General features: G+C 51.5%; 6 protein-coding genes and 1 long non-coding RNA gene across 18 annotated transcripts; 5 read left to right on the top strand and 2 right to left on the bottom strand.

Moving 5' to 3' along the window:
• The first annotated feature begins 2,286 nt into the window (after window positions 1–2,286).
• Window positions 2,287–4,762, top strand: LOC123590682. The gene is made up of 3 exons (XR_006708922.1): window positions 2,287–2,450; window positions 3,449–3,704; window positions 4,290–4,762. It is a non-coding gene; the product is annotated as an uncharacterized LOC123590682 (long non-coding RNA).
• A 68,547-nt stretch (window positions 4,763–73,309) lies between these two features.
• TCF20 (transcription factor 20) lies at window positions 73,310–184,593 on the top strand. 6 transcript variants are annotated; one of them, XR_006709193.1, is made up of 6 exons: window positions 73,310–73,360; window positions 129,621–135,314; window positions 168,885–168,978; window positions 170,245–170,284; window positions 176,757–176,806; window positions 183,320–184,593. XR_006709193.1 is itself a non-coding variant. In XM_045465249.1 (6 exons), the coding sequence occupies exons 1-5, from the start codon at window positions 73,355–73,357 to the stop codon at window positions 178,065–178,067; spliced, it is 5,928 nt and encodes a 1,975-aa protein (XP_045321205.1). In that variant the 5' UTR covers window positions 73,310–73,354; the 3' UTR covers window positions 178,068–178,111; window positions 183,320–184,593. The 6 variants fall into 6 exon arrangements, 5 of the variants coding, with proteins under 5 accessions (XP_045321205.1, XP_045321209.1, XP_045321204.1 ...); XM_045465249.1 differs by lacking the exon at window positions 170,245–170,284 and adding an exon at window positions 177,984–178,111; XM_045465253.1 differs by lacking the exon at window positions 170,245–170,284.
• Window positions 184,594–189,605: 5,012 nt separating this feature from the next.
• On the top strand, window positions 189,606–194,229 carry LOC123590566 (cytochrome P450 2D15). 4 transcript variants are annotated; one of them, XM_045463822.1, is made up of 10 exons: window positions 189,606–189,886; window positions 190,825–190,996; window positions 191,585–191,737; window positions 191,831–191,991; window positions 192,437–192,613; window positions 192,776–192,917; window positions 193,106–193,206; window positions 193,294–193,350; window positions 193,738–193,879; window positions 193,979–194,229. In XM_045463822.1, the coding sequence occupies exons 1-10, from the start codon at window positions 189,698–189,700 to the stop codon at window positions 194,155–194,157; spliced, it is 1,473 nt and encodes a 490-aa protein (XP_045319778.1). In that variant the 5' UTR covers window positions 189,606–189,697; the 3' UTR covers window positions 194,158–194,229. The 4 variants fall into 4 exon arrangements, with proteins under 4 accessions (XP_045319778.1, XP_045319776.1, XP_045319777.1 ...); XM_045463820.1 differs by having other exon boundaries at window positions 193,106–193,350; XM_045463821.1 differs by lacking the exon at window positions 193,294–193,350 and having other exon boundaries at window positions 189,607–189,886; window positions 193,106–193,293.
• Window positions 194,230–223,200: 28,971 nt separating this feature from the next.
• Window positions 223,201–231,921, top strand: NDUFA6 (NADH:ubiquinone oxidoreductase subunit A6). Its single transcript, XM_045462768.1, has 3 exons — window positions 223,201–223,376; window positions 230,397–230,512; window positions 231,721–231,921. Exons 1-3 carry the CDS (start codon window positions 223,238–223,240, stop codon window positions 231,850–231,852), a joined length of 387 nt encoding a protein of 128 aa, XP_045318724.1. The 5' UTR covers window positions 223,201–223,237; the 3' UTR covers window positions 231,853–231,921.
• Window positions 231,922–233,458: 1,537 nt separating this feature from the next.
• On the bottom strand, window positions 233,459–236,811 carry SMDT1 (single-pass membrane protein with aspartate rich tail 1). Its single transcript, XM_045462767.1, has 3 exons — window positions 236,535–236,811; window positions 234,924–235,064; window positions 233,459–233,713 (listed from the first exon to the last, which is right to left on the bottom strand). The coding sequence occupies exons 1-2, from the start codon at window positions 236,718–236,720 to the stop codon at window positions 234,927–234,929; spliced, it is 324 nt and encodes a 107-aa protein (XP_045318723.1). The 5' UTR covers window positions 236,721–236,811; the 3' UTR covers window positions 233,459–233,713; window positions 234,924–234,926.
• A 472-nt stretch (window positions 236,812–237,283) lies between these two features.
• Window positions 237,284–242,299, bottom strand: PHETA2 (PH domain containing endocytic trafficking adaptor 2). 3 transcript variants are annotated; one of them, XM_045462765.1, is made up of 3 exons: window positions 241,939–242,299; window positions 240,555–240,638; window positions 237,284–239,515 (listed from the first exon to the last, which is right to left on the bottom strand). In XM_045462765.1, the coding sequence occupies exon 3, from the start codon at window positions 239,508–239,510 to the stop codon at window positions 238,728–238,730; it is 783 nt and encodes a 260-aa protein (XP_045318721.1). In that variant the 5' UTR covers window positions 239,511–239,515; window positions 240,555–240,638; window positions 241,939–242,299; the 3' UTR covers window positions 237,284–238,727. The 3 variants fall into 3 exon arrangements, with proteins under 3 accessions (XP_045318721.1, XP_045318720.1, XP_045318722.1); XM_045462764.1 differs by lacking the exon at window positions 241,939–242,299 and adding an exon at window positions 241,753–241,914; XM_045462766.1 differs by lacking the exon at window positions 241,939–242,299 and adding an exon at window positions 241,375–241,724.
• A 2,189-nt stretch (window positions 242,300–244,488) lies between these two features.
• Window positions 244,489–252,255, top strand: NAGA (alpha-N-acetylgalactosaminidase). 2 transcript variants are annotated; one of them, XM_045463658.1, is made up of 10 exons: window positions 244,489–244,609; window positions 245,044–245,128; window positions 245,875–246,010; window positions 246,416–246,587; window positions 247,085–247,262; window positions 247,609–247,703; window positions 248,469–248,630; window positions 249,939–250,136; window positions 251,225–251,368; window positions 251,620–252,255. In XM_045463658.1, the coding sequence occupies exons 2-10, from the start codon at window positions 245,113–245,115 to the stop codon at window positions 251,752–251,754; spliced, it is 1,236 nt and encodes a 411-aa protein (XP_045319614.1). In that variant the 5' UTR covers window positions 244,489–244,609; window positions 245,044–245,112; the 3' UTR covers window positions 251,755–252,255. The 2 variants fall into 2 exon arrangements, with proteins under 2 accessions (XP_045319614.1, XP_045319615.1); XM_045463659.1 differs by lacking the exon at window positions 244,489–244,609 and adding an exon at window positions 244,689–244,848.
• Window positions 252,256–256,420: the final 4,165 nt, after the last annotated feature.

The following is a 256,420-nucleotide window of genomic DNA, read 5'->3' as shown; positions in this document are numbered from 1 at the left end:
GATTTCTTCTGTAATGGCCAGGCTCTGAGGGCAGGGTGAGAAAGGGGCCCTGTCACCAGCCCCGCTTCTGTGGAGCATCCCCACAGACCCCTGCTGCTTCCCCATATGGGGACCTGAGGGGTCCATGCAGACAGTGAACTTCCCTGGACATCTGCCTCCCAGTCTCATCTGTCAGATGGGCCGGGCCATGATGGAGTAACAACACGGTGTGGGAATGGTCCCCACAGTGACTTTGGGGACAGGGTGGACCTCTTGCGACCACAGACTTCCTGGCCCCCGTGAGAGACAGGGCTCACATTTTGTCTTTGTGATAATTTCACTGCTCAGTCATAGACCCACCCAGGCTACACTGAGAGCCTCTCTACCCTCCAGGGCTTCTTGGTTCCTGGCTAGGAAATGGCTCAATGCCAGGACCCAGAGGGCTGGGGGAATCTCACCCAGAGAGGGTGCTCCCGGCAGCCGGTATTTACTTGCTGAGCATCTACTCTGGGCTGGGGAGTTTCCTTACGTCTGCTTGAATAATTCTTGAGGGGGGTGACTACAAGATAATTATTGAGGCGGGGGGGGACTACCATCTCATGTGGTAGATGAGAAGGCCCCACATTTCAGGGAGACGAAAAAACTGGGCTGAGCAATATGAGAGTCAGAGTTCTATCCCAGGGTATGAACATCCTCTGTCTATACCCTGCCATCCCCTGGGCGGGGCGGTGGAAGGAGCATTGACTTCAGAGCCCTGGGGTGTGATGGGGAGACTCTGAGCTGTATACCAGGGCAAAATCCTGACTCTGCCCTCAGGTCTTTGCACATTCTGTTCCCTCTGTTCAACTTGCTTTTCCAAACAGACTCCCCTCTACCCTGAGTCTCTTCAGTCTTAAGTCTCTCCCTCTCTATGAGGCAGAGCAGGGCAGCAGGAAAGGCACACTGCTGGGAATGCACAAGCCTGTTTTCAAATCCTGCCCTGTCACCAGTGGAGCTGGAGGGAAGTAGAAGGGAGGTGGCATGCAGACAGGGGACCGTGTTGACGAAGGCAAGAGGGTGTGAGTGTGGCTGCATCAGGTAGGAGGGTGGAGCCAGGATCTGGGGGGGCAGAGAGGGTGGGGCTGCCCTTTCCTGACTCCAGGCTTTTGCTCGGGCTTCCCTCTCCGCCTGGCAGTTCCCCCTTCTCCTGTTCAACCCTTTGTACCTTTATTATGTTTTAATTTTTCTTAATGTTTATTTTTGAGAGGGAGGGAGAGACAGAGCACAAGCAGGGGAGGGGCAGAGAAGGAGACACAGAATCGAAAACAGGCTCCAGGCTCTGAGCTCTGGGCACAGAGCTCGACGCGGGTTTTTAAAAAAAATTTTTTTTTAACGTTTATTTATTTTTGAGACAGAGAGAGACAGAGCATGAACGGGGGGAGGGTCAGAGAGAGAGGGAGACACAGAATCCGAAACAGGCTCCAGGCTCTGAGCTGTCAGCACAGAGCCTGACGCGGGGCTTGAACTCACGGACCACGAGATCATGACCTGAGCCGAAGTCGGACGCTTAACCGACTGAGCCACCCAGGCGCCCCTCGACGCGGGTTTTGAACCCACAAACCATGAGATCCTGACCTGAGCCGAAGCCAGATGCTCCACTGACTGAGCCCCCCGGGCGCCCCTCCCCTTCCTACCTTTAAATCCCTGCTCATTGGTCAGTCTCTTCTTGAGCTACTCCTGTCAGCACCCTCCTTCCCCAGTGCTCCCACAGCGTCAGGTGCTGTCTCGATTTGAACAGTGACCGGGCTCATGCTGTCCTGCCTGAGTGTGGGGGTAAGAACCTTGACTCAAATCTTGGCTCTGCCCTTCATCTGTTGGGTGGCCCCGGACAAATTACTTCACCTCTCTGTTTTCTCATCTGCAGGGTGACAGTAACAGCCCCCAACTCACAGGATTCTCTAGGGGATTAAATGAGGTTGTGCTTCTAAAGCAGGAAACCACACTGCCTCCAAAAGTCAGCCAGCTGGGACCCACATGTTCGCCCACATCATTATTATTGTAAGTCAGTCCCCTGAGGGCAGGGCCTTGTGTCCTGTGCCCTGCTCACAGCGAGGCAGAAAAGGGGCTCTAGGATAGCTTCTGGAACAAATAGGAAGCCTGTTCTCCATCTCAGATGTGAGCTCTAATAAAACTACCCGTAACCTAAATAGTCATCACGTTCTGAATACCTATATCGTCTCGTCTAATCTTGACCACCCTGCGATGTGGGACTTATTAGACCCATTTTGCAGATAATGTAGTTGAGGTTTAGAGAACCAGTGAGGGGTAGTTGAGTCGGGTTTTGCCTCTGGGTCTGGCTGACTCTGCTGTGCTGTGTGTTGGTTAAGATGCTGCTGTCCCGTGATGCCCCTGGCTGAATGGTCCGGAGACCCGCTTCTCTCTCTCCTGGGCGCCCTTCTCCATCTCCAGGCCACCCTCTTGGAGTCAGTGGGGTGAGGCAACAAGGAATTGGGGCCTCGAGGCAATTGGCCTGTTCATGCGCCCTGTGCCCTGTAGTATATGCACACACAGGTGCACACACACATGCAAATGCACACATATACACACGTGCACACGTATACATGCCGCCTCCACAGCCACCAAGTCCCCCTAGTCTCCAGAGTCACATGTCTGCAACTGCAAACCTGTGAGAGGTCCCTGTGAGACGCTGCAGGTCAAGCTGTCACTACTCATCTACTGGTTGGCCTCTGTCCCCAGCCGTCGGCACTGGGGCTCGAGCTGGCTCCGTGCTCCTGAGGTCTGACGGGGCTTGGAGACTCCCCGCCCCCAGCTCAGTGTCCCCTGTGCGGTAGGAGAGGTAAGGGAGGAGCCAGCACCCTCCACCCAGTCTCATTAGGCCCGATCACCCCTGGAACCTTGCTGGGGGCCTTGGGCAGCTCATGTGACCTCCTTGAACCAGTGTCCTTAGTGACCCTACAGCTGCACTCTGCCCACTGGGTCTACCTAGCCAGGCTGGGTTGGGGGCTCAAGTGGGAAAAGGAATGGGGGAGCAGGAGAATGTGAAGGGGTGGAGGCAGGGGAGCCATTCATAGGAGCACTGGCTGCTGAGGCCCCCCTGGGTCCGCTGGGGAAGGTGCCACAAAAATGGTTCTGAACCACGTGGAGGACGGGTCTGCCCTAGACTGCCTTCCCTTGAACTCAAATCTGGGAGCCACCCAGGGCTACGGCCACCCCATCAGCCCTTGAGAGAGTGTGGGCAGCCCTCTTAGGGGTGGAGGGACACAGTCCCCAAGGGGCTTGGGGACTCTTTAAGTGGCCCCTGCTGGGCTAAATCAGCCAGTGGCCAAGAGGAAAGGCAGCGACGGAGCAGCGAGAACCTGCATGGGCGCTGGGCCTAGGGCAGCAGTGAGAGCAAGCCTGGACCCCAGAGAGTCCCCTCCATTCATTCAGGCTGTAAATGTTTATTGAGCACCTCATTTGTGCCTTGCAGACTTTGTGCTCAGTGCTGGGGACACAGCAATGGACAAGATCCTCATGGAGATCGCGTTCCAATGGAGGAACACAGACAAAAAACATAATCGGGAAGTAAAATATATCGTGGTCCAGAGTGATAAGCTCTGAGAAGAAAAATAGAACAGGAAAAGGAAGCGAGGGGTGGATTTTTCTGTTCGTTTATAAATAAGGTGTCCGAGGAAGGTCTAATTGAGAAAACGACACAGGAGCCAAGATGGCAAGGAGGTGAGGAGGTGAGTCAGAGGGCTCTCTGGGGGAAGAGCATTCCAGGCAGAGGGAAGAGCCAGAGCAAAGGTCTGGAGTGGGAGCGTGCCTGGCACAGTTAAGGAATAGCGAGGAGGCTGAGGCCAGTGTGTTTGGGGGGGGGTGGTGAGGGAGGGGGAGGCGGTGGCAGAGGAGCTCAGTGAGGAAATGGGGGCCAGATGGTGAGGCCTCCCAGACTCACCATTTACAAGGATCCCTCTGGCTGCTGAGTTGAGAGTAGGCTGGGGGAGGGGCAAGGGCAGACCAGGGAGCCAGATAGGAGGCCGTTGAAAATAATCTAACAGGATCTGCTGATGGATTGGTTGGGGGTTGGGGGAGAGAGAGAGGAGGAGGAGGAAGGGAAGAGAGGGGATGGGAAGGGAGGGGAGGAGAGGAGGGGGGAGGAGAGGAGGGGGAGGAGAGAAGGCATGAGCAGAGATGTCAAGGATGGCTCCGGTGAGTTCTGGGCAATTTGCTGGAGCGGCCAGCCAGGCCTAGAGGCTCAGTGGAGGCCCTCAGGGAGACTGGAGACTAGGGAGTGGGCTGGGGTCAGGCAGTTCTTTCTGTGTCCACAGGTGCTACGTGGATGGCAGCCCAGCCCTGGGAAGAGCCGTCCTCTCTGTACTCTGGTCTAGGGGCTGGGCTTAAAGTGGTCCGTGGGCCTATATGAATCCTCTGCTCCCATCCATCCATCCGTTCACCCCCACAGCTACCTGGCCTCCTCCCCATCCCTCCCTGTCTCCTTTCTGTCTTTCTACCGTCCCTCCTCACACCCATCCAGCCCCTCCTTAGCACCCCAAACTATCCAGGCACTGCCCCAGGCACTGCGGCCGCATCCAACAACTCGGCAGATGGGGCCCCTGCTCTCTCGGACTTGCCACGCAGCGTGTCCGGCCCTGAAGCAACTTCACAGGACAGAATAAGACCAATAGAGACTCTGAATTCTTACCCATTTAAGATCACGCAACAAGTTTGTGACTACACGCGATTTCCAAGTTAACCATTTCCTAAGTCATTTCAAATAAAGTCACAAGCGCTGAAAACCCGGCTCAGGTCACGCCTCCTGATTTGTGTTCCAGAAAAGACTGGCAGAGCTGAGAGCCCCATGTTGCCAAGACTCAGGGAGGAAGGGTGCTCCCTGAGGCAGGGAGGGGGTAGAAGCAGGGCGCCCCCTACAGGCAAGGGTCGGGGAGAGTGTGTGGAGCAGGACCTTTGAGTGCGCGTGGGATGTGGGGAGCCTGAAAAGCCAGGTGGGGCCCACTGGAGCATCTGGCCTTTGTTCTGAAGGCAGCAGGGGAACCACTGACAGTTTCTGAGCTGGGGAATGACCCACCTTGCCGTGCCCCCAAGAGAAAAGGCAAGTTGCTTGAGATGGGGAGACCAGTGAGGAGGCTGTGGTCCCGGCCAGGGCAGCGTATAGAGACCTAACCCTGAGCGTCAAGGGGGTTGAATCGGGGAAGTCTCACAGGAGTGACTGGTTGGGTCTGGACGCGGGGGTGATGCTACCCACGGGGTTACCCTGAGGAAAGCCCACCCAGCACAGGGCCTCCTCAGCCTACCTGTTCCCCTCTGCAGCCCCACCCCTCCCTGTATGTCCAGCCTCAGACTGAAGATTCTTGCTTCACTCGGGTGGCTAAGGTCTATCACGTGCCTGCTCTGTGCTGGCACTGTGCTCGCATCGAAGGTTGGAAACTGCGCCGGAGAGAAGAGACTCAGTCACGGGGGCTGGGATCAGGTAAGGCCTCTGTGAGGACCAGGCATCCTAGCTGAGATCCAAGCGATGAGCAGGAGGGGAGGACAGAGTGTTTCAGTAAAGAAGGACTCTCCGGAGCAAAAGGCCCGAGGCAGGCACGGGCTGGACTGAACCGGAGGAAGCAGAGTCCTGCGCCCATCAGGGACATCAGGGTGTCCACTGCCTGGCACCCCGCCATTGTCCCGGGAAGGCAGCTTGGAAGGGGCAAGGGCTGAGCCCGGATAGGCACCGAGGCCAACTTCTGGGGACCTGTGGGGTAGACTGCCCTGTGGGGACCTTGCCATGAAAAGAAAAAAAAAAGCAGCTTTATTGAGGTATAATTCATGTACCATAAAATCCATCCTTTTAAAGTGTACCATCCAGTGGTTTTCAGCATATTTATAGGGTTGTGCAACCATCACCACTAATTCCAGAACATTTTTATCACCCCCCAGAGCAACTCTGTACCCGTTACCGGCCTCTTTTGATCCTTCATCTACTTTCCATCTCTCTGGATTTGCCAGTTCTGGACGTTTCATATTACGGGATCAGAAAACATGAGACCTTCGGCGTCTGACTTCTTCCACTTGGCCTCGTGCATTTTTAAGATTCACTCGATCGTGTTAGAGCACAGATCAGTACTTCACTCCTTTCTCATGGCCACATAATATTCCACTGCTTGGGTAGACCCCATTTCCACATTCTGTTGCTCTATTCCTCAGTTGGGGAGCATCATGGGTTGTTTCCACCCTGGGGCGATTATGCAAAGGGTGCTATAAAGATTCATGCCCAAATTTTTGTGTGGATGCGTCTTTTTATTTCTCTTGGGCACGTGCCTACGGGTGGACTTGCTGGGTGGTAGGGTAACCGCGCTTAGCCTTTGACAGATGGCCAGATGTTTTCCGCAGTGGCTTTCACCATCTTGACATTCCCACCAGAATCGGGGTTCCGATTCTCCACATCCTCACCAACACTTGTTACTGCCTGACTTTTCATTATAGCCGGGCCGGTGGGTGAGAAATGGTATCGCATTGTGGTTTTGACTGACGACTGAGTTGAGCGCTTTTTCCCGTGCTTATTGGCCGTTTGTTTATCTTCTTTGGAGGAAGGTCTGTTCATAATCCCGGCCCATTTAAAACCTGGGGTACTTGTGGAAAGCCAGGCCAAGGGGCCAGGCCCTGGGGCTTCCCCAGAGTCCACACTCCTAGACCCAGAGTCTGTGTCCCAGGCCTCACAGAGGGGACTCCTTTATTCCCGGGAGGGTGGGCACCTCCCCCATGCGTCACCCTCCACCTCTGGCTCCCTTGCGTCCACCGCCTTGACCCGCTTCAGACACCACATGACGAACACTTCACAGGGACCGTGGAGCCTCCACCCATCAGGGCCCGGGCCCAGCAGCTGGTTTTCATATCAAGGAAAAGGGAAAATGCCGATCCTCTCAGAGGTGACCACAGACAAGTCAGCACCTGTTCCGCACCCGCTGTGACACTGCCACAACCACAGCTGCAACACTGCCACAACCACAGCTGCGACCGGCCGGCCGCCTCCACAGCCCAGAGGTCGAGCCCACAGCTTACCCGGACGCCTGCCCGATGGACAGGCGGCAGAGGGGGGGACACAGCCCCCGGCGCGCTGTGCTGTGGGCGGGATGCCTGCCAGGCCAGCCGCAGCCCCCTCGGGCCAGGCCCTCCCTCACCCTGCTTATTTAAACTTTCCTGAACTTTCCACAGTTTGTAAGTTGAGCTCCTATAACTTTGAGAATCAAGGGAAATGGTAAAAAAAAAAAAAAAAGAAAAAAAAAAAAAACAACCAACCGTGGCTGCTGGCTGATTTGGCTTAGACATTTGGGGGTTTCTTTCTCTGTGGCTGCCCAGGGCTGGGTACTAGGCTGAAAACACAGGGGCAGTGCTTCCTGGGCCTGTCATGTGGGGGTCTCAGTACCTCCTACAACCGTCTGGGCTGGGGCGTTTGCCCAACCAGTGACCCCCAGCCTCATGCCATTGCTTGTGACCATATGTGGGGATGTGGGGCGGGGGTGAGGGTGGGGTCTCGGCCTCTGCGAATTCACTGTCCTTGGGGGGCACAAAAGGTACAGAGAGGGGAAGGGGCCTGGCAATTTAGGGAACCGAGACCAGGCAGAGCTGTGGGCCTGAGGTATAGCCTCTGGGAGCTGGAGAGGGACCTACAACTGGGGGGATTCTGAACTATCCTTTAAGGAGGGTTAGGATTTCTAAAAGGCAGTAATGGCATTCAGACAGAGGACAGCATGCACAGAGGCCTGGCACACACGGGAGATGGTTCAGGGCTGTTTTCTAGGGGGTAAAGAAAAGCAGGCGAGAGGGCAGCTGGGGCTGCGTGTCCCTGGGCCCCTGTGCCTGGCCACCAGCCTACCTCCCTGATGGCTTTCCTAAGTACTAAGGAACCCTCTGGTCCTCTCCCTCACCTTTGCCCGGTCTCCGGGTCCTGTAAACCTCTCCCCTCAAGCCTCACTGGCTGGCTCTCCCAGACAGCATTTCTCTCCTTCGCGGGATTGGGCCTCGGGACCTGCTCCCCACTCCCACAGCGGCCCAGCTGGGCCCGCCACCCGCCACCTGCTACCCGCCCACATGGATCCCCCTCTGCCCCTGCCGCCTTCAGCTTTGGCAGGCTCTGGGCCCTGAGGCCCCTCTGCTCACTGATTACACAGCAGCCGGTGGGCTCCGGAGCCAGAGTGAGAGATTTATTGTGGTTTTTTAGGGGGCGTTTAGGAGCCGATGTGATAATGTCTGTGAACGCACTTTGTAAACTGTAACGGGGGAGTTCCACGCACACGTGAGGGGCTGTGGTAGGGGAGGGGGTGGGAGCCCAGCCCCCAGATCACATCCTGGGGCTCAGCTGGGAAGCCCCTCCAGTCCCGGGGGTGGAGAAGGCCTCCTGGGCTGCAGGGCAGGAGTCCCAGTCTGCATCTACTGGAGCAGGACCTTCCTGGGTCTGTCTGTATCACCAGGCAGCACTGGAATGAGCTGTGAGCCAGAAAATTGCCCAGGTCCCTCCCTCACCCCAAGAGGCCCGGTTACACTGCAGTGACAGTGACACGCTTCCAGGCTGCAGTGTGGGAGAACTCAGGCCTCCCAACCCCTGCTGTGGGGGGGGGGGGGGGGGACTGAGCTAACAAGGGGACAGCAGCTGCACTGGGCTGTCTTCTGGGAAGGGGAGCTGCCCACAGGCAGAGGGGGTCCGCCATCCTACCCTTCCAGCTAAATGTTACCGGTGGAGAATTTCTCTCCGGGGCCAAATGTTTGTTGAGCACCTACTGTGCGCTCGGCACTGCTCTAGATGCCGGGGGTACAGCAGGGATCAAGACAAATAAAGATCCCGGTTCTCCCAGGACTTAGGTCCTCGTGGGGGAGGGAGAGTGAAGACAGACAATACACAGCCGAATCAAGATGATTTTAAATGCTGGTTGTCACCACAGAGACAGGAAAATAGGACTGGGAACTGCTGACGCTGGGGAGGAGGCAGGGAAGTCCTCGCTGAGGAGTCTCTCTCCAGGTGGGCCCCTCTCCATGGCCTCTTGGACAATCTTGAACCCTGAGGGGCTCAGCTGGTCCTCCCAAGACCTGCCAATCGCTAGACCAAGGCTCAGTAGGCTCGGCAACCTTCCAGGCCTGCGGTCAAGGGGCTGACAGGGGTCAGGTGTTCCCCATCTGGCCAAGGTTGGGGGGCTGCCAGAGTCCCCGGCCGGGCTGTCTGCATTTCATCCTGGAGCTGGTGGGAGGCAGTCGGCAGGCACAGCTCGAGGACACAGACACAGCTCGAAGAGGTGGCCTGCTTCACGTGTGGCACCGTCCGCCCCCATTTTCCAGCTGAGGAAACTGAGGCCCAGAGGGCCCCAGCTGGCAGAAGGGGAATGTGAACTTAGATCTACTTGTTTTCTAAAACCGACTACGCTGGGAATCATGCCCGTGGGCTCCTAAGGACAGCAAGAGAGTCTCCTGGAGTTTGGGGCTGGTTGCCTTCACCAATCTCGAGAGTAATGAGAAGTGAGCCAAGGCTATTGGAGTGTTGCTGGTGCCAGGCTACTCCTACCAGAGCTGAGCTATCTAATCCGATCCCCAGCACAACTCGATGATGTGGGAACGGTCAGCGATATTCTCACTTTACACACAGGGAAACTGAGGCCCGGCGAGGTCGTGTAGCTTGCCCAAAGCCATACAGCTGGTATGCCCTCAGGGCCCACGCTCTTAACTGTTCCTTTCTGTCTCCCTCATAAAGGTCACACACCTTGAACCTTGTGATTGCCAGGCTATGCTGAGTGGTTCTACAGGCATCGTCCCACATCAGCCTCATTACGGTCTCTTAGGTCAGGTGGTCTTCCTATGATCTGCCCTACACTTTTTACAGAGAAGGAAACTGAGGCTTTGAGCAGGTGAGTCACAGCAGGAAGACTGGGAACTCAGGACCGGAACTCGGGCCACCTCACCCCAGAACCCAGGCACTTAACCTCCCGGCTCTCTCCTCTTTGCTTCCTCGTCTGCTGTCTTGTTTGTGCCCCCTGAAAACCACCGAGGCTCAGCTCTTCTCCCATATCGCAGATGGGCACATCGAGGCTTAGAAAGGTGTTCTGTGATTTGTCCATGGTTGCTGGCTATTGAACTAGGCCTGCCTTCCGGCCCCTTCTCTGAGGGGGCACCTGGCTGGGTCATTGTGGCCAGGAGATGGTCAGGAGGGGGATGACAGGTTCCTGGACATTTGCCCAGGTGTGCAAGGCTCTGGGAGGGAGGACTGCTCAAAGCCAGCTCAGGGATCCAGGTCCCTGCATCTCCTCCAGCACCTACCGGTCCTACCTCTTAGACTTAGCTCTGGAACTCGCCCTGAGGAGGTCTCACTTCCCAGCAGGGCAGGGGCACTCTGGAGGGCCATGAAGGCTTCTGGCTTAGTGTCCTATGAACCCGTGACCTTAACAAGGTCATCTTCTCTGAACTTGTTTCTTCTTTGTAAAATGGATCCTGGTGTCTGTTTGGGTTTGTGACACAGGTTTTTAATGAAACCTGGGGTGTGTCTGGTGGCTGGAAAGGGGTGGCTCTTGCCTGCCCTCCCCCTTCCACCTCCCCCCCCCCCCCCCCCCCCCCCCCCCCGCCATCCCCTTCTCTGCTCAGGAAGCAGTAGGATGAAGGGATACTGGAGAAACCTGCCCTGGGGAGTCATCACAGCTGCCTTGGCCAACAAGGGCCGTCTGGGCTCCTCTGTCCCTCCCATGGGCACTGGCCAGCTGCTGCCCTCCACCCCCTGTGGCCCTGAGGCCCGTTGGGACCTGACAGGTGCCAGGGAGGCACAGTTGGACCCTCCTGGAGCTTCCTGGACATTCCCCAGGTGGACTGTACCTTCTGGGAGGGATCTGATGCCAGTCCGAGGGCAGTGACAGCAGAGGCCCCGAAGCCTTGGCAGTGGGATTAAGGTGGAGAAAAATGAAGCGTGGAAATCATTAGCTTCCTTGGTTGGCAAGAGCCACCCTGAACGAACATTTGAGGCTTTTAAAATGAACATCAGCTGCAGGGACCGGTGCCCTGTGCCCGCCATGGCCCGGGCCGCCTAGTAGAATCCCTATCCCGGCCTTTCTTTGGTTGCCACTCAGCCAACACTTACTGAGCGCCTACTGTGGGCCAGGCCCCGAGCCAGGATAGGAGGGAGAATTCAGCCAGAGAGCAGCAGCCCTGTGGCGAGAGCGCAGCCGCAGAGGCCTGTGGTGCCAGCCAGCAAGGACTCAGACGGGGCGGGGCAGGCGCCACTACCTCCTGGGGGCTGTGGGGGCAGGGAGGGACTGGGTGGCCCCCTGCGGGGGATCAGTGCCAGGAGATTTCCCAAAAGAGGGGCCTTAAGCGGCGGGGGTGGGCCTCCCATGGAGAGGGACCTGCAAAGGCACGGGGGCCTGAAAGGCTCCAAACAAGAGGAAGCACATGCCTCTGGGGCCAGGCAGGTGGGCCTGGTGGGGACTGGTGCAGACTGCAGGCTGGTGTTCTGTCAAGACTGCTGCCAGTCCGAGGGGGCAGGCTTCTGCCTGAGCTTCCTCTTTTCCAAACTAAGCTGGAAATGTGGATTTTTATGTGAGAATTCCCGATTTTTAAATGTTCGGGATTAATGTTCATTAAAACCAAAAAATACTACGGGGTCAAACCAAGCTGGCTTTGGCTGGATCGGGCCTGTGGGCCAAGTTTCTGATCTCCAGTGACAGAGGTGATGGGGAGGAGGCGTGGAGGTGGAGCAGGCTGGTTAGAATGGGGGGGCCGGGAAGGGGGAGGAGGCTGGGCCGGGTGGGCCGGTTGGATGGGGGGGGGGTTGTGAAGGGGGAGGTGGGGTAGGGTGCGCCAGTTAGTTGGATGGAGGGGTTTTTTTTTTTTTTGAAGGGGTGGGGTGGGCCCGTTGGGTGGGGGGGTTGGCCTAACCCCTACCGGCGGCGCCACTGCGTGGAAGGGGGGGGGGGTTGGGCGCGGGTGGGCGGGAGCTGGAGGCAGGGCCCCCCCCCCACCCCAGCCCCGCGCGCGGCGGCCGCCCGCCGCCTCCATCCGGGCCTCTCCCCACCTCCCGCCCGCCCGCCCCCGCCCGCGCCCCTCCCCCGCCGGCGCGCACGGCTCCCGCCGCCCCTCCTCCGCCCGCCCGCCCGCCCTCCGCCCGCTCTCCCCGGCTCCCTCCCGGTCTCTCTTAAGTGCCATCGAGGGGCGCCGGGAATTGCAGCCAGTAAATCGCGTCCCACCACTCAGCAGCGGGGCCACCGCAGCGGCGCCGCCCGCGCCCGCCGGGAGCCCGCGCCGCCCGGGCGCCTCTCCAGGGCCCACGAGGCCCGCCCCCCACCCGGCGCGGCGCTGCGCAGGGCCTGCCCCCGGGCCGGCCGGGGCGCGCGGGGCCCGCGCTGGAGGCGAGGACGCGGCGGCCGCGGGGCGCACGGCCCGGAGCGCGCGGCCCGCGCCCCCGCGCGCCCTGCCCGCGCCCGCGCCCCGCGCTCCGGAGCCCGGCCCCGCTGCCCGGGCTCTCCTGCGGGACCGATGCCGGCCCTCCGGCCGCCAGGGTAAGGGGGCAGCGCGGGCGCGGCAGGGTGAGGCGGGAGGGCGGGTGGGCGCCCGCCCCGGGGACCCGGTGCCTGCCCAGCGCCAGCGTCTGGCACGTGGGGGCGTCTCAAGTTCCCTCTGGAGGCCGGACAGGTGGCGAGAACGCGGGGGTGTGATGCTCTAAGGCTGGCACTTACTGCGTGCCTACTGTGCGCCAGGTATGACCGGCTCTTCCGGAGCGGGGGGTTTTGTCCCCATTGTACAGATGAGAAAACAGAGGCTAAGAAAGGGCAAAGAGCTCGCTCAGGGCCCCCAGCTAGGAAGTGGCCAAGCCAGGATTTGAGCCCTGGGCTGCTTGACGCCAAAGCCAGAGCTCTCCCCACGAGGGCACACACAGCCACAGAGCGAGGGTATGAATATTTCATTGTAGGAAAGAAGAAGAAAAAAAAATCAGCCATTGTCCCACCACCATAATGCAGCCACTGTAAGCATCGAGGTTCTTTATTTCGGCCTTGTTCTTTTTCCCCCTTTCTTTAAGAGTGTGTGCTTTGGGGTCATTTGGACCCATTTGGTTCCATCCTGGCTATAGCACCAAGAAACCGAGAGAGGCTTTGAGCAAGTCCCTTAGCTCTTTGGGCCCGGGTTTCCAGCCTAGGAAAATGGGGACACTCCCAGGGTTACTGAGGGGATTCGATGAGACCTGGTGGGGAGCCCTGAAGGAACAGTGGGAGACTGGGAGGGGCGGGGGTGTGGGTTCAGCAGAGATTTGCGGAGCACCTGGTAAGTGCAGACCAGCGCTGGGCACTGGGGGCGGTGGGGGCAGCCTGGCCCACATGCTTCCAAGCAGGAGGGCTCTGTCCAGCACAGTGGAGCCGCCTCACCTCACACCCTGCCTTTGCCAGCCTCCTGCTTCCTCCCCGGAGTGTCTGGGAGGGGAGCAGCACCCCCGACTTCACCTCCTCCGGGAGGTGAATTGGCTTTAGGAGGGGGAGTCCAGCACTGCTCAGAATTTTGCACCCAGGGTCAACACTTGGAGGCTGGCTTCTCCTAAGCCCGGGCCTCGGTTTGGGGTCCTGCTGGGACCTTCTGGGTTCCCACTCCTTCTCTTATCCCAGACCAATGACATCACCTCCACCAGCACCCAAATTGGAGACCCCAGGCCGGTGGCCTCCCAGACACCTCTACCTGCCCATTTATCCAAAGCAACCACAGAGTTCTGATGGTCCTGCCCCTTCAATGTCTGTCCCTCCTTTTACCCTCTGGTCTGGACATTCCCACCTCTCCTCCCCGGTCTCAACCATCAGTCTGGGACACGATGGCCTTTCTAAAGGCAGCTCTGGGCTTCTGAACTCTTCAGCTGTCCATAGACCTAAACTAGGCCACACTCCCGAGCTGTCCCTTGAGGTTGGCCTTCGATGTGGTCTGCCCTGCCCACTTACCACTGTCAGCAGGATGCCCCCTAATCACAGAGCCCCTGAACACCGCGTCTCCTCTGAGACGATCTCTGCCCCAAACATCCCTTCCCTTGGGTCTTCTCGCCTGTTGAACTGCTCATCCTCAGGGCCCGGCTGGGTTTTCCTCCCTGGAGTCCTCCCAGACCCTCACCTCTCTCAGGCGGGTGGACTCACTGCTCCTTCCCACGGGCACCCCTGCTCTTGCCAGGCCCCACCATTATGGCTCTCGCATGGTGCAGCATGGTGAAACGTGCTTCTGTGTCAGTCAGCCTCCCCCGCCAGACTGGGAGCTCTGGGACAGTAGGGGCCTGGGCTGATGCATGCCCAGGGCCAGACCCAGAGCGGCTAGCTCAGTGATCTTTGAGAGAAGAACATTGGCCAGTCTGGCAGAGGTAGATGAACCGAAGCTCCTTAGAGGGGCTCTCAAAACCCCACGGGAGTCAGTGAGGAGTGGAAAGTCATAAGCCTCCTGTCTCCTTGGGGTCTGCTACGGTGAGCAGGGTGCCCTAGATTGGGGAGCTGGGGACCAAATTTGCTCCCAGATACCTGCAGGCCTTGACCCTCAGCCCATCGCCTTCAGGGGCCAAGGTCCCTCCTGGATTTGCTGGTGCAGTGATGGTGGGCGTTCAGGTGGAAGGGCCCTCCCTGCCCCGTCCCCTGGGTTCGCCAGCCCCCTCTGCCCCATGGAGCCCACCCCCGACGTCCTCCCGGGGAACAGGGAGAGTTATGTCAGGCCCTCTGGCCAAGCGCCAGGGCTCCCCATGGAACTATAAATTGACCTGTCGGGAGAGGGAAGAGATTAATGTCGGCCATCTTCATTAGCGCGTCCCCCAGGGTGACGGCGGCTGCCCTGAGCTGGCTGATTGGAGAGGGTGTGAGTGAGTGAGGGGATTGAGGGGGGTTGCACTCCCCCCAGAAAGGCAAGGGGTAGGGGCCAGGGCCTGCCAGAGAGCCGTGGCCTCTTCCTACTGTTAGAAGGGCCGTCCCTCTGGCCTCTGCTCCTGGCAGCAGGCGTGCGCTTTGATGGAGGACCTGTGTGCTAATTGGGAGCAGAGATGCGCGCCCCGCAGCTCCACAGGGCTCCCAGGCTGACACCGCCAGCATCTGCTGGGCCTTCATTAGAGGCCTTTCCCCTGACCAGAAAGGAGCCTGCTGTGGGCTGGTGGGGAGGCTTTTCTCCTTCCCCTCCCCCTCCCCTCCCTCTCCCCCTCCCCCTCCTCTTTACTGCGTTGATGATGGGGAAGGAGGCAGCTTTGGTGTGCGGAAGGGACGCTGAGGATCGGGAGATGGGAGAGGTTTAAGACCTCATGCTTTCTGGTGACCATGTGACCTTGGGTTGGGCCCTGTGTTGCGCTGCACTTGAGCGTCCTGGTCCATGGACGGGCACGGTCATGCCCCCCGGGGTGAGTGGGGATCGGATAAGGGAGTGCGTACGGATTCATCTTTGGAAATGAGCTCAAGCCCAGCCACTCGGGTTCAAATCCTGGTGCTGCCCCCTCTCACGAGGCCCTGGGCCCTCTGAGCCCCCGTTTCCTTGTCTGGGGATGGTTGGGGGCCAGGGCTGGTCTTGTGGGATGGGAGTCCCTTTTAGTAGGCAGAGGCAGAGCCTCCTTGCTGAGCGCAGGCTGCTGTGGGAAATGACTACAGCAGCAGGTCAGGTGGTATTGGCTTGTTCCATCATTCATGTGGTCACTCATTCATTCATCCAGGACACGCCTCCTATTCTGGGGTCTTGTACCCACAGAGAGGTTCGGAGGTGGCCTTTTCCCCTGGTGGCCTCCCTGGGGAAGTAAGTCCAGGAGCAGATGGGGACGGGGCCACATGAGCTGCTGGGATCGCTAGGAAATAGTCTTTTTCTAAGGCCGGGGATATCTGGAAGGCTCTACAGGGACACCCATGAGGTCAGCCTTTCCTTATAGCCTTTCGTTGCAGATCTTGTCTGCACCAGACTCTGACGTGAGGGGCACCCAGCTAGTCACCAAATTGCTGGCCCCTTGTGTCCCTCGGACCAGGCTGTTGACCGGGGTGTGGCTAGGGGACGCTTTGCTGAGTATTTGAGGACTGATAGTCCCTTCTCCATGCCCACTCCTCAGACTGCCAGCCTTTCCTGTGCATCCAGGGCTGGGGAGGGGCGGGGGCGGGTCCAACTTGGTACCTGGTATCCCTGGCCTCCAGCCCACCCCTCACATTGGGTTCCAGGAGCACCTGGTTAGCCAGATGCCTGCTCAAGGCTGGGGGTAGGCAGCAGCTGGGCCGGGACCACCCCATGGGACGGTTGAGTTATTTGGGCTGTACCACCCACTGGCTGAGGGTCACTGTGTGAGGCACGTGACTTTGCTTCTCCGAGCCTCAGTTTCCTTGGTTGTGCTCACTGCATGGCACACACCTGATGCAGCATAGAGCACAGTGAGCACTGTTTTGTGGTCATTTCTGCCTCAGGCAGCCGCCCTGACTCCTGCTTGCTGCGCAGAGAACCTTGGGCTTCTCTGTGGCCCCAGATCTCTCCATCAACGTACCGGGGAGTACTGTGCACCCACTGTGCCCCTGGAGTGTTTGAACAAAAAGTGCATGGTTCTGGAGTCAGAAAACCCAGCTCTGAGTTACTGCTCTGTAGCCAACCAGCAGTGTGGCCTTGGGCACAACACTTAACCTCTCTGTGCCTCTGTTGTCTCATCTGGAGCTGAAAGGAGATGTCTGTAAACTGAGAACCACAGAGCAGTTTGCATTGATGTGTCGTCGCGCGGATGATGGAGCATCGGGCCAGGACTGTGTGCCCTGGGTGGGGGGTGGAGCTCCTGCCCCCTTGGCCTTGCCTTGTGACTTTGGGCGCATCTGCTAAAGGGGGCAGCTGCCTACCTCACAGAGCTCTTGGGAGAATGAAAAGACATGCGGAGCCGGGGAGAGGGGCAGCTCGTGGGAGGGATTACAGGGCTGGATGCTCTCTTGGAACAACTCTGGCCCCGGAGAGGTGGATAACCTCCTGGGGCCCCAGTTACCCAACCGGAAAATGGAACCGGACACCCCGCTACCCCTGGTCCCTAGATCCCCGCGATTCCGCGTCCGATCAGAATCCTAGCCGTTCCGTTTCGCACGCATCCGAAGGACTGCAGCCCGATCGAATGGGAGACGTGTCGAAATCTACCGTCATCCGGACTTTAATGTATTAAGATCGCCCTTTGGAAGTCACGTGCCGAGAGGCGGATGATGAAGAGGTGCCTATTGTTGCCGCCTCGCGCCGTGCCCAGCCGGTCCCGCCTGGCAGACTCCGTCGCAGGAGCTGGCAACATGGCTGTCTGCCTCCGCCTTTCCCGAGCAGGCAGGCAGGAATCACTAACGCGTTAGCAGTTTCATTAAGCCTCTCGCCAGCCTCCCCGCCTCCCGCCCCGGCCTCCTCGGTAATTATTTTCCCAGCCCTTCCACTCGCGGCCCCTTAGCGAGCTCTTCGTTATTGGCCGAGTGGCCCCCGCAGGCCGGGCTGCTGGGACCGGGCTCTGCCGAGGGCCCCCCTGGGCACCCCCCCTCCCGCCTGCCTGCGTTGCCATTTAAGCTTTGTGTCCCCCTGAGGCCTCCGTGAAAATGCAGATCTGCTGCCTGCCAGGGGTGACGGTTAACCCGTTATTACACACCCAGCACATGGAAGTCTCCTCGGCACAGCCCACCTCCACCGAATCGGGCGAAAAGTTTCTTCTGGGGCTGTCGCCGGGTGGACCCGGCTGTGAGGGAGATGGGGTTTCTTGTGCCGTGGAGCCGTGAGCAGCCAGGGCCCCGGGGGTGGGGGTGGGGGTGGGGGTGGACGGCACCCGCAGCGTGGGGCATGCGTGGAGACCGGGGGGGGGGGTGCGGGTGTGTAGGGCATGGGGTCGGGGCCCGAGAGCGTTACCTTCCTGGCACGCCGAGGTCCCGGGACCCACGGCGTGAGACCCAGGTGGGCCCAAACGCCCCGTGCTCCTGGCCGTGACGATTGCCTGAGAAATGGGCACGGGGCCTATCTGGGCCCGTCAGAGGCTGCCCTGGAACTTTGAGAGGCCTGGCTGTGGCTGCTGAACCCAGAGCGTGTGGCTGTGGGGCTCCCAGCTGCTCTTCCGCCAGCCACGTCTAGGGTAGGGAGTCTCATAAAGTCGTCACACGGAGGGAGGCAGAGCGTTGGTGGAAACATCTTCTACTTCTTTTGGGCCCCTGGTTCCAGCTATGCCTGAAACCACCCCTGGGATTATCTGTTACGTAAACAGACAACGTTCCCTTCTTTGCTCACGCCATCTGGAGTTGGGTTTCTTTTTCTTGCAACCAGTAGGGTCCTGATCGATGGGAAGAAGCAGCCAGGATTCTACACCAGCGGTGACATTTCCAGTTGGGTCTTAAAGGATGCGTAGGAGTTGTGCGGCAGAGGAGAGGAGGAAGAGCGCCCAGGCAGAGGGAACAGCAGAGGTCGAAGGCTTGGCGGGGTACGAAAGGGCAGGATGGGGGAACCCCAAGTACCGGCAGCGGCACCAGGGCTCACACGCATATGTGATAAGAGAGGGGGTGGGAGCCGATGCCAGGCTGTCAATGGCAGGGTGAGGAGGGCTAGAGGCTGAAAGGGCCGAGAACCGTGGGAGAGGCAGGCAGGAGGAGAAGGTATGGGTTTCAGCAGGTCCGAAAAAGTGAGGGCATGAGTAGGGTTTGCTGGGAGAGAGGGGGCAGGGAGGGCATCCCGACAGAGCGTGGGCCTGGGAATCGGAGGAGAGAGGAGAACTCCAGAGTCAAGCCTGGAGACGTAGTTCAAGGCCTTGGACGTGAAGCAGCAGCATCCAGAGGGTCCCAGGAGCCCCTGGTGTGGTCGGATCCGTCTGCACCACGGGGATCGGCAGTTCGTTCACTCATTCACTGAACAGATTTATGGAGCACCTACTATGTGCCAGGCCCTGAGGATATGGCAGTCACCGCTGAGATTTAGGCATTTCACCCTACAGCTCCCATGCTGTTGGGGAGACGGAGAATGAGCAAGGAAGAAGGTACAGACTGTGAACCTGTCATCTGATGGTGACTGGCCATGAGGCCACCACTGGCCAGGGTGCTCTGGGGAGGCGTCTCCCAAGAGGAGACATTTCAGCTGAAGGACGAGGAAGGCTGGTCATGAGGCAATCGGGAGGAAGGGCATCCCAACTAGAGGCCAGCGCGAAGGCCCTGTGTCAGGTCTGAGTTTGGCTCGTTGAGGGGCAGAAGGGAGGTCGGTGTGGCTGGAGCCTGGTAGACACGAGGTGTGGTGGGGGCCAGGGGCCAGATCGTTCTTGGAAGGGCTTGGATTTTCTCCCTGTGATAGAGAATGTTTAGAGGGTCTCAGTAGTAAGTCTGGAGGTACAGACAGGGGTGTGAGGGAGATCAGTAGGGCTGGAGCTGGGAGAGTGGCATGGAGAGTCGGGGTGGGGGGGTGGAGAGGAGGCCTGGATAGGGCCCCAGTTCCTGGAACGAGCATTTGGCAAGGGAGTGGAGTTGTCATTTAGGGAGATGAGATACCTGGAACAGGCTTAAGCCGGGTGACATCTGGGTGGAGGGGCCCAGGGGCAGCTAAGACTGGGGATTAAAGCTGAGGTTGTCCAAGGGGAGGGGAGGTAGGAGCCAAGGCCTAGGGAGAGGGAGGACATCTGGAGTGGTTTTCCCCACCTGACCACCCCAGCTGTGCCAGGTGGGGCTGGCGTGGGGCGTGAGAGCTGTTTGCTCCCTTGGATGCAGCCAGTTCTCGCCACGGCCGTCCCCCCTGCTGGTCCTGGCTGCCACACGTGAGTGACATAGCCTGCTGCCTGCAGCCATGCTGGCCTCTGCAGCGAGAAGGCTCACCCAAGCTGCTTGTCTCTTGGTGCCAGCTCGTTTGCTTGGCTGGAGCAGGCCACGCTAACGGGGCCAAGGTCACAGGCTGCGGTCCACATGGGTGGTGGGCTGGATCCCTGACCTATGGGCGGGTGCCCAGGACCATGCTCCCTAGTGCCTGTGGGTAACAGACGTGATGGTTGGCCCACAGACCTGGGTTGCTCATTATGGGTGGGCCTCGAGGTGAAGGTGTGCTGGGGCCAAACTAATCTGGGCAGGTCTGGAAGGTGATCTGAATGCTGGGGGACCCCTGCCCCGGAGCCGGAGCCCTCTAAGGGCTCCCTGTCACCGCCTCCGGGACGTGCTGGCCTCCCAGTCTCACCCTCTGCAACCCCCATGCCCAGTAACTGCACTTGGAGGTCCCCAGAGCCCAGGGCTTTCTTGCCACCAGGCTTTGCCACTGCTGTGCCTTCTGCCCGAAACACTTCCTCATTCCCCTCCCCCTGCCCAGCTCAGAGGGTAACAGATGCCCCCACCGTGTCCCCACAACCTCTAGGCTTTTCCCTCTGCCACTCGACATTCGTGCAGCAAATTTTTTCAGTTAATAACGATATTGAGGCCCTACTAATGCACCGGATCCAGTGCTGGGTGGGGGGGGGGGGGTGTGAGGTTAGGAGGGATGCATTTGTGAATAAAACGGACCAGGTCCCAGCCTTCATGGTATCACAGGAAAGACAGTCAACTAGTAAACATGCAAATACATGTCTAGTACCAGACCGTAGACAGAGCTGGGTAGGATAGCTGTGGGGCGCTAGGCAAGTGGGCACGGGGGCGAATGCTGACGGAGACAGAGTGGTCAGGGAGGCTTTCATCTGAGACCTGAGGGAAGAGAAAGTGCCAGTTAGGGGAGGTGGAGCAGGGAGAGCATCCCAGATGGGGCTGTCTGCTTTCTTGTCTTACTCCTCGTGCGTCACGGCGACCAGCACAGAGCTAGGGTCTTCGCTGTGGCTAAGCTGGTTTGGGTAGGGTCCCCAGGGGCAGGGATGGTCTACGGTGGCCTCACCGACCCCAGATCCTGGGAGTGTAGGCAGAGACCACAGCCATGCTGGGTTACGGGGCCGGAGGGTATGCAGCTCTGGGCGGTACACTTAGGCAGGGCCTGGACCTGACACTTTGGGATGGGCACCGAGTCCTGTGAGCTCACGCGTGTGAAGGGCTAACACCCGTTCGACAGGCGGACGAGATTGAGGAGCCTGCGTGTTTAAGGTTAGATCCCGTCCCCCTTCGAGGCTGTGAGACAGGTCACTGAATTTGAGCATCTGTGATCTGTAAAGTGGGCATGACGGTGCCTCCGTCCTGAGGCTGCTCGGAGGCTTAAATGAGATAGTGGTACTCAGGGCAGCACCTGGCACGGGACGGGCGCTGGGTGTGTTGCCCTCCCCGCCGTGGTGGTTCTTGGCATCGGCCAAGTGAGTTAACAGACGGGGCTGTTGTTGATTTGGAGTCTATACCCCGGCAGGCTTGTCCACTGTTCCACCTTCAGCTCCCAGAACGGTGCCTGCAACACACGTGGGTGCTCCGTCGATGTTTGTTGACTGACCATCTGACTGAGTGAACAGGCTGCGCGCGTGGGTGGCCCCCAGGTGGTGAGGAGGACAGGGCACAGGGCACTCTGGCTTTACCCTCCGGGAACTTGGGGCGTGCCCGGTGGGTTGACTGTGGAGATCCCAGCCACTTAGGGTAGTCCTCGGACACTAACCCTTTCCGAGCCTCAGTTTTCCCCTCTGTGAAATGGAGCTGCATGTGCTCCTGACCCCTTGACCTGTCCCCAGGTCATTGGCAGACTCACGAGAAGATGATATTAAGGGGCCCCTGAGGACAGCTGAGCCTGCAGAAATATCGGCAGTGACGCTGGCTGTCCAGGGTCTCCGGGAGGCCACTGCGATGTGCAGGCTCCAGCCAGGGAACCAGGCCTCTCCCTCCTTCCAGCGGCCTGTGGTATGACAAGCACCTGTCTGTGCGGCCCCTCCGGTGACATGTACATCAAATCGGCTTTGTCAGCTTGCTCATCCGGGGTCTCGTGGAACCCATCTCACAGGAGTCTGCCCTGAGCTCCAGCCCAGGCCCCTGCCTGGGCGCCTTGGCCTGGGTTCCCACTGCCCCCGTGCCTATGGCCTGCATCCCAGGGTCTGGCACGTGGCGTGCAGGAAGGGCCCAGTTTAGAAGCAGGCACCTGGAGGCCTGAATCAGCACCCGCCATGTGTAGAGCAGGGAGAAAGAACCATGGGTCCCACCCTCTGGATTCCTCTTTTATGGCTCGGAGCAGATAGGCTCACGGTGGGTTGGGTGTGAGGGCTCGTACCCCTTTTCCTTTGCCGTCCCCGAGGCGGTGAAGACCACTGGCTCCTTGCAGATGGGGAGACTGAGACCCACAGAGGGCCGAGTGTGAGGGAAGCCAGACGCATTTCTGTTCCGGTGTGCTCAGCGTTCACGGTGTAGGGGCCACTGGCCAGGCCCGTGCACAGTCTGGGTACGCATCATCCTCTCAAACCCTCTGCGCAGTGAGGCAGGTCCTGTCACTGCCCCCATTTTGCAGATGCAGAAATGGAACACATTTCGTTCATGATGGAGACAGGATTTTGTGCTTGTTGATTTTTTTTTTTTTTTTTTTCTTTTTGAGGTGTAACTCAATACAGAAAAGTGCACAAATCCTAAGTGTCACATCCACATAGAACTCTCTAGTTCCCATCCAGGTCCAGACCTCGAACAGCCCCGGTGCCCCAGGAGGCTCCCTCATGCCCCGTCCGGTCCTCACCCACCTGCCACCGCCTGGCATCTGACAGTGGAAGCTGGCTTTGTCATCGGGGCACTCCACGTGAACGGAGCCCCCCCGTGTCTCCTTTCGCATCTGCGGCTTTCACTCAGCACGATGTCTGTGCGAGTTGTCCATATTATTGCTCTAGAAGAAGTTGGCAGAAGTGGGATTTGAACCCTCCTGCTAACTCTCCGCCTGGCACCAGAAATCGCTCCTGCTGACACCCCACCGGCGGCTCCCGTTGCCCTCCTCCCCCTGGTCTTGCCTGTGTCAGCTCCTGTCGCTGCCCTCCGGCCACATAGGTGAATGGACCTTTTATCCGCAAAAGCCCTAAGCTCCTTCCTGTCTCAGGACCTTTGCACATGCAGTTCCTTCCTCCCGTCTGCCCTCAGCTTCCCTTCGCTGCTCGGCTGGAGTGCCGCCTCCCCCAGCTTGTCTGTCTGGACCTCCCCAGACATGCTGGGCCCTCCTGGTGGATGTCATCAGGCTGGTTCATGTTTTTTCTTCACTGCCCGTGTCATTTGGAATTAATTGTCTGTTAAGCATCTGCCTCCCCCCACTAGACCGTAAACTCCGGGAGGCAGGCGTGGTGTCTGTTGCGTTTACGGCTGCAGCCCCAGCGCCATTCATTGATTCATTCATCCATCCTTCTCGTCATCTGCTCATTTCAGCAAACACCGGGGCCCTGCCACGTTGCTGCCTCTCAGCTGGTGTTTGTTGAGTGAGTGGATGGGTGGATGGGTGCACGGGTGACTGTGTCCCTGCCTCTAAAGCTCCTACGCTTTCCCGTACATTCCACTGTCTCTGATACTACCTCTCTGAGCCTCATTTTCCCCAGTTGTTGAAGGAAGGAGCCAGACCTGGCCCTTCGAGCCAGGTTCTGATGCTGAGGGTGTGGGGCTGGCTTTGGCCAGCAGGTGCCTGGGGGGTGCGGTCAGCTGAGCAAGGAGGTGACCCCGCACAAGGCAGATTCTACCCCAGACGACAATGCCTGTTGGAGCATCAGCTCCAGTGTGTGGCAGCACGCTTTCCCCCTGATGTCCCTGTTGGGGTGCAAGGCTCGAGGCCTAGATCCACGGAGGGGCTCGCCCAGGCCACGCAGCCGATGCAGCGTCTGAGCCCCAGGCTTGGCCTGCTGGGCCTTGGGAGGAAGGAAAAAGTAGGGGTGCCTGGGTGTGGGAGGCAGTGGGAGTGAGAGTGGTGGGGGCCCCCGTGGACCTGGGGTCCAGTCTGCCTTCCCCCACCTTATAGCCGTGCGGCCTTGGCCAAATCGCTTCCCCCGTGAGCTCAGTTTCCCCAGCTGTGAAAAAATGGGAGTGATAGTCGCGATGGTCTCGCCCTTACGGGGCCTCTGAGGTTCACGGGACCGGGGGGAGCGTGCGGTGGGTCTCTGCGAGGCCAGCCTTCTCCAGGGCCCAGCCCGACCAGGCCTCGGCCCGGAGCTGTGCCGCGCAAGGTGGCTCAGCAGCTTCGCAGCTTGTCAGCCAGGCGGGCGGGTGTCCCGGGGCCGGGTTTGATTAGTTCAGGTTGACAGTCGCGCTCCGCGGCGCTGCCGGGAGGGGAGCCCGTGATTACCCTAATGAAGCTTGAACGCAGTTTGTCATCCAAACAGCTGGTTCGGAGCTGCGCTGCTCCCAGCTGCCCGACTCAGCCATGCAGCCGTTCAGCCAGCGCTGCCCTAGCCCTGAGCGGCCCTGCCATCAGCATGACCAGGACAGGAGGTGGTGGCCCTGGGTGGGCCCTGGGTGGCCCCTGGGAGCGGGGTGGGCCACCCGGGGTGGGGAGGGGACTCGGCAGAGCCTCGAATGTGGAACAGGGTAGCTTCTCAGGACACTCACAGGGCAGGCCCCTGACCGTAGACCTCAGTTTCCCCATCTGGAAGGTGGGTGTTGGGGGCCTTGCAGCTTTAAGTCTCAGATTTCAGGCTGAGGTGTTACCTCCTCTGGGAATCCTTCCCAGACCCCGGAGGCTAGGTCAGAGGCCTCCATAGGCACCCACAGCCCTCCAGGCCCCATCAACCCCAGATGGCCCTGTGTTGTCACTGAAGGTCTGGATGGTTGTCACTGTGTCTCATTCGTGCATTCAGCAAATATTTATGAGAACATACGGCAGCGGGCAAACCAGTCACCATCCCGCCTTCGTGGAGTGTACATTCTGGTGGGGGAGACTCGTGGGGCCTTGACTTTAATCGGGGGAGCCACAGAGGGCTTCCTGGAGGAGGTGGCAGCTGAGCCCAGAACAACCAGGAAAAGTGTTCTGGGCAGGAAGAACAGCATGTGCAAATGCCCTGAGGGAGCATGCTGTTGGGTAGGCATGCGAGACATCTGGTGACATACTGAAGGTGCCAGTGCTTCCCGGGGAAGGAACTAATTTCATGCCCTGCACTGTGCATGTGCAATCTTTCTACGGCCCTGGGAGGAAGGATCGTTGCTCCATGCTGCAGATGGGGAAGCAGTTTCATGGCATGGGAGGGTGGTGTCCTACAGTCCTCTGTGGCCTCAGATCTACCCGGTGGCTCCCAAGAGGCCCCGGACCAGCAGCTGTCTGCTTAGCTTGGGTTCGAGTCCACACGGACACTCAGATGAGGAGGGGTGTGGGCTGGGCCCTGGGCCCTGGGCCCTGTCCAGGACTTAAGCCCTTCCCCAGTGGAGGAGGGCGGGGAAAGGGGCCAGCAGGCAGTGAGGACCTGTAGCTCCTGAGCCCACACTCCCTCTACGGCCCACTGAGCCATTTTTTTAAATGTTTGTTTATTTTTGAGACACACACACACACACACACACACACACACACACAATGAGTAGGGGAGGGGCAGAGAGAGACGGAGACACAGAATCCAAAGCAGGCTCCAGGCCCTGAGCTGTCAGCACAGAGCCCAGCATGGGGCTCGAACTCCATGACCTGAGCCCAAGTCAGATGCTTAACCGACTGAGCCACCCAGGCTCCCCTCCACTGAACCATTCCGAACCAGCTTGAGGCTACCCTTTCCCTAGGGCTTGGCTTGGATGGGGGATGGGGGGGAAGGAGGGTGAGTGTGGGAGGGCACTGGCCTCCCCACAGGCCATCCCTTGGCTGCTTCCCAGTTTTCCGTGCCACTTCTGAGGCCAGACCCCATCTCCACCCTTCTGCGTGCCCACAACGGCCTCCTAGGTGGCTTTCCAGCATGTATCTACTGTGGCCATCCTGTTCCCATTTACCCCTTCGGTCTCGTCACTGCCTCCCCCTATACGGTCCAAGGCTTCCTGCCGTTCCAGCACAGAGCCCAGCATTCGTGGCTTCCCAGCCTCGTCCCCTCTCCTCTCCTCGCTCTGCCCCTCAGTGTGCTCCCTCTTTCTCCTGGAGAGGGGAGTGTGGGTTCCTGGGTCCTGCACAGCCATCTGTCCTGCGGCCACTTTCGAAGCGAGTGTGTCCAGGCTGGGTGCCAGACTCGACAGCCGCTCCCCGCCGTTGCCGGGCGGACGTGAGCAGCCCTTGGCAGGCTGAGAGCTGGGATGAAGGACAGGTTTATGGCCTCCCGGCAGGAAGGGAGGCATTCCCACTGCTCTGCTCCCTCCTTATCACTGCTGCATGGTGTGACTGCTATGCTTGCGACTTGCTTGCTGCTGCCTGCCGGGTGGCTCCGGGAAGAGGAGAACCGGCTCATCAGATTCACCTGCCTTGCTTCTGGGCGACCCTACCGGCTCTCCGCCCTGGATCAGAGAGGGATGCGGGGAGGTGGAATGAGCCAGGGGAGGAGGCTGGGGGGACGTGGGTGTGGACAGAGCAGGCCCGAGGTCAGGGGTATGGGTGTCCCAGGCCTCATGAGCGGTGGGCTGGGAGGCACGGGCTGGCCTCTGGCGTCGGTGAGGGCCGGCCCAAGAGCAGCAGTGTGCCCCTGGGTCCCCTGCCCCATCCGTGCTCGTGTCCCTTCCCCCACCCAGAATGCCCTCCCTGGCCGAGGCCTGTGCCATGGGCTTCCTCTGGAGGACAGGCCACAGCAAATGAATTCCGCGAGAGTAAATGATACTCCCGAGGGTGTGTCAGGCCCTTGCCGTGTGCTGGGCTCAGGTTAAACATTCCACACATGCCATCCACTTGACTCCACTCACAACCCTGTGAGGTAGAGCGGTCCCTCTCCCCATTTTACAGGTGAGGAGGCGCGGAGAGGATAAGTGACTTGGCCAGGGTCCCGTGGCCGGGGAGTGAGTGAGCTGGGGTTTGACCCTGCACAGTCTGAAGCTAAGGACTGGACTTATAACCAAGGGAATAGGGATGGGAAAAGGGGCTGGGCCAGACTCAACGTGGGATGTGGCGTGGGGGCCGTGCTGGAGAAGGGGTCTGAGCCCTGTGGGTTGAGCGCTGCTGGGTTCTTGGGGCTGAACTGCCTCCATACACACCCTTGGTGAGGACTGGACCTCGGGACCATCAGACCCCTGGATCCTGAAGGCACCCATCTTGTCCTGCCTCGGGGAGGTTCTCCAGGACACCCCTCAGGGCGGCCAGGACCCCAGGCCACCTGCCTTCCCAGGCCACCCTGGTTATTTACTGAGGAATATGTTCTGGAGAGCTGGACTCTGCAGGAGGTATGTCCGGTTTTGCTGAAGGGAACATTGGGACAGGGCAGCCAGAGTGGTACAGAGGTGCTGTCCTGACCCAACCACAGTGACGGTAGATTGGATGCTCACAGTTGTAAACATAACAGTGGAACTGAAACAAGGGCTACAGAGATGGAGGGAGACCAGAGAGGCTTCCTGGGGGAGGGGGCCTAGCACTGTGATCGGAGGGATAGATAGGAACTAAGTGGACAGATGCAGGGAACAGTGACAGTCTGGGGGAGAGCCTGTGCAAAGGCCCTGTGGTAGGGAGTGCCATACATTCAAGGAAGTGGAAGGCAGCACATAGGTGGGAGCCAGATCTGGGGGCAGAGGCCTGGTGCCTGATGAGGCAGGACCTTCAGGGAGTGGGACTTGGCAAATCAGATGTCACGCGTGCACGTTGGGATTCTGGGAATCGGTGGAGCCCTCATAGCCCCAGGTGTGGAAATCTCAGGTTCACGGCCTGGCCCCATTCCTCCTCTTTGTGTTCTCTTGGGTAAGGAAAGTGCTGTCTCTGAGCCCGTTTCCCTACCTGTAAAATGGCTCACCACCCGCCCCCCATCAAAGCCTGAATGTAAGGACTGTGGTGATGTGTACGAAATGCCTGCGTGTGGTGCCTCCCCTCAAGCCTTGAAGGTCCCAGTCAGAAAGTTAGAGAGCCTTCCTCTCTCCTCGTTTCCTGGGGTTCCCACTGACCCTCGCTAGGTTGGTGAGGAGGCCTATCCCCCAACCTTTGGCAGTTATCGCATCAGCAGGTTGGGGGAGGGTAGGTCCACGGCCAAGCTTCGAGGGGCCTTCCATCAGGCCAGGTCTTCTGAGGGCCATGGCTCCACCACTCCTTCCTTCTGTTCCTTCAGCACGGAGCCTGTCCCTACGTAGAGACACTGTCAGGAAGGGCTGCATCCAGCAGCGTTCTCTGATATTCTGCTCGGGGCTTCCCCGCGGCCCCACTGCTGCAGTGCCAGCTTCGGGGTCAAACAAGAGGAGAAACCTGGCTCGGCTCTGTGACCGCTCTGTGCCTCAGTCCCACCCCCCAGGTCGGGAGAGGACCCCCGGCTTCATGTGGCCGTCGCGGGGGTTAGAGTCCCTTGGGGACGGGCCCAGCCTACAGTAGTCATTGAATGCATATAGATTCCCTTCCCCTTCCTGATCCAGTGCCACAGGGATTCATTTTAGGCCGTGGAGAAAGACTTGCACTCTCCTCACCAGAAAGGACACTTGGCAAGTGCTCATTGAAACACTGAGTGGCCAGGTGGGCATTAGCAGAGCCAGGCAGACTGCCCAGGGCTCCGGCTCTGGGGTTGCCTGGCTGCGGGATGTTGGCGGGGGTGGGGCGGGGGGTCGTATGCCCTCTCTGGGTTCCTCTTCTGAAGGTGAGCAAGGCTGACGCAGCCCACCCCCAAGCGAGTGGAGGTGGCCACTCCGCCAGTTTAAAAGCCCCGTCCAGACCGCAGTGGTGGTTTTACAGATGAGGAAACTGAAGCCCACAGTGGGAAAGTGCCGGCCCGGGGCAGGCGGGCCGGGGATGCTGCCCAGCTCCACGGGGCTCTGAGCGCATTGCCGCATCACGGTGCTGGTCGCTCTTGGGGACGTCCCCCATCCTGGCTCAGGGCTGGCACCAGCCATCTGGGCACCAGCACACGCCCCCACTAGAGCGAGTGAAGGTGCCCTGTTTTCATGTCTGCTGGGCATTTACTCCGTGGCCTCGTGCCGCAACTAAGAGAGAAGGCGCCACGTTGTCACAGGCTGGCTTCGCCCGGGCGTCTGTGCAGGACGTTCACTGGGGAGCACTCCCGGCACAACATCTGTAGGGGCCAGGGGGTGAGACTGGGCTGCGATGGAGTCACAGCAGAGGCCCCGGGACCCCACCGGTGCTCCGGGGCCGGGGCGGCCCCGCCAGGCTGCCCCAGATCGAGGCCGTTGTGCCGCGTGTTGCCTGATGACCGGGGCAGCCATGTGTCCTCAGCAGCCACACCTCCAGCAGCCGGGGAAACCCTTGCCTTGGCCCAGAAGGGTGTCCGGGTGGGGCACCGCTGCAGGCATCCTGTGGCATCGACAGCCAAGCGCCACGCGGCCTCATCTCTGCGAGGATGACAGTAACAGAAGCCCCTGGCCTTCCTGTGCCTCTGAGCCCCTCCCCGCCCCCCAGCAACCCTCTGAGGTAGGGCCACTTTCAGCCTGAGAAACTGAGGCTCACAGAGGTGCACGGGCCCCACAGGCCTCAGAGCGAGCAGGGTGGCAGAATTGGAGCCTCGGACGTGGTGCCCCACGCCCCACGGCCTCCACCTCCCAGCGCACCGCGCGCTTTCAGACTCTGGGCCTTTGCTCCTGAGGTCCCCTCTGCCAGGAGTGGCCTCTTTCTCCGTCCAAGGCCGTCTCGGTTCCTCTAGACCTCTTCTCCAAGCCCTGGCTTGTGCACATTCTGTCCTGTCCTCAGGGCCTTTTCCTCTGGTGCAGGCCCTCCCTGGGGTTGTGTGTGCCTGGATTTGACCCTGGTCTGGACCGTGAGCTCCTTGAAGGCAAGGCAAGGCTGTGGCCCCTCCTTACCATCCTGCCCACCTTGGCCTGGTGTGATGCCCGGGCCCATAGCGCCGCACAGACATCAGCAGAATTGGGTTAAATTTTTAGGGCCCCCCTTCCACCCACTGGTGTCACTCGCAGCCGAGCGAGTCGCCGTTTGGGCTGGGGGCAGCCCCTGCTTCTTGGTGGTGCTCACGGAGGAGGAAATCAGGGTTTGCCGGGCAGGGAACGGTGTTGCTGGGACGGTCAGGTGGGCCTGGCCCTGGGAGTTCTGCCTGGCGAGGTGAGAGGGGGGAGGCTGACCAAGGGCCAGCAGGCAGAGGGGACATCTCAGGGGACTTCTCTTGGGGGTTTTCCCGTCCCAGAGCTGGCCAGGGAGCTGGTGCTGTCCTGGGCGTCTGGGGGAGGAACATCCCCTTGCCTGACCCTGGTCCTGGAACAACACGGGGTGCCCAGCAGAGATGGCTGCTGTCCCCAGCACCTTTCAGTGGCTCCGCTGAGCACCTGTGTGCCCTGTGGGGAAGAGCCCAAGAGAAGCAAAGGTCAGGGAGGCTGGCCAAGGGGCCTGATTGCTGCGAGAAGTCAGAGCTGCTGGCGTGTGGCCTGGTTTACGTATGCTTGACGTCTGTTCATTCGTTTGTTCATTCGTTCATTCATTCATTCATTCATTCATTCATTCAGCAGTGGTGTTCTGAGCCCCAGCCCTGTGCAGAGCATGAGCCAAAGGGGGACCAGACCAGGGACAAAGAACCAGGTGCTGGATTCCTCTGGTCTTCCCTCATCCGTGGGTGCACTGGTGACCTTGAGCCAGCCATCTCGCCTCTGTAAGCCTCAGTGCCCTCACCTGTAAAATGGGGGCAATGATACTCTCCAGGTGGCCGGGAGATCACAATGGCTGTGAAAGGACATTAGTGAACCGCATGATTCAGAACCAATAGGGCGGATGATTTCTCAAATTGGAGATTATTTTCTGATATCACCGCTTCTGTTTGTCTTTTAGTTTCCATGCCTCCCAGATCTTCATCGGGCCTAGTGAGATTAATTCACGTTTACTTGTTTCCGTGGCTGCTTTGCGCCTCCTTCATCCCGTGTCCTCGGTCCCTGCCCCGTCCCATAGAAGTGATAACAAGAATAATAACACGCTGGAGTGGCACCTTCTCGGGGGCACAGTGGCTCGTTAATGCTCACAGCAGCCTCCTGGAGTAGATCTAGCTGTCATCTCCATTCTGTGGATGGGGAAACTGAGGCTCAGAGCTGGCTTCAAACCCCTTGTCGTGGGGTCTGTGCTCGGAAGCACAGTGCCCGCTGCTTCTCGGCTTTTCCTGTGTCTGCCTCGGTGAGGAAATGTGGCCGTCCTCTGCCAGCTGGCCGGCGTCACGGGGCCTAGTCTGGTCTTGTTCAGTGCTCAGCCCGCCTACCTCTCTCCTGTCCCTCCATCATGTCAGGCTCATTTCTGCCCCAGAGCCTTTGTACTTGTGGGATCCCTGCTTGGAATGCTCTCACCCCACAACCGTGCAGGGCTCACTTCAAGTGTCACCTCCCCAGAGAGGGCATCCCCACCTCTCTCACCATTATTCTGTCCCCTCACCGAGACACACAGCTCCTCCCTGGGCTGCCGGTCACTTGAGGCAGGTGACAGCTGAGGGCCTTCCGGCTCCAGCGTCTCCACAGCCCAGCCGCTCCTGTCTCATGGCCTCCGCACAGGTTGCCCTGTTCTCTCCAGCCACCCGGCCTTCCCCTGGCGTCCTGGGGCTGCAGCATCTTTGGCCGGGTTGTGCAGTGGGCACCTCAGCCTCTGAACTGGAGGCCAGAGAAAACTGAGCCAGGTGAGTGGTGTGAACCTGGGCTCCCAGAACACATGTTCGTTCGCTCGCTCCAACGTGCTAGGAATTTTCCCACTGGCCGTAGTCCGCGCTGAAGGGAGGCTTCTCCAGTGAAGGAATGAACATCGGCCCCTACCTCTCCCCAGCCTTCCCTGGCCCACGTCAGGCCCTGCCTGTTGCACACAAGTCCCTCCTTGCAACCTCTCCAGGGGGGACCCTGGGCCTTCCCTGCTGACGTTCAATGTCGTGATCAGGAAAGGGCTACTTGCGGCTCCGATGTCTTCGAGCCCACCCTTTGCTCTCTGTCTCCGTGTGGAATGGGGGCCAGGTGCCCCCAGCAGATTTGTAGCTAGCTTCTGAAGGACCTTACAGTGTGTGTTGAAGTACGAGTTAGGACTCCATTCCCCCAAGGTCATCTTGTATCAATCTCCTGAGGGTTCACGGCTGCCCCTGTTGCCCCCGCCCCTAGTGCTTAGCATAGGGCTTGACACACAGGAAGCCGTGGGTAAGTCTACTAGCTGGAAGAAAGGAGGGAAAGAATTCTTTTTATTGCACTTGCTGAGGATCCAGTGTGCGTCTCCCGCTGCCTCAGATCCTTTTTGAATTAGAAGGGAAAACAGTAACGATGGCAATAATCGTTGCTCATGTTTATCGAACACTTACTATGTGCTAGGCGCTGTTCTAAATATTTCCCGTGTGTGAAGTCATCCAGTTGTCCCGGTGCCGTGAGGCCGGTGTAAGTGCCCCCGTTTTCTGTGAGGAAACAGGCACAGTGAGCTGGCAGCTTGGCCAAGGTCACAGGGCTCGTAAGCGGTGGGGTTGGGAGAAACCCAGCAGTGTCCCCAGAGCCTGTTTTCTTGAATCGGTAATTATAGACAAGAATCAGTTTTGCTGAAGAGGGGACCGGAGGGTCTGGGAAGCTGTCGCCTGGGACGCGCCTCTGTGGATGGAGTAGACGGGAGTGCAGGCTGCGTGTGGACCCCGGAGCCCTCAGAGTGGGCTGGCCGTAGAAGCCAGATTTGGGGCGTGGGTGTGGCCAGAGCTGGGGGGGGAGGGGGAGGCCGAGTGCCCAGCTCACAGGGCCACAGGCCCCTGCCAGAGCCTCTCTCTCATATCCCCAAACAGGCTGTGTCCAGGGAGCCCTGTGGCCTGAGTTGCGTGTCCCCGGTGCCCCGGGGACCATCTGTCTGAAGCCTCTGTCCGTCATCGACAGGTCAGGCCGCCGCAGCCCCTGGGTCTGTCTCTGCACAAGAAGGCCTTAAATCCATTCCCAGCCCTTGCTCCTGAATTGCTCGTGCGCTTTTTACAGTTGCTTGGGGAACTGTAAGTCTGCGTTGCCTGACTCCTGTGTATTTAAATTCTCAGCCATAATGTTCTATTAACTCATTTTTTGCAGTTTCCTGGGAGGCTGTGTGTACGTTACTGGGGCAGTTGGGGGAGTGGGAACGGCCGTGCACGTGGACAAACCCCGCTGGGAATGTGCCCGGCCCTGGGGGCTGACCAGGGGCCCCCACCTCCAGTGGGCCCCCTGTGAGAGGCGTTTCCTGCCAGCTCTAGGTCTTCACAGTGCCCGAGTCCCCCCAAATTTGTGGTTGCCACCGTGTGGCTGGGGAACTCAGACTCCCAACTAGGGATGGCTCTGGAGCCCGGGGGAGGCCTGTGGATCACATGTCCATCCTTCGTCTGTGTCCTGGCGCACCCGTCCCTGCCTCCATCCCCGGACACGCACCGAGCGCTGGCCATCTCGTCTTCCCCGGATGTTGTGCCCGACGGACATCAGCCTGCCAGACAGATGTTGCCGGGGGCCAGTATAGCCTTGGGAGGAAAGTGGGTAAGGGGACGGGAGTGGGTGGCGGTGGTCAGGTTGGGGGACCAAGGTGGGAGGGCACGTTGGGGCAGAGACCTGCAGGAGGTGGAGAGCCAGCCATGCAGCTGTAAGGTGGTCCCAGGAACAGTAGCTGACTGCGACCGGCCCAGGCACTGCTCTGCATCTGCCATACAGCAAGGCCATGGGGGTCATCGTGCCCATTTCACAGATGATGCCCAGGCTCAGCAGGTGCTAAGTGGCAAAGCTGGCATCAAACCCAGGCTGTCTGGCTTCATCAGCCAAGTCCTCAGTGTTCTCTTCCGAGCTCTCTGGAGAAAAAGGCATTTCTAATGGGTGGAACAGGACGTGCAAAGGCCCAGAGGCCCGAATGTATCTGCTGAGATTGAGGAACTGCTGGAAAGCCAGTGTGGCTGGAGCAGAGTGAGCAAGGGTGAGAATGGAAGATGGGGTGGGGGTGGGGGTGGAAAAGTTGAAGGGCCCAGTTTGGAGGACTGTGACGAGGAATTCGGGGGGGGGGGGGTTGGTGCTCACTGTGCTCCGTTGTCCTGTTGCTGAACTGAGGCAGCAGTGGTGGGACAGGGTGGTAAACAGGGGCAGGCAGAACTGTGTGGTAGGGCAGGACCTGGGGGCCCCTGGGGGGCAGGATGAGCGAGAAGGGAGCTCCTGGGAGAGCCCAGGGGCCGGGCGGGGAGCCTCATTGCTCTGGGGCCCTGCCTAGAGGATCAGAACACTAGGACTTGTCTGCTGGCTTCCTTGCTGCCCCCATGGGGTGTTTGTCTAGGCCTCTGCACATGCAAAGGGGCGGCTCAGATGTCAGCCCTGATACTTTATTTAGGTGTTCACTCCTTGCCTCTGTTTCTTCATCCGGGAAATAGGGGTCCTGATGCTCATGAGAATTACATATGATGGTTGTAATGTTCTGGCACCGGTGGAAAGTTAAAACTCTGCTCATTGGCTGCTTGTTCTCATTTGCGTCTCTGGGCTCTGGAGGGAATGGAGGTCAGGAAGGGAAATGACTTGCCCAGAGCCCCTCCGGGTCCTAGCATGGCCAGGCCCAGAAGGCTGTGGCACGTGGTGGAGAGAGACCTGGGGTGAGGCCCCTGCCCGGCTCGGCACACACAGTGAGGCCCCCACAGCCTTCCACCGCTGCCTAGGCGGGAGTGGGGCTGGGGAAGCTCAAGCTTGGAGCACCGGTGGGTGTGCCTGGCCCTCTGGTCTCCTTGCATGTGGGCACAGGGCAGGGCCGGAGGAGCACTGTGCCGGTCTTCACTCCTACTTGCTTGCTGCCCGGAGTGCCCTCCTGCTCTAGCCAAGTCCTCACCCGGTAAGCCTCCGCTCAGGCCGGCACCTCCTCCAGGAAGCCACCTCTGATTTTGCCCCCAAACATCACACACCAGTTTGGTGCCCCTGAGGCCCTGTGCTCCTGTCACTCGGCGTGGACTTGGCCTGGTGTCGTGATCTGTCCTCCCCAGCCCAGCCTGGGGGCTCCCCACATGTGGAGCCGTGTCCCAGCCCTCTTGCAGCCCCCAGCACCGCTTACAGGGCACGCTGAAGCTGCTGTCAAGGAACGCCTGCGGGACAGAGCCAGCAGGACTCCAGGCAGCGGGTCAGGGGTATCCTGCCCACTCGGGTCTGGAGGTGGCCAGTGCCCCCTTCTTTGGGACGACTTCTGAATGGCAGACCCTGGTGCCGGCAAGACAGTAGCCTCGTGGTCTCCTAGAGCGAGGCTGTCACCTGCACCTCGGACTCTTGGCCTGGAGTCGTTCCCCACTTGAGGTCCCTGATGAAGGCTTGGCCAGGCGGGGCTGGGGGCCCGGGAGCAGAGGGTGCCTTAGCAGGCCTGAGCCCGATCCCTGGAATCGTCCCTAAATGCCAGCCTCTGTTCTTCTTCTTCATGAGGAAAACTCTTCTCTCCTCCCCGTCGTCTCCCCTTCTTCCCAAATGGATTTACCATTCTGCTGCGCCATGCTCCCCCCCCCCCCCGCCCCGCCATCTCCTCCTCCCCTCCTCTTTACAGGCCACCGAGGGAAGTGGAGGGTGTTGTTGTGTATTTTAGTCGATTGTTCCCCATACGCCCCAGTCTCTTTGGGGTGGGGCTGGGGGGATGGGGGAGTAAGTAAATTATATATTGAACTCCTAACTGGAGCTGAGGCCTTGTGGTTTCCATGGCAACCAGGCTGGAAATAGCTCGGCGTGACATCAGCACGGTACAGGTATAGCCGGATCCAGCCGTTCCCCAAACAAGCTGGCAAGGGGAGCAAGGGATGTGTGGCCAATTAGCATATGCAAATCATGCCTGGTGAGCCCACTGGGGCCTGGGATGCCCCAGCAGGGCCCTTGGCCATGGCCGGGGCCTCTGGCAGGTAAGTGGGCCAGCGGTGGTGGCAGGGTCAGAGTCCACGCCTCCCCTGGCACATGTCCCTCTACTGGGGCTGGTAGGGGCCTCCAGTGTGGGCCCAGGCTGCCTGGGCTTGCCTGCCCCGTGGGGCTCTGGGAGCGTGGCCAATGGCGCTGCCAGGGGACGGGCAGGCGCACGTGAGCAGAGCAGGGATGGTTCCCCGCCCGGGCTCGAGTGGGATCTGGCTCCTCTTGGCTCATAGATGCCTTTGAAGCCAGCTACCCAATTGGGCCTTGCTGGCTGACTGCCATTTTTCTTTCCAGGTCCGTGAGGGGGAGAGGTCATCCTGTCCCCTCCTTCGCCCCCCGGCCATGGGAAGGGCCCGCAGCCGACCCTCTACTAGTCTCCACTGCTGTGTGCAGTGTCCCCTTTCCTGCCCAGACCCAATAGGGAGGAAAGAACAGAGCCCTTCGTTTGTAGCTTGATATTGCCCACTGATCACGTGGCCCCTGAGCCTCAGTTTCCACCTCAGTGAAATGGAGGTATTTTTTTTTTCCCCCCCTGTCACCTACCTTGCAGGACAGCGAGGTGGCCCTGGGGAAGGGCCTGGGTGAACCTGACAGGCCAGAGACCCATTTGGAGGAGGAGGAGATTCGCAGCTCTTGTCACCCAGCACTGCCCCACCACACACACACACACACACACACACACACACACGCACGCACGCACACACTCGTGAGACTAGAGAACTCGCAGTAAATTTCTGGGCGAGGTGAAATATTGCCACCTTCATTGTGGTGATTTCCACACGAGGGCTCTTGGCTGAACTGCCGGCAGTCGAGCTGGGCGTGCTCTGTGGCTAAATGAGATAATTTATTCATTTCAGCAAATGTTGAGGGTGTGCCGCGCGAGGGCGGGTGGGGAAGGTGGGGGATGAGTCAGACGGGGCCAGGCACCAGGAGAGCTCTGTCAGCCGCCTCAGGAGGCACACAGGTAGTTTGGCCAGCGCTGCCCGGGGCCTGGGCTGTCTGGAAAGATTGTCGAGGGCGAAGGACCTTTGAGCGGGGCCTCAAGGCCAGGTCAGAGTCCACTTGTCTGGGAAGGATGTTCCAGGGAGAGAAGCAGGTGGGCACCGAGGCTCAGAGGACACCCAGCATTTGGAGGAAGGGCGATACTTAGCTGTGACTGGAGTAGTGATGGGGAGGACACCAGAAAGTTCCCCAGAGGGGCCGGGATGTGGTCCAGGAGGCAGTGGAAGCCATCAGCGGCACTTGAGCAAGGGACTGATGCGATCAGATCCTGGTTTTCAGAAAACAAAAAAAAGGTAGGCCGGAGAGGGCACGAGGCGTCCCAGAGGAGGCAGAAGTAGGCATGGATGGGGTTAAGGACAGCTGTGCCAGTCCCGGTCCCTTTGGGGAGCCCCTGTAGCCAAGAGTGGCGCTTCCCGTGGACACGGGATCAGGAAAGACATTCTGTCTTTGGGCCTCGGTTTGCTTCTCTGTCAAGTGGAGCGATTCTCGTGGTAGGTCGTGGGGTCTGTATTAGCCAGTAGACATGAGCATTTGTTCTCCTGGGCCCCAGGAGCAGTGGGGAGCCGCAGGAGGGAAGAAGAGCTACGGCCCCGTGTATTCTGGAAGGAGGGGACAGCAGCAGTGGGCAGCGGTGCTGATTTCTTGCCGAGGCTGGGGGCTTCGCCGGTTGTGTTCTTGCCTCGGCACGGGCGTGGCTTCGTGTATCTTGCGGCAGGGAATTTTGCCTGGGCCGCCCCGGAGGCTCCCGGTGGCCGGTGAGGGCCCCTGTTCTCATTGTCTTTCCGTCCCTCTCCGCAGACTTGGTTGGCTCTCAGTTCACAGTTGTGGTGGCCCCTGCTTGGTGCCAGGGTTGGGCCCCGGACACCTGCGATGGCCAGGTGTGGCCCTGCCCTGGAGGAGCTCCCCAGTGGAGCACTGCTGGGGTGAGGTCAGCACTGAGGAGGCCCTCACCCAGCCCTTGCTGGAGGAAAGGACATTTGGGCTGAGTCTCGAGGCAAGAGTTGACCAGACGGAACGAGATGGCATTCCGGGCAGAGGGCACAGCAGCAGCAAAGGCACCGAGGCCAGAGCAGGCATGGTTTGCCCGGGCCAGGACACCGCCCGGGAGCCTGCCTCCACCGCCAGCCCATAGAGGACCCTTCTAGGATGGAGGGAGTCACACTCAGCTTTGACTCCCCCTGGCCAGCTCAGCACCTTGTCTGGAGGTGGAGTCCGTGAACGTTTGTTGAGTGAATGAACGAGTGGATGTTTTCTTCCTGCCCCTGGCCAACCCATTCCACCTGCCTGGTGCCACCCCCTTCCCCGTCCCCCCGCCCCTCAGAGTCCTTCCCTGAGCTTATGCTTTTGCCTTGGCGCCCCTTCCACGGGGACTCAGTAGAGCCCACCAGGATGGGGGTCCGTCCTTCTGGACCCCGAGCTTGGTGCCAGCACCTCGAGACGCCAGCGGGCTTCTTCCACTTTCCAGTGTTAGGCGGTCGGTGATCAGTGACGAACTGACCCTTTCCAGAACTTTCCTCCTGGACAGGACTGGGTCCCGTGGGAGTCTCTGTGGGTGGGCTACAGCTGCCCGTCTGTCCCCAGGTCTCCTCAGGCACTCCCCAGTTCTGGATGTTTCTAAAAAACTATGGAAACAGCTTTGCAGCATCAGATTCAATTTCCTGTCATTTTAAAAAAGAAGGGCCAGCTAATTGAAAAGCAAATATTCTGCCGGGGTATGACCTGAAGACTGTGCGAGGAGGGCTAGGAGGTGCGGTCTGGCCCAGGTTGGGCCGTTCTCCCTCCCGCCCCCCACGCGCTCCCTCCCTCACTGGGTAGGTGTGTGGATGGGCGGGCACTGGGCAGCCAGGGTCCTGGGCCCTCCGCCCTCCTTGTCCATTTGCTGAATCCCTTCTCCAGACGCTGGTCTGGTGTCCCCTGACGCTTTCTAGAATCGTTATTTATTACCTCATTTATTCAACATTCACCGGGTGCTTGCGCTGTGCCCGGCTCGGCGCTGGGCTTGGAGGTACAGATTGATTTAAGGGGGTACAGGCAGGAGCCCCCACTCTTCCCCAGAGGGCAGGGCCCCCTGCTGCCCCACAGCCTCTCAGCGCGGCCTCCCGGGTGCCGGCCCTGTAGGCTTCTCTTGTCTCTTGGGCATCGCGGGCTCCCGGCTTTGGGAAGCAGCTGGGCCAGGTGCGGGCCGCCCGCCCGCCCCAGGAGACGTCGCTGCCTGGGATTTGAGCTCCTCCGAGGGCTGGCGTCAGGCCGTGGGGAAATCATTTTCTGACAGTGGCCATCAATTTTGCTGAGAGCCCATCGGCGCTCCAGCAGCCTGTCCCTCGGCGGCGGCAGCTGGTCCATGTCAAGCCCCTCCGTGTCCTGATGACAGAAACGATTCGCGTTAGGTATCTGCCCCAGAGCATTCGTCCAGAAGAGATGGGTCCCGGCCCGTTCCGGATACGCACTGCGTCGCCTCCAAGTTTATCTTTAGGTCCGTGGGTCAGCGGAGGTGTCTACTCGTATTGGGGTGACCACACGGAGCCCTCGGATGGGGCAGCACCAGCAGGAGCCTAGGACCCCTCACGGAATATCCGTGCTGTCCCCGTGGCCATTTGTCACAGGCAGTGTCCTAGGTACACAGGTTACAGCATTGAACACAGCAGACAGAGCCCCTGCCATTGCCCTGAGAGGAAAAAGACAGGAAGGAGACTGCCTTGTATAAGACTTGGGGAAAAGCATCCTAGGCAGAGGGAACAGCCCCGTGCAAGACTCCTGAGGTGAGAGTAAGCTTGCTGTGTTCACGCACAGCGTTCTATTTAAACTGGAGGTGGGGTGCCTGGGTGGCTCAGTTGGTTAAACGGCCACCTTCGGCTCAGGTCGGCTCTCGGGTTCTTGCGGCTTGTGGGTTCGAGCCCCGCGTGCTCAGCTCTGTGCCGACAGCTCGGAGCCTGGAGCCTGCTTCGGATTCTGTGTCTCCCTCTCTCTCTGGCCCTCCCCTGCTCACACTCTTGTCTCTTTCTGTCTCTCAAAAATAAATAAACCTTAAAAAAATTTTTTTTTTTAACTGCAGTCAATCTTGGTTAACTGGGAGTTATCCAGGATTAGAGCCAGGGTCCTACCAGCGCTGGAGGCATCTAGAGGAAGCAAGGTGAATTCTGGCAGATGACCGAGGAAACCCCTGGAGGAGGTAGTGGGTGTAAGGCGTGAAGGGGAAACAGGGGGTTGCCTGGGAGAGTCAGATACGGGGAGGAGCCTTCCGGGAGGCAGACGCAGTGTGAATGAGGTGTGCAGGGGCGAGACGGGGGTGTGCCGGGCCGGGGAGTCCCGCCCACATCCCAGAAGACGCCTACTAAGTGCCAGGAGCTGAAGAGACTCTGGATGTAACGACTCACAGGTGGGCATTTTCACCTGCACTTCCAGGTGGGGAAGCTGAGGCCCAGACGAGTTGAGAGGCTTGTTCAGGGGTCGCGTGCGGTGTGAGCCAGGCAGGGGAGGCTGCGCTGGGAAGGTTGCCGGCACCTGGTTGTCCTGATCACCACCCGTCGGAGGGTGATGAACCGCCCCCGGCCCCCCACCGGCAGCGCAGGAATCCAGCTGTCCTCCTTCCCTTGAGCTCTGTGGATGTGGGCCGGAGGCCTGGGTGTCCGGCATGCAGGGTGTGGGGCCTGGGGAGGTGGGAGGCCGGGGGCTGGGCACCCCACCCCCTCACCTGAGGCTCAGACCCCGGGGAGGGGAGGGCGACTCTCCGTGAGTTTCCACGGACCTGCCACCTCCCGGTTCTTCGTGGCAGAGGTGACCATTCACTTCTCTCAGATGAGGTGCCCGCGGTTCAGAGCAGGGGCCGAAGGTGACCGGGGCCTCACAGCAATTGGGTGACCAGGCCCAGGGCAGCTGTTGGTCTTTCTGTCCCCACAGGACACACATCCACAGGGGAATGAACAGTAAAGGATGCTGGTGGCTGTGAACGTGGGCCCTCGCTTTAGGCTTTGGTCGTGGCGATTCTTTTATCAGGGCAGGGAGTGTAAATTCCAGGATTGAAGCTGTTTCGCTGCTCCCTTCACGGAGTCTTCTAGGCCTGGGGTCCCACCTGGCATGGCTTTGTCAGTCCTCATTAAAGATGTCGAGTCCACGCAGGGAACCCATCCCATCCACTGTGCCCATGGAGATCCCCTTCCCAGGAGAGACTGGGCTGGGCCACAGCTGTGCGTGCTGTCCTGGTGCCACGTAGGTGGCCTGCTGACCGCTGGGAAACAGCCAGTGGTCGAGTCCTTGGTGCTGTAATCCTCAGTCCTTGCTCATGCATTCATTCTTGAGGGGCACCTCCCAGGCATCGGAGACTGCCGTTTTCTCTGGTCCCTGGTATGATGCCGGCCGTGTAATGCATACCCTGCAAATACTGCACGTCTCTGCGGGGTGATTTCAGAACTCTAGGAAGGACTTTCCTCTATCCTCAGTGTTTTTTCCCTTCCTTGCCTCTTGGCAGAAATTTTACCATTAGGGATTCATGGCTTTTGCATAACTATTGTCCTGTCCAGCTTCCTCTTCTAAGATGCAAACCCCTAGAATCTCATACCGTCTCCAAGAAGTCTCAGTTTCTGGACTGGAGGCTGAGACTGACTGAACCAAGCCCAGGGCTTTGGTATAGGTGCTTGCAGGAGAAACATGGAAAAGTGGCAGGTCCTGTGTGCCCGCAGAGTGCCTGGGATTACAGTATTCTTAGACCGACTGACACACAGCCCTGGGCTGAAGGTATTTTTATTTGTTTGACAAGGAAGGGGACTGAGGCCTCAGCAGGTTCCCCAGCTGGGAGGAGATGGGGCCAGGACTGGCATCTGTGTGGCTCCCATCCAGGCCCTTTGACCGCACCTCACTTCTGTCCAACACGTGGTTGTGTGACACTGGTGTGGCCCCCACAGGACACCAAGGGCAGCTCCTCGGGGTCACAGCTGCTAAAAAGGAGGGCTCGGTCCTCACCGCCTTCTGCACTTGACGAAAGGCAGTCAACGCCAGAATCTGGTTGGGGCCTTGCCATCGCCCTCTCGGGCAGAAAGGCCCTCCTGTCTTCTGATGAGGAAACTGAGGCACAAAGAGGCCTCACTCATGGCCTTCCAGCGAGAATGCGTTGGGGCCAGAGCAGCCGCTGGTAAGGCTCACCGTCCAGTGTGTCCCTTCCCCCCCGTCCCCCGGCGTGTGGAGTGAGGGGCTTGGGTCTGGTCTTGGCACCAGGAGATGAAGCATTCAGGCAGCCCCTCTTCTGCATCTCTGATCGCGTGTCCAGCCGCAGGCCCTGCTGGGACCCCCACCTGGGGCCTCCTGTGGACAGGAAATCGGGCCTGGGGCAAACAGCGCGCGAGCAGCAGTGTGGTGGCCTGCCCCCCTACCCCACCCCTTCCTGCCCTTATGTGTCTGTCTTCCCGAGAAGAGCGATCCCTGGGCGCTGCTGCGGCCGGCCCTTGCCCAGCTGTGCAGCTCCGAACTGTCCACCCTCCGCCCCCCGGACGGTATTTTCTCGGGTATTGATGAGCCAGACCCAAGATGCAGCCAGCAGCTGAGCTAAACTCAAGATGGATCGGGCGCCCACCTCATCCATCCGCCTGTGGCCGCTCTGCTGGGGAGGAGGGCGGGCAGGGGGGCACCCGGCACGTGGGCGGGGCTGTGCAGGGGTCCCGGCCTCTCCGGGCCGCCAGTGTGGTCTTTTGCAACCACAAATCTACCTATTGGGGCTGACTCATTGCTCTCTGTCCAAGAATTTGCAGGGTAACTAACCAGGACCCGGCAACCTTCTCAGGCTCCTACCTGGCTCCCCATCGCCTAGAGGATGAAACCAAACTGCTCCCCACGGTCCACACGCCCTGCCCCTCTCCACCACGTTGCCACACCAGTCCCCCCCCCCCCCCCCCATCACCATCCTGTTCTGGCCACAGGCTGCCACCTGCCACCTCCTCCCACGGGCCACACACTGCATCCCACTCGGGGCTCTGCCCATGCTGTTCACTCTGCCTGGAATGTTCTCTTCATGCTCCGTCCCCTCCTCTCTCTGCTCACGCCTTGTTGTTAAGATCTGTCTGAAACACCGCTTCCCCAGAGCTCCCACACGCACCGGGCTGGCTTCCTGTTATCGTGGAACGTCTCATGGCACCACTTACCTCTCCTGCTGAACCCTCCAGACAGCTGGACTCGATGAATTATTTATGAGATTTTCTGTCACTCTCCGTCTCCCTCACTGGAACATCGGCTCTGTGACCCCAGGAACCACCTTCATGTTGTTTCCCACTGTATCCCCAGGACTGGGACATAGTAGGCCCTCAGGAAATGTTGGGTGAGTCAGTATCACGTGACTGTCGTTGCCCTAACGAAAAGGTTTTCGCTTCCTGCTCCCGCCCCGGTGGCCCTGCCCAGGGTATCTCCCCGCCTTCTGCCAGTCTCCGCCTCATCTCTGCTCACCCACATCTGACCATGGATGAAGTCCAAATGCCTCAGGGTGGCTTCTGAGGCCTGCAGGGTCCCGCTGAGAGAATTCCCTCTGCCTGGAGTTTCCTCCTTGTCTGTTCTCTTTACTTGGTCAACTCCTACGCACCCTTCAAAACCTCAATAAGTACCACCTTCTCTAATGAAGCCTTCTGGCTGTGCCACACCGATGGGTTCTGCCCTCTGCTGGTCACCCAGCAGCTGCCGGGCACCAGGCCCCGGGCAGGACACTGGGGAGACAGGGGAGGGAGGGGTGGGGAGTAGGAGTAAGGTGGAGTCAGCCCTACGGACGGCAACCTCAAAGCATCCAGATGGTGATGATGGAGACAAGAGCCAAGCACTGTCCCCAGCAGTCTTCTTACATTTTTCTTAAAACCTTAAAGGGGCACCTGGGTGGCTCAGTCCGTTAAGTGGCCGACTCCGGCTCAGGTCATGATCTCGCAGTTCCTGAGTTGGAGCCCCACGTCGGGCTCCGTGCTGACGGCTCCGAGCCTGCAGCCTGCTGCAGATTCTGTGTCTCCCTCTGTCTCCGCCCCTCCCCTGCTGGCGTGCTCACTCTCTCTCTCTCTCTCTCTCAAGAATAAATAAACATACAAAAACCAAAAAACCTCACACTGTGAGGTGCTGGCGTGGCCCAGCTTCACGGATGAGGACAGCAGGGTTCAAGTGGCATGGCTTGCCGCTAGTTCATGAAAAGCTGGACTTGAACTCCAGCTGCATTCCGGGTTGTTTGCTTCTCTGCAGCCAGTGAGGGGCTGTTAGAATATGGTGGGGTCCCCCGCGCTGCCGTGTCTGTGGGGCAGGAGTTGAAGTTCACAGAGGAGAAAGATGACACTGGAAGGAAGCATACACAGTCTTTCAGGCCAAGAGGGGGCCAGGAGGGCACTGCTTACTCTGAGGACTGTGTGGGCACGGGTCTAGAGGAGTGGGGGGCTGGGGGTAGTGTGGGGGCATGCAGGGGTGGAGGGGTGGGGAGCTCTTAAGTGTGGGGAGGCCCAGGACCCGGGTGCCTGCCGGGGGCCTGGGTGATGGATGGAGGCTCTTGGCATGTGGTCTGTTCCTGTGGTCCTGGCACGCGGCCACTGCGGGCTCTGGTTTCTGGCGGCTTCCAGGCTCCGTGGTCCCTGCTTGTCCCTGTTTGTAGTTTCTGCTTGTCCAGCCTCCGCTCTGTTTCTTCCCAGCTGACAAGGTGGGCGGGGGTCCCCGGGGAGTGTTTGCGGCATATACATCCTTCGGGAAGAACGTGAGAAGGAGTCCAGTGACTGTCACACGGGGTGGGCGGGGTCCCTCTGTTCCTGTCTTCTCGTTTCCAGGAGAGATGTGCCACCTGCCCCTCCCGGTGCCGTCTGGGGTCACTTCTCTGAGGCCCATGGTCCCTGCTTGTCACGTGGCCTCCCAGGCCGGTGGTGTGGGCCGGCCAGCCCCTCCAATGTGTCCCACCAGCCCTCCACACCAGGCTGGAGGCACTGATGTCCACCCTGCGTGCTCAGTGGACAGCCCCGGCCCATTCTGTCCTCACCGCTGCCCAGCAAGGCAGGTGTCCCTCCCCATTTCACAGGGAGGGAAACTGAACCTCAGAGAGATTAAATAACCGCTTGTGATTACCCAGCCCGTGATATGGAACCAGGATTTGGACCCGGGTCTGGCCGACTCCACAGTCCTGTCCTGCCCTGCCCGGCAGGGATCCCCCTCTCCCGGCCCCTGCCTCATCTCTGCTTACCAAAATCCAACCTTCAGGGCTCCACCTGGAGAGACCAGACTCAGTTCTGGCCCATGGCAGAGGCTAGTGCTCCCTCCTTTCCCTCCTTCCCAGATACCTTGTGCCCACCCCCTACCTTAGCCACCCTTCTTGGCACTGGTGACCCTACATAAGGTCCATGCTCTGGAGCTGGATTTCATGGCTTCACCCTTAACCAGCTTTGGGACCTCTAAGTAGCTATCTTAATCTCAGTTTCTGTAAAACGGGAGGTGGGGGTGACATCGGTGCCTGCCCCCTGGACCGTTGGTAGGATTGAGTCCCTGAGTGCAAAGTGCTGGGAATGGTACCTGGCACATAGTAGGCCCTCTTTCCATATCCCATGTTTTGATGGGCCCCCTCCTCCAGGAAACACCCCCAGACCCTCCAGGCTGGCGAGCGTCTCCTTCCTCCTCCGAGCTCCCGCTCACCTGCTTTGTGTCCCAGTGGTGAGGTCTGAGGGTCAGGTGGGTCCCTTGCCTGACTGTAAGCACCTTGGGGGCTGGGGCTGCTCCCCCCCCCCCATTGCCCCTTCACCCCACCCCAGCTACCAGACCAGGGCTCTGCACATAATAGACACTTAATACATGTTTATGGAATTGAATTAACGATAAAACGAGATAATGGCCTGGAAGGAGCCTGAGTTGTTAGGAGGGAATGCACAGCGTAAAAACCAGGCATATTTTTTTAAGCAGATTAATCTGGTCTTAACTCATTCTAATAGCCTGCGCCCCTATTGGCCAAGGCCATTATAATAATATACGGCCAGGGCCGTGGAGCGGGAGATAGCAGTGCCTCAAAGTTTGCCTTCCGGAGGATACCACAGCAGGCTGCCTCCCGACTCTCCACGCCAGAGCCGAGGGAGGGTAAGGGCTTACCTGGGGTCACTCAGTGGGAGAACTGAGAAAGAAGAGACTGAGGCTCAGAGAGGGCATGGGGCTTACCCTAAGACGCACAGCTGAAGGAGAAGGAGCTGGCCTTCCTCCCAGGTGATTGCGTTCCATTCGTCTTTGATCTTGGTGCCAGGACCAGAGCTCCCAGATTCTCATCCCAGAGAGCTTTTCGCTCAGCTCCTCACTCCTGTGAATCAACATCCTCACAGCTGGGAAGTCAAGTTTAACGCCTCAGAATACATAAACCCGAGAGGAAGCTGGTATCAGCCATTCACACCTTAGTCTGAATTCACTTCCTGGTGAGGGCTCAGATCTGAAGGAGCGAGAGATCTATGGGCTATTGGAAGAGAGAAATGGTCCAGCTCCTGTCAGATTAGGTGGGGCAGTGGGACCCAGAGCAGTGGCTCCAAAGTCACCTTTCCCGGCTGTCTACTGCCCTATCCCTGAGTACAGATGGCAGTCTGGGAGTCGGGGAACTTGGCTTGATTTCAGAAGGAGAGGCTTGGGGTGGTGACCAGTGCCTTTCTTCATAGTCCAGCAGGGAGTGACCGTGCCGCTGGTTGTGTGCATGTCCTAGCTACTGCAGTGGATGTCCTGTGTGACTGTCTTCCCTCTGCCCATCTCAGGAGCAACCCTGTGCTGTCACCAGAGCCCCATTGTTGTCACCAAACGGCTTGGCACCCAGCTCTTGCTCTCCCTCATCAACAGCTTTGGACAAGTGTTGCTCTCTGAGCCTCCATTTCCTGGTCTGTGAAATGGGCTAGTGGTCCTATCCCAGTGGCTTTGAAGAGTCACTAGGCGAATGAATCTCGGGGGCACCCAGCACAGCCAAGGAATGAGTGAAGCCCCGTATGTGCCATTTCCCCAGTTCCCCCACCAGCCTGCGGAGAGCCCAGCACCTGGGGTGGGGGTGGGGGTGCCTCGTGCCCTTTAATCCACGGGGCTGCGCAGGTTACGGCAGGGCCGGGGCCACCGACTGCCTGATGATGAAAAGCGCTGGAGGGGAGAGGAAGTTTCTTTTTGGCTGGAGGCTTCCCCAGTTCTGCCGAGTCCCCTAGCTGTCCCCACCCCCGCCCCCCGCCCCAGTGGCTTCCCACCTGTCTCTTTCTAGCGGGCAGAAGGTCCTCAGCTGCTGGCCCAGCCTGGCAGGGTGGCTGCAGCCTTAATCAGCCAGCGCACCGCTTTCCTTGGAAGGAGAGATTGCAGGTGGCAACTCGTAATTTCCCAGGCTTCTCCCTTTCGTTAATTTCTCTCCGCAAAATGGAGGCTTTTCTGCTGAGCCGGGGAATCGGCAGCCGCGCTCTCAGCTCGAGGTGGCGGCGGGGCGGGGGGGGGCGGCCGTGGGGGCTGCTCTGCTCACACTGTTTGCCGTGCCCCCTCGCAGAGGCCAGAGGTTCGTTCTATGCTCGAATTGGCTTGCGGGGGGCACACCAGGTCTGGAAAATTGCTTGGCTCGTCCGGTGCTTGCTGTTCCGTCCCTGGTGGCGAGGGGCGGTGGGGGCGGGGGTCAACCTTCAGTGGACAGTGAAGGGGGCAGAAGTCTCCGAGCTCCCCGGGGGCACCCCTGTCTCTGCGTCTGATTCCTGATGGAATGGGCACGGGGCTGCCAGTGCCTTGAGCATCCCTCCCGAGGGGTTTTTCCTGCCTTCCAGAGTCGAGTGCCTCGGAAGTCCCCACTCAGGAGTGGGCATGACGTAGATGAGGGGCAGACACCGCCCCGGCTTCGGGGAGCTCGTAGCCGTGGGGAGGCAGATAGCACAGCAGTGATGACGCCTGGTCAAGGGCCACTGTTGGACAGGCCAAAGGGTGTGGAGGCCAGAAGATGGAAGCCTGGGGGGGGGGGGGGTCCAGGGTCTGGAAGGACAGATGCAGGGGTGGGGAGGACGGGAGAGGCATTCCCTGATCCTGGAACGGCATGTGCCAAGGAACTGAGACCTCATCCATCCCTCTATTCGTCCGGCAGTTACGGTTAAGCGGTGGTGCGGAGATAACACGGGATCGCAGGGCAAGCCAGGTGTCCACCCAGAGCGGGGAGTTTGGTGTCCCCTGGGGACTGGGGGAGACTTGGTTGTTAGGTGTGCAGTTTAGAGAGGCCAGTGGGGCAACCAGTGTGGAGAGTGTTTGGGAAGGGGCATAGGAGGGCCAGGAAGAATGCCGGAAGTTGAGTGGCCGGGGTGGCCCCAGGCTGCTGGCCCCAGGTAGCTGACGGTGCCATTTCTTGGGAAGGAGGGAAGGAGACACAGGGAGAGGAGTGGTTCTTTGGTGGGGAGGAGGGATATAGTCCTTATTAAAAGGGAGGAGTCAGTCACCAGCTAGTATGAATTAGGGAATTGGGCCACCTCATTAACTAATTTTCACCTACAGCCTTAGGGTCCAGGAGGCAGCCCCGAAGGAGCAGGGCTGATGTTTGCCCCAGTTGTTTCACTCTTTGTGCGAGCAGCGGGCACTGGGCCGCCCAAACCCGTGGCTGCTCACCGCCTCTGAACTCCCGTGCCCCCTCCCCAGCTGCAAACCCAGATCCTCCTGCCCCCCTCGAGGGATGGCTGTGACTCCAGTGATCGCCAGAGTGCCTACCTGGCATGCAGCAGGCCTGAAGCTGAGGTGTGCTGATTACAGTCGATACAGATTAAGCCACTCCTATCACTCACCTCCCAGGACTTGCTGTGAAGCCAGGGAGAGTCTCAGAGGGCTGTGTATGGACATCAAGTGCAACAGGCTCTGTGAGCCGAGGGGGTGGGGAGTTGGGAGGGCTCTCCTGGGTGGGGCGGGGGTGGACAGGCCAGGTAAGCACCCAGGGACCGGAGTGAGGTGTGTGACTCCCCTCTCCGAGCCCAGGGCTGCCCCCCTCCTGCCAGGCTCCTGACCCAGCCGCCGTAGCTCCCATCTGGAAGCCTGGACCCGCCTGCACCCCCCCAGCCTCCTCCCTTTCCCATCGTCACCACTGTGTTGGGCCCTACCTGCCTCTCCCCCGGTCTGCATTCTGGTTACAGACTCTCTGGGCAGGAATCTAGTGCAGCTTTGATCTTTTCGGAGGGAGGACTGGGCAGCTGAGGCCGGGCGGGAGCTGGCTGTATATTTTCTTCTGTAATGGGGTATTAAGTAGACAGCCCAGATGGGGATCTTGGGCGGGAGGGGGTGGGGTGCAGCCTGCTTTGTATCAGCCTGAAATATGGCCCCATCTCTGCCAAACCTCAAAGGACACTACCTTGGGGTTGGCTGGGAACCAGCTTTGATGTTCTTGTAGCAGGGGGACCGGGCAGATCTTCCCTGGCACAGATCTTCCCTGGAATGTGGCCTGCCAGGCCCCTGGGGGAGAGTAGCCCCCTCCTCCCTTCCCTCTCCCTCCATCCCCCTTTTCCTCTTCCTCCTCCCTCACCCTTGTTCCCCTCTTCCCTCCTCTCCCCCTCTCTTTCCCTTCCCCCTCATATTTCCCTCCCTCCATTCCCCTCCCCTTCCTCCTCCCTTTACCTCCCATCCGCAGCCCACCCCACCCCCCCAGCATCCCTAACGGATCCCCTCAATGAATGTGTGGAAAGGGCACAGACCACAGAAACCAGGACGCTGATTGCGGGGAGAAGCTGATTAAAGGTGTGGACTGGGGCCAGATACCCCGGGATCGAATCCCAGTTCTTGGGCTTATCAGGCAAGTTACTTAAATTCGGTACGTAGCCAAGCCCTCGTCTGGAAAATGGGGATAGGGTAATAGCTGCCTAAGGGGTTGTTGGGAAGGTTAAATGAGTAAATACTGCAAAGTGCTTGGATTTGTGCCCTGCACCGAGCAGGCGGTGTTTGCCAGGATTAGCTGTTTCTGCGTGACCAAGAGTGAGTGGCTGGACCTCTCTGGGCCTCAGTTCCCTCCTGTGTGCGGGGCTTGAGACCCAGGTTAAGCCAGTAGTGGGGGAAGACCACCCACGTGAGCAGAGCACCCGGTGAACCGGTCATTCCAGGACTGCAGGGGGAGGGGGGTGCCGGGCACACCACAGTTTGAGCATGGAGGCGCCGCGTCCTGGATGAGCCCGCGGCAAGGCCAGTTCCCTTCCTGTCCCTTTCCTTGTCCACCTGCCCCCACCCCGGACATGAGACACCCAGGAATTGTACCAGTCAAAGCCCCGGGAGCGGAGGGCCTGGCTGGCTTTTGCCTCTCACCGGCTAGTGACCTCGGCAAGGCATCTTTCTCTGGCCTTGGTTTCTTCATCTGTAAAAGGGGGGTCACTACTGGCCGGTGGGCGTGGTGGCAGCTCTTTGAGGATAGAGGTGGGTCACCTGAGACCACTCACCCCACCTCAAATCCTGCCCCAGATGGAGGTGCAAGTGACGACGCGGGGCCACATGGGTGGTGTCCCCTCGATCCCCCACCCCCACCGTCAGCTGTCCTGTGGGAGCCCCAGCCTCAGTTTCCCCACTTGGAGAATGGGGCTCATGACACCTTACAGCGTTATTGTTGGCACCAAGGCACCTGCTCAGTGAGGGGTACCCCCCAGCTCCCCCAAGGATGGCTCCTTTCCCCCCATACCCTCAGCCACCCCTCTGAGGCCTGCTCCAAGGTCAGGATCAGTGCCATGCTAGGTCCGCTGCAGGGTCCTCTCTAGGTGCCCTGGCAGGTCCTCTGTAGGGGCCCTTCCTCCAGAGGCTCAGGCTGAGGGACTTGCTTGAGGTCTTCGGCTGCATTGGGGACCCTGGGCCTGGAAAGTTCTTCCTTGACTAGAACTGAAGTCAGCTCGCAGGAACAGCTGCCCGTCTGCTCAGTACCGCTGATAAAAAGAGAGGGGTCCCTTCCCCCATGACTTCAGAGAGCCCAGGCCTGTGCCAGTGCCCCCCCCCCCCCGCCCAGCCCCCACAGCATCAATTCCCTTGTTCCCCCACCCCCACCCCACCCCGTGGCCCTTGTGCAGAGGCTACATCACCTTTCACCCTGGCCTGCGAAGCACTTTTACACCTTGAGAGAAACCCCACCGCTGCTCGTTGTTGGGCCTGTGCACATACTGATCCCACAGGTGGCCTTCTGCTTGGAGGCCCAGGACAGCCCCCCCTGTAGTGGGTTCCTCACTCAGGGTTCCCATTGGCTCCCCCGCCACCACCTGGGGGCCGCACCGCATCCCTCTGTCTCTCTCTCCGCCTGGGGCAAGGCACAGAGTAAGCCCTCAGTAGATACCCGAGGAAGTTGAACCAAAGCAGGAAAGAATGAGTGATTTCCAGAGCAGCCCGTCCAGCCCCACACCGCGACCCCAAAGGGGAGATCAAAGCCCACCTCTCTCCTGCTCAGCCACGTCCAGGGGCTCCCCGGTGCCCTTAAGATAAGGGGTCCAAGCTTTTGAGCCTGCGAGTCTCCCCGCATTCACACCTCACCCAGCCTCACCCCTGGCCCCCAGCAGCCCTTTACACTGATCCCTGGCAAGCACAGATGCTGTGCGTCTTGCCCAGAGTCCTCTGTGCCTGGCCCTGGAACCTTCCTTTGGGGGAACGTTCTGTCACCACCTCGCTGGGGCAGCTGCTGCCTCCTTGGAGCTCCTGTGTCTCTGCCCCCACCACGGTCCAGCACCTGTTCCCTGTCCTGGCCTTGCTTGTGGGTGGGGCCAAGGCTGCTCCAGGGCCTGGTGGGAGTGGACAATACTGTGGTTGAGCAAATACCTGACTGTGACAGGGCATCATGGTGGCGTGCTGGGGGCCTGCGGGCGCGGAGGACTTGGCAGGATGGGTCAGGACAGAAGTGGCAGCATTCTGAGACATCCCCCCGCCCGCCCCCTCGCCAGGAACCCTTTCTTTCATCAGTCAACGGCCTGCCCGCCCCTTGGGCTCCTGACCCTTGGGCTGGCCTGTCTGCCTGACCCTGAGGTTCCAGCCTGCGAGTCCTGAGATCCCCAATTTCTAGCCCCTGCCCCTGAGTGCCCACCAGGTGACCTTGAGCAAGCCCCGTTGTCTCCCTGGGCGTCAGTTTCCCCAGTTTCCCTTGTGGGACAAGGGGGTGGAGTCCATCAGAAGTGACAGACCAAGGTCCTAGACGCAAATCAGGACGTTCTCTGTTTGGCCCATGTGGTGTTTTTTCCTTTCCTTTCTTTTTTTCTCTTTCTTTCTTTCTTTCTTTCTTTTTTTTTTTTTTTTTCCATTTGAGCCGGTATTGAAAAGGGGAAGCTTTCACAAAAAATCCAGATTTCCAGCTTCTCTTGATAACAGGGCTGGCCTTGCCCAAGCCTCCCACCAGTGGGCTCCAAGTAGCTGGGTGGTCCTCACTCTTGGCCACCTGCCCAGTCGCTGACCAGAGGCCCCTTCTGCCCTGACACTCTCCTTGGAGGGAAAGGTTTCAAAACCTGCCTGGAGATAAAGCTCTCTGAGTGCACCCCCCAACCCCCAATATTCCAGGCAATCTGCCTCGTTTTAAAATTCCTTCAGCAGCCCCAGGCCCAGCGGCTTCTCCCAACGAAGGAATGAGAGCGACGAGGCCGCACGCACGTGACTCTGCTCTGCGGCTGGGAAGGCTTTGATGTTGCGGGAGATTTCAGACCGCCCTTCTGCCCCTCCCCCCTCCAGTCCCTCCCGTCCCCTCCCCCCCTCCTCGTTCTCTCCCCCTCCCCTCCCTTCTTTCCCCTCCATTCCCTCTCCCTTCCTCTCCCCCTCTACTTTTCCCTCTCACCCCTTTCCCTCTTCTCCCCTCCCCCCTCCTCCCTTCCACTTCCTCCTCCCCCCTTTCTCCCCTCCCCTCTTCTCCTCTCCTCCCGCCTCCCCCTTCCCCTCCACTTCCTCTCCTGTGCTATTCTCTCTTCCCCCTCCTCCTCCTCCTCCTCCTCCTCCTCCAGGGTACCTGCTGATTGCCCTCCGCTCTGGGTTTTACACACCTGGCCGGGTCAGCCCAGGGCGGTTGAAGTTTGGGGGAGAGGGCTGCTGTGCGGGGAACGGGGTGGGGGGTAGCGAGTTGCTGGCTGGAGAGAGAGAGGAAGAGTCACTCACCACCGGGCTGCATCCACTGTGGAGGAGGGACAGGCCTCTACCCCCTGCCCCGGTCCTCTGATGATCCTGGATGATGCCCCACGGTCGGCCTCTTTTATTCATGAGGTCTTGAGGCCAAGGCTGCCTGGTTCAGGGCTGTAGCCCTTTTGTCCTGGGGGGAAACTGAGGTCTGGGGCATTGGAGGTCCCCTGGCAGGAGGGAGTGGGGGCGGGAGGATCAGGAATGTAGGAATGGGTAGTGCCAGTGGGTGGCTGGTGTGTAAGAGGCAAGTGGAGAAAGGCCTTGGCCCTGACCCCCAGTGGGACCCTCCCTCCCTCACCTGCTGCTGCTGCCTGCCCTCTCCTGCCCTGTAAATGTTCCCTGGGATCTCTAGTTGGTGGCCCTGGGAGCCCTTGCTGTGTGTCCACCAGCCTCTCCTGTCCGTCTCGAGCTTTCTAAAAGCTGAATCTGCAGGGCTTGTGTCGGATTTATCTCTCTGGCCAGCCCCCACTTTCCTCCGCACCCACAGAGGGCAGGCCGTGGGTATGGGAAGCGATTCCCTGCCGCGTGTAATTCACGGCCCAGGGTGCTGGTCCACAATCAGGTCGAGAACACACTAATCGGGGCCATGGGGATGGAGTGCAAGGTGTGGGGCTGGCAGGTTCCGAACTCCCTGAGGGGGGCGATCTGTGCTTTGTGGGGAGAGTCCCCCCACCCCCACCTGGCCCCTAGGCCCCTGTCCCTGCTCCACTTTCTGTGCTTAAAAAAAAATCTGGCAGGCTTGTTCATGAAAGGCGAGCGGAGACAGCAGCAATTAGGGCAAAGCTGTAATTGTGCCAGCAGGCTGGTAGTCCTACTGGGTGCCCAGCCCTTCCTAGGGGCACGGAGGGTCTGCCCTGTCCTGCTCCATGACTGGCAGAGGAGGAGTCCAGGTTCAGAGAGGTGCCGAGACTCACACGGTCAGACAGCTGGGCTGGAGCCCAGACTGCTCTGCCGCCCCCACCCCACTCTGCTCAGGGCACCATCTGCTGGCTGGGTGTCTGGGCAAGAGGGCACGGGGCAGACTTCAGCGATGCCAGGAGGGCTTTGGCAGTTTCTTGCCAGCCTTCCCATTGTGGAATACGAGGAGCACCCACTCCTGGCATCTGGCCGGTTTCCCTCCTCGAAGCCCCAGTCAGTGATGCTCAGGCTGCTTCCCATCTCTCTGGCTGCCTTCTCAGCAGCTGCCCTCATGTGCCGTGCTCACGGGGTGCCCCGCCCGTCAGGGTGACTGCCAGTGTGCCGGCTCTCTCGTCTGCCCTCTCTCTAGAAGACCTCCCAAACCTGTCTGCCCTCCACCCTCCCTTGCACTCCTCTGCTGCTCTGGGAGCTCAGAGTGGCTCTGAACCCGAGGGCTTGGCCCGCCCCCGGAGAAAGAAATCTGGTAATAGGAGTGCTGGGGGCCTCAGGACCCCCTTGTCTGCATCCTAATGACCTGTGCCACCTCGGGTAAGTCGCCGTCCCTGTCTGGGCATACGGAAAATGGGGTCAGCGGCAATACGGACGGCAGTGCCTTCTCTCCCATTGGGCTTGTTTTGAGTTGAAAGGAAAGAGGTAAAAATAAACAGTACTTGGTGCAGATGTGAGTAGCTGGGCTGAGTGGTTGTCTTTGCACCCTGGCACATGCTCACCAATGCTCCCTCTGTGCAGGGGCCAGCGACCCCAGTCTTTTCTATGAGACCTTGAATCAAAAATAGCGGGCCCTTTCCAGCGAGCCCCCGCCAATAGGGGGCTGCAGAACCCAAGCCCTGTATCATGGGCTTTCAGTTAGCCTTAGGAACCGCCCCTCCCCAGCACCCACCCAGCTGTGCCCCTCCCCAGTGCCCCTCGCCCAGCTATGCCCATGGAGGGTGCCCAGAAAGCTGTGGGGGCAGGGGGGGCCGGCACAGGCTGGCAGAGGCTCCGATGAGATGGGCCTTTTCGTCCTCATCACTCCCGGAAGCCCAGTGAATCCGACCAACCACTAGCCGTATTTAGGGAACATGTCCTTTGCTCAGGCCTGTTTTTTTTTTTTTTTTGTCTTTAGCCCCTGGTCAGCTCTGCAGTGTGACCCTCTGACAAGTGCCCATTTGACAGACGGGTGACCTCTTGGCCCAAGCCATCCAGCGTGGGCACCTAGGCCTGCCTGAGCCAGTGGAGCCGAGAGGTTGGAATCTAGGTTCTGGAGCCTGAGTTCAAAATCTGAGTCCTCCCCGCCCCCATCTCCCCCCACCCCGCCCCGCTTGCTGTGTGGTTCGGAGTGAGTTACTGCACCTCTCTGAGCTCAGCTGCCAGTCTGTGGAGGAGGGATAAAAACAGCATCTCCCTTTGGGAGGAGTCAGTGCAGCAGCACTTAAAACACCTGGCACAGAAGAAGTACTTGCTAAATGTCAGCCGTAGTTGTTGCTGTTTTTATTATTATTTGACTTGAAAATTCCCCTGCTCCATGTGCTGTTTCCACTATAGTGAAAAGCTGAGCTGAATAAATGGGGACGAAGCCTCCTGGGCACCCCCTCCCCCCCCCCCCCCGTGAGATTATGTCCCTGAGCCCTGTTTGGGGCTGGCGCCCGTAGGGTCCCCTTAGAGGTGTGGCAGTGAGAAGCTTGGCCCTGTCCTGGTGGCCTGGCCAGGGCCCCGTTCAGGGGCGGGGGTCTCTGCCCCGCCTGGCCTGCCTCCCGGCTGACAGCTCGGGCACTGTGAGCTGGCTGACAGCCACGCTGCCTCCTCTCCCGGCTGGCTGGCATCCCGGGCCCGATGCCAGGGGGCCGGCTGGTGGGCAGCAGCTCGAACACCGCAGGGCTGTGATCCCAGCCAGGAGGCTCCAGGCGGGGCTGGCTGTTGGGGCCTCCAGCCGCCCCACGCGGCCCTCGGGAGCCAGGCACAGCTGTGCTGGCTCTCGGTGCCACCCCCACCCCCTCCCCAGGTTGGCGCCTCTGCAGAGCTGGGAAGAGCAGATTCGCAGAAGCAGCAGCGAAAAGAGCAGAGCACAGCCGGGGCAGCAGGTCCACAGGAGGCTGAGCCTCCCGCAGCTTCCATTTCCTCATCTAGAAAATGGAGCCAGGTACACCTCCCTGGCCAGTTGCGCAGGGTCAGACATTCAGCCGGCGCTCACTGAGTCTCCGTGTGTCCGGGGCTTGTGCTGGGGGAGGATGCTGGAGACACACCGGGCGCTGTGCTAAGTCCCCCACAAATAGGGGGTTTACCCCCATTTTCTAGGTGAAGAAACGGGTCCACAGAAGCCCATACAGCTGGGAAGTGACTGAGGCAGGATTTGAACCCCAGCAGGCTGCTGCCTTCAGAGTCCACACCTCAGTGACGCCTAGGGTCCGAGCGTTGAGGGCAACCTGTACCGTTTGGGGAGCACGTCAGTCTGTCTGGGGCACGGGAAGGCTGCCCCGAGGAGGGGATGGTTGTGTGGGTTGGGACCAAAGGCTGCACAGCGTTTCTGCTGGTGGGCACTGGGCCTTTGACAGAGAAGGCCCTGGTAAGGAGGCAGTTCAAGGAAAGCTTCTCTAGGGAGGTGTGCTGTCTGCGCTGTGACCTCAATGACATGGACCAGCCCAGATGTGCTGGAGTAAGAGCATCCCAGGGAGAGGGAACAGCCAGGGCCAGGGCGAAGGTCCTGAGGCAGGAAGAGGCAAGACAAGCTGGATGGGGCAGAAGGCAGGCCCCTGGATGGGACTGCGGAATGGGTGGGGCTGACGAGGGCAGGGCCAGCTCACAGAGGGTGGGGAGGAGTTTGGGGGTCGTTCGGGAGGGAGGCACTTCAGGTGTTACTGCCTTTTCCCTCAGTCGGAGAGGAAATGTCTGCGTGGGAGTTAGGAGGCTTGGCTCGGTCACTAGACCTCCCCTGCAGTGGCTTCCCCTCCCTCGTCATTTCCCTTGGTGGTAGTGGGGATTCCTCACGGGGGTCTCTGAGCCCCCTTGCCCCGTGACTGTCCGTGTTCCAGTTCCAGGCAGGACCTAGCCAGGCTGCTGCTGCCTTTAGGCGATTGGTTCTCCCCGGGCAACTCTATCCAGCCAGCTGCTGGCTGTGCTGTCTGCCTCCCCAGCCCAGCGCATCTCACTGCACACCGTGAGACCCCCTTCCGGAGGGCCATCCCTGTGCTCTCAGACCCTCCATTCAACCACATCCCTGGTTCATATTTCCTGCTGCAGACAGCCAGGCACTCTGCCTGACGCCAAGTGTAACTGGACAATCTGGGCTTGGCTGTGTAACCACAGCATGTCACTGCCCCCCCCCCCCACCCCCGCCCGCCAGCCTCATTGTCCTCATCTGTACAGTGGGGATATCAGTTTCTGCCTTGGGATTGGTCATAAGGCTCAAATGAGGGAATCTCTGTCAGGTTCCTGCTGGGAACCTAGCCTGGCCTCCATCAGTGGCCGCTGTTGCAAATATGAATCCTAAATCCTTGTGACCGCCAGGCCCAGCACCCTGGACAGCAGCGGCCTGGCCGTGCCCTCTTCCCGAGTCGGAAGGGACGCCCGCCCACTGCCCTACCTCTGCCTTGCCGACCTCCATCAGCCTCCCCTGGCCTCCCTCCTGCTCCTGGAGTCTTTAGTCTTCAGCTCAGTCTGGTAATTAAAAACCTTCAAGGGGGACTTTATTGAGTTAGCATTAGTTATTTTGTCAGGCTGGGAGAGCGAGAGAATTATCTGTCCTCCGGGAGAGGGGGGCTGGGGCGGGGGCCGTGGGCTGAGATTGGCAGGTGCCTGCACAGCATTTGTGCTCCATTGACGCACTGCACTGCAGGAGGCTGGCGGGACGCTGGCAGGGGGTGGTTCCCCACCAGGAGGCTCATCCTGAGGGGATGTTCCCACTTCCCAGCCCCTTCCTGGGGCTGATGGGCTGATGGGCTCCTGGCTTTCAAAACAAGCCCCTGCCAGAGCCCAAGATGGCTGCAGGCTCCGGGAGGCTGGGGATGAGGGGCTCTCTTCTTCCCGAGCTGGGGTGTGGGGCCAGGCTAAGCCCTGAGGTTGGGCTGGTTCACGGTGCCCAGGCCTCCTCCCTGCCCACCCCTTTGAAAGCCCAAACATACCTACTTACAGAGTCAGGCAAGACACCTGGGACATGGGGCTCTATGACCTTGGGCAAGACCCCTCATCTGCCTGCTTTCAGATCCTCACCTGTGAAATTAGAATATAGTCCTTCCCTCTCCAGGCGGTCATGAGCAATAAAGGAGGTAAATGTGAATTCTCTTGTCCGGGAGAAGACCTGGTTTTATATCCCTGGGTCTTTTTTAAAAGCCCAGCCCTGTGGAAGGAGCCGTTTACCCCTTCTGTTTGTCCCTCACCTGGAGACCACTATCACTCAGAGTCTGCGGTAACCTTGCAAGATAGGCGTGGCCAGTCCCTGTTTCAGATGAGCAAACTGACGCTTGGAGAGGGAGTGGTTTGCTCAGAGTCCCAGCAAGAAGTGGGGAGGTTGGGCCCAGATCAGGGTCTTTCCCCTGCTGGAGGAGCTGGGAGCCAACACTGAAACTATTGAATCTCTCGGAGGGAGGTGCCCAGGAAGGACACTTGTCAGCCTCCTTCAGGGACGTGGGCCTGACCAGGAGGCTTCCTGTGGGGGAACAGGCCTTTGGTTCATCCCTGCTTCGTGCCCTGCCCCCTGCCTTGCTCCAGAAGGGAGTCTAGGAAGAGCCCAAGGGCCTGACTGGCTGGTCCATCAGCCCTGCCTACAAGGCTTAGCAGCTGAGACCCAGACCCCGCCACTCCTGGGCAGGTGGTGCTGAATGGGAGGGAGTGTGGGATCTGGAGCCTCAGGACACAGCAAGCACCTCTGCGCTACCACAATCAGACCAGTTGTCATTTAGGAGGACTTTCCTGGGACCGGGCCTGCACTGGCGCTGGCCACAGGCATAGGACTGGCCTGGAATGGGGCTGGTTGGCGGGAGAGGGTGGTGGAGAGTTGTGCCTCCCTGAGACACGGGCCCTGTGTCTCATGTGCATGGCCCTTTACAGCTGACGCAGGCCTTCTTAGCCTCTAGGTTCTTCTCTTCCAGGAAGCCTTCTGGGACTTGCCCAGGCTGGCTTGATGCCCACTCTGTTGGGGTCTCAAGACCCACCGTGGTCAGTTGACCTGCTGGGATGTTATCTCCTGAGGGCAGATTTTGGGCCCTGGCTTGTCCCCTGGTCTCTCGGTATCTGCTGGCTCCCAACCGAGTCCCAGTTCTTGGGATTTCTCATCCGTAAATTGAGGCTAAGGCATGGACCCCATGGTGCTTGAGGACTGTGAGAGGAAGAGGAGGGCCATTTTTCCTGGCCCCTGTGCACATGTTCTCATCAGGCACAAGCGGCAGAATGTGGAGGGCGGGACACTGGACACCCAGGCCCAGACCCGGGAGCCAGAAAATGCCGCCTGCTGCTACCTATGGGACTTACTTGTAATCCCACCCTGTGAGATTGTAGGCAGAGACCACAGCATGGAGGAGGCCCATGGGCATTGGTTCCTGCCTTGTTTTACCTCCAAGTCTCAGTTTCCTTATCTGAGAAATGGGTGAGGAACCCTTTGGTTTTCCAGTGGTGTGAGACTCGAGTGTGAGGGGTAATGTACGAGAGGGGCCTGCCACCCTCCCGGGTCACACACCTCAGGTCCATGGGGCATAGGGGAATGACCAGTGTCCCTGAGGCTAGACAGGTGTCGGCTGCTGTAGGGGATGCCAGAGGCTTGAACTCCATCCCCTCCTTCTGTGGTTTAAATGTAAATCTTCATTCTCTTAACCTCTCTGTGCCGGAAAGTAATTGGGTTGAGCCCCAAACCCTCATGCAGCCCCCTTCTCACTTGTTAGTCTGGACCCACTTTTTTTGGTGTTCTTACAGTTTCTGCCTCCTAGAGCACTGGACCTGGAATCGGGAGACCTGGGTTCAAGAGGCCCCCTCTTCAGTGTCCCATGGCCCGAGGGCCCTCCCCACCCCCAGGTGAGCCACGCACAGGAGACAGCCCAGCCTACCTGGACCCACACCCAGCCCTGTCCTGCCCAGAACAGCACCCCTGTCAGCCACACCCTTCCTGTTCTCATCTGATCCCCCCCCCCCCCCCCCGGAAGCCGCCTTCACTGCACCACTTGCAAAAACTGCCCTTGGCCTCATCTGGCCACCCTAGGCCAGAGTCCAGTGTAAAGATCACCACTCCTCTCCATGTCTCCTCAATGCCTGCCTTCTCCAGCAAGCCCTCCCTATCCCCCAAGGCCACGGGAGATAGGGCCCCTTCCCCTGGGGCTCAGTCTGGACTGTGGTCATTGGTTTATCTTTCCTCCCACCAGACTATGAGCTGCTTGAGCAACCTTATGCATTTCTGGAACCCTGGGCCTGGCACACAGTAGGTGCTCAATAAATGCTTTTGGTTGTTAGACAGGATGTGGGTGGGAGCAAGAAGGGCCTTAAAGGTCATTTCAGAGAAGAGCTGGAGTCCCAGAGAGGGGAGGGACAGGGCACGGAGTCGGGCTGTGCGGTGGAGAGGGGAGGGTACCGGCTCCGAATTCTGACAGCCTGGGGACTGATCTGCTGGGCCATTTCCTTTGCTTCTCCGTGCCTCAGTTTCCTTATTTGTAAACGGCAGGTTCAAGCTGCCTCCTGTGGCTGTACTGAGTTTGAACCAAGGCAAGAGGGTGCACTTTGCAAAAGCCCTTGAAGATGTGCCTCTTCCCAGTGCCGCTCTAGAGGCCTCAGGGTCAGAGTGAGCAGCAGGTTCGCTCCCGGGGCCTGTGCTCAGGGAGGCCGGCATCTAACTTGAGCGGCTGGCTTCCCCGAGGCCAGGCCAGGGGCTCATTCCCAGGCCCAGCAGCCCGTGCTGCAGCCAGAACCTGTGGGCTTGCAATAGAGGTGTGCTCTCTCTCCTCAGGGATCCTTCAGAAACTAAAAGCCATCCTGCCCTGGGCCCCCCTTATTAATGGTCGCGCTTGTAGGAAGAGGGTCCCCTCCTTGTGCTAATAGGGTTAAGAGTTGCCAGCAGTGGCGGCCTGCCCCCTCAATGCCCCAGCCAGGCCCACAGCAGAGCCCAACCTTCCTTTACCTGAGTCTCCTCCAACACCCACGTTTTTATATTTTGAGCAGTTGAAAGATTTTCATTCCTTTCTGTGTGTGTTTTCTTTTCTTTCTTTCTTTCCTTTTTTTCATCTTTGGCTGGGATTAGCTGGTCCCTAGCTGCCCGTTTGCTCAAAGCTCTGTTGTGTGGAGAAGACAGCACAGGGCCCATGCTGTATGGCTCCTTGGGGGCCCTCAGCCTCCCGCAGGTCCTGGGGCAGGGGGCTCAGGGGCAGGACTGGCAGGGTGAGCGGTGGACCCTCGCCGCAGGCACGAGCCATCTCCAGCCCTGCGGTGGCTCATGTTAAAAGGTCAGCCGAGCCTTGGGGCCGCCGCTGCCCACCAGGCGGGCCCCGGCCCCCGGGGAGGGTTTTGGCCTGCGCTGTGCCTCCTGCTGGCCCCCTGTCCCCCAGTCTGGCCCCCCGATCCCCGAGCAGCAGCGGGCGGTGCAGGGGGCGCATGCGTGCGGCGGGAGTGAGCCGGCTGTGGAGAATTAATATTCCTGGAACATCGCCCCGGCCGCCTGCACACGCCGAGGAGAATATTACGGCGATTAGCGGTGGGAGTTCGGCCTGCACGCAATATCTGGATGGAGAATTCGGTGTGATTAATCTGGCGCTAAGTAGCAGCCTCCGGGGTCCACGGGGCTCTGGCATGTTTGGAATGGGAAAAAAGCTCGGGAGTGCAGTGATTTCTTCAGGGGGCTCTTTGGGGGTCTGCCAGGGCGGCAGCTGTGCCCAGGGCAGGCTGCAGGCCCCTGATGGCCCCCCCCCCCGGGCAGCCAGATCACCCCTCATTTGTGGCCATCGGCAGCCTGCCAGTGGATGAGAGCGTGTTGGGTTCAGAATCTCAGCTCACCCGACACCCACCCCAGCCTTTTCTCTCCTCTCACCCTCCTCTGTTCTGACCCATGTTCGAATTGAGGCCTCGCCTCTCTGTGCCTCAGTTTACTCATCTGTAAAACAGGAGGCGTGATCCCTGTCCTGCCGTCGCAGGGCAGGATAAGTAGTGGTATTCCCATTTTACGGAAGAGGAAACTGAAGCTGTGAGCATTTGCACAGCCAAGAAGTGGCACCACGCTATGCAGATTTGGGATATTATTCTTAATAATTCTAATAACCTGACTGCAGCAGCCACCCAGTCCTTGCTTTGTCTCCACCCTTTGGGCAACAGTGGATGATGTTCGGAACCTCCCGGAGTGCGATGGAGGTGCAGTGGCAGGGAGAAAGCGCTGATCCTAGAGATTTGAATTGATAGCTCCATCTGTAGAATGGGTATAAAAATGCCTCCTCTCCCTGAAGTAGATGCCTGTTTTAAGATCTGTGGTCCTAGGGCTTGATTAACGTGTAGGGTACTCGTGGAGGGGAGAGGAAGGTGGTGGTGGTACGGGCTGAGAGGCGTCTGCCTGGCCGTCCTTCCTGTCCTCAGCCCCAGGCTTGCAGCCTCGCCAGATGGGAGCACTGAATGCCAGGGCCAGAAGGGGGCTTCCTGCTCTTATTCCCCTGTCTCTTCACTTTAAGGAGGAGGAAATGGATTGGAGAAGGAACGAGCCTGCCCGGGCGGGGCTGCACTAAAGTAGCAGCGTCGAGAGGGGATCGCGGTCTTCGAAACCAGCTGGGTCCCTGTTGTCCTTGGGCAAGTCTTCCTTTCTCTGGGTGTCAGTTTCCTCGTCTGAGGAATGGCACAGCCATGCCAGCCTTTTGCGGTAGAACAGTGCAGTGGGCCCGGAACAGAGCAGGGAAAGGTCTGGGTCTTCTGGGAGCCCGGAAGGCTATCTGAAAGATTGCCCAGCACCTGTGATTGGGCTCCCTCCTCTCTGCCCGGGGAGGCTGGGCATATCGAAAGCTCTTGTGGGGGCAGAACTCAACCATTGCACTTTTTGGCTCGATTGTTTCAAGCTCCATGGACTGAACATTTCCAGATCTGATTTGCAGGAATTATTTCTGCCAGTGAGGCCCCAGACCTCCAAGCAACTCACCATTCTGTCCAGAAATTGATAGTGGACCAACCGTTCTTTTCTCCCCCTTTTCTGAGCAGACGGCATAATGGCCTTTGAAAGGGGGCTGGTTCGTGGTTTCCCAATAGCTGAGTGGTCTGTGGTCTTGAGCAGCTAAATTTGAAGCTGGGCTTTTCAGGGGGAAGGTTTTTAGTAAGCTCTGAAGCAGCTCAGCACAGTGCGGGGCTACAGGGGTCACGGACAGGTGGGCGGAGCCCCGTGGGGTTGGCTCTTCATTCATTGCTAACTCCTCAGTGCCTGGAACAGCAGGAGTTCAAATAAAGCACTGCTTGAATGAATGCATGCATGCTTGAATGAATGCATGCATGCTTGATTGGGTAGCTGGGTGCATGCATGCATGATGGGATGCATATGTGCTGTGATGAGCAGCAGCCAGGGTATGTTGATTAAAAGCCCAGGCTCTGGGGCCTCACGAGCCTAGCATTGAATCCTGGGTATGTTCTTTATGAGCGGTGTGACTTTGGACAACTCCACTCAGTTCTCTGGGCCTCAGTTTGCTCATCTGTAAAATGGGGGTAATGGTAGTGCCTCACCAGAGGTTAGTTGCGGGGCTCAAATTAGTTCATCCTCCTAACAAGCCAAGACAGGGGTGCCCTCGGTAAGCACAACGTTAAGTATCATTAACTGTTGTTATCACTGGTATCATTAAAAGAATTCTGACCCAGGGGTCATGGTGCTGAGCATAGGCCTTAGCTCTGCCACTGATCTTCCGTGTGACCTTGGACAAGTCCCTTCATCTCTCTGGACCTCAGTTTCCATGTGTATAGAATGGTTGGGCCAGATGATGCCAGCGTATCCCTCCCAGCTTGGTTGTTCTGGTCCCCGTGCTCTTGGCCTTGATCCCTGACAACAGGCCCGGCTCGGCGCTCACGGAGCCCTCCGGCTCAGCCGTCATGCTACCAAAAAACCTGTGCTTCCAAATGGAGGCAGAGGAGCCCCCTCCGCCCAAGGATGCGTGCAGGCTGCTGCCTCAGAAATGTGCCTTGCTTCTGGGGGGTTGTGTGCCCCAACTCTTCTGCCCTTGCCTTTGCTCCCTCTTCCCTTCCCTGGGGATGCTTCTTGACCCGGCTCACACACCTCCTCCTCCCGGGAGCCTTTCCTGTTGTCCCCTCCCAGCTGCCCTTCCTTGTAAGCTGCTCTGTGGCTTGTGATCACACTTCACCCGTGTCGGGATGTTCGTGAGCAGTTACTGAGTAACTGCTTGGGTGTCCATGCTTTGAGGAGACTGAAGGGAACCCACGTTTATTGCTTCTCTCCTAAGTGCCCGACCCTGTGCTACACACTTTCATATCCGTTGTTTGCAGGTACCCACTGGAACACTCAGCAAAGTAAGGAGAGCTACCCTGCTTCAGGAGTGGGAAGCTGAGGCTCAGTGAGATTGTGCGGGAGCCCAGCCTCTGCTCCTCTAAAGCCCACTTCCTTCCCACTGTCCCACCGCATCTCTAGCTTCTCTCTGTCCCCTGTGGTACCTTGCAGGCCCCGATCAGGTAAATAATGATGGCAGCTAACGCAAGCCTGGCTCCTGCTTTAAGAGTCTGTGCTGTTTTACATCCCCTCTTGTGTGTAATCTTACAACGACCTTATAAGGTAGATTCTATTCTTATCCCCATTTTACAGGTGGGGCATATAAGGCTCAGAGAAGTTAAGTAACTTGCCCAAGATCACACAGGAAGGAAGTGGTGGGGCCAAGATTTAAAACCAGACGGCCTGATGTAGGTGCCTGCTGAACCGAATCAGAATTCTCCAATCCACCGTTTCGACCAACCTTGCCTAGGTTCCTCAGTGCGGGCACTGTGCCAGGGCTCAGAAGACAAGACCGACCCATGTCCTTGGCTGATCTAAGAGCAGGGACAATTCTCCTGGGGTCCGGTGAGGGTCTGGACTGTGCCGAGACCCCGTAACAGCACTGTAGGGATTGCCCCCCACGTCACGGAGGAGGAAACAGACTTACGGGGGTCAAGTCACTTGTCCAAGGCCACACAGTGGGCAGCCAGAGAGCTGGGGTGTGAGGCCAGCCGTTCTGTCAGAACCCCCATCCCTTTCCACCACTTCTTGCCGGGCCCGGACACCGTGAGTGGGAGCGGCGGTGGGGGAAGGACGCGGAGAGCAGCATCGAACTTGGACTCGAGGGTCAGGAAGTGCTTCGCAGAGGAAGTGATGTGTCAGCTGAGATGCCCGTGTTACCAGGGAAGGGGTGGGGCTGGGCCGAGAAGGTATTCCAGGCAGAGGGAACAGCACGGGCAAAGGCCTGGAGGCACGAGAGAGCCTGGAAGGAAGGTGTTTGTTCTGGGCGTCCTGGTCGGTGTCGGGAGTTGCACACCCGTCTTTTGTGAGTAGAGTCCTCTTACTACAAGGGCTTGCTGAGTGCCTGGTGTGGATTCTGCACCATGTTGGGTGTTGGTTGGGGAATGGGCTTGGTGCAGAAGCGTGGCAGGAGGCCTGAGATGGGAGCATCAGCTCTGGGCTTTGGTGAAAGCCTGAGAGAAATGGAAGTACTTTGCAGACAGTGGAGGAGCCCTGTGTCCTGGCCTGTAACCCTGTAACCCTGACATCCTGCACGTGGAAAAGACGAAGTGAGAAACCAGAGCCTGGTGCTTAGTGGGCTCTCACCAAGTGCCAGGTCTAGAAGCTCAGACGGTGTGTCAGTGATCAGCAGCCCACGTACCCCGTGGTGCCGGGAAGAGGGTGCCGTCCACGCTGGGGCCTGGAGGGGCCCTGGGCTGGCCTAGGGTCTCAGGCCGAAGGGAGCACAGCAGAGCGGGCTATGCTCCCTCCCATCTGAGGGCAGAGGCTGGAGCAACCGTGGTTTTCTCAAAGGCGGTGGGCATAGGACCAGGGAGATCCTGCCAGGCTGGGGATAGGCTAAGCAGTTGTAGCATAGGAGGCTCAGGTCAAGGGCATTGCGGGGCCAGGGCTCTGGCCATGTCTGGAGTCCAGGTACTGGACACCTGGGTCCCTGTTTTGTCGTATCACATCTTGGGCCTCGGTTTCTCCATCCTGATGTGGATGGGGTTTGGGTACCTACTTCTCAGGCGGCGCCAGGGAATAAAAGAGGAGTATGAAGGCCGGTGCTGGCTCAGCCGGGGGCAGAACCCTGCTGCTGCCACACACCCCCCGCCCCCCTGCAATGGGACTTGGGTGATTGGGACTGCTCCAGCCTGCCTGCCTCCCCCTTCTGAAGCCCACCTTTGTGGGGTGTGGCCTGGGTTGAATCATCAGACCCAAAGCCTCATTCCTGCAGCTGGTGAAGGCGTCAAAAATCCCTGAAGCTGCCTGGCTGGCCCTTCAGGCTCTGGACCCCTTTACTGGCCCCGACCAGCCCTTTCCCACCTTCTAGTGCCTTTGCCCGCTCAAATCCCAGCTCATTTTCCTGCTGTGCAGCCTCAGGGAGACCCTTCCCTCTCTGAGCCTCCCCTGGTCTTCGTGATCACTGCCTGAGGGGTTGTTGAGTCCCCGGCCTGTGAGCGGTCACGCTGGCCTTTACCCCGTGGCTCCAAGAAGAGCAGAGAGCTGCAATTCTTGCCTTTGGTGGGCGGTTGCCCCTTTTAAGCCATTCACTCTGGGGCCAATTATAAATAGACACATAATCGCCCCTATCTATAGAGATAAAACATATTCTTCAGAGATGAGCCGCCCCCCTCCCCTCCCCTCCCCTCCCCTCCCCTCCCCCCCCCCCCCCCACGCTGGCACACGCTCTCCGCAGTTGAGGGTGAAGGAAGGATCGGTGCTCCCCTCCCTCCTCCATCCATCCCCTCCTCCCTGCTGCTCTTCCATCTCCACCCTGCAGAGGTGAGATCCGGCAGGGGCCGTGATGTCAGAGGCTCAGCTGATGTCACCGCCCCAGCCCTGTGACTTCACTTGCCGGCTCGGGCAGGAGGAGCCGCGAGGAGGCTGAAAGACGAGAAACTGCCCCCCTTTTCCTTTTCCTTCTCCTTTTTCCCTCTCCCCTCCTCCCCAGCCTCGGCTTGGGGCTTGGGAGTTGCTTTCCTCCCCGCCGGTCTGTCGGAGGGTCTGGGGCAAGTGCCAGGAAGGATGCTGCTGCAAAGGTAGCGGGCGTGCGCGGTGCTCTCCCTCCGGTCGTGAAAGTTTGCTCTGGTGCGCGAGGCGTGCCCGCTGGGCGCTCCGCCGCGCCGCGCGGCCCGGCCCAAGGCTCCCGGGGGGCGGGCGGGGGCGGGCAGGGCCGGGCCGGGCCAGGGCAGGGCGGGCAGGGGCCTCCCGGGCCGCCTTCCCTGCCTTGTCCCCATCAAAGGCCGCAGCTGCTCGAGTGGCGGCTGCAGCTTTGAAACTGCCATAAAGAGCGATGGAGGGAGGGGAGCGCGGGGGATGTTCGGAGCAGTGCCCAGGAGGGTGGCCGGGAGAGGAGGGGCGGGAGGGGGCTGCCCTGGGAGAGCGCGGGCGGCCGGGCAGCAGCAGGGGCGTGAAGGGCAGGGCCCTGGGTCAGAGTCCCAGGGGCCGAGTCACCATCACTGCCCCTTGTCCCCTCGAGTCCAGCCAGCCTCCGCAGCCAGGACCCCAGCAGGGAGGGTGCAGAGGCGGCGGGGCGCAGGGGCTGGCTTCTCCCCCCCCCCCCCCCCATTATTTCCAGGCATATTCTTCCACCTCCAGCAGGCCATTTGTCAGCGGTGATTCGGGACAAAGGAGGGGGCAGTGGGTGGTCTGCTGCAAGTTGGGCGATGGGCACCGAGCGCAGCGCGCGGGCCAGAGAGAAACGCCAACAATTAAGAGGCAGATCGAGGGCTTTGCTCATTCAGGCTGTCGAGGGAGCCGTCATTTTGTGTTAGCGTGTGTGTGTCTGAGGTGGGAGGAGGAAGAGAGGGGAGAATGACAGGAGAAGGATTATGACATTGTGTTGTCTCTGTTTGTGGTAAATGCAAATTCGGCACCAGCAGCTTCCCGGGAAAAGCAGCAGCAAGTAACCCAGGCCAAGGCCTTGGCCCAGACCCGCCGAGGGAGCCCATGTGGGGCGGTTGGGGGTGGTTTTTTTTTTTTTTTTTTCCCTTCCCTTTTTTCTGTCTGGCGTGTGCTTCTTCCATTTATTTTTACAGTGAAATGCTGGAGACAGACAGGCCAGCATGGCAGGGAGGGGCTGGTCCTCCCTCCTCCCTGGCATGGCAGCCCCCTCCTCACTCTGCGGGATGCCCAGGCTGCTCCTCCGACCCCCAGCCATTGCCCCATCTTGGCCCTCTCCCTGCGAGGTCTCTGTCCCCGGCGAGGGTCGCAGTCCCATCATTCTCTTCGCCTGGGCAGCCCGAGGTCTCAGAAGGCTAATTCTGCCCACAGCTGCTTCCTGAGGCTGCCTGGAGACCGGGGGCCTGGCACCGAGGCTGAGACGGGGCTTCAGAGATACAAGGCCGGGCTGGCAAAGGGTTCTGTGGCCAGGCTGGTATTGGCAAAGTGTCCCAGGACCGTGACTCCTCTGACGGGCCCATGAGGGCAGGGAGCTTGAACTTGACCTGGCCCGGAAGCTTTAAAGCCCTGGGCCGCAACAGGGCTCAGGCAGGCACAGTAGCATGCATACAGGTGGTCAGTCTTTGGAGCAGATCTGCAGAGAGCACACAGGGTGGGATCTACAGGGTCAGGCCACCGCTCAGGTCCCAGCAGGAACAGAGGGTTCGGAGCTGAGAAGTGGAGGCAGGATCCCTTCTCAGATGGAGGGTCAGGGAAAGGCTGTGTGGCCAGCTGGGTCCAGCCTGTCACACACTAGGCCTCGGGCTGTGCCCCTCGTACTAGTCCTCCTTCCCTGGGAGCTGGTTCCTCCTCTTCTGCCTGGTTAAGTCCTTCCGGACTCCCTTTACCTCCCCCTGCCCTCTACTTGGATGGGCTGGGGGCCTGTGCCGTGCCCACCCCCCCCAGGCCCCCGCTCCCAGCGCTGATCACACTGTGGTCACTGTGAGGCCCTTGGGTACGGGGACTTTCAGGGCATGCTCCCAGTGTTCCCAGCACCTGCCCAGAGCTGAGCACAGACAGAGTTTTGCCTGGAGGCCAGGGGAGCAGATCCAGACCCACAAATACCCCAGGAAAGTAGGCCACCAGGAACAGGCACCCTGCCTCACACCCTGGGAGTGGTGATGGGCTCACTTCCTTCGGGCAAACCCGCCCAAAGAGAATTTTTCCCCGTGGAGCCTGACACGTGAGGGCAAATCGCAGCCATGCCGGTGAGCTCTGTCTGCCCTGAGCTGCAGAGCCTCATGTGGCTAAATAATGTCCCTTCTAAAACTGGTGGTGGGCTCGTTTGTCTACCCTGGCATTTTCTTCAGGTCCTGGGCGCACGAGCCAACCTCCACAGGGGAGCCAGGAAGCGCTGCAGAGACCATGGAGCAGCTGCCCGCCTGGCCTTCGTACGGAGCTTCCTTTGCCAGATGGAAAAGGCAGGAAGAGTGGATAGGCTCTCCCCAAGGCCAAGATGCCGGGGCCGTTCCAGGTCTGGGCTTGAGACCCTCCCCTGGCCAGGGGGTGTGGAGAGCACCAGGTGGGGAGCCACAGCGAGGGCCACCCGGCCGGTCAGCTCCCTTCACCCATCCCAGGTTCACGGAGACTGCCCTCGAAGCCGGCACCTTTCTGGCATGTAGAGATGGGAGAAGCATAGCAGGCCCTCTCTGGGGTCGGGAGGGGGGGGGGGGCGGCGGCTGTGGATGCCTGCAGTCTCAGGAATCCCGGGAGCTCTGGAGTCAGACAGTTCTGAGTGTTCCACACCCAGCACGGAGCCCAGCGCGGGGCTTGAACTCACGACTCTGAGATCAAGACTTGAGTTGAGATCGAGTTAGGTGTTTAAGTGCCTGAGCCATGCAGGCGTCCCTGGAGTCAGACGGTTCTGAGTGGCAGTCTTCCCTGGCCGCTTCCTGTCTGTGTGACCTTGGGCAAGTCACTTAGTCCCTCAGAGCTGCAGTTTTAAAAGGCGGTGCCCTGGGGGCCGTAACCTTTACCTGCACACTTGTCTGGGGACTAAGAGACTGCAGGCGCAGCACCTGCCCACAGCAGGTGTTCAACTAGTGGCAGCTGTAGTTATGAGGGAGCTGGCTGTCCCAGCAACCCAGAGGCGCAGTGAGAAATGTTCTCCGTGGGGTACCCCGGTGAATTCTCACAGGACAGTTGAAAGGGGCTTCAAGGAGGAGGTGGTATTTGAAGGCCTTGAAGAATGAGTGGGACTTTGCCAAGCTGAGGCAGGGGAGGGGGTGTCACCAGAGGAAGAGCCAGCACAGAGCTTCCAGGGGTAAAAGGGGGGTCGCCTGGTGTGGCCGAAGCTCAGGGAAGGTTAGGGGGAGACAAGGCCCATTCCCTTTGGCAGTGGGAGCCAGTTCTAGAGGAAGGGAGGAAGCTGAGTTGATGACAGAGTGGGCAGGTTTGACGCAGACATCTGGATCACCGCAAACTTGACTTCCTGGAGGCGTTCGTGGCTTAGGACGTCGGACAGTTCTCTAGGATCCTGGAAAGCAGGCTTTGTTTTAGCTGCTCTCAAGTCAGGCTTCTCAGGCTGGTCTTGTGGTGTTGGGATTCACAGACAGTCCCATATTTGAATTTAAGGACTGGCCTGGGTCTTCTTCTGATTTGAAGTTTCAGGGCTCCGGGGGTCCAGGACTGGCCCAGGCCCCGCTGTGAGTTAGGGCCGACTCACTTGCCGGGGAAGTAGAATGGACACCTGGTCCCTGACTTGGGTGAGAGTTCCTGGAGCAGGCTGTCCAGCCTGGGACCCTGAGGTGACTGGAAGCCCCTGCAAGAGGCCAGGGTGGCTACTCCCTTCAATCTGCCCCAAGGGAGATGGCGGTACAACCAGAGGCAGGCTGTCTGAGATCACTGTGGCTCTGCCGTTTACCAGCTGTGTGGCCTCAGCCAAGTCGACTGCCCTCTCTGAGCCTCAGTTTCTTAGAGTGATCCCAGTTCTTTCTAAAAAATTTTTCTTCTTAACGTTTATGTGTTTTTGAGAGACAGAGAGACAGAGCATGAGTGGGGGAGGAACAGAGAGAGAAGGAGACACAGAATCCGAAGCAGGCTCCAGGCTCTGAACCGTCATCACAGAGCCAGATGTGGGGCTCAAACTCACAAACGGTGAGATCACGACCTGACCCAAAGTCGGACGCTTAACCGACCAAGCCACCCAGGCGCCCCAGGGTGATCACAGTTCTTAAATCACAGGGCTAGGGTGAGGATTGTGTAAGATAAATCTCACAAAGCAGTCAGCCCAGAGCCTGGCTCCCAGGGGCACTCAGTAACCATTAGCTAAAAGAAAAGCCAACCCAGGAGAGTGAAGGCTCTAGCCCCTCGTATCTATGGGCCACTCAGTCCCTCCGAACCTCAGTTTCCCTAGCTGTAAAATGACTGGTAATCGTGCCTGGTACTAATAGTTAACATTTATGTGCACTTACTGGGAATTAGGTGGGATGTTTTAATTGCATAACTATGTGGTGGCTTATTGAATAAGTGTCCCCAACTCTGCCCAACATGCGAGGGGAGTGTGGGGAGGGGGGTGGGGCACCCAAGAAGCCAAAAGCCTACGGGGAGGAGCATGAGAGTTGGTGTTTTCTGGGTGAGGCTAAACTGGCATGCTTGGCAGTGTGGGCAAGACCAGAGGGGACCGGATGGCTGGGGCGTGAAGACCAGCAAAGGGCCCACTCGCCGCGGCCAATGAGCCACCTGGGGCTGGGCCCCCTCACACATGGCAGAGTCTCCAACACACTGTGGGGCCTCGAGCAAGCCATGGCCCCATCTCAGGCCTCAGTTTCCCCATCTGTATGATGCGGGCTTGGGCTTACTCACCTCTCAGGTCCCCACCTGCTATCAGGGGCTTTGATTCTCTTGTCTCGGGCTTTTTTTGGATGGCCTCCATGCAGATTGGGACTTCGGCAGCATCGGCTGCCCGTTGAATTTTCCAGAAAGGGTGCCATCTTCCCTTCTATTCTGCAGTCAGCCACGGTGCCTAGCCTTTCCCGTTGCTCCTCCTGCCCCCACCCATACAGCTCACCCGGCCTGGGGTAGGGGGCTGAGAACATCCGGCGGGGCAGGCCCCGACACCATGCGACATGTGCTGTGTTGGGGGGATGCCCCCGGAGTGTGAGCATACGGGGCTGGGAAACCACATCTGGCCCACACCTGGCTGTGCGCGGCTGAGCTGCCAGGGAACACCCAAGGGGTTCATCGACACTGTCTCCTCGGTGGGAGCTCTGGAGTCGGACCGTCGGCTCACCCCTTGTTCCACTGTGCTCTTTGCTGGGTGCTGGGTGCTGGAGGGCACCTTACTACCCGAGCCTGCTCGCTCCCTGGACCAGCAGTTTCTCCTCAGGGGGCACCTGAGGCCAGAGTGGTGGAAACAGCCCTCAGGTGCAAGGTCATTGATTGAGGACCGTGTGGACAGCCCTCCGTGGCAGGCGATGTCATGACCCCGTTCTGCAGGTGGAAAAGCTGAGGCTCCAAGAGCTTAGGGAGCTTGCCCAAGTTTGCATTGTCTTCCGCTTCCCCTTTCTTTTTACATCACGCCTACTACCAAAAAGGAGCCGAGGCGGATTATAAGGCAGGGAGCCCGGACGAGGCAGGACAGGTAAAGGGAGCCCAGAGACCACTAGGGGAGAGAGATTGGAGAGACAAAGAAGCCTGTGACAAGGCGGTTACCTGTCAGCTTGTCATTTCTTGCCCACACAGGATCTATGGGGATGGGACTAATGGTCATCCCAGGTGCGGGGGAGGGGCGCCCCACATGGTCCCAGCCCTTGAGGAATGCACATCCTCCTGTCCTGCCCACCTCCACTCAGGGCATGGGGTTAAGGGCTCTGCGTGGGTTCAGATCCTGGCTGTGTCACTCCCTGGCTGTGTGATCGCAGGCTAATTATTTATTGCTTTGAGCCTCGAGTTTCCTTACCTGTAAATGGGGATAATTGTCATACTCTGTGAGGGTGACCTGAGTTAATGCAGTAACTAATGCAGCTCGGTGCCCACAGGAGAGCTGTAGGAATGTTCTCTATTGTTATCCCCTCAAACCGGTGCAGATGCCCCTCAGACGCTCAGTTTGCTGAGCACCTGCTCTGTGCCAGCATCAAGCCCGGGGAGCCAAGGATTCATCACACAGGCCCCTCCTGTGCTCTGGGCTAAGCTGCCAGCCTCAGGGCCTGGGGCTGAGTGTGTGGATCTGACGTGTAGTCGGAGCGGCCTGCGAGAATTGGTGTGTTGGCTCCCACTGCTGGCGTGACAGACATCCTGATGAAATATGTCATTTTGAAACATGTGTAAAAGAAATTTCTGGAGAGCTTCCTTACCCCCACGGGGCCATAAGTAGCCTGATTGTTGTCAGGTTCTAGACTCGGCTTTGGCACAATTTGCCAGGGTCCCTTCCTTTCCTGGGCCTCAGTTTCCTCATCTGTAAAAGGGGGCAATAACCATATACCCTCCCGGAGAGGGTTGACCCCCTGTGAGACTGCTCCTGTGAAATGTAGTTTGTAACCTCAAAAGCACCTTACGGCCGTCGAGATCTTTCGGTTCTGCTTCTGGTCATTTCGTGAGACGGTCATGGGCAGATGCCTGAGCCATGCCATGCATGCTGGATGCCGACCGACATCAGTGGGATGCTGGCCCTGCTCTCAAGGGCTCCCTGAGTAGTGGCCTCACTAAACCCCTTGAATTTTGTGATTTCCAGAGAACGTGGAAGGCCCCTCAGGCAGCCTGGCCCCTTCCAGGGGAAATGCTGGTAAGTGTTTTGTTCTGTCTGTTGTTAGTTTGTTCCGCAAATGTTTTTGGAGCAGTTGCATGTGCTGGGGATGAGTGCGGGATAACCAGAGGTCTGCCCTACCCTCGAGAGCTCAGTCCGGGAGGAAGGATTTGAAGACTCCATACCCACCTGACCGGATGCCCTGAGGTTCAGGGGTGGCCGGACGCAGAAGTATGCATTTTTTCAGAAGATGCACATCCACGGGGCCTCTGGCAGGATCATTTATAAATGAAATATTGACTGTTTCCTCTGTTCGGAATCTTTCAGTGGCTCCCCCTTTTGCCTTGGGATAAAGTCCCCGTGCCTCTTGTGGCCGGCACAGTCTTCTTCCAGCTGCAGCTCTAGCTTTCTCGTTTCACTTAAATTGCATTGGCCTTTTTCCCCTTCCTGAACATCCACTTGCTCCCTCCTGCCTCAGGACCTTTGCCTGTGCTGTGCCTGCTGCCTGGACCGCACTTCCAACCTCAGCCTATGGCTCCTTCTTATCTTTCAGGTCTCACCTCAAATACCCTGGATCCCCAATGCCCAGGGTCCCATTATACACTCTCTGTGCACCTGCCGTGCATTCTTACTAACGGGTACCTCACCTTTACCAAAGGATTGTTTATGTGTTGACTCGTTGTCTCTAGTGGCCCCATGGTGGGACTCAGCCCCATGACAACAGGGGCCCTTGGACTCAGTGAATGTTTCTGGGGGGAATTTCTGATGAGTATTAAGGTAAGGCTTCGTGGAGGTGGTGGCCCCTGAGTGAGTCTTGAAAGAGGTCGTACTTTCGGTCTCTAGGCAAGAAGGAAGGGCTTCCTGCTTTGGGGAGCAGAGAGGCACGTGGCAGGAACACAACTCACTTGGTTTAGCAAAGAGGCAGAACGGGACATGTGAGAGGGAGGGTTGGAGAAGTGAGCTGGGGCCAAACAAGGGCTCTGCGTTTGAGGTGAATGAGAATCGACTAGGATTCTGAAGCCACTTGGGACCCTTTGAAAACTTTTTGAGCCAGGGGCAGGAGGGTCGAAGCTGGCTTTGGGTCACTGTAATGAGTTTGCTGCAGGGATGGGGACGGGGGGGGGGGGCGCGGGGGGCCGGGAACAGAGGCTACAGTCAAAAGGACCGGTTGGGAGTTGGGAGAAACCATCGACTGCTGTTTTCCGTTTCTCTGGAACCACACACGTGCCTTGTCCCTCGTCCTCCAGAGCCAGCAGGGAGCGCAGGGCAGAGACAGGGAACCTCACACGACATCACTGCTTCCAGAAGACAATCCTCCTGGTTGCAGGCCAGTCATTCCCGAGGCACTGGAGGGAGAGATGGAGACGGGGCAGGGTAGGGGTGCATCCGTGTCCACGTTTTCTCAGCTTCCCCAACCCAGAAGGCAGCACCTAGCTATGTCTCCCTACACCTGTGTCCTGGTGCCTTCCCAGTGGCCAAGGGATTGTGACACGGAGGGGACTGGCCTGTGCCAGAAGATGAATAGAAGCATTTCTGTCAAAGCCCAGCAAACAAGACAGCACCTCCTTGCTCCCATGGGGGCACAGCCCACGTGGTCAGAAGAGCCAGGACTCTCAAGTCCCACATCTTCCGCTTGGAGGCTGTGTGCCTTTGAGCATCTTGCTAGCAACTCTGGGCTTCAGTTTCTTCAGCTGTGAGGTGGGGGCTGTTCGGGCATGGTGAAGGTTAAACGTGAGGACACACATAGAGCCCCAAGCACAGCGAACACTGGGGGCTCAGGAAGTCGTGGCCGTATCATGGCCGCGTTTTTCTCCGCAGTTTGAATTCTTTGCAGCAAGCTTGGGCTTCAGGCTTAAAATGAAGAGCATGTCAACAAAACAGGATGGAACAAAGTCCTTTCCCAGCATGCCTCAGCATGTGGCACTGCCTTCCTGTGGAGCCCAGCAGTGATGAGGCTAAAAGTCTTGAGCTTTTCAAGCAGAAATAATCCCAACGGAAAGGAACCTCCCTTTTGTTACCATGTGATAAAGCGATTGCAGGGGCTCTGCGGCCCAACCTGCCTGCGTTGATTCCAGCCCTGCCCCTTCCTAGCTGCTGTGTGCCTCAGTTTCCTCATCTGCCAAACAAGGTGACAGTATCCACACCGTAGGGCTGTTGTAAGGGTTAAGCAAGTTAATGCAGGTGCAGTGCTTAGAACACTTGTGTCACTAAGTTGCTAGATCATTTCATCTTGCTTTAACTCTCTGTGGTGCTGGAAGTGACTCAGGGGAGGCAGAAGGCTGAGTTCAGATTCCAGCTCTGTCGCTTGCTAGCTGTGTGACCGCAGGCAAATCTCTTAGCATCTCTGCGTGTCCATTTCCTGCTCTGTACAATGAAGATAACAGTCCCTGCCTCATAAGGCTGTTTGGAGGAGTGAATGGGGTTGCCCAGGTAAAGGGACCCGACTCCCCGGAGGCAGGCAGACCACTCAGCCCCTCCTCCCACCCATTCCGATTTCCAGAGGGGGAGATGGAGACGCTGAGCCATTGGATGATTTACTGAAGGACGTACGTTGTTGAGACCAGGCTGGGCCCCTAGGTCAGTGACCTGTGCTAGGCCGTCATGCCAGGGGCTGCCCAGGGAGAGCGGAGCCACTAGGGAAAGAAGTGCCAAGTGGGAGGGGTGATCTCCCCTGTGGCCAGGCTGCAGGGGGCCTCCAGTGGCACAGCTGTGTCTCCTCCGGTGTTTTCTCTCTGCTCACCTGTGGGAGGAGGGAGTTGCTGCACAGCAGCTGCTACTTGGGCGGGCCGCGATCTTCTGGGTGTGGGGTCTGAGAGCCCATCGCCTGCAGACTGTCCCATCTCCGGGGCTTTGGCGTGTCACTATGGGGAAAGACTGGTGCTGACCCGGTAGACCCTCTCACATCTCTTTCCCTATCCGCCTGTAGACTTTGGGACTCTACGACTGAGTCTGCACCCGTCCAGTGTTTTTCAAATGCTGGGAAGCTTGGTGGTTAAGAGTGCAGCCTCTAAAGACCTGGGTTCCTATCCCAGCTCGGCCTCTTCCAAGCTATGTGACTTGGGACCAGTGAATCTCTCTGGCCCTCTCTGTAATGGTGGTGACAACAATTCCAACCTGAACTCACAGTGCCTGTTCCCAGTAAGCTTGGGTCCCTCTGGGCTGTGATTATCGTTACCATTTTTATGGGTATGGTGCCCTGCCCTGCATAGGCTGTCCCTGCCCTGCAGATACGCACAGCCCTGTGGGAGAGATGGATACGGTCACAAACGGCGCCACGCGACCAGTGGGAGCTGAGGAGGGGGCCACAGCTCTGATCCTGGAGGGCTGGGGTGGAGGGGAGGATTGAGGAGTGCACCTCCTAAGCAGAGGTCAGTCACCGTGAGACCCTGTGAAACAAATTCATGCCAAGGAATCCACCCTCGCCCACCTCTGCATCCTCCTTGCTCCTTCCCTTGTGTCTGCGCTGGGCAAGGCCCTCCTGGGAACAGCAGGTGGCCGCGCACACACTGATGTGTGTTCGTATGCCCTGGCCCCGTTTGGGGCTTTTCCTATCCCCTTAGCCTTAGAGCCTGCCCTGCCCTTGTCCCAGAAGGACTTGCTCTGAGCCCCTCCCTCCCTCCATCAGGACTTAACAGCCTAGCACACAGCCAACTGCTCTGTGTGCAGTGAAGGCATGTCCACAAAGGATCTGTCCACTCCTGCTGTTCTGTGCCTGGCTTGGGACCGCCCCCCCCCCCCCACCAGGACGCTGTGGGGGGTTTCTCACTCTGTTAACCCGAAGCTTTTGCAAACTGCTGTCTCCTGGAGGTCCGTGAGCCAGCATTCCAGGCTTCCCACTTGGTGTGCTAGAGTTAGCAGGAGGGACCTCCAGAGAGGAAGGAGAGCTGGGGACCGGTGAAGGATAAAGGTGAGGGCGGTACACGTGTGCCTCAGAGCCAGAGGGAGGGAAAGGCCATCCGCCTGCCGCTGAAGGCACTGACGCCCGGCTCACTTCGCACAAGTCACTGATCTGCCGAGCAGGCCAGTCTCCTCAATCAATCCGTGCTGACAGATGGTAGCAGAATCAGTGACCTAGAGGCAGAAGGCTCCATTTGTAATCCCGGAGTGGCCCAGGCGCCTGGAGGAGGGCAGAAGAGTTTGTAATAAAGGGAGTGACACAGGGTTTCCAAAAGCCATCTCTGCGCTGGAGGAGGAGGGAAAGGATTAATTTTGCTTCTGGAATTGAAACCACTGATTCAGTTCAATAAGTATTTTTTGAGTAGACTAGGAGAGAAGAGAAAAAAACAAAACAAAACGATCTACTGTCCTTTCCTTACAGTGGTAGGAAAAACACGATTCTCTAGATGAGACAGGAGAGAACAATAGACGTACTCTAACGTGATCAAAGAGGAGATCCCCAGTTATTGGGCTCCGGCCACTGTGGGGTCTTGGGCAGTCACTTGCCCTTTCTGAGCCTCAGTCTGCTCATGTGTCATATTGTGGCCATATCATAGAACTGTAGTTAATATGTGCCTGGTATTGTACTGAATTGTCTCTCTCTCTCTTTTTAAGTTTATTTATTTTGAGACAGACAGAGACAGGGCGAGTGGGAGAAGGGCAGAGAGAATGGGAGGCAGAATCCCAAGCAGGCTCCATGCTGTCAGCACAGAGCCCGGTGCAGGCCTCAAACCCAAGAAACCGTGAGATCATGACCTGAGCCAAAACCAAGAGTTGGATGGTTAACCGACTGAGCCACCCAGGTGCCCTGTAGTGACTTCTTTACGCAGATCTCTTTAGGTTCCCATGATACCTTATAAGTGAGGTCATACTATCCCCATTTTACAGCTGAGGAAACCAGAGCTCAGAGAGGTGAAGTGGCTTGTCTAAGGCCACGCAGCCCAAGAGCAATAACCCTTATGTGTCTGTGGGCCATAATGCCCGCACGTTCTTTTTCCAAATGGTTCTAAAAGGAAAAGTGACAGGCCACGAGGGTGAAGAGGTCCTGGCTGGCCTGGCCCTAGGACTGGGGAAGTTTCCAGGTGGAGGTTGGCTGGGCAGTGTTCTGGCAGGGTCCAAGGGGGTGGGGAGGGGGCTAGAGAGTCCGTCCCAGGATGGGACTCGAGGCAGGAGCAAACAAGATCCTGGACTCAGGTCCTCTATCTGCATTCCCTCCCTTCTGAATGAGGCTCTCTGCACAGTTCATCACCATACATTCATGTTTTAGTCCCCTGGGGGCACCTGAGTGAGCTGAGGAAGAGGGGAAGGGAAGGAAGGAGTGATGGGGCAGGAGACTAAGGAAAAGGGCTTCCCTTCATGAGTTCTCTCAAGAAACTGAGGGTGCCCCAACACCCAGTGTTTAGAAAGCTCCCCTGCGTCCTTCCACGTTGTCCAGAAAACATGGGTCTGTGCTGGGAGTCCCCCCATCCTTTCCCTCTGCAGCCCTGACCCAAGCAGAAGCCAGCACTCGTCTTCTAAGTAAGTCTTAGTGCCAAAGAATTTGAAAATGAAACTCGCAGAACAATGGAACAGCCAGAGGGCAGGGCCTAGCAGCCTCTTCAGCTCTGTCCCAGAAGAGCCGGACACCCCGCTTGGCATGCAGGAGGTGTTGGGGAATCAAGTCTCCAAGAATAGCCCTGACCCACATCGGAGCCAGCCCCCACTTTGTGAAATTGGACAGAAGCCAGGAGAAATCACTGCCTTCCCCGACCACATCCTCCTAGGGGTGCCAGAACCAACTGAGGCCCTGCCTCTGATCCCTTCACTGGGGGGCAGGTGTTGCTGCAGCCGGGGACCCTCCTTGGGTGGCCCAAGGCAAGGCAAAACGTTTTACATTTCTGGCTAGGTGAGGCTAGAGGCGAAAGGGTAGGTCCAGGCCCAGGGGAGCTTTGCACCTCAGATATACTGAAATCTGGGTCCCAGGCCACACCTGGTTCCTATCAGCCTCCACCTGCTGCCCAAAGCGCTCTTCCAATTCCAATTTACTTTCAAGTTGGGTTGCTTCAGGAAAGGAAGCCACATACTCCCCTAACATCTAGGGCAGATGGGGGCTTAATTTAGAATCAGCAATTTCAGCCAACATAAGGGACATCTAGTTCAAACTCTCCTCCTTCTGATTATACCAATGGGAAACTGAGGCCCAGAGTGAGAAGAGAATTTGGCCAGGTCCCTGGGTGAGTCAGAAGTAAGATCACAAACACTCTAAACACATCTCACCCCCACTGGCCGCCTCTCTTTTGATAGCGGTGGGTCACAGGGAACAAACATCTCAGTGGTGGTTCTACAACTGAGATTTTCTTTAAAAAAAAAAGCCAAGCCGTTGCTTTGCTCCATAAAACATACATGAGGTTTGTAAAGGAAGACTGGGAACGGCCTGAGGCCTTGGCACCGCAAATCCTCCACCTTATCTCCAAATTAATTCTGGACCCTGGGTCCAGGCAGCCAGGCGTTGCAGCGTTTTAATGCCGCCACAGGCGAAGGGGAACTGGCACTCGGTGAGTATGTATTTTACATGCGAGGTTGGTGGGCCTCCCAGCGCCTCGCTTTTTTTGCGGAAGAAACTGAGGAAGTTATCTGTTATCTAGAGAGCCTAAGTCATTCATCCAAGGGCACGCGGCGCTAAGGGGCGGAGGAGGCAAGTGAACCAGGCCTGCCGGGCCGAGGGCGCTTGGCGGTCAGGAGCTGCCCCCGTGCCCGGCCCCACTAAGCAGGTTGCCCGGAGGAGACCAGGCCCTTGCCCGCGGGCTCCCTCGGATGCCAAAGGCGCGATTCAGGCGTTGGAGGCTCTAGGGAACTCCAGAAATCCCAGGGAGAGATTCCGGGCCACCAACTCCCCAGAAAGTTGGCTCGCGGCCACTCCCCGGACGGCCCGGAGCCGCCGGCCAAGATGGCACTGTGCGAGCGGCGAGCTACACGCGCGGCGCCGGGCTGCTGCCCCGGGGGACCCCGCGTGACCCCAGCCGCCAGGCTGGGGTCTCCGTGGCCCCGGCCCCACGCGCGCAGGCCTCGGCGCCGCCGCACGCGGGTGGGCACGCGCGCACCCGCCGGCCCCGCCCCCTGCCGCCCCGCCCCCGCCGCGCGCACCGCCCCGCCGCGCGCCCTCCCGCCCGCCCGCGCGCCGCGGCCCGGAGCCTCCCCATTGGCCGCGCGCCGTCACCTGACGCTCTGTTATTTCCTGTGTGTTGGGAGAATGGAGAGAAAAAACCCGGAGCCGAGCCGCTTTCGGCCCCTGCGAGGCGGCCGCGGCCTCCGCCGGGGGAGCCCGCCCTGAGGCGTGCCTGACCGGGGAGCGAGCGCGCGGGCCGGAGCGAGGCTCGAGGGGCCACGGCCCCGGCCCGCCCCGCCGCCGGCCCGGGCGCCCGAGCTGGAGGCGGCGGAGGCTCCCCCACCCCCACCTCGCGCAGCGCCGCCCGCCGCCGCCGCCGCTCCCTCCCCTCCCGCCCCCGGCCGAGGCCGAGGGACCGGGCGGGGGGCTCCCGCAGGTAACCGCCGCCCGGGCCTGAGGGGGAGGGGCAGGGGGCAGGGCTGAGGGGCTGGGGCCAGGCCGGGGTGTCCGGCCTCGCGGGCTGGGGGCAGAGGTCCTGGCCCGGCCGACCTGGGAGTGCTGAGCCCCCTCGACTCCGAGGCCAGGGCACCGGGTGCTGGGGGGAATGTCCCTGCCTGGCCCGACCGAGGAGCGCAGAGAGGAGCGGCCTGGCCTGGCCTGGCCTTGGGGTGCGGAGGGGCAGGGGCCCGGCCTGGCATCTGGGCGCTGAGGGGTCTCGGTCTGGCCTGAGAGTCCGGCAGGGCTTGGGCACCAGTCCTAGCCTGAGGGTGTCGCGGGAAGGTACCTGCTCGTCGCGGCCTCGGGTGCAAAGGCGGCGGGTGTGAGCGGGCGGCGCCCACCCCGAGACCCCTGGCAGCCCCCGGCGTCCCGCGGCGCTCGCCTCTCGGTGGCGGCTGGGGGCGAGGCCGGCGGGCGAGGGCTGGGCTTGGGACGGGAGCGGCACCGGGAGTCGGAGCGCGCCCTGCCGCGGGAGGGACGGGGGCCCGTTTATTGCCATGTGAACACCTGAAGCCATGTGGACGCAGCAGCTTCTCGCCTGTTGGGGGCGGAGGACAGGTACCGGCTGGCGGGGCGCAAGGTCCCGGCGCGGGGGGGTTGGCGGGGAGCGGAGCGCGGGACACACTTCCTGCGTGGGGTTTTGTCCGCCTCCCCCGCCGCGGTGAGCGGGGCCGGTGTTTGATCCGGTAGTCCCGGGTGCGAGCGAGCGCCCGTTTGGGGGCCTGAGGCTGCAGCTCCTCGTCTCTTTTGGAGCGGGGGAGTGGTGGTGGAAGGAGAGTGGTCCATCCGGCCCAGCTCGCTCTGGCAGCGGCAGGAGGTGGAATGTCCCCCCTGCGCCGGGATGGGAGTGGAATTCAGTGTGTTGGGGGTGGGGAGGGGTGCCGAGGAGCGGTCGTTTTCCTGGGCCTGTGGGTGGGGATTATTGTCTGTTTTTGTGGTTGTGGATGCTAGCGCTGTCTGCCTGTCTGTAAGCGTCCCTTGAGTTTGCCCTTAGGGGACAGATCAGCGTTAGGACTCTCCCCCCCCCCCCCCCCTTTTCCTCTTTGCTTTTTCTCCCTCTCCAAGATTAGATGACTCTGGTAACTGCTGTAAAATGGATGGAATTTTCGAGCTATTATCTAACAGGCAGATCTTTGAATGATAATTGGACCCTTATGTTAACAGCCTCAGTGAAGACTTTCATAAAACATCTTACTTAGGGTGGCAGCGGAACGTCTTACATGGTGGAATAAGAAGCTGCTCAGAAGTCCGACCTGGGAGACCAGGAATCTCCTTCCAGCTTTGCTCCCAAATAAACTGTAACCCTGGCCGAGTTACCTATCCTCTCAAGCCTTCAATTTCCTTATCTGTTAAATGAGGACTCCCTTCCAGGTCAAACACTACAGTGGTTTTGGGTAGGGTTTTATTTATTGTTGTTGTTTTTGGGTGGTTGTTGTTGTTGTTGTTTTTCCTCATGGTTTGTTTTTGGTTTCCTATCTTGTGCTTTTGTTTAAGTCACAGGCAGCCTTCTTGAGAAATGCAGGATGTTTCTTACTTGGCCTTTAAGATCCTGTCCCACTTTTTAGTTTCCAGCCTCTTCCTTCTGTAACAGAGCATAAAACTTGGTTACAATGATAATTTTTCTTCAAATCTCAGATTCTGTTCTGTGCTTCTCAAAGTGTGTCGTATTATAGTCTGTGCTGAAGATGCCTTATGTTTTTTTTTGTCTTTGTGCAAAGAGAAGTTATCAGGAGAAAGATTGCAGAGAAAGTTTGACTACTTGGAAGTGTAGAGAATGCAGGTGTGTTTGGGGCTGTGTAAGTTGGTTGGCTCGAAGGAATTCCAGGATCTGTTTCTGCAGGGGATTGTGGAGGGACCTTACTTGAAATTCTTTGATGGGATGTTTGGCATTTGGCTAATTTCTGAAATTTCCAACCTCAGTACCCTCCGAGTAGGGATAAAGAGGAATTCCCTAATACGTCCTGTGAGATGGCGTGCTCGTGGGATTAACTGTCACCTCGGGGTGCACTAATTATTTGCATCCCCAATTTATTCCTTAATGGTAGCCGGATGCTTCCTCTCAGATGCTGCAGAACCCCAATTAGTTTCACTGATTTTATGGTGTGTGAGAGCCTTAGGCCATGCTTTTGACTCCTTAGCCCTTCTAGACCATCCTCAGCCTTGGCCTTGTTGGTCTTAAATTTCTGGTACTGTGATGCTGGAAGGACATGTGCCTAATGTGGTGTGATATGTCCTCGGTCACTTTTTTATTCAGTCTGTACAGATTCACGAATGGTCTTCTCAGCATTCGGAGGTGTGCTCCTAATGTTGACTCTGGAGATGGACTGGTAGAATTTTTCTCGTGTGTTAACACCAGGCCTGTCACACGATAGGCAGACACTTTTATATGGCTACACAGATCATTTGGAGTTTCTCAAAATAAATAATTTATTTTGTGTTGGTATTTGAAATATGACCTTGTGTTTGGTGTGGGATTTTACAAATCCTGGCTACTTAAGTTATAAGTAGTTTTCGTACTCACATGTGTTTACTTCTGCATTATAACTTACACTTAACAAGGAAAACATTATTATAAAATTCTTACTCTGTAGAGTTAATTTGTGTGTGTGTGTGAGAGAGAGAGAGAGAGAGGTTGCCAAGGGAGCAGGATGTTAGGAGACATGGGTTTTGGGTTCCATAACCTTTTAATGGTATACTTTTTTTTTTTTCTTTTTTAATTTCATGAAACGGAATGGAATGGAATTGAAATCATGTCTATCTAGACCAAGAAATTAAACTTGGACTTCTGGTGAGTGTAGCTTGCTCTTCATATGGATAGGAAAGGACGCTAACATTTGAGTGGGCTTTTTTGTTGTTTTTTTAAATCCAGTGTGCTAGGTTCTGTCCAAGGTATTTCAACTTGTCTTGTAAAAATCTACCCAGCAGACCTGAGAAGTAAATGAGCTCTCTTTTTTCCCCGAGAGGTCATGGCTAGTGAGGGTCAGAGAGTGGATGTGACTGTCCTCCCCTTGGCTCCAAAGCCTTTACTAGATCTGTTACAGCTCCTTGCCTGCTCAAGGCACAGATCAGCTGGTGGTGGATTGGCCTTGGAATCCATACTTCATGCTTTGCCCATTCTTTTGTTTGTTTGTTTGCTTGTTTAACGTTTTATTTATTTTTTGAGAGAGAGCACGAGAGAGCACAAGCGGGGGAGGGGCAGAGAGGGAGGGGGACAGAGGATCCAAAGCAGGCTCAAGTGCTGACAGGCTGACAGCAGCGAGCCCAACGTGGGGCTCAAACCCACGAACCACAAGATCACGACCTGAGCTGAAGTCAGATGCTCAGTTGACTGAGACACCCAGGTACCCCTATTTATTTTTTATTTATTTATTTTTTTAAGTTATAACAAAATGGAAATCTGAGCTTGGGCAGAGTAGTGGAAAGCATGATTTTTGCAACCATGCCACTAAACCAGACTCTGGTTTAGTGACCCCCTGGGAGTTTTGTAAACTTTCACTTTCCCTATACCTAGTCAATTTTATTAGTGTACCTGAGATATAATGTAAAAAATTTCTTTTTCTGGGCACCTGGGTGACTCGGTTGAGCTTCTGACTTCGGCTCAGGTCATGATCTCGTGGTTCGTGAGTTCTAGTCCTGTGTCTGGTTGGCTGCTGTCAGCTCAGAGCCCGCTTCAGATCCTCTGTCCCCCTCTTTTGCTGTACCTCCCCCTCTCACACTCTCTTTCTCAAACATTAAAAAAAAAAAAAGTCTCTCTTTCATTCCCAATTCTGCCATTCTATGTTGAGCTGGAAACTTCTTGTATCAGCTCAAAGAATGATATCACAGGTAAGGGGCTGTCCCTTTTTCTGTGCTACCGCACAGGAATCATACTATGCGGTGACTGCTCTGTTTGACCAGATGGGAATTCAAAGATACAGTTACAAAAGACAGTCCCCCATATGCCTTAAGCACTCTTCCTCATGGGTGCTTGTATTCAAGGCACCTTAGTGCTCATTAGATCTGTCTGGGGTTTCTGACTCTGGTGTGTTCATTTTCTTTTTGTGGAGGTAAAAGTAACAAAATAAAGCAAAACAGTAAAAACCCTATTTATGTTGGAGTATAACCGTACACCAAAGTTACACATTTGAAATATAAGGAAGTCAAGGCTTTCATAGAGCATAATTTGGTTACATTGTACTTAGACTGGATGGCTTTTTTATTATTAGTTAGGCTGCTTAAAGTCCTCTTAATACCTGGGATGCCTGCAGTATGGGTGAAAGGGTTCTCATGGTGACAAACACAATCAGTACTTTCTGCGTTAGAGCCGTGTTTGCTTTGTAGGTAATGTGTGAAACCCAGCAGGAAGATCAACTAAAAAGTGACTTATTGGTTTATCTGTGGCTTGTTATCTGATGCTTCATTGGGGGGAAGTTGAGAAAGAGAAAACATTAGCGATAGGGAAAAATATCCTTATTGTCATGTGCACATGAGAGCTGTCCTGTAGGAAAGAGTGAAAGTTCATTGGAACACTTGAATGCCAGCCTGATGGGAAGGTGGTTTCCATGTTTGAACATCACATTCCTGAATGAGGACTGAAGCCCTCTGTGTATGTTCCAGTTTTCATTAACAGGTATTTATAGACACTTTTCTAAGCATGGGAGATGCAGTGGCGGGCAAAATAGAAAAGGAAACTGCTCTGAAGTTGGGCTGTAAACATTGACTAAATAAGAATGTCTGGAGGTGATAGCTACGAAGAGAACAAAAAGACATGATAGTGACTCAGGGTATGCTAGTGAGAATAGAAGATGTCCCTCTTCTGAAGCCTTTTTTGCCAGCAGGGCATTCGGACTTGATCTGTGGGATGGATGAAAATGGCATTAAACAAAGTAAATAATTTGCTTTAGCCCTGAGCATCTTGAGACGTTAATCCAAAGAATAGAAGTGGGTTGGTGGAAATCTTTCCTCTGTTTATATCTTCATGCTTTGTGAATGGGGACTTGGCTCAAAAGAACTTAGGATGGATCATTAGTGGTATCCTGTAAGGGGTAGGAAAGAAAGAAATGATCACCCTTTGTAAAGGGTAGTTGTTCTGATTAAAAAAATAAAAAAGTAGAGATGTGTTATATTGATGAGTGCTAGGCATTATTAGAGACATCCTTTAGTTGTGTTTATGTTTCTTTGTTGGGAAATTGGATTGGGGGTGTTGTAATCATCATATTTTGTTAAAGCTTCCAATGAAGCCAGCAAATATTAGTGACATCTGTATACTGGGTACTTTGCTAGGTATTGCATCAAATCCGAAGTGACTGAGTGGAACTTGGGTTGGGGGCTGTTGAGGGTGACAAGGATAGCTCACAGTTGAGGGGGTGGGTGGGGGGGAGCGCTGGCAGGGAAGGAAAGAGTGCAGTTCAGACTGGCTGTTAACTTAATCGTAGCCTGAAGGGTTCGTCCTGCCAGCCTTTCCCAGCTAGCCTGCCGCATCCTAGTACCTTCACTCAACCTTTCTGTGTTCTCTAATTGTAGAATTCTATAGAGACCTGAAAGAATCCTAAGACATTAGCTAGTCTAGCTCTTTGGCTTTATAGCTCTGGAGAGATGCTGATGCTTTACACGGACAGAGTCAAGGCTGCCACCCTGTTCTTTGCCAGCTAAGCTAGTGCCCATGCCCTCACCAGAGGATTGATAGTTAACAGTTGCTCCTGAGTGGATAAAGAAAGGAAGCCTCTGGGTATTATTGTACCCACTTAGGAAAAAACCTGTGTAGTTCCGAATTTAAGAAGTCAGGGCAAAGATAGTACATTTATCTCAAAAGCAGAGTATGGAAAGTAAAGAATATCATACCCTCGTTAGTTTTCACACAAATATATAGTATTGGTTTCTTAGGCTCCACCGAGACATAATCTCATCCTGATCATGTCTTGGTCTGGAAAGGATGCCACCACGTTCTGCATTAGTTGTGAAGTTAGAGTAAGGCCCTTTAGAAGTAGTGAGGGGCGCCTGGGTGGCTCAGTAGGTTGAGCGTCCGACTTGGGCTCAGGTCATGATCTCGCGGTTCGTGACCTGCGTGACCTGGGTTCGAGCCCTGCGTCGGGCTCTGTGCTGACAGCTCGGAGCCTGGAGCCTGCTTCGGATTCTGTGTCTCCCTCTCTCTCTGCCCCTCCCCTGCTCATGCTCTGTCTCTCTCCTTCAAAAATAAATTAAAAAAAAAAAAAAAAAACCATAGAAAAAAATAGTAGTGGGAAATTTCTGAAATATGGCTAAATTAAGTTCTAAAATTAAAGAGTTAAAAAGCCCTAGGAGTCCTGTTTTTTTTTTTTTTTTTTTTTTTTTTTTTCCCACCTTGAGACCCTGGTGTCATGGGAGATTTTGCTTCTACATTCAGAAGCACCCTCTGGGAGCCTGGAGATTATTCTGTGTGCCTGACGAGCAGGGATTCTTCCCTGGCATCTCCCTGACTTAGCACTCTGGTGGGCCAGTGACCTGGGGGCCGCTTTTGTATACCTTTGGCAGGAATGTGAGAGGGCACTCCTGCTGTAAAGAGTCCACACGATGGGCACTTTATGGAGGCAGCAGAGCACGTGACAGGATGTGTGTCTTCCCTCTGGCTCCGTCACTTACTAGCGGTGACTTTGGGCATTTTGCCCTAGCCACAGTTTCTTCATCTGTAAAATGGAAATATACTTTCTCGGAGCTATTGGGAAAAGGAATGAAAATAGACAAAGTGTACGGTGGGGTGTACGATCCATAGATGCTACTCAGCGGATGGTAGCGGTCCATTACACCAACGTCGTGCTGTGTCAAGGCGCTGGACTAGAGCAGGGCTGGTTCCTACTGAGTGTGTCCGGTTTAGAGTACATTTCCCTGTCACAGACACCCGCCTGGCAGAGAAGGCACGGAAGCAGGGGTGTCAGACGTGCTCTGATGAAGGGAGTACAACGGGCTCTACCAAGATGTGTAACCCTAACTTGAAAGGTCAGAAGCAGCTTCTTGGAAGAGGACCACTTACTTCCTCATCCACCCGCTTTTCTCTCATCTGTTCTTCCCACTCTGCGGCTCCCTCCTTCTGCTTGACCATCGGTGTTCTCTGCAGCCTCGTATTTTGGTGTGCCTTCTCCCTGGGTGCTCTTGGATATCCCCAGGTGCTCCTGGTATTCCGTGAGCCAATTGATAAGTTCAGCCAGGTCTCTCCTGGACCCTCCAGCTCTGGCTTGACACCACTGCTTGTCTATGTTACTGGTAACTTGAGCTTCCCAAGTCCTAAACTGAACACGTATTCCTTGAAAGCTCTTTGTCCTTCATCTGTCCCCTTCTCAGTAAGTGGCTTTACCGGCCCCCCATCTTCCCGGGTTAGCGACCTCCCTTTCTCTCACCACCCTCTACGTGTCCCCCCCCATCGCCAAGTCGGTGCCGTTTCTGTACCGTGACTGGAGTCTGTCTGCTCTCCTGCCACTGGCCTCTGAGCCGCCATCATCTCCTACCTGGCACACTCTGATTGCCTCTCAGCGTGGCCTCTCCATTTCCAGTCCTGTTCGTGTCTCCTCTACTTTGCCTGGAATGGCCAAGAGTTGCCTGTCTTTCCTCCACTTAAAAGCTTCACGGTTTCTCCTAGCGCTCGGAAGACAGTCCCAGCTCCTTCCCCTTTCTCACAAGGCCCTCGGTACCCTGGGCCCTGCCCACCTCCCTGACCTCCCCTCCTTGCTGTCCCCCAGCCACAGTCACTTTCAAGTCTCCCGAAGGCACCCAGCTCTTTACCACCTGAGGGACTTCTTTATATGCCACTTGGCTCTGCCTCGAACACTCTGGCCAGGCCAGCCTTTTTCTCACCCTTCAGGATATTTGTTGAATGAATAAATAGCATGAGACAGGCAGCAAAGGGGATGATGGAATAAGGAGGAAAAGTGTCCTTAGAGTCCATCTATAAAGGTCTAGCAAAGAGATACAGAAATGTGTTTGAAGAGCTGACAGACCGAGAGTTTGGTTGTGGCCTAGAACTCCACCTATTCAAGCAGAACACTAGGAGTCAGGCGGCCACAAGGCACATCTAATGCTGATGAGAATATAAAGTGATGCCACCACTTTAGAAAACTCTTTGGAAGTTTCTTCAGAAGCTAAATGTATGTCTACCCTGTGACCAAGCAGTTCCATTTCTAGGTCTTTATCCAAGAGAAATGCAAATACATGTTCACAGATAAGCCTTATACAAGAATGTTAATGTGAAGCAGCTTTATTCATGGTAGCCAGAAACTGTAGTAGTCCAGCTGTCCATCAGTGGGAGAATGGATAAACAAACTGTTACTTTCATGCAGTGGACGCTCAGCAGTAAAAAGGAACAAACTACCGAGACATGTAGTAAGGATGAGTCTCACAGGTATTAATGCTGAGTGAAAAACCAGGCACAAAAAAATACATAATGGATGATTCCATTTATAAGACCTTCTTGAACAGGCAAAAGTGGTCTGTGATACTAGAAATCAGATCAGTGGTTGCTTCTTGAGTGGAAGGGGATTGACTGGGAGGGAATAGGAGAGAACTTTGTAGAGTGATGGAAATATTCTGAGTCTTGATAGGCAGTCATCAAATCTGATTGAATCCATATACTGTATGTAATTTTACTGTGTGTAAATTATACCTACAAACAACCTAGGAATTGTCTTAGATTCCTTCCCCCGTCCCCCACTCTCAACATTTAATGTCCCAGCAAGTTCTGTTCACTGTATGTCCAAAAAATATCCTGAATTTGTTTCCTCCTATCTCAAGCACTATCTCCTCTTGTCTGGACTGTATTTTAGCCTCCTGACTGCTGTTCTAACCCCCTATTTTTGGCCTCCTCCCAAACCATTTTTTCCACTTATCAGCTAAAGTGACCTTTAAAAATTCAAATTGGGTTATGTCAGTTGTCTTCCTACAATCCTCCAGTAGCTTTCCATTGCTTTCATGGTGGCCAGCTAGGGCCTGTCTGACCCCTATCTCCCTGTGAGCCCATCTGCTGTGGCCACCTCCTTACTCTCTAAATTCCAGCCTCGTTGTTCCCCCCCACCGCCCCCCCCCACCCCATTCTGAACACCTGAAGTTCATTTCTGCCTTAGGACCTTTACACTTGGCTCCTCCGTCTGTTGGGAGCTCGCCACCTCACAGATCTGTGTGATACTTGTATGTCTTTCAGGTTCAGTGTAAAGGTTTCCTTTTCTGGGAGATTTTCTCTGACTGTCTCTGTCTAAAGTTGTGTCCCATCACATCACCCAGCTTGATTTTATTCATAGCTTTGATCAAGTCTGAAATTATTTTGGCCTTTTATTTATTTGTTTGCCTGTCTCCTCCCACTGGGATTAAGCTTGATTTGTTCACTGCTGTATTCTTTGTGTCTGTAGTGGTATTTGGCCCACGTGGGCCAGAAGTATTGACTAAGAGAAGGTTTTGGGGTGGTGGTAATGAGAGAAGATTGTTTAGGAGGTCGGCCTGTGAGGCAGAAAAAGGGGCCAAGGAGAGTGAAGACTTTGGCCTTGGAAACTAGGTGATGGTGGCACCATTCGTTGAAATGAAAAATGATGGAGAAAAGAAGATTGGGCCAGGGTATAAAGTGATGAATTTCGTTTTGGTCTTAAGTTTGAGGAGAGCATCAAGTGTTTGAGGCATGGATCTGACATTTAGGAGAAGGAACTGGTCTATAGACTAAGACTCAGAGGTTAGCACTTGTGGTCCAGCCCAGGAATAGATGAGATTGCTCTCAAGTGTCAAGGGTGTGGGTATGTAGAGGCAGAGAAGTGGTTGCTTTTTCCCTGCCTGGGTGGTAAGCATCTCCCACCAGTAATGAGGACTTTATAGGGCTCAGCCCTTATGTAGGAGGTTTTGTAGTTTTAGGAGCACACCCCACCCTCTCATCACTGCTAATAGTGACAAGTGCTCAGAGAACAAAACACCTAGGAATGTGAACATTTAAGGGAGTAGAGCACTGTTTCAAGAGCAGAGAGGATGCCACCGGACTGGTTTGGAGGAAAACCCAAAGAGCATGGCACGAAAACAGAAAGTGTTTCAGATCAGAGGTGGTAGCCAAGGTCACCAAGTGTCAGTTGGGAGGGGAGAGGATAAGTGAAGCCAGCTTGTTGTGTGTTCATGAGAAAGTGAGGTGAAGGGGCAGAGTAAGTTTGGGGTCAAATCTTCCTAAAATTTGGCTATTACAGGAAAGTGAAAAATAGCTGCAGAGGGAATCTGAGGTCCAGAGAAGACATTCTTTAACACGTATGAGAACCTTGAGCGAGCGTAAATGGAGGTGGGAAGGAGCATCACTGGACAGTGTTGAAGATGCAGGAGGGCTTGCTGGACTGGGGACCTTCCTGGAGAACTCGGAGCCCACTGTGATCCTGGGGCATTGTTTCGATGGTAAGAATAGTACCTCCCGGAGGAGAGCAGAGGTGTGTGGGCAGGAAACTGATGGGCATGAAGGCTGGAAGGTAAGGAGCACTTTTCTGTGTGTTCTCTGAAGATCCTGCTGAGGGACAGGAGTGAGGTGGGGAGTTGGAAGCTTAAAGAGCGCAGGAAAGATTTAAGGAAACTGCTGTGGCAGGCAGATAGAGGTAACAGAGGAAACGGGAATCACAGGGGGAAGTAGAAAGTAGTTAAGATGAGCTTTCTACCTCCTGGGATTTGAGAGAAACTGATCAGACCTTTCCAATTCTCTGTCTAGTTTTACATTCCAATGACTTGGACTCAGCTTTTCCTGCCTTGTGTCTGGTGATCCCACTCCTTCCCCTTATGCCTCTGCCGTTCCCATTCACTAGACCAGTAACTTGTAAATTATTCCAGACCTCTCATATTTTATTTAACCAGTACTCACGCAGCATTCATGGTTAGGTAGGTGGCAGTGTTCTAAGTGCTCTGTTGAAGCAGCAGGGTTAGGTGGGGGCACTCAGAATCCCTTGGAGCTGGGCTGCCCCAGGTTTGCAGAGGTGGCTGGGGCCCAGGTGGCCTGGCTGGGGCAGAAGAGTGAGACTCACCTCTCCCCAGTTCAGTCTCAGAGAGTCTCAGCTCTCTTAACTTTGGGGTGTCAGTGCAAGATTTTTGCTGGAAAAACTGCAAAATGTTCTTGAACACCACTGTACCAGGTGGTAAGATCCTTGCAGTCAAGGCTGTGTTTTGTTTTATTTTATAACCCCAGCATCTGGCATTTTGCCTTGTCAGTGCATTGAGAGTGAATGTGCTAGCTTTGCCTTTGAGGCTGTGCTCTGGAACACCCTGTCTTTATCCTCCTCTGTCTTTATCCATATGTTACAGTTAATGTATGTCTACTTACAGTTGATGCAGAATGTGTCTATTTCACCACAAAATTGTGTATTCTTAGGTGGCCACCATGCCTTGATAATCTTAATTTCTTCATATCTCTTTTGCAGAGTAGGTATTAAGGTAGTGTTAAATTTGGATTCCTTGTAGAAAACTTGAAAAGTATTCCTAAGAGTAACTCAAATGGTTTAAGAATGGGGAAGGAGGGCCTGGGTGGCTCAGTTTGTTGAGTGACCACCTCTTGATTTCGTCTCACGTCATGATCCTAGGGTTGTGGGATCAAGCCCCATACCAGGCTCTGTGCTGAGTGAGGAGTCTGCTTAAGATTCTTTCTCTCCATCTGCCTCTCTTCCCCCTGCACACTTGCGCACACTCTCTCTCCAATTAAAAAATGAAAAAATAATGGGGAAAAATCAGAGAATATATCATCCAAATAGCGGAGTTAATTTAGCCTGATCAAGTATTTTTTTTTTTTTAATTTTTTTTTTAAGTTTATTTATTCTTGAGAGATAGAGACAGAGCATGAGCAAGGGAGGGGGAGACACAGAATCGGAAGCAGGCTCCAGGCTCTGAGCTGTCAGCACAGAGCCTGATGCGGGGCTCGAACCTACGAACAGCGAGATCATGACCCAAGCCGAAGCGGGACGCTTAACCGACTGAGCCACCCAGGCGCCCCCTGATCAAGTATTCTAAACAGTGAGTTAATGAAGGTTTTAGGGTGTGTTAAAGAGTGATGGTCAACTGTTTCTCAACTCTGAGAAGGAAAACAAACAATAGCAAATGAGGTCAGATGGAGTATGAGTGGCTTAGGTGAACAGACCGGATAACTCCCGGCCTTGTAAGGAACCCTGGGAGTTCCTCCTGGAGAGTTTTAGAACGAGTGGAATAGACTTACTTGTGTCCAATAATCCCTACTTGATGGCAGAGGTGTAGCGAACATGCTCTCAAGAGTTCTGCCAAATGGTTCCTGTAAACTCAACGTACTCAGGGTAGATGAACCTAAACAGATGTACAGGTACCTGCACATTAGTGAACAGACATAAGCACAAATGTACACATTGCATCGACTTCAGTGCCTCTTGTTTTGTTTTTTTCCTGGTGGGTATATAAGATTAAACATAATAGGAGTAGAATTTTCATCTTTTAGTAGAAGTCTTTGTGGGAACAGATTTAAGTTCTTACATATTGAATAGGAGAAATTTGAGTTGGAAAGAAGGACATTGCAGCCTGCAGCATTTATTAAATGTTTCTTTCTAAAAAAAACATTAACTTTTTTTTTTTTTTTTTTACATTGGCTAGCAGAGTGCTGAAAGTTGACTATCCCTAAAAATAAGGGACACAGAGACACAGGTCAAATGAAGCCTATAGGAATGACCCATCAGAGAAAATACAAGAAAAAGAAAATTCCTACTTCACTTCAGCCAAGATTGCTAAATATGTACCATGCTAGGAACCAGAAATGCAAAACAAATAAGACCTCTTCCTTTCCCCTGGAATGCCATGTCTATAGAAGAGTCAGACATGGAAGCTTCCCACTTATAAAAGCTACGTGGGATCTATAAAGCTAAAATAGTGGTGTAGCCAAAGTTCTAGGAGAGAACTAGTGGGAGGCTTTACTTCTGCTTAAATATGGGAAGAATATCAGAGAAGGATATAGAGGAAGGGACAGACATATGAGCAGGACCCAGAAGGATGGAGAGGAGCATTCCAAGGGGAGGTCCTTCAAGAACCAAGGCTTGCAAGTATGTGGCGTATTACATGGAAAAGCACAGGATCTTAGGGAGCCTGGAGATTACAGAGAAGGGATGTCAGAAGGGGCTGTGGGCTGAGAGTGAGGCCCTTGGTGATGGGACTTGAATCTGGCCCAGGGCACTGGATTCTCATAAATGGAACAAGGTTTCGTGAAGAGAGGTGTGCTATTGAGAGACAAGTGGGAAGGAGATGGGAGGGCTAATGAATTGATCATCTGTGCGTCTTCCTGTTCAGGTTTTCCCAAGGCTCTAGTATGCATGAGAAAGATCTGTCAAATTTAGCAACTGGTTGAAATAAATGGATTTACAGGAAATTTTGGCATCAGTCCACTTTGATTCTAGAACAGATCGACAAGGATATTCTATTTACCAAAAACTGGAATAAATAATACTAAATAAAAACTAACATAAATACTTTATATTACTAATAAATTCTAAGTGCCAGATGTTCTAAACACTTGAAAAATAGTAACTTGCTTAATTCTTACAAAAATTCTTTGAGGTAGTATTATTATCTCCGTTGTTTAGATGAGGAAACTGTAATAGAGAGGTTGAGCTATTTCCTCCAAGGTTTCATCTAAAAAGTAGCAGAGCCACGGGGCTCCTGGGTGGCTCAGTCAGTTGAGCATTTGACTTCAATTCAGGTCATGATCTCAGGGTTCGTGGGTTGAAGCCTCATGTCGGGCTCTGTGCTGACATCTCAGAGCCTGGAGCCTGCTTTGGATTCTGTGTCTCCCTGTCTCACAGTCCCCTACACCCTCTGTCCCTTTCTCCCTCTCTCTCTCTCTCTCTCAAAAATAAACATAAAAAATTTTTTGTAAATAAATAAAAAGTAGGAAAGCCAGGATTTGGAACCGAGCATCCTGTCTCTGGACTCTGTGCCCTTAACCCGTACACAGTGCAATTCTGTGTTTAAATGAACTGGAAGAAAACTCTTGCAGAATAAGTTTATGACCCCTTTGAAGAGGAGTTTGGGTTTGGATTGTAGAAAAAGAGCAGCATGGAACCCAAGAATTGCCATCTGGGGACCTGCTTGTTAGAACATCATTTGTGTGAAGGCAGGGACTTTCTACTCTGAATCATATCCCCAGTGCCCAGAACAGTGCTTGGTATGTAGTTAGTGCTCAGCAAATAGTCTTTGTGTAGATTAATAAATAAATTTTGCTGCCAGCCCTCAAGGGAATATACCGTGGAGACTTCAGTTTTTTTTCTCCCTTTGACTCACCGTTCGCGATCCCTTTCTGAATTAATGAGTTCCGTGAATTTATTGCTTGCTTGTTCTTATTGAACTTACCTTGCTCAGCTTTCAAAGGATGCCAGCTCAGTCTGCTGTTTTGGGGATTTAAAAAAAATCAGCAACTTATTTTCAAAATCAAAATATTAGGTTTTAAGATTTTAGCGATCTATTTATGTAAATGTGATTTGTTGATGCATTTGGCTTTTCATATGCCTGTGTTGAAGATGTAAACCTTGGAAATATTATTAAAGAGAATTAGGGGGCACCTGGGTGGCTCAGTTGGTTGAGCATCCGACTTCGGCTCAGGTCATGATCTCATGGTTTGTGAGTTCAAGCCCCAGGTAGGGCTCTGTGCTGACAGCTCGGAGCCTGGAGCCTGCTTCAGATTCTATATCTCCTTCTCTCTCTGCCCCTTCCCCATTCACATGGTCTGTCTCTCTCTGTCTCTCAAAAATGAATAAACATTAAAAAAATTAAAAAAAAAAGAGAATTAGAAGTGCTGAATCACTCACTGTATTGCATACCTGAAACTAGTATGACACTGTGCATTAACTAACTGGATTTAAAATAAAAACTTAAGGGGTGCCTGGGTGGCTCAGTCGGTTGAGTGTCTGACTTCGGCGTCAGGCTCTTTGCTGACAGCTCAGAGCCTGGAGCCTGCTTCAGATTCTGTGTCTCCCTGTCTCTCTGCCCCTCCCCCGCTCATGCTCTGTCTCTCTCTGTCAAAAATAAATAAACATTTAAATAAAATAAAAACTTAAAAAAATAAACAAAAAATAAAACACTAATATCTAAAAAACAAAAGAGAATTGGAAATGACTTCTAACTATAGTAGTTGAAATTATATATTTATGGAATCCTTCTTAACAGACCAGGCATCATCTCTGTTTCCCTTTGTTTTGTTTTTTTGCCAGTGTTCTTAATATTTGATACTGGTCTACCTGTATCTGCCACAGAAGTTCCCTCAGTGAATGAGTGGTTAGGAAAACTCTTCCAGGAGTCCAGTGGTGATACAACTCTGGAGATGTCTCTGCTAATGTAAAGCTTCAGCATCAACCATGTAGAAGTCATATATCTGATTTCATTAGCAAATTACTAGGTGATAATAAGTTCCTAAGGAGGAGGAGACTAATGTTTTCTATTTTAGTTCATTCTAAATTAAATCATTTGAGAATGGGAAAATGGGAAATATTGTCTCTTTTCATCTATAAATATTCAGACTTAGTTCTGTAAGCCAGTGTATTGTTTCTCTTGCTGACCTGATTCAGCTTATTAACATTTTATTTAAATACATACCTCATAATATTTTATTTTAAGAATAAGATTTGACTCTACTACATTACAAATTTGAAAAAAATCCCGCTCTTCCTAGAGATGAAATGGTCATATGAAAATCGTTACTTTTGTTGAAATAGTTATACATGGAAATAATTATATACGTTAGAGAAAAAAATGTCAAGAATGTTAGCATCGTATTTTAGTTTAACTTTTAGAACTGTCTTTTATTGGGGCGCACGGGTGGCTCAGTTGGTTGAGCATCAGCCCTTGATTATAGCTCAGGTCATGATCTCACGGTTTGTGGGATTGAGCCCGGGGTGGGGCTTTGTGCTGTCAGCGAAGCCTGTTTGGCTCTTCTCTCTTTGCCCCTCCCCCGCTCATTGTCTCTTTCTGTCAATATAAATAAACTTCAAAAAAACCCCACAACTTTCTTTTATTGAAATGTATCTTTTTATTATGAAATTAGTGTGTGCTTATGGTATGAAAACAATACAGAGGTGTATAACCTTACTCTCCAGAGATCACCGTTCTTACAGTTTAGCGCGTATTTTTCCACATTTGTTTTTATTTTTTAAATTAAATTTTTTCTAATGTTTATTAATTTTTGACACAGAGAGCGTGGGGGGATGGGGTGGTACAGGGGTGGGGGAGAGAGAATCCCAAGCAGGCTCTGCACTGTTAGTACAGAGCCAGACACAGGACTCACTCTCTTGAACAGTGAGATCATGATCTGAGCCAAAGTCAGGAGTCGGATGCTTAACCAGCTGAGCTACCCAGGCGCCCCTCTGCACTTGTTTTTAAAAATTGCCTTTATTTTTTAGAATGCTTTTAGGTTCACGGCAAAATTGAGAGCAAGGTACAGGGATTTCCTGTACACCTCCTTCCTACCCCTCCCACAGCCTCCCCCATTATCAACATCATCGACCAGAGTGGTGCATTTGTTAAAACTGTGAACCCAAATGACACATCATTGTCCCCCAAAGCCCATAGTTTACATTACAGTTCACTCTTGGTGTTATGCTGTTCTGTGGTTTTGGACAATTGAGTAATGACATGTGTCCTCCGTTACAGTATCATCCAGAGTAGTCTCACTGTTCTAAGAATCGTCTATGCTCCGCCTCCTCATCCCTCCCTCTCCCCAACCCCTGGCAGCCACTAGTGTTTTTACGGTCTCTGGGTTTTGCCTTTTCTAGATGTCATATGGTTGGAATCATAGCATGTAGTCTTGTCAGATTGGCTTTTTTCACTTAGTTATATGCATTTAAGTTTCCTCCATGTTTTTTCGTGGCTTGATAGCTCATTTCTTTTCATCACTGAATAATACAACTGTCTTCTTATGTGTAGATGAAGGTAGTTCTTAAGACTGTTTAATGAAATATTCCCAGGTTTCTGTTATAGTTGGTTCATATCCCAAAGACTTCTTGTATTCAACCATTTATGCCAAATTATTACCTAGTTTTTAGATAACAGCAGCAAAATAGTTTCTATGTCTATTAAGCCACTGATCTAATGGCTAACATTTATATATCCTTTACCAAGTGCACAGTATTTATATTCATTATTTTATTCTCACAAAAGAGCTTTATAAGGTTAGTACTTTATCTGTGAAATGGGGGTAAAGAAATATATTTAGGAGAGATTAGGTCATTTTCAAGAGGTCATTCAGTCATTAAGTGATAGAATCCAGGCTTGAACCCAGCTCTTTGTGGCTCCAAAACCTGTTTCTCCCATTTAATGTAAAATGTGTACCTTGTGAAAATGCATACTGCCTGGCTGCTTCCCTTCCTCACCCACCTGAGCTCAGGCAGCCCCCATGCTCTCTGCCTCGCTCTCATCACAGCGTTTGTCTGACATGTTTGTCTTTTATCTCTTTCTTCCACTAAAATGTAAAGTCCATGGGATAGAAAGCGTCTCCTTCACCTTTGCAGGTCTGCTGCCTAGAGCTGTACTTGGTACACGGTAGGAGCTCACATACTCGTCTTAAGGAGTCTGTGCCATAGATCAGCCCATAAGATTTGCTTTTAATCACTTTTGTAGGACAGACTATTATTTTCCTTTTTAGTTAGTGATTTAGGCGAAGGGGTTCAGAGAGGGGTCCCTTGAGAAGATGCTGAGGAACCAGCTGAGGAGGAGACAGGCTGCCGTGGAAATAGAGATTGGAGGTAGTTTGAACGAAGGAGGTGCTGCTTGTCGGAGCCTCCTGAGGGTAACTCTTCCCCACTTCTTGGTCCAGTCTCTAACCATTGCCAGGGTCAGCTCTTCCCCTGTCCTTCTCAGTTGTGTCCTGAATTAAAGGTGGGTGCCTTCCTTGTTGTTCAGGGTTCACGGTAGGTAGGATGCTGTCCTGCCTTTCCAGCCCCATCTCCTGGTTTCCCTGTGTGTATCCTCTCCTGCGGCTTCTGTGTCCCCAATTCCATGCATGTGCCCATGCCTTCTTTGCCCCTTCTGCCTCTGTTGAGTTCTCTGTCTTTCAAGGCCTTTCTTTAATGCTCCTTCTTCCAGGAAACCTAACCGCCTCTTAACTGGGTGTTTCTCTCATGGAATTTTATAATTTTCTTGTGTACATTTAATCTTTGCTTTTTATTATATTCTTCAACGTGTTCTCGCCCTCCTTCCCCAGTCCTCTTTGAAGGCACGGATTATAGTGTCAACACTCCTTATGTTCTCTGTGGTGCATTGAATATGTGAGCCGACTGAGAATAGTTTTTGAAGTAGAGAAGAACAAAGGTAGACAAAAGACAGAATTAATGGCATTTAGTTTTGGCACAGGGAAGACTTGTTCTTCATCAAGGATTGTTTTGGTGGTCAGGAACCTTTTTGAAGAGAAGCTGAGCGTGGGGTGGGGTGGGTAAAGAATGAAGTGTATAGTGAGTGGGTCTGATCTGGAGGAGAAGCCAGGAAGCCAGGTGGAGAAATGAGTAGATAGGAGCAGCACTTGTTTTTCAGAGTTCTGAGGTGAGTCCCAGGACTTGTCCTCAGGGTGTTCCGCAGTACAGTGAGGGAAACAGACATGTTAGATCAAAATTAGTACATTATGAAAATGTAGCCATAGAGAAGGGAAGGCGCTAGAAAACAATGGTTGATTCTAGAAAAGTGTTTGGGGTAACAGCCAGTGACCTTAGCAAGATCGAGGTCCTGAGAAGGTGGGCAGAAGGATTGGCATCATGCTGTAGGAAGCAGTCTTAGGGTTAAGACAGTGGTTCTGTCCCTCTTAAATGAGCATTGCAGAAGGTGTCACAAAGATATTTCAGGATGACGGTCATAAAAGGTTAGCTTTTAGTGTGTGAGCTTAGATTTATGGAGGGGGGAAGTAGGTCGTGGTTGAAAGAAACAATAGTGAATTTAGTGTTTGAAACTTACATAGCAGCTTGTTCAGTGTTTCACAGGTTTGCCGGCTCGGGATTGAAAGTATTCAGCTATTCAGTACAGGAGCCAGCAGCAGTGCAGATGAGGAGTGGGGGGAGATCAAGTCACACCTTGCTCACTCTTGGGTGTCCTGGGTTCTTTTAGACTGAGATGCCTCCTTTGGGTTTTAAGATTTTATTTTTAAGTAATCTCTGTACTCAACATGGGACTCAAACTGACAACCCCAAAATGAAGAGTCCCGTGTACCCCTCGACTGAGCCACCCAGGCGCCTCGTTTTCTTTTTTTAATTGATGTGAAGTTCACACAAAAGTAGCCATTTTAATACAATACATTATTAACCATAGTAACCATGCCGTATTAAGTCTCTAGAATTTATTCATCATACCACTGTTAAGTTTGTACCCTTTGACCAAAATTAACCATTTTAAAGTGAACAGGAGAGTTCAGTGGCATTTAGTGCATTCATGACGTGCATCTGCAGCCTGTGTTTAGTTCCAAAAGATTTTCGTCACACCCCAAAGAGACTCCATACCCCGTAAATGGTTAATCTCCTCCCCACGTCCCCCAGCCCGTGGCAGCTACCAATCTGCTTTCTGTCTGTCGATTGACCTATTGTGATGATTTCGTGTAAATGGAATCAAACAATATGTGGCCCCTTTTGCCTGGCTTCTGTCACTGAGCATGTTTTCGAGGTTCATCCACATTGTAGCATTTGTCAGTACTTTGTTTGAATACCTGTTTTCAGTTGTTAATAATAAGTTAATAATAAAGTATCAGTATCGGTTCAGTTAGAACAAGTATAGGACACTAACGGAGGTGTTTCCCCTGCTACTAACATTTCAAGTTAGTGGGATACATTTGCTACAGTTGATGAACCAATATTGATACCACATTGTTGACTAAAATGCACAGTTCATATTTGAGCTCACTCTTTGTTGTACGTTCTGTAGACTTTGACAAAGACATAGTGTCATGTATCATCCAGAATAATTTCACTGTCTTAAAAGTTCCCTCTGCCCCACCTGTTCATCCCTTCTCCCCTCCCCTTGCATCCCTGGCAACCACTAGTATTTTTACTGTCTCTATAGTTTCGTCTTTTTCAGAATATTTAGTTAGAATCATATAGTTATGTAGCCTTTTCAGACTCTGATCTTTTCACACAGCAGTGTGCATTTACGTTTATTCTGTGTCTTCTTGTGGCTTGATAGCTTGTATTTTTTATCACTGAATAATATTTCATTGTATGGATGTACCCCAGTTTATATCCATTTTACCTGTTGAAGGACATTTCTATTGTTTACAGTTTTTGGCAATTGTAAACAAAGCTGTCAACGTTAATGTGCAAGTGTTTATGTTTACAGAAGTTTCAACTCATTTGGGTAAATGTCTAGGAGCACGGCTGCTGGATTGTTTAGTAAGAATATTTTAGCTTTGTAAGAAATTGCCAAATGATCTTCCACAATGGATGTATATTAACTTCTTTTTTTTAAACTATAGTACAAATTTCCATTTTAACCATTGTTAAGTGTATATTTCACTAGCATCGATTACTCAGTGTTGTGAAACCACCACCACTATCTCCAAAACCTTTTTATCACCCCCAAACAGAAACTAGGAAACTATTAAGCAATAACTACCTCTTCCCGCTTCACCCCGCCCCCAGGCTGTAGTACCCCTAATCTATTTTCTCTATCTGATTTTGCCTGTTCTAGGTATCTCTTGTAAGTAAAATCATACAATATTTGTCCTTTTGCATCTGACATATTTCACTAATGTTTTCAGGGTTCATTCATGTTGTAGCAAATACCAGAACTTCCTTTCCTTTTTGTGATTGAATAATACTTCACTGTGTATATCACCTTTGATTCATCCATTCATCTGATGGACACTTGTGTTGTTTTTACCTCTTGGCTGCTTTGAATAGTGCTGCAGTCAACATGGGCATCCGGGTATCTGTCTACGTCTCTGTTTCCAGTTCTTTGGGGTATACACCTGGAGTGGAATTGCTGGGTCCCATAGTAACTCTGTATAAATTTTTGTGGAAGTGCTAAGTTGGCTTCCAAAGCCTCTGCACCATTTTACATTCACCACAGCAATGTGTGAGGGTTCTGATTTCTCCACATCCTGGCAACGCTTGTAATTTCCTGTTTCTTGATTATAGCCATCCAAATGCGTGTGAGGTGGGATCTCACTGTGGTTTCGATTTGCATTTCCCTAATAATGTTGAGCATCTTTTCATGTGCTTATTAGCCATTTCAGTATCATTTTTTGAGAAATATCCATTGAAGTCCTTTGTTTATTTTTTAATTGCACCGTCTCTTTAGTGTTGAGTTGTAAGAGTTCTTTATATATACTAGATACTAGACCCTTATCAGATATCAGATAGTGCTTTTCATTGTCTGGGAATTTGGAGTTCTTTTCTGCTAGTATCAATTGAACAAGTTAGTTTAGACACATTAGCTTAGATATGAATAAGCCTATGTGCAGGTTTGAACAATAGTGGAATCCCAGAAATAGAAGCAATTTTGAACAATTTTGAAATTTGATGCCTATATTTTTATTTAGTCATTGTATTTTTTTCCCTGGTATCTTTGAAGCCTGTACAGCTCACAAGACCCATGAGATCTGGAAAAACCCAACATACGTAAAATATCGTAAACCACTTTATTCCTAAGACCGAGACATTTAGAGTTATGTGTTGAATCATGTCATGTTAATTGACAGTCATACTCTAAATACAGAATCACAGGAGCCCTCCCAGTAATTGACAGCTTGTCCAGAAACTTCATTAGAACTTTGCTTCAGAAAGGGTTTATTTCATTTCATCAACACAGTGGTATATGTACCACCTGCTTCTTTGCAGGTTGGCTTGGGCACAGGGTTTTATACTTCCGTCTTTCAGCCAGTTCCACTCCTACCTGATTCCCTATATGGGAATGTACTGTGTTACAGAAGTTGTGGCCCTGTATTTTACCTTCTTGGCGGAGAGGGTTCATCTAGCAGTTTGAGCTTAATAGAAAGCAGAGATCCTTGGGCTTTTTACACAATTGATTTCCATGTAACTTAAGGATTCCATGAAATACATACTTGTTTCCTGATTATCTGCTAAGTGACCATAGGTATTCCCTACTCCCCAGTGAGTGACTGGTCTTTGCTCAGCTGGCTCCTGGTGGAACTCTTCCTTTGCCTAACCTTTCAAGAGTCAGCTCCTCCATGTTGCCTTGGAAAAAGCGCTTGTTAGAGTGGTTTATGGCACCGTGAATAGAGCGAAGTAAGAGCTGTCTGTTCAGACTTACCATTTTTTAAAATCATTTATTAGGTAGGGTTGGGGGGGTGCGGAATATGAGGAAAAGATTCTTTGAGTTTCTCATGCCAAGGATTTTCAGTTCAGATAGTGAGGTGTGATTAATTAGCACTGTAAAAGAAATGGAAATAGCTTCTAGGCCTGGACTTTGGATCCTCCTTATTGTTATTACTCCAGTGCCTTTTAGTTTTATTGTTTTTTAATTTAATCCATTTTCCTTTTAAATACTTTTCTAGCATTTTCTTCTTGCCTTTTCCCTTTTTTTCCCCTTCTTTTTGGTAGCACATGAAGTGAAGTGTTTTAGATTGTTATGATTTAACATCTCTCTTCTAAGTGCTTGACTTTTGTGCCGTGCTTTTGTATTCCCTGTGTGTAGCCCCTAGTAGGACCATAGTAGGTACTTGTTTGATTAGCTGTGGCACTATGCTTAGAGAACAGGTCGTGTCATTTTTAGAAGACTTTCTAGGTTTCTTGAGTCTGTGTCTTTGTGTCTCTTCCCTGTTCTGGAGAATGCCCAGCTGTTCTCGTCCATATGACTTTGTACCCATTCTTTTCTCGTTCTGAGACTCCAGGGACACCGATGTGTTAGACTTTCTTTTTTGTCCTTTTTGTCACTTATCCTTTCTCCTGCATTTTTTGTCCTTTTCAGTTTTTCATTCTGGGTAGTTAATTGTGACCTGTTGTCCATTTTAACCAATTCCCTCTTTGACTAATTGCGTTTAATTGAAATTAAGAACTCAGTGGATGAGTTTGTTGTATTTTTCAGTTTTGGTTCTTTTCAAATCGGCTAAGTTGCTTTTTATGGATTCCTGTTCCCTGCTAAATTTTTCAAGCTTGGCTTTTATTTTCTAAAACAGAGTAAATATAGTTGTTTCATAATCTTCTCACTTCCATTATCTGAAGTCCCTTTGGGTCTGTGACTGTTTTTGATGGTTCTTACTCATGGTGTTTTGTCTATTCGTATGTTTGTGTGCTGGACGTGGTATTTGAAACATTATTTATAGAAATGATTAGAGGCCTTAGATGTCTTTTTCCAAGGAGGATTTTTATTTGTTTTTTCCAGGTGCCTGAGGGTACTAGCAAACCAGGATCACTTTAATCCAAGTTGAGAGTTTGAGATTTTCTGGACTAACCAGGTGATTTGAAGCTGAGTCCATGGGAAGGCTGACTTCCACTTCACTCCTACTCATAGGATGCTGCCCTTTAGGGCCCCAATCCACTGATTTGGTGGCGGGCAGCTGTGGATCTCCCTACAAGGGTCCTGGAAGGGCCAGACATGGCATTGGGCCTCTTGGCCACCTCTGGTAGATCAGCAAGTGCCCCAGGTCTCACTTCTTTGGATATCTGTTCTTTCCAGGGTAGGAACATGGTAATTCCTCACTATCCTGTTAATTTGTTACCTATCTTAAAAAGAGGTATGTATATATCATCCGGTTTTTGTGTCAGGTTATTTAGTCCATCATTATTGGATGCAGAAAATGAGACCTTATTTTCATGGGCTCATGTTATCCTAACATTCACCTGGAAACAAGTGACCATAAGGTGAGAGATGCTACCCTGTGGCCTTTTTTACAACTCTGTGGTGCTGAGTGAGGAGGAGATCGCAGAATGGTTGGGTAAACCAAGCAGTATTTGTTGGAGGGTTCTTCAAGAAGCCGCATCTAGAGCAAGCAAACTACCTGACTTTTAAATCCCAGTTTACCACGTTAGCAGTATGACCTTAATCCAATCACTTCTGTGTCTCTGTTTTCTCGTCTAAAAATGGAAATATTAATTGTACTTACCTGTGGTTGTGCTGCTTAAATTAGTTAATGGCTCAAACTTAGGATATTGCCTGACTCCTAGTAATCACTAGATAAATTTTACCTAGTATTAAACCATCTGGAAAATTTGATAGTATCTGATTTTTCAGAAAATGTTCATGCCCTTTTGGCTTTTATTGTCAAAATTTGGGATTGCAAGCAGCAATGCCTTCTCATCAGCCACCTGTTCTCTGCGGGCTTATTTTGGAGTGACTGAAGTTAGTGTTTGCTGATTTCATGCCAGTGGTTAGGGGAGGAAGAGTTACACTCTCTCCTGCCCTTCAGAGACCAACTACCCCCCAGTGCATCTCCAACAGTCAGGCCACTGTCCCTCTGTGGGGAGGGGTGGGGATTGGTCCTATGGCTGTGGCTCTCGCGTATGTAGTGAGAATGTGCTCTGTTGGCATTTTGATTGTGAATTAGGAGGGCTGGTGAGGATTTAACCCTGCTGTGATTTTTATGAATGGACTGTAGATCCCAGAGTGTGGGAGCTTTTCTTAATTAGAGAATGACATAGGAATTAGCTGTCCACAGAGTGGTTTTCTATCAGTCGTAGCAGTGACTTGTTTTTTTTAGGGTTTTGTCGTATTTCATTTGTTTGATTGACTGATAGTGCCTCTTCCAGCTTTTTTCCTTGTTGCTTATCTTTTGCCTGATTTTTCACTGGTTCAGACATTTACCTGGGAAAGTCAGAGAGGATGGCAATACTAATAACGATCATTTTAATTTATGTGGTACTTAGCAGCTTACACATTTATCGTGGAACATTTCTGCGAGGCAGCAGGTTAAGTAACTTGCCCAAGTCACAGAATAAGTGACAAAACCAGTAAGTATTTAAATATAGGTTTCCTGGTTCTAAATATAGTATTTTTCCAGTGCATCACCCAGGAGAATTATTGAAAACAAGTTTAATAGGGGAAGCAATTGTACCTTGCTAAAATAAAGTTGTATTTTTGCCCATTTTGCCTGCTGAAACAAAATTCTATTTTCAGATGATTTTTTGAAACATGTTTTTCTTGGTGTCTTTCTTCAAGACATGTATGTAGTTTGACTGTAGGTAAGAAAGTGCTCGATGCTCTCATGGTCCCGTAAGTGGAGAGATGAGGTGGCTGCATGGCTGTGTGCTGATTGAGCCCAGTCTCTTGCTCTTCTCTCCAGTACCTTGCACACATGGAAGGAGGCCCCACTGGAGGAGGGTTTTATTGCTACTGCTTCCCGGATTTCTTGGGAAAGAGCAAACAGTTGCCAGTAGTTTCTTTTGTCTCTAGTGCCTGTTATGGATGTATTTGGCATCCTCCTTGTTACAGTTACGGCTCCTCCCTCATCTCCCCTCTTTATGAAATGAAATGAAAACCTGAAATACCGTCTACTGCTAAAGCCACTCACAAAGATCTTAGGCTACTGAAGTGATCTTTTTATTTCTTTAAAGTCATCCAGCCCCAGGGGTGCCTGGGTGGCTCAGTCGGTAAAGCGTCGGACTTCGGCTCAGGTCATGATCTCACGGTTTGTGAGTTCGAGCCTCGTGTCGGGCTCTGTGCTGACAGTTCAGAGTCCGGAGCCTGCTTTGGATTATGTGTCCCTCTCTCGCTCTGTCCCTCCCCTGCTCCTGCTCACTCCGTGCGCTCTCTCTCTCTCTCTCTCTCTCTCTCTCTCTCAAGAATAAATAAAACATTAAAAAAAAATTTTTTTTTTTTTAAGTTGTCCAGCCCCAGGTTAATTTGCTAATTTCTTGAAGCACTTCTTGGAGATTTAGAGGTGACTCTTTTAGTTCAGAGTTGAAGTTTCAAAGTTTGTAACATGTTTGAAACAATCTGTTGAGCTATTTATAGGTGTAGAATTTTGTGGGGGGGTTTTTTGTTTGTTTTTCTGTTTTTAAGTGGGAAGTTCAGTAATCCTTAGAAGGACACTTAGTTTATAGATGCATTTAACAAGAACTAACACTATTCCTTGGGATTCTGGAGTTGTGGTAAATTTGAGGCAACAGTGCAAATTGTGAAGTGTGTCAGCTCAGCTCCTCTTGTGCTCTTCCACAGGAATTCATCATCCAGACAATATTCCTCCCATGCCTGCATCCCTAGCCATACGGAGAGGACCCCATAAACTGTAAAAAGGTCCATTGGCTTTTATCTGGAGTGGACTCTACCCATAGAACTCAATCCGGCCTCTTGCTTCATTTGACAGGTTGACCTATGGGGTTGGTACCTCCAATAAAATCAAGTCTTAATGCTTTGGTTGAGTGCATTTCTCATTGCTTTGCTCAAGAAGGCCAGGGACGCATTGAAATCTGTTTGTCCCATCCTGTGTTTCCTTTCTTCGGTTGTTGGGGCAGTGCTTTTGTCTATGTGTTATTTGTTTGGATTCAACTTCTATTCCTAAACTCAGGATGTGGTCAGTTGGTGTTAAAAGGTCATTTCGCATTTTAAACATGTCTGATTCACTAGCTCATGTGTCTCCATGTATATGTGAGTTATCTTTTCATATTTTTGCATATCTTTGTGTTGAACTTAAAAAAGTGCTTTCTTTCAAAGTCAGAGCCTTTGGAAAGAGGCACCAAATTTTGAAAACCCTTCACAACGTTTTGAAAAACCTTTTAATTTATGTTATTTAATAGTAAGTTAAGTTGTTTTTATTTATCAGAAATGGTAGCTATTATGTTCAGTCACCCGAAAAGCTGTAGATCAACCCGCCTCTCCTTAGGCTTCAGTGAGAGGTGAGGCTCAAAGCTGGGAGGGAGGGAGGGATTATAGAAACCTGTTCTCAGGATTAACTTCCCTCACAGATGAAAACTTTTGGTCTCTATCTGTTATCTTTGCTTCTGTCAGAAGGAGAATTTATATTGTCAACTTAATGCACCCAGCATTTGCATGCTTGCTATGTGTGTGCCAGTAGGACAGCCAAAGTCCCAAGCTGTGGTGGGGGAAACAGAGGGTAAATGGCTCTCAGATAATGCTGACCCCACGTGGTATGTGCCTAGGGAGGAGTGAGGGGGAAAGCTGAACTTGGACTAGACTTTAAAGGGGAGCGGTATGTCAGCAAAACTAATATTACTCAGGCAGAAGAACCAGCTAGAACAAAGGAAAGGCTGTAGAAGGTACACACGGGGGGCACTGGGGAATACACAGAATATGTGTAAGAATAGGAGAGGTAAAGGGCACATTCGTTATTAGACCTGGGCTTAAATCCCAGCATTTCTTCACTAAGTAGCTGTGTAACCTTGTGAGAGTTCAGCTCTCTGAGCCCCCATTTCCCCATCTGCAGAATGGCTGGTAACTACATTCAAAGGCTCGTTAAGATTAAACGAGACTAATATATTGCCTGGCACATAATGTAAGCACTCAATAAAAATAGCTGCAAATATTAAATTCCTTTGCTTTTTAAATGGTATTTCTTACTCTACTTACCTTTTAAAGTTTGTTTGTTTGTTTGTTTGTTTGTTTGTTTGTTTGTTTTGAGAGGGGGAAATAGAATCCCAAGCAGGCTCCGCACTGTCAGCACAGAGCCTGATGGTGGGCTCGTTCCCACAAACCGTGAGATCATGACCTGAGCCGAAATCAAGAGTTGGACACTTAACTGACCGAGCCACCCAGATGCCCCAAATGGCATTTCTTATTTTTAAGTTCACATGTTCATTAAAACAGCTCCTAGAAGATGACTATCCCCCCACAACCCCACCCTAAGGACAGCTATCGTCAACAGTTTGGTGAATGTCTCCTTTTTACTTTCATTTCTGTTCATCTTTGTTTTTTTGTACACACATACCTTGGAGTTATTGTGTGTTTGGTTCCGGACCATCTCAAATAAAGTGTCATGATAAACTGAGTCAGACGAATTTTTTGGTTTCTCAGTGCATATAAAGGTTCCATTCACACTGTACTGTATAGTCTCTTAAGTGTACAATAACATTATGTCTGAAAGGGACACTGTACACACCTTAATTTAAAAAAATACTGCTAGGGGCGCCTGGGTGGCGCAGTCGGTTAAGCGTCCGACTTCAGCCAGGTCACGATCTCGCGGTCCGGGAGTTCGAGCCCCGCGTCAGGCTCTGGACTGATGGCTCAGAGCCTGGAGCCTGTTTCCAATTCTGTGTCTCCCTCTCTCTCTGCCCCTCCCCTGTTCATGCTCTGTCTCTCTCTGTCCCAAAAATAAATAAACGTTGAAAAAAAAAATTAAAAAAAAAAAATACTGCTAAAAAATACCATCATCTGAGCTCTCGGTCAGTTGTAATCTTTTTGCTGGTGGAGAGTCTTGCCTACGTATTGATGGCTGCTGACTGACCAGGGTGCTGGTTGCTGAGGGCTGGGGTGGCTGTGGTGATTTCTTTGAATGAGGCAGTAATGAAGTTTGCCACATTGATGGACACTTCTTCCACAAATGATTTCTCTGTAGCACGTGATGCTGTTTGACAGCATTTTACTCACAGTGGAACTTTTTCAGAATTGGGAGTCCATCCTCTCAGACTCTGCCCCTGCTTTATCAACTGTGTGTCCTGTTCCAAATCCTTTGTTGTCATTTCAGCAGTCTTCATAGCATCTTTGCCAGTAGATTCCATCTCAAGAAACCATTTTCTTTGCTCATCTTGGAGAAGCAGCTCCTCATCCATTAGAGTTTTATTATGAGACTGCAGCCATTCAGTCCTGTCTCCAGGCCCCACTTCTAATTCTGCTTCTCTTGCTGTTTCCACCCCATCTGCAGTTCCTTCTCCATGGAAGTCTTCGACCACTCTGAGTCATCCATGATCGTGGGTTGGAATCAGCTTCTTCCAAACTCCTGTTCGTGTTCATATTTTGACCTCTTCCCATGAAACATGAGTGTTCTTAATGGCATCTAGAATAGTGAATTATTTCCAGAAGGTTTTCCATTTACTTTGCCCAGATCCATCAAAGGAATCACTATCTATGGCAGCTAGCCTTATGCTACAGATTTGTTAAATAATGAGATTTGAAAGTCACAGTTACTCCTTGATCCCATGGGCTGCAGAATGGATGCTGTGTTAGTAGGCATGAAAACAACATTAATCTCATTGTATACCTCCATCAGAGTTCTTGGATGACCAGAAGTATTGTCAATGAACAGTAATATTTTGAACGGAATCCTTTCTTATCTTTTTTCTTTTTCTCTTCTTTTTCTCTTCTTTTTCTCTTCTTTTTCTTTTCTTTTATTTTCTTTTCTTTTCTTAAAGTAGCCTCCATGCCCAACGTGGGGCTTGAACCCAGAACCCTGAGATCAGGAGTCACACTCTCTACTGACAGAGCCAGCCAGGTGCCCCAGAATTCTTTTTTTCTGAGTAGTTCTCAACAGTGAGCTTAAAATATTCAGCAGACCACGTGAACAGATGTGCCATCATCCAGGCTTTGTTGTTTCATTTATAGAGTACAGGCAGAGCAGATTTAGCATAATTCTTGAGGGTTCTAGGATTTTCAGAATGGTAAATGAGCATTGGCTTCAACTGAAAGTCACCAGCTGCATTATCCCCTAACAAGAGAGTTGGCCTGTCCTTTGAAACTTTGAAGCCAGGCACTGACTTCTCCTCTCTAGCTATGAAAGTCCTAGATAGCATCTTCTTCCAACATAAGGCTGTTTCGTCTATATTGAAAACCTATTGTTTAGTGTAGCCACCTTCATTATCTTAGCTGAGTCTTTTGGATAACTTGCTGCAGCTTCTACGTCAGCACTTGCTGCCTCACCTTGCACTTTGATGTTTTGAAGCCAGCTTCTTTCCTTAAACCCCACGAACCCATCTCTGCTAGCTTCAGACTCTTCTTCTGTGGCTTCTCTCAGCCTGCATAGAAATTGAGAGAGTTAGAGTTTTGCTCTAGGTTAGGCTTTGTCTTAAGGGAATGGTGTGGCTGGTTTGATCTTCTGCCCAGACCACTAAAACTTTCCCCGTATCAGGAGTAAGGCTGTTTCACTTATCATTCCTGTGTTCACTGTAGTAGCACTTTTCATTTCCTTCAAGAACGTTTCCTTTGCATTCATAACTTGGCTGTTTGGCGAAGCAAGCTTTCAGCCTGTCTTGCCTTTTGACATGCCTTCTTCATTGAGCTTAATCATTTCTAGCTTTTGATTTAACGTGAGAGGCGAGTGACTCTTCCTCTCACTTGACCACTTACAGTCCATTGTGGGGTGATTAATTGGCCTAATTGCAGTATTGTTGTGTTCCGGGGAATAGGGAGACCTGAGGAGAGGAAGAGAGAAAGAGAAGGAATGGTTGGTGGAGTAGTCAGAACACATATATGCCATCATATGTGGGTGTGGTTTGTGGTACACTGAAACATTTACAATAGTGACATCAAAGATCACTATAACAAATATAATCAAGATGGAAATTTTTTTTTTTTTAACGTTTATTTATTTTTGAGACAGAGAGAGACAGAGCATGGACGGGGGAGGGTCACAGAGAGAGGGAGACACAGAATCTGAAACAGGCTCCAGGCTTTGAGTTGTCAGCACAGAGCCTGATGGCGGGGTTTGAACCCAGGGACTGCGAGATCGTGACCTGAGCTGAAGTCAGACGCTCAACCGACCAAGCCACCCAGGCGCCCTGGAAATTTTTGAAATATTGAGAGAATTGCTGAAATGTGACAGACATGAAGTGTCAATGTTGAAAAAGTGGCACTGGTAAACTAGCTTGACACAGTTGCCACCAACTTTCAGTTTGGTAAAAAAAATAAAATTCAGTATCTGTGAAGTGTAATGAAATGAGGTATACCTATATTTGTTTTGATTGCCATTGTTTCAGCTTTAGGGTGTTTGGTGTTTGGGAGGTAGGGAAAGGGAAGGGTGTGGTGTGCCTGAAGACATGACTGGGCTATACATGTATTTACTCATAATTAGAAGCCAGTGAAGGTTTTAGAGGTCAAAGTGACTTGATCAGACCTGCTTCAGGAACAGGGCTGAAATGTAAGTTGGATTGAAGTCTTGTAGTGGGGAAGCAAGTGTTTGCTTAGCTGTTAGAGTGCCTTGTAGATGTCAGACATGTTTGTTACAAGCCTTCAACATGCATGTCCTAGTTGGAGAAATGAGGGAGGGAAGTAAGGACAAGGCACGGACCAGGCACTAGGGAGTGTTAGGTGGACAAGAAATGCTGTAGCTCTTCAGGAAAGGCCAGATCATCACTGATCTGAGCATTTCTCTCTCTTTCTCTCTCTTTTTTTTTTTTTTTTTTTTTTTTTACATCTTATTTATTTTTGAGAGAGAGACAGAACACAAGCGAGGGAGGGGCAGAGAGAGAGGGAGACACAGAATTCGAAGCAGGCTCCAGGCTCCGAGCCATCAGCACAGAGCCCGATGCGGGGCTTGAACTCACAAACCACGAGATCATGACCTGAGCTGAAGTTGGATGCCCGACCAACCGAGCCACCCAGGCGGCCCTTGAAGGCCTCCTTGAAGAGGTCAGCTGCAAGCCAGGCCTTGAAAAATTGATTCAGATTTGGGAAACATTTTTGGGAGGGGCAAAGCACAAGTCAGGAGAGTATAGGTATTGGTTGAGTGCACGGTCTGGACGGTGGTGGATGTGGGTTGGCCAGTCGTGAGCAGTATGGTGCGAGGGGAAAATTGCAGTGCCCTCACCAAGCCCACCGTCTGCCTCTCAGCCCTGATCTCGCTGCATCGCACTTGTCTTCCTTCTCGGCCACAGTGTCCTAGTCATGCCTATATTCCCAGGCCATAGTATACACAAAGAAAACTTGAACAGCTGCATATTTGCTCTTTATGGAAATGATAGACTGGATATCCTGCTGTCCCCTCAAACTCAGAGTCTAAAATAAAATCTTAATCTTCTCTCTGTCCGTTCCCCCTTTCATTCTGTTTTCAACTAACAGACCTTAAACAGGTCACCCTCCCCTGTGCTCCCACAGCACTGTCGTTTCCCTCTCCATCCCATAATTACTTCTGTGCACCTGTTTGGGATCATCCCGCATGATCTCACCAGCACATCCCTGTCCAGCATGTCACACTCACCTGGCTCTGGGGACCCATGTTCCCTTTCTTTTGCCTTCTCTAGTTGTTTTTTTCCCTTTAGATTCTCGTTCTCTAGCCGCTCTTCCTCTTTCCCGTCCTCTAAATGCTGGAGTGATTCAGAGATGGATCCTGTCTGGAATCCCTAGACCCGTACGTGGCTTTAAACCTTTCTTTGACCAAACCAGATGCCAGCCTGGTACACACACTGCACTCGCTTGTGCACAGACACAACTGAAACAGGAGTTGCACAAAACAGTTCTTCATCATACTTTGGGCCCTGGACTCTGTTATTTTCCATTCTGTTCTATTTCTTTTCTTTTTTCTTTCCTTCCTTTCTTTCTTTTTTCTTTTTTTCTTTTTTTTAAGTGCTGTTCATGACCCACTAAATTGATTTCACAACCTTCAGTTTGAAAAACTGCTCCGGATGATCTCATCTAGTCCTTTGGCTTTAAGTACTGTCTTTCTGCTGATGACCATTTATAGCTCCGTCCTCATCTTTCCCTGACACCAGACATGCCCGATGTCTACCTGACATCTCCACTCGGATGTCCACTAGGAATCACAAAGCTAACCCGTCCAGCAAAGCACTCCTGATCCCCTTCCGCCCATTACGCTCCCCACCGCTTCCCCCTCCGTACACGGTGCTGGGTTCTCAGCGGCTCGGTGGAGGACAGTGCTGGAGTACAGGCTCCAGAGCCCTCTGCTTGGGCTCAGACCCAGGCTTCTGTCTGATAGGCTTGGAGGCCATGGGCAGTTACTGAGCCTCTCACCGCCTCATTGTCTTCGTTTTAATAAAGTGGGCTTGTTGGCTGTACCTTCCTCGTGGGACTCCGGTGAAGATTGACTGAATTTTTACCTGCAAAGGCCGTAGAGCAGTGGCTGGCATGTGGCTGGTGCTCGGCTAGTGTTGGCGGCTGCTGTTTGTCATCATTGTTGTGTCCCTTGCATCCACTTCTGATCCGTTAGCAATTTCCTTTGGCTCCAACATCAAAATATGTCCTTTATTTGACCACACATCACCACCTTCATCAACAGCACATTCGTCTGTGCAGCCAGCATCCCTTCCCCAGATGACTAAAATAGCTTCTTAACTAACTCCCTGCTTCTGCCCTCGCCCCTCCCAGAGTCTGTTTTCCACAGAACAGAATGGCCATTTGAGAATTGAAACCAGAGTATGTCGCTTTCTAGCTCAGACCCCTCCAAAGCCTTCTAATAAAATCCAAAATTCTTTCATAGCTTACAGGGCCCTTTGTCAGGACATCTCAAACTGTAGTGTGCGTGAGCCTCACTGGGGAGCTTGTTCATGCGGATTCTAATTGCTCAGGCCCTCACTGCCCGCAACGCTGCGTCTCCTGCCCGCACGCCCCCTTCTCGGACTGTGCCGCCCTCTGCTCTCTGCGTTTGGCTTTTGCCACATCAGCCACTTGGTTATCCCTGTCCCCAGCTAATTCCTGCCTCTGGCCTTGTGCTCACCTTTCCATGGGCCTCTGCATGGTCTTTTTCCCCCAGCTCGTTCAAGTCTGTGCCCACACTTCCCCTCCTGGAGGAGGCTGGTCCTGGCCATCCTGTTAACATTCTGTCCTTTCCCTTCTGTCCTTCCCTGTCCCCTCAGCCTCCCTTATTTCTTTCCCAGTATCTCTTGCTCCCTATTTGTTTATTGTTTTGTCCCTATTTGAATGCGTGCATTTATTTGTTTATTGTTTTGACCCTATTTGCATGCTGTTTTCATGGAGGGTCAGAACTTTATGAGTCTTTGTTGAAATCTGTATCCCCAGAACTTAGAATTGGTGCCTGGAATGTGGTATTTGCTCAAATGCGTATTGAATGGTGAATATTTGTATGTGTAAATGTTTCCCCCTGTGAGAAAGGGGCTCTTTGAGGGGGCACCTGGATGGCTCAGTCGGTTAGGTGTCCGACTTCGGCTCGGGTCATGACCTCATGGTTTGTGAGTCCGAGCTCCACATCGGGCTCCACACTTGTGGTGCGGAGTCTGCTTGGGATTCTCTCTCTGTCTCTGCCTTTCTCTCTTTCCCTCTCTCTTTGCCTCTTCCCTGTGTGCTCACAGTCCCCCTCTCAAAAATAAATAAACTTTAAAAATAAATAAATAGATAAATAAATGGGTCTCTTTGAGAGGAGGGACCTTCCTTATGGTTTTCTTTGTTTTGAATTTTAGGTGTTTACCTCACTCTGAGTCCTCACTCTGGTCCCCTCCTACCCTTCTTCACCCTCAGAGCTTCAGTAACACATGACTGTGGTCTTTTTTTTTTCTTTTCTTTTTTTAATTAACTTTCTTAGTTAATATTTTGGTATGTGACCTTTCTAGCTATTTTCCGCATTTATTGTTTTGAAATTTATCAGTAACAAAAGAAAAGGTGGAGTGGAGCTTGCTTCTGGTATTGGAGGAACACTTACTTGGCAGAATAATCGTGCAACGTATTGTCCATTTTATTCGGGGCAAACTCCAAGGCCACTTCTTTTTGACAGTTGAGGAAACTGAGGCTTAAAGAAGTGAGTAATTTGCTCAAGATCTCACCAGCAGTGAACTACAAAACCCAACTCAGAGTCTGACGTGGCTGGGTTCAGAGTCCTTGCGTGCCATTTCCACTCTCTGTGCTGCCAGGAGAAGGGAGTGCCTGGAGAATGGACTTTCAAGCTGGTCTTCACAGAAGAGTCGGGTTAATCAGGTAGTAAAAGTGGGTAGGGTGCTGGCATTCTAGTCATGGTAACAGCTTGGGCAAGGACCTGGAGGTCTAGAGCACATGTGGGGAAATGGAGAGAAGGCCATTGTCACTGGGAATAAGAAGTGTGAAGGGAGGTCATGAGAGGTGAAGATGGAAATTCTGTTGGTGTCAGAAACACGGAAGGATCTTGAATTCCATGCTGTGAACTGTCACACATTTTCAAGCTGGTCAGATGGGGAACCACAATTTTGTTTATTTGCAAGATACGTCAAACATACAGAAAAGCACCCAGACTAATGGTGCCTGTGTACCCATCGCCCAGATTTAACATCCTTCTGAGTACTTCTCTACCTCCACTAGACCCAAACCTCCAAATGACATGCCTGTTTCGTGTATATTGTTTCTGAAGTTTATCCATATTGACACACACAGACCTAGGAGCTAACTTGGAAAAATTCCATTGTTAATTCATCTAATATAGTAAAAAAAGAGCTTGGTCCTACCAAATCTCAAGTTACCCCCTCAGGCTTGTTTGACACGTCTCCCTTAGGCTGAAAGCGTGTCTCACCTTTACGGTACAGCAAAGTGTTACAGGTGTGCACCTCGGACTTTGCCTGCCCCTTGGAAAACCAGCCATTTTTCCAAGAAGCCCTGATTCCATTTAGTGAAGGAATGACATTTGGAAATCCAAAACTGAATGTCAGTTTGGTTCCGTAAGATGTATTAGCGTTTTCTTCCAAAAACAACTGTGTGTGTGTGTGTGTGTGTGTGTGTGTGTGTGTGTGTGTGAGAGAGAGAGAGAGAGAGAGAGAGAGATGTTTGGCTTTTTCATTCACCTGGAGGTTGTTTTTATGAATATTACGAGATGAGAGGTCTCACAATTATTTTTCTTCCAGAAAGGTAGCATGTTATCCTAACACCCTTTAATTTAATTATAATTTAGAAAAAGTTATGGTGCACGGCAGGGCAGATGTCTCCTGATTTTTCATAGTTTCCCACATTTTCTTGCCTGGCTTTGCACATTTTCTTTATATGAACTTCAGAATTTATCAAAACCTGTTGGGGGGGGGGTGGTTGCAGTGCAGAGTCAGTGGCACATCCCCTTGCTGAGGAGGTGATGGTGAGGGGGTGAAGGATGAGGCTGCAAAGCTTGGAAGATTGGTTATGTTGAGCAAAAAATGTAAGTTGATTCAGCAGGTATGTAAATGAATCTTGAGGACAGTGGGAGCCAGGTTTCTTACAGTCTGAGGAGAGAGTTACAAACATGGGAAGATGGAAGGTTGGGAAGAACCCTGAGGGTGTTGGATTAGAGTTGGAGGTATCAAGATGAACTTCTTTAACATACAAACTACACATACAGAAGTAGTTCTAGGTGTGGGTGTTCGTGTACGTGCATAATATTTTCCAGCTAGAAACAGTGACATCCCGGTAGCAGTGAACAGTGCTAACACTCAGATCTTTGTTTCTAAGTACTTTTCTCCTCTAAAAGGGATCAGGTGTCCTTGGAGAAATGGCTAGTTCCAGGGCTTGAAGAAGGGAAAACACAAGATGAGCCTGAAACATCTTGTGCCGGGGAATAAGGGAATGCTCAAAAAATGGAATATGTCAAAAAGGAAGTAAGGGCCTGTTTGAGGAGGTTTCCACTGGTCAGATCTGGGACAGTTTGAGCATCAATGAATGAATAAATGGGTGAGGAGGGAAAGGTCTGCCTACTAATGATGAATAGAGAATCACCGTTTGGCAGCCATCATAGAAGTGGTTGATTCATGGGAGTCATCAAAGGGGGATGTTTGACAAAGAACAAGATACTGGCCTAATCTCAGGATTTCTCCCACAATGTGCTTACGGGTCACAAAGAATAAGGTAGTAGCTTTACAGTGGGGAAACCTGGCATAGATGGACTTGACCAGGTGACTGAGGTCAGCTCACCCTGCGTCTCACCTGCCCTGACACACTGGAAAGAGCACAGCACCATGTCTGTGCTGCTGAGAACATGAGAGCTGGGTCTAGACATACAGGTTGAGGTCCATCCCACGGAATGCAAGGGCTTCACTCTGTCAGGGACATGGAAGTCAGGAAAACCCTGAGGAACCCATTCCAGGTCAACAAGACACAGTGAGAAATGACAGCTTGTGTTCCTGGATGGGATCCTGGGCCAGAAAGGAGAAAAATACTGTTTGGGCAGCTTATCAAATTTGAATGGAGTCCGTAGATTGGATTGGTGGTGTAGTATGAATGTTGATTTTCTGATATGGAGGGTTGTGTGCTGGTTACATGGAAGAGTGTCCTTGTTTTTGGAAATATGCATACTATTTAGGGTCGATAGGGCTTCGTATCTTCAACCTGCTTCCAGAGAGGTCAGGAAAAAGCTGGTGTGTGTGTGTGTGTGTGTGTGTGTGTGTGTGTGTGTGTGTGTGTGCAGGCTATATATAGGTAATGAATATGCGTAGATAATAGAGCAAATGATATAAACCATTGTCAGTTGGGGAATCTTGTTGAAGGGAGTATGTGAGCACTGTACTATTCTTGTACATTTCTGTGCATTTGAAATTATTTCAAACTTGTTTTCTAATACACTATTGAGATTTTGACTGGAACTCTTAGTTTTATAAACTAGTCTGGAGACTTGATCTCTTAACCATACTGGGTCTTTTTGTTTAGATACATTGTGTGTTCTTCTGGTTTGTCTATTTTATTGTGTTTTGAGCTCTCCTTTTGGGTCCTTCAGTAAAGTTTGTAATTTCATCACATAGCTTTTACCCACTTCTTTGGATTAGCCCACTGGTATCTTTTTAATTATGTTGCTATTATAAAATGAAACACTTTTTGCCTGTTAAGTATCAATACTAATTGCTTTATGTGATCCTTTTGTATGGGAAGGTTTAGAAATTATGTACTCATATGGGTGTTTTATGGAAACCAATTTGACAATAAATTTCATATATTATAAAAAAAAAAGTAGGTGACTAGGATAATAAAGCATTTTAATAAATCAAAAAAAAAAAAAAGAAATTATGTACTCATATAACCTTTAAATGGGAAAAGAATTTCAGTAACAACTTTAAAAGGCCTCAGGCTCAACAGTTAGGAAAAACCTGCAGGGTACCCTAGCTGGCCCCTCACCCTGTTCCTGCTTCTTTTCTAAGAACTGTTGGCTATCCTGCCCACAGTTGTGGCCATCTAAATTGATCTTGCGATGCCCCTGTGAATATGACAAGTAGCCATCAAACGGGGATGGGATCCAACCTCTTTGGGCCAAGCCAGGAACCAATTTATGGCATTTCTGTGCAGTTCTAGAAGCATGCAGTTGATAGGATGCTACAACCTCATGGCTGTTTGAGATTATGTCTAAAAATAGGCCTGCCCACTGTGGAGTGGAAATCGGCTGTTTTTAGGCCTGATTCTGAAAAGAAAAATAGCTCAGAGCTGGTTATTTTTGCATGTACACTCGCCTGAGCTCCACAGTGTCCAAGGTGCATGTGTGGTATTGGTGCCAGGTTTCCCAGAGCAGAGATTGTGCCTGGCAAATGCCTCTCTCTCTCCAACCTGCTCTGGACTTGTGGGGTCTTCTGTTCCTTCCTTTCTTCCCCATGAGCAGGGAAGTGCTTTGCTGTCAGTAGGAGCAGATAGAGCAAAGATATTTTTGAGATAGTGTGAGGGGTATATTTTTTAAATGAGGTTAATTAAATTTTAAAGTGATTATTTTCTACACAAGCATTAATGTAAATAGAAATTAAAAGGAAGAAAATGCAAACCACAGTTCTGCCACCCTCAACAGTCACAAGGTTTTAATTTTGCCATACTATTCTCTGGCTGTGGGCCAAATGAACATCTAATATCTAGACCACTGTAACCATAGCACAGGTAACGAATTTACGGGCATACCATGTTTTATTGCACTTCATTTTATTGTACTTTGCAGATACTGTGTACTTTTGGAGGGGGGTTGTTAGGGTTTTTTTACAAATTGAAGGTTTGTGGCTATGCTGCATCAAGCAGGCTAATCGGCACCATTTTCCAACAGTTTGCTTCACAGTGTGTTTCTGTGTTACATTTTGGCAGTTCTGTAATATTTCATACGTTTTCATTCTTCTTCTTCTTCTTCTTCTTCTTATTATTATTATTATTATTATTATGTTTGTTATGGTGATCGGTGATCAAGATTATGACTGGCTGAGGGGCGCCTGGGTGGCTCATCAGTTAAACATCTATCTGCCTTTGGCTCAGGTCACGATCTTGTGGTTTGTGAGTTTGAGACCCGCGTCAGGCTGTCTGCTCTCAGTGCAGATCCTGCCTCGGATCCTCTGTCCCCCTTTCTCTGCTCCTCTCCCACTTGGATACTCTCTCTGTCTCTCTCAAAATAAATAAATAAACTTAAAAAAAAAAAAAAAACACCATTATGACTCACTGAAAGTTCAGAAAATGGTTAGCATTTTTTAACGAAGTATTTTTTTTTTTTATGTTTATATTTGAGAGAAAAAAGGAGAGAGTGCAAGCAGGGTAGGGGCAGAGAGAGAGGGGGAGACACAGAATCTGAAACAGGCTCCAGGCTCTGAGCTGTGAGCACAGAGCCCGACATGGGGCTCAAACCTACAAACCATGAGATCATGACCTGAGCCAAAGTTGGATGCTTAACCGACTGAGCCATCCAAGCACCCCAACAATAGAGTATTTTCAAATTAAGGTATGTGCACTGTTTTTTTAGACATAATGCTATTGCATATTTAATAGACTATAGTATAAACGTAACTTTTTTTTGAGTTTATTTATTTTGAGAGAGAGAGGGAATGTGTATGCAGGGGGAAGGGCGGGGGGGGGGGGAGAGAGAGAATCCCAAGCAGACTCTGCGCTTTCAGTGCAGAGCCCCACGCGGGGCTTGATCTCACCAACCGTGAGATCTTGATCTGAGCCAAAATCAAGAGTTGGTTGCTTAACCAACTGAGCCACCCAGGCGCCCCCTAAACATGACTTTTATAGGGGCGCCTGGGTGGCGCAGACGGTTGAGCGTCCGACTTCAGCCAGGTCACGATCTCGCGGTCCGTGAGTTCGAGCCCCGCATCAGGCTCTGGGCAGATGGCTCAGAGCCTGGAGCCTGTTTCCGATTCTGTGTCTCCCTCTCTCTCTGCCCCTCCCCCGTTCATGCTCTGTCTCTCTCTGTCCCAAAAATAAATAAACGTTGAAGAAAAAAAATTTTAAACATGACTTTTATAAAATGCACTGGGTAGAACATTCTTTTGACTTGCTTTATTGGAACCGAACCCTCACTGTCTCTGAGGTACATGCCTGTATTATTCTGCTCTTCGCCGGACTGTGCACATAACGAGCATTACCCGTGCTGCTGGCATCTTTGCAATTACTGTAGTTAGTGTGTCCTGTTTTGTTAAGTGGATTTACCATAATTTGCGTAATAATTTTGAAATGGTAAAGAATTAGGTTCTTATTGGTAGGCCATCTCAGCCAGCCTCAGTGACTGCAGGGTGGGAGCCTGGAACAAAGTTTTCCTCTTCACTCTCCCCCTGCCCTGCCTCTTTTCTTCATATAGATATCGCTAGAGCGAATATGTACTTTGATTTCTGTTTGATTGTTTGTTTTGAGATTTCCCTAAGATAAAAATCTAGTAAATAGAATTACTAGGTCAAAAGTATAAGTATTTTTAATACCAAATTGCTTTTTTTATTTTTTTTTTTCAACGTTTATTTATTTTTGGGACAGAGAGAGACAGAGCATGAACGGGGGAGGGGCAGAGAGAGAGGGAGACACAGAATCGGAAACAGGCTCCAGGCTCTGAGCCATCAGCCCAGAGCCCAACGCGGGGCTCGAACTCACGGACCGTGAGATCATGAGCTGGCTGAAGTCGGACGCTTAACCGACTGCGCCACCCAGGCGCCCCCCAAATTGCTTTTTTTAAAGAGTTGTGGAAACTTATGCTGCTTTTGTTAATTGTTTGTACCAGGTTCACCCCAACCTCACCAGACAGGGTATCATCTCTTAATTTTTTTTTTTTTTTGAAAAATTAATAGCTATAAATTTGTGCCCCTGGATTTTATCATCATTAATTTCATCGTGGTTGAAAGTAGATATTTTTTATAGTTTACATGACTAATTAGAATACAGATTTTTGACCCTCAGAGAGTAAACTTTTTAGGCATTCTGGGTGGGTTTCTTTTCCTCTAGATGACAGACATCTGAGTTGGTTTCTTAAGCTGCTTTCTGGGCTTCTCAGCCAGGGAGCCAGTCAGCAAGCACTGTCAGTACGTTGGCTTATTCTAAAGGCCTAATTGTACTGAGACCTATCAGTCACTGGAAAAATCTAGACTGTACCTCTGCAAATAGGACATAGAATTTGAATTATCAAGTCATTGGGCAGGTCTTTGGGCCTGATTGATCTATTTAGGAAGATCCCTCATTTGCACATGTGTAAAGCAAATAGCATGGATATATCCAGATACAAGCAGAGAACTCAGTTCTAGCAAATTTCAAGATTTCTTAAAAAAAAATTTTTTTTAATGTTTATTTTTTTAGATAGTGTGTGAACGGGGAAGGGGTAGAGAGAGAGAGAGAGAGAAACACACACACACACACACACACACACACACACAGAATCTAAAGCAGGCTTCCGGCTCTGAGCTGTCAGCACAGACCCCCGTGTGGGGCTCCAACTCACAAACCGTGAGATCATGACCTGAGCTGAAGTCGGATGCTCAACTGACTGAGCCACCCAGGGTGCCCTTCAAGATTTCTTTTTAAAATGCTTCCCAGGGGCTCCTGGGTGGCTCAGCTGGTTAAGCATCTGACTCTTGATTTCAGCTCAGGTCACAATCTCACAGTTAGTGAGTTCGAGCCCCACATCAGGCTCTGTGCTGACAGTGAGGAGCCTGTTTGGGATTCTCTCTCCTCTCTCTCTGCCCCTTCCCTGCTGTGCACATGCGCTTTCTCTCTCTCTCTCTCTCTCTCTCTCTCTCTCTCTCTCTCTCTGTCAAGATAAAAATAAACAAATTTTAAAATGCTTCCTGGTTTGTGAGTGTCTTGCTCCTGGTTCAAGGCAGGCTTCTGCCAGAAGTACAGTGGGGTTTGGGGAGTGGCCATTCCGTATCTCACCTCTGTTTACTATGAATGTTTTGCTTGTTGAACTTTTCTGAGCCTCAGTTTACAAAAAGGAGCACTAATACTTCTTAGAGCATGGTGAGGATGAAAATACATTAACATTTACGTAAAACGCCTGGTGCAGTGCAGGACTTGTATTAGACGTGCAGTAAATAGGAGATTGCTACAGGTATTATAAATCTGACATAAAAGTTGGTCAGGACTTTTAAAAACCTGGACTTGGGTGCTCCTTACAGAATTTGTGATGTAATGACAGAAAGATCATGGACTTTGGAACTGAGTTATAGAATATCAGCTCCAACTTATCCTAGAAGGGTGACTTTTGGCAAATTACATAATTTGTTTTTGTTTCCTCATCAGTAAATTGAAATGTATGTAAAGCATACAGTGTATGACACATAGAATAAATGGTAGTTATTACATCAATAGCACGTGCCTTGGATAGTGGTTAAGGGCAAGCGTACTCCACTATGTTTGTTGTTACAAAGCAGAGAAAAGCCAGCAAATTCTCTGTTTTAAGGAAGAATTGTAGAGAGGATCACGTTTCAGGAGTTCTTTAGGTTCTGAGAGCCATGTGACTGACAAAGGAGGAAGGAATTTTTGGACCTAGGGATGCTTCAGAAAAGGAAGAGCACGTGGTGGCCTAGACGGGACTGAGCAGGTTTGTTTGGGTGGAGAGGAGCAGAAAGGCAGTTGGGAAGACATCAGAGGGCTTCAGGGCATGTGGGGAGGAGAACACCGTCAAGACGTTGGTGAGGCAAAGCTGTTCCGGGTGATGGGTGCTGGGAAAGAGAACTTCTTTCTGGAGGTGTTCTTGTCCGTCAAGAAAGGTGAAAGTGCCAGTGACAAGGCTGGAGAGGTAAAGGACAAACACAGGAAGTGGAGAAGTGGCAGGATTAGGTGACATCTTAAATACAAAGGGTTAAAGGAAGAGTTGAGTTTGGGGTTATTCTAAAGCTTCTTGCTTAGGGTAGCTGAGAGCTGATTGTGGTTTTCCCGGAGGATGGGAAGTTGGGTCCAATGAGGAAAGAACGTTTTTGTCATTGAAAATATGAGTTGGTGACGGCCTAAGAATAAATCTATTTTGTCATCTTCAGAGAAATTATTTTAGCCACAAGTGACGCTGCCCAGAGTCTTTACATGCAGAAGTGACTATTCTTCCCCACCCCCCCGCCACTGGAGGCCTTGTCTTCTACCCCCACATGGTCATCAGAACTGTGGCGGTGCGGTTGATAAATGCTGCAAACGCCTTCCTACCCCATCCCTGGCAGTCAGAGCCCAGCACCTGCTTGCCACTCTGTTTTTGGTATTCCGTCCAATTTTGAACCCTGGACATATCTTATTTGTAGCTTGGCTGTGCATTTTCTCTGACATTTCTAGGTGTTTTGTTGAGAGGAGATTTCTTAGTTCCTCTGGTATGCCATATTGCATGAAATAGAAGTCTCTCACTCCCCAAGTGATAATAATCTACTCTGAAATCCTAGGAATAAGAGAAGAACTATATTAGTCAGGGTCCTGCAGGAAACAGATGGCATACTCAAACTGGGTAATTTGAGGAGCATTTAATTGTATCATTCAGGAGAGGGGAAGCTTTTCTGTTCCAGGTATGAAGAGTGTGTGTGTGTGTGTGTGTGTGTGTGTGTGTTTAATTTTTATTTATTTTTGAGGGACAGAGACAGAGTGTGAATGGGGGAGGGGCAGAGAGAGAGAGGGAGACACAGATCCGAAGCAGGCTCCAGACTCTGAGCTGGGTTGGCACAGACCCCCACGTGGGGCTCGAACTCACAAACCATGAGACTGTGACCTGAAACTGCCTGAGCCACCCAGGTGCTCCTGAAGAGTTTTGACAGAAGAATTAAGGTTTATCCTACTGCCGGCAGAACAGCTGGGGTTGAGAAGGTCAGAGATGCTGCTCCTGCCCATCTAGGGCCGAGGTACCTCAGTGAGTGGTTCTCATGAGCTCACAGGGAAGCCACTATGCACCTGTGTCTGTTGTCACCACTTCCTCTGGGGTAGCGGTCTCTGCTTTCTCTTCTGTCTTCCAAATCTGTCTTGTGCTTCTCTTTGCGACCATGCTGGAAAGGGGGTTATGGAAAGTAGCTCCCAGCTTCTGATCTACAGAGGAGGGCTTAGGGAGAGTCATCATGACACGGAATTGACCACAGTGCAGGATTGGGACTGTTCACAGTGAGTGAGCAGGGTTGGGGACACCAGTGGAGAAAGTGGAGTCTCTGGGCCGGCAATAGCAGGAGTTGTTACTCTCCCAGGCCTGAAAGGCAAGAAGAGGAAGCAGTTCCTGAGGCCTGGAGAAAGTGGCTGCTCAGGTTGCCCAAATGGAGCGTGGCCATTGGCGCACCGTCTCAGCCAGCCTCAGTGACTGCAGGGTGAGAACCCAGAGAACAAATCCCCCCTCCTCACTCTCTTCCTGCCTCGTCCCAGCCAGACTGGGCCAGAAGCCACAGGGGGCACCGGAACCTCTTAGGGTCCCTACTCTGCCTCCTCTCCGGGCCTGGAGTAGGGGGGAGATGGGTGAGGAGGGAGGCTGCAGGGCAAACAGAATGGTCCGCCAGGCAGGGGCCATAACTAGAAGCATAGGTGGTGATTTTGTCCTGAGAACTGAGGCAGTTTTTCAAGGCAAGGGAGGAGAAGGGGCAGAAACACAGTGGTTAAGCCAGAACTGAAAAAGGAAGCAGGTGCCTGGAGAGACCTCCGAGGAGATGGTGTTGAAGGCAGTTTGGAGGCTTTTGTGGGGAAGACTGGATTGGGGAGTGGGGTGATGCACGTGCAAGGAAAGGAGGACAAAACAAGCCACGGCTCTTTTCTGTGAGGTGGCAATTCGTGGCCCTGCGACAGGCTGGAGGGCCGGCCACAGGCAGAAGCGGTGCTTGCGGTGGAGGTCGGCATGCAGGCTCTGGGCTGTGAACGTGAGGGCACTGAGTTTGGGACCTCACTAGTGCCACTCCACGGCCTGCTGAACCCATTCAGAAAGCTAGAAAATAGGAGAAAACCAGAAAAGGGGAAGTCAGGGAAAGGGAGAGTTGGGGAGGGAGGTGCATTGGCAAACCTCTTTTCAGAGCGCGTCTACAAATTCCTCATGGGTGACTGGCTTCCTTTGGAGTGTCAGTTTTTCTCTAACCACATCTGTATTCACTCAAACAAGGAAATTCAGGCATTTGTCAGTATTAATCATGATGTTCAAAACTGTATTTGCATTTTTAAAATGATAGGATGGTGTCTTTCAGATACCATCTGAAAGATCTCTATTAGCAGCTTATTTTATAAGGCTGATACTAAAGTTACAAATATTCTGGCTGACATTTTTTTTTTAAGTTTATTTATTTTGAGAGAGAGAAAGAACAAGCGGGGGAGGAGCAGAGAGAGAGGGAGAGAGACAGAATCCCAAGCAGGCTCTACACTGTCAGTTCAGAGCCCAACGTGGGGCTTGAACTCACAAACCGTGGGATCATGACCTGAGCCGCAATCAAGAGTCAGCCGTTTAACTGACTGAGCCACCCAGGAGTCCCTCTGGCTGATGTTTTTAGTTGCTGGTATATTTGGTTTTCTTCTTGTTTTACTTGGAACTCCCAAAACAGAGGAACTTGCGTTCACTTTCTTATGGACTGGATACTTCATATATATTAAGAATGTTTAGCTTGACTGGTACGCTGCAGGAGGTATTTGGCTGGGAATTTTTTTTTTTTTTTCGTCTGGTTCATAAACCAGAACTACAACGATAGGGAGGAGGAGGGCATCCCACAGGACAGGGAAGCTCCAGGGAAGGGCTGAGAAAGACCTCTGAGGAATTGTACCCAAATCTCTTTCCCTCTGGAGATAGGGTTTTCTCAGGGACCCACCGGCCTGCGGTGGGCGGGATTGGCCAGCGTTAAGCTGGTCTTCAGCTCTTAGGAGCTCCTGCTAAGGAAAACTTTGGAGCAAGTGACATTTAGATTTACATGTAGATTTTCAGAAGCCTGATTTTATTTACAGAAGGATTGATTAAACCGCATGTAAAATATTTATTTGTGGAGAGAGTATCTCTTGAGAGAACTTTTCATTAACCTACCAGATTTAGTCTTTTTGTTCAGTGGAACCCATCTCGGCCACCTTCGATCGTTTGGAGAAGGCCACTGGCATTGAGAGCCAGGGTAGAGGCACAATCACAAACAGGAGAAATACCTGTGTGGACAGAATGTTTTCAGTGGTGCTGGAAATAATGGGGGAAGTCCTTGTGAGAGGGAGGCAGAGAAGGGACACACTGGAATGTGTGATCTCTGACAGGACAGATGGCACCTGTCACTGGCTGCATCACGGATCCTCGGGGTAGTGTAATATTAGGAACGTGGCCCGAGGGGGCCTGCTGCTCAGGAGCCTTGTGAGCTCTGTGCTTTGGTGTCCTCATCTGTAAAATGAGGGTGTCCGTGCTGTGAGGGTTAGTGACGGTGCATGTGAGGGGCTGGTACTGTAGCGAACACTACAGTAAGCTATTGTCTGTTGCCCAGCAGCAGATTCACAGGAACACAGAAAAGAGCAGTCTGTTGCAGGAGTTTGAAGATGATGAGAAGCGGTTTCCTTTAGATTCTGAGATTATTTGTACTTGAATGTTTAAAGATGACTTTGGGTCATGTGATTATATAATCAAGCTTAATATCAAAGTAGTAGACACTCGTCTAGCTATTTTAGACTTAAGATATTTCGGGAAGAAGTGGGCCAGCTTTCTGAGTTTGGAGTTACTGACCATCTTCAGCTCTGACCCACGTTTACTCTCCAAAGCCTCCTCACGGCTCTCTTGTGGACTCAAGTTGGGTGTTCCCCCCTTGGGACTGGGCCTGGAGGGTTTTGCAGGATTGCAGGGTGTTCGGCACCCTCCAGCTCTGCTTTTAGATTGATCACGTTCTATTTTCTCATCCTGCCACTCTCTCATCTCCCTGCCACGCTACCACCTCTGAGTAGGTACGTTCTAGCCTAGTTCTCTAAAGCCTGGTTCTTCTACCGTTTACTGGTTCACGGAACGCCTGCCGTGTGCTCTTTAATGACATGAAGATTACAGCAAGGGACAAGTCTGCCCTTTAGGAAGTTTACATTCTAGTGGTGGGGGGAGATGACTAGTACCCAAGTAGCTTATCTGTGTCTGCTGGGAAATAAGTGCTGGGGAGGGAGATTGGGAAAGCCCAGCCTCGGCTGTGGAGTTAGCTGTCCTTAATAGGATGGCCAGGGAAGGCCTTACCGGTCAGTTGGCCTTTGCCCGAGACTGGAAGGAAGTTAAGAGGGGCAAGCCATGCGTCTACAGGGGGAGCGCATCGCAGGCAGAGCAAAATTCCTCTGTAGAAATGCCTTTGATGGTCCCCAAAGCAGGATACCACAGGACCAGAGCAGAGAGTGGCAGGGGAGGAGGTCAGAGAGTTAATGGGGTGGAGACAGGGACCCCCCCCCCCAGAGCAGCTTCACTTGAATGAGATGGCGAGTCGAGCCCCCCCCCCCCACCCCCCCGTAGGGCTTGGAGATGCGAACTCCAGCTTAACTTTGAAAAGGATTGCTGACTTACCTGCTAGCAGCATTATTGTCAGCTCCCTGAGCAGGAACTAAGAAGAAGAAACTAGCTTAATAAGCCATTGTAAGAAAACTTTGCCCTCACTTACCCTAACTTAGATGTGTTTCACAACTTTTTTTAATTAAAAAAAAATGTTTATTTCTGAGAGAGAGAGACAGACAGAACAAGATCAGGGAAGGGGTAGAGAGGGAGACACTGAATCTGAAGCAGCCTCCAGGCTCCGAGCTGTCAGCACAGAGCCCGACGCGGGGCTCAGACCCACAAATGACCTGAGCCAGTCGGACGCTTAACTGACTGAGCCACCCAGGTGCCCCTCACAACTTCTTTAAGTAACTGATTTTAAAGAGTTTTGGAGCTCTTTGACCTTGTTTTACTCAGCTAACCCTGAGAAGTAGACAGGCCCAGGCAAAAGGCAAAAAAATAAGATCGTCTCTTGATTGACTAAGAAGAGTAGTACATTACATGCTAATTACATCAGCAAAGGTAATGCAAGCTGTTGACCCAATCGGATGACTTTGAGAAGAGTCTAGGTCCTAGCTGATGAATTTTTATTTTCCTCTATATTTTGTACTGTCTTCCAAAGTGACTGTTTCAATTTCCTACTTCACAGTAATGGCCAGTTATAACTCTGTGAATACTAGATTGGCAAATAAAAATCTGTGTGGGTGTTAGAGGTGCTGGAACTTCTTGCAGACCTACAAAAAGAATCTGGAAGAAAAGTCACTGCTGCTTTGGCTTATGCTGCCTAGTCCTTTGTCCCTGGGAGTTAAGGACAGATGGCTGAAAGGAGGAGTGCCTTGCACACAATTGCTTGTCAAGAAAGAGGTTAAGCCCTAAGTTTGTGAGGAATGACTGCAGCAATCAGGGGATCCATACACTGATCAGAGTTGAGTGTCCTGGGGTCACCAGTCAGTAATTACAGGAAACCTGCAATAGCATGCATTTGGACGTGAGACTGAGTTCTGTTGCTCAAAGTTGGGGAGGGTGGGACAACCAGTGGAGTGACTGCCTCATCATTATTTGAGACTCAGTTCAGCGATCAGACAAATAATAACGAAAGCAAATAAATGAAAGTGTTTTTTTTCCTCATACTCCCCCACTGTAACTGGAAGACTTACTTAAAAATTGCTGTTTTTTTTTTGTTTTGTTTTTTTTTTTTTATTAATAGTAATAGCACAGCCCCATATTTTAGCCCGATAGAATGTTGGGGGCTCATTTATTTAATTATGAGGTTTTTTTCTGTATTAAATTTGTATTTACCCAGAATGTTTCTTTTCATGCTGCCACAGGCTTCTGCCTCACTCCTGAGGCCATTTCCCCACTTATTTGCAGTTTCAGAAAGCGATAGGATAAGAAATCAAAGGAGATGAGATTCAGCCCAGTCCCCTTCATCTGGGCGTCTGAATGGTTGTATCCCCTCCATCATCTAGACTTGATTTTCTTTGTACGGAGGAGATGCGTGTCTGATATTTTCCTGTCTCCTCTTCCATTTCCAGGAGGGCTGTTGGCCCGCTGCCGTGCTGCTGAACAGTATGCAGTCCTTCCGGGAGCAAAGCAGTTACCACGGAGACCAACAGAGCTACCCGCAGGAGGTACACGGCTCATCCCGGATAGAAGAGTTCAGCCCTCGTCAGGCCCAGATGTTCCAGAATTTTGGGGGTGCAGGTGGCGGCAGTGGTGGCAGCGGCGGCGGCGGCGGTGGGCGACGAGGAACGGCGGCTGCGGCAGCGATGGCTAGCGAAACCTCTGGCCACCAGGGCTACCAGGGTTTCAGGAAGGAGGCTGGAGACTTTTACTACATGGCGGGCAGCAAAGACCCCGTGACGACGGGAACCCCACAGCCGCCTCAGCGAAGGCCTTCGGGGCCTGTGCAGAGCTACGGACCCCCCCAGGGGAGCAGCTTTGGCAATCAGTATGGGAGCGAGGGTCACGTGGGCCAGTTTCAAGCACAGCACTCTGCCCTTGGTGGTGTGTCTCATTATCAGCAGGATTACACGGGGCCCTTCTCCCCAGGGAGCGCTCAGTACCAGCAGCAGGCCTCCAGCCAGCAGCAGCAGCAGCAGCAGCAGCAGCAGGTACAGCAGTTGAGACAACAGCTTTACCAGTCCCATCAGCCTCTGCCGCAAGCCACTGGCCAGCCAGCGTCTGGTTCGTCCCACCTGCAGCCGATGCAGCGGCCCTCAGCTCTGCCGTCCTCTGCTGCCGGGTACCAGCTCCGAGTGGGTCAGTTCGGCCAACACTACCAGTCTTCTGCCGCCTCCTCCTCCTCCTCCTTCCCTTCGCCACAGCGTTTCAGCCAGTCGGGACAGAGCTACGACGGCGGTTACAGCGTGAACGCTGGATCCCAGTATGAAGGACACGGCGTGGGTTCTAATGCACAGGCCTATGGGACACAATCAAATTACAGCTATCAGCCTCAATCTATGAAGAATTTTGAACAGGCAAAGATTCCACCAGGGACGCAGCAGCCGCAGCAGCAGCCGCAGCAGCAGGCGCAGCAGGCGCAGCAGCACCCCCCTCAGCATGTGATGCAGTACACCAACGCTGCCACCAAGCTGCCCCTGCAGGGCCAGGTGGGCCAGTACAGCCAGCCCGAGGTTCCTGTGAGGTCCCCCATGCAGTTCCACCAGAACTTCAGCCCCATCTCGAACCCCTCCCCCGCGGCCTCGGTGGTTCAGTCTCCGAGCTGTAGCTCCACCCCGTCTCCTCTGATGCAGAGTGGGGAGAGCCTCCAGTGCGGGCAAGGCAGTGTGCCCATGGGTTCCAGAAACAGAATTTTACAGTTAATGCCCCAGCTCAGCCCGACCCCCTCAATGATGCCCAGCCCTAATTCTCATGCTGCAGGCTTCAAAGGGTTTGGACTAGAAGGAGTGCCAGAAAAGCGACTGACAGATCCTGGGCTGAGTAGTTTGAGCGCCCTGAGTACTCAAGTGGCCAATCTTCCTAATACCGTTCAGCACATGCTACTTTCTGATGCCCTGACACCTCAGAAGAAGACCTCCAAGAGGCCCTCCTCGTCTTCTAAGAAAGCAGACAGCTGCACAAACTCCGAAGGCTCCTCACAGCCTGAAGAACAACTGAAGTCCCCCATGGCAGAGTCGCTGGACGGAGGCTGCTCCAGCAGCTCTGAGGATCAAGGCGAGCGTGTGAGGCAGTTAAGCGGCCAGAGCACCAGCTCCGACACCACCTACAAGGGCGGAGCCTCCGAGAAAGCTGGCTCCTCCCCGGCGCAAGGCACTCAGAACGAAGCCCCCAGACTCAATGCCAGTCCTGCAGCCGGAGAAGAGGCTGCCTCGCCAGGCGCTAAGGACACACCGTTGTCATCCGAGGGCAACCCAAAAGTCAATGAGAAGACGGTTGGGGTGATTGTCTCCCGGGAAGCTATGACAAGTCGGGTAGAAAAGGCTGGTGGGCAAGATAAAAGCTCCCAAGAGGATGATCCTGTAGTCACTCAGAGGCCACCCAGCACTGGTGGGGCAAAGGAGACCAGTCACCCATCAGTTCCACAGCCAGAGCCCCCAGGGGGCGGGAGCAAAGGAAACAAGAATGGAGATAATAACTCGAACCACAATGGAGAGGGAAATGGCCAGAGCGGGCACTCCACGGTGGGCCCTGGTTTTATAGGCAGAAGTGAGCCCAGCAAATCTCCTGGAAGCCTGCGCTACAGTTACAAAGATAGTTTCGGGTCGGCCGTGCCAAGAAACGTCAGTAGCTTTCCTCAGTATCCTACGGGACAAGATAAGGGTGATTTCACCGGCCACGGGGAGCGAAAGGGTAGAAATGAGAAGTTCCCTAGCCTCCTGCAGGAAGTGCTTCAGGGCTACCACCACCACCCTGACAGGAGATATTCTAGGAGCACTCAGGAGCATCAGGGCATGGCTGGTGGCCTGGAAGGAGCCACGAGGCCTAACGTCTTGGTCAGTCAAACCAATGAATTGGCTAGCAGGGGCCTTTTGAACAAAAGCATTGGGTCCCTACTAGAAAACCCGCACTGGGGCCCCTGGGAGAGGAAGTCAAGCGGCACGGCTCCTGAGATGAAACAGATCAATTTGGCTGACTATCCGATTCCCAGAAAGTTTGAAATAGAGCCCCAGTCATCGGCTCATGAGCCCGGGGGTTCCCTCTCTGAAAGAAGATCAGTGATCTGTGATATTTCTCCACTAAGACAGATTGTCAGGGACCCGGGGGCTCACTCACTGGGACACATGGGTGCTGACGCCAGACTTGCAAGGAGTGAACGGCTCAATCCAAGTTTAAGTCAGTCGGTCATTCTTCCGGGTGGGTTGGTATCCATGGAAACAAAGCTGAAATCCCAGAGCGGGCAGATAAAAGAAGAAGACTTTGAACCACCCAAATCTCAAGCTAGTTTCAACAACAAGAAATCCGGAGACCACTGCCATCCTGCTAGCATCAAGCACGAGTCTTACCGCGGCAATGCCAGCCCTGGAGCAGCCCACGATTCCATCTCAGACTATGGCCCACAGGACAGCAGACCCGCGCCAATGCGGCGGGTCCCTGGCAGAGTCGGTGGTCGGGAGGGCATGAGGGGTCGGTCCCCTTCGCAATATCATGACTTCTCAGAAAAACTGAAGATGTCTCCTGGGAGGAGCAGAGGCCCAGGGGGAGACCCTCATCACATGAACCCACACATGACCTTCTCGGAGAGGGCCAACCGGACTTCTTTACACGCTCCCTTCTCTCCCAACTCAGAAAGCCTGGCCTCCGCTTACCACACAAATACGCGGGCTCATGCTTATGGGGACCCCAACGCAGGCTTGAATTCTCAGCTCCATTATAAGAGACAGATGTACCAACAGCAACAAGAGGAATACAAAGACTGGAGCAGCAGCTCTGCTCAGGGAGTAATCTCTGCGGCACAGCACAGGCAGGAGGGACCACGGAAGAGCCCGAGGCAGCAGCAGTTTCTCGACAGGGTGCGGAGCCCCCTGAAAAACGACAAAGACGGTATGATGTATGGCCCACCAATGGGGACTTACCACGACCCCAGCGCTCAGGAAGGCGGGCGCTGCCTCATGTCTAGTGACGGTCTGTCTAACAAAGGCATTGAATTGAAGCATGGCTCCCAGAAGCTACAACAAGAATCTTGTTGGGATCTTTCCCGACAGACTTCTCCAGCCAAAAGCAGCGGCCCTCCGGGAATGTCCAATCAGAAAAGGTACGGACCCCCCCATGAGGCCGATGGGCACGGGCTCGCCGAGACCGCACAGTCATCCAAACCTGGCAATGTTATGCTCAGGCTTCCAGGCCAAGAGGATCATTCTTCTCAAAACCCCTTAATCATGCGGAGGCGGGTGCGTTCCTTTATCTCTCCCATCCCCAGCAAGAGGCAGTCACAAGATGTGAAAAACAGTAACACCGAAGATAAAGGGCGCCTCCTTCACCCACCAAAAGAAGGCGCCGATCGAGCATTCAATTCCTATGCGCATCTTTCTCACAGTCAGGATGTCAAGTCTGTCCCTAAGAGAGAATCCTCCAAGGACCTTCCGAGTCCAGATAGTAGGAACTGCCCTGCCGTCACCCTCACGAGCCCTGCTAAGACCAAAATACTGCCCCCTCGGAAAGGACGGGGGTTGAAACTGGAGGCTATAGTTCAGAAGATCACGTCCCCGAATATTAGGAGGAGTGCATCCTCGAACAGCGCGGAGGCCGGGGGAGACACGGTTACTCTCGATGACATACTGTCTTTGAAGAGTGGCCCTCCCGAAGGTGGGAGTGTGGCTGTTCCGGACGCCGAGATGGAGAAGAGAAAAGGTGAGCTGGTATCTGACCTAGTCTGTCCCACAAGCCAGGACTTGAACGTAGAAAAGCCCCTGGCGAGGTCTTCCGAGGAGTGGCGTGGCAGTGGGGACGACAAAGTGAAGACCGAAACGCACCCAGACACGATCACCGCTGGAAAGGAACCCCCTGGCACCATGACGTCCACCACCTCACAGAAGCCTGGGAGTAACCAGGGGAGACCAGACGGTTCCCTTGGTGGGACTGCGCCTTTAATCTTTTCTGACGCAAAGAATGTACCTCCAGCGGGCGTGTCGGCCCCTGAGGCAAACCCCAAGGCTGAAGACAAGGAGAGCGATACAGTGACGATTTCCCCCAAACAAGAGGGTTTCCCCCCGAAGGGGTACTTCCCGTCAGGAAAGAAGAAGGGGAGACCCATCGGTAGTGTGAACAAGCAGAAGAAACAGCAGCCACCACCTCCACCCCCTCAGCCCCCTCAGATACCAGAAGCTTCTGCAGATGGAGAGCCAAAGCCAAAAAAGCAGAGGCAAAGGCGGGAGAGAAGGAAGCCTGGGGCCCAGCCAAGGAAGCGGAAAACCAAACAGGCGGTTCCCATCGTGGAACCCCAAGAACCTGAGATCAAACTAAAGTATGCCACCCAGCCACTGGATAAAACCGACGCCAAGAACAAGTCTTTTTTCCCTTACATCCATGTAGTAAATAAGTGTGAACTTGGAGCCGTGTGTACAATCATCAATGCTGAAGAAGAAGAACAGACCAAATTGGTGAGGGGTCGGAAGGGTCAGAGGTCTCTGACCCCGCCGCCCAGCAGCACTGAAAGCAAGGTGCTCCCGGCTTCGTCCTTCATGCTGCAGGGCCCCGTCGTGACAGAGTCTTCTGTTATGGGGCACCTGGTTTGCTGTCTGTGTGGCAAGTGGGCCAGTTACCGGAACATGGGCGACCTCTTTGGACCCTTTTATCCCCAAGATTATGCAGCCACTCTCCCGAAGAATCCACCGCCCAAGAGGGCCACGGAAATGCAGAGCAAGGTTAAGGTACGGCACAAAAGCGCGTCCAACGGCTCCAAGACGGACACTGAGGAGGAGGAAGAGCAGCAGCAGAAGGAGCAGAGGAGCCTGGCCGCCCACCCCAGGTTTAAGCGGCGACACCGCTCGGAAGACTGTGGCGGGGGCCCTCGGTCCCTGTCCAGGGGTCTCCCTTGTAAGAAAGCAACCACCGAGGGTGGCGGCGAAAAGACCGTTTTGGACTCAAAGCCCTCCGTGCCCACCACTTCCGAAGGTGGCCCCGAGCTGGAGTTACAAATCCCTGAACTACCTCTTGACAGCAATGAATTTTGGGTCCATGAGGGTTGTATTCTCTGGGCCAACGGAATCTACCTGGTGTGCGGCAGGCTCTATGGCCTGCAGGAGGCGCTGGAAATAGCCAGAGAGATGGTGAGTGCAAAGCCCCTTCCCAGCTTGCTCTTTCTGTCCCTTCTGCGCGGTTCCTTCCGCCTTCCTCTGTTCCAGCCCTGTTGTTCTGTATCGCATGGTAATTCCTCCAGGTTAAAGCCCCTAGGCTCAAACGATGGACAGAAAATGAAGTCATTTGGAAGATTTGTTTAACGTCTGTTTTATCGGTAAGAAGGGTCCCTGGGTTACAAAGTCACGTCGGTGTGGCACCGCTTACCAGAACACACCCCTCCTCGAACCCGACCGCCCACTCCTCTGCCAGTTTCCTGTTTCTAAACAATAAGCTTTTACCGCTATCTGTGTTATTCACGGATCCTTTTCCCCCGTTTTTCAACATCTGACTCTGTAACGCTTATGAAGTATACCACGGTTATATTTCCTTTCTTCTAAAACTCTTCCATTTCTCTAGAATTATTAATTCATGTTTTTATGGCTTTCCTTGGACCACATCTCCCTGACCCAAACCTGACAGTCAGGGTATTTACTGTTTAGGACTGTTTGGTAACTGTTGTCCTGGGGCATTCGTCGTCATTATCACTCACTTCTTTCCTCCAGTGAACGCTGTTTCCTCAACCCCATGTCTTCGCCTTTCTTAGCCTGCGCCCTCAGCTCGCACGGGACATCATCATCCCTTAGGAGTTTGCTGAGAAGGGTGGTGGGAGGTAAATACTCTGAGATCTTGTCTTATGCGAAAACATGTCTTTATCCCATCCTCTTGCTTAATTGAGGTTTGGCTGGGTATAGAATTCTAGATTTGGAATAATTTTCTCTCACTGCCTTCAAGTCCTGACTCCTGACTTGTCCTCTAGCTTCTAGTGCTGCAGTTGAGGGACAGGAGCTGTTATGATTCAGTCTTCAGTGTGTGTGCTGTCTTCCTCCTCTGGAAGGTTTGAGGATCCTCTCAGTTGCCCTTGGGGTGGGTCTCTTCACTCACTGTGTCAGCCCTTGCTGACTGTAAACTCCTGCTTTCCAGTTGAGGAAGTTTGTTGTGTGTTGTTTCTTGGATACTTTCCTTCCTTCTCTTTTCTCTGTTCTTTCCAGAATCCTGTCAGTTAGGTATTGTACCTCCTGAGTTAATCCTCTGGCTTTGCCTTTTCTCTACTGGGTTCCCTCTCTCTCTCTCTCTCTCTCTCTCTCCCTCCCTCCCTCTCTCTCTCTGCCTTTTTGTTCTAATTTCTCCACACTCTCTTCAGCTCTAAATAAAGATTTATTTATCTTTATTTCTGATACTCTCAAGAAACTTCTCTTTTCCAAATATCCTTCTGGGAGGTGGACCATTGACTGCTTGAATTGGGTTGGGTTAGAGACCTAACTCCTCTTAAAATTTTGAGCCAACGACCTGGTTGCTGGCCCCACTTTCTGAGACGCCTGTGCCTTTCCAGGCTCTGTGCCACAGTGGCTGGCATTCTAGTGGCTCCCCCGCTGCACTCGTTCCTCTCTGTGCCTCTCAGACCGTTGGCTCGCACCCGCTTTGTTCGATTTCCAGTGTCTGGAAATTGGGACATCTCTCGTGTGTTTGTGTCCTCTCCCATTCTTCATGTCCTTGTCCTTCATGTCCATGTCATAGAAGCTATTCCCTTTATCTTTCTGGGAGGGGAACAGGTGTGGGAAATGTATGTTGGGTCTACGATATTGAATCACGTAAGAGTTTTTGTATTCATATATATTTAAATTTTACCATGCTGGACAAATATACTGATGACTTTTAATCATCGTGAAGAAGGATTGTGTCAGCCAGGATCATAGTATTCTTGGACATTCTTTTCCTCCCCCCCTACGTTTCTCCCCAAAGCAGTATATTTTATCATTGTATTGTCTCCAGAATTTATCAGTCTCTGATAAAAAGGAAATCAAAACTGTAAACTGTAGTAAAGAATGTAATTAATGGGAAGTTTATATATTTTTTAATTAAAAAAATGTTTTAATGTTTATTTTTGAGAGAGACTGAGACAGAATATGAGTGGGTTAGGGGCAGAGAGAGAGGGAGACAAAGAATTTGAAGTAGACTCCAGGCTCTGAGCTGTTAGCACAGAGCCCGACACAGGGCTTGAACTCACAAGCTGTGAGATCATGACCTGAGCCAAAGTCAGACGCTTAACTAGCTGAGCCACTCAGGTGCCCTGTGAAGTTGATAACATAATTTAAATTAGAACATTCTGACTCAGTCACACGAGGGGCTTGCCTTTCCCTCTCAGACCTTTTCCCCCCACGTGAGTTTTTTCTCCCTCCTTTCCTCTCCATCACCAGAGTTGCTCCCAATCCCCAGGCTTGAAACACATTTACTTCGTACACATGTGACATTTTACAATGCACAAGTCCTAAAGGGACCTAACATTTAAGACCCTTAAGTACAAAATTCTGTAAATAGTCAATCCTGAGTATTCAGTACTCTATCAGCTGGTGGCCTCAGTACTCATCTTGCTGGTGGCCTGCCTGCCATATTTGGTGGTTTGTTTTGTGGTGTTTGTTATTTTAGGTGTGTGTCCCTGCCCACCTGTCAGTGTTTTCTTCCTTCCTTCCTTCCTTCCTTCCTTCCTTCCTTTCTTTCTTTCTTTCTTTCTTTCTTAATTTTTCTTTCTTCCTTCCTTCCTTCCTTCCTTTTTTCTTTTTCTTTCTTTCTTTCTTTCTTTCTTTCTTTCTTTCTTTCTTTCTTTCTTTCTTTCTATGTTTGTTTATTTTGAGAGAGAGCACATGTGCACTTGCACTGGCAAGCAGGGGAGGGGCAGAGAGAGAGGGAGAGAGAGAATTCCAAGCAGGCTCTGCACTGTCAGTGCAGAGCCCAATGCAGGTCTTGATCTCAAGAACCATGAGATCATGACCTGAGCCAAAACCAAGAGTCAGAAGCTTAACTGACTGAGTCACCCAGGCACCCCTGCCAGTGTTTTCTTTATTACAACATAGAATATTATTAATCTCTCTCAGAGTAACTTTTTTAAATGTTTATTTTTGAGATAGCACCGGTGGAGTAGGGGCAGAGAGAGAGGGGGACAGAAGATCCAAAGCGGGCTCTATGCTAACAGCAGCCAGCCCCACGCGGCTCATGAACCATGAGATCTCATGATCTCGAACTCATGAACCATGAGATCATGACCTGAGCCGAGGTCGGACATTTAACCAACTGAGCCACCCAGGTGCCCCTCTCAGAGTAACTTTTATGTCTAAACTGTTGAACATTCTGGGGCAGTCATTGGTAACCGGTTGTCAGCAGGTGGACTCCTGCCCAGCAGATCCCTAAATCCTGTGTCTCAGTCCACATCTAGTTTATAGAAAGTAGAAGACACCCGAGAATAATGTGACCACACTAAATCACAAGTCCCTCCACCCCAGAAAGGTTGGTGACCAGCAAACTTGCCTCTTAAAATTCCTAATTGGGAATCTGTGCCTTCAGAAAGTCACAATTTAGCTTATTTACTACTTGTCAGCTTTGATCCCAAAGTAAAATCTGGCATGTTATATAGTTGGAACAAATAGACTGAATATGATAAATCATTCTCTCTGGCCCATCCCCATCCCACCGCTGCCATGGACTAGGTGGTTAGGAGAACATGAAGCACTTTAGATGGAGAAAATTGAAAGTGGTTTCTGTTTTTTAGAAATAATTTCAGGGACACCCGAGTGGCTCAGTCAGTTGAGTATATGACTTGGGCTCAGGTCATGATCTCGAGGTTCGTGTGTTCAGGCCCTGCATCGGGCTTTGCGCTGACAGCCGGAGCCTGCTTGGGATTCTCTCCCTCTCTCTCTGCCCCGCCCCTGCTTGTGCTCTCTCTCTCTCAAAAATAAAAAAAAAATAAACATTAAAAAAGAAAATCTTAATTTCAGCCTCAGCTGTTTCAAAAGTACTTCAAATTAATCATCTGTCCTAAGGGATAAAAAGTTGGAATGCTCCATTTAAAGGTAAAAGGCATAAAGGCAGTAATTTTGTCCCTATGCTTCTTCCATATAGTAGAGGCTCTAAATTAGATTTTTGGGTTCTCTGGTGGCCCCATCAGGGCTGCAGATTCCACCATCTCCATTAATAACAGGGTTCAGACAAATAGCTGACCAATCTTATTTTTTTAATTGAGGTATAATTGACATAGAACATAGTAGTTTCATGACAGATCTTAAATATACCTCATACTACAGCTGAATCTTTATCTTCTTATGTTGCACTCTCAATGCCATCACCCTTTAAAAATTACTAAACTTTTTCTTCCCTCAATTCCATTCTGTTTATTTAACATCCATTTTGGAGTAGAATGCTAGCTTTGTATATTGAATTTAATTTCTCTGTACACTTGCATATCTGTTTTATTCCCACAAGCCACCCAATGAGATAGGAAGGGAGACAGCACCATTCCATTACCCTCAGAATAAAGAATGATTTGGCTTTAGTGAAACACACTCGGATGGAGGTGTTGATTTTAAAAATGGTTTAAAAAATTATGCTTCTTTAGCTTTTTGAGCTGACCGATGTTCCACTATGACTACAGGCTCTTTTTCTGTTTTATTTGCCCGGTTTTTATTCTCCTTTTCCTTATGTACTTGAGAACAAATTAAAATTACACTAACTCGCCTTCTCTTATTCAATTTGATAGATGCTGTTTCAATTTGTCAAGGCCACTTTGAGTCTAGTTTTATCTTAGGTTTTAGCAGATGCGTTCAATTGCAGTGCGCTTAACAAGCATCCTCTCAACCCTATCATGTTGAGATAAGGCCATATATATTTCATTAGAGATCCATTTTGGTCTATGCATTTATCAGGTGTTTTGACAAGCATAATATTATAACAAAATAATATGAAGTCCTCGAGAGACAGCAGTTCCCTCCCTGGAAGTGTCACACTGTGAAAATTGCTGAAAACTAGAACATTCCTGTTCAAGCAGATGGCCTTTGCTCTCCTTCCTTTTCTGAGTGTGGGACTTAATCCGTTCATTTCTGCACAGTCCTCTGGTTTTGTCTGACTCTTACCTCTGTTTATTTACCTTGGTCTGATTGTATATGTGAGCCCACAGTGACCTCTGATCTGACACGATGTTGTGACAGAGGCAATTGCCTCGAAACAGACATACGCATAACTCGGTGTACAGAAACCATGTTTGATACTTTTAGAACGTGAAGGCCTTCAGGGTTCAGGGTTGTGGCAGCAGACAGGGATCCCTGGTGTGCCCTGCTCTGGGGAAGAGCTGGCCTGCTTGTTCCCTCCTTTCCCCTCCACACCCCCCCCCCCCGCCCCGCCCCGGCTGACCACTCCCCTTCCAAACAGATTTTTAACAACCTCCATGGGAATTTAAAAAGTTTTTACCCCACAGTGTGTGTTAACTAGATTGGGGTTAATATTTTTTTTTTAATCAATGTATTAAAGGTTCCATTTAAAGTTTTGTTTTTTCTTTTTTAAGTTTTACCTAAGTAATCTCTACACCCAACGTGTGGCTCGAACTCATGACCCCAAGATCAAGAGCTGAATGCTCTTCTGACTGAGCCAGCCAGGCGCCCCTAAAGTTTATTTTTAATACAACTTTAAATAGATCCTTCCACCATCTCTAACAGGCTAATATTCTCCTTAATTTTTAAATTGTGACAAAAAACATAATTTCACAAGTGTAAAAGTATTAATATATCTATTACATTATGAAAACGTAACTGCATGTTAAATGATCAAAAACAGGTCAGTTTGCCTCTCTGGTTATGTGTGAAATAAAGGCGTTGTCCTATGCTCCCTGAATTTCCGTTTGTGTTCCCTGAGTGAGTAATGGACTGTCACCCACCCAAGGAGGCTGCCCAGGTCCTGCTGAAGGTTTTCCACTAGGTTCCTGGTCTCTGCTCTTGACTCACTGTACACGCATGCCCCGCCCCCCCCTCCCCTGGGCCCCTCCCTACCCCCTGCCCTGGCTTCCTTACACTGTCTTCCTCTCTGGTCCCCTCTCTCTGGCTGTCACTTCATCATTGTTGCCACAAATCACACCTCTGTCCCAGCCTGTCTGTATCACCCATTCAGGCACTGGGGTTCATGCATCTCTCTATTCCTGTGACTTTCAGCAGATAACAGAGTTGTGTGATTATCTTATTACCTGTTTTTCTCAACATGACCTGTGATGACCTTGACGCTAACCTCCAGAGAAAGGTTAACTTTCTTTCAGGATTTGGTTTTTCTAAATTCTAAGGAGTATCATGAAATTTGCAGTTTTGAATTTTGTTGCTTATGTTGTGTTACAGAATACATTGTGACAAATTGAAAGAATTTTCCTAAAATCTGTTTCTTTTAGAGGTGGAGGGATAATGAGAGAAACTTTACACCTGATTATAAAATAAAAGCTATAAGGAATAGACTAAATGCCAAAGGTAAAGGACCATAAACAAGAATATCGACAGGTTACTCCATACTAGGCCAGATAAGTCATCCCTGAGCCGTCGAGCTGGTTACTGCTGATGTGTTAAAAGAGCTAAGGTGAGGGCGCCTGGGTGGCGCAGTCGGTTAAGCGTCCGACTTCAGCCAGGTCACGATCTCGCGGTCCGTGAGTTCGAGCCCCGCGTCGGGCTCTGGGCTGATGGCTCAGAGCCTGGAGCCTGTTTCCGATTCTGTGTCTCCCTCTCTTTCTGCCCCTCCCCCGTTCATGCTCTGTCTCTCTCTGTCCCAAAAATAAATAAACGTTGGAAAAAGAAAAAAATTAAAAGAGCTAAGGTGATGAGATAGCACGCAGAAGTAGGCATTCGTTTCACGTCAGCAGCTGTCTGGGTCCCTCTAGAAAACCGGTACAGCTCTGAAGTTTGAACGCTGGAAGCGTCCCTCACTCCCTCCTCAGTGTCGGGGAGCCTTGGCCCCAGGTCCCACACTGGTGTATGGGAATCGGCACTTGGCAGGAGGGCTCCCGGCCTCTGTCAGGAAGGGTTATGTGATTCACGCATCGTGCCACACGGTTCCCCGCACGAGAGCTTGGATTTTCCAGGACGTGGGGCTTCCTTCATTCCATACTGTCCTCCACCCCTTGCCCCAGGCCAAGGCCAGTTTTGTAGGACCTGAAGGCCTCCAGCTGCAGGCTGGTGTCTTCCCATCTTCCTATTGAAAAGAAGTCTGCTAAGGGAAAATCCAGTCAGCCTAATGGTACCCTCAGAGATCCTCCTCGCCTTTGTGCCGTTGCCTTCTGCTCAGCGGCCGGGGAGGTGGCGGTCCCATGAGAGCCCTGGAGTCCTGTTGCCTCGTGTGAATCCAGGACTTGGCATTTCCTAGCTAGTCACTTGCTCAAGGCACTTACTTAGCTCGTGTGCTTCACCTTCTTCATCTATAAAACGTGGAGACTGATAGTGCCTGCTGTGAAGACGGTTGTCAGGAGCACGAGTGACTCTTTGGAAGGTGCACGGAGTAATGTTTGGCGAGGCTGTGGGCCAGTGTCTGCCCTAGAGTGGCGTTCTCGTGCTCTCGTGAAGATGCGTTCCTGGGAGCTCACCCCGGGAGCTGCAGTCCGTGGGCTGTCAGTGCTTCTTCCAGGAAGGGAGGCTGCCCTGCATGTGAAACAACCATTTTCTTTTCATTTTTACTCTTGTTTGGGGAGAGCAGGGTGTGTGGCATTTCAGGTGCAGTATTGGTTAGTGTCTTCTGATATGGCAGCAGCCCACGCGGACATTCTCAGGAATTAGATTATTCAAAGGAGAGGAGATGGAAAGAAGGGAATAAAATCTGCCTTGTACATTAAATAAGAGCATTAATGTTCTTTTTTGTGAGTTGGTGATTTTTCGATAGTGATTACCTAAGGCCAAAGTAAAGAGTCTACCCAGTAGTAAAGTTATTTTTTTTTTAATTTTTTAACAGTTTCCAATTTATTTTTGAGAGACAGAGAGTGCGAGTGGGGGAGGGGCAGAGAGAGAGAGGGAGACAGAATCCGAAGCAGGATCCAGGCCCTGAGCTGTCAGCACAGAGCCCGACGCGGGGCTCAAACTCACAAACTGTGAGATCATGACCTGAGCCGAAGTCGGATGCTCAACCGACTGAGCCACCCAGGCACCCTTGAAATTATTTTTTAAATAAACATTTTTGATGGGTCAGCACCCAGAGATCCAGAATAATGAAGAATTCACAGAATGATTCAGAACCATCACACTCCACCACCCGCCCCCCCACCCCCCAAAAGGTAACACGTATAGTATATGAAGACTGCAGAGGGCTGTACTGCAGTCTGAGGATTGAGCCTGTAACTTAAGGGCAGTGCAAAACCACTAGCAGTTTCTGAGTGTGTAACATCACACAATTGGGTTTGGTCTTATGAGGGCAACTCAGGAGAGACACAGGGAGAGATGAAGAGGCAGGTCTCTGGTTGAAGGGCTGTGGCATTAGTCTACATAGAGATGACACGGGCCCAAGAAGTGGCAGAGAAGGGAATCGGAAGGAGTGGATAGATAACGACCATCACTTTGGAATTTAAAGTCGATAGAATCCAAAACCAACTAGGTGTGGCAGGTAAAGGAAAGTGAGGAATGATGCTGAGGCTTCCCATCCAAGCGAGCGAGTCAGCGGATGGGGTAGGTAAGACCCCAGTAGCAGCAAAGAGGGGATGAGGAAGAGAAGGGAGACCCTCGTTTGGTAGCTAACGTGTTGTGGGCAGGAGGGAACACTAGGCGTGAAAGCCCAGCCGAGTCTGCGTGTTCGGGGCGACCGTGCTCCGGGTCTCCAGGACGGTACTTTCTCCTAAGGACTGGCTGGTTTTTATTTAGCTTTTTGGATATGTGTAAAACCAGTAAACTTAATCCACGTTGCAAGAAAGTGGGAAGAAATAGGAAATCATGAGATCTGTGTCATTAAAAAAAAAAAAAATCCTTCATAGAGAATTCTCTGAAAAGCCATCAAAGAAATTAAGCTATCATTTTAATTATTGCTACAATATGATTGGGGGTGGGAGGGGGGAACAGAAGAGGTAATTTGCTATTTTTGGCTTTCTAATGATTTTCCAAGACACTGACATTATTGACAACACAGTGGAATACCAAATTGCATTTCATTATAGTGAGAAAGAGCTGATATGAAACATTACTTTTGGGGGCCTGGAAAAGACTCTGTTGTGCACAGTGTAACTAACACCCCATTTTCTCAGAGTTCCAGGGTGTAGCTGAAGGCCTGTATGTGCTGAACTGAGATGAGACAAAGTGCATGCACTTTACTTTGAGGTCACATGGGTTCTGAGGTTCAGGTTGTCACTATGCACGGACACTTATTTTTGGAGGGTCTGAGAAGTTCCACTCACAGGAAGCAACAGGAAAGCCAAGAAAGGACTAAATTTAGGAAGCAACAGGAAAGCCGAGAAAGGACTAAAGAAGAACAGGTTTAGCAGACTGGCCACACGAGCTCTACGGGGGGCGCTGGGTGCGTCCACAGGCTGGAAGCTCCGTCTTAACTCCTGAGTCATAAAAGGGCAGACTACCTTCTATGACAGAATTACGTGTTCTCTACATAAGCATAAATAGTAACAGTGTTATTCATATCGTAAAATTAATGGAACAGTAGGTAAAAGAAAGGCAAAATCCTGACAGCCCAGTAGATTTGCCTCTTTTCCAGATTTTGTCCATGTGCTTATTTTACTAGATATAATAATAGTGTAGTAACAATTGTTGACATGGATGGAGTGCTTTCCAAGCGCTGTGAGTGAATTATCACATTTAAACCTCACAGCAGCCCTCCGAGGTGGGCCTCCTTGTGCTCCTGGACAAAACTGAGTCCAGGATCCAGACCCAGAGAGGCTCTGCCATTAACTATAGATACAAAGCTGTGTTGCTTTTTTCACTTAATTTTGTAATTTTAGCTTGCATAGTAACTTAGGGTATTTTGTTTTAATACGTGTATAAATGTAATTTAGCCAAGTATTCCTGCACTGTTAGACATTGAGGATTCCAGTTTATTTACTATTTCTTATGCGGCGGTAAACATTTCTATTCATGGAGTTTTATGTGAGGGAAAACCTCCAGATGTTAAGCTGCTAAGTCAAAAAGTGTGAATATTTTAAGCGTTTTGCTAGGCATTATCTTGCGGTTTAACCAAAAAGGATCGTATTGAGCTATGATCATCCACAGATACAGTAGAGCCCACATTTTACTATGAGGCAAACAACATTGGGTATTTTTAAATTTTTAATTTTTTCCTTTAAATTTTATTTCTTGGATTAGTGATATTGCAGTCGTCCCCTATTAATTTTAATGTTTCTCCTCAGTTTGTCATTTTTGTGTGCATCATTTCCCCAGTCTGAATAACTTCAGTTACCTGGGAAATGGGGACCCATGGAAACCCTTTCTTCAGGAGGGCCACCTAAAGGAGGCATTTAGGAGAGCACCTAGATAAAGTTTTCTCATCTATAAATAGGACGGTGACCGAGGACTGTTGGTACAATTAACTTCGTTGGAGATCAGGCAGCTTCGTTGGTGGACACTAAACTATTCCTAGAAGCTTTGGCGTCGAGGTAGTTTTAAAGGAAGCAAGTACTGTGAGCTGGTGTCTGGCCTGGAAAGTGTCCTCACGTGTCCTTTTAGTGGAGGTATGTCCCTATCAGTAAGCTTATTGGGTAGAATTAAGCTGAAGAGGAAAGTCAGCCCTGGATGACCCTGTCCCAGTAAGCCAGGTACGGTGGGGTGATTTTGGCCGCTGTGCTTACGAGCTGACACTTAATTTGAATATGTTGCCAGCAGACTGCTGTCAAATGTGCCTTAAGAGAATAGAACTGAAGAACTGCCACACAAGCAGATGCGTGAGACCAAGGTCAACACAACGGCGCGTTTCCGTCTGAAAGAACAAACTTCAGGATGGGAGAGGGACCCAGCTGCAGTGACATCAGTTTTGGAGGCATTTCATTTCTTACGTGTTTCACTGCACAGCCTTTGGAAGAGTTTCTAGTAAAACGTCTTTGTTCATTTCACTCGCAGGAGTACTCATGGTAACTGGCTCCACAGAGATGCCAGGTGGCTCCAGGCTTGGAAAACTGTCTCTGTGAAGTTTAAATCTTGGTTGAGCTGGATGTCAGGTGTAGGCCTTTGGTGTGCTTGTAAGTTGTATTTGCTGCTGTTGTTGAAAAAAGCTGAGTTGGTGGGATGATAGTTCGTTAAGCAATAGGATAGTTGGCCAGTTGGTTCTCTTTGCTTGTTTCTAGGTAGAGTTCCCTCTGGAAGAAATCAAAACATATTAGTGCTTTGAAAAAGCAGCCCCTCAAAAACAGTTTGTGTTTGCAGACACGAGACTTTGCACCTCCCAGCAGGCCTGGGCATTTTAATCCACTGTTGTTGTTCTTGAAAAGCACATTTAAAAAATCAGCTCACCTGTCACCTGGTCCTCCAGGCAGCAAGTCCCCAGCACTCCCGTCATACCTGTTGTGCCACTCAGCACCATGTATCATGACTTTTCCTGACTGAACCGACCATAGTGCCTGACACATGGCTGATCAGGGCAGGGTGAACCTGTGTCTAGCTGGCTGTCCTAAGAGACCTCTAACGAGCAACAGATGTTTGGTGGTAGGAGGTGGGCCTTTGGATGCCATTTAAAGTACTTACTTTATCTTATGTTTTTAAATGTTTGTTTATTTTTGAGAGAGAGAGAGTAGGGGAGGAGGGACGGAGAGAGAATCCTAGGCAGGCTCTGCACCATCAGTGCAACACAGAGCCCGACGCAGGGCTTGAACTCACAAACTGTGAGAATATGACCTGAGCCCAAACCAAGAGTCATGGGGCTTGAACTCAGTGAAGTATAAGATCATGCATGACCTGAGCCAAAATTAAGAGTCGGATGCTTAACCAGCTGAGCCACCCAGGCCTCCTACACTGCAGCGATGTTTCTAAAACCCAAGCATAGCCATGCTCTGCAGGCTTCCAGCCCCCGTTTACTGGCACCTTACACTTGTCCATTCAGCCAGTATTAGTTGGCATCTGTTCTGTGCCAGGAACAAATCAGTGCACATAGTTAAAATGAGATGATGTTATAGACAGTGACTGGGTAGCTGCTTCAGATTGGGGGTCCAGGTAAATTTCCCTGACGGGCTGAGGTGGGAGTGGTATAATGAGCCACTCATTATATAATGAGATCAGAGGGCACTGTAGACAGAGCATACAGAGGCTGTAGGGGGAAACCGAGCTTGGTGGATTTGAGAAACAGAAAAGGCAGTATGGTGAGGCAGTACTGGATACAGAGAGAGGGTAATGAAGTTGGAGAGGTGGGCAGGAGCTAATTCCTGTGGCCTGTGTGAGCAGGACTGGCACAGAACAATGGGGCAGACACGATGCCGTTTCTTGACGCTGGAAAGCCTGGAGGAGGAACCGGTTTGGTGGGGAAATCAAAAGGTGTACTATGTTCATGGTGAGTCTGAGGTGCCTCTTAGCCATCCAAGGGAAGTACGACCCTTTCAGAACTAAGGAATTTTGATGGATGGTTTCTTGTGGCTAAGAGCAGCTCTAGCTTCGCTTAGATCAGCACTTATGAAAAGTGCAGTGAGAGCGTGGGGTCTGTGCAGGCACCAAGAAGCCACACGTAACTTGAGTCAGGAAGGCTCGTGCCAATAGGTCAGAGTGACTTGGGGGATTTGAAGAGTGAGTGGAGGGAGAAATAGGCACATATTAAGAGCCACACCTCCCTGCTTTCCCAAGCCCTGCTCCCATGCCCTCTGACACCCACAGTCCACCAGGACCACTCTTCATTCTCTACTTCGAGCAACCCCTTCACCTGGCTCTCTCCACGTGCTCCTGCCCCTTATCTGTCACAGGTGGTCATAAATGGTCATTAGTAGTTAGCACACTCACTGTGGGCCAGGTACTGTCCAAGAGACTTTCTCTCCACTGTGACATGTCAGACCAGGGTTGTGTGCTGAGCACCCACGGTAGAGATGGAGAAGCACTGTGCAAGGTGGCTATAGGGTTGTGGTAGGTGTCTTTGGAAACTGCTGTTGCTTCAGCTTCGCCTCCTGGCAGGGCTAGGCTTTACAGGGACTTAGACACCTTTCTGCGGTAAAGTGAATCACTTCCAGGGGTATTAATCTCTCCAGCAAGGAAATTCCATTCTCCCAGACGCATCCCTCCCCCTCCTTTGGAAAAAAGAGAATTCCATTTACTGTGAATATGCCAACAAGATTTTGTTGGTGAGTTTTAGAAGATCACATTCAGAATTAGCTTCCAGATTAACTCTAGGGAACCCCAGGAAATGATACACACGCGCGCGTGCACACACACACACACACCCACACACCCACCCCTTGGGCCCTCAAAGGCTCTGAGACCACGAGCAAATACCAATTGTTGCCTTTAGCTCTTTAATTTGACTTGGGAATTCTGAAGCGCCGTAGTCATTGATATATTTTCAAACGGTTTCAGTAATTTTGCCAACGCCATCATGTATTTGTTGCCCTTGTAATCTTACTCATGAAAGAGAACCCACGTGATGGAGCCACCTTTTTATCACATAACCACTGTGCGCTGACCGGGCTGCCCAGAGAAAAAGGGACTCTTGCATTTATCCAACAGAAGGTCTTTGAAGACACCAGAAGAGATTGTTGGCAAGGGGTAATGATTACAGACTCTTGTAGGTCTCATTTTATTCTTGAATTATTCATAAGGATTGGCTGCTTGCAAAATTGTAATGGTAGACAAGTCATTTAGCCTCTCCCCACCTAATTTTTTACCCAGTAAAAATGGAGATAATAACTGGACCACCCTATCAGGTTGTTTTAAGGAATAAGATGAGATTGGCCATAACAGTCAATTGTCATTTAAAAATTGGAGGTGGGGGCACCTGGGTGGCCCAGTCAGTTAAGTGTCTGACTCTTGGTTTTGACTCTGATCTTACAGTTCATGAGATCGAGCCCTGTATCAGGCTCTGTGCTGACATCATGAAGCCTGCTTAGGATTCTCTCTCTCCTCTCCCTCTTCCCCTCACCTGCATGCTCTCCCTGTCTCTCTCAAAATAAAATAAACATTAAAAACAGAATTAAAAAAAATAAAGCTTGGAGGTGGAAGAGGTAATTGTTGAATTTAGTCAGTATTTCTAATCATAGTCATATTACATCTGAGTTTCCATTTTCTTCCTCTGTTGAAGTTAAGATTGGCCTTTTGCTGAGTATCTTCCATTCTGGGATTAAGCTTCTAAAGTAGAAAATCAGGAAGAAAATATACATACATACCCATGAAGATGGACTGAGCCAATAGTTCTTAAACTTTCTTGGGGATAAGAAACACCTTGGGATGATGGTGCACCTTCAGTCCTTCTGGGTCGTGGCCATAGTCTGTATTGTTAACACATCTGCAGGTGACGGGCCAAAATCAACTCTGAACACTCCGTGTGTTTGAGCTAGTTCACGAAAGCTAGATCATGAGCCAGTCAACCAGTTTTGGTTACAGTTTCCATGCCAGGTTCGTACCAATTTGTCCTTCCAGTGCAAGGTTTCTGGGAAGGAGGGCATGAGGCTTTGGACCTGAAGTGAGGTGTCTCACACATTGTCGCTTCATTAAGTGGCCCCATAAAGCCCTCAGAGAGGGTTGTTGGGATCTGGCACGTGGCTTTAGGGTGCGGGGACCAGCAGCCCTGTGGAGAGTTACACTGGCACTAGTTTAAATACACCCAAGACATCCTAGTTTTCTCAGGTTCCTTTCTGCCTTCTTTCTGGATGAAGGTGCCTCCTCTGTCCATTTTCAGGCTGGCCTTGCCCTTGAGGAACCTTGAGGCCACTTCGGAAGTGGGGTGGCTTTGCAGACAAGACAGATGCGTGGGTGAGAGGGATGGTGAGGTGGAGGTGGATCCGGCAGGAAAGGATAAAACAAGCCAAGTGGGAAGAGAGGCAGTAAAAATACGGAAGAAGGCCTCCAAGGGTTGGGAACTTTGCAGATTGAAGCTCCCGTGTAGACTGTGCAGATTCAGAGTCCTGTTAAAGGAGGCCTGTGGTGGCAGCACGTTTGTCATTCCTGTTACCGAAATCGTCAACAGTTAGATGCGAGCGTCTTGTGAATGAGCGGCTCCCTGTAATTGTTTTTCTGGAAGCATAGACTCAACCCCTGGGATGAGCCGTGGAGAGGAGGAGGATTATACAGAGAGTCCCTTTCCTGGCAGGCAGTTTCTTTAAAAAGATGCCTTGCTAAACACAAAAGGTAATTATTACTCCTTAAATCCAATCCACCGTTTGAGCAAAGGGGAAAATAAAATTACGCCAGTAAGTAGTCTTGTGCAACTTTAAGTTCAATGTTTTCAACTCTGTCCATAAGCATTTATCTCTATACTTCAAGAAAAGGCTATTCTCTTTCTTCTCCCTGGGCTGCTGGGGCTCCTGCTCCTGCTGGTTGCAGCCTTTTCTCAGGTTCTCAGCTGCCACTGGGAGCAAACATGCTAATTACTGCTTTAAAAAACCTCCCTGACCCAAGCCCCTCCTTTCTAGCTTCCTAAAGGGCACAAATCTCTTTTATTTGTAATATTTAAAAATCCCCCTCAACAAAATGTATAACGTTTTATCAAAGCCACAGCTTTCTTCCCCAGCTATAAAAGATGCCCTCTGATTAGAATTATTTTAATGGAATGTATGTACTTGTAGGTAAGCTAAAATGTAAACTATGTGTAGGATAAAATTACAAACTGGAGAAAACCAAGGTCTGGTTAGCTTAAAGAAACATCATCCTTAGCGAAACCTGTGTGGAGTTTTTGATAGGTGGAGTTATGAAGAATGTATATTAACATAACTGTACGTTTTGTGCAAAAGAAAAACGATTAAGCTAACAGTTTTTTAACAGTTTAATATTCCAGAAAGTGGGGGTATAGAGATTGGTTTTAACTTAAATTTGGCAAGTGGATGCATTTTGTTAGGGAAATTGCTTTATATTGCTTTGTCTTGCCTTTATACCTTTATTATTGCTGAACCTGAAGACTCTAAGTCCAGGAGAGGGAATTCTAGAACATTTAAAACGCACAACAGGTAGTCAGTATCTGCGCCCACCTCATCAACTGTTGAAGTTCATTCCAGACGTGATCGTTATAAACTGTTTCAGCTTTGCGGGCACCTTGGTAGAAATGGTTACTAGGACCTGTATGTGTTCAGAGACCACCGTCATCAGTAAAGTGTTTATATGAAGACATATAATTGAGAGGGGGTAAATACTGTTCCTGATCTGTTAAAAATGTTCCAGTGAAAAGATAAATATTCAAAACAAGCGCACATAAGTAGTAATAGCTGTGTTTAATTGCTAGTGGTGGATTGTGTCAAAAAAAATTTTTTAACGTTTATTTACTTTTGAGAGAAAGAGAGAGAGACAGAGGCATGAGCAGGGGAGGGGCAGAGAGAGGGAGACACAGAATCCGAAGCAGGCTCCAGGCTCCAAGCTGTCAGCACAGAGCCTGACACGGGGCTGGGGCCCACAGACCACGAGATCATGACCTGAGCTGAAGTCGGACGCTTAACCGACTGAGCCACCCAGGCGCCCCAGTGGTGGATTGTTTTAAAAGCCAGATCTTCCTGGAAGTCTGTGCTGCTGTCCATCTCCAGCTTCCCGTGGCCTTGCAGATAAGCCCGGGGGGGGGGGGGGGGCTCTGGTTGTTCTGGAATGGCTGTCCATTCCCTTTGGGATCACTGCTGGAACTTTTTCCCTCTGTTTTTATGCAGGGTGTCTTAGGAATATATTACATGTCATTTACAAAACACTCTTCCCTCGTCAAACACATTTAGAGTTTTATATGGTTTGAGTTTTTTTCCCTCTCATCAGTTTTCTTTCTTTTTTTTTTAAGTTTATTTATTTATTTTGAGAGAGAGGGGGAGAGAGAGAGAGAAAACGAACGAGTGGGGGAGGGGCATAGAGAGACAGAATCCGTAGCAGGCTCCATGCTGTCAGCATGGAGCCGATGTGGGGCTCAATTCCACAAGCTGCATGATCATGACCTGAGCTGAAACCAAGAGTCAGACACTTAACCGACTGAGCCACCCAGACGCCCCCACCCCCCACCTCATTCACCAGTTTTCTTAAAAGATTCTCCACCTCCTTCCTTTTTTCCCAGTGGGATTTTATCCCCGATTTACTGTTGAGAGAATCGAGGTTTAAATAGATTAACTGGGCCATGCTCATCTGGCTGGTGAGAGGCAGGGCCAGGGGTTGGTTTCCTTTCTCAAGGAAGGTCTTTTTCCAACCTGGCTTTCTCTCCTTTTTTCTCATTTCATGTTTTCATGTCTTTTTAGACGCCAGTATTTGAGGCAGGAACCAAGATTCCCCACTGAATGCAAGGAAGGCAAATATAGGAGATGTCAGCTAACTAACTGGAACATGTCTTTCACTGCATTCTTTTTCTCCCCTCCACTTTAAAATAAACAAGAAAATGATAAAGAAAAAAAGCTTCCCAGCAGAGATTTACTTTTTTGTAATGTTTTCTATTACGCGTTCTTCTTTTTTTTTTATGTTCATTTATTTTTGAGAGAGAGCACAAGTCCCAGAGGTACAGTGAGAGAGAGGGAGACACAGAATCCAAAGCAGGCTCCAGGCTCTGAACTGTCAATGGAGAGCCCGACGCAGGGCTCGAACCCATGAGCTGTGAGATCATGACCTGAGCCGAAGTCAGATGCTTAACTGACTGAGCCACCCAGGTGCCCTGAGATTCATTTTTAGAAGCAAGTTTTTAAGTTCTATCTTGGGGTCACTTTGATAATGCCTAGTCTTTACCTAGTATCTTACAAGAATATTCCTAATAATGGAATCATCACTCTCAGGCAATAGAGATTATGAATTTAATTCAAAATAGTGTAATGTGTTCCGGAAAGGGTTTCTAGCTTTATCTTCAGTTACCCCAGAAAATGTCATTTGAAATTAAACCCATTCCTGGTTATTCCAGTCAAGATTTTGTTCTAGGTCCAAAGCATTCTACTCTGTAAACGGAATGTTTTGAAGGTAAGTCGCTTGTAGAGCTGGGGCTCTGAGAGTCCTCTGCTCATCAGAATCTTGCTGTGCTGATGCCCGAAGGGCTCCCCTTCCACTTCGTGCACCAAGCGAAGGCACCGCCAGGCACCGGGGCTCCCAAGACACGACTCACAGACTCCTGGCTGTAGCTTGTCACCAAGTCCTACCGGTTTATCTTCAGTGTCTCTAAGTGCAGCCTCTTGTATGCATTTCCTCACCCTCCCACACAAACTTCCATGATATCCCTAACCTGGCAGTGACGTTGGCCCCACGTTCCTGCTCACCTGGCTCCACCCCTTCAGAATCCTGTTCCACCACATGCACCTTCCACACCCTGACTGCTTGTTCCTGTTTGTTCCCCCTGTGGTGGACGCCTTCCCTGCCTTCTTTGCCCCAGTAGCTCCTGCTCCTCCTTCACAGCTAGACTGCTCAGGCAACACCCCCTCAAGAGTGCTTTCCCGACCTTAACCAGGTGGGCATCCTGCCTCTAAGCTGGAGAGTCCTATTTACATCGTAACACATCCCAGTTCTTCTGGAAGTTTCCTGAGGGCAGACACTACCTGACTTTGGGTCCTCAGTTTGGGGGCCTCTTTGCCTTGCCCATAGGCATGTAATAAAAATGTTTTGAATGAATAATAAAAAAGGAAGGATTTTTACATTTCTGAAGTTGACACCATTTAAGCAAACTTAAGTAGCAAAGCGAAGTCCCCTGAGGATCCAAGGCCCCTTGACCACACCTGTGAGGTACCTTCCAGGGAAGGTAAGGAGTAAGCAGCCCCTAGGGACCAAGGGATCCAGTTCCTACTCACTTTCCTCCAACCCGTGTTCCCAGTTTCTGGACTTCGCAGTTTTGTGCCATTGACTCAGAATGGACACGGTAATGAGGCAAATTAAAAGTCCCAAGAAGAGCTCATCAGGAAGTCAAAATCCTTTCATCATATTCAGTAGAATAACTTGCATTCCGTGATTCTGTAAAGAAGCACCAGCCTGACTTTCACCTGTCAGCCAATACTTCCCTTCCCGTCTGACGGAGGGAAACAGGTGTACCTTGCTTCGGCACACTGCCATGTGAAAATCTAGATTTATAAAACAGCAACGACCAAAAAGGTGTATGTGATAGAGTCTTCTAGAGAAAAGACACCCTTGCCCAGCTGCATCTTACACCTAATCTTTTCTTATTTGTTTGCTGAATGGTAAAATCACCATATCTGTTGTATAAAGGCATGTGTACTCTAAATATATTGTTCGTATGCTCAAGGTTGTAGCTAAATCCTGGCTTCCTCTGTTTGGCAGATGAAGTGCAGAAAGACAAGGAAGGACACTGTTAATGAAGAGAAAAGAGTCCTTTAATCCCAAGCCCTCTGGCCTCATTCAAAGCAGCATAACTTTACTGTAAATCCATCTGTGAGTACAAAGACAGTAGGAAGGGGATTCAGGGAACAGACTGTCCTCGTGGATCAGGGATGTAACTAGGAGACTGCTAGAACAGCTGCATGTTGACTTTGACCTTGATCATGCTGTCTTGTGTTTTGCTCCACCTCCAGGACCACCCACCCCTCAACCCCTACTCGGCCACAGAGACCCTTATTACTATAGGTTTATCGTGTCGTTTGAGAAGCTTTCCCAAAGAAACTAATAATTTCAGGGCCAGCAGCAGAACCACTTTTTGATTGGGACATGGGAGGGGACTTGGGGGGTGGGGTCTAAAAGTATCATTTCAACTTCTAGATTATTTTTATACCTGAAAGATAATGATCAGATTAAGGAAGATTGTGCGTGTGTATGTTTTTTCTCTTGGTTTTGGTGGGAAGCAGATGACTCTCCCAGGGGACAGAGATGAGCCGTTAGGCTCTAGAAGTGTTGGGAGGAGCATTCCCACCTGCGGCCCCTCAGCCCCTTGTGGCAGGACACCCAGAAGCAGCAGGAGAAATTATTCCAGATCATTCCACTGCGAGTGAGTGGGGCTGCATAACAAGGGTGGGGGTGGGCTGGGAGAACTGTGGCTAGGAGCGTGCGGCTCGTGACACTGGCAGAGGCAGCCTGGGCCTGCTGTCCACGTAACAGGAAGGTGTAAGTATCTGCAGATGCAGGGGACCAGCCTGCAGGGCACTTTTCCTCCGTCTGGTTGTGCTCAGTGTGTCTGCTTTGGGTACGTTAAGATGCTCTTGATCTCCTGCAAGTGTTTAATTTGTACTTGATTGTGTGTAGTTTTATTCCTCCTTGTTTACTTAGTACCTTCCATCGCGAAAGTGCTGCACAAAACACCACAACTAATTGCCGTTATTTATAGAGAAAAGCTGACCATACACACCCCCCGAAGCGGCAGTACGACTGTGTGGCGGGTGTTCAGGACCACCTAGGGTCGGCTTGTTTCAGGCAGGATTCGCAAGGGAAGTGTTTCAGAAAATAATTGTTTGACTTAGTTTGTCTTAATAGACTCTACTTGGTTTGTGGTGGGTCTAATTTTGACATCAGTAACTGTCAAAAATATGACACGTTAGGGGCGCCTGGGTGGCGCAGTCGGTTAAGCGTCCGACTTCAGCCAGGTCACGATCTCGCGGTCCGTGAGTTCGAGCCCCGCGTCGGGCTCTGGGCTGATGGCTCAGAGCCTGGAGCCTGTTTCCGATTCTGTGTCTCCCTCTCTCTCTGCCCCTCCCCCGTTCATGCTCTGTCTCTCCCTGTCCCAAAAATAAATAAACGTTGAAAAAAAAAAATTAAAAAAAAAAAATTATGACACGTTATAGATGAAGGTGTGTTTTCCATGTTTTTATAAGTCCTAGTAATTACATAACTCTAACTTATAAGACATTTCACAGTTGCTTCACATAAGAACTTTATGAGGAAGTTAAAGCAAATACTGTTATCCCCATCTTACAGATGATAAAATTGGTGTGCTGACTTTGGCTTTGGTACAAGAGCTGACACCCTCAGGTTCTTTTTCCACCGGCCCTTGCTCGGCTCCACACCTGGATGATAGTGACATTGGGCTGTCCGCATGTTTTCTGAAAAGCTGGTCAAACCTGACACTTTGTTTTCAGGTACACACACCCTTTAGCCAGTGAGTGCTGCTAATGTGACCGACTGGCATTTACAGTGGTGTCGTCCCAATTTACTGAGAGGTGTATTTAATGGATTCAGTTACTAAAATTGATGCATTTGCTAGAACAGCTGTGGGACACAAGCACACCTTTCAAGCCCGTGTGCTGCGTGTCTTGTAGAGCTGGAAAAGACCTGGGCATCTCCCTGGCGCTCCAAGGTTGGCTTTGAAGCCTTGGTGGCGCTCTGGGCCATGGTGTGGGTTCCAGAGGCTGTCGCCAAGCCCGTCTCTGGAGTCTGAGAATGGCAAGCAGCAGGAAAATGCTCTAGCTGGTCTCATGAGCTTTCGTGAGGGAACATAAGGAGATTATCTAGCTCTGAGGAAGCAAGGACCCAAAACATATAAGGTTTTATATGGATTGCTTTGGCCGACACCTTGAAGTGCTCTTGAAAGAAAATTGATAGGATGCAGAGTTGCGTCAAAGAAAGATGCTTCGAGGGCCTTAAAGGGCAGCTCCTTGTGTATCAGCCATGTCGCTGCCACGTAGCTAGAGTAGATTGCTCCGGCAGCAGAGGCTTCTGTCCTAGATCTAGAAGGCATAATTAAAAGAGGGGGGAAAAAAAGCTCCTGCCGGTAGCCAAGAAGGAGCACACACCTTGCTCCACATTCTCCAAGCGCTACCAGCATCAGCTGTTTAACTCCTCTCGAAGAGTAGCCTCATTCATTTTTCTCAAGCTCTGGAATTCGTCAGACCTCACGCTCACTCCGCCAGCTCATATTCACGGTTCCTGCGGCATGCTGTCCTGGGGACACAAGATGAGTCTCACGGTTGAGGGGAGGTGGACAAAGAGGAGTGGGTAGATAACGTGAGCACGCACAAAAGCGCGTGCCGATAAAAGCCATCTCGGGCACGGTAGAGGCGGTGTGATCTTCAAACCTTGAACGGGACCAGTTATCACCAACACTAATAATACTCTGACCCAAATGCTTCGGTGCTCTGAGGCTGCTTCGAGATGCTCATTAAACAGAGTGATTATTCAGGTCGCCGTTACATCTCCCAGGAAAGAGGCTTTCTGTGAATGAAGAGGCACGCAAAACTTTTCCTCAGAGCCCCTGGCAGATACGGATTAAACCGCTCTTAAGCGATTCAGCTCCTGCAGTTTGCCACCTCCAGTCAGTGAGCCCTGCCTCTGGGACAGCGAGAAGGGCTGGTGAAAGGGTCGGGGTGGGTGTTTGGCCACTTTCTGTTGTTTAAGTGTGCCCCAAAACTAAGGATACATTTTACAATCCATTTGCCAAGATAACAACATCAGAAATGACAAGAGTTGCTTAACAATAACCTTTATTCCCTTCAATAATAAACATATTTTCTAAATGTTTATTTATTGTTGCGAGATAGAGACAGTGCATGAGCAGGGGAGGAACAGAGAGGGAGGGAGACACAGATTCCAAAGCAGGCTCCAGGCTCCGAGCTGTCAGCACAAGAGCCCGACTCGGGGCTCAAACTCACAAACCGTGAGGTCATGACACAAGCCGAAGTCGGACCCTCAACCGACTGAGCCACCCAGGCGCCCCATTCTCTTCAATAATAAATGAAAATTTTGCTGTTGGGAAGATTGGGCTGTTGTATGTTTGAAAACCTACCTTGAGGGGCACCTGGGTGGCTCAGTTGGTTAAGTGTTTGACTTTGGCTCGGGTCAGGATCTCATGGTTTGTGGATTCGAGCCCCTCGTTGGGCTCTGTGCTGACAGCTCAGAGCCTGGAGCCTGCTTCGGATTCTGTGTCTCACTGTCTCTCAAAGATAAATGAACACTGAAAGGAAAAAAACATACCTTGACTTGGGGTGCCTGGGTGGCTCTCGGTTGAGTCTCTGACTCTTGATTTCAGCTTAGGTCATGATCCCACAATTCATGGGATCGAGCCCCAGGTCAGGCTCTGTACTGACAACGCGGAGCCTGCTTAGGATTCTCTCTCTGCCTCTCTCTCTCTCTCAAAACAAATAAACGTAAAAAAAAGAAAAGAAAAGAAAAGCATTCCTTGGTTTAGAGATGATGATTGAAGCCCCACTGTGTATCTCACTTGTGTGGAGAGCAGTATTGTGTGGCCTCAACCTCCCCTAGGAATGAATATCCTCGAATTTGTAACAACAGTGTAGTTCAAAACAAAGGACGTTTAGCTGTGCAGTGACTTTATTGTATTATTTTCATTGTAGGAGAATGATAGTGTAAACAGCTTCTTTAAGTAAAAGGCAAATAAAAATCCAATTGGAAATGGTATTAGCCTGGGTATTGATTTGGGGTATGGGATGGAAACTGAAGACGCCGTAGAGAGAGGTCTTTCTGTTCTGTCTTTGGCACCTGGCACATAGGAAGTACTTTTCAAAGGTTGGAGAGTTGAGTGGATGAAGGGGACTGGAAGGCCATGTGGTATAAAGAATGTCGAGCTTGGGGTTCAGAAGAAAAAGGGCTGCAATTTGAAGTGCTGGTACTTCTGGTTACGTGATCTCCAGCGGGCCACTTTGCCTCTGTTTCTTAAACCAGAAACAAGGGCACTGATGACAGAGCCAGTGTCCCTTCCAGGTCCAGTGTCACTGATGATGCCAGAATTTGTCTAATAAAAAGCGAGGAAAGTTGTGGGTGTTGCCATGAGGGAGAAATCTGTTACATTGAAGAACGTAAAAGGAAAATGAAGAGTCACTTCCTTCTTGGGAGATTTTCGCAGGAAATCCCCACTTCCTAGTCTCCTATCCCTGCTGTAGCACATTACTGTAAACTTGGGGGCTGGAAGCACAGACTTGTCATCTTACAGTTCTGTAGGTCTCAGGTCCCGCACAGGTCTCACTAGGCTCACACTCGGTGACACTAGGTGCCGGCAGGGCTCTGTTCTTCCTCGAGGCTCTAAGGAAGCATTTGTTTGCATGTCTCACCCAGCTTCTAAGGCCGCCGCCCCCCCCCCCCCCATTCTTGGCTCATGGCCCCTTCTTCCATCTTCGAAACCAGCAGTGTTGGCATCTCCCGAAAACCCTCAACTCTCACTACCTCTGGGAGGGCTCCTTTGCTTGAGTGGGCCCATGACTAGATTGGGGCCACCTGGAGACTCCAGCATACTCTTGCCCATCCCAGCGCCCTTGACCGAGTCACATCTACAAAGTCCCTTTGCCATGTAAGGTGGCAGGTTCTGGGAATGAGGTTGGACATCTTTGACATTTTGGAGCGTAGTTCTGCCTATCACCACCCCCCCCCCCCCATAATCTACATTGGTATTGGTCAGTAGGGGACAGAAGTATAGTGAGGGAAGCACTAATGGCTCCCAGGACACCTGAAATCCTAGCTCAGCCAGTTCTTGCACCTCTCTGGGTCTTTGTTTTCCTCAGCTAAAAAGTTGGAGAGTTGAAATTGGACCAAGGGTTCTCACATTGTACTGTGCGTCAGAACTGCGTGGACACTTGTCACGGCACAGACTGAGATGGACCTTGAGAATTTACATTTCTTTTTCCTTTTCCTTCTCTGGAACTCTTCATCTTGCAAAACTGAAACTCTGTGCCCATTAAACACTAACTCCCATTCTCTCCTCCCTATCCCCAGATCATGGCAGCTACCATTATGCTTTCTGTGTCTATGATCTTAACTATTCTAGCTGTCTCATGTAAGTAGAATCATACGGTATATGGCTTTTTCTGACGGGTGTAATTCACTGAGGATGGTGCCCTCAAGGTTTCTCTGTTGTAACAGGGCATCAGAATTCCTTCCTTTTTAAGGCGGGATGATACTCTGGTGTGTGTATACACCGCATTTTACCTATCCACTCATCTGTCAGTGGACACTTGAGTTGCTTCCACATCTTAGCTATTGTGAGTAGAGCCACTGTGAACATGGGTGTACAAATATCTTTGAGACCCTGCTTTCATTTCTGAGTCTATATGCCCAAAAGTGGAATTGTAGGATCATACAGTAATTCTATTTGTATTTTTTATTTTTTTAAGTTTACTTCGAGAGAGAGCACGCGCACACGAGTACAAGCCAGGGAGGGGCAGAGAGAAGGAGAGCCAGAATCCCATGCAGGTTCCACATCATCAGCACAGAGCCCAATGAGGGACTCAGACTCACAAATTGTGAGATCATGGCCTGAGCCGAGATCTAGAGTCAGACGCTTAACCAAATGCACCACCCAGGTGCCCCGATAATTCCATTTTGAATGTTTTGAGGAATTGCCATACTGTTTTCTGCAGTAGCTATTCCTTTTACGTTCACACCAGCAGTGCCCAAGGGTTCTACTTTTCTCCACATCCTTCCTATCCTTGCCACACTTGTTGGTTTTGGGGTTTTGTTTTGTATGTTTTTAATTTGAGAGAGAGGCAGAGGGGGAGAGAGAGAGGGAGAGAGAAGGAGAGAATCCTAAGCAGGCTCCGTGTACTGCACAGAGCCCTACATGGTGCCCAATCCCATGACCCTGGGGTCGTGACCTGAGTTGATTGAAATCAAGAGACGATCAACCAACTGAGCCACCCAGGTGCCCTTGGTTTTTTTTTTGGTTTTTTTTTTTATAGTAGTTATTCTGATGGGTATGAGGCGACATCTTATTATTTGCATTTCCCTATTGATGAGTGATGTTGAACATCTTTTCATGTGCTCATTGGCCATTTGTATGTTGCCTTGAGAACTGTCTGTTCAGGGCCTCTGCCCATTTTTGAAATAGGTGGTTTTGTTGTCATTGAGTTTTAGGCATTCTCTGTATATTCTGAATTTTAATGCTTTATTCAGTATATGATTTGCAAATATTTTCTCCCATTGTGTAAATCACCATTCTTACTCTGGTGATGGTGTCTTTTAATGCACAAATTTTTTTTAATTTTCATGAAGTCCAATTTGTCTTTTTTCTTTTGTTATATGGGCCTTGGGTGTCATAAACCACAGATCACTGACAAACCCGATGTCATGAAGCATTTGCCCTATGTTTTCTTCTAAGAGTTCTATTGTTTTGGTTTTACATTTAAGTTCTTAACCCATTTTAAGTTAATATTTTAATATAGTGTTAGGTAAGGGTCCAACTTCATTCTGCTGCATGTGGATATCTAGTTTTCCTGGCACCATTTGTTGAAAAGACTGTCCTTTTCCTCACTGAATGGTATTGGCACCCTTGTCAAAAATCATTTGACTCTATATGCCAGAGTTTACTTCAGGGCTTTCTGCTCTGTTGTCTTGGTCTATATCCCTGTCTTTATGCCTGGACCACACTGTTGATTACTGTAGCTTTGTAGTAAGTTTTGAAATCAGGAAGTAGGAGTCTTCCAGTTATCTTCTTGTCCAAGATTATTTTAGCAATTTGTGGTCCCTTGAGAGTCCAAATGAATTTCAGGATAGGTATTTCTTTAAAAAAAAAAAAAAAATGGGATTTTTTTTGAATATGCAGATCACGTTGGGTAGTATTGACACTTTAATTAAATATGAAGTCTTCTAATCCATGAAAATGGATGGATTTCCATTTATTCATATCTTCTTTAATTTCTTTTAACAATGTTTTATAATTTTCATTGTACAAGTCTTTCACTTCTTTAGTTATTCCTAAATATTCTGTTGATGCTATTGAAAATCAAAAGTGTGTGTAATTTTTTTCAGGTTATTCAGTTTGTGTATAGAAATGCAACTGATATTTTGTGTATTGATTTTGTATCTTTCTACATTGCTGAATTCATTTATTCTAGCAGGTTTTTTGTGGACTCTTTAGTGTTTGTTTTCTACATATTAGGTCATAACATCTACCAACAGATCATTTTACTTCTCCTTTCCAGTTTGGACACCTCTTATTTCTTTTTCTTTCCTAATTGCTCTGGCTAGAACCTCCAGTACTGTGTTGAATAGAAGTGGTGAAAGCCAGCATCCTCTCTTTGTTCCTCATCTTAGAGGAAATGCTTTCATCTTTTTACCTTTAGGTATGATATTCCCTGTGGGTTTTTCATATATGTCTTTTGTTTATATTGAGGTAATTTCCTTCTATTCCTATTCTGTTGAGTGTTTTTATCATAAAAGTGTGTTGAATTTTGTCAGATGCTTTTTCTGCATCAATTGAGTTGATCTGTGGTTATTTCCTTCATACTGTTGTGATGTATTACAACAAACAGTTTTCTTATGTTGAACCAGCCTTGCATTCCAGGACTAAGTCCCACTTGGTCATGCATATAATCCTTTTAATATGCTGCTAAATTCTGTTTGCTAGTATTTAGATTGAGGATTCTTATATCATATTCATAAAGGATATTTGTTGTTTTTTGTGTTGTTGTTGTTGTTGTTTATATATATACTGTCTTTGTCTGACTTTGGTATCAGGTAATGCTGGCCTTGGAATAATTCTGAAAATGTTCCCTCCTCTAGTTTGGGGGGAAAGTTTCACAAGAATTGGTATCAGTTCAAATAGTTCAGTGTTGAAATAGTTCAAAGGTTTGGTGGAATTCACCAGTGAAGCCATCAGGTCCAGGGCTTTTCTTTCGGGGGGAGATTTTTTACTACTGATTCAATCTCCTTACTAGTTACATGTGTATGCAGGTATTTTATTTCTTTATGATTTAATCTTGGTAGGTTTTGTGTTTCTGCAAATCAGTCCATTTCTTCTAGGTTATTCAATTTATTCGCATACAGTTGCTTATAGTACTGTTTTATAATCCTTTTCATTTCTGTAGAATCAATAGTATTGCCCCCATTTTCATTTCTGATTCTAGTAATTTGAGTCTCCTATCTCTTTCTTAGTCCATTTAACTAAAGGTTTGTTGGTTTTGTTGAGTGTTGCAAAGAACCAACTTTTGGATTCACTGATTTTTCTCTGCTGTTGATCTCTGTTTCATTTATCTCCATTCTAATCCTTTTTATTTCCTTCCTTCTGCTAGTTTTGGGTTTAGTTTGTTCTTCTTTCTGTAGTTCCTTAGGTTATAAAGGTAGATAGTTGCTTTGAGATCTTATTTTTAATGTGTTTATAGCTATAAATTTCCCCCTTAGCACCACTTCTGCTGAATCCCAAAAGTTTTAATATGTTGTGGTTTTATTTTTATTCGTCTCTATTCTTTATTTCCCTTGTGATTTCTTTTTTGATCCACTTTTTGTTTAAAAGTATGTTAATTTCCACAGTTTTTTAAATTTCCCAGTTTTCCTTTGGTTACTCATTTCGAACTTCTTTGTGCTCAGAGAAGATACTTTGTATGATACCTTTTTAAATTTGTTGAGACTTACTTTGTGGCCTGACATGTGGTCTGTCCTGGAAGGTGTCCTGTGTGCACTGAAAGAATGTGTGTTCTGTGGTTGGGTAGTATGTTCTGTGTATGTCTGCTAGACTGGTTGCTTTATAAGGTTAAGTCCTCTATTTTCTTTCTTCTGTCTGGTTTTTCTATCCATCAAGTCTGTTTTGTCTGATAATAGGATACCACTCCACTCATTTGGTTACTACTTGCATGGAGTATCTCCATCCTTTTACTTTGTCAATTTTGTCTTTGTATCTAAAGTAAGACTCTTATGCATAGCATATAGTTGAATCATAAGTTTATATCCATTCTGCCAGTCTCTGTTTTTTGATTGGAAAGTTTAATCCATTTACATTTAAAGTAATTATGATAATGAGCCCCTTCTGTCATTTTGCTATTTTGTTTCTAGATGTCTTACGGTTTTTGTGTCCCTCATTTCCTGCATTACTGTCTTTTTCTGTGTTGTTGATTTTTTTTAATGGTGGAAAATTTAAATTCCTTTGTCATTTCCTTTCCTATATATTTAATAGCTATTTTTTTTTACCAGTTTAATTTCCATAACATGCAAAAACTCTGCCCCTCTGCAGCTCCAGTCCTTTCTGTTGTTGATGTCCCCCAGTTACATCTTTATACATTGTGTGCCCCAAAACATAAACTAATAAGTTTTTAAATGTATTGTTCTCTTAAATTATGTAGAAAACAAGATTTGCAGTCACAAACCAAAGTTAACAGTAATATTAGCTTTTACACTAATTGGGTTTTTTTTCTTTAGCTGTATTAGTCTCTTAAATCATGTAGAAAAACAAAAAATGCAGTTACAAGCCATTGCTCCCGTAGCACCTGTATTTATAATTGCCAGTGTGTTTACCTTTATTAAGCTTTTTATTCCTCTGTACAGCTTCACCCTGCAGGGCTCCCTGGAGTATATCTTGCAGAGCAGGTCTAGCAGCCATCAGCTCCCTCAGTTTTTGTTTATTTGGCAGTGTCTTAATTTCTCTTACATTCTTGAAGGACAGCATTGCCAGATATAGGATTCTTGGTTGATAGTTTTTTTTTTTTTTTTTTTTTCGTTAGATTTTTGAATGTATCAGCCCACTGTTTGCAGTCTCCAAAGTTTCTGATAAGGAATCTGCAAGTAGTCATACAGAGAGGATTGCTTGTGATGGTTTACTTCTCCCAAGAGTCTCTCTTTGGCTTTTGAAAGTTTGATTGTAATGTGTCTCACTGTAGGTCTCTGAGTTCGTCTTTCTTGGAGTTCATTGAGCTTCTTGGATGTTTATATTTATGTCTTTCATCCGAGTTAGGAAGTGTTCAGCCATTCCAAAATTGTCTCTGCCCCTTCCACTCTCTTCTCTTTCAGGGACTCCCTCACTGCCTATGTTGGGTCTACTTAATGGTTTCCCTTAGGCTCTGTTCACTTTTCTTCAGTCTTTTTTTTTCCCCCTCCTGTTTCTCAGACTCAGTCATTTCCATCGTCCTATCTTCAAGTTCACTGATTCTTTCTCCTGCCTGCTCCAGTCTGCATTTGAATCCCTCTAGTGAATTTTTAAATTCCAGTTACACTTTTCAGCTTTAAGAATTTCTTTTGGTATCTTTTTAGGTTTTCTTTACTTCTTTACTGCTATTTTTATTTGTTCACACATTGTGTTCTTAACTTTCTCTTTCTTTGAGCATTTTTAAGACAGTTCTTTTAAAGTCGTTGGTGTACTTGCCGTTAGGTCTTTTTCAGGGAAGGTTTCTGTTGTTTAATTTATTTCCTTCAAATAGACTGACCTTTCCTGTCTCTATGTATGTCTTGTGATTTCTTTGTTGAACACTGGAAATTTGAATGTAATACTGTGATCGCTCTGAAAATCATACTTCCCCCTTCCCCAAACTTTGCTTTTTGGGAGGTTGTTAATTGTTTTGGTTTTGTTTGTTTGCTTGTTTTCCATTGTTGTATGTTGTTTCTGTGTGTGGGATCAGCTTGAGGTGTCACTCAAGCCTTCTCAGGTCTTTACTAAGCCTTTCCGTGGGAACACATGGGTCACTTTCTAATTGCACCCAAGTATATAGCTGTTCTTTTAACATCCTACTCTTTAATGTCTAGCTCCCAGAAGGGAAAAAAGCAAAAAATGGTGAGGAGAGGATGCCAGCCTTTTAAATCTCCTAGAAGTCGCTTCAGCCTGAGGGGGAGGGGCTTACAACAGTCAGGGGGAGGTACAGCGTGGTTGGCCACCTCCGTCTGCACCTCTGTGATCTGAAGCAATAATCAGTCAGAACAGAGATTCCCCCCAATACACTGATACTTGGAGGATGGGTTTCTTTTTGCCCACCCTGGCTCCCCCAGGCTGTGTGCAAGCTGCTCCCAGGATCGTGTGCACAGCTGCCTGGAGCTTGGCTGTGAACGGGAGATGGAAGCCACTGTGCCAGGAGCTGGAATTGACCAAAATTAGCTGCAGTTTACCACCCAAGTCTTCCCCTGAAAGTTGCACGCCTACAACAGACACCAGAGTTCCAAAATAGTTCTATCAGACAGATTCGGCCAGTTCAGTTGTCAACCAGGTAGGGAGACAGATTCCTGGTCCTGCCTACTCCAGCATCTTCCCGGAATCCCAAAATCTTCATTTCTGACAAGTTCCAAGGTGATGCTTGGATGCTGCTGGTCCAAGGACTACACTTTGAGAACCACTGAAATACATACATACATACATACATACATACATACAAAACAAACTCTTTAATGTCCTTTCTTCAAGACCCAAGTATACCATAACGGAATCTTTCTCCTCGGGATGCAATATAGTAAATTAATTATGCTTTTTAACTGAAAGAAACAAGCATCATCATTGATGAGTGGTGAGTTTGCTTTCTTTATGCAAAAGATAGTACCGGTGGTCTGTGGGCTGATTCAGGGCAGGGAGCATTGAGAAGCCCTGCAGGGGCTGCAGGGGACAGAGTCATGTGCTGAGGTAGAAAGGAAATGGACCTTGTTCACATCCAAGCTTGATCGCTTCCCCTTCCTGTCTGTGAACTTGGGTGATGACAAATCCTGCTCTCCAGGTTGCTTTTCATAGGGGGTCTGTGTAGAATGTCTGGGTTTTTTTTTATTAAAGAGTTTTTAATGTTTATTTATTTTTGAGAGAAAGAGAGAGCGCAAACAGGGGAGGAGCAGAGAGAGAGGGAGGCACGGAATCAGAAGCAGGCTCCAGGTTCTGAGCTGTCAACACAGAGCCCAACATGGGGCTCAAACTCACGAACCGCGAGATCATGACCTGAGCCAAAGTCCGACGCTTAACCAACTGAGCTACCCAAGTGCCCCAAAAGTGATTTTTTTTTAAGTGTCCTCCCCCTTAACAGTCTGGAGATGGGATGGTCCCTGACCTAGTTAATGTAATCCTTAGCAGGGTCTCAGAGGTCCAGGTTCCCTCCACCCTGTCACTTTGCTGTCCTCAGCAGCTTGGGCTTTATCTTCACAGCTGTCCCCTCGTGGTGATACGAAGATGGCAGCAGATCTTACCATCCTGTCCTCACAGAGGCCGAGTGAGCAGACAGCCTGTTCCTGCCTCTTGTCCCTTTTTAAGAGGGCTGAAACTTCCTTAGAGGTTCCTTAAACTGCAGACTTTCCTTCCGGAAATGCTTGCTGCACCCACCTGTAACTGACCGCCACTGATTGAGATTCACTCTCCAGGGTAGGGAGGGCCTGGAGCACAAGCACTCTGGGTACCTGACTGTTGGGGGCTCCTGGAGTCTGAGGTGAGGCAGCAGGAATTGCTGCGGGCAGGGCCCCTGACCAATCAGCCGTGTTCCCTTTGTCCTGAAGGTGCTCTGTGGCACGGACAAAGGTGGGTACGGTCCCGGGCCACTCACAATGCTGCCAGCTGCCCTTGGTTTATTCCAGGCCGAGTAATCTTTTGTGCCTTGGCAAAGGTGCGAGGGCACAGGGCGAACATTTACTGATCGCCGGCACTCAGAAAGATGTTGGTCTTCTGAGAGGAAGGCAGAGCCCCCGAAAGACCTGTCTTACCACCCTATTCCAGCCAAGTTTGTCTTTGGAGGATGCCAGGGGTGGTCAGCCCGGATCTGCTCTGAGCCGGAGCGAGTGCACTCTCTCTGGTGCCTCAGGCACCTCATCTGGAGGGAGAGTGGGGAGGTGACGGGGCTGACTGAGCGGGTGTGCGTCAGTGGCACGCAGGGACACCCGTTGCATAGGGGGCACTCGGGCTCTGCGGTCGCTGGCGCTAGTGTGGTTGTAGCGTCAGCACCGGGGAAGCTTGATCCGGCTCCCTGGTCCTGGGCCTGCTACTCTGTGCTGGGGTGTCCCGGGCGTCCCGCCCATTCCACGGCCCCATCCAGGCGAGCTTCCTCCCACTGGCGAGGCGGTCCTAACTGCTGCAGATCTGGGGACCACACTGTCCCCTGAGAGGCTGCCACTTGGGCCCTGCCTTTGCACGAGACAAGAGGGAGAAGGGTGCCGTTGAGGCACTTTGTCTCAGGGAGCACGAGGGCATGTGTGGGGAGCCATTCCTCTCCACGAGTATGACTGCTGAGGGAGAACTTTTTCATGGTACTTTTCCTAGAATCAGGAACAAGTGTCTGGGCCATGCAGGTAGCCTTATCGGGGTGTGCCTCAGCCACCTGAAGAGTCTGCATCCTTCTCGGTAGGGCCAAGTTGGTTGAATTTTACAAATAACGATGACTTTTGATAGGTCACATTTCCTATGCGGACAGGATTGAGAGCTCACAGCCGCCGCATCACAGGATGATAGAGATGTGCCCCGCTTTAAGGAAACCTGCCCATGTAAGGGGGAGCATCTCAATTACAGAATAGTGTCTCACTTAGCCAGAAATTTGTGGCAGGTTTCCTAGTGCATTTAAAATAGGATTTGTGTATAAAAATACCATTTGCACACAGGAGCCCATCTTTTTTGAAAAGGGAAATATACTTGTATTGGGCATTTGGGATAAAGTAGAATAAAAATAAAATCTTACAAATACAAGAACTAGAAACCAAATTCCACTTTTAATTCTAAAAGGTTTATATATAACTCTACTATCTTACCCTCTCCTCCTACCCCAGACTTTCACAGCAGAAATAAACAGGCAAGAGCTGGCATTTTAGGATGCGGCAGGAGCGAGGAAAGGATGGGCAAGCATGTGTGTGGGTGGGTGGGCAGGAGGAGCACCATAGGCGAGTCTGGGGACCCTTCCCCACCGCGGTGTTCTGTTTGATCTGTTTGTGGACATTTGTGAGGCCTGGCCTAAAACATTCCTGCTGGATCCTTTCCACCGTGTGGTCAGTGGGTGGCAGGTTAGCAATTGACCAGCCCACCCCCCCCCCCCCCCCACCACAGACCTGTAACCACAGAGACGTACTGAGGTATGACAGATGGGGTTTAGGGAAGGCCTGGAGGAGAGGGTGACTCTGGAATGCTGATGCGGTGCACTTCTTTCCTTCCAGAAATGTTCCCACTGCCAGGAGGCAGGTGCCACCTTGGGCTGCTACAACAAAGGCTGCTCCTTCCGATACCATTACCCGTGTGCCATTGACGCAGGTAAGACGGGACTACGTACCCTTATCCAGAGCATCTGAAGGGCGGGACGTACATTTTGGTTCCTTCCCTGCCTTCTTTCCTCTCTTTATAGTTCTTTTTGTCACTTCTGACCCTGTTCTGTTTGTCAACTCTAAAGGAATGCAGAGAGGATAATAAAAAGGAGTGAAATGGGGTCATAATAACAGTTTTATTCATATAGTTCACATGACTCAGTATTTAAGTGTACAATTCAGTGGTTTTTAGTAGATCCACAAAATTGTGCAGCCATCACCACAATCAGTTTTCGAACATTTTCATCACCTCGTAAATTCCTACCCGTTAGCGGTCACTCGCCCTCCACCCACTCCAGCCCCTGGCAACCACTGATCTACTTCTTGTCTTGATGGATGTGCCTGTTCTGGGGCATTTTGTGGAAGTGGAATCATACCGTACATACTCTTTATGACTGGCTTCTGTCCCTTAGCATAATGTTTTTCAGGTTTATCCATGTTGTGACGTGTGTCACTACTTCATTTTTATTGCCAAACCATATTTTAAGGACACCATATTTTAGGCCATATTTTATTTATCATTTAACAGTCGATGCACGTTTAGGTGGTTGTTCACTTTTTTTTTTTTTTTTAATGTTTATTTTTAAGGAAGGAAGAGACGGAGCGTGAGCGGGGGAGGGACAGAGAGGGAGACACAGAATCCGAAGCAGGCTCCAGGCTCCGAGCTGTCAGCATAGAGCCTGATGCGGAGCTCGAATCCATACCGTGAGATCATGACCTGAGCTCAAATCGGACATTTAACCAACTGAGCCACCCAGGCGTCCCTGCCTTTTCTTATATCTAAGAAACTGTTGCCTAATCCAGAATCACAAAGATTCATGCCTATGTTTTCTTCTAAGAATTTAGCTCTTACACAGGTCTTTGATCCACTTTGAGTTAATTTTTATACATGGTGTGAAGTAGGAGTCCACTTCATTCTTTCCATGTGGATTTCAGTTGTCTTAGCGCCATTTGTAGAAAAGACTGTTCTTTTCCTCGTGGAATGATCTTGGCACAACTTTGTCAAAAACCAGTTGACCATAGATGGATGGGCTTATTTCTAGACTTTCTCCAGTCCCACGCAGTCTTGATTACTGTAACTTTGTAGTAGATTTTGAAATTGGGAAGTGGGAGTCTTCTAGTTTTATTCCTTTTTTCAAGATTGTTTTGGCTATTCTGGGTCCTTTACTATTTCCTGTGAATTTTAATTAAGATCAACTGGTCTGTTTCTGTACAGAGAAGCCATTGGAGCTCTAGGGATTGCACTGAATCTGCAGGTAAAGTTGGGGGGTTTTCCCATCTTAACCAGTAGTATGTCTTCCAACTCATGACCAGACGAGATAGTTTCACAGTTTAAGTTTTACACTTGTTAAATTTATTCTTAAGTATTTTACTATTTTTGGTGTGATTGTGAGTGGAATTGTTTCCCTGATTTAATTTTCACATTGTTCATTGTGAGCATATAGAAACACACTTGATTTTGTTATTGATCTTGTATCCTGCAACTTTGCTCAGCTCGTTGATTAGTTCTAATAGTTTTTTAATGGATTTCTACATACAAGATATGTCATCTGCAAATGGGTAGTTTTACTTCTTCCTTTCCAATCAGATGCCTTTTATTTCTTTTTCTTGCCTAATTGCCCTGGCTAGAACATCTAGCATAATGTTGGGTAGCAATGGCAAGAGCTGACATCCGTGCCTTGTTTCTGACCCATTAAATGTGATGATAGCTATGGGGTTTTCATAGATGTTCTTGATGCAGCTGAGGAAGTTACCTTCTATTCTTAGTTTGTTTAGTGGTTTTATCATGAAAGGATACTGCAGTTTTTCCTTTTTCCATGTCTGTTGCTGTGATCAGAGTATAGTATTTTGCAGTGTCGTAACTGTTGAAAGAAGGGGAAACTTTCGTCCAGAAAGTTCCATCCAGTGAGTGATGCAGAAGCCTTAAACTTTTTTTTTTTTTTTTTTAACGTTTATTTATTTTTGAGACAGAGAGAGACAGAACATGAACAGGGGAGGGGCAGAGAGAGAGGGAGACACAGAATCTGAAACAGGCTCCAGGCTCTGAGCTGTCAGCACAGAGCCCGATGCGGGGCTCGAACTCATGGATCGTGAGATCATGACCTGAGCCGAAGCCGGACGCTTAACCGACTGAGCCACCCAGGCGCCCCAGAAGCCTTAAACTTTTTTTTAATGTGTATTTATTTACTTTTGAGAGAGAGAAAGAGAGTGCAAGTAGGGGAGGGGGAGAGAGAATCCCAAGCAGGTTCTGCGCTGTCAGCACAGAGCCCAGTGCGGAGCGTGATCTCACGAATTGTGAGATCATGACCTGAGCCTAAATCACGAGTCGAATGCTTAAACCGACTGAGCCACCCAAGTGCCCCAATGACGCCTTAAATTTTGACTCCGAGCTTTAGCCTGGGAAAGTCCTCTTCTTTTAGACTCCTGTCCTTTTCAGTGGACGTTTTCACCTGTAACTTGTTGAGCATGTGACTAAGGGCTTCACCTCAGCGGCCCTCATAATATAGTAAAACCATGAATTGTGAGTAACTTGTTCTGTGCAAACATTTCTAATAAATTTTAACTTGATAAGTGAGCAGTGTCTTGCAATACAAGTAGTACGTGACGCCGAATGTCACATCACGACTGAGCCAATGGTTCTTGAAATTCACTTTGATGTACAAGTGCTTTGGATTATAAGCATGTTTCCAGAAGGAATTATGCTCGCAAACCAAGGTTTTACTGTACTTTCATTCAGGAAGGAGGGGGAGAAAAAGGGGAAGGTCCACGAGAGGGCAGCGAGTGGCAGGATGCTTCTTATGCCTGAGTGCTTGAGGAAGGAGTGCCTCCTTCCACGGAGGCAGCCCCGCTCTCCCCAGAAGGTGAGGTTTGATTTAGAATTGGCAGGGAAGAGGGGAGGGCATGGCTGAGCAGGTGGCGGAACAGGTACAGCAGCGTGAGGCACACAGAGTGGAATCCGACAGACGCGGGGAGAAGTGTGTTATCTGGATGCTGCTTCCTTCCATTGTGGTTGTTGGAGCTGCAGGCCCTCTGCCTCACAAGTCCTTCTCTTATTCCTCCTTTCCCTCTCTGATTTTCCTTCCAAGTTTCCATAGGAGGCATAGCTGAACACCAGAAAGATCCAGAAAGATAATGCTTATTATGCCAAAGTTAGTTCTCATGAAAGTATGCATTTGCACGTTGAAGGGCAGCTGGTGGCTGGGACGCTGCTTGGCCAGAGCGAGTAAGAAGACAGCCTTAAGATGTCAATTCGGGGATCTTGGGTTTTAGTCCGTCCTTTCCATTCTCTTTCTTCCTTTCCCCTCCATGTTTCTTTGTTGAGTCGGAGCTGTCATTCACCCTGGGTTGTGGTCCAGCATATTCCAGAGTATAGCCATTCATTCCTCTCCCTCAAGAGCCAGCCACTGCCTTTTCTCATTGTCATGATATTGCCCCTGGTTACATTCTCTTTCTAGTTTAAGCTTCGTGGTTTTTAAATGAAGATGTTTAAACATATTAAGTTTGTGGCAGTTTATAATTTTGTGCGGGGAATTCTGTAAGATTTGGCTGTCCCAGTCAGTGGCCAGGTGAGAGGTGATCTCCTGCACTGAGGCTTTGCCCAGAAACATCCAGTGAGCCACAGGCAGATAACATCGTACACAACCCCCACCCCCGCATGAGTGCGCTCCCTGTGTGCACCCTGGGGCGCCAGCCAGGTTAGGGACCAGGCTCACAGCCTGCCTCCTGGCAGTTTCTCTAGGGATTAAGCAGGGTGCTCGGTAGGACTCTGCCATAATGGGAATGTTCTAGATCTGCACCCTCCAGCATAGTAGCCACAAGCCTTGTGTTACTACTAAGTGCTTAACATGTGGCTAGTTGGGAACGAGGGACTGAATTTTTATTTTACTTCATTGTATTTAAACTTAAACTTTGCATGTCCCCGTGTGGCTAGCGGCTGGAAAGCCTGGGCTTAGTTCACTGCCTCCTCCAAGCTCCGGCGGCGGGACTGGGGTTGTCTGGGAAGTGGCGCTGGGCTCCTCTTCCTCTGCAAAGGAGGCTTGCTCAATCCGCCACTCTGCAGGGAAGCAGGGGCTGCTTCACCAGCTGAAGATTAGTAAGAAAATGGTATTTGTCACTCTCTGTTTGAGCCTGTCTTGTGTGGCCTTCCCAGGTGAGTTGAGAACATGACTATTTGGCAGAAATTGGTGGCCGAGTATCCGGTGAGAGAGGGGCTGCCTGGGTCAGGGGGGCGCCCAGGTGGGGCCAAGGCCCTGACGCTGTTGCCCCAGCTGCTGCTGGCTTTACCGCTGCTCCACGTGAAGATCTGGGACCAAGGAAGCAGCATCACAGGATGACCGTGTCTTGGGATTTATCAGTCTTTTTTGATGACCTGAGTCACAGTGGCCCAGAAGGCCACACTGCTCTGTGGGGATAGATGCTTGTGTTTATCCCACAGGGTCTCCTGAGGAATTCTGTTCCATATGTGATGGATCTGTGTGTCCAGGAAAGGCGTTCATTGATTGACTTCCTTCCTAGTTATACGTCCCTGGGTTGGAGAGTCGCTCATTGCTACTTGTTGTAAGGAACAGTTGAACACTTTCATCTTTGCCTGGCTGTGAACCACCCAGACCTTTACAGAGCTGTTCGTGTCTAGGAGAGAACTTTTATTGCTGGGGACATCTCCATGGAAACAGAATCTTGTTCTCCTGAGGGTCTGTAGCTGCCACAGCTTCCCTCCACCTGTTGTTGGTCCTGCGTTAGTGACATCATGGTTGGCTGTCCTGTGCTACTTGTTCCGTCACAGGCGCAGCCTGGGGCTCCGGGGAGATGCGGTGAGGAGAACATGAGCACTAGTTTCAAGAGAAATGACATATTAATGCAATGAGCCACAGCAATTAAGACCAAAAGAAAAAAAGGACTGCGGTAGCACATTAATAACTACTGTGCATAAAGAATCCAGCCTGGAGGGGATTTTCCTCTTCCCCTCAGGAGGAGGCCCAGCTGGAAACTTGCTTTCTGCAGCCACCCTTGCAGCAGCGTTTAGAAGCCGCTCTTCCACTGCACTTTGATCTTGATCTTGCCGCAGAGTGGGTTCAGGGCCCTTGGCGATTATGAGCGGACTGGTGTCTGGCCCTTCCCTGGAGGGGCCACGCTCTGCACCCTAGAAGCAGTGCCAAGGCCTTGCTTGCCCTGCCCTGATAGTCCCCTCCTTGGGCCCAGCAAGGCGGGTGAGACTGGCAGGTCCCCGTGTCCCGGCCTGGATTTTGCCAATCTAAGTACTAACTAGCTCTGAGGTGGGTTGCAGGTGAGCTGGTGACAGCTTCCGGAGCCTGGCACGTGTGAAGGACATGAGCCCTCCCCTCTCCTTTCCTCCCTCCTCGAGTTTACCATCCACACCCAGGGTGGCTATGGCTGCATGTGAGTATCCGAAGCTCCAAGGAGCTTGTCATGAGGATCTCCGTGAAGACGAGCGTAGAGAGAAACGAAAGCGGAATCCTCTTCTGGGGCATCGGTGTTTGTGTCTGGAAGCCGTCTTGTTGACGAGACAACCTTGTGAGTCTTTTCCAGCGTGTGTGATGATCCGGCAAGCCATTTACTTTGACTTCAGTGTGTGGAAGTGCTGACCAGGCCCTCAGGCCAGTGCGGGATATCACCAGGGGCTTAAGGAAAACAAATCGAGAGGCTGGCTGGCTGTGTAGGGCGGGCGCCTGCTGAGAGACCTCAGGAAAGGCCTCACCGCGCCCCTTCCCCCCAGCAAGGGCTGGTTCGGGGCAGCCAAGAAGAGGCTCCCCGTACCCTTGCGGGTGTCTAAGCTCTCTGGCCCTGGTTCTTGTGCCTGCCAGGAGCGTGATGGCGGTTCCTGGTGGCCTGTGGGTATTCCAAGCACAGATGAGAGCGTTTGTCTGCAGTCTGTCTGCGCGGGAGATGTTGCCACAGGTGGACGTGGTCTCTGGCAGATTTTGTTAGGAGCCTTGCATTTGCAGAAGTACCTGACATTAACTCTAGTTGCTTGTAGTGTGTACTTAGGTTACTTTATTTCTTTTCTGCTTTTTAACTTAGAGGGAACGTGTTTCCTAGCTTCAGACATATTTTACTAATGGTCTCTCACAGCTGGTGACTCCTCGTGGCTGGGAGGCGGACGGAGCCGCCTCTGCCTCTCGGGTGGCACCGTTTCCAGCCAGCGTGGTCCCCCTCCTCGTTTCTCTAAACCCCTATGGCGTCAAGGTGGCCGAGCCCCACGTGGGCTCTGCCGTTTGTTTCTCTGTGGCCCAACCTAGAGACCGCCAGCACGCGGCGCTGCTAAAGCCCAGGTAAGGAGCAAGTGCTTCCCTTGAGCTCCAGTTGTCTGTGTCCTGCTGTTCATAAGCTCTCTGGCAGATTGGAGCAGCGGGAGCCTTGGTCACGCCATGTACTTGTGGGTTTTAAATTAACACATTTCATTTACTGCCATGCTATTTGCTTGCAGGGGGAGGGCTAGGAGGTTAGCGGACTTGCGGAGCTCCTGTGCCCTGAGGCTTGCCCCGGGAGCAGGGAGGCTGCCTGCCCACCCCTGGGTGTTCAGAGGCTCCAGGGGGAGGCAGTGATGGGACAGGCCCGGCCCAATTATGAAAGGGTCTTTTTCTGTTTGTTTAAGATACAAAGGACCTCAGAAGTTTTCATTTGTGTGTTCCCTTGCTCATTGCTATTTCGTCTGAAATCTGTGGGTACACAGGCTGCGAATTTGGACCTCAGTTTAAACCTGAGTTAAATCATACATTTAACAAGGCTAAGTACCGTGGCTGCCTCCCGCCACGGTGCCCGGGAGCTCTCTGAGAATGTGCGATCAATATTTATTAACATTCTGCCATCACATCTTGCACCGGTGACCTGGCTGTCGGTCTCCGGGAGCTGTGCTGTGCAGAGCGAATTCATTAATTAGATCTCTTCGCCCCGCTCCACACGCTACCCCTGTGCCACGGAGCTCGACTCACCTGGAGGCGGATGCGTGTCCTTGCTGTCAGCGAGGATGCTGTCACCACGTTAAAAGTTGGAATGAATCATTTTCCTCCAAGGATTAGTAACCCCCTCGTGGGATTTCGTTTTCCCCTGAAGCATTTAGTGTGGATTATGTGGTTCGTGTCGGGAACTTCTCCTGTGTCTCCGTGGGTTGTACAGCAAAGGTGATAGATGGCAGGGCTTGCAACAGAGGAGAAAGGTGCCTCCGGATTTGGGGCGTTTTCACAGGGAAGCTTCAGCTTGGGCCTGTGGGAGGGGCTTAGCCTAGAATCAGGGATCTTAAAAATAAGATTTATTGGAGGTTGTTTCTCATTATTAAAATAATATGGTGTAATCGTGGAAACACGTAAAAAAAAAATAAAATAAAATCACCTATGTAGTCTTGCTGCCCAGAGAGAAGCACTGTTAGATTTTGCTAAATTTCCTTTCTTTTGTAAAATGCATATATAACACACTTTGTTAAAATTAGGATTGTACTTCTATATTTATGTATCCTGGCATTTCAAGCCATTTTGTGTCATGAGTGTTTCCCTGTACCACTGGCTGTTTTGAAACACTAATGCTTTAAGTGACTGATGTTCCATCACGTTGCAGTCCCGTAGTTTATTTGGGGGTGTTTCTGATGTTTTAGAAACGCCAGTGTGGGGGCCTCCTATCTCCATGTCTGACCCTGTCAGTCCTGGCTAGCGTGGCCCCACTCCCCTTGGGCTGTGCTGTCTGCCAGCTGTCTGACTGCCCCTTTCTGTCTTGCAGATTGTTTGCTACATGAGGAGAACTTCTCGGTGAGGTGCCCCAAGCACAAGGTGAGTCAGAGCTAGTGCCCCCGGCAGGCTGCGGTGGGGGGGGCGGGGGGCGAGTTCTGCACGAGCTACAGACCAGAATTTGGAGAACCCTTGTGATCGGGCTCTGGTCCGCTCCTGGCCCTGGGAGGGCAGAGAGGCCCTGTGCTCTCTGGGGGAGGTCTCTCCCTGCAGGAGGGAGACCTGTGCCCTGGGGCAACGCGCCCCCCCCCCCCCCCCCCCCGCCATGTGGTGTGGGAGGCTGGGAGAGATGTGTGGAAGCAGAAGGTGTGTATCTGATTGTTAAGAGAAATGCGAAGATGAAACTCAATAAAACCACTGACTTCCATTTTAGTTTAATGGAACCCCAGTTCACAGGTTGGCACGAGGTAAGATTGGTTGTAGGCCTTGGTGCATAATCAGAGGCATTTTCCCAGACTGAAAGAAATAAGACTTGACTCCAGGGCTTTGCTGGGAAACTCAGTCTCTTCTAGATCTTACCTCACTCAGCGGAAGCGACCTGTGGTGTGGTGGGTGGGCCGCCGCCACCTGATTTCCCACATCATTCAAGAGGCGTCTCTCCTCTCTTGGTGGCCCCTTTAGGAAATGATGGAAGATCTGGGGTGACTGGGCCATTGCTGAGCCAGCACGTGTGGGGGAGGAGGGAGGGAGGGAGGGAGGGTGCAGAGGGGGGTGCGGGGAAGCCCTGGAGAGGATGGGGGCTGCGGCCAAGGTCTGTCTGCCAAGGTCTGTCGCCTCCTGGAGCTCCTGCAGCTGCCGTGCTGTCCTCTGGCTGAGGTCACACTGACACCTGGTGGTCACTGGACGCTCACAGGCTTCAGTCTCCGACTGGGGCCAGAGCGAACGAAGAAGCCATCCTGACAGTCTGCCTTCAAAACACTTCTGAAAGATGCTTACTCCGGCTTTTCTTTAAAAGTTTACTTCCAGAGATGGATCCTAGGATCTTATAGTATTCTCTTCGAGTTAATTTGCATTTTTTTTTATTTTTTAAACTTCTCTAATGGTCACATTTTGTCTTAGAAAACCCTGTCTGAATATCTCCTGTTTGTCATTCAATACTGACTCTTTGCTTTTTCTTTCCTTTTCCATGTGCCATTCCTCTCCTCGCCTCTGCCCTCCCTGACCCCCACACTGTTCTTCTGTCCCTCCTGTCTCGTGTCCTTGGCTTTGCCGGCGTCAGCCTCCCCTCCCATTCCCCCTCCCCCCCTTGCAGAACAAGACAGCGAAAGGCAGCCTCAGCACAGAGCAGTCGGAGCGGGGGTGAGGGGGGCAGAGTGCTCGTGGGAATGGAAAGTACAGCAAGCACAGGTGAGTCGGGGCCGGCACCCCTGCCAGCGTCCCGGCGGGTGTCATGGCCTCTGCCCTCCTGCTCGCCCCAGGCCCGGCTGCACCCAGGTCTTTAATCACGTGGACGGCCGACACCAGCTGGATAGAACGTCTCCCCGTCCGTCGCTTAGCTTCCCTGGAGCCCGAGGAGGGGTGACTGAGGCTGTCCCATTGCCCGTCGGAGCTCACAGTGACCGAGCTGAAGTCAGGCCGTGCGCGTGTGCGTGTGTCTGTGTGTGCGCGCGCGTGCGCGTGCATGTGTGGTGCTCCTGGAGGCTTCTGGGACAGACCCTGCCAGCAGCCCACCCCCTGTGTCCGACTCAGAAATGCTTCTAGCCAGGGGGCTGTCCTTTTTTATTTATTCCCTCTCTGTAAAGCTTATGGTGGCTTTTCCTTTGAAAAACAAAAAAATTCCCAGTTTTGTTCTTTGAAATCTCTTTCCCCAAGTACTGTGAAGGACTCCTTTGCGCAAAAGTACAAAGGGAAGGAATATCCCCTCAAAGATTTAGGAGACTTTAGCATCCGATTTAATTTTACTCCTAAAAACCTCAAGAGATTGAGTTATGCTTTTTGTGAGTGTGTCCGGGCTCGTGGTCAGGGCGGCGTGCGTCTGTGAAAACGGGATTAGAGGACCAGCGTCCCCAGAGGCAGCGGGCGTCCCCTCCTCCCCAACTGGCTTCCTTGCCCCCCCCCCCCCACATGGAGTCACTGAGGACTGAGGAAAAGAGACCATAAAGAGAAAAAAAGAAAAGCCAAAATGTAACTTGAGGCGGTTGCTCCTATAGGATGGGGTGGGGGGAGCCAGTTGTCTCAGAAACGTTCATTAAGGGATTATTTCTTTTCAAATGAAGGGCTTCTGTGTTTACTCCCGGCGTCTGAGACCCACACACAGGTGCGCTTAGTCTGTGGCACGTTTCCTCCCCCTGTTACAACCGGCAGATTCCACCTTTCTCTGGAATACCCAACAGTAATTTGAGGGAAAAATAGAATTTGTCTCAGACAGTGGCGGTTTTTGTCCTTTGAGAAGTCCTCGTTCTTCAGGTGGGTCCTGGTGCAGAATTCCAGAGAAGCCCCCTCTGCTCCGCCGTGGAGGCTGCAGGGCTGTGGAGGCCTGTGGTGCTTTCTCGAGGGGGCTGTCGAGTGAGGCCTTTGCAGTTAGGCCTGTCTTCCTCTCCCAGGGAGGAGGCTGAGGAATGGAAGGGACAGAGCAGAACAGGTGGTTGGTCTCAGGAACCAAATGAGCACACTGCTGCTGGCAGCAGCCCCGGGTTTCTGGAATGCAGCGAGGCCACTGTTCCTGTCCTCCTTCCCCACCGAGCAGCCCCTGGGGCAAGACAGCAGGCTGGTTGCTTTTCCAGCTTGTTTCTGTTGGCCTTTGTCCTGTGCCTGGGCTCTGCCTTCTTCCTGTCAACTCCACTGCCTGGCTGCCGGGCAGAGCCACGTGCTACAGGGGCCACGAGGAACATTCTGGAAGTGCCCTTGGATGACCAGGTTAGGGAAAGAACCAGTTGGTGTTGAGTGCCTTTTGTTTTTGTCCCAGAATCCCAGCTCATGTTTGGAGAGGGATAAAAACAAAAAAAGGAAGTCTGAGCCCTGGGCCCGGTGGGCAGAACTCCAGTTGGGAATTTTAATTTCGTTCATCAACTGCTTCCTCTCCAGCCAGCCTTGGGCCCTGCCAGCCAGTAGCCCTCGGCCCCCGCGTGGAGCAGGAAGCTTCAGCATTCAGACCTCAGTGTCAGTGTATGCTTCCCACGTGCACAAAAGACACTGCAGCTCTGAGTGGTGACCGCCTGGCCCATCGGTGTGGGGTCCAGCTTTGTCCATCTGAAATGATTTTCTTCATACGCTGTCCCCACAAGGCGGGACCCTTGTCCCGCTTTCTCAGTTCAGCCATCTCGTTGAGAGCAGTGGCCCTCCACAGATTGTATGGGAACCCCAGTAATCGGAGACAGAGAACATTTCATCTTGGGGCCCTTTCTAGGGACAGAGAGCCACAATCAATGGGTGACCCTGACAAGGCAGGGAAGGGACAGGAGTACATGAGTCTTGCTTCTTGGTGCCCCTCTTTCTCACACAGAAAGTGCTATGTATCCAGGGGCAGGCCGCTAAATGCCTCTGCTTCTGTTTCTTCTGTAAAGAGAGGAATGACGATGGCCCACCTTGTGAGGATTCGGTCAAGAAATGTCTTTAACGTGTCTGTGCAGTGTAGCGTGGGGTGCTGGCCTGCCGTGCCCGGCTGGGTGGGACCCTGTGCCTCCCTGTCTAACACCAAGCCCGGGGGCTGGGAGGTGGGAGTTCTAGTCCTTCCGGGACAAGGTACCTGCACTTGTGCCTCAGCAGGCCAGCATGGCCGGGGAGGAAAGCTCCTTGGGCAGACAGTCACCCAGTGGGCCGCCTCTTCCCCACTTGTGAGTGTCAGGAGGCAGGGCGACAGGCCGGTGGGTGCCCGCCCTCTCCCTGTACTAACTCCTAACCGTGCCTCCAAAGGCCTATAGGAGTGTCCAGTGAGCTCCTCAGAGGCCAGACTTCCTCCCTAGGGGCCTTGGCACTTGCCATCCCCCTGGGCCTGGGTACTCTCCCCCCCCACCCCCATCTTCAGTGAGAGGCTCCCTCTCATCTCGGGTCTCTGCTTCCGTGTCACTTGCTCACGAGGGCTTCCCTCCTGAGCCCCTGTCTAACCACCTCCTTCCCCGGCTGCAGCCTTCTTAGGCCAATTTGGAATCATTTGTTTGCTTGCTTATGTGCCTCTCCAGTAAACTGTGTTCCCACTGAGGACAGGAACCGTGTTTGGATCTGCCCACTTGTGCCCTAGCCCAGCGCGCGCACAGGGCAATGCAGGCAGTCAGTTAGAGGGGGGCACGCACCCCAGAGAAGAAAGCGGCACACAATCCCACCCCGACAGGTGGAAACTGGCCAGGTAGGGTGGGCTGGGGTGATGGATTCTTGCTGCGGTTAGAGAAGGTTGGGGAAGGCAGGCTGTGCCTGTGCGGCCAGAGGCCTGTCCAGGCCACAGAGGTGACGCTGAAGGGGAAGGAAGGTGGGAGCGCAGGAGAGCGGGAGTCCTGGAAGGCTGTAGCCTAGGGTGAGATCCTGTTCACTGGCAGCCGGACACCAAGGTGCCTTTTACAGAGAGTATTGAAAACCCGCGCCACCGAGTGGCTGCAGCTGGCACGGCGTTTGCCCCTGGCTCCCCGCCCGGGACCATGCTGTCTCAGCCACGTCCCATGTGGTTGGACAAGACCACGCGGTGACTGAGGCTCGGAGGCAGGGTCCCGGGGGCCCAGACAGAAGGGCTTTGCTGGGTGGGAGCCCCAGTCCCAGCAGCCCCTCTCAGCAGCCCCTGTGGCTTTGGGTCCCTGTGAGACGGGGGTCAGGCCTTGGTGTCCTCATGAGGACCCCGGTAAAAGTGCTGGCGTAGTACCTGGCACACGAGTTTTCTTCCTATGCTCCCTGTCGAAGGAACAGCTTTTTAGAAATAGCTCTGAGAAGTTGGGGTCCCCTGACATTCAAGGTGTCACGTATTCAGGGCAGTCTGACATCAGACCCTGAGGAAAGGTCCCTGTTAGCAAGGCTGGCAGACAGAGCCAGGCAGGAGGTGCTGTAAAGGCCACGGCTGCCTAGACTACCAGGCGCTCCAGAGCCCGAGGTCAGCACCCTGCCGAGTCCCCCCACCCCGGCCAGGCTGACCCCAGGTGCTGGGCCTGCTTCATTCTGAGGTTGGGGGCCGGGGTGGGGCCTGCTCTTCTGAGCAGCCAACAGGCTGGGGCTGCAGGCCCAGCGCTGTGCCAAGGGACCCCACCCTGTCCCTCCCTCCACACGCAGGGCCTTACGCGGTGTGCCTGGACGGGTGTCCTGCGTCCCCAGCAAGATTCCCCACTCTGGCTGTCGCTTGAGTCATCCCATTAGCTCCACCCTTGTCATCACCTTTACATGGGACCTTTGGTTCTCTCCCCTCCTGGGGCGGCCTTCACCTCAGGAAAACCAGAGGGCGGAGTGCAGAGTCTCCCCGTGCTGGGGGCCAATCAGAGCATGGGCCGGAAGGGCCGGGGCGACCTCTGGGGCCCAGGGCCACCTTCAGAACTAGGGAAGCCACGCTGTCGCCGTGGACGTCCTGAGTGGCTGCTGGAGCCCTGGAGTTTGCCTCACCTGAGTGGGATGACGTTGTCCTACTGTCTCTGCAGAAGGGCTTCCCGTGTAACCATGTTTTACGCCAAGCAGTTAGGCATCTCTTTTCAGCAAGGGCAGGTATACGTTCGGGTGCTTCTAAATAGAAGGTTCTTAGCTCCTGCACACAGATAGCCTTTTTAACTGTCCTGCCTCTTAGTTGTATGAGGACAGAAAAGGGACAGCACCACCTGGGTTTTCCTGGGGGTTATTTGTTGGAGGGGGGCACCAGAGGGGGTCGGAGGGAGAGGGGGGCACTCTGAGTAGCAGGGAGCAGGTCGGGGGGAGGCCTCCGCCACTCTCGGCTTCCGCTGATTGTTCGGCACTGATCCTCGGAAGCTGCGTATCTCTCTCAGACCTCTGCCCGCACAGTGACCCGTGAGGTAGTCTGAGGAGGCCCCCGGCACTGCCCCACTGGCCCCCGGGTGTTGTCTGGATCATCTTTCTGAGCCTGGAGCCTGGGCTGGAAGAGGAACCGTGGCAGGGGGCGCCTGGGGAGCCTCAGAGCTGGCTCTGCCCTCCCTGTCAGAGCCACCGGCCGGAGAGTGTTCTTTTGTCATGTGAAGTATCACTCTTGTCAACCGCGAGCAGCTGTGGCTGTGAGCGGTTCTTCCACAGATCGCCTGGGTGCCCAGCCACCTCTGTGAGGACCGCTCTGGGCCGCCACAGTGCCGAGCCCCACTCCGGGCCCCTGGTGGTGGCATCCTGAGCAGGGGTCACCCCAAGAGCTGCCCGACTCCGGGGCGGCCCCCACCAGGACAGTTGGGGAGCCCTTTCCTGGCCTCAGTTCCTTCCATTCGCTGGGGAGGCAGCCGCACCTCGGGGCACAGAGTCTAGTCACAGAGCAGCCGGTGGGGTCACTGCCGTCTTTAACCGTGTTCCTGACCACCACCGGTCTTGGGGGGTCTCCTGCCTCGATGGCACTGTTGTGGGGGGGTCTGCAGCCACTGGACCCACGGAGTGGGGGCTGTCGGCCGCAGGGCCGCACGGAGGTTCCCGGCACCCAGTGTCGGTTCTGTCTTCCAGGTGAGACTGTGGAGATGAGAAGGTGGTGGACACTCGCGATGGAACCAGAACCGTCCTGCTGTGCGGCCCCGCCCCGCCCGCCCTGCCCCGCCAGCACCTCCTCCCTAAGTCCTTACATCACACCCAAACCGTGACACCACAGGAAAGAAAGACCCAAGAAGTTGGAATGGCTGTTTCCATGGACACGATCTCCATAGTGACAATGTGGGGGGAGGGGGGTGGGGTGGGATGATGGGAAAGGGGGGGTTAAAAGGGTGGGATAAAAATATATATATATAAATCTATTTTTAGTCTGGAAAGACTTTGTTTAAATGAAAGGTGCGCTATCCCTTTTGATTCTATTTTAAAATTCTCTAGTTAAAGAACTCCAAATTTGTTCCAATAACAGTGAAATTTAAGTGTGAAATTGAACAAGCTGGTCTCATAAAGGACGGGGTGTGGCTTTGATCTTTAGCCTGCCTCACGCCGGTTCAGAGAGCTGCAGACCCAGGGTTGAAAGAGCAGACAGACCACACCGGAACCATCCTTTGTCGTTAATTTGTCTCAAAGTGGGAAGGTTTGGGGGGTGGGGGGGTGGGGGATGTGGGGACGGTCCGTGTTTTCAAGAGTGGGGGAATGATGTTTAAACACAAATAAATTTTTTCATTTCCAGAAACACTATTTATTTATTATTTTTAAAATTTTTATCTTTTTGGGGGGTGAGATTGGCAGATGTCCCAAGGTCACAGCTATGTCCTGGGTCACTGTGGCCAGTGAGAACCATGAGCGCCCCACGAAGTGCGCCCGGCAGGCAGGGTCAGGGGGTGGCCTGCCTCTGGACGCATTCCTGGCAGCTGTACCCTGTCCCCCCCCCCCCCCCCCGCTCCCCAGGCCGAAGGACGGGACAGGAAATCTAAGTTGTAGGACTCGGCACACGGGGGAGGGGCTGTTGAGTGCCATCAGTGTGGTTAGGCTGACCAGGAACACCCAGTTAGCCCTTTTTTCTTTTGCTTTCATTTTTATAAAGGAAAAGGGGGCCTGTCAGGTGAGCAGCTCCACGCTACATGATTCTTTATGTTGTATTGTTTTGTTTTGTAAATTGTATAATTTTTAAATATCTGAGTTTTAAAAAAAGAAGAAAAAAGTACAAAAAAAATCTTGTTAAGGCCTTAAGAAGGGGTTAGTGCATCTTTCAGGGGTCACTCTGCCGTGGGGATAAAATGGCTGTTTCACAAACAGTTTTATTTAAAAAACAAAAAAAAAATCAAAAAATAATAAACTTCATTTTAACCTTGTTTCCTTTTTTTGTTTAATGTAAAGCAAACGCGTCTCTTCCTCCTCCCATTCCAGCCCCCAAAGGTGGCTTTGCTCCACTGCAGAGAAGGCCGCCATCTGACTGTCCAGCTGAGCCCCAGCCTCCCGCGCCCCCCGCGGCCCTCGCAGCGGGGCCTGGAAGGACACAAAACCCAAGCTCCTCTGCGGCCCCGCCTGGGCGGGTGGAACTCAGCCAGTGTGCGGGGACGGGCAGATTTACTTAAGTTGGTATGAGGACAGATTTCCAATCAACATTAATTTTAAAGGTTATAAAAAAATAATGCAATGTTAATGGACTTTTTTAGAGAACAGAAATACTGGAAGGAATGTTGTGAAGTAGAAATAAGCAATTATAAATGAGTTCTTGTGTGCTCATCAATTTGGGACTGCAGAAATGGCAGATTAATTCTGTTTTAATGGCTCCATCAAGCCGTGCGGCCCATTTCTCATTTCGCTCACCAGGACGGAGGCGTGGGTGGGTGTGCTGGGCGGGCTGTGGGACCTGCATGGAAATGACGGCTTTTTGAGCCGCGCGGCTTTCCGTCTGGTCTTGACTTGGCGTTAACACAGTTCAAATGAAATTGATAGATTTCAGGTGTCAGGGGCTAAACCACAAACCTTGAAAAATATGTGTCTTGAGGAACATATTTTCCCAATGGCAAATGATTCTTTGTCATTTTGCTTTTATTCTTCTGTCCCCTTTTGACTTGCTGATGATACTTGAGCGAGGCACATGGGATGATGATTCTAGGACTTTCCTCAAACTGGCTTCTGAAATGACCGTTTCCCCGGGGCGTGGCTGCGTTCCACACTCCGCTCCTGGCTCCGGCTTCCCAGCTTCTGCAGGAAGCCTCGCCTCCTGCATTTTAAGTTCATAGCAGTATTGAGCAGAAGTTACAGAACGTGCCCGTGTGTTCCCGGTCCCCCCACACACAGCCTACCCCAGCCAAGCGGTGCATTTGTTACAACCGGTGATCCTACTACATAGACCCATCATTGTCACCCGGAGCCCGTAGTTGACATTTGGGTGCATTCTTGGTGTTGCACACTCCGTGGGTTTGGACTAGAGGTGTAATGACACGTGTCCACCGTTACAGTCTCCGAGTAGTCTCACCGCCCTGAAGATCCTCCGTGCTCTGCCTGTCCTCCCTCCTCCCAGCCCCTGGCAACCACTGATCTTTTTACTGTCTCCATAGTTTTGCCTTTTCCAGAATGTCCTATGGTTGGAATCCTACAGTATGTAGCCTTGTCAGATTGGCTTCCTTCACTCAGTGAAAACGCATTCAAGGTTCCTCCACGGCTTTTCATGGCTTGATAGCTCATTTAGTGCTAAGGAATATTCCATTGTCCAGATGTACCACAGTTCACTCACCTGCCAAGAGACGTCTTGGTTGCTTCCCAGTTTTGGCAATTATGAATAAAGCTGCTGTGAATACCTGTGTGCAGGTTTTTGTGTGGACATCAGTTCTCAACTCCTTTGGGTCGATATCGAGGATCTTGCTGGATCACACGGTAAGAAGGTTTCGTTTTGTAAGGAACCACCAGCCACCTTGCGCAGTGGCCGCGCCATTTTGCGTTCTCAGCGGCCGCTTATGGAAGTTCCTTTTGCCCCACACCTTTAACAGTATCTGGTGTTGTCAGTGGGCTGGATATTGGCCATTCTAATAGGTATGCAATGGTGATAACATGGATTTTTTTCCATAAGTTTAAAATTGCGGATAAAATATTTACCATCTTAACCAGTGTGCAGTGTTGAGTATATTCGCATTGACAGGTGCGAGATCCAGGCCCATGTGCCCGGCAAGCTGCACGCAGGGTCCGCTTTAACCTTCTGCCTCTTTCTGTCCCCAGGAATTTTGGGGGGTTTCCTCTGTGGGCGCCGCCATGCCGCAGGGAGGGAGAGGGGTCACGGCTAGCAAAATGCCACCAGCGTTCCCAGCGCCCTCGCTGGGTGCCGAAGCTCCCTCCCAGGGGTGCCGGGGGTGGGCGGTTCCCGGTCCGCGCCGTGTTGGTGCCATCCCTCCCCGGGCAGGCGAACTCCAGTGACACGTGTGGTCCCTGCGAAGCGCTCACTCCCATCTCCGCTTCTCCTGGGCAGCCTCACCGCCTGACTGGGGGTGGCGGCGGCCCTGAGTGCGTCTGTGAGTAAATCCCAGGAACTCAAGTGCTGGCCCTTGAAGTTTTTGTCCAGTGTGGAACGGTAACTCAGAGCATGCACTTTGAAACGGACCCTAATGCTGCTCGATGACTTTGATCTCCTACCACGAACTGGAAGCCACCAGCCTTAGGGGCTGCAGAGAGGGCACGTGAACAGCAGCGCCTGGCACACGAAGCTATGATTGCACAATGACTGCAGAGGGCCACAGGCCTCACGAGGCCACCCCGCCCTGGACAACAGGCCACTGCCCTTTGCAACCCCCCAGTGGGCACGATGCATCAAAAGAAGGGGTAGAGATAGTTTATCTAAGGCCACTGTGTGACCGGACACTCGGACCCTCACGTTCCCCGTGCTAACACCACCTGACCGGCGGTCCGGGTAGAGAGTCGCCGCTCGCTGAACAGGAGCGCGCAGCTGAGGCAGATCAGAGCCCCCCACCCACCCACCCCCGCCCCCAGGGCGCCTAGGGTCTCGCCCTCCTGCTCTGTCGAGTGGCCTTAGAAGTGGTCTCCCTGCCTCCTGGAAGCCAAGACCGCAATTTCGCACAGTCTAGACCTCAGCCAGACTTGCAAAGCTGCCACCTCCGGCCGCCTCCCTCCGGCTGCCCCACCCCCACCACGCACAAGACTTTGCAGTGCTCCAGGGTCCTCCAGAAAGTCCTGCTCCAGCCTGGGGCAGTGTCCCCATGACCCTGAAAGCAGTCCCCACGCTGCCGGCCTGGCCTCCTCCGGGTCCTGAGCACCTTGGAGCAGGGCCCACCATCTGCTTCCCACCATGTTGCCAGTACTTAGCCCAGCACCCAGTACCCAGCACATAGTACTTCTGGTGTGGGTGGGACAGAATCCAAGCCCATCAAGTACTTGGCCATGGCGAGATGCAGGGAAGGCCCAGCTGGGCCCCAAAAAACTAGGTCCTGGGCCCAGCAGGAGAGTAGGGGTGTGGGAATTCGGGAAGGAAGCAGCTTCCACAAGCCAAGCAGGAATTGTGAACATCGGAAGCCATCTGACCCCGGGTTGCCACCTCTGAATGGCGTCTCTGAGCCAGGGATGTCAGAGGGCGCTCGGGAAGATCCTGGTCCTCTTACAGTGGGAAGGCAAAGCAGGGGGAGAACGGGGGCGATGGGGTGGGGGTAAGCGATGCCTCCCCCAGGCCCTGCTTCAGCTGGGAGAGAGAATACGCCAGCTGTTTCCAGAATGAGAGTGTGCCTCACACACCCCTGGGACGGGTGAAGGGGCCTGACCCTGCCCGGGAAATGCCCCTTCCCCCCCTCTGGGTCTACCACCTTCTCATCTGAGCAGGTTTTGGCCTCAGAGTTCCCACCAGCCTCACTGCTGTAACAATTCAGCTTCAATTCCCGCCCCTTCCATTGTTGGAGAAGGAGCGTGAGGCCGGGCATGGTGTGGTCACCCAGGCCTTACGCGGAGGGGCAGAGAGGCTGAGCAAGAGGAAGGATCTGGTTGGCACGACTCCAGCCTGGTGCGGGTGGCACACAGGTTTGCATCTTTCCTGGAAGGACCTCAGAGTCAGGACTGGAAGGCTTGGGACTGGAGCCACGGGGGACCTGGCCTGGGGGTGCGGGGAGGGGGAGGCAGGGAAGGCGCTGGCACAAGGGAAGGCCTGAGAATTCACTCCCTGGGGTCCTCAGCAGGGGACGCCTGTGAGGGTGGAAAGAAATTGCGTCCCACTGGATTTCCATCCCCTCGTCTTCCAGAATGAGTTTGAGCGGCTGATGTTCAAGGACAAATGAGGAGGAGGAGGAGGAAGCAGGCCTCCTCCTCGGAGGACAGAGGTACCTCTCGGGTCTAAGCCACCCTCACGCCCTGAGCTCAGCGGCAGCTCGGTCAACAAGGGAAAGTGCCCACGCCGGAAAGCGGGGCAGGCATGAAGGACATTCATCACTCGGGTGGCCGCAAGAGCCAGGAGGTCCAAGGACGAATTTGTAACAAACTTAGGAAGGCGTCTCCAGGCCATTGAACTGGCGGTCAGGGTGAGTAGGAAGCTCTGAAAACAACCCAGCTGCCTCCCCACCCCCAGATGTAAACTCGATAGGCCAAGATCAGGCCAGAACTGAGGACGCTGGGCCCGCCTACCAGGCGAGGGGCCACAGCAAGACTGCAGGCAGCCTCGAGGCAGGAGACAGGGGTGGGGTCCGGGCAGCTACCGGGAACTAGGGTGACTTGGTGCTGGGTCTGAGTGTGTGTGTGTGTGTGTGTGTGTGTGTGTGTGTGTGTAAGTGGTGCGTGGTTTTGTGGGTGTGTAAATGTGTGCTGGGATTGCGGGTCAGTGCGTGAACACGTGGGTAGCGTCTGAATGTGTGAGTGGTTCGTGATTGTGGGTTTCTCTGTGTGTCGAGTGAACTAGTGTGAAGGGGACACCAAGAACGTCATCCCCGCCCCCACGGACGCTCTGATCACTGTGACCTCCCTAGGGCACTGGGCAAGTGCCAGTAACAAACTTGGGAGGGGGCAGGTGACATATGGGAAGACAAGGGTGTGTTCTGGGGACGAGGCTGGGACCACACTAAGGGGTGCGAGCCTAATACGATGGGTGGGTGGCAGAATCAAGTCCAATTGACCCCTGGCTTTTCCTCGGAGCCTCTAACAGAGCTGCAGAGTCAGGCTGAGGGGTGGGCTTCTCGTCTCTCCACTAATCTCACCCCACTACCCTGGGGAAGCACCCGAGAGTCCAAGAGGGACAGGACTTTGGCGGTCACCCCTGCACCTGACCTTCCTCGGCTCCTCCTCGTGTCCGCTGGCAGCACGGTCCCCCTGACACGTTGACTCAGGGCAGAGGGCAAAGGCCGGCCTCGGGTCCCTTTAGAAAGAGGGCCCGCGCTGGCTGGGCTTGCAAAATGTGCTGAGCGTCCCATCTGGCCTGGTCCTACGTACCTGGTGTGCCGGAGGAGCCCAGCACGCACTGAGGCGGCCATGGGACTGCTGACCGGGGATGCTCTGGGGCCCCTGGCCATAGCCGTGGCCCTCTTCCTGCTCCTGGTGGACCTTCTGCACAGGCGCAGATTCTGGGCTGCCCGCTTCCCGCCAGGCCCCATGCCGCTGCCGCTGCTGGGCAACCTGCTGCAGATGGACTTCCAGGACACACTCTTCTACTTCGACCGGGTGAGGAAGGCAGGAGGCGGGAGCAGCAGAGGGGGATGGGGACCCCGCCTAGTGGTGGCGGATGGCGGGTGGGGGGTGAAGCCACAGGCTGCACACAAGGAGAGCACAAGGAGATGGGCGAACGCAGGAGGCAGGGGTAAGAGGCCGACTGCGGCCAGCCTCCGCGCAGGGCCCGAAGGACCATTGGGATTTTCCAATCCAAGGCCAAAGAGGGCAAAGGCCTGGAGTGGGGTGTGGGCTTGGCAGTGGGTTTGGGATCCAGTTGGGCAGCGCTTAAATTATGTGACCTGGGTCCCTTCTGATCACAGCAGGAGGAAAGGTCTTGAGAATCGGGGAAAGAGTCTGGTCATGAGCCCCATTTTAAAAATTACTTTATTATTTTATTTTGTGTTATTTTCTATTTATTGAGAGAGGGCACAAGTGAGCAAAGGGCAGAGAGGGAGAGAGAGTCCCACAAGGGGCAGAGCGGGAAGCAGGGCTCACTCGAATTGGGGCTGGAGCTCACAAACAGAGAGATCATGACCTGAGCTGAAGTCAGATAGGAGCCCCATTTAAATCAGGAAACCGAGGTGACATAATTACGGGGACAGTTTCTCTCTTTTGCTGCTGTGGTTTCTTGGGTCTCAGTGCTCTCACCTCTATAAACTTCAGTTTCTTCACCTGTAGAATGGGATCCTAACTTGGCCTACTGACAATTTTGGTGACCTTTGCAAAGTCCTAGCTGAGAGGTCTGATCCAGCGTGAGCTCCTCCTCCGTAGACCCTAACCCAGAGTCACTAGGCCAGATATCGCCCTTGCACCAGCGTGCTGCCAGAGGCCTAGGGGTGCCCCAAGGCTAGCGCCGTGAGACTGGGGCCGCAACCTGCTGGGGGTGGGGGTGGGGGTGGGGGTGGGGGCGGAACCGGGCTTGACAAACGCCCTCAAACCTCGGCCTGCAGCTGCGGCGCCGCTTCGGGGACGTGTTCAGCCTGCAGCTGGCCTGGACGCCCGTGGTCGTGCTCAACGGCCTGGAGGCCGTGCGCGAAGCCTTGGTGTACCACAGCGAGGACACGGCCGACCGCCCACCTGTGCCGATCTACGAGCACCTGGGGTTCGGGCCGCGCTCCCAAGGCAAGCGGAGAAGGGGGGCAGACCGAGGTCCGGCGGGGACTGGGCCAGCAGTGACTCAAGACCCGGCAGGGCTAAGTGGAGGCAGGATCGTGGACATGCAGTGCAGGGAAGAGTCAAAGAATTTGGAGTGGCCGCAGGTGGAGGAAGGATCTGGTGCCAAGTGCCGGGGCCTGATAGAGGCGGATGAGGGCGGGGCCTGACCGAGAAGGGGCGGGCCCAGGGCCGAATCGGTCAAGAAAAGGACGTCTGGGTGGGCGGGAATGAGGGGGAAGGAAGACAGTATGGGCGAGGCAGGGGGCGGACCAGGACTTTTCCCGGCTGGGCAGGGGTCAAGGTGGGCAGAGTGATGCCAACACCTGCCCCCAGCAGAGGAGAGCTGGCGGGCAGGCAGAGAGACCAGTCCCCAGCGGCAAGTGGGTGTCACAGTGGGCGCGATTTAGTGGGCGTGGGGGGCAAGGTTTGTGGGGGCGGGCAGGGGGCCGGGCCTGTGAACGGGGCAGGGGCGGGGCCTTGCGAAGGGGGCGGGGCCGAGTGCCCCGGGCGGGCGCGTCAAACCACGCCCACCGCCCCGCCCCGCCCCCGCCCCAGGGGTGTTCATGGCGCGCTACGGGCGCGAGTGGCGCGAGCAGCGGCGCTTCGCCTTGTCCACCCTGCGCAACTTCGGCCTGGGCAAGAAGTCACTGGAGCAGTGGGTGACCGAGGAGGCCTCGTGCCTCTGTGCAGCCTTCGCCGACCATGCCGGTGCGTTTGGGGGCTGAGGGGCACAGGAGACAGGGACGGAGGGGCTGGGGAAGAGATGGAGGAGACCCCCTGACCCGCACCGTCCCCTCTCAGGACGCCCTTTTAGCCCCAGGGCCCTTCTGAATAAAGCTGTGAGCAACGTGATCACTTCCCTCACCTACGGGCGCCGCTTCGAGTACGACGACCCGCGCCTCCACAAGCTGATAGACGGAGCCCTGAAGGGACTGCGGGAGGACAGCGGCTTCGCGCGTGAGGTGCGGGGCGGGGGCGCCAAGGAGCCCTGCAGGGCGAGCTGCGTGGAGGCGGCCTCCGCCCTAAAACGCGCCTCCCGGAGGAGGGCGTGGGGGAGGAGGCAGAGGGGGAGTACGGAGGGGCCTGGGAGAAAAGGCATTCCAAGACAAAGGGTCTGGAGAAGGTGGGGAGATCGCAGACCCGGAGCCCGGGAGGCGGGCCCAGGGTCCAGGAGCCCAGGAGAGGGCCCAGGAAGGAATCTGTACCTGCTTCATTGGAAGCCACTCGAGCCCATGAGATCTAGGGTTTAGATTTGTCCTTCTGGGCCCCGAGCCAGGAAAGAGGATCAAGGCCCGAACTTAGGGAGGAGCCACTGCAATGGTGGGGACACCCTGGAGGTGGCAGGGACCTGACTGATCGAAGTGAACACCTGAGCACAGGAAGGTCCCCCATCTGTGGCCCTCCCAGGCCCTGAACTCCATCCCTGTGCTCCTGCGCATCCCGGGACTGGCTGACAAGGTCTTCTCAAGCCAGAAGGCCTTAATGACCCTCCTGAATGAACTAGTCCAGGAGCACAGGATCACCCGGGACCCAACCCAGCCACCCCGAGACCTGACTGACGCCTTCCTGGATGAAATAGAAAAGGTGAGGTGTCGGGGACAGTGGTGGTGGTTTGAGAATCCCTTGAACCCAGGCCCGGGAAGGTGGGGCCTGGACATCACCCAGTGATCAGCGATGGGTGCAGGGTGGGAGGCCATCTGGGGACTTCTTCCCTCTGGCCGAGCTCACCCTCTTGGCACGGCCCAGGCTAGGGGGAACCCCGAGAGCAGCTTCAATGATGAGAACATGCTCATGGTGACAGCCGACCTGTTTCTTGCTGGGATGATATCCACCTCAGCCACGCTGGCCTGGGCCCTCCTGCTCATGATCTTGCACCCGGACGTGCAGCGTGAGTTCAGCCTGGGGCCCGGATGGATGGATGAGGGAGGAGAGGAACCAGCTGGGGCCCCTTAAGCTTGCTCTAGCCCCCCGAAGCTCTGAGCAGAAGCTGGGCCCTGGGCCCCTCCATAGAGTCAGGCAGAGGTCGGAGCCCAGACCTCAGGGTTCTGACCACTGTGGGGATGCTTGTCTGTCCAGGACGCGTCCAACAGGAGATAGATGAAGTGTTAGGGCCGGTGCAGCGACCAGCAATGGTGGACCAGACCCGCATGCCCTTCACCATGGCCGTGATGCATGAGGTGCAGCGCTTTGGGGACCTCGTTCCACTGGGCATGCCCCACATGACATCACGAGACATTGAAGTACAGGGCTTTCTCATCCCCAAGGTAGGTCTGCAGCCCTCTGCACCCATGCTCAGCACCACCCAGCATGGCCAATGCCAGGTAAGGGCGGGGACCCAAGGCACCCAATCCTCATTTCTGCAAGCACCGACTATCCCAGCCTAGGTGGATGTGGGGGATGGGAGCAGAGACAGGGCCGGCCTCTCTCTTCAGAGCCCCCAAGTCAGGTGGGGAAGACAGACTGAAATGTTGCACGGGGTTTTGGAGGAGCCTGTGCAAAGGGACAGGTGGCAGCGTGGACCCCCGTGGGTGGTGAGTCACTCGGCCTGCCATGGGGACAAAGGAGGTGCTGAGAAGCTTCTTGGGCCACGGGGTTATTTGAAAGAGTCCCGTGTGTGCCAGGCAGAGCGTGCACCCATGCATGTTTGGTGGCAGGGGTCTGGGCATCCCATAGCCTAGACCCCACCCATGCCAGGCGTCTCCTGCCAGGGGACAACACTTATCACCAACCTATCGTCAGTGCTGAAGGACAAGACGGTCTGGAAGAAGCCCTTCCGTTTCCACCCCGAGCACTTCCTGGACGCCCAGGGCCAATTCGTCAAGCAGGAGGCCTTCATGCCCTTCTCTGCAGGTACCTGCGGTGCCCAACTCACTGACCCCTCCCAAGGGAGTCTCGGAGGGTGGAGCCCAGGCCCCCAGGCTCACTGAGCACCCCCATCCCCACCCGCAGGCCGCCGCGTATGCCTCGGGGAGCCCCTGGCCCGCATGGAGTTCTTCCTCTTCTTCACCTGTCTGCTACAGCGCTTCAGCTTTTCCGTGCCTGTGGGGCAACCCCGGCCCAGCGACTATGGTGTCTTTTCCTTCCTGATGATCCCACCCTCCTACCAGCTCTGTGCCGTGCCCCGCTAGGAGGAGGAACCAGCCCCCCAACTGGCTCCTCAGCAGGGGCCCTGATATGCAATAAACCAATTTGGCGGTTCCGTCCTGGCTTCTGAGTCCCCTCGGGCCCCCTGACCAGCCCCTGGCGGTGATGGGGCCTCAGCAGCCTCCCCAGGGCCGGCCCTTACCGCTGCCTAATCCGTCCTTACCTTGCGTTTGATCCCATTTGTGAGCCGGGTATACCGAGGGCCAGAAGATGACAAGCTTACCCCCTACTCACCCAGAGACCCAATATCGGCCACTCTGGTTAGTGACAACGTCTAAAGTCCCGGCCCCTGCCAGGAAGAGCGAGAACGAGCTGCTGAGAGATCTCACCCAGGCCCCGGTGGGGGTGGGGAGGACCCCACTCGGCCTGGACACCCCCACCTCAGGTCCAACACCGCCCACCCCACACCACAGGCCAGCAGCTCAGCAGCACCTTCAACCCTTCTGCCCCACTTCATCTACGACACCCCCGAAGGTGAGGCGCTCAGGGAGGGCCAGGAGGGATGTGCCAGGTTAACACCTGGGGCTCGGTCCTCAGGTGCCAGAGCTTTCCCTGCGAAGCCTAATGGCCGTCCAGGAGCGAGCCACCTCCCTGAGCCTTTCAGTCACCCCAAACTAGGATGGGCCCCGTTTCCTAGCCCCTCGGAAATGCTCGCGTTCAGGCACCTGCTCAGGACTTGCCATTCATGGCCAGGCTGGAGCAGGAAGACACTCATTTGGCTCCAGCCTGGGGCACAGTCCTCCGAGCGGCTGGGTCAGGCTGAGCTCTTGGGAGACTTGGCCAGGGGTAGGCAGGGAGGCCTGTGGGCCACAGGCATGCCCTAGGGACGGGGGTCAACCTTGGACCCATGTGACAGTGGAATGGTCAGAGGACGAGGAGGCCATGTGGAGACCCTGGAGGAGGACACCCAGCTTTCATCCTTGCTCTGCCAGGATACTGTGTGACCCTGGGCCAGTCCCTCCCCTGCCCCGGGCTTCTGTTTCCCCTTCAGCCAATGAGCTGCTGGCGTCAGATGGCTGCCGGGTCCTGTCTTCCTGCTCTGACTTCTCGGGCTGTGACCCTGTTAGCCTGGAGCCGTGGCCAGGAGCAGGACTGCTGTCCCCCCTCCGTGCCCACCCCCACAACCGGCGGGTTCTGGACTGCGCACCTGGGGAGCACCTGAGGGTTTCTGACAATGGGATGCTTCGCCAAGTCTTGTGCAGACCCCCTTGGTGCATTTAGGGAACAGCTTGGGGACCACAGACACTCAGGTCAGAAGCGCCCCCTCCCCCAGGCTTCTTTTACCAGAGGACACGCACACCCAACAGCATCCCTGGCAGAGGTCCCACCAGCACTTTCTAAACGCCTTCATGACATGGAGCCGCCCGGCTCTCAGCACTCAGGGGACTTGGTCTGTCCCCTGGCACTGAGTCAGAGGGCCCGTTCAGAGTATGTGCCGTCGTGTCAGGGCTCAGTGGCAGGAGGTGGTGTTCCTGCAGCTGGTCAGGACAGGGACTGTGGACAGGGTCTCACTGGGTTTTTGAAGACACGAAGCCTCTGAAAGGAGGCAGCTGGGTCTGCAGAAGCAGTAACTGTGGATTTATTGGCTACTTTGTCATTCGTGGTTCTGTGTCTTCTGGGTGTCAGGGGCTGGGAACCAGCCCAGCCAGAGCCTCCTCAGGAGCTGGGGGACCCAGGCCCCAGGCCTTTCCTCCTCACTCGCCACCTCAGAGGCCTCTAGAAAGTACAAACAGGCATGCCTGTGGGTCCCTTGCTGGGAGGACCCTTCCCCAGAGCCAGGGCGCCCTCTGATGCTGGGGGGACAGGCTCAGGAAAGGCTGGCCGTTCCCCCAGCCCGAGGGGAGTGGCTTCAAGTTCCCGGCTACCAGGAAGGAAGCAGGAGGCAGGGGAGACATTAGGGGGGATGCGGCATCTGGACACCTGGGCTTCTTCCCTCCCCTCCCCACCCAGGGCAGGAGATCTGAGAGGAGTGATCTGCGACCTCTGCAGGGTGGCTGCGATCAGGGAGGGAGGCAGTCCTGCATCGGGGTGGGGCCTGCCATCTTACCAGAAGGGTATATGGCGATCTCCTTACAGACCTTTTTATTTTCCTGGGAAGAAAGAAAGGACACAGTGGTGGGATGAGACAGGTTCTACCCTACACAAATGGGGAAACTAAGGCCTCACTTCACAGGAAGTCAGGAGAGGCAGGGTTCAGACCCGCTCCGCTCACACCAGGAGTGCGGCCTCTCAGCTCCGCACGGCTCTTTGCGCCACTGGGACGGCGGTTCGGCCCAGTGGTCTTGGGGGTGCCCCATCCCCCCAGTACTGCCCTCTCCCTCACGGCCCCCACCCTGCCGGGCTCTGGGGCTTCTCAGTGGGGCCCACGCTGGGGCTGTTCCTTACCTCCCAGTCTGGGATCCCTGCCACCTCTTCCTCCTCAGCCGTCTCCCTCCTGGCGGGAATGGAGCTGGCTGCTTCCGCCTCTGGGGCCCTCCCCTCCCCCTCACGCTGAGCCAAGATGTCAGGATCCTCCTTCGCAGCATCATTCAGTCCTCCAGTTGCCTTGGGGGTCATGGCCTGCGGGGAGGGTCAGGAGGGTAGAGGTGGGCAGAAAGGCCCTCAGAATGCCTCCTCCCTCCCCGTTCTCTACACCTGGAGCATGTGTAGTTCTTTGCCTTTCCAAGGAAGTCCTTCCCTGCTCAGTGAGTAGTGAGTTTCCTGGGGGGCGGGGGGGGGGGTGCCACTACCCCTGGGATTCCCCTGCCACAAGCTGGGGTGTCTCTGTGCCTCATGGAGCTCTGACAGGAGCCAGCCTCACTTACCTCGGAGGCTTGCTTCTTCCCACTCCTGACTCTGCGTCTCTACAGAGGAAAACAGAAGTGACTCACAGCTGCGAGGGGCTGGGAGTCCTTCCCTGCCTGGCCCATCCTCTCACTGAACCTACCAAGGATGCCCAGGACAGCCACCCCATTCCAGGGGAAGAGGGGTCCCCAGCCCTTACCTGAGTGGTCACAGGGTAGCACTTATCCATCAGCCCCCACACTGGCCTTAAGGTCTCCCCTACGGGCTGCGTGACAAGGAGGGAGAGGGGGGAGGCAAGGCTGAGGTGACGTCTAAGGCCACCTCAGCTACACACTAATCCACTGTCGATGTCTGCATGCACAGACACCTAAAAACTACTAGTCATTTGAGAAAAAGTTCAAACAATAATTGGTAACTTTGCATTCGTGAAACAAGAATGGGCTGTGAAACAGAAATGTTCAAAAAACCTCTAACTCTTGCACACAAAAATATGATATAATAATGGGAATGAAAAATCCAATCCAAGTGTAGAAGGTAAAGTTGGAAAAAAAATTTTTTTTTTTCCCCAGAAAGAACAGAGAGGAGATCAGGAGCTCCCACAGCTAAATCACAGATCTTTCTGACAGGGGGAACAGAGACCACAGACTGAGGTGGCAGGGGAGAGATACCAAATGAATACACCCCATTTTTATCAAGACAATTTCCCAAAGGTGAGGGACAGGAGTTTCCAGAAGAGAAGGAATCACCAAGTACCTAGGACAATGGATGATGGAGACCCACCCCCAGAGCCTTCCATCAATACATTTGAGAGCACTGAGGACAAGGAACCCCCAAACTTCCAGAAATACAAAGAAAAAAGTCTGTTTTAGGAATTCAACTTTAGTCAGACTTTCCTTTGAAAGTCGTTGAAGCCAGAAGACAATGAGGATCTTCAAACCCTATGAGAAAAATACTTCTAGTCTAGAATTCTGTATCTATCCAAACTCTTGGTCGAATATGAATTAAGGCTGTTACAGATATGTGAGATCTAAAGACGCCCCCCTCGGGAAGCAGGGGTTCTCCTAGAGGTTGGGTCCCACCCAAATGAAGGAGTGATGTGGGCTCCCCAACATGGGAGAAGTGGAGTGCTCCCCAGACCCATGAGAAAGAGAGGTCCCGGGACAGCTCAGCGGTGAACATCGTGAAGGGCGTCCTGTCCATATGGAAACAGGAGGAGGGAGGGCTCCATGAGCTATGGCTCCACGAAAACCATCATATTGATAAAGCACCTAATTTTTCTAAATGTATTGCAAGGAGACTGATTTTTTGGCAGACAGCTTGGATAAGTTGTAGGTAGAAAACTAAAAAAAGAGGCAAGACCAAAATCACACACGAAGAGCGGCCACGGCATACTATTCCTGGCTCCGCTAGGAATATTATTTTCATAGTTTAAAAATGTAAACCCTCAATATTGGTCTAATAAAAATTCTGATACACACCCACTGGCATGGCTAAAAACCAATGGCAAGTGCTGGGGAGGATGTGGGACAACGGGAATCTCGCATTCGGGGCCGGTGTGAGCGCAGAACGGCAGCAACCGCTCTGGAAAAGTCCCGATTTTCTTGCGGGACTAAACGCACACTTAACCACACGCCCCACCACTCCCGGGGCCAGGTGTTTACCGAAGCGGAAGGAGAACCGATGTCGACACAAAACTTGTAGACAAATATTTAGTGCGGTTTTGTCACTGTCCCAAACTAGAAACACCCAAATAGCTCAAGTGGTGAGTGGACAAACTGCGGTGCATCCCCACGAAGGACGCCTGCGCCGCTGCAAGGCACAAACTACTGCTGCGCATGCGCCCAGAGAGGCCTCAGGCGCACCCAGCGCAGTGAGGGACCAGAAGCGCAGCCGCATCGGGGATGCCTCCACTTCCGGGACAATCTGGCCAAGGCAGCAGTATGGGAACGGAAAACTCCTCACTGGGTCGGGGCGGGGGCAGTGGGGAAGGACTGGCTGCCCGTGAGTACGGAGGGACTGTCAGAAGGGATGGAACTGTTCTGGTTTGGGTTGTGGTGCTGCTTACACAGCTGTGTATGCCTGTCAAAAAAGGGGCCACTGGGGCGCCTGGGTGGCCCAGTCGGTTAAGCCTCCAACTTTGGCTCGGGTCATGAGCTCACCGTTCGTGAGTTAGAGCACCGCACAGCTCAGAGCCTGGAGCCTGCTTTGTATTGTGTGTGTGTTTCTCTCTCTGCTCCTCCCCCACTTATGATCTGTCTCTCTCTCTCTCTCTCTCTCAAAATAAACATTTAAAAAATTAAAAAAAAAAAAAAAGAAAAAGAAAAAAGAGCCCACTGCTCTTGGTGGTGGGGTACTTAAAAGCCAAAATGATATAAATACAGCAAAACAGCAATGTTACTTAAAGGATTTTAACAAGCGAAAATGTCATTACTCAAATGAAAAATTTTACAACCCCAAAACAAGGCTATAGCTGTCTACACTGGAAGGCTGGGGGAGGTGAAGTGCTGGAGGGGCAATAAATGTGCAGTTGTTACGAGAGCTACATCCTCAGCTTCCACTGTAGGAATTCATTGGCTAATGTTATTTTTATTTTTGAGAGAGAGAGAGAGAATGGAGGAGGGGCAGAGAAAGAGGGACAGAGAGAATCCCAAGCAGGCTCTACACTGCCCCGACTTGGGGCTCCATACAAATCATGAGATCACAGCCTGAGCCGAAATCAACAGTTGGAAGCTTAACCCTATGAGCCGCCAGGTGCCGTGACAATAAATTTTTAAATGGAAATTTGACCGGTTGCTTTAAGAATCAGCAACAACAAAGAAAGGAGGTGAAGTTGGATTCAGTGGTCTCCAAGGCACCTGCAAACATGGGCCTTCTTAGGGTCTCCCCACCTCTGAATGGTCACCCCCAGAAGGTGTAGCACATACTTCTCAGAGTTTCTGGGCCACCGATAACCTTGTTTCTATGGGAGTCTCCTCTTCCCAACAGCGCTGTGCAGAAAAAGGAGGCCCCCAGAGATCAGGTATGTGGCTCTGTACTATCACTTGGGCGACCTGGATCTAGTCCCTCTGGGGGCCTGTTTCCCATCTGTGTAAAGTGTGAGCTGCTGGGTTGCCATGAGGCTCAAATGACATAACAGATGGACAGCACGTAATCTAGCACGTGGCCCTGGGTGAGCGTCCAGCATCCATTTGTGTTCTTCTGACCCAGGGCTGGGAGCAGGGGCTTCGGCCATAGGTTCTCGGATCTGGGACATGGAGGAGAGTATGCAACCCCAGGCAGGTGTCCTGCCCGCCACCAGCTGATCCACACATGGGCGCTGAACCACATTCCACGGCTACTCACATGAATGGGGGATCATCTGTTCCTTTTGGATGGTGAAGGCCACTGCCACAGAGGCCCGGGGTGACCAGCCAGCCAGCCCGTGGGGGGTGGGGCCTCTGTTTTAACACTTTGCCAGGAACACAGCAAATTTCTGCAGAGCCCTCGCATGCACACACACACACACACACACACGGTCAGTCAACAATCGAGGTCAAGGAGCGTGACCCCTGTTCAGGCTACAGTGAGACCATCCCAGCCTCTAGGCCCCCGAGGTGCCTACCTGTGAGGATTCCCCAGCGATCTCATGGTCCGGGACTGGCTTCCCCACAGACTCCTGAAAATAGTAGTACACCACTCCTGAGGGCGGGTGGAGAAAGACCAGTTAAAACATTTAAAAGAGTGATGTAATCACTTTAAAATGTCAGTATTTACAATATACCAGAAACCATAGCCTTTTAAACTGAACTTACAATGGAAGATGGTAGGCAGTAAAATGTATGCAGGATGTATGATTTCTCAAAAGGTATGCAAGCAAAAATTGGAAGATCACTGCTGTGATTGCATGGGTTTTGGTTCCTGGATTGTCTGGGGAGCGTGGAGGCATGGGTTTTAGAAGCAAACGTGGGTTCAAATCCTAGTTTAACTACGAAGGGCAGAAAGAAGGGAAGGGAAGAAAGGGACAGAAGGGCAGCCTTGACTCTGAGCTGCACGGCCAGTCCCTGGGAGCTGGGCGGCCTTGGAGGGGCCCTTAGGAGCCCCGGTAGGCGGTCGGAGGTGGGGGTGGCCCTGAGGCGGGAACCAGCTTCCCAGCTCCTGCCGTCACCCACTCCCAGGCTCCTACCTGCAAGAACGAAGACCTGTACTATGTACAGGGACTTGTAGAGCCTGGAAGGAAAGCAGAGCTGTGTGTAAGGCTGGGGTGTTGTCTCATGTCCTCGCTGGTGAGTGGGTACCGGCTTTCCTCCCAACCCAAACCCCAGGACCACATCCACCAGAGCGTGTCAACACTGTGGGTGAATAAATCCTTCAGCTGTAACAGGGCCCAGCCTGGGCTTTCTGCTGCCCCGCAGGCAAGGCTCAGTGCCTCTGCCAACTTTGACAGCCAGCCTTGGAGCCTGGAGCACACTCCCTTCTCCTTTCCTCTTGTACTTGTTCCACGGGTCCACCTTGCCTTCCCAGCCAGAGAGCAAGGACCCAGCGTTGGCTGGGCATTCATCGTTGCTCATTCAGCGCTGGGTCAGCTCTTCTCCCTGAAGTCCTCCAAAGCTCCCCCTACTCTGGGCAGATCCCACAATCCAGATCAGAAATAGTATCCCCGTGACTCACCCTCCTCTTCTGGGACCCCTCCGTTGGGAGAAGCAGAGCATCTTGATGCTGCCAGGACACTGGCTCCCAGTGTGTGTGTGTGTGTGTGTGTGTGTGTGTGTGTGTGTGTAAGCACACAAGCATACACACACACACACACACACACACACAGAGGCATGTCCCCCACGTGCCAGGACCAGGCCCTCCACCCCAACCCTGAGTCCCAGGGATACTGTAACAGTCAAGGAAAAGGGAAGAGAGAACCCTATTTTCCTTCCTCTTAGACCCGGGGGCGGGGGGTTCCCCTTCCTGGTCATTGGAGGCCCTGAAACAGGGCCCACTGAAACCTCACCTCTCTCTCTGGCAGCATAGTCCAAACACCATTTTCAGTCTAAGAAGAAAAGATGGTCAGCAGTCAATGCGTCACACAGACCGGGGATCCCAGCGTTCCTTTACCTGGTGGCTTGTGGGGACTGCAGTGGGCCAGAGGCAGTGGGGGGAATGGCAAGGACATCTGCCCACAGGGCTCAGCCCGGGGATGGGCTGCGAGTCACAGCCGGAAGCCAAACTCAGGATGGAGTGGGCTAGCGATGAGAGCTTGGAAAACACTCAGGGATTCCTCCCAAGACCTCAGAGCCCCAAGCAAAAGCTGGTTTTCGGGGCGCCTGGGTGGCGCAGTCGGTTAGGCGTCCGACTTCAGCCAGGTCACGATCTCGCGGTCCGTGAGTTCGAGCCCCGCATCAGGCTCTGGGCTGATGGCTCAGAGCCTGGAGCCTGTTTCCGATTCTGTGTCTCCCTCTCTCTCTGCCCCTCCCCCGTTCATGCTCTGTCTCTCTCTGTCCCAAAAATGAATAAACGTTGAAAAAAAAAATAATAAAAAAAAAAAAAGCTGGTTTTCAACACCCTCAGAGCTGGAAAGGCAGCTCCCAGAGAATCGGGATGGGAAAAGGGGGTTGGGAGAGGAGTAAGGAAAAAGGTATCACTCTATTGAACATTTGGTAAAAAATGACCCCAGATGTAGGTGGCTAATTATTTCAGAAATGCTGCATAACGGAAACTACTCAAAAGTATTGGTAGCTTTTAATCACTATTATTTACTAGTATAATTTAGGAGTCCTGGGGATATCCCTGGCCTCTTCAAAATACCCTCTCTGACTGAAATCCCACCATCGGTGGCCGATTCCATACGAACCACCACCGCTGTGAAGTCAAGGTCTCCACTGTGAGCTGGACCCAGTGTGGCCTGGAGCCTCTGCTTCCCAGGGAGCTCCCTACTCTCACCAGGGACTATTTTGGAATCTCCCTTTAAACCTCAACCCCCACTCCACCTTCCCCACTTTCAGCAAAGAACACAGACACCCCCACATGGGCGTTCCCTCAACTCTCTGCCGCCTCTCTGCTCCCAGGCCGTTTCATCCTCAGGAGCGCGGCTGCCCTCCACTCTCTGGGCCCATCCCCACTGTGGGCTCCACGCCATCCGGTCTTCTCACAGCCCGGGTGTTTGGGGTCCCCTCTCTCACTGGTGTCTTCAGCCTTTCCTTCTCTACTGGCTCCTAATCAGCATTTCACACATCACTCATGAGTTCCATTAAAAAAAGGGCTTCTCGAGGCGCCTGTGTGGCTCAGTCGGTTAAGCGTCTGACTTCAGCTCAGGTCATGATCTCACAGTCTGTGAGTTCGAGCCCTGTGTCCGGCTCTGTGCTGACCGCTCAGAGCCCAGAGCCTGCTTCGGATTCTGTGTCTCCTCCTCTCTCTGGCCCTCCCCTGCTCATGCTCTGTCTCTCTCTGTGTCTCAAAAATAAATAAAAACATTAAAAAAAGAATTTTTGAAAAAGGCCTTCTCCCTTGAACCAGATCCCTTCCCAGCTACCGTTGTAATGGCGCCCTATCCTTCACACCAGCCCTCGGGCCGTCTGCAGGGAGTGTCTTCACTCCTCCCCTCGGTCCACGGCTGCTTCAGCGTGGTCCTGTCCCCGCAAACCTCCAAAACCTCTCTCGCCAAGGTCACCAACAGCGCTGAGCCACCAAAGCCAGTGGGCCTTTTCCAGGCGTGGCTGACTTCAGCTCTCCGCAGGTCACTACGGTGCCTCCCTTGTCCGGAGTCACCTTCTCTGAGAAAAGTGCCGGCAACATGTTCGGCAGGAAGCTTTCTAGTCATTTCTAACTTGGCGTGAGCAAAGTTATCAGGCTTTCTCTGAGAGGCGGTTTCGGGGCGGAGAGGAGAGTAAATGAGTCTTGAGAGGGAGAGAGGGAGAGAAGAGGGAGAAGGGGAAGGCCAGGCAGGAAGGGCTGCGGGGACGGTGAGCTGAGAGTCGCAAAGACAACTTCCACCTGCTCCGGCGGCTACTGAGGGCCGCCCTTCGAGCCGCCTTACCGCAGCTGCCCACCTTGATGTCAGCGATTTGCAGAGTGCCCTTCGACCCTTTCAGTGTCCAGGCAGCCCACTCACCTCCCTCTGGCTCCAGGACCGAGCCTGTGAAGGGCACTGCAGCCCGGCTCAGTGTGGGGGGCCGGGGCGTGGCCCCTCCCTTTTGCAAGGAGAGTGGTGTCTGTGTGTGACATCACGTCCCAGGGGGCTTTATGACAGGACAGCCTCTCCACCTGTGGCCAGAACAGCTTGTCAGTTGCCTCAGGATGGCTTTAAACCCCCTACAAAGGTCAGAGGCGGGACCTTTGGAGCTGTCGCTTCAGTTCCATTCAAGGCCACCACTGCTGCCTGAGCCCCTACGATGTGTCAAGCTAGGGGCTCAAAGACACAAAGGTGTGTAAGGCTCAGTCTTGTCACGTAACCCAAGAGGATGTTTTCTGCATCAAAAACAGGAACACAGCCTGACCATTTCTGACTGTCATCCATTCATCCATTCATTCAACCAGGGTCCGCTGAGCCTCCGTTTGGGGCCAGGAAAACCGTGGAGGGGATAGAAAGGCAAACAGGACATAGAGCCTGCCTTCGAGGAGCTTGACAACACCAAATAGACATATTCTGATTCAAGACAGTAACTTTTACCCTCCCCAAATTACTATGAATGTAACTAATAATGACAGAAGTATGGGTGAGTAAAACTGAGGAATGCTTAGGGGCACGTGGGTGGCTCAGCCCGTTAAGCATCTGACTCTCGACTTCGGCTCAGGTCATGATCTCACAATTCATGAGATCGAGCCCCATGTGGGGCTCTGTGCTCACAGCACGGAGCCTGCTTGGGATCCTGTCTCCCTCTTTCTCTCCCTCTCTCTGCCCCTCCCCCACCATAATAAATAAAATGTTTAAAAAAGACCCTGAGGAATAGTTTCATATATACATGAAATATTTACTAAGATGACCACATTTGCAGCCATAAAACAAGCCTCACTAAATTTAAAAGATTAAAGTCATTTCTGGGGCGTGCCTGGCTGGCTCAGTCAGGAGAGCATCCAACTCCTGATCTCAGGGTTGTGAGTTCATGCTGCACATTGGGTGTGGGGCCTACTTAAAAAAAAAAAAAAAAAAGTATGTTCTTTGACCACAATGGAATTAAATTAGAAATCTGTAACAGAAAGATCCCTGGAAAATCTCCAAATATTTAGAAACTAAACACACGTTTAAATAACATATAAGTGAAATAAAAAATCTAAGAGAAAATTCAAATGTTTTTTGAACTGAATGAAAATGAAAAAAATATCAGAATCTGTGGAATGCAGTTCAAGTACTACCTAGAGAAAAACTCACAGTACTAAAAATATCTATATTAGAAAATAACAGGGGCACCTGGGTGGCTCAGTCAGTTAAGTGCTGGACTCTCAGTTTCGGCTCAGGTCATGATCTCCTGGTTCATGAGTTCAAGCCCCGCATAGGGCTCTGTGCTGACAGCTCAGAGCCAACTTGGGATTCTCTCTCTCCCACTCTCTGTGCCCCTCTTCTGCTCTCTCTCTCTCTCTCAAATAAATAAAATTTTAAAAAAATTTAAAAAAGGAAATAACAAATGTGGGGTGCTTGGGTGGCTCAGTTAAATGTCCAACTTCAGTTCAGGTCATGATCTCATGGTTTGTGAATTCAAACCCCACATAGGGCTCTGTGCTGACAGTACAGAGCCTGCTTGGGATTCTCTCTCTCTCCCTCTCTCTCTGCCCCTTCCATGCTCTATGTCTCTTAAAAATAAATAAACTTAAAAAAAAGAAAATAACAAATGTCTCAAATGAATTGCCTCAGTTTCTACTTTAAGAAACTGGAAAGGGAAGAGCAAATAAAGCCCAAAGTAAGCCCAAGAATTGAAATAAAAAAGATTAAAGTGAAAATAATTGAAATAGAAAACAGAAAAACAATAGGAAAAAATCAATAAAACCAAAAACTTGTTTTGTGAGAATAAAATGCATAATTCTATAGACAGACTAAACCAGGAAAAAAATAAGATGTGAGTGATTAATATCAAGAATGATAAAGGTGGGCGCCTGGGTGGCGCAGTCGGTTAAGCGTCTGACTTCAGCCAGGTCACGATCTCGCGGTCCGTGAGTTCGAGCCCCGCGTCGGGCTCTGGGCTGATGGCTCAGAGCCTGGAGCCTGTTTCCGATTCTGTGTCTCCCTCTCTCTCTGCCCCTCCCCTGTTCATACTCTGTTTCTCTCTGTCCCAAAAATAAATAAACGTTGAAAAAAAAATTAAAAAAAGAAAAAAAAAAAAAGGAATGATAAAGGTGACAATGAAGCAGATTCTATAGATACCAAAATGATAATAAGGGAATATTATGAACATGTCATGCCAATAAATTGGACAACATAGAGGAAATAGACAAAATCTTTAAAAGGCAGTAAATACCTCATCTCAGACAAGAAGAAATACAAACACTGAATTTACATCTATTGAAGACATTAAGGGCAGCATTATCTGATATCAAAACCCAGACAAACCCAGACAAGAAAACTACAGAACAACATCCCTCATAAACATAGGTGTAAATATTATTAACAAATTATAACTTGAAACCAACAACATATGAAAAGTATAATACATAATACCAAAGGAGTTTACCCTCAGGAATTCGAGGTTGGCTCAACCTTCAAAAAGCAATCAACATAATTCACCATTGTAACTAAATAAAAAAGAAAAATCATGTGATTATCTCAACAGGTGCATAAAAAACATTTGATAAAAATCAGCATCTGTTCCTGAAGAAAAACTTCCAGAAAACTAGGAGTAGTTGAGAATATCCTTGACTTGATGGAAGACATCTATGAAAAACTTAGTGCTAACAATACACTCAATGGAAAATACTGAATACTTTCCCCCTAAATTCAGGAATAAGGCAAGGATGTCTGCCCTCATCATTTCTATACAATATTGTGCTGGAAGTTTTAGACAATGAACTCAATGAAAAAAGAGAAGTAATTGCCCCTTACACCATTTGTAAACCTACCCTACTCCTGAGTGGTGCAATGATGTCAGTGAGAAAGCGTAACATCAAACATCCCTTACCATGCCTAATCTAGTCCAATAACCAACCTAACGTCTGCAAATCTGATTTATTACCACTTGCCAGTTGTTTTCCTGAAGTCAAACTGTATACTTTGAGTAACAGATTTCTAGAGTCAGAGCCTCATTACTGCAATGATTCATCCCTTTATATAACTTATAATACTGTTTGTGTCCATTTCATAAAAGAGCTGTAACATTTTCTCCATCAATTTCTGTAGCAAATTGCAAATGAGACCAAAGCCTTTCACTTGCAAATGTATAATGTTGCTTATTGATTAAACTAATGTTTTTCAAATTTGACAGAGTTAGCCATTATAAAAGACGACCAATCCTTCCAATGAACTTCAAAGCTTAACATAAAAAGAAAGAAAACTGGAGAGACAGACAGAGATGTAAAAGGCGATCAGATTGGAAAAGAAGTAAAACTATCTTTATTTTACAGACAACATGATTGTGTATAAAGTCCTATGGATCATACAAAAAACTGCTATAGTTTAGCAAGGTTGAAGGATACTAGATCAATATGTAAAAATAAATTATATTTGCAGTGAACATAAAACTGCTCTAAAAAATAAAGTGTATTTAAAAATCAATTATATTTTGGGGCGCCTGGGTGGCGCAGTCGGTTAAGCGTCCGACTTCAGCCAGGTCACGATCTCGCGGTCCGGGAGTTCGAGCCCCGCATCGGGCTCTGGGCTGATGGCTCAGAGCCTGGAGCCTGTTTCCGATTCTGTGTCTCCCTCTCTCTCTGCCCCTCCCCCGTTCATGCTCTGTCTCTCTCTGTCCCCAAAAAAATAAAATAAACGTTGAAAAAAAAATTTTTTTTTAAATAAATAAATAAATAAATAAATAAAAATCAATTATATTTCTATATAATAGCAACAACTGGGAATTGAAATATTTTTAATTATACCATTTATAATACCATCAAAAATATGAAATTTATAGGGGAAAATGTGGCAAAAGATGTATGCAAGATCTGTACAGTAAACACCACAAGGCACTGCTAAAAGAAGTTAAAAAAGACCTACATAAATGAAGAGATATACCGCGGTCATGGATCAGAGGATTCAAGATTGTTAAGATGTCAATTCCACCCTCAAACTGATGTATAAATTCAGTGTAATTGTAATAAAAGTTCCAGCGAACTTTTTTTCGTTGTTAAAATCAATATGCTTTATCTAAGGTTCATAATGGAAATGTGAAGGGCCTAAAATAGCCAAACAATAAAAAAATAAAAAAAAAAAAGTTGTTTAGGAATCAAGGCAATACGAAGTTGTTGATGTCAAGAGAGACGGGAGAGAATAGAATCCAGATAAAGGTCCGTACACTGTCGATTGATTTTAGACAAAGGTGCAAAGGTAATTCACTGGAGGAAAGAGTCTTTTCAATAAAAATGGTCCTAGAGAAACTGGATATTCATAAGGAAAAAAGTGGATTTTGATTCATATCTCACACCATGTACAAAAAATAACTCAAAATTAATCATAGACCTAAATCTAAAACCTAAAACTATAAAATTTCTAGAGGAAAACATAGGAAAAAATCTTCGTGACTATGGATTAAGCAAAGATTTCTCAATATAACACCAAAATCATGATCCATAATAGAAAAAAACTGATATCCTGGACTTCATAAAAATCTAAATCTTCCCTTCTAAAGACACTATTAAGAGAATAGAAAGGTAAGCCGCAGACTCAGAGAACATATTTGCAAATTATATATCTAATAAAGAAATCTGTCTAGGATATATAAAGAACTCTCAAACTCTATAATAAGAAAACAAACAAGTGATTTTTAAAACGGGCAAAAGATTTAAATAGGTACTTCACCAAAGAAGATAGATAGACGGAAAATAAGCACATGAAAAGACTCTCAACATCACCGGTCACTAGGAAAGAAAATGCAAATTAAACCATAATAACATATCACTGCACACCTACTAAAGACTCTCTTAAAAAGACTGACCATATAAAACATTGATGAAAAGTGGAGTAACTGAAACTCTCAACCACTGCTGATAGGAATATAAAATGATGCAACCACTTTTTGGAGTTTGGGAGTTTCTTTAAAAATAAAAACACATGGGGCGCCTGGGTGGCTCAGTCAGTTAAGCGCCTGACTTCAGCTCAGGTCATGATCTCAGGTTTGTGAGTTCGAGCCCCACATCTGGCTCTGTGCTGACAGCTCGGAGCCTGGAGCCTGCTTCGGATTCTGTGTCTCCCTCTCTCTCTGCCCCTAACCCACTTTCATCCTGTCTCTGTCTCTCTCAAAAATAAATAAACATTAAAAAAATAAATAAAAACACATGGGGCACCTGAGTGGCTCAGTCGGTTAAGCTCCCAGCTTCAGCTCAGGTCATGATCTCACAGTTTGTGAGTTCGAGCCCCATGTCTGGCTCTGTGCTGACAGCTCAGAGCCTGGAGCCTGCTTTGGATTCTGTGCCTCTCTCTGCCCCTCCCCTGCTCGCTCCCTGTCTGTCTGTCTCTCTCAAAGATAAATAAACATTAAAAAAATTTTCTAAAAAAACAAAAACATAGACCTACCATGTTACCTAGCCATTCCCCTCTAGGTATTTACCCAAGAAAGAAAGCATATTCCGTACAAAGACATACACACAAATATTCATAAAAGCTTTATTTATAATAGCCCCAAAGTGGAAACAACCCAAATACCCATGAACAAATTGTGGCGGCACATCTGTATGACAGAATACACTCAGCAATAAAAGGAATAGGCTACTGATCCCCATAACAATAAGGATGAATCTCAAAATAATTTTGTCGAGTGAAAGAAGCCAAATAAAGACGAATACATACTGTATGATTCCATTTGTATAAAATTTTGCAAAATGCAAATAAGTTTTCACGACAGAAAAGCACATCAGCGGTTGCCTGGGGATGGAGGTAGGAATAGGAGGAGATGGGATGGAGGGATTACAAAGGCACACGACGAAGCTTTTAGGGGTGACGGCTTCGCTCACTGTCTTAATTGTGGTGATGCTTTCACAAGTGCATATCAAAATATCAAACGGTAACACGTGCAGTTTGCTGTATGTCAACTATACATCGATAAAGTTGTTTTTAAAAAGAGTAAAGTAGGGGCGCCTGGGTGGCGCAGTCGGTTAGGCGTCCGACTTCAGCCAGGTCACGATCTCGCGGTCCGGGAGCTCGAGCCCCGCGTCGGGCTCTGGGCTGATGGCTCAGGGCCTGGAGCCTGTTTCCGATTCTGTGTCTCCCTCTCTCTCTGCCCCTCCCCCGTTCATGCTCTGTCTCTCTCTGTCCCAAAAATAAATAAACGTTGAAAAAAAAATTAAAAAAAAAAAAAGAGTAAAGTTATATGAACGGTCCTATCTTCTCTTCCTCCAGACTTCAAACACTGCAAACATTCTTTAAACGTTTAAGCAGGTATTCACATAATCTCCAAAAGAACCTACCTCAACTCCTAACAGAGCACACATAGGTATTTCTTTATAAGGATAAGAAACAGAAAAAAAAAAGCCTGTGGAAAGAACTGGCGACCCAAAAGCAGGAATTCGGCAAGAGGATTCAGAGCAATCAATGGCCTCCTAAGCGATAGCCACCCCCCAAAACAGCAGAAAACTAGAAATGTCCTGTTTTGTATTCTCAACAATATTCAAGAAGACATTGTATCTATGAAACTGTAAGCAGTAACAAAAACTTACCCTGATGCAGGCCGATAGTTAAATTTTATTATTATTTTAGTTTTTGGAAGATTTTATTTTTTAGGTCATTTCCCCACCCAGCTTGGGGCTTGAACTCACAACCCCAGGATCAAGAGTGGCACGTTCCACCGCATGAGCCAGCCAGGGCCCACTAAGTTTTGAAATGCAACGGAGGGGCGCCTGGGTGGCTCAGCCGGTTAAGCGTCTGACTCTTGATCTCGGCTCAGGTCATGATCTTGCAGTTTGTGGGATTGAGCCCCGTGTCAGTGTGGAGCCAGCTTGGGATTCTCTCTCCTTCTCTCTCTCTGCCCCTCCCCTGCTCATTCTCTCTCTCAAGATAAATAAATAAACTTTTGAAAAATGTAATGGAAACACTGACTAGCAGGTTGGATACTACAAAAACAAAACAAAACTAAACTAAACTAAACAAAACTGAATTAGTGCATTAAGAGAAGAGACCAAGAAATTCTCCCAGAACACAGAGGCAAAAGATAAAGAATGGACACATTTGAGAGAAAACAGATGGAGGACAAACCTAGAAGACCAAATAGTCATAAATAAGAACACCGGGGGGAAAGAGAGTTGAGGGAGAGGCAATGAAATAAAAACGTTCCCTGAAGCAAAGGAAGCTTTGACTCTTAATCAGTCACATGCTTTTAGATTAACTTAATAAGGCAAAAATAACACTAAGCATATATATCTTGGTAAGATTTTTGAATTTTAAGGATAAAGAATATATTAAGGGGGCACCTAGCTGGCTCAGTCAGTGGAGAAGGTGACTCTTTTTTTTTTTTTTTTTTTTTGGAGAATGGATTGGAATGCTTGAAATCAGATTTTTTTTCAACGTTTATTTATTTTGGGACAGAGAGAGACAGAGCATGAACGTGGGAGGGTCAGAGAGAGGGAGACACAGAATCGGAAACAGGCTCCAGGCTCCGAGCCATCAGCCCAGAGCCCGACGAGGGGCTCGAACTCACGGACCGCGAGATCGTGACCTGGCTGAAGTCGGACGCTTAACCGACTGCGCCACCCAGGCGCCCTTTTTTTTTTTTTTTTAAATGTTGGTTTATTTTTGAGAAAGAAAGAGACAGAGTGTGAGCAGGGGACGGGCAGAGAGAGAAGGAGACACAGAATCTCCAGGCTCCCAGCTGTCAGTACAGAGCCCAATGTGGGGCTCAAACCGTAAGATCATGACCTGAGCCAAAGTCAGATGCTTAAAGGACTGAGCCACCCAGGAGCCCCTGGAGAATGTGACTCTTAATCTCAGGGTTGTGAGTTCAAGCCCCATGTTGGGTGTAGACACTACTTAAAAATCTAAAGAAAGAAAGAGAGAGAGAGAGAGAGAGAGAGAAAGAGAGAGGGAGGGAGGGAGGGAGGAAGGAAGGGAGGAAGGAAGGAAGTAAGAGAAAGAAAGAATGAGAGAGAAAGAAAGAAAGAAAAAGAAAGAGAGAGAGAAAAAAAAGCAAACATTAAGGCAGAGGGGGAAAACCCCAGATTGCCTAAAAAGAATAAAGAATCAGAATGCGTCAATTACCACACGCAATACAGAACGTCAGAGGAGAGTGGATGACGTTCTACAGAGTACTGAGAGAAAATGATTGATTGTGACCCAAGAATTCTATGCTGAGCCAAGCTGTCAGTGTCAGGACAACAGAAAGGTTCTCCGTGGCCACTGGGCCCAGACATCAGCCTGCCACCTGTGGACACTGCCTCTCTCCTGCCTCAAACCACAGAGGTAAAAGAGAGTAGACCTGAAAATAAATCCGTAATAGTGCTGGAAAACAAAAAGCGGGGCCCTGTTAAACTAGAAGCTATAAGGAACCCCTCAAGAATGGAAGGCAGGCAGAATGAGGTTGACAGAGGAAACCAAAGCACAGATTATAGGCAGGAGCATCACCGTGAAAGGTGGAAGGTCTCTGGGGGTCTCTGTTCATTAAAATGCTAGATCTCAGGAGCAGGACAGAACCCTATTAGGATAACTGCTCGGGGGATTCATGTGAAGCAGAAAGTTGATGGGCTTCCTCTCTCCTCACCTGTGGCAAAGACAAAAACATGGATTAATCACCAGGTGAGAGCAATGAATGTGAGAATTTTTTTTTAATGTTTATTTTTAAGAGGGAGGGGGAGGGGCAGAGAGAGAGGGAGACAGAGGATCCAAAGCAGCCTCCTCGCTGTTAGCACCGAGCTCCATGTGGGGCTTGAACTCACAGACCCTGAGATCATGACCTGAACCGAAGGCTGACACTTAACCCACTGAGCCACCCAGGTGCCCCAAATGTGAGAATTCTTGGCCAGAGAAGTGCTTTATGGCTGGTAACTAACACCCAGCAGGAATGGGGAGCCCCGGTGCCCCAAAGTCTAACCACAAGCATACCCTGATTAGCAGTGTGTTTTCATGACCCTACATAGACTAATAGCACTCCACAATAAATAAAAGCATTCAAAGAGAGTCTACCAAAGTATTTAAAAAGTATGTTTGGGGGCGCTTGGGTGGCTCAGTCGGTTAAGCGTCAGACTTTGGCTCAGGTCATGATCTCATGGTTCACAAGTTCGAGCCTCGCATCAGGCTCTGTGCTAACAGCACGGAGCCTGGGGCCTGCTTCGGATTCTGTGTCTCCTTCTCTCTCTCCCCCTCCTCCACATGTACTCTGTCTCTTTGTCTCTCAAAAATAAATAAACATTAAAAAAATGCTTTAAAAAAAAAAGAGTATGTTGTAACCCAGGAGTAGAAGAGATCTTCTTACAAGTAAATTTATACTATATAAATATTTAAATCTCTATATGACAAAGCCATCAACAAAATTGAGAACAAACAAGAAATGGAGGTTTGCAGTGTATGTGACAAAGATTAATAGAGAGACTACAAAAGGCATTCCTACAAATCAATAGGACGATGAAATAGAAAAATGGGCAAAGAAGATGAAGAAATGTAAGTGGCCACATAAAAAGCTCAATTTCATTAGTAATCATGAAAATTAAAACAAAGAGCTGTTGGGGTATCTGGGTGGCTCAGTTGGTTGAGTGGCCGCCTTCAGCTCAGGTCATGATCTCGTGGTCTATGGGTTCGAGCCCCACGTCGGGCTCCATGCTGACAGCTCAGAGTCCGGAGCCTGCTTCAAATTCTCTGCCTCCTTCTCTCTCTCTCTGCCCCTCTCTCGACCACGCTTTGTCTCTGTCTCAGAAATAAATAAACATTAACAAAATTTGTAAACAAACAACAAAAAAAGAGCTATTATTTTCTCCCCTTAAATTGGCAAAACTGTAAAACTGACAATGTTAAATGCTCAAGTGGGTACAAGGAACCCAGTACTTTCAATCACTGATGAGAGCAAAATTTGGCAACATCTATTCAAAACACACATACCTTTTGCCTCAGCAATTCTATTTCTAGTTATCTACTACAGAGAAATACCCACCCAGGCAGGCATAAATGAGGCATGAACGAGGATGTACTTTGTTTTTAAAGATTCTTTTTTTTTATGTGGGGGGGGGGGGAGGGGCAGAGGGAGGGAGAGAGAGAGAGAAAGAGAGAGAGAATCCCAAGCAGGATCTATGCTCTATGCAGAGCCTGACGGGGGGTCCATCCCTTGACCCAGGGATCATGACCTGAGCCGAAATCAGGAGTCAGATGCTCAACCAACAGAGCCACCCAGCCACCCCGTATGTATTTTTTTTTAATGTTTATTTATTTTTGAAGGAAAGAAGGATAGAGTGTGATCAGGGAAGCGACAGAGAGAGAGGGAGACACAGAATCCGAAGCAGGCTCCAGGCTCTGAGCTTCAGCACAGAGCCCAATGCGGGGCTTGAACTCACAGGCTGCGAGATCATGACCTCAGCCCAAGTTGGACGTTTAACTGACTGAGCCACCCAGGCGTCCCGTATGTCTCTTGTTTTTTTTTGTTTTGTTTTGTTTTGTTTTTCTTGTTTGTTTCTTTGTTTTAATGTTTATTTATTTTGGACAGAGAGAGAGAAAGAGAGAGACAGAGCATGAGTGGGGGAGGGGCAGAGAGAGAGGGAGACACACAATCCAAAGCAGGCTCCAGGCTCCGAGATATCAGCACAGAGCCTGACGCGGGGCTTGAACTCACAGACCACGAGATCATGACCTGAGCCGAAGTCAGACGCTCAACCGACTGAGCTGCTCAGGTGCCCCTGTTTCTTGTTTTTAATAGCACAGAGTTGGAAATCACTTAGGCCTATGAATAGGTGAACAACTGACATACGAAATATGCTATATCCACATTACAACTTCTTTCCAGAACTAAAATGAATCAGATCTAGATGAACTGAGAGAATGATCTTGGAGAAAAAAGGGAGATGCAAAACAGCAGGTATGATAGAAGTCAGGTATGGACACCCTCCCCCAAAATTTCAGCCCACAAATTCAAATGTGCAATAGCACATTCAAATAGCTATTCAAATAGCACACTTCTTTCTTGTTACATAAACATCATTTTAAACTCCAAGCTCTCAGGGATCCTCTGTCTCCCTCTCTCTCTGCCCCTCCCCTGCTCACACGCATGCACGTGCTCTCTCTTTCAAAAACAAATATTAAAAAAAAAAAAAAAACAAAACAAAACAAAACAAAAACAAAGGGGCGCCTGGGTGGCTCAGTCGGTTAAGCGGCCGACTTCGGCTCAGGTCATGATCTCGCGGTCCGTGAGTTTGAGCCCCACGTCGGGCTCTGTGCTGACGGCTCAGAGCCTGGAGCCTGTTTCAGATTCTGTGTCTCCCCCCTCTCTCTGACCCTCCCCCATTCATGCTCTGTCTCTCTCTGTCTCAAAAATAAATAAACGTTAAAAAAAAATTAAAAAAAAAAACAACAACAAAAAACAAAACTCCAAGCCCTCAAGTTTGTGGGAAATGAACCCTAAGTAATTCTTGAGGCATTGCTGCCCCTCACCCTCAACCCAGAATTTTACCCAGATTTTGGGCAGTGCCGAGGCTTGTGAGGGCAAGGACTGTGTCTCCGTCTTCTCCAGGTCCTCTGTATTTGGCTCAATGACCAGCAGAGAACGCCACTCAGGAAATGTCTGGAAAATGCATGCAATGATCACACAGAGGATAAGTGGCTGGGCCCGAGATCCGGACTCCTGTCCACTACTCTCTGCTGTGCAACATACGCAGCCCCGTGGGGCCCTGTGCTGGGCTGTACCACACTTGGTGATCTCCCCCTTCCTACTGAATATTGTCAAGGGAGACCTAGTGGAGAGTCAGGACTTTCACCTTCGATCACAGGTAAAAAGAAACCTCCCTCTCATGGTGTCTGTGAAAGCCACAAGGGGAGGAGCAGTCATGAGGCACTCCCACCCTTACCAGCCAGACAGCAGGGAGGTATGAGAGGAAGGCTCGTAGGGAGCCGGAACTCCCACTCCTGCTAATTACCCTGAGGGCTCCCCACCCCGCTGCCTACAGTCAACTGAGGCTCAGTGGAGGGCCTGGACCTCTTTCCTCACTTGCAGTAATAAGGAAGCTCCACCATTTCCCCTGCAGGAGTGGTCTCAAAGGAAGCTACCTTAAAAAAAAAAAAAAAGTTTAGGGGCACCTGGGTGGCCTTGTCAGTTAAGCTTCGATTTCAGTTCAGGCCATGATCTCATGGGTGAGTTCAATCCCTGTGTCTGGGCTCTATGCTGACAGCTCAGAGCCTGGAACCTGCTTCGGTTGTGTCTCTTTCTCTCTGCCCCTCCCCTGCTCGCACTCTGTCTGTCTGTCACTCTCTCTCTCCTGCCAAAAATAAATTATAAAAACATTAAAAAATTTTTTCTTTAAGTTTAAATAAGATCCAGGGTCTCCTAACATAATATCCAAAATGTCCAGGTTTCAATAAAAAAAAAAAAAAAAAAAAAAAAAAAAAAATCACTCATTATGCCCAAAACAAAGTATCTTTTTTTTTTTTTTCAACGTTTATTTATTTTTGGGACAGAGAGAGACAGAGCATGAACGGGGGAGGGGCAGAGAGAGAGGGAGACACAGAATCGGAAACAGGCTCCAGGCTCTGAGCCATCAGTCCAGAGCCTGACGCGGGGCTCGAACTTACGGACCGCGAGATCGTGACCTGGCTGAAGTCGGACGCTTAACCGACTGCGCCACCCAGGCGCCCCCAAAACAAAGTATCTTAAACTGAATGGAAAAAAAAAAATCACTAGATGCCAACAGCAAGATGATAAAGGCAGAATTATCGGTAAAGATTCTAAAGCAGCCATCGTAAACATGCTTCAAAAAGCATTTATGAACATGCCTGAAACAAAATAAAAAATAGAGTCTCAGCAAAGAAACATTAGATAGAAAGGAGAACCAGATAGCGATTCTAGAACAATAACTGAAATAAAAAGCTCAGTGAATGGGCTCAAAAGCAGAAAGGAGAGGACAGGAAAGAAAGCCAGTGAACTGGAAGGTAAAACAATAGAAATTATCCAGTCTGAACCACAAAAACAGACTGAGGAAAAAACGAGCAGAGTATCAGGGACGTGTGGGGCTATTTCAAAAGATCAAACATCATGTTATCAGAATGTTAGGAGAGAAGAAAGAGGGCAGAGCTGAACAAATACTCAAAGAAAACTTTCCAAATTTGGTGAAAGGCATAAAATGACAGACTCAAGAAGCTGAGTGAACTCCAAACAAGATAAATCCAAACAGTCTACACCAAAACACATTATGGTCAAACTTCTCAAAACTAAATAAAGGAGAAATCTTAAGAGTAGCCAGAGGAAGGGCGCCTAGGTGGCTCAGTCGGTTGAGCGTCCAACTTCAGCTCAGGCCATGATCTCACAGCTCGTGGGTTCGAGCCCCGCATTGGGCTCTGTGCTGACAGCTTGGAGCCTGGAGCCTGCTTCGGATTCTGTCTTCCTCTCTCTCTGCGCCTAAGCCACTCGCATTCTGTCTTTGTCTCTCTCAAAAATAAATAAACATTAAAAAAAAAAAAAAAAAGAGTAGCCAGAGGAAAAGCAACTCCTTACCTACACGGGAAAATCAACTCAAATGAGAGCTAATTTCTCATCAGAGGCCACAGACGCCAGAAGAAAGTGACACAACATTTTCAAGTGTTGAAATGTCAACCCAGAATCCCATATCCAATGAAAATGTCCTTTAAGGATGTTGGAAGAAATCAGGAAATTCCCAGATAAAGGAAAACTAAGAGAATTTGTCACCAACTGATATGCTCAACTGACTTCTGGTAAAGGTGCAAAAGCAATTCAGTGGAGGAAAACTGGCTTTTTAACAAATGGTTCTGGAGTGATTGGACATCCACAGGCAATAAAAAAAAAAAAAAGAATATCTAAATCTAACATGTTATACCAAAGTTAATTCAAAATGCAAAATGCACCATGTACTTAAATATAAAACATAAAACTTTTATTTATTTTAAAGTTTTATTTGTTTAAGTAATCTCTCTACGCAACGTGGGGCTCGAACTCAGAACCTCAAGATCAAAAGTCACATGCTCTTCCAACTGAGCCAGCCAGGCACCCCCAAACATAAAACTTTTAGAGAAAACAAACAAACAAACAGATAATCTTCTGAATGTAGGGCTTGGCAAAGTGTTCAATTTGACACCAAAAGCACAATCCATTAAAGGAAACGTCAATGGCAAGAGGGGCTGGGGGTAGTGGGTAGCCTTTAACCTACATCTATATCAACACGTCCGTCCCAATAAAGTAATATGGTTTGCTACAGAATATTGACGTTTTCTTAATTTGGAGTAAAATGTTTAATGTAAGTGTAAATGGGGGCTTAGATGCAAACACAGGACCAAGACAATCTCCTGGACACAATCTACCCCACCTCCACCCTCAACAACACTGCTACCCTTCACTGGCTCGTGATCACTAGGATCTACTCTGTGTGACATGTGATAGGGATTGAGGTTACAGAAGTTAACAGGATTAGGGGCCCCTGGGTGGCTCGGTTGGTTGAGCGTCTGACTTTGGCTCAGGTCATGGTCTCGTGGTTCATGAGTTCGAGCCCCACGTCAGGTTCTGTTCTGACAGCTCAGAGCCTGGAGCCTGCTTCAGATTCTGTGTCCCCTCTTTCTCTGCCCCTTCCCCACTAGTGCTCTGTCTCTCTCAAAAATAAATGAACATTAAAAAAAAAATTTTTTTTAAGTTAACAGGATTCTCATAATCTGATTGGTAGACACAGGAAAGAAAACTAATACTTATCAAACATCTGTGTGCTTCGAAACACTCTCCTAGGCACTTCACATTATCTAGATTATCTCACTTACTCCTCACAACCCTGGGTGGTAGCCACCATTATCCCCATTTTATGGGGATGTGAAAACCAGAGTTCATGGGGGAAAGGTAACTTGACATACAGCTTGTAACTGGTATCAGGAACTGACAATAAATGTTTTTCACCATATACTACATTGCCTCTAATTCTACAGAGGTATTTATTTTCTGTACTGTCCTATTTCCCAATCTTCTAAAGTCATTTTTTTTTATTTTTTTTTTTAACATTTATTTATTTTTCAGACAGAGAGAGAGAGAGAGCATGAACGGGGGACGGTCAGAGAGAGAGAGTGAGACACAGAATCTGAAACAGGCTCCAGGCTCTGAGCCGTCAGCACAGAGCCCGATGCAGGGCTCGAACTCATGGACCGCGAGATCGTGACCTGAGCCGAAGTAGGACACTTAACCGACTGAGCCACCCAGGCGCCCCTAAAGTCATTTTTAATAAAGACAAATAGGGTTGTTTTTTTTTTCTTTCTGTTTTTAAGGTGATGAGAGCAAGAAGGCATTATTATCTGGGCTTTACACATTTGAGAAATCATCAGATTCCATGTTTTCCAGCAGCTTTATTGAGATATAATTAACATAACGTAGAATTTATCCTCCATCCGTGTTAAGTGCACAATGTAATTAATTTTAGTTTATTTACAAAGTTGTACACTGTGCCACAAACTAATTTTAGAGTATTTCCATCAGCCTCAACAGAAACCTCATGCTACATTCACTCCTCATTTCCACTCAGCCCACTCATCTATTTAGATTTGACTTTTCTGAACCTTTCATATAATTGAAATCATACGTGTTTTGTATCTAGCTTTTTCCATTTAGCATAATGTTTTCAAGGTTCATCATAGCTACAAAGTATTCCATTGTATGGATATGCCACATTTTGTTTATCCACTTTATTTTTTTTAGATCCATCCAATTCACAGATTTTTGGTTACTGTGAATAATGCTGCTATGAACATTTGTTTATATGTCTTTGTACGGACAAATGTATTCATTTCTTCTGGGTAGATACCTACGATTGAAATTGTTGGATCACATAGTGAGTCTATGTTTAACTTTTCTTCTAGGGATACATTTATTTATTTTTTAAAGTTTATTTATTTATTTTGAGAGTGAGTGAGAGGGGAGGAGGGGCAGGGAGAGAAATCCCAAACAGGGTCTGTGCTGTCAGCACAGAGCCCAATGTGGGGCTCGATCTCCCCAACCGTGAGATCGTGACCTGAGCCGAGATGGAGAATCAGATGCTTAACGGACTGAGCCACCCAGATGTCCCTACGATTAACTTTTTAAGAAACTGCCAGACTGGTTTCCGACGTGGCTGCATTATTTCACATTCCCGCCAGCAGTGAAGGAGAGTTCCAATTTCTCCGCATCCTCGCCAACACTGACTATTGTTTCTCTTCTGTTCTGGGCATTCGAGTGGGTGACAAATGGCATGTTATGGTTTTGACTTGTATTTACCTAATGACTAACAATGCTGAGTGTCTTTTCATGTTATTTGTTGATCGTTGTGGCTCTTCTTTGGAGAAATAGCTATTCACATCCTTTGCCCATTAAAAGAATAAGACTTTGGGGTGCCTGGGTGGCTCAGTCAGTTGAGCGTCCGGCTTCGGCCCAGGTCATGATCTCACGGTCTGTGAGTTCGAGCCCCACATTGGGCTCTGTGCTGATAGCTCAGAGCCTGGAGCCTGCTTCCGATTCTGTGTCCCCCTCCCTCTCTGCCCCTCCCCTATTCATGCTCTGTCTCTCTCTGTCTCAGAAATAAACATTAAAAAAAAAAAAAAAAGAATAAGACTTTATTTTTTGGAGCAGTTTTAGTTTCACAGCCAAACTGAGTGGAAAGTACAGAGATTTCTCATATACCCCTTCCCCCCGCCATCCCCAGGCTCCCCTACTATCAATATCCCCCATCACAGCGCAACATTCGTACAATCGGTGAACACGGACATATCATTGTCATTCAAAGCCCATAGTTTGCATTTCGGTTCACTCTATGGGTTTGGACAAAGGTATATGACATGTATCTACCACTATAATATCATACAGAGTCTCATTGCCCTAAAAATCCTGCGTTGCGCCGATTCATTCATTGATTCCCCCCACCCCCTCCCCACCAGCCCCTAGCAACCAATGATCTTTTTATTGTCTCCATAGTTTCGTCTTTTTCCGTTAAGCCTTGTAGCTGGAATTATACCGTATACAGCCTTTCCAGGTTGGCTTTTTTCACTTAGTAATATCCGTTTAACTGTCCCCCGCGCCTTTTCATGGCTCGATAGCTCATCTCTTTCCAACGCTAAAGAACACTCCACTGTCCGGAGGTACAAAAGTGTATTTACCCATTCACCTCCTGAAGGACTTCTTGGTTGCTCCCAAGTCTGGGGAATTATGAATAAAGCGGCTATAAACCTCTGTGTGCAGGTTTTGGGGTGGACAAAAGTTTTCAACTCCTACCCATCACACCAAGGAGCGCGATCGCCGGATCATACGGTAAGAGCGCGATCACTTTTGTGAGAAACCGCCAAGCCGACTTCCACAGTGGCTGGATGATTCTGCATTCTCACCAGCGACGAGAGGGAGCTCCTTCCTGCTGCTCCACATCCTCGCTGCCATGCGGTGCTGTCGCCTTGGCTTGTTTTTAAATTGGGCTATTTGTCTTTTTATTGTCGAGTTGTAAGAATCTTTTACATGTTCTAGATATAAGTGCTTTATAGAATATATGATTGGCAAATAGTTTCTCCCCAGTTTGTGGGTTGTTTTAGGGGCCTTTTTTTTTTTTTCATTGAAAAAAAAATAATTCATGAGAGTTACTAAATTCACGATAGTGGTTACTCCTGGAGGAGGCAGGAGCATGGAGCGGGTTAGACTGAGGCAAGGAGATAGAATGATGTAGGTGCTGTGAGAGACAGAGCACAGACTCCGGGGCCAGCCCCTGGGTCTCAAACCAACCCTGTCAAGTAACTTCAGCTCTCCGTCTCAGTTTTCTCATCTGTAAAATGGGTCTAACAGTGCTTATTCCACTGGTGTGGTGTGATGCATAAACAAGTTAATGCCCCTGGAGAACTTAAGCCAGTGGGTGTCAAGAACACAGTATGCTTATATAAACTTCCTAAGGTGGGCACGGAGGTTCTGAAGTTTCCATTTTCTTATAATGCTTTAAACTTCAAGACGGTGCATGCTTTCTTTTAACGCACAGCACACTTAAATGCACAGATTCATTTTAAAAGGTACTACAGGCACAAAAATCTGATTCTTAACCCTTTCGAATGGGAAAGCCTGGGACAGATGCCAGGGCCATGTTCCATGCTGGCTGACCTCAGCCCTGGCTCCTGCTCCTCCCCCAACACACTCACAAGGTGCCTCCCAGCTGCGCTTGGAGGTCAGGACAGGAGGGTCACATCAGGTAGCAGGTGGCCCAGACCCTACACCTCAGTTTCCTCACCTGTAGAAAAGGGGTGCTAACAGAACCTCTCTGATCCATGAGTTTAAATACGACCAAGTAGAATACCTAGTGCACGTTAACTGTTACTTTTCCCTTGGCACGTCAGGGCTCCCCGGGATGGTCAGGGGTAACCTCAATGCCAGCAACGACGGGGATACCCAGGATGGATAATGCAAGGCTCCTTCCAGCCCCAAATTTCTAGGCCGTTTTTCAGAGAGATCCACAGTTTGGCATGAAAATGTTCTTGCATAAAATGGGGCTGATGATAGAACCTACCTTCCTGGGGTGTGGAGAAGCGCCCCGAAGCTAATGGCCAGGAAAACGCTTTGGCATCTACACAGCCCTTGCAAAGAGTTGGTTTATAGGGAAAAAAAAAAAATGTTGTCGCAGAAAAACCTCACAGGGGCCAGGCCATCGCCACGACAGCCCAGGCGCCACGTGTGCCTCCGCCGCCCTTTGGGGCCGCGGCCAGCGCCGCGAGGCTGACCGGCGAAGCTCTGCGACGCCCGCGCGCCCCCAGGCGCAACCAAAGGAGCGAGGCGGGCAGGTGGCCGGCGCCAGGCTGGGGGAGGCCGGGCAGCAGCTCGACGGCCACCCTGGCGCTCGAGCGTCCCCTGGCGGCGCGATTATGCCACGCTTAGGACCACCAATGTCTGAGCTGAAGTTTCCGCACAGGAGCATGCGCAGCCCCCAGCGGCCATCACCGAGGCCTCCCAGCCAATCAGAGAGCCCGACAGCTCTCCTCCCGCCTACCCATGACGTTTAGGGGCATGGCGTTCAGTTTTAGCCAATGAGAAAAGATTTTCGTCCTTAGGCCGCACTCGCGGGAGGGGTTTCTCTAGCAAGATGGCGGCGAGCGGCCTCCGGCGAGCTGCCGTTGCGGCTCCCACTTCAGTGAAACCCATTTTTAGTCGGGACATGAACGAAGCCAAGCGGAGGGTGCGCGAGTTGTACCGCGCCTGGTATCGAGAGGTGCCGAACACTGGTGAGAGGCAGCGGCGCACGCGGGGCTCCGGATGCAGCCGCCCAAGGTCGCAGCCGTCCTGGCCTCCCATTTCTCCCAGGACGAGCTGAGGTCACCGACTTGGGAACAGGCGACTCTGGGTGCTTCAGGGGAGGAGGGTCCCTCGAGCATTAGTGGACCGGATCTGGCGGCCGCGCCCGCGTCAGACCAGCCGTGCCCCGCATCCGGATCGCGCTTCTAGACGCCCTGGGCGCTTTGGCCCTTTAGTAATTCTTACCGAACCCGTGGGAGGGAAAGCAGGGACTGTCATTGACGTGCTTCATTTTACAGATGAGGCACCTAGAGGCGAAGTGACGCCCCTGAGGCCCAGAGCCAGCTCTTGTTGGATCTGGAACCCAAAGTCAACCGTAGAGTTCCTGAATATATGTTCAGGTGCCCATTAGGTTATGTAAACACAGTGGCCGTAGGACTTGAGCGATCATCCCCCCACACAAAAACAGACAACCAGAGAAGGGACGTGATTTTCCCAAGGTCATCCAGTTAAGTCAGTGATGCCTCTTCCAGTCCAGGTGAGATGAGTGTCCTCCCATTTCCAGTTTCCCAAGCTTGTTCCCTAGATCTGTCTGTGTGTAGTATTTCTCAGGAACTCCTCCCCCACCCCACTAATGGGCTGCTCGCTACTACCTCCCTGCCCCCTGCCTTCACTTAGATGTCGGAGAACCAATCTGTTCACCTGAAGGATTGAAATAGAAGCTCCCTGGGTACAGAGATTCTGTTTCCTTGTTTTGGTATTCCCCCTCAGTGCTGCCTGTTGTACGTAATGAAAGGAAGATTGGGGGAAATTCCACTAAACCGTCAAGGGCAGTACAAATGTCATTGAATGGGCTGTCGATATTTTATTTTGTTGATTTGATTTAGTTTAGTTTGATGTGGACTGTCACTGCCAGTCTGAGAGGGGAGGTGTTTTTAAGCGAGTTGGAGCATAATAGCACCCTTCTGGGCTGCCTCTTCCCTGCCTGTGAGAAGCAATAGAATGTGGTGGTTACAGAGACTTGCCTCCAGACCTTGCCCCTTAATATAGCCGTATGACCTTGAGCAAATTATTTCATCTTGCTATGCCTCAAGTTTCCTCATCTGTAAAATGAGCATCATGATAGTACCTTCTTCAGAGAGTAGCCCTTATTAAATATGAAATATATCCAAAGTGCTTAGGGTAAGTCCTGGCACTTAGTTAGGCATGCCTTGAATGTTGGCTGCTACTGTTGTTATTGTTATTATTATTATTATTATTACTATCACTGTTATTTATAGCAGGAGCCTCCATGCAGAATCCAGTTTGTTTGTTTTTTTTTCATCTTTATTTATTTATTTTTGAGAGAGAGCAAGAGAGGGATAGAGAGGGAGAGAGAGAGAATCCCAGACAGGCTCCGGCGCTGGATCTCACAAACCATCAGATCATGACCCCAGCTAAAATCAAGAGTCAGATGCTTAACTGACTGAGCCACCCAGGTGCCCCAGAATCCAGTTTTTTTGATGCATGAGAACTGTTTGTTCCCCAGTGTCCCTGACTTTTTGAGAGGTTGCCAATGACCAGAACTTAGACCCACAGGATACTAGGGAGGGAGAAACTTGAGTGCACTGCTGGTTTGGGGACTGCAAATTTAAATGCCTTCAGGGGGCAGGTGGATAGTAGGTATAGGGGAGTGACTGTAGCAAGAGTGTGCGGATGTGTGTGTGTGGGGGGGGGGGGCGGTGTATTCAATTGCAGATGTTTAAAAACAATGTTTGCCTGGCAGAATACTTCTGTGAGTGTCCAGAACCCTTTCTTGTTGCAGAGAGGAGCAGGAGGTGGGGAACAAGACCCAGATGCAGGAAGAATGGTTTGCGTAGGGTTAAAAAAAAAAAAAAATCCGGTGGCTGAGTTGAGGATAGATCCACTTATCCACCCTCAGGAACCGGCTCTTTTTAAACCATCCCCTCCCAGGAATTCCCCTCAAATACTGTTCGGGAAGATAAACCCAGAGTCGGAAGGGTCCTGACGGGAGGAGCCTAGAGAGCAAGGGAAGGAATGAGAGGGAAGGGGTTAAGGGGGTGGTACATTCTTATGGGGAGGATTGGTGGTCTGTAGCTGGTCAGTTGCTCAGGCCTGTGTCTACAACCAATGTCATACTATCCATCATCGGGATTCCAGCTGAGGAACCAAAGCAAAGAATTGGGAATAAGTAATAGCATTTATAGTAACTAACGTTTATTGAATTACATACATAGAGCCCAGCATTATGCTAAATGCTTTACATTGCTTTCTTTTAGGGTAGGTTCTGATTGTTTCCCTGTCTTTCAGAGAAGAAAACCGAGGCATGTAAATGTATCTCACAAAACACCATTAGTAAGGGGAGGAGCCTGACATAGGAGACCCTGACTGTCCAGCTGTTACACCTGGCTCCTTCTGTGGTTTTCCCTGAATCTCAGGGGACCCAGTTATGCCGCACTTGGAGAGCAGCCACGTGCCTGGGTGGTGGCTGCCTTGCATGGGAACACAAGGACAGAACTACCTTCCGAATCCCTCCACTGAAAAAATACCAACCTGAGGCTTGGTGGTTACAGAACAGGAGACTTTCTGTAGAAACCATTTAATTTCCATTTCATCGGGTATCTCTTGTACTACAGGGTCAGTACTAAATGCCTGGAGATACAAATGTGAATAAAACAACCCTGCCTTCAGGGGTCTTATGGACTAGTCAGGAAGATCGGCATGTATCCAGATTATTAAAACTTAAAATAGATGTATGGGGAATAAGTGCTGAAAATTTTAACAACTAACATTTGCATTAGCTTTACTGTTTACAAGATGTTGTCACTTGGGTTTTGCCATGGTCCTATAAAGGAATTAAGTCAGAGGTTATTTTTTTCCTATTTAAAAAAATGTTTTTAATGTTTATTTATTTTTGAAGGAGAGAGAGACAGCGTGAGGGGGGGAGGGGCAGAGAGAGGGAGACACAGAAGCTGAAGCAGGCTCCAGGCTCCGAGCTGTCAGCACAGAGCCCGACGCAGGGCTCGAACCCACTAACCGTGAGATCATGACCTGAGCCGAAGTCAGAGGCCCAACCAACTGAGCCTCCCAGGTGCCCCATTCTTTCCTATTTTTAATTTTTTTAATTTTTTATTTTTCTTTTCAAAAAAATTTTTTTAATGTTTTTATTTATTTTTGAGACAGAGAGCATGAGCAGGGGAGGGGCAGAGAGAGGGGGAGACACAGAATCTGAAGCTGGCTCCAGGCTCTGAGCTGTCAGCACAGAGCCCGACGCGGGGCTCGAACTCACGGAGTGTGAGATCATGACCTGAGCCGAAGTTGGACGCTCAACTGACTGAGCCACCCAGGTGCCCCTCTTTCCTATTTTTTAGATGAGGAAACAGGCTAAGGAGGCTGTACCCTAGGTAAGGTCATAGTTCACAGAGGTGTGGAGACCTTACCCAGCTTGTTTGACCCCTGAGCCCATGCTCTTTTCCAGCACACTGGGCTGCCTTCCCATCTAAGGATCTCCCAGCGCCTGTTATGAACGCTACCAAGATGAATTGGAGCAAACAGCTGAGAACCATATCACTGTCTTCCTTTCTTAACGTGTCAGAGCCTTTCTGACTCAGAAGAACCTTAACAGTAACTGGGAAAACACACAGAGGCTGTAGAAAAGACACCTTCATCCAGAAGGGCCACATTGATGTCTTCCTCTTGAGCCTCTCAGATCTTTCAAATTGCAGTTTAAATATTCAGAATTCGAAGAATAAGCCAAAGAGCAGTTGGAATTAATTTATACCAGGGTTTCTTGACCCATTTGTGCTGGATAATTCTTTGTTGTGGGGGCGGTCCTGTGCGTTGTAGATTAACAACATCTCGGGCCTTTACCCACTGGATGCCAGTGACACTCTCTCCTTGGTTGTGACAACCAAAAGTGCCCCCAGACATTGCCAAATGTTCTGGTGGGCAAAATCATTGCTGGTTTAAGAACCACCGAGCTAGACCAAAGAACAATTCCGCAGGCTGTAGCTATTTACCTCCCGCAGCCTTTCTCACTGGTGGGGGGCATGTTCAAGGGGTTGGGATGGGAGGAGGGAGATTAGGAGAAAGCTATGGAACTTGTCTCTCTAGAGACAAGGGTTCTTAACCTCAGACGATGGGCATTCAGGGGTCTGTGAACTGACACTGTAAGCAAAACTTGGCGTTTGTGCCTGTGAACATTTTCCTGAGGAGAAGATTTGTCCACCTGATACCCTGGTGTGTGGTTCAGGAGGTCATGAGGAATGAGAGCGGATGGACACCAGCTCCCCTGGTACAGAGGGACCTTGTTTTTTTTAAACTCCCAAGGTTGGACAGGAATCTAATATAAAAATGCAGGAGAGATAAGCACTGACAGCAGGGGAAGATTCCTCATATTCATTTCCTTTAAAAAGCACCAGATTGTAAATTAAAAAAAACCAGGGCTTTTGGGTGGCTCAGTTAAGAGTCAGACTCTTGAGGGGCGCCTGGGTGGCTCAGTCAGTTAAGCATCTGACTTTGGCTCAGGTCATGATCTCACGGTTAGTGGGTTCGAGCCCCGCATCAGGCTCTGTGCTGACAGCTCGGAGCCTGGAGCCTGCTTCAGATTCTGTGTCTCCCTCTCTCTCTGCCCCTCCCCAGCTTGTACTCTGTCTCTCTCGCTCTCAAAAATAAATAAACATTTAAAAAGTTGAAAAAAAATGTTAAGAAAAAGTCAGACTCTTGATTTCCACTCAGGTCGTGATCTCACGGTTCGTGGGTTTAAGCCCAGCATCAGGCTCTGCACTGACAGTGCGGAGTCTGCTTGGGATTCTCTCTCTCTGCCCCTCCCTGCTGGCACACTCTATCTCAAGATAAATAAACTTAAAAAAAAAAAAAAAAGAAAGAGAATTAAACATTAAAAACACTAAACCTGGATTCCAGGTCCAGGTTTGCCAGTAGTATGACATCAGGCAGGCACCCACAGTGCTGTAGGCCCCAATCTCCCCAAGTGGAAAGGCTCTAAGTTCCTGGATGCTTGTTGGTTTGCATTTGTTTTTGTGTCTCTTTGTCTTATTATCCCTGTGTTTCCTCTTTTCTAAAATTCCTACTATGATACTGACTGCGGTGGGAACCTAGATTTAGAGCATCGACCATTTCTCGTGGTGCCAGTACTCCCACCACGATTGATTTTAAGCTGCCAAAGTGAAGTCACTGAAGGCCGATTTGGGAAGAGAGCCTCCATGAGAGCCAGCTCCATCACACCGCTGGAACCGAGTTGAACTCTTTCCAGTGGGAGTAATTTCTCTCCTCTGTTAACACCTATGAAGCTGGGATACAGCTTCTCCTATTAGATTTCCACTGTTGCTTACTCCCTGCTTGGATCAGCATGGCATGGGATTTCCCTCAGCAGAAGCCTTATTTTTCTAACACTGTCGCTAAATAAGGAGTAGAGTTAAAGACTCAAACTATTGTTGATTAATTCAGTCACTACATAGCCCTCATGGTTTTCGGAGCTGGCTTTGAGAATCCTGTAGACTAGAGTGGACATGTCCCAGGAGTGGCCACAGTGCAAGGGATCCTCACCAAATGAGCACACAGGTCTCCTCAACCACAGCCTCATTCTAGACTGTGAGCCTTGTTTATGCTGTTCACTCAGCCTAATGCGCCCCCTCTTCCTAACTCCACCTACCACACAAGGCCCTGTTCGTGCCCTTGTCGTCATCAGCAAATCCACTGAAGGCTGACTTCCAGAGGATGGGAACACAAATGACTAAAACCTAATTTTCAAAGGACATAACATGGGCCTCCTCTGAAGTCCCAGGTCCCTAAGTCTGTGCCACTATTTTAGGCACTTCGGGATTGCTGAATATGGTGATTTTTCTTTGCGTTCGTGGGTGGCTACCTCTGGCTATAGAGTTTAAGAGAGTAGGAGTCCCATCGTAAACTACTCCTTCCTTCCCCCGAGTAACCTAATGTGGTGGTCGTCCCTGGCTGGACTGAAGCCCCTCCTCTCTGCACAAACACTCAGCAGGCTCCCTCAACCCTAAGCTTGTGTGCTGCACAGACCTATACCCCCATCACTGTCGGTTAATTCAACCCTGTCCTCTTTTGCCAGTTGTTCTGTGTAATAATGCTAATGTTTTTGAGAGCTTATTCCATGCCAGGCATGTTCTAAGCATCTTGTATCGTCTCCAGGAATCTACAGTGGCTCTGGGGTTATACATGCTCTTTTTTTATTTTTTTTTTAATTTTTTAAGTTTATTTATTCACTGAGAGAGAGCACAAGCAGGGGAGAGGCAGAGAGAGGGAGGGAGAGAGAATCCCAAGCAGGCTCTACACTGTCAGTGCAAAGCCCGATGTGGGGCTTGAACCCACGAACCGTGAGATTATGACCTGGGCCAAAGGCAGATGCTTAACTGACTAAGCCACCCAGGCACCCCGCTTTTTTTTTTTTTTTTTTTTAACATTTATTTATTATTGAGAGACAGCATGAGCAGAGGAGGGCCAGAGAGAGGAGGAGACACCGAATCCCAAGCAGGCTCCAGGCTCTGAGCTGTCAGCACAGAGCCTGACGCGGGGCTTGAACCCACACACCGTGAGATCACGACCTGAGCCAAAGTCAGACAGTTAACCGACTGAGCCACCCAGGCACCCCAGGGGATTATACGTGCTCTTAATCATCCTCATTCACTCAGAAATAAATACTCTCAGGCACAGAGAAGTTAACGTACGCAGGATCATGTAGGTGACAAGTTGACAGAGCTGGGGTTTGAAGCCAGGTTGTTGATATTCAAACTACACTGTGCTGCCTCGGGTCTGGTCTCCTCAAACAAACTAAACTCCTTGAGAGCAAGCACCGTGTCTCACTCTTCTCTGCAGCCTCAAGCACCTAGTGTAGGGTCAAGCAAATACTGGGTGAATGAAACGAACGGGGAACCTGTTTGTGTCTATGAATATCCACTGACTCAATTTTTGTAAAACACGTCTCGATCACATAGTTTCCACCCTGAATCGTGTTTTCTCTTTAGTGCATTTATTCCAGCTAGACATCACCGTGAAACAGGGACGGGATAAAGTCCGAGAAATGTTCCTGAAGAATGCCCACGTCACGGACCCCAGGGTGGTTGACCTTCTGGTCATTAAGGTAACTGACCCCTCCCGGACTGACTTAAAAGAGCAGCCACCTTGTCCAGAGCTTCTCAGTCGTCCCAAGTTTGTCTCCCAAGCCTGAAAAGCAACTACTGGGTCAGCTACTTTTGCTTAGGGTTTCAAAGCAATAGATGAACTTAGAGGTTATCACCTCTAAGATTGTTCAAGAAAAAAAAAAACACTGGGGTTTGCATTTTTTAAAAAGATGAGGAAAACATTTAAAAATTTTTAAAAAGGAGGGGGAGGCGCGTGGGTGGCTCAGTTGGTTAAGTGTCCGACTTCCGCTCAGGTCATGATCTCACAGTTCGTGCACTGAGTCCCACGTTGGGCTCTGTGCTGACAGCTCAGAGCCTGGAGCCTGCTTTGGATTCTGTGACTCCCTCTCTCTGCCCCTCCCCCGATCTCACTCTGTCTCTCTCTCTCTCTCTGAAAAATAAATAAACATTAAAAAAATTTTTTTTTTTTAATTTTTTTTTTTCAACGTTTGTTTATTTTTGGGACAGAGAGAGACAGAGCATGAACGGGGGAGGGGCAGAGAGAGAGGGAGACACAGAATCGGAAACAGGCTCCAGGCTCTGAGCCATCAGCCCAGAGCCTGACGCGGGGCTCGAACTCCCGGACCGCGAGATCGTGACCTGGCTGAAGTCGGACGCCCAACCGACTGCGCCACCCAGGCGCCCCCAAAAAATTTTTTTTTTAAAATAAAAAACGATTTGGAAAGTTTGAAATCTTCTTGAACCTCCTTCCTGGAAGTTACTGCTTCACTGGGTTGCTGCTTACAGCTGGAAGAGGCAGGCAGGTTAGCTGAGCCCTGTGTACATAGTTCAAATCCCAGACCTGATTCTGTATCTCCAGTCAGTCACATTAGCATCAGTGCATACTTTAGCACGGACCAGTACACCGCATGGAATGTTAAGCAGAAACCAGTCAGGTTAGGTAGTCATGGGGCAGGGGCCTACTGACCTGGGAGTCTGTCCTCTCGGAATCAGTTAGCTACAGAGTTAAAGAATATTGGAGAGGCCTTAGAGATCAGCTAGTACAACCACCTCGTTTTCCAGATGCCGAAATGTGGTCTAGACCAAGGATGTTACTTGCCCAGAGTCACTCGACAAGTCCGTGCAGAGCAGAGCACAGAATCCTGGCCTGTATGGTGGTATTCTTTCCAGCCACTCTGACTGAACACCTCTCCCCTCACCTGTGCAGGGAAAGATGGAACTGGAGGAAACAATTAACGTCTGGAAGCAGCGGACACATGTTATGCGGTTCTTCCATGAAACAGAAGCGCCGAGGCCGACGGATTTCCTGTCCAAGTTCTACATTGGCCACGACCCGTGACTCAGTGGAAAGGTGCATGTTGACATTTAAATATCTTAGAACACAAATAAACTCAGTATGTGATGGTCACTTCCTAATAGAATTCCACTGGTGAGCCAGGGGGAAGTTCGCCTTCTGCAGTCTCTCTCCCTTTTTGCCTGAACAAGTGGGGTCTTAGTATACACACCACCTGTTCTTTCCCTTTCCTCAAGTGTGGTGTTTCCTATAAATCAGACTCTTTTCTCAGAGCCTTGCATGTCAGTAAACAGGAAGGATGAGACCATCTGCTCAGAAACCATCATTCCGGGTGTAAGGCTGGATGACTCTGTTAATTTAGCTGTGTTTCCACAGCCTCCAGGATAGCTTGGTGTCACGGCACAGATTATCCAAAATTAGCTCTTGCCGTTCGGGAGAGATGAGAGTAACGCTGAGCGGCGCAGAGTTAGGGCTGACGGGCTGGGCTGCTCCTCCCTGGGCTCTGGAGAGAATGGCAGCTCAGAGGCCCAGCCCCTCTACCAGCAACAAGCGTCAGTTCTTAAAATGACATGAGCTTCCTACCTAGTTAGGCGCTCTGCTAGGAACACAGCTGTTTAGTGCACAGACAACAGAAATAGCTCTACTGTTTGCAAATGGACTGTGGCTCCAGGGACAGGAGAATCAGTGTTGACACAGATTAAATAACTCATCTTTGTTTGCTTTTGGTGGTTCCTTCCCTGGGCGGCTAAATGCTGGAGATGGGTTCATTATTTGAGTACACAGTCACCCTGGGCATTGCCACATTTTTTAGCACCACCAACCCCTTTACTATCTTTTCATCTAAGGAACCCAAGTTTTGAAAGATTCATTCTAAGAATGATGTTTTAAAATTTTTTTAATTTATGTTTGAGAGAGAGAGATACAGAGCGCAAGGGGGTGGGAGGAGATGGAGAGAGACACACACAGACTCTGAAGCAGGCTCCAGCCTTCAAGCGGTCAGCATAGAGCCCGATGCGGGGCTTGAATCCACGGACCGTGATATCATGACCTGAGCTGAAGTCGGATGCTTAACCAACTGAGCCACCCAGGCACCCCTAATAATGGTATTTCTTTTTTATAATTTTTTTTTTCAACGTTTATTTATTTTTGGGACAGAGAGAGACAGAGCATGAACGGGAGAGGGGCAGAGAGAGAGGGAGACACAGAATCAGAAACAGGCTCCAGGCTCTGAGCCATCAGCCCAGAGCCTGACGCGGGGCTCGAACTCATGGACTGCGAGATCGTGACCTGGCTGAAGTCGGACGCCTAACCGACTGCGCCACCCAGGCGCCCCAATAATGGTATTTCTTAAGGAGTTTTAAACAAAGCTTATGATTAGCAGGTGCAAACTAGCCAGTATTCCTCAACACAAAAAAAGCTGGAGGCTTTAGTTAGCCTGTGCATCTTTACTGAGGGGAAAGTTTCTGCTGGGCTTTTGTAAATAATGAAAATAGGTCCAAGGCACCCGTAATTACTTTCGTAGCTCCAGAGGGGCCTGGGAATCTTGGGTTATAAATCAAAGACCTGTTATGTTCAGCTGCTAGAGAAAGGTCAGCAGGGACAGGAAACGGCAACTAGGGTCTTACTCATATCGAGACACTTCAGCCACCACTCAGTCATACAGAGCTGATATTTATTATGTTTATTCGTAAGTTGATTGTGCTCAGTGGATAGCACATTTTTGGGGAACCTCCCAGAGCCTGGGGATCTGGGGTATGGTCACAGACGGTGCAGGAGGCTTCGCTGGAGTCAGGAGGCTGAGGGGTTTCCCTGGGCCCTTCTGCTGATAGGGAAGTAGGAGTGGCTGTGAGGATCACCATATCTGAATTAAGTTAGGGCTGTCTCCTTTCTGTACTTCCTCCATGTCCTGTAAGAAAGGAAAGTAGCAGTGAACTGGGCACGGAGCAGCGCTCTATCCACACACCAAAAAGAGAATTCCAGGGAGGTTCTACCAAACAAGGCAGGAGCAAGGCAGTTTTATTCTTTCATACATGTACTGAACATTCACCGGAGACCAGGCACTGGGGGCCCAAAGGTATAAAAGACATGTTCCTTGGGGCACACGGCTGGCTCAGCTGGTAGAGCATGAGACTCTTTCTTGACCTTGGGGTCATGAGTTCAAACCCTATACTGAGTGTAGAAGTTACTTTAAAACAAAACAAAACCCCCTGTCCCCTGCCAGGAGGAAGCTCATTGTCTAGTAGAATTTGGAGGTGTGTCTGTGTGCTTAAGTATATGATAGTGTCACAAGAGGGACTGGGCAGAGGGCACAGCCTCACTTTCAGATGGAGGAGAATTCAGAAGGGAAGACTTCATCAAAGATCATGAAGAACTGGTGAAAGTAAGTGTAGTGAGAAATAGCCTTCCAATGGCAGGAAGAGTGAGCCACTGCTCGGGGGTGGGTAAGCCTGTCGGTAATTCAAGAAACAGTGAATAGTGGGGATAGGTGTGTGGTTGGGAATATGGAAGATGCGGCTGGAATAAGAGGTGTGACCAGATCATGGCAAGCCTTGAATCCCAGACTACGGAGCCAGAACTGTCTTTATCTACAACAGAGAGGCAGCCAAGCAGCCCACGTTAGAGCACCAGAAGCCAAGACGCGAAAGGTGAAAAGGACAGGCACCGGGGGAAAGGTCTGTGAACAGCCGGGTTGCGGTGCCTGTACGCCTGTACAGGTACGGAGTTTGGTAACCTTGCGAACCATGGTGAGGATGTGCAGTTTCTAAATTTCAATGTGGAGAATGAAGCTGTTCGGGGTGGGTGTGTAAAGCGTATTAAACCGTTAAGAAAACTTACGGGTTGAGAGAACGAGGGTACATAAAGGGCAAATAAAAAGGCCGGTTGGGATCAACTTTGTCGGAAAAGATCCCAGTGAATTTCTAAGTCAGTAAGATAGTTGTCCTCGTCCAATGTAGAGAAAAGGCAAAATAAAAACATCAGCCAAGTGAGTCACTTTATTAAGGGTCTGCACCTCTGCTTCAAGTGAGGGAAACTACTACAGGGCCAAACTGCATCACAGTTTAGATGCCCCACCCCACTTCCTGTTCCCAGTCCATGTAGGGGAAAAGAAGTCTTACCTGTTAGTCATCGTCGTCGTCATCCTCTGGGACAAAAATGTCATGCTCCTCAAGCAGAGCAGCAAAGTTCTTGCTAATGAGCGTCCCGACATAGAGAAAGGGGATCACAATGGAGAACACACGGAGAAGGCCGAAGGACATCTGCAGAGGGTCAGAGTGGTGGCTGTGAGTTCCAGAGCCCACTCTGGTGGGACCACAGAAGGCCCGGCCCTCAGGGGCACTCCTGCGGACCCCAGACCTGTGATAAGCAACTACTTGATTTTAAAGGCCTCGGAAAAAGAGCAAGAAAAATAATTCGAAGAATTGATAAGATGATGGTCATCAAAGTGGATACTGGGAAGAAAAGTATAAGGCATTCTAGACATCTAAAAATTAGGGCTCAACCTGGTAATTACTTGCAGATACAAACAGGTAAGAAAGTACTAAGAGCTGGACTGTGGAAACAGCTCACCTCTCCTTGAAGACACCAAATACGTGAAAATGGATTACAAAACAATGAGCATGTACAGTGAAAGGACACAGTCCTTTAACTGATTCCCCAGGGCCTGAGAAGTTTAATTGCACCACATTAAATTTTCAAAACAAGCATGTTTTGAAAAGTGAGCATGTCTTCACGCTAAAAGACTAGCTGTTTTAGATGGACTAAGGGAGTTTCAGAATAATCTCAACATATCCTCTCCTATTTTCCTATGGAGTTTCCAAAAAAAAATTTTTTTCAGCTGTGCCTTTTTATAAGGCAGCTCTTCCCCAGCATGGACCCTGCTGCTTGCCATGAAATAATCCTGAGCTCACTGGCCGGATTAGCTTTAAGAGAATTTGTTTTTGTTTTGTTAACTCCCACGCAGCACCGGAGTCAAAAAGCAAACTTGTCTGGCTTAAAGGGCTGTTTCCATTTTACTTAGAAAAATCCAAGGGTACTCAGGGCATGTGAGAGCATTCAGTGGTGGAAAAAATAGGACCTGGTGGAGGTGGGCGGGGAGGAGGGTCGACCAGCAGGAAACCTGGATTCCAGGACCTGACGGGCTGCTCGCTTTGGAGCCTCACTGGCTTCACTGCTTTGGCCCGATTCTTCATTTATAAAAACTGACTGTGATACCTCCCTGCACACCTCTCAGAGTTGCAAATTACATGAACTAAACACTAGGTCAAAACTCCTACGAAGAAAAGGTCTGTCCCACGTACAATTTATTTACAAAGTCCTTTCACAACTCGTTATTTCATCCCATCAACTCTGAGGCTGACAAGAACAGAGTGGCTACGTGATTTGTCTATACTGGGTGCATATAGCCGAGTCTTGTGGCCCTGGAGAACTCGCGCACACCGCGCTCCTCACGATAAACTAGTGCAAAGTGCAGTCCTCAGCTCTCGCTCCCCCACCCCTCCATCCTCTGTCTCCTTGCGCCCAACTCAATCAACACCGGGATCTGACCCATCTCCTCCCACCTGTCAAAATTCGCAGGGCATCATTGCTAAACTTTGTCCTTGATCCGTCTTCCGGTCTAAGGCGGTTGTATGATTGGCCTTTGCACCTATCAGTCGGCGTCGACCCGCACACACTCCCCATAATGATTGGCCTCAGCCCCTTCGCCCCGCCTCCAGGCAGACACTCACTTTCACCGGTTTGGGCAAAATGGCGCCGCTGCGAGTAACGATGACTGACCTCGACGGTACCAGGCTCCGACCTGAGCCACCCCCTCCGGCGGAGACATCGCCACCTTTCCTCAAGCTCGGCCCGCTCCGTAAAGCCCCGGATCGGACGGATGCCAATGCCAGCCAGCGAGCCGCTGCGGACGCCATCTCCCAGCTCCGCCCCTAGCTCGGCACCCGGGCCCCACCGCCCAGCCCCTGTGACGTCCTCAGGGAGAGCACGGCCGCAAGCCTCGCGAGACCCTTGAGATCAGACGAGAGGCCCAGCTCTCACACTTGCGCAGTGCGCCTAGTTCCCCTATGCGGTAGAAAAGAGGCGTTTGTTAACGGCCGGACGTGGTGACGTCACGAGGAGGATGCTGATGCCCCAACAGCCGGCTGATTCTGGGCATGCCGGACGGGGGCTTCTGGCAGGCGGTCCTCGTGGACCCCTCGTATTGTTCACTCACCCAGAACAGCCAGGGTTTGGCAGAGTGGGTGATTGTTGAAAAGAGAAATCACTTTAATTGAGCTTGAAACAATTGTATTTCTCTTTTTAATATTTAAAAAATATAAATTTATTAGTTGTACTACTTGGGTGATTTGGGAATTTTATTTCTTGCCAAGGTATACGTTCTCTATAGGCAAATGTAAACCATAACTGAAGGGGAGAAATGAGGCTTTTGCACAGATTGGTCAAGTGGTTGTTAAAATAAAACTTTGAGGAACCAAAATGAGTAATAAAAACCTAATGTTTTAATCATATAAAAATACTGTAACCATAAGAAAGATAAAAGCCTATAGTGGCTGTGTAGAAAACAAGGCGCAGTGGGCTGTAGGACTCCTGTACAGGGTTCGGAAGGTAGCCCCTCTTCTTAGGACACAAGCCTGGCAGGAACTGGTTCTGGACTCTGGTGGCCTTGGGCGTGCTGGACTTAAGAGGCTGTCGGTCACAGCCTCTGGACCTCGTAGGCCCTGGTCAGGCTACCCAAGGCCCTAATAAGGGATTGAGAGTCTAAGAAGGGGCAGACTGTGTGTGTGGAGAGGGGGGGATGTCTTGACCAGGTTCTGCATCTTCCATCCAGCTACTGCTGCCACACCTCTAGGGCTCAGGCTAGTCTGGCTGCTGGCTCTCTAGACGCAGCCACTTTGCCTCCCAAAACAATCGATAAAACACTTGGCGCCATGCTGCTGAGAGTAGCAGTGAGAGGGTCTTGGCAGATACACGCTGGCTGACAAGCAGGATGGTGAATGAGTTCCTAGGAGGGGTTCAGGGTTGGGAACAGCTCTCTGGGAGCAGTTGGAAGAATTTATCCTGGTGTTCAAACTCCCAGAATGCCCTCGACTGAAAACCAAAATAACAACCTGGTTTCCCCAGGGAGCCACATTGCCTCCTCGCTTCTTTGGCTTCCCACTTGGCAGCTCCAGGAGCTGGCTGCTAAGGACAGAATACAGGAAGGATTTCTGCTGACATTGAAAGCTCCCAGCCCCTCTTGGGACAATGACCAGCACCATCTATAGACAAGGCAGCCAGGGAGAGAAGATGGGGGCCCCAACACTTGCTGAGAAGAATCAATCCCTCTTCGTTGGCTGAAGGCCCTGCCCCTCCAAAGGGCCCCACCCAAACTGCAGTTCCTATGCCCAGTCTTCCCACGGCTCAGGAAGAGCTGGGCCCCAGAAACCCCCAGGACAATAAATCCACTTTCTCTGACAGTGTCAGTCCCTCGAGCCAACATTTCAGCCAGCTTCTGGTATTTAAATGTGCACACGACTCCCTGTGTTAGAAGTTGTGGTTGTAGAGTCTGTTGTGTAGGTAAACAGGCAGGGCAGCCTGAGGCCATGCAATAGTCCCCCCACTTCCTCCATTTCATTAATATTCCCTGAGAGCGGAGCAGTCCAGCACAGAGTCAGGAGACTTGGGTCTGGCCCTGTGGTTGCTAAGCAAGCATCCCCTCCTCTCTGGGCCTCAGGAAACAAAGGGGTTGCAAGTTAACGATTCCTTGGTCCCCCTCCAGCCACAAAGGTGGATCTGGAGCCTGGAGGAGGCCTAAAAAGCAGGAAGGAGAGAACCCTCTCAACAAAAGCAACTTTAAAACAAATAAACATTAAATTCCTGGAGAAGCACTGGCTCTGGTGTCCTGACCAGCAGGACAAGGGCAGAACCCAAAGAGCCGAGGCTCAGTGCCCATCCTGCTTCTCACGTTCTGGCCGGCTCCCCCGGGCCCTCTGCATCCACCTCTGCCTCAGCTCCGAGATCTCCTGGCCATACCAATTGTGCAAGGCAGAGAAGTAGAAGGTCTCAGGGAACAGGGGGCTCTGCCTCCTGCCCAGGAAGAGGCCGGCAGGGCCCTGCAACTCGGCCAAGCCCTGCCCTGCTGGCCTGCTGCCCCTTTCTTCACCCAAGTCCACAGGGCTGCAATCCTTGGAGAGGGAGTGGCCGTTTTCCAGGCCCGGAGGCCGATGGTCAGGAGCCTGGGGCTTATAGCGGCTGGTAATGGCCTTCCAGGATGAGTGGCGATGCAAGGCCAGACTGTGGCGGGCATCTCGCAACTGGCTCTCCAGCTCGCGCACCACCAGGCGCATGTAGCCAAAGCTCGCCCTGGACAGCGCCTTCACCCAGGCCTCCTGGGCCGCGGGCCCATCTGCCGCAAGCAGGTGTGGGCGCACACCAGGGGCGTCGAAACGGATGGCGAAGGCAAACTCCTCAGACATTGGAGCCTCGGCCAGCTCCACCGTGCAGCCCTCCAGCACCACCAGGCTCAGCGGGGCCCTGCTCTCTCGGCTCTCAAAGGAGAACAGCAGGTTGCCTTTGAGAACAAACCAGCACCTTCGGCCGGTGCCACTGGGAGTGGGGGGAGTCCCTGCCCCGCCCCAAGTGCGCAGAAAGCCCGTATGGTCTGCTGGGGAGTCGCTCAGTGCATAGTGGGCTACACTCCTCTCGTTCAGCTTCATGGCTCCCATAAGAACTGTGAGGGGAAAACATTTTTAAAAAATTAAAAAAGGGGGGGCACCTGGGTGACTCAGTTGGTTAAGCATGAGTTTGAGCCCCGCATCAGGCTCTGTGCCAACAGCTCAGAGCCTAGAGCCTGCTTCAGATTCTGTCTCCCTTGCTCTCTGCCCTTCCCCACTCGCACTCTTTCTCTCTCTCTCAAAAATAAAATAAAAACATTAAAAAAAAAAAAAAAAGTGGCGGCGGGAGAGGGCCAGAGAGGGAGGCAGCCTCTGTGCTCCTGTGGGGAAAAGAACGCTGGCTCTGGAGGAGACCTGGGCCCCCGCTCTGTGGCCTCTACTCACTTGCTGTGTGCCCTGAGGCTCTCACTGTCTTCATCTGTGAAATGGGCTAGCCTCTCCTGACTTTTCTCTCAAAGGGTTGTTGTGAGGGTCATGGAAAAAACTGGACACCAGAGGGCTCAGAGAAAATGATAACGTGTACCAGACCAGGAGGTATGGAGGGCTTTGACACAGCTTTTTAAAATCCAAAGAAAAAGGTATCAGCTGAGCTGAAATGGATCCTGAGCCCACAGAACCCATAGAAATCATTATGCCTAAACCATCCCCTGATCCAGGAGCCCCTTAGCTCCAACCCTGAGGCCAAACCTCCAGGGTGTCTGTGACCCTCCGGGGCCCCTGCGGCCTCTCATTCGTTGATGGCACAATTACCCTTTAGAAAGAATCTGCAGCCTTCAAGGCCAGATGAGGGCAGGGTGAGGCAGGCCTGCCCCATTCCTCCATCAGCGGGGGCTTAGATATGGATCTGTGCAGTAAACAAGAGTGTGGTACAAACACAAGGCGTGGCTGGGTAGGACCATCCTCAGCCATTGACTGTCAGTGCCTCACGGATCCTAAGTGACACCTAGTTCAACTGTCCTCCTGACTCATGAAAAACTGAGGCCCAGAGCAGTGAAGATGAACTGCCCAAGGCTGCATGACCAGCCAGAAGCAGAACTTGGGTCTCCCTATTCCCTCATATCTTCTAGGGGCAAGCCTTGGCAGTGACTCACTTACCAGCAGAGCTCACAGCAAGAGGGCAGGGGGCTGGCTTGTCTGGCCACACGGCTCAGCCCTTCGACTATGTGGTTCCTAGGGCACCTGCAAAACAATTGTCAAACCCAGTGACCCCCTCCTAGGGGATGAGAACTCCTGCTCAGTCTTAGGAGCCCAGTAAAACCACCACCTCTTCCAGGAGGCCTACCCTGATCATCTCCCTACCCACCCACTCACCCAGGCCAGGCCCTTAAATAAGGAGCCATTGAATATCACTTCTCAGAACTCAGTACTCTACTCCCTAAGGCTAGGTCAGAGTTAAGTGTCCTCAGCTTCCTGGTTTTCCCTTCTAGCACATGTCGCAGGTTGGCTTTAAGTCACCTAATCTGAGAGGTCTGTCCTGATGGCTGTATCTAAAGTGGTCCTGATCACCAAGGTGACCTGATCTAAGGTGACCCAACCAGCAGCCCCCTCACTTCTGTTTGCATTTCCTTCATGCCACAATGATCTATCTCATTTGTGTTTACAGCATTATCCCCAACCCCAGAATGGGCAGGACTCACCTTGGCTGCCCGCAACCCGCCCCCCCCCGCCGCCCGCGTTTGACTTCCAATATCCAGGAAGAAAGTATTCAAGTAAGTGAGAAAACGCCAACGGACAAAGCAGCCCCTCCCTCCTGGAGCCTAAATTCAAGCGGGGAGACACAGTGTAAACAGACAAAAGTAAATAATAAATGAATGTAAAAATGAATTACGGAAGAAATAAAGTAAGGATCAGTCATGATAAGGCCTAAGCGGGGGCCCACGAGGGTGGGGTGGTCGCAGGAGGAGGGGGAGCTCACTGAGGTCTGCCCCGGCCGCGCCTTGCGTCCGCCCGGCACCGGGGCGCGGAGAGGGGCTCCGGAGCGGGAGGAGCAGGGCTCCCGCCCCCGCCGCGAGCCTGGGGAGGGGTGCGAGGCCCCGACCGCGGAGCCGGCGGGGAGTCGGTGCGCCGCGTCTCGCCGGTCTTTTTGTTAGAGGAGCTGGACGGGCTGGGGCGCTGGGCCCACCGGCCTGGGGCCACCGGGTGGACCCCTGACCCGCCACCGCCCTAAAACAGCGGTCGCCTCGCCGGGAACCTCAGTCTCCGGGTCCGCGCAGTGGGGCTGCCCCGCCACGTCCCCGCTGGCCACGCCCTCCCGGGGGCCGCCTCCTCCAGAGCCCGCGGGGCCCGCGCTCACCTCCGCGCCGACGGGCGCGCCGAAGCCCGGGAGGGCGGTCCGCGCGGTGGGCTGCGCCCGCGGCCTGGGGCGATCCGGGCTCCGGCCCCCGCGCCTCCGCCCGGGCGGGAACGTGGCCGCGGACGCCGGGAGACCCCTTCCGGGCGGCTCGAGTTACCACCCCCCCCCTCCCCTCCCACAGCTCACCCGGGGATCTGCGAAGCGGCTTCTGGATCCACGCGGGAGGGAAACTGAGGCCGGAGAGGCCGAGACTTGCCAGAACCACGGAGCTGGTCAGCGGCGGGCGACCTCGAACCCAGGGCCCCGCCGCAGGCCGTCCGCGGGCCTCGGACCCAGCCCACCGCCAGGAGAACTCGGAGTCCTCTTCCCCTCTCCAGCCCCCTCTCCCCGCCCGGCCCACTTTTCCCACTGAGCCAAGCCTGCGACGGCTTGGGCCCGGCGCCTCCTTTGGGCGGGCTCCTATCCATTCTGCGAGGCCCCGCCGAGCTTCCTGGCAACCCCACCCGGCTCCAGAAGCGCCCACATTTCTGTTTCTGGGGATTATCGATTTCTGCTTCCGCCACTCCCACCGGCCTGCAACCCACCCGCGGTCCCCAGGGCTCTGCCTGGAATTGGTCCAAGGGTAGGCTTGTGGTGAGGGTTCCCCGAATGCACAACCAAACGCAGGAGGCTGGGGGTTCCTAACGGCCCTGGAAGCCAGGGAGGTCGGAATATCTGCCCATGAATTTGGTGGTTCCCAGCTCAGAGCTCTAGCCCTTGCAGTTCCTGCAGCCTAGAATGTTCCTTCTTACCTCTATCCCTCAGTTCTAACTTCTCAGGGCTCCTTCACACCAACTAGGTCTCGGCTTAAATGTCCTCTCCCTGACTATGCGATGTCAAGTAGCTCATCCTCAAGTCTATCACATCCCTGGGGTGTATTTTCATGATAGCACTAGCCACTACAGAACATTCCCTATACTCAGGCTTTTATTTCCTGTTTATTATCTGTCTCTCCCACTAACTTTTATTCAGTTAATAACAGAAACCATAACAAATGTGTTAGAAGGTAATAAGTGGTATGGAAAATATAGGAAGTCACACTGAGCTTGGGAATTGCTGGAGCAGCGAGATTGCAATTTCAACGTTTATTTATTTTTTGGGACAGAGACAGACAGAGCATGAACGGGGGAGGGGCAGAGAGAGAGGGAGACACAGAATCGGAAACAGGCTCCAGGCTCTGAGCCATCAGCCCAGAGCCTGACGCGGGGCTCGAACTCACGGACCGCGAGATCGTGACCTGGCTGAAGTCGGCCGCTTAACCAACTGCACCACCCAGGTGCCCCGAGGTTGCAATTTCAAATAGGATGGTCAGGGTAGGCCTCACTGAGAAGGTGGCATTTGAGAAATACTGGTAGGAAATAAGGGAGCCAGTCATGCCAAAATCTGAAGGAAGATGATTCCAGGCAGAGGGAACAGTTAGTGCAAAGGCCCTGAGACCAGTTGTGTTTGAGGAACTGCAAGAGTGTGGCAGAGAGGCAGGGAGGAGGGGGACAGCAGCAGGAGATGTGGTCAGAATGCGTGGGGTTGGGCTTTGTAAATCTGTGAGTCTCCAGACTGAGATGAACAGCTGTCACAGGGTCTTGAGCAAGGAGTGACCTGAGGTATGTTGTAAAGGAGTACTCCAGGGGGGCCTTGGTGGCTCAGGCAGTGAAGCATCTAACTCTTGATTTTGGCTCAGGTCCCTGAATCAGGCTCTGTGCTGACAGTGTGCAGCCTACTTGGGATTCTCTCCCCCTCTACTCATGTGCACGCTCTCTCTCTCTCTCTCTCTAAATAAGTAAATAAACTTAAAAAACATATTTGATGAGGGGTGCCTGGGTGGCTCAGTTGGTTAAGCGTCCAACTTCAGCTTAGATCATGATCTCACAGTTTGTGGGTTCCAGCCCTTGTTCTGACCGCTCAGAGCCTGGAGCCTGCTTCAGATTCTGTGTCTTCCTCTCTCTGCCCCTCCCCCTCTCATGCTCTGTCTGTCTCTCTCTGTCTCAAAAATAAATAAAACATTAAAAAAAAACACAACATTTCATGAATGTAGGAGGGAAGGAATATGTAGAGTGCCTGGGGCCAGTACAATGGGTGGCTGGCCCAGAGTGTCAGGTAGGGGAGGAGAGCCTCCTGGCTTTGCAAAAACAGTGCCCTACACCATGCATCATGGCATTTTCTCACTTCCTTTTTAAAAAGCAGATATAGGGGCGCCTAGGTGGCGCAGTCGGTTAAGCGTCCGACTTCAGCCAGGTCACGATCTCGCGGTCCGTGAGTTTGAGTCCCGCGTCGGGCTCTGGGCTGATGGCTCAGAGCCTGGAGCCTGTTTCCGATTCTGTGTCTCCCTCTCTCTCTGCCCCTCCCCCGTTCATGCTCTGTCTCTCTCTGTCCCAAAAATAAATAAACGTTGAAAAAAAAATTAAAAAAAAATAATAAATAAAAAGCAGATATTCACTCCATAGTATTTATTAAGCGTTTACATTGTGTCGGGCACTGTGCTCGCCTTCAGGGACCCCGCAGAGGTGAAAGGACTAGCCTCTCGGGGAGCCACGGTAGTCAGGTCACCCAGTCCATAGACTTGCTCCGCAGGTGGTGCCTGCCTGAGGTGGGCGCGGAGAAGGAACTTGAGGGGGCGGGGCTTTGAGAACTTCGGGGGAGGGCTTATGGGCCCACAGGGGGCGGGACACGACATTGCTAGAGGGATTCTGATAGGTTCCGCCGGGAAGGCTTGCCGCCGTCAGGCTCCGCCCCCTGTGGAACGCTGTAGGCAAATCAGGTTACAGCAGCAGTCGGCGTTCCAGAGGCCGAAGCCTGTGGCGGTTCTGGGTGCGTCCGCAGGGTGAGTTCCGCGAGCCGGGCACTCTGAGGGACGGTCCCCGCGCTAGGGCTGCTGGGCTGCTGTCCTTGGGGACGGGGTGGGGGCGGGGGCAACCCAGGGCCGGTGGGAGTCCGAAGCCTGGTCCCAGGCCGATGCCTCCGTTCTTCCTGGGCGTCCCAGAAGCGGTCGCTGCCTTTTTCTGGTCCCGGCTCGGCGGAGGGCCGCCCGTGGGGCCGGGGGTTCCCGGCACTACAGAGGGGGTGGGGTCTAATGTTTAAGACATCTTGTTTAGTATTTCTGAAGGAAGAACCCAGGCTCGGGGAAGTGATAGCTGGGGGCCGGGGGTGGTGAACAGTTGAGGGCGGCTTGTGGGATCCACGCTCAAGGTTGAGAGCGGTAGAGCTAGCGAGGCAGTAGTGGACCCCGGTGCTTACCTAACGTTTGTTACCTTCCAGAATCCAACGTATAAAGCTGGTGAAAGGAGAGCAGATCCGGCCGGGTCCTGAGACGCTGAGTCTAGAGCGATGTTGCTGAAAACAGGTACTTACGCGGGTGGGGGTGGTTTGAGGAGGGCAGGAGACCCGATGGGGATAGGGGCTCCCTGGAGGAAGTTCCAGCCCTCTGGTGTCTGGGCCTCTTTCTTTGATGTGGGTATGTGGGAGACATGTTCCTCTCTCTTACTCTTGGAGCTGGGCCAGCAAGAAGGAGATGCTCCCCACCTAGGAATCAGTTCCCTTCCAAAGAGGCCACTTCCTTTGTCTCCCCTTCTCCCTCAAAGTACAGAGGACCTGCTTTATGTGTTATCAACACCGCAGTCGTTGTTCCGTAGATGGCTAGATGCAGATCCAAACCTGGCTAATCTCTTAAGCCCTTCTGAGGCCTTTTGGGGGTCTGTGGTAGAGAGCAAAGGGCCTTGGGTGAGACTCAGGAGACCTGGAGTCTGGCCAAGTTCTGTGTACACCGAGTTGGGGGAGCTAGTCAGGGTGCAGAAAGGATACAACCTCAAGTGTTAGTTTTTTACCGATTCCGGCACTGCTGTGGCAATAGCAGGTGGGGACTCAGGCCTCAAACACATTGCCCTGCCCCAGGCACCGTGAGCCCACTCACTGTAACTGCTGGAGTCGGCAGTTACAATAGGAGCTAATTCTTCTCAAGCCCAGGAGTCTGGTTGTTCCCCTAATGTGAAGTCCAGCGGCCTCTGCAGAGCCCAACAGCATATGGGTGGGGTGGGGCGAGGGCTGGGGCTAGGGGAGCCACTGACAGTCATCCTTCTGACTCCCCTGCAGTGCTCTTGCTGGCCCTGGTGGCCCGGGTGCTGGTGCTAGAGAATGGGCTCCTGCGGAAGCCACCCATGGGCTGGCTGGCCTGGGAACGTTTCCGCTGCAACACTGACTGCGACGAGGACCCGAAGAACTGCATCAGGTGAGCGAGGTCCACACCACCTAACAAGCCTTGCCCAAGACCCCGGGGAGTAGGGGCAGGGAGTGGAGGGCAGGAAAAGGGCGCCCGTGCCAGAGAGGATGCAACCATAGGTGACCTTTGGGACATTGACAGCCTTGTGACCTGCTTGGGGCTTCTGTGGGAGCTGTCAGGCCTGTGGGGCAGGGGCATTGTGGCGGGCCCAGCCCCTGAGATCACTGAAAGGAGATCATTGCTACAGCCAGGCTGGCTCAGTCTTGCAGCCTGGGGCCAAACGGCTCCTTTCTTTCCACCCTGCTTATGGTTCTCATAGCCTGGATTCACACTCAGATCCTCTGAAAAGTCTGAAAAGCTCTGAGGAAAGGGGTGGGGGGTGACTGAGCTGCCCCATCCCCTGCCTCTCACCAGCGAGCGGCTCTTCATGGAGATGGCCGACCACTTGGCACAAGACGGATGGCGGGACCTGGGCTATACATACCTTAACATGGATGACTGCTGGATTGGTGGGCGTGACGCCAAAGGCCGCCTGATACCAGATCCCAAGCGCTTCCCCAATGGCATTGCCTTCCTGGCTGACTATGTGAGCCCCACCCCAGCCCTGCCCTTTAGCCTGGGGTCCAGACCAGGGTCTCCATGCACCCCCCCCCCCCCCACCCTCTGCTCAGGGCTTATTTCCGCAATCCCTCTTGAGAAATCACAGTCTGGTGGGGAAAACAGATAAATGGACAGCTAGTTTCGGCCACCGTGGTGGGTAAGAGCCAGGAGGGGCATCTTTTCCAGCCTGGGATTTCAGAAAGATTCACCAGGGGAGGCAATTCTTGAGCTGCTATAGAGAGACGACATTCGAGGCAGAGGGGATGACAGAAGCAAGGCCTGGAGGCCACAAGCTGCCCATGGGAGGTGTGTGTTAGAGTGAGGAGAAGGACCAGAGTTGGCAGGAGACAGACCAGCAAACACACTCTTTCCTTTTGATAGTGGGGAGCCAATAATTTTCTAATGAGGACTGGTCAGATGTGCCTGTGAGGTGGCTCCCTGCGGGTCCTGCCTAAGCCCACTTGTGTCCTCAACCCTCCACAGGCTCACTCCCTGGGCCTGAAGCTGGGCATCTACGAGGACATGGGCAACTTCACCTGTATGGGTTACCCAGGCATCACGCTAGACAAGGTGACTCAGGATGCTCAAACCTTTGCCGAGTGGAAGGTGGACATGCTGAAGTTGGATGGCTGCTTTTCGACCCCCGAGGAACGGGCCATGGGTGGGTCCTGGAGCTGGCCAGGGGCCATCAGGTAGACAGGGAGGGGTGGCCATGGAAAGCTCACCGGGGCCTACCTGGCCGAGCTTGTCTGTCTGTATGGCCCCTAGGGGGTAGTATTTTCCAATTCCCTGCATCCAGAGGCTGGGAGGATTATTGCCTCCCAGGCTTCCTAAAGATGGGTTGGCACCACGCCCACCCAGGAAGTGTTTGTAGCTCTGGGTACAGGGGGAGGCACCTCCTCTTTTGAGCCTCAGTTCCCTCACATTTGGTGGGAGGTTTGGGCTGAGGCCCCAGATTTCATCCTGTGCCTCCTCAGGCCTAAAATGTAGGGGTGGGGTTTTTCCAGGATACCCCAAGATGGCAGCTGCCCTGAATGCCACAGGCCGCCCCATTGCCTTCTCCTGCAGCTGGCCGGCCTATGAAGGGGGCCTTCCCCCAAAGGTAAGCCATTCCGTGAGCCCACCTGGCAGTGCTCCCCACACCCAAGCCTCCTCCCCTCCTGTGCAGTCAGGGTTGCTCTCATCATAGTTGCCGGTGTGCTGATTTGTCAGTCTAGGAGAGGGTTCTGAGTGCCCCAGAGGGGGCCTCAGCCAACCCCGGGTCTAGAGAAGAGGAGGCACTTCTCAGGTGGGCCGAAGGGATGGGTGTCCAGGGCATGGAACTGCATGTCATGTGCTGACACACATCATCCAGCCAGTGGTCAGAATCCTGGTTGTACTGAGTGGGCTAGGACATCTAGAAGGCTGGTAAGGCCATGCAAATGGGGCTGAGCCTCTGAAAGGCATTGTGGGCATATCACCAGGGACCCTTCAGCACCTAGGACACTAGAAAGGGTGGGATCAGACTTGTAGACCTGAGGGAGAATGCTGGCAGACGGCGGGCTCACTGAGAGAATACAGGGGTGGGTGTGCAGTAGCGAGGGTTGTGGGTATACCAGCCTGGGCCCGTTCCCCGGGCTTGGCCCCAACGGGCATGAGAGGGCAGGGCAGACTTCCGGCACCAGCACAGGTGGAGATGAGGCCTGGGAAGCCCCAGGGCAGGACCCCGCTTTCTGAGACCTTCCTCATCGTGATCTAGCTCAGGGCCTGTTCTCTTCCCCCTTCTGCACCCTGTGTGTCTCCTGCTGAGGCTCCTCAGCCCCCGTGCAGGCCTCCAGGCAGCAAGGCGTGACTCTGCCGCTGGACTCTGCCTTCCCCCGACATCCAGGTGAACTACAGTCTGCTGGCAGAAATCTGCAATGTCTGGCGCAACTATGATGACATCCAGGACTCCTGGAGTAGCGTGCTGTCCATCCTGGACTGGTTTGTGGACCACCAGGACATACTGCAGCCGGTGGCAGGCCCTGGACACTGGAACGACCCAGACATGGTACCAGCATGGAGGGGGGTGGCCCAAGGCCTGCGGGCCGCGACAGACCTGCTCCCCCACTGCCCTGTGCTGTCCTCCTGGATGCTCACTGCCAGGTTCTAGATCAGTGTCTCTGAAATGTGTCCTTGAACTAGCTGCATCAGACTCACCCTGGGAGCTGGTTTACATGTCTGTTCCCAGGGCCCCACCTCCACTCTTTGGATCAGGATGTTTGAACAGGGCCTGTGAATACCCGTTGTTAACAGTCTTCCCTGGCGGTTCTGATGTTTCTTGAAACCTGAGAACTTGGTCTGTAGTGACTCTTGTGGGACACTATTCCTCGGGACAGTGAAGATAATGAAGAGTCCACATACTCCAGTCATTCCTTCCCTAGACTGTCCTTGCCAGGCCTGCTTCTGACCACCTTTCAATGCCCTGTGCCCTCTTCCCCTCCCACAGAGCCTCTGCAGGCAGAGTCGGCCCCGCACACCTACCTCACTCATAGCCCTGACTTCAGTGTTTTTGCACTTTATCTGATGACTTGCTACCTATCTCTTCGTTTAGTCAACAAGCATTTACTACCAGTGATTATAATAATTACAGACACCAGGCCAGATAGACACCTGGAGAAACACCAATTAGCCTGCTTTCGAGTTCTGGTTCCCGCTCGGCCACTTACCCTTGGGAAAGTGACTTAATTTTTTCTGTGCTTCGGTTTTGTCAGTTGGAAAATGAGAAAAGTAGCTACTTTACATAGGGTTGTTCTGGGTATTAAAATGGATGACCCTTTAACACGCTTGGCACAGTTTGGCACATGCAGTGCTGTGTTACATGGTATCACTAAGTATGTAACCATGTTGCTTAGCGGTAATTGTGTCCAGCCTGTGGATTGGTTGCCCCGGGGTCAGGAAGTGTCCCCCTCAGTCTTGCCACCTGTGTTTAGGGCAGGTGGGTGACTTGTGGCAGGAGCACGGACTCTGTCCAGGTCTGGTACCTACCGCTGCCACCCTGACTGTGTTTTTGGACTTTAGTGTGTCGGTGTATAAATGCTTTTGGCAACAGGACCCCACTGGATCCTCTGGACAACCGATGCCATGGCATATTACCACCCCATAATCTTGGTGAAATAAAAAAGCTGAGGCTCAGAGGGAGAGTGACTTACTTGACGCACCCCAAGGCCAGGCTCCTAGGGAATAGTGTTCGCTGAGCCAGGCCCCACAGTGTCCTCCCGCTCCATCTTCTCTTGCCTGGGCTACGTGTCTAGAGTTGGTCCCCGTGCCCACTTTCCTAAAGAGGGCAGAGCTGACCGATCCTCTCCTCTGCCCCCAGCTGCTCATAGGGAACTTTGGCCTCAGCTTTGAGCAAGCCCGGGCCCAGATGGCCCTATGGACAGTGTTGGCAGCCCCCCTCTTCATGTCCACGGACCTGCGTACCATTTCTGCCCAGAATATGGACATTCTGCAGAATCCACTCATGATCAAAATCAACCAGGATCCCTTGGGCATCCAAGGACGCAGGATTCTCAAGGTACTGGAGTTTGGGGGGAGGGAAGGGAAGGCTGAGGGACTAGGCCCCCCACTGAGAACAAGGTTGCCAGCCTGGAGGTTATGGAAGGCTGGGCCTCAAATCTGCTCAGCTCACCTTCCTGGTTGTATTCGGTCAAGGATTCTATCGGGAGCTGCTCCAACCGTCCCCCCGTTTGCCTGGGTGAGAACAAGGCCAGAGCAGGACAGCTCATGGGATCTGGGAAAGGGAGACATTACCACACAAGTGCACACGGGAACAGTGGGGCCCCTAGGTTTGGAAGTACGAGACTTCTGCACATGTCTGTGATGTCTGGCAAATAGCTAGGGCTTCCTTCCAGAGCTTAGGAGTTGTTTGAGCCAAGGGATGCAACTACTACTAGCACTAAACTAGCATTTACTATTTATTGAGCACCTACTGTGTGCTGGGCATTCTGGGTCCCTTTTCTGAGAAGGTAAATACTTCTCTGCTCAACAAACGAGCGAACTGAGACTTGAAGAGTCTAAATAATCCAAGGCCACACAGTTGGTGAAGGGTACAACAGAACTTGACTCCAACAGCATAGCCTCCCAGCTTGTGCTCTTTGCACAGATCCTCACCTCTCTAGTTAAAAGAAATCCACACAACTATAGAAGGCACATATAGAACTGGTGATCCCCGGAGGAGGGAACTAATCCTGCTGGAGGAGCTGATGGTGGAACCAGGCCCAAGGACCTTCTGAAGGACGGGGCATCACCCTCCCGGCTGCTCTGGGCAGAGCTCATCAGTCTTATGGACAGTGTCCTCCGCTCCAGTGCCAGCAGCTGCCCACGTCTATCCCTCCCGTTAGCCTATGAACTGTCTGAGACAGGACCTTATGCACTTGTGTCTGTGTTCTAGCGTGGGGCCTGACACAGATTAAGTGTCGGGGAGCGTCTGCTGAGTCAGGGAAGAATAAGTTGGGGGTGCTGGAGGGCTGGGGTATCCTCCAAACTTCTGCATGACATGGAGCCATGGGTTAGGGGGACCCAAAGCTCAAAGGAGGGCCAGGGAGGGGATTTCAGGGCCTGCCTGAGCAGGGAGCCCAGCCGGTAGCCACCTTCTGTGTCCAGGAGAAATCCCACATTGAAGTGTACGTGAGGCCCCTGGCCGACGAGGCTAGCGCCTTAGTCTTCTTCAGCCGCCGGACGGATATGCCTTATCGCTACCACTCCTCCCTCGCCCGGCTCAACTTTAACAGCTCCAACACCTATGAGGTGAGTATCCTACTACCTGTGGGGCTTCGGGCTTCCCCAGGTGGGTGTTGCTGGGGGTGGTCCTCTGGCAGGAGCGCAAGGGGCAGCTGCATGCATCGAGGGCTGTGGCTGGTACCCTTCCAGGCTCCCATTTCTGTAGGGCACGCTGGAGACCCACCCCAGACAGGCCAGAGTCCAGGCTTTCACACCCTCTGAGGGGGTCTCTGCAGCCATTCTTACAGTAGTACCGGCGATATCTCTTTCCACTACAGGCCCAGAACGTCTACACGGGTGATGTCATCAGTGGCCTCCACCCTAAAACCAACTTCACGGTGGTCATCAACCCTTCAGGGGTAGTGATGTGGTACCTGTATCCCATCAGGAAGCTGGGGAAGTCCCAGCAATGAGGAACTGAAACATGTGACAGGCTGTGGTGGCATCACTGAGACGAGACCATGGAGCCTCCACATGCCGAGGGCTAGTAAGTGGGGCTCTCTGACACCCAGGCCCACTCGGTGACCTGGCCCCATGAGACCCAAAGTGCAATCTGAGGGCCAGGTTCCACATCCTGCCCAAGTGTGAACCTTCTTGGAAACTTGTCTTGGGGCGACTTCCTATGGCCTTCCTGGTTTCTACCTTGTCTGCATGGCCCCACAGATGTTACTGAACAACTGAGCCAGCGTCCTGAGCCCCCACAAGCAGGGCCACTGATACCCTCCGATCTTCTTTCTGTTGACTCTGAAATCAGGACTTGGAATTTTTCTTATGATTAGGACTGGAGATCTGACCTCTTGTCAGGAACTCCCACAAATTGTGTGACTGGTTTGCCTGCCTGGATAAGGCCTTGCAGGCTAACACCAGCCAGGTTACCTTGGTTCCCTCTGGTTACCAATAAAGCTGTTCTTTAATTGGGTAGTTGCAATATGGACGTGGGGTCATGGGCACCTTCAGTTAGGGACTGTGGGCAGCAGTGCACATGGTGCTGGTTTGAAATCTCACCTCACGTGGAAGATGTGTGGCATCTTCTGGCTCCTTATTTTCCAAAGTGACCTGCAGATTATACTTCCTAGACATGCCAGACTTGCCTCTCACCAGGGAGCCGTCCTGCTCTGCCCAACTCAAGTGGTGGTGACAACACAGCCAGGCACAGGCCTTTTGTCTCGCGCACCCCTTCCCCACCCCCTTCAGGCTCAGTCCTCAGCCCTCCTGCTGCACACAGACCCTGATCTGCTAAGGATTTTGCATTGTCTTCTGCACCTTTCAGCTCATGTCCCCTTTTCTGCCAGGGCTTCATTCAGTGGCACTCTGGGGTTGGGTGCCAGTGAGGGCCAGCTAGCCTCTCTCCCACCGGGCTGCTGCAGTTGGTCCTTTGCCTGGCAGCACCCCCAGCCCCTCCATCCATTTCTCTTCTCCTAACCTGGCTTCAGAGGAGGTTCAGACCCACCCCCACCCCCCACCAGTGTCCGAAGACAAGTCTAGGGCCTCTTTGCGTCTTTTTTTTTTTTTTAAGTTTTATTTATTTATTTTGAGAGAGAGCACGAGCAGAGGAGAGTCAGAGAGAGAGGGAGAGAGAATCCCAAGCAGGCTCCGTGCTGTCAGCACAGAACCCAATGTGGGACTCAAACTCAGAAAACACAAGATCATGACATGAACCGAAACCGAGTCGGACGCTTAACCGACTAAGCCACCCAGGCGCCCTTCTCTGTATCTTAAAATATATTTCCTGCTCCTCCTCTTCAGGAAAGTAAACGAATGGCAGGTTCTTGACTGCCTGCCTTTGTTGCTATTTTCCAAGCCCTGTTCCTTTAGCTAAGGCCACAGGGTACCTGTGGTCCCTGATGGTTCTTGTCCCCATTTGGAAAGCTGGCAGCAGAGCAGGCTAGGTAGGTTTTCCTTGGGCTTGAATGTGGGAGCACACAGCGCCCCGGGTCTGCACTGTCTCGCCCTGTGGAACTCTTCTGGGTAGATCTCCCACACTCCCTCCCTCAGGGTTTGAGATCCTTGTGATGAGAACAAAGGCAAGAATAATGTAGTTTAAATGAAACCTCCTTACAGCCTGCAGCCCACTGACAGATACCTGAGACATGCAGTATGTGACATTCCTCAAGGAGTCCATGGCTGCCTTAATGCCTCAATGTTTATATTTCATTAAAAACTAAAAATAATCTTATCTTGACAATAGTCAAATCTTCAGTGTCCTATAAGACCCTGCTTTCAGCATACAGAAATTCCTTAGAAACCTCCCCTGCCTCTACAAACTGAAAGTATGTAATCAGTCACCCCTCACACTTGCAGGTGCAGCCCTTTCTGCCCACGGGTTCTGTCCCTGTGCTCTAATAAAATCACCTTTTTGCGCCAAAATGTCTCAAGAATTCTTTCTTAGCCGTTCGTTCTTGAACGCTACTTCAAATTTCATCACTGGTATTTAGAATATGGTGTAAAGAACTTACAAGTACCTATTTTACAACGTCATTTAAGATTACTGGGGTTTCACTGATGGAGTCTGGAGTCATCAGAGAGCATTCTCTTTCCCCAGTTGATGTCTTAAGGCTGTGGGTTACTCAGAAGGTCAGAAACCTACCACATCCCAGGCCTCTGTCCTTGGAGGCCTGTCACCCCATGCATAGCTCCAGCTTTGGGTCTTGATCATAGTGCTGTTTTAGCCAAATGGAATGGTCTCAGGTGGGTACACTTCTTTGGCCAGTCCCAGGAAAGAAGTCTTTCCCACTACCCTGGGATGTGGCAGGGGATGGTGGTTGAGACCATGGACTTGGGAGTCAGGATTAGGAGCAGCCTTCCAGACTGAGACACAGTTGCATGTCTTCACTTGTGATATAACTTGTACTTTTATCCTGGGGGTGCCTGATTGATTCTATCCTTTTAGCCTTCATGCTGTCAACATCACACCCTGCCTATCTTCCAGGCATTGTTTTATTCTCTTCTACCCACAGCCAGTTAGGGACTCAATTTTTTCCCAGTTCAAGGCAGTCTTGTTTGGATCCAAGGGCACACCTCTTCTTTTAAGAATTATTTTATTATAACAATTTTCAAACACAAAAATAAAATGGTGCAGTGAACCTCCATGTACCCATTATTCAGTTCTAACAACCATCAATATGTGCCATTATTTCATATCTCTCTTCCCACACATACTTTTTTCTTGTGAGCTAGAGTATATAAGTATAGAGTATATTAAGGTCACCTTAATATATGTGACCTTAATACAATTTTCCTGTCCAAAAAGTTAAGTTTTTAATAATCTAACAACCATTCTGTGTTCAGTTTTTGCCAACTGTCTCAAAAATATCTTTCTATAGTTTATTTGAATCAAAATCCAAGCAAGAAGTCAACAAAAAATGGTCCAGTAATAACCACCAAATGTTCCCTCCATAAAAGCAATGAAAACCTTGCCACATATTATCAGAATCAACTTTCATAGAACATTGGAAATTAACCAAAAGTCTGCAGCAGCCCAGAGAGTATTCAGTTAAGAAAGACAGTTGAATCTTGGTAAGAACAGAGCAAGCTTTTTAATGTCTTTTTTTTTTTTTTTAATTTTTTTTTCAATGTTTATTTATTTTTGGGACAGAGAGAGACAGAGCATGAACGGGGGAGGGGCAGAGAGAGAGGGAGACACAGAATCGGAAACAGGCTCCAGGCTCCGAGCCATCAACCCAGAGCCCGATGCGGGGCTCAAACTCACGGACCGCAAGATCGTGACCTGGCTGAAGTCGGACGCTTAACCGACTGCGCCACCCAGGCGCCCCGTCTTTTTTTTTTAAATGTCTTAATTTACCCTAGTATCAGATTTAAATCAGCTAGTTTAAATATGTTCGAAGAGCTAAAGGAAACCATGTATAAAAAACTAAAGGAGGGGCACCTGGTGGCTCGGTTGTGTGCCCAGCTCTTTGTTTCAGCTCAGGTCATGATCCCAGGGTTGTGGGATCAAGACCCATGTCAGGCTCAGTGCTGAGCGTGGAGCCTGCTTGAGATTCTCTCTCCCTCCCTCACCCTCTCTCCTCTCCTCATGCTCTCTAAAAAAATAAAATAAAACAAAAAAACTAAAGGAAATAATAAGAATGATGTCTCAGTAAATAGAGAATATCAGTAAAGATATTGAAGTTACAGAAAGGAACCTACAAGTTGAAAAGTCTAGTAACTGAAATTAAAAAAAAAAAAATTAACTAGAGGGGCTCAATAGCAGACATGCCCAGGCAGAAAAAAAATCAGCAAACTCCAAGATAGGGCCATTGAAATTAGCCTGTCTGAGGAACAGAAGAAAAGAAAAATGAACAGATGCTCAGAGACCTACGAGACACCGTGCAGCATACCAACATACACAGAAGAAGAGAGAAAGGGCAGAAAGAATATTTGAAAAATACTGGCTAAAAGTTCCCCATATTTGATGACAAAAATTAAGCTACACGTTAAAGAAATTCAATGAATTTACCCTCCAATAAGATAAACTCAAAGGGATGCATACCTAGACACAGCATAACCAAACTCTCAAAAGACAAAGGCAGAATTTTGAAAGAAGCAAGACAGAAGCAAGTCATCACATACTAGGGAAAATACTTGACATGAATGAAAATGAACATAAAATGTACCCAAAACACTAAAATACAACATACCAAAACTTATGGGGTGAAAGCAGTGATCAGAGGGAAATTTATAGCTATAATTTGCCTATATGGAAGAGAGAAAAGACAACCCCCACAATGGGAGAAAATATCTGCAATTACATATCTGATGAGGGACTTCTATGTAAAGTATATGAAGAACTCTCACAACTCAATAATAAAAAGACAACCCAATTTAAAAATGGGCAAAGGATCTGAACAGACATTTTTCCAAGGAAGATCTGCAAATGGCCAGAGCTCAACATCACTAATCATTAGGGAAATGCAAATAATAAACACAAGACACCACTTCACACCTAGAAAGGTGGATAGAATTAAAAAAGTCATAGTTATAAGGATGTGGGGAAATTAGAACCCTCATATATGCTACTGGTAGAAATGTAAAACTGGTACAGCTACTGTGGAAAATAATCTGGCAATCCCTCAAATGATC

Source organism: Leopardus geoffroyi, chromosome B4 (assembly GCF_018350155.1).
Source record: "Leopardus geoffroyi isolate Oge1 chromosome B4, O.geoffroyi_Oge1_pat1.0, whole genome shotgun sequence".
Classification (NCBI taxonomy): Eukaryota; Metazoa; Chordata; class Mammalia; order Carnivora; family Felidae; genus Leopardus; species Leopardus geoffroyi.
The sequence above is the reverse complement of the archived record's forward strand: the minus strand, read 5'-3'. Positions and strand labels throughout refer to the sequence as shown.

Coding starts and splice junctions, on each gene's coding strand:
- TCF20 (XM_045465248.1), top strand. Junction 135,315..168,884: donor TGGAAATAGCCAGAGAGATG/GTGAGTGCAAAG, acceptor CTTTCCTTCCAG/AAATGTTCCCACTGCCAGGA. Junction 168,979..176,756: donor CCCGTGTGCCATTGACGCAG/GTAAGACGGGAC, acceptor TCTGTCTTGCAG/ATTGTTTGCTACATGAGGAG.
- LOC123590566 (XM_045463820.1), top strand. CDS start 189,698: ATGGGACTGCTGACCGGGGATGCTCTGGGGCCCCTGGCCATAGCCGTG. Junction 190,997..191,584: donor GTTCGGGCCGCGCTCCCAAG/GCAAGCGGAGAA, acceptor CCCCCGCCCCAG/GGGTGTTCATGGCGCGCTAC. Junction 193,351..193,737: donor CCCAGCATGGCCAATGCCAG/GTAAGGGCGGGG, acceptor GTCTCCTGCCAG/GGGACAACACTTATCACCAA.
- NDUFA6 (XM_045462768.1), top strand. CDS start 223,238: ATGGCGGCGAGCGGCCTCCGGCGAGCTGCCGTTGCGGCTCCCACTTCA. Junction 223,377..230,396: donor TCGAGAGGTGCCGAACACTG/GTGAGAGGCAGC, acceptor TTTTCTCTTTAG/TGCATTTATTCCAGCTAGAC. Junction 230,513..231,720: donor TTGACCTTCTGGTCATTAAG/GTAACTGACCCC, acceptor TCACCTGTGCAG/GGAAAGATGGAACTGGAGGA.
- SMDT1 (XM_045462767.1), bottom strand. CDS start 236,720: ATGGCGTCCGCAGCGGCTCGCTGGCTGGCATTGGCATCCGTCCGATCC. Junction 235,065..236,534: donor TTTTGCCCAAACCGGTGAAA/GTGAGTGTCTGC, acceptor GACCCTCTGCAG/ATGTCCTTCGGCCTTCTCCG.
- PHETA2 (XM_045462765.1), bottom strand. CDS start 239,510: ATGGGAGCCATGAAGCTGAACGAGAGGAGTGTAGCCCACTATGCACTG.
- NAGA (XM_045463658.1), top strand. Junction 248,631..249,938: donor ACTGGAACGACCCAGACATG/GTACCAGCATGG, acceptor CTCTGCCCCCAG/CTGCTCATAGGGAACTTTGG. Junction 251,369..251,619: donor ACAGCTCCAACACCTATGAG/GTGAGTATCCTA, acceptor TTTCCACTACAG/GCCCAGAACGTCTACACGGG.